Source organism: Hoplias malabaricus, chromosome 13 (assembly GCF_029633855.1).
Source record: "Hoplias malabaricus isolate fHopMal1 chromosome 13, fHopMal1.hap1, whole genome shotgun sequence".
Taxonomy (NCBI): Eukaryota; Metazoa; Chordata; class Actinopteri; order Characiformes; family Erythrinidae; genus Hoplias; species Hoplias malabaricus.
This window is the reverse complement of record NC_089812.1, coordinates 23,081,940-23,320,405: the sequence shown is the minus strand read 5'-3', so window position 1 is coordinate 23,320,405 and position 238,466 is coordinate 23,081,940. Positions and strand designations below refer to the sequence as shown.

Sequence of the window (238,466 nt, the reverse complement as noted above, 5' to 3'; positions counted from 1 at the left end):
AGATGAGGGTATTGCTCTATTCCTCCTCCATAGGTGGGTAACACTGACTTACTTTTGTTGTTTGGGATTTCTTAAAGTGGAAATATTTCCAAACTCGGGAGACGACTAGTTGCATTACCAGCAGCGCTACAAAACTAAACAACACGAGTTACAAATGAATAAACAAACCAAAAGAAATCATTGTTTTTCAACAATCATTGATATCCCCTTTAACTGAGCTGCACATACAGACCCCATATGGGTGTGTTAGCTGGGATAATGCATTCTGTTGTCAAAACTATTGATGACACTTCGGTATTGAGTTGGAGGGTGTAACCTCAGAACAGGATATGGAACAGGTGAATGACAGTTGGTCAGTGTTTGCATGTGTGTGGGTGGGCGGATTTAGAACATACTTGTTGAATCTGGTTGGTTGTTATAGTTTATATCAAATATGTTTTAGGCCTCAAAGTCTAATCCGATTTAGATCTGATTAAGCTGAACTTAAAGAAAAAAAAATTGTACTTGGGTGAAATATGCCTTTAAAAATAAGTAGAGAGAAGTGAATATTCGTCATCCATATTGACACCCACTAGAGGGCAGTGCCGAGGAGACACAGGGTCCTAGTAACATTTTCCTGAAACTGCAGATATAGAGTATTACTATTGGGGGTGCGGTTTAGTGTTGTAAGGTTTTATCTGCTCGTTACTTCATTAAGCAATAACAAAGACAAGCAGCGTTTTCTAGAGTGTGTATCTTAGTGTATTATACATTTATAATATTCTAGATGCAATCTTAGGTGCCCATTGTTGTGCCATAGTCCTGGCCAGTCCCTCCTGTCCTCCATCTTTCTCCTTATCTCACAGTGCTACCACGTGTGGAGTATGAAGGTTATCACAAGCTTCCTCCAACATCACTAAAATTCAACATGCTTGGAGGTGAACACTAAGGCCCTCTTGGGACGGTGAATAAAAGGATGTAAAGCATCAGAAAACAGGATTGGGACATGCATTTGAACGTGAGACTGGAGGAGGGTGTGAACAGGGACCAGAAACGGGACACAGAACAAAAACTGACCAGTGTTTTTCACAACATCAGGAGATGAATTAAAGGAAAACGTCCTTTTGAAATGTGAGCATCTAAACCCTAAAACCATTATTTAGAACCAAGGATTAGCAACCAACTGTGTTTCATTTCATTTCTCGCGTCTTTCCAAAGAAAAACATGCATCTCCAAATTAGTAACTTTGCAAGAGAAGGGAAAATACCTTAACTTTCAATGGAAGTCAATGTAAAAAGATTCAATTCAGAGTAATTTTGGAGCATTTCTATTGGTTCATTCATTTTGAAATTTTCACAGTGTGAAGGACAGCTGCTGTGTTCAAATGATGTAGTAAACTACACATCCACAAACACAGAGACAAACGTTTTTCACTGGACAGCAATGTAATGTTCTTAGAAAGGATACTGAACAAATAATTAAACTGTGAATCTCCCCCGATCTCACACAGTGCTCCCACCCATGGGCCCCAATTAACACAGTTTTAAATTGAACCCCAAATTACTCATATAACACTGTTCTCATGATTGAAGACGGTTTAAAGCTGTTATTTACTTATGAAAGTCGAGAAAGATGTTCCAAGTTTTCAGTTGCCATCATCGTTCTTTAGTTTAACCAGGTTCTCTTGGTTCTAGAAGCTCAATTTAACCGAATCAGGTTCTATTCGCAGACCTCGGAAAATTGGATCTGGTTCTGTTTCGAATTGTGTTTCCTGCTCTCATCAGGTTCTGGTCCTGAGTGGAGGTTGGACTGATTGTTGAAGTCAGAGTCACAATAATTACATTTAAATTTGAATGTGATATTTTTGTGTATGTGCTATTTGATAGCTCGGGTCTGTTTCTGCCCCCTGCTGGCCGTGTCCAGTCCTTGTCTGGGGGGCAGTGGTGTTCACTGCAGATCGTCCTGCTCTCCGTTGATTGGTTCTGTCTGAGGTTCCACAGGTTCTGAAGCTCCGCCCTCCTCAGGAATCGCAGCGTTTACCTTCAGACTCCGGCGTGCTCCGCCCACAGCCCGCCGGGGGGAGGGGCTAAAGGAGGTGGTGTCGTTTCCTCGTCTGGGGAGAGAAGGGAACACAGGGAACAGGCTAAAGATGCTGAACGTTGCATCGATACGGTTAGGATTAACATTGTTCAAGGCAATGTCTGGGGAAACATCACATTTCCTTTTTATTAATATTATTCTTATTATTCATGGAGTCTGCAGCTACTTCTTTAGTGTTAACATCACTTCTTTGCTTTTAATTCTGGATCTATGAGGCTCAAAATTAAACCCAGACCTGCTTCAGAAGGCATAAGTCAATATTTGAGAAAAGAATGGGAGGCTTGTAACTCTAAACACAGTTCACTGGTGGAGTATGGGTTAGCAACATTAGCCTCATAGCTCCAGTGTTAAACTAAAAAAGGAGAACAGTCAGCTACATTTGGGTTTGGGGAGAAGCTGACTGTGTAAATGGGATGTTTTCAGAAGTGCTCCACTCACTACAGGACATCAGGTGATGGAAAAAGCAGGCAGTATATTTATCCAGTTACTGGGTTATATAATTGTGGTGTTAGTAGGGTGTTTTGTGGGTTTAATGAAGATAATGGGGATTTATGGGGTATAACGGGTTAGTAGAGTGAAAGCATGCATTACATACATCACAGAAAGGGCTCACTGCAGAACAACCTGAGTTTGCTCTTGAGGGAGGACACCTCTCTGATCAGGGCATCGTTAGCCTCCGACGCCTCCTCCAGTTCCCTCTGCAGCTTCCTGCGGGCAGCCGAGGCTCGCTGAGACTCTTCCTCACTCTCCTCCACAGCTCGCTTCAACTGCTTCACTCGAGTGTTGGCCTTCTCCGCCTGCAACGCAGAGCAATGACCGTCACACAGAGCTTCATGGAAAATTAGCACAGAACCAGAACACATAGACCACTGTGTGTCAGAAAAGGGTTAAATTATAGACATGATACATCACAATAAACAGCAGGACCAAGACTCTTTCAGCGAGCCCCCTAGTGGCAATAACAGTGGCAGGTGCAAACATATAGGCACTGTTAGCTTTTTCTCCTGGCGTAGCTCTGCTGATGTTCACAGCGTGTGCATGTTCAGGCTGCGCTGAGTGAAATAAGTCAGAGCAGAATCAGAGCTCTCTGTATGCTCCACGTGTCCTATCACTGTAGAAATTATGCACAAGGTGTTCTGTCCTGTTGGGGGCGCTGATATGAATGATAACACACAGTCGATATGTCCAGCTCTGTTCTAACTTGGTGTGTGTGTGAGTGACTGGGTGAGTGTGTGAGTGACTAGGTGAGTGAGAGCGTGGTGAGTGTTTTACCTGGTCTTTGTATTGCTCTGCCTGCTTGTGCTCGTCCTCCATCTGGATGGTCAGATCCTTCAGCTTCTTGTCTTTCTGGCGCAGGATTTTGGCAGCCGCTTGTCTCTCCCTGACACACACACACCCCAAACAGTTCATACTGCGCTCGTAATAGCACACTGTACTACTGCCACTAACTAGCCACTGGGGGTGGGTGCCACAGAGGGAGGGGGTGTGGGTGGGAAAGTTTTGTAACCCTTTTCACTTTATATACTTTCTGTTTGATTTAATGTATTCTCTAAAATCATTAAATAATTGATAAAAAAATAGACAAATAAAAAAGAAACACATTGGTATACTATAGCTGTGCATTAAATTGGACAGAGGTGATCCAGGAGATCCACAGCAGTGTCCAGTCTCTCACTTGCTCTCGTGCTCCAGCTGCTCCTCCAGCTGGTGTACTTTGGCCTCCAGGGTGGTGATGGAGGTCTTTAGTTTGGACTTGGCCTGTCCATCTGCCTCCTGCAGCTTGGTTTTCAGCTCCTTGTTCTGTTTCTCCAGCTGCTGTCGGAGTGTCTCGCTGCGCTGAGCAGCACTTCGTTCAGCCTGCAGCTCTCCACTCTGCTGGTCCACCTGGACAACACAGCAGCAGTGAGGGACCGGGGCAGTTCTTTCACTGGACCTTTCTATAGTTACAGCAGTGGCTCTTCTAAGCCCAAGTCATTTTGAGAACACTCATGGTCAGCTGTTCCCACTTAAACACAACAAATATATAGGATCACACCCCATCTCTGCTCTCACAGTGCTAGCTATATATAGTTATTAACAGGTGACGACTGATAACTGAGTGAAAATTTGGGAAAAGTTATTTAATTAATGAATGATTTTTTTTTTATCCAAAAGGAGATTTTCTCTGAGTTACAGGTCACTGTTTCCAGTTTGAATACAGTGTCTCTAAGCCATTGCTGTAAACATTGCCCTGAACTGGAAGGTGTGCTGTACCTGCTGCACACTCCTCCTCAGCCTCTCGTTGAGTGACTCAATGTTGCTCTGCTCCTCCTCCAGCTCCTCCTCCAGGTGAGAGATCCTTGCCTCCAGGCGTCGCTTCTCCTCTGACGACAACGACCTGACGTTGACAGCAAAAAAAATACAGCGTCAGCCTCAGAGTACAGCTCAATCCAACCCAACTCAGCCCTACTCAGCCTTAACCAGCTCAACCCTACTCAACTCAACTCAGCCCAACCCAAATCAACTCAGCCTTAACCAACTCATCCCTACTCAGCCTTAACCAATTCAACTCAGACCTACCCAACTCAACTCAGCCCTACTGAGCCTTACCCAACACAACTCATCCCTACTCTACCCAACCCTACCCAACATAACTCAACTTAGCCCAGTTCAACTCACCTGACCTCAAACCAACCCAGTCCTACCCAACTCAGCTTAGCCCAACTCAACTCCACCCCACCCAACACAACTCAGCTCAACTGAAACCTACACAACTAAGCCCTACCCAACTCGACTCAACCCAACCAATCTCCACCCTACCCTACTCTACCCAACTCAACCCAACTAAATTCCACTCAAACAAATCCAACTCAACTAAACTCAGCTCAACTCAACCCAGCCCAGCCTAACTTAGCCCATCAAGATTCACCCCAACTCAACCCAACCCCACAGTATATCGGGTGGTGGGCGTTCGTATGAAGACTGTGCTGCTGGTGTCAAAATCACTGACACAGATTAATTATTAAAAGCTATTAACTAGCTGGGGCTAACCGGGGCTGTTATTACCTGGTTAAGCCTGTGATGGAGAAGTGGCTCAAATTCGATAGGCCTAATTCTGCCCCTAAAGGGACTGGGGGGAAAATAAAAAACTATGGAGCAGCTCGTTGAATTTTACTTTGATCTTGGACTGAAATATAAAGACATAGCATCTCTTCTGAGCAGAAAACATAGATATGTTATTGGGGAGCACCAACTGAAATGTTTGTTGCTGTGTTGTTAACTGCTATGAAATGAGGATGAGAGAATTTAAAGTGCAAGCGCATGGACAAAGGTTACGTGAACAGTATAGAGATACAGACAATGAACACAGTTTCCAAACAGTGGGAGAGAATGGACAGTGAACACCTGAATAAATGTGTAGCTATTGGTAGTGTATTGGAGTAATGGGTGTATGTGTGTAAACGTTTCTGGCAGAAAATGTTATCCGCTGAGCAACGTAAAAATCAGTCTGCAGTGTGTCCTGAGATCTCTGTGTGTTAAGCCACTACCTTACACCCTCCATCTTGTTATTGAATGAGGGGATTTTTAAGAGAGTCTTTGCTTGGTAAAAGTTTTTCGTTAAGATTCTTAGCTTGACCCCTACCCCAGTCAATAACAATAAAATAAAAATAAAAAAACAGCCGCCCACACTTATACTTTATTTCATGAAGTCGCCTACATCTCATACACCTGTTACTATGGAGATACGTGGAGCTACGGCGTTCTGACTTGCACTTGTTCACAACTTCCTCTGATGTTAGGCAGTTCCTTACAGATGTATGAATGATTCACACTGGCAACGAAACTGTGTGTTAGTAGAGATAAATAAATACATATATAATCTCTGTTTCAAGTGGCTGAATTTCCCTGGAAACTGCAGTGTCCTGATGTGTTAACTGAGTCATGAAGACAATTGTGTATCATAAAACATTTGCAAATGAACGCAATGTATTTTTACATCACTCTAATTTTCACATGACTGTATCCCCACAGTTCATGTTTCCACATATTCATCATGTCACTTTCTATATTCACAGGGCCATGACAAAAATTCCACAGTAAAACTTCTTCATCTTCAGGATATTAATAGTCTGTTATATTGTGCCTTCAATGAGTCTCAGATTTTTGTGACACTTTGAAAATAAAGAGATAATATCCACGGAAAGAAGCTAAACGTGTAGTTTTTCCACGGTATGAAAGTTGTGTTCGTTTTTCGGCATCTAGCGGCGACAGAATGCAACTAGTGCAGCATTTAAGGTGAAAGAGAAAATCCTAATGAATCGATTGCTCATCCTTTGAATTCTTTTATCTGAGTTTATTAACCTTGAATAATAACAATGAAAACGTGTTCTTGAAAAATCACAAGTTCAATTCAAGAGCATTTATACTCAGATGCATAATTTCCGTGCAAAAAAATTCAGTGCTACAAATTCAAAGGTGGTAATATTTCAAAGCCTGATGAGACAGATTTGCTTCAATATACACGGGCTCAACCTGAGCAGTGAACTGAGATGGTGAGTGAAACCCTGTGCTCTGTTGGACTTGATGAAAAGTGGGTAAAGAAACACATCAAACAAACCGAGCACATATTCATCCTGGAATTAAATTAAAATAAATGACAGGAATGTTTTAGATGGAGGGATGAGAGTGACTAAAGTCTGGGATATTATTCCTGTTTCCTGCATCCATTTTAACAGCTCAGTGTACAACACCTGACTCATTAAACAGACCACACTCTAATATTCTACACTCTGTCCATGTGACTCTGTCCTTTAAAACAACATGACTAAAATTAGGCTATTTTATAAATATTTTTAAAATTTTATATTAGACTACAATATTTGTAGTTTTTATTGAATAAAACTAGACTAAAACTACTACACATTTTAATCAAAAGACTAGGACGAAAACTAAATCAAGATCAACTGCTAAAATTAACATTGTTCCCATGGCATCTGCCAGGTGTGATGTCATTCTCTGTGATGTCACTGTAGGGGATAAAGGGCAATGTCCTGGTGTTCTGACACTAGTTTTGCTTTGACTGTTGTGTTTGGAGGTTCAGGCCACAGGATGAAGCTGATGCAGACGTTATTCGGTTGTCTCCAGTTGTCGAGACCAGTGAAGTCCAGAAAGACTCTGCTCAGAGAACTGCAGAGAGAGAGAGAGGCCCGAGCACGCCTTGAGGCAGAGTGGAAGAAGGAGAAGGAGGGATGGGAAAAACAGATAAAGGACCTGCAGGAAGCGAGGCAGAAAGAGAGGGCCATGCTGGAGCTGGATCTGGAGACGGAGAGGCAGAAGCGAGCCGAAGTGGAGAGGGAGAAGTCCGTTCTTGAGAAATTCTGGGTCAAACACAGAGAATCCTTGGCTCAGATGCTCAAGACAGCGAAGAGCCTCAATGAAGCCATGAGGGTGGAGCGAGAGAAGATGGAGAGGAAGGTACACCAGATGGAAGAAGAGCTGCAGGATGCGAAGAAGGTGGTGGAGGGGCAGAGGAAAGAAGTAGAGGAGCTCAGGAAAGAGAAACAGAAGAAGGGAGTTGCTCTTTCCTTCTGTAGACACCTGAAAAGGCTGAGAGACGAGGCTTAAAGGAGAGGAGAGTTGGAGGCTTGGCTGAACTCTGTTGGACAGGGAGGTGTTACATCAAAAAAAGAAAAAAACAGAGTTCCCACAAGTGCTCGTCTAGTTTTAATAAATAAATGTATTCAAATGTCTTTCTCGCTTTGTGGTTTTTATAATGTTATGTCGATACCTGCTACATCTGTCTCGATAACTTTCTTACAATAAGGGATTTTATTCAGTGCTTAGAGGCGAGAATAAACGGGAATAAACTAAGTACGGCTGCAAATCTTATAGTGTTCGTCTATAACCCAAGACTCTCTACTCACTATTCCCCACATTACTCACTATAAAATGCATTATTATGGGGCTTTTCTACTGCATGATTTGTATGACACGCAGTGTATCATGGGTATCCAATCTCAGCTAGGGTACATCAGTTGTACACTACTTACTACAGTGCACTCACACACACACACAGCCACACACACCACCACCACCACCACCACAAACACCACGTCAGTGTCACTGCAGCACTGGGAAGGACCCACCACTCACATTATACTTGCTCTGTGGGGGTCCTGACCATTGAAGTACAGGGTATGCAGAGCAATAGGTGGAATACAGTCTGTAATTGCAGAACTACAAAGTGCTCCTGTGTGGTCAGTGGAGCTGAGAGAATGGACTGTGATATGTACTGAGTTCAGTTTAAAGTATTCTACCTCCTGTAAGTGAATGATGTCAGCCTCCAAGGCCTTGGCCCTCCGGTCAGTTTCTCTAGCATTGGAGAGCGCCTCCTTGTGGGCATTGCGGGTGTCCTCTAGTTCTCTCTGGGAGTCCTTCATCTGAGCCTGAGACAAACACAACCACATCAGATGCAAAAGTCTTATACATCTCAGAAAATGACATTTAAACAGCTGTTTATCTGAGCAGTAAGAATTCATTCACTCATTGTCCCTAAGCGCTTATCCAGTTCAGGGTCATGGTGGGTCCGGAGCCTACCTGGAATCACTGGGCGTAAGGCAGGAATACATTCTGGAGGGGGTGCCAGTCCATCATAGGGTGACACACATTCATTCACACACACACACCTAGGGACACTTTCGAGTCGCCAATCCACCTACCAACGTGTGTTTTTTGACTGTGGGAGGAAATCTGAGCACCTGGAGGAAAACCACGCGGACACAGGGAGAACACACCACACTCCACAGAGACAGTCACCCAGACACTATCTGCTGCGCCACCATGTCGCATGCAGTAAGAGATTATTTACTCAAAAATAAGCCCCAATGTCAGAAAACATATCCCATTATTCCAGTGAGTGCGATTGTGTGTGTGTGTGTGTGTGTGTGTGTGTGTGTGTATGTGTTGCCTCATCTCTGCTGTGGTTTCTCAGGGGTTTCTGCTTCACCTTACTCAGAGAATTAACTCTGAGCACACTACTGATTTATGCCGTGGCGTGAATAGTTGAGATAGTCAGGTTCATGTTTAAGTTGGTTGTCTTGTCTCTGTTTAGTATTTGGAAGCATTGTTTTCTTTTCTTCTGTCCTGGGTGTTGACCAAAGAAGGACGGGATCCACTTTTATGCCTTGGTTTATGACAGTGATCCTTCTGAGTAGGGCTGGATGATACGGCCAGAATTTATATCACAATATAGTTCTTAATTTTGGTCGATACGATATTGATATGAACTGTGTAAAATCCACTGAAAAACGTACAATAACAAACAAGAAACATGACATCAATTGGCTTTGTCAATATTAATGTTTTTTTAATTAATTCTAAATTGAGTGTTGAACTGATGACAGCACCCTGTAATGACCATCAGTAAGTGACAAACGCTGTAAGAAATGTATATTGAAATATAGAAAATGTGTTTAAAAATCATATAATTTTTATTGAAACATTTTAGATTGCAGTTTATATTGAATTATTGTCCAGCCCTACTTCTGAGTCTTGGTTTCTCACAGTGTTTCTCATGGGTCCTCTCAGTGGTTTCTTTGCACTGATGGTTTCTCTAGAGTAGAGTAGTAGAATAGAGTAGTAGAGTAGAGTAGAGTAGTTCCTCTACTTTTTTTTTTTTATACACATGGAGTTATATAAGGCAGACAGACTGAAGGAGGGAGTGGGGTTTATTTATTTATTCATTTTTTGTGGTGTGAAATGCATATCTTCTGAATATTTGTTTCAGAATTTGGAGTCGAAGCTGGCGTCCTGTCGTGAGCTTCACATTCAAGACCGAACGCCGAGCAGGTCCCTGATCTCTCCCAACACTCAGATGCAGTCACGGGACACGATAGAGAACCAGCCCAATGCAAACGGACTCTGCGACAAGGGGTGAGTCTCACGGGTAATGGTGCTGATCTCAGAGTGAATTCCTTCAGGATTTAGGGCCCTCACCGCAAGAGAAATATTTACAATTGAAATGCTGAAGAAAAGCCCTGTGATTGGCTGTTGGCTCACGTCCCTCTGAGATCTAGGATGAGGAAGAGGGTGGAGAGAATGATGGCTGACCTCTTGCACCCCAATCACTCTTTGTTCAGGGGTTCCCATCTCCCATACACTTTCAAACATGCGTACACACACAAGCACACTCTCTAACTGGGTGCAATATGCATTTTTGATTTATAAAAATGATCATTTATATTTACAATAGGTTCTGTACTTATCCTCATTTGCACATTTTTAAATTACTGCTTGTTGGCTTGTGTACGTTTTACTTATTTAATTTATGTCGCCACACCTGCATCAAAATAAATTACCTATACAGCAGATACTTGGTTAATTTAAGAAAAAAAAAGATTCTGAAATATTCTGATGATTCTGGTTACAGCTGTAGCAACCTTTAAATATTTGAGACTCTCAAAGTGTTGTCATTGGAAAGTCACGAGGTTGGACCCCAGTAATGCAACAGCCATCAGTATTTAGTGGAGGATTGCCCTCCCACCCTTCTATCACTCAGCACAATGTTGGTCTAACATTAGAGTTGGGCAGTTGGTGTTCTGCTCCAAGCGTGTTAAGTCCAGTGACAACATTGTGTCGTGGTGGTGGAAGCTTGTCCTGCCTTCACCCTCAGTGTCATGTGATATTTGTGTGTGCAGCAGAAACATTTCAGTAATCTCACTGGTTCCAGGCTTTTCTCTGTCCTGATGCCTTTTTTGTGTTTTACAGGATGGTGAAGCGGTTGGATTTCAGTCAGGGCTCGAAGATGGTGTTGTGAATTGAATCCGTCTCCCACTCGGAGGTGCGTCAGCTCTGAACGGACCATCTCCTGCAAACAGTATTCATATCAAAGTCTTTAATGCACAAAAACGCGTCTGTTCCTATGAACTGATGTGTGGCTTCTGCCTAACTCTCCACCTGGTGGCGCTGCAGTCGGAGGAGTGTTTGGGAACGTTTCCCTGCTTAATTTACTACTGTTAGACAGCACCGATGACTCTTAGCCTTTATCCTGCAATGCAATGTATATATTTACAGCCTATTTTTATACGCTGAGTCTCTCTTTAACACTGGTCTCGAGCTAACACGAGTCTGCTTAGATGTTCTTCTGTCTGGTCATAATGGTTCTGACTTTTTATTCGTTTGTTTTTTTTGTGTGTTCCTGCAGATTTATGCCTTTATGATGAGGCCAAAGATGAGGGGAGGCTTTATAAGTGTTTATGAGAGTTTACTGAAGACCAGGGAAAGAGGAAGTGTCCTGAGCTTCTACAGATTAATCACAGCAGTGACAGCGCTGATGCACAGTGGGAGTCCTGTAGTGTTTGCCTAAAAAAAAAAACTTCTTCAAATTGAACAGAGACCCTGTATGCCAGAAATGAAAATATCTGGAAAAAACATGTTGAAATGTATAGTTTTAAAATTTCCTCGCTGTAACAAAACATTGGCAGAAAAACACATCAGTGTGTTTGACCAGTTGGGGAGACTCATGTATGACATTGACAGACTGAGATAAGATCTTCTGGAGAGACATGTTTGTTTTCCAAATTGGAATATTTTTAGTTTGGAACTGGAATTATATGCAGCAATTAAACACTTCTCTCCCAAATCTTCCTTAAAATGTCTGACACTGAAACCTCATGCAGGACCCTCCTTAGGCTCACACAAAGCAGAGCACGACTTCCTCTAAACTGTGGTCATCAGCGGTGTTCCTGTCCAAGCTGGGATTTGAACCCCAATCTGTTGTTTTAGGGTAGAGATCTTATCCACTATGCTATCCAACCACATGTAATTCCACTGATTTTTTTCAAACTGACAATGACCAAATGCCTCCGCTGTACTTCATGAACAGGTAGAAATGTTTTGTTACTTTCTGCAGGACTGGAAACCTGTAGGACTCATTTAAGGTGGACAAACTATTTGGGAACTGAAGCTGCTGTGTGTTCATGTGCGCTCCTTCGCAAACATCTCAAAATGGCAAAATGTTAAAGGGGTTTATTATGGGAGGAAAAAAAATCTTTTTTTAGTTTATGTAGCTCATTGATGTGAGAATCTAATTCCAGGTAGGTTCTGAAATTAGAAATTAGAACACTGAGTTAAAATAGATAATAAGAGGACAGAGAAGAAAGTGAAAATGACCAAAAAAATAAAAAATAAAAAGCTGTTTTGCTCCTTGCTCCTCATTGCTGGGCACCTTGCATTTGGAGTAAACAGGCTTGTTCTCAACAGGAAAGGATATTTGACTCACACAAAACAACCACTTACAGGCTCGCTCCTGCAGTATTCTATATTAATGGAAGGAGATTTAGCCACAGACACTGCAGTGATGGACTGAATAAAACAAGGCACAGAAGTGTGTAAGCGAGCATGTTCAGACAGCCAATCAGAATACAGCTGGTGGAATCAATGGCCCACCAAATGGACCAGCTGTCTCCTGCAAAAAATAAAAAATACATCAACTAAACTGCCTTTAAAGTATATCCAGGTAATAATGAAGGTCTCAGACTTGTCTCTCTCTTAACGGCAACAGCGGGCTTTGGAAACCACAACAGAAAAGGTAGCGTTAAGCTGTGTTTACTCATGGTGTATTGGCGTGTTGTTTTTTGGGACTGAACACAGCTCCGTCATCAGTTCAGACAGATCAGTAGAGTTTGTTCCTTCCTTGTTGCGTCGTCCAGCTCTTGCTGAATTCTTTCGTTGGCCACCGATCCAAGGAGAGTTTGAACCTCTTCAAAAGTCTAGTGCTGTGTCCGAAACTGAGCCCTAAACATAGTGGACAATTTTCAGTGCACTCAAACAATCCCACAATGCAGTGCAAAGAGTACTGCAAAACCCATGTACAGTAACATATCAGATTACCCATAATCCACTGCGTTGTTTGGTGAAAACCCACATGAGGTAGTGTTTGAAATCATTCAGTTCCCTATAATAGTGCACTATATAATGAGTAATATAGGGAATGGTGAATATAGATCCATTTTGGGCACAGGGTAGGGCTATTTGGGTGACTATTGACTTCCTGTATTTGTTAGCAACAGGAGCTTCACAGCTTTTGTTCTAAACTAATGCAGCAAAATTCTGTCTCCAAGCTCTTCTTAGCTGATCAACTGCGTTTGGACTCTACACTCATTTATTGATTCTTCACCAGTATCTTCAACTATCTCTTTAATGTTTTGCCATTCTGGGAACAGCCTGGGTTTTTTTTTTTCAGGGGAGTGTGTATTATATATATGTGTGTGTTATTTTGTTGTCTTTGTGGCTGACCTGGACTTCATTACTGACACGGTAATGACTCCGTTGCCTCATTTGTTTTAAGAATTTACAGCTAACATTTGATTTCAAAGAGGTTTTTCTCTTGTGCTAACACTTTACTGTAGATGTTCGTAAAGCTACATGACTCCTACATGAGGCTTTACGACAACTGACATGCACCTATGTAGACATCTGTGGAGGCTTAGTCCAACAAGAGATTTTCATAAAAACAGCTATTTAACCCTCCTCCAAACCTTATCTAATGCTGTTTCTCCAGTGCTGAGCCCCGAGTAGCAACGACAGAGACTCTGTTCTCCCTGTTACAGCTCAGTGGAGCATCACAATGATTTTTGAAGCTGTAATTTTAAGGTAAAAATACTACCTAGAGTTCCGTTAATGAATGTTTGTGTCTGTGGTTATGAAATCTTTCTGTAGCTTTATAAATATACACCTACAGTAAAGTGTTACCAAAGTGTTTACTTTATTTTTGCCTTCTGTAACATGACCACAATCTTGTGCCTTAATGAACCTGACTGCAGCCAGGTCAGAGGAACAGTCCAGACTTATGTTAACATCACACATCTACACCTTTCCCTCCTCTTTCTCCCAGATGTGTTTGGTCAGCCAGGACGTGGAGGGTGTCTGAGGTTTTACACTGGAGCTACGAAGCTGATGTAGAGAAGCGTGTTCACTATTTAGCATGATGCAGTTTGTGTGCAAAACAAAAGAAACAGTCAATCAATTTTACTACCAAACCATATCAAATATGTTTCATACAGAATCCGACACATCCAGGCCACTAGGGGTCAGCCTACCATTTCTCTCCTGATGTAGAGAAGAATCAGTGGAGACAGTGTCTGGTTGCTATTTTAAAGCAACACTAGGTAATGCTAGGTATTTTGCTCCTGAGCTCCCCCTACAGTTCCAGAGTGTAATTCATTTTTACAGCACTGTCCTGAACCTGAGGATTAGGAAAGTGGAAAGGGTCCTATTCTACCCTCTTCTAAACGTTTTTAGCAACCACAGAGGCCCTGTTTCCTTCTTAAATCTCAGTGGAGCATCACAATGATTTTGAAGCTATCATGCTAAAGTGCTACTTATACTTAAAGCGCTACTTATAAGCTAAAATGCTACTTAGTGTTGCTTTAAGAACTAATTTCCACAGGGTTGTAGCTCCAATGTAAATCTACAGAAGAAAACTTCAGACAACATCTGAACTGATATCATTTCTGGAGGAAAACTTTTGCATCATCAGCTCCAAATGTTCTGAAAACCAAACAATGATATAGAACCAAGGAATGATCCCAAAGTTTTGAGATTTGGCTCTGAATTGAATTGAGGGCAGGATCCAGCCTGTCATTGGCTGCTGAACAGATAATTGATAACTCAAAGCAATAGGTAGTTCCCGCCCACAGAACAATATCCAGACACCTCTATACAGATACAGATCATCTGTGTGACCATGCTGCTTTAACAAAGAGTTTTAATGTTCCAGGCACAATGAAGCTGCTACTGGCAGGCCATGTCACATCTTCAGCAGCCAATGGTTGACTAGATCCCGCCCTCAAGTCAGACTACAACGAGAAAGAGACCGAGAGATTTGTGTGCTACTGAGGAAAAGAGAGGATTGTTTCATAGATTAATTCATTCATTCTCTGGAGGAAACCCACACAGACACAAAAAGGACACACCATGATATTCACAAACAGAGGAGAGGGCACCTCTTTTGGACCCCCAGACCCTTTACTGCCACTAGAAGCCGTCATTTACACATTGATTTCTTGGTAATGGATTTTGCTTTTTTAAAAACGTATTTATTTTTTTAATATCCTCAGAACATTTGTCTCCAATTTGATGTCATAGAAAACTACGTTTGAATAGTGTCTGAAGTCCCGCTTTAACCTCCCCTTCAGTGAAGTTATAGGTGGGAGTTCAGACTAGAGAACCCCTGTCGCTTCTTTCCATCAGCACACACAAACTTTCTGACATGTCAGACATATGACTGCGGCCCTGAAGGGCTTCTGCATTCACCCGCCTGTGTTCCTGAAGCTTCTCAGAGTAAGAGCACTGATCCAGGGTCAGCACTCCTGTTCTGAGGGGTTGTTAAACCGTGGCCTGTCTCTCTGTTTGTTCTCAAGCTCAAGTTTTGAGGAGATTTAACTACTTCAGTGAAGGGTACTCGTGTTTTATGTTAAAATTGGGAGCGTAAAGAGGAAGTGGAGAGGCGCTGTTTTCTACTTTGTTTAGAGGTAGGTACTAACGATGTAGGAGCCGTAGAGGAACTTGGAGCACATAGAGTTTAAGCACGGTCATCTCAGGGGCTTGTGGAAGCAATAACTTCACTAAAGTCGTCCTTGTGGTCCAGATTATTTAGGGGTCTTGGTTTTTGTGTGTGGGTCAAGCTGAAAAATAAACCTGCTGCTGACAACCCCAGCTCTGAGTTTGTGTCTGATTCAAACTGGTGTTTACAGAATACACGAGCAAAAGCTCTCTGTCAGGAGGCCCGTTGTGGGTTCAACATGGGCAGGCTGGGATCTAGGCAGGTGGGTGGGTACATACAGTTGGGAACAGCTCAGATTGATCCTATTTTCAACCCGTCCTGGGCCCATCACTGACTCTGGAGGGCATCTATTCATGGGGTCAGCATGTACAGATGCAGGGAAACGGCATCTAGATGTTTTTAGACAATGAAAAGTCTTCAATCGTTGAAAAACACAAACTGAGATGAGGGTATTGCTCTATTCCTCCTCCATAGGTGGGTAACACTGACTTACTTTTGTTGTTTGGGATTTCTTAAAGTGGAAATATTTCCAAACTCGGGAGACGACTAGTTGCATTACCAGCAGCGCTACAAAACTAAACAACACGAGTTACAAATGAATAAACAAACCAAAAGAAATCATTGTTTTTCAACAATCATTGATATCCCCTTTAACTGAGCTGCACATACAGACCCCATATGGGTGTGTTAGCTGGGATAATGCATTCTGTTGTCAAAACTATTGATGACACTTCGGTATTGAGTTGGAGGGTGTAACCTCAGAACAGGATATGGAACAGGTGAATGACAGTTGGTCAGTGTTTGCATGTGTGTGGGTGGGCGGATTTAGAACATACTTGTTGAATCTGGTTGGTTGTTATAGTTTATATCAAATATGTTTTAGGCCTCAAAGTCTAATCCGATTTAGATCTGATTAAGCTGAACTTAAAGAAAAAAAAATTGTACTTGGGTGAAATATGCCTTTAAAAATAAGTAGAGAGAAGTGAATATTCGTCATCCATATTGACACCCACTAGAGGGCAGTGCCGAGGAGACACAGGGTCCTAGTAACATTTTCCTGAAACTGCAGATATAGAGTATTACTATTGGGGGTGCGGTTTAGTGTTGTAAGGTTTTATCTGCTCGTTACTTCATTAAGCAATAACAAAGACAAGCAGCGTTTTCTAGAGTGTGTATCTTAGTGTATTATACATTTATAATATTCTAGATGCAATCTTAGGTGCCCATTGTTGTGCCATAGTCCTGGCCAGTCCCTCCTGTCCTCCATCTTTCTCCTTATCTCACAGTGCTACCACGTGTGGAGTATGAAGGTTATCACAAGCTTCCTCCAACATCACTAAAATTCAACATGCTTGGAGGTGAACACTAAGGCCCTCTTGGGACGGTGAATAAAAGGATGTAAAGCATCAGAAAACAGGATTGGGACATGCATTTGAACGTGAGACTGGAGGAGGGTGTGAACAGGGACCAGAAACGGGACACAGAACAAAAACTGACCAGTGTTTTTCACAACATCAGGAGATGAATTAAAGGAAAACGTCCTTTTGAAATGTGAGCATCTAAACCCTAAAACCATTATTTAGAACCAAGGATTAGCAACCAACTGTGTTTCATTTCATTTCTCGCGTCTTTCCAAAGAAAAACATGCATCTCCAAATTAGTAACTTTGCAAGAGAAGGGAAAATACCTTAACTTTCAATGGAAGTCAATGTAAAAAGATTCAATTCAGAGTAATTTTGGAGCATTTCTATTGGTTCATTCATTTTGAAATTTTCACAGTGTGAAGGACAGCTGCTGTGTTCAAATGATGTAGTAAACTACACATCCACAAACACAGAGACAAACGTTTTTCACTGGACAGCAATGTAATGTTCTTAGAAAGGATACTGAACAAATAATTAAACTGTGAATCTCCCCCGATCTCACACAGTGCTCCCACCCATGGGCCCCAATTAACACAGTTTTAAATTGAACCCCAAATTACTCATATAACACTGTTCTCATGATTGAAGACGGTTTAAAGCTGTTATTTACTTATGAAAGTCGAGAAAGATGTTCCAAGTTTTCAGTTGCCATCATCGTTCTTTAGTTTAACCAGGTTCTCTTGGTTCTAGAAGCTCAATTTAACCGAATCAGGTTCTATTCGCAGACCTCGGAAAATTGGATCTGGTTCTGTTTCGAATTGTGTTTCCTGCTCTCATCAGGTTCTGGTCCTGAGTGGAGGTTGGACTGATTGTTGAAGTCAGAGTCACAATAATTACATTTAAATTTGAATGTGATATTTTTGTGTATGTGCTATTTGATAGCTCGGGTCTGTTTCTGCCCCCTGCTGGCCGTGTCCAGTCCTTGTCTGGGGGGCAGTGGTGTTCACTGCAGATCGTCCTGCTCTCCGTTGATTGGTTCTGTCTGAGGTTCCACAGGTTCTGAAGCTCCGCCCTCCTCAGGAATCGCAGCGTTTACCTTCAGACTCCGGCGTGCTCCGCCCACAGCCCGCCGGGGGGAGGGGCTAAAGGAGGTGGTGTCGTTTCCTCGTCTGGGGAGAGAAGGGAACACAGGGAACAGGCTAAAGATGCTGAACGTTGCATCGATACGGTTAGGATTAACATTGTTCAAGGCAATGTCTGGGGAAACATCACATTTCCTTTTTATTAATATTATTCTTATTATTCATGGAGTCTGCAGCTACTTCTTTAGTGTTAACATCACTTCTTTGCTTTTAATTCTGGATCTATGAGGCTCAAAATTAAACCCAGACCTGCTTCAGAAGGCATAAGTCAATATTTGAGAAAAGAATGGGAGGCTTGTAACTCTAAACACAGTTCACTGGTGGAGTATGGGTTAGCAACATTAGCCTCATAGCTCCAGTGTTAAACTAAAAAAGGAGAACAGTCAGCTACATTTGGGTTTGGGGAGAAGCTGACTGTGTAAATGGGATGTTTTCAGAAGTGCTCCACTCACTACAGGACATCAGGTGATGGAAAAAGCAGGCAGTATATTTATCCAGTTACTGGGTTATATAATTGTGGTGTTAGTAGGGTGTTTTGTGGGTTTAATGAAGATAATGGGGATTTATGGGGTATAACGGGTTAGTAGAGTGAAAGCATGCATTACATACATCACAGAAAGGGCTCACTGCAGAACAACCTGAGTTTGCTCTTGAGGGAGGACACCTCTCTGATCAGGGCATCGTTAGCCTCCGACGCCTCCTCCAGTTCCCTCTGCAGCTTCCTGCGGGCAGCCGAGGCTCGCTGAGACTCTTCCTCACTCTCCTCCACAGCTCGCTTCAACTGCTTCACTCGAGTGTTGGCCTTCTCCGCCTGCAACGCAGAGCAATGACCGTCACACAGAGCTTCATGGAAAATTAGCACAGAACCAGAACACATAGACCACTGTGTGTCAGAAAAGGGTTAAATTATAGACATGATACATCACAATAAACAGCAGGACCAAGACTCTTTCAGCGAGCCCCCTAGTGGCAATAACAGTGGCAGGTGCAAACATATAGGCACTGTTAGCTTTTTCTCCTGGCGTAGCTCTGCTGATGTTCACAGCGTGTGCATGTTCAGGCTGCGCTGAGTGAAATAAGTCAGAGCAGAATCAGAGCTCTCTGTATGCTCCACGTGTCCTATCACTGTAGAAATTATGCACAAGGTGTTCTGTCCTGTTGGGGGCGCTGATATGAATGATAACACACAGTCGATATGTCCAGCTCTGTTCTAACTTGGTGTGTGTGTGAGTGACTGGGTGAGTGTGTGAGTGACTAGGTGAGTGAGAGCGTGGTGAGTGTTTTACCTGGTCTTTGTATTGCTCTGCCTGCTTGTGCTCGTCCTCCATCTGGATGGTCAGATCCTTCAGCTTCTTGTCTTTCTGGCGCAGGATTTTGGCAGCCGCTTGTCTCTCCCTGACACACACACACCCCAAACAGTTCATACTGCGCTCGTAATAGCACACTGTACTACTGCCACTAACTAGCCACTGGGGGTGGGTGCCACAGAGGGAGGGGGTGTGGGTGGGAAAGTTTTGTAACCCTTTTCACTTTATATACTTTCTGTTTGATTTAATGTATTCTCTAAAATCATTAAATAATTGATAAAAAAATAGACAAATAAAAAAGAAACACATTGGTATACTATAGCTGTGCATTAAATTGGACAGAGGTGATCCAGGAGATCCACAGCAGTGTCCAGTCTCTCACTTGCTCTCGTGCTCCAGCTGCTCCTCCAGCTGGTGTACTTTGGCCTCCAGGGTGGTGATGGAGGTCTTTAGTTTGGACTTGGCCTGTCCATCTGCCTCCTGCAGCTTGGTTTTCAGCTCCTTGTTCTGTTTCTCCAGCTGCTGTCGGAGTGTCTCGCTGCGCTGAGCAGCACTTCGTTCAGCCTGCAGCTCTCCACTCTGCTGGTCCACCTGGACAACACAGCAGCAGTGAGGGACCGGGGCAGTTCTTTCACTGGACCTTTCTATAGTTACAGCAGTGGCTCTTCTAAGCCCAAGTCATTTTGAGAACACTCATGGTCAGCTGTTCCCACTTAAACACAACAAATATATAGGATCACACCCCATCTCTGCTCTCACAGTGCTAGCTATATATAGTTATTAACAGGTGACGACTGATAACTGAGTGAAAATTTGGGAAAAGTTATTTAATTAATGAATGATTTTTTTTTTATCCAAAAGGAGATTTTCTCTGAGTTACAGGTCACTGTTTCCAGTTTGAATACAGTGTCTCTAAGCCATTGCTGTAAACATTGCCCTGAACTGGAAGGTGTGCTGTACCTGCTGCACACTCCTCCTCAGCCTCTCGTTGAGTGACTCAATGTTGCTCTGCTCCTCCTCCAGCTCCTCCTCCAGGTGAGAGATCCTTGCCTCCAGGCGTCGCTTCTCCTCTGACGACAACGACCTGACGTTGACAGCAAAAAAAATACAGCGTCAGCCTCAGAGTACAGCTCAATCCAACCCAACTCAGCCCTACTCAGCCTTAACCAGCTCAACCCTACTCAACTCAACTCAGCCCAACCCAAATCAACTCAGCCTTAACCAACTCATCCCTACTCAGCCTTAACCAATTCAACTCAGACCTACCCAACTCAACTCAGCCCTACTGAGCCTTACCCAACACAACTCATCCCTACTCTACCCAACCCTACCCAACATAACTCAACTTAGCCCAGTTCAACTCACCTGACCTCAAACCAACCCAGTCCTACCCAACTCAGCTTAGCCCAACTCAACTCCACCCCACCCAACACAACTCAGCTCAACTGAAACCTACACAACTAAGCCCTACCCAACTCGACTCAACCCAACCAATCTCCACCCTACCCTACTCTACCCAACTCAACCCAACTAAATTCCACTCAAACAAATCCAACTCAACTAAACTCAGCTCAACTCAACCCAGCCCAGCCTAACTTAGCCCATCAAGATTCACCCCAACTCAACCCAACCCCACAGTATATCGGGTGGTGGGCGTTCGTATGAAGACTGTGCTGCTGGTGTCAAAATCACTGACACAGATTAATTATTAAAAGCTATTAACTAGCTGGGGCTAACCGGGGCTGTTATTACCTGGTTAAGCCTGTGATGGAGAAGTGGCTCAAATTCGATAGGCCTAATTCTGCCCCTAAAGGGACTGGGGGGAAAATAAAAAACTATGGAGCAGCTCGTTGAATTTTACTTTGATCTTGGACTGAAATATAAAGACATAGCATCTCTTCTGAGCAGAAAACATAGATATGTTATTGGGGAGCACCAACTGAAATGTTTGTTGCTGTGTTGTTAACTGCTATGAAATGAGGATGAGAGAATTTAAAGTGCAAGCGCATGGACAAAGGTTACGTGAACAGTATAGAGATACAGACAATGAACACAGTTTCCAAACAGTGGGAGAGAATGGACAGTGAACACCTGAATAAATGTGTAGCTATTGGTAGTGTATTGGAGTAATGGGTGTATGTGTGTAAACGTTTCTGGCAGAAAATGTTATCCGCTGAGCAACGTAAAAATCAGTCTGCAGTGTGTCCTGAGATCTCTGTGTGTTAAGCCACTACCTTACACCCTCCATCTTGTTATTGAATGAGGGGATTTTTAAGAGAGTCTTTGCTTGGTAAAAGTTTTTCGTTAAGATTCTTAGCTTGACCCCTACCCCAGTCAATAACAATAAAATAAAAATAAAAAAACAGCCGCCCACACTTATACTTTATTTCATGAAGTCGCCTACATCTCATACACCTGTTACTATGGAGATACGTGGAGCTACGGCGTTCTGACTTGCACTTGTTCACAACTTCCTCTGATGTTAGGCAGTTCCTTACAGATGTATGAATGATTCACACTGGCAACGAAACTGTGTGTTAGTAGAGATAAATAAATACATATATAATCTCTGTTTCAAGTGGCTGAATTTCCCTGGAAACTGCAGTGTCCTGATGTGTTAACTGAGTCATGAAGACAATTGTGTATCATAAAACATTTGCAAATGAACGCAATGTATTTTTACATCACTCTAATTTTCACATGACTGTATCCCCACAGTTCATGTTTCCACATATTCATCATGTCACTTTCTATATTCACAGGGCCATGACAAAAATTCCACAGTAAAACTTCTTCATCTTCAGGATATTAATAGTCTGTTATATTGTGCCTTCAATGAGTCTCAGATTTTTGTGACACTTTGAAAATAAAGAGATAATATCCACGGAAAGAAGCTAAACGTGTAGTTTTTCCACGGTATGAAAGTTGTGTTCGTTTTTCGGCATCTAGCGGCGACAGAATGCAACTAGTGCAGCATTTAAGGTGAAAGAGAAAATCCTAATGAATCGATTGCTCATCCTTTGAATTCTTTTATCTGAGTTTATTAACCTTGAATAATAACAATGAAAACGTGTTCTTGAAAAATCACAAGTTCAATTCAAGAGCATTTATACTCAGATGCATAATTTCCGTGCAAAAAAATTCAGTGCTACAAATTCAAAGGTGGTAATATTTCAAAGCCTGATGAGACAGATTTGCTTCAATATACACGGGCTCAACCTGAGCAGTGAACTGAGATGGTGAGTGAAACCCTGTGCTCTGTTGGACTTGATGAAAAGTGGGTAAAGAAACACATCAAACAAACCGAGCACATATTCATCCTGGAATTAAATTAAAATAAATGACAGGAATGTTTTAGATGGAGGGATGAGAGTGACTAAAGTCTGGGATATTATTCCTGTTTCCTGCATCCATTTTAACAGCTCAGTGTACAACACCTGACTCATTAAACAGACCACACTCTAATATTCTACACTCTGTCCATGTGACTCTGTCCTTTAAAACAACATGACTAAAATTAGGCTATTTTATAAATATTTTTAAAATTTTATATTAGACTACAATATTTGTAGTTTTTATTGAATAAAACTAGACTAAAACTACTACACATTTTAATCAAAAGACTAGGACGAAAACTAAATCAAGATCAACTGCTAAAATTAACATTGTTCCCATGGCATCTGCCAGGTGTGATGTCATTCTCTGTGATGTCACTGTAGGGGATAAAGGGCAATGTCCTGGTGTTCTGACACTAGTTTTGCTTTGACTGTTGTGTTTGGAGGTTCAGGCCACAGGATGAAGCTGATGCAGACGTTATTCGGTTGTCTCCAGTTGTCGAGACCAGTGAAGTCCAGAAAGACTCTGCTCAGAGAACTGCAGAGAGAGAGAGAGGCCCGAGCACGCCTTGAGGCAGAGTGGAAGAAGGAGAAGGAGGGATGGGAAAAACAGATAAAGGACCTGCAGGAAGCGAGGCAGAAAGAGAGGGCCATGCTGGAGCTGGATCTGGAGACGGAGAGGCAGAAGCGAGCCGAAGTGGAGAGGGAGAAGTCCGTTCTTGAGAAATTCTGGGTCAAACACAGAGAATCCTTGGCTCAGATGCTCAAGACAGCGAAGAGCCTCAATGAAGCCATGAGGGTGGAGCGAGAGAAGATGGAGAGGAAGGTACACCAGATGGAAGAAGAGCTGCAGGATGCGAAGAAGGTGGTGGAGGGGCAGAGGAAAGAAGTAGAGGAGCTCAGGAAAGAGAAACAGAAGAAGGGAGTTGCTCTTTCCTTCTGTAGACACCTGAAAAGGCTGAGAGACGAGGCTTAAAGGAGAGGAGAGTTGGAGGCTTGGCTGAACTCTGTTGGACAGGGAGGTGTTACATCAAAAAAAGAAAAAAACAGAGTTCCCACAAGTGCTCGTCTAGTTTTAATAAATAAATGTATTCAAATGTCTTTCTCGCTTTGTGGTTTTTATAATGTTATGTCGATACCTGCTACATCTGTCTCGATAACTTTCTTACAATAAGGGATTTTATTCAGTGCTTAGAGGCGAGAATAAACGGGAATAAACTAAGTACGGCTGCAAATCTTATAGTGTTCGTCTATAACCCAAGACTCTCTACTCACTATTCCCCACATTACTCACTATAAAATGCATTATTATGGGGCTTTTCTACTGCATGATTTGTATGACACGCAGTGTATCATGGGTATCCAATCTCAGCTAGGGTACATCAGTTGTACACTACTTACTACAGTGCACTCACACACACACACAGCCACACACACCACCACCACCACCACCACAAACACCACGTCAGTGTCACTGCAGCACTGGGAAGGACCCACCACTCACATTATACTTGCTCTGTGGGGGTCCTGACCATTGAAGTACAGGGTATGCAGAGCAATAGGTGGAATACAGTCTGTAATTGCAGAACTACAAAGTGCTCCTGTGTGGTCAGTGGAGCTGAGAGAATGGACTGTGATATGTACTGAGTTCAGTTTAAAGTATTCTACCTCCTGTAAGTGAATGATGTCAGCCTCCAAGGCCTTGGCCCTCCGGTCAGTTTCTCTAGCATTGGAGAGCGCCTCCTTGTGGGCATTGCGGGTGTCCTCTAGTTCTCTCTGGGAGTCCTTCATCTGAGCCTGAGACAAACACAACCACATCAGATGCAAAAGTCTTATACATCTCAGAAAATGACATTTAAACAGCTGTTTATCTGAGCAGTAAGAATTCATTCACTCATTGTCCCTAAGCGCTTATCCAGTTCAGGGTCATGGTGGGTCCGGAGCCTACCTGGAATCACTGGGCGTAAGGCAGGAATACATTCTGGAGGGGGTGCCAGTCCATCATAGGGTGACACACATTCATTCACACACACACACCTAGGGACACTTTCGAGTCGCCAATCCACCTACCAACGTGTGTTTTTTGACTGTGGGAGGAAATCTGAGCACCTGGAGGAAAACCACGCGGACACAGGGAGAACACACCACACTCCACAGAGACAGTCACCCAGACACTATCTGCTGCGCCACCATGTCGCATGCAGTAAGAGATTATTTACTCAAAAATAAGCCCCAATGTCAGAAAACATATCCCATTATTCCAGTGAGTGCGATTGTGTGTGTGTGTGTGTGTGTGTGTGTGTGTGTGTATGTGTTGCCTCATCTCTGCTGTGGTTTCTCAGGGGTTTCTGCTTCACCTTACTCAGAGAATTAACTCTGAGCACACTACTGATTTATGCCGTGGCGTGAATAGTTGAGATAGTCAGGTTCATGTTTAAGTTGGTTGTCTTGTCTCTGTTTAGTATTTGGAAGCATTGTTTTCTTTTCTTCTGTCCTGGGTGTTGACCAAAGAAGGACGGGATCCACTTTTATGCCTTGGTTTATGACAGTGATCCTTCTGAGTAGGGCTGGATGATACGGCCAGAATTTATATCACAATATAGTTCTTAATTTTGGTCGATACGATATTGATATGAACTGTGTAAAATCCACTGAAAAACGTACAATAACAAACAAGAAACATGACATCAATTGGCTTTGTCAATATTAATGTTTTTTTAATTAATTCTAAATTGAGTGTTGAACTGATGACAGCACCCTGTAATGACCATCAGTAAGTGACAAACGCTGTAAGAAATGTATATTGAAATATAGAAAATGTGTTTAAAAATCATATAATTTTTATTGAAACATTTTAGATTGCAGTTTATATTGAATTATTGTCCAGCCCTACTTCTGAGTCTTGGTTTCTCACAGTGTTTCTCATGGGTCCTCTCAGTGGTTTCTTTGCACTGATGGTTTCTCTAGAGTAGAGTAGTAGAATAGAGTAGTAGAGTAGAGTAGAGTAGTTCCTCTACTTTTTTTTTTTTATACACATGGAGTTATATAAGGCAGACAGACTGAAGGAGGGAGTGGGGTTTATTTATTTATTCATTTTTTGTGGTGTGAAATGCATATCTTCTGAATATTTGTTTCAGAATTTGGAGTCGAAGCTGGCGTCCTGTCGTGAGCTTCACATTCAAGACCGAACGCCGAGCAGGTCCCTGATCTCTCCCAACACTCAGATGCAGTCACGGGACACGATAGAGAACCAGCCCAATGCAAACGGACTCTGCGACAAGGGGTGAGTCTCACGGGTAATGGTGCTGATCTCAGAGTGAATTCCTTCAGGATTTAGGGCCCTCACCGCAAGAGAAATATTTACAATTGAAATGCTGAAGAAAAGCCCTGTGATTGGCTGTTGGCTCACGTCCCTCTGAGATCTAGGATGAGGAAGAGGGTGGAGAGAATGATGGCTGACCTCTTGCACCCCAATCACTCTTTGTTCAGGGGTTCCCATCTCCCATACACTTTCAAACATGCGTACACACACAAGCACACTCTCTAACTGGGTGCAATATGCATTTTTGATTTATAAAAATGATCATTTATATTTACAATAGGTTCTGTACTTATCCTCATTTGCACATTTTTAAATTACTGCTTGTTGGCTTGTGTACGTTTTACTTATTTAATTTATGTCGCCACACCTGCATCAAAATAAATTACCTATACAGCAGATACTTGGTTAATTTAAGAAAAAAAAAGATTCTGAAATATTCTGATGATTCTGGTTACAGCTGTAGCAACCTTTAAATATTTGAGACTCTCAAAGTGTTGTCATTGGAAAGTCACGAGGTTGGACCCCAGTAATGCAACAGCCATCAGTATTTAGTGGAGGATTGCCCTCCCACCCTTCTATCACTCAGCACAATGTTGGTCTAACATTAGAGTTGGGCAGTTGGTGTTCTGCTCCAAGCGTGTTAAGTCCAGTGACAACATTGTGTCGTGGTGGTGGAAGCTTGTCCTGCCTTCACCCTCAGTGTCATGTGATATTTGTGTGTGCAGCAGAAACATTTCAGTAATCTCACTGGTTCCAGGCTTTTCTCTGTCCTGATGCCTTTTTTGTGTTTTACAGGATGGTGAAGCGGTTGGATTTCAGTCAGGGCTCGAAGATGGTGTTGTGAATTGAATCCGTCTCCCACTCGGAGGTGCGTCAGCTCTGAACGGACCATCTCCTGCAAACAGTATTCATATCAAAGTCTTTAATGCACAAAAACGCGTCTGTTCCTATGAACTGATGTGTGGCTTCTGCCTAACTCTCCACCTGGTGGCGCTGCAGTCGGAGGAGTGTTTGGGAACGTTTCCCTGCTTAATTTACTACTGTTAGACAGCACCGATGACTCTTAGCCTTTATCCTGCAATGCAATGTATATATTTACAGCCTATTTTTATACGCTGAGTCTCTCTTTAACACTGGTCTCGAGCTAACACGAGTCTGCTTAGATGTTCTTCTGTCTGGTCATAATGGTTCTGACTTTTTATTCGTTTGTTTTTTTTGTGTGTTCCTGCAGATTTATGCCTTTATGATGAGGCCAAAGATGAGGGGAGGCTTTATAAGTGTTTATGAGAGTTTACTGAAGACCAGGGAAAGAGGAAGTGTCCTGAGCTTCTACAGATTAATCACAGCAGTGACAGCGCTGATGCACAGTGGGAGTCCTGTAGTGTTTGCCTAAAAAAAAAAACTTCTTCAAATTGAACAGAGACCCTGTATGCCAGAAATGAAAATATCTGGAAAAAACATGTTGAAATGTATAGTTTTAAAATTTCCTCGCTGTAACAAAACATTGGCAGAAAAACACATCAGTGTGTTTGACCAGTTGGGGAGACTCATGTATGACATTGACAGACTGAGATAAGATCTTCTGGAGAGACATGTTTGTTTTCCAAATTGGAATATTTTTAGTTTGGAACTGGAATTATATGCAGCAATTAAACACTTCTCTCCCAAATCTTCCTTAAAATGTCTGACACTGAAACCTCATGCAGGACCCTCCTTAGGCTCACACAAAGCAGAGCACGACTTCCTCTAAACTGTGGTCATCAGCGGTGTTCCTGTCCAAGCTGGGATTTGAACCCCAATCTGTTGTTTTAGGGTAGAGATCTTATCCACTATGCTATCCAACCACATGTAATTCCACTGATTTTTTTCAAACTGACAATGACCAAATGCCTCCGCTGTACTTCATGAACAGGTAGAAATGTTTTGTTACTTTCTGCAGGACTGGAAACCTGTAGGACTCATTTAAGGTGGACAAACTATTTGGGAACTGAAGCTGCTGTGTGTTCATGTGCGCTCCTTCGCAAACATCTCAAAATGGCAAAATGTTAAAGGGGTTTATTATGGGAGGAAAAAAAATCTTTTTTTAGTTTATGTAGCTCATTGATGTGAGAATCTAATTCCAGGTAGGTTCTGAAATTAGAAATTAGAACACTGAGTTAAAATAGATAATAAGAGGACAGAGAAGAAAGTGAAAATGACCAAAAAAATAAAAAATAAAAAGCTGTTTTGCTCCTTGCTCCTCATTGCTGGGCACCTTGCATTTGGAGTAAACAGGCTTGTTCTCAACAGGAAAGGATATTTGACTCACACAAAACAACCACTTACAGGCTCGCTCCTGCAGTATTCTATATTAATGGAAGGAGATTTAGCCACAGACACTGCAGTGATGGACTGAATAAAACAAGGCACAGAAGTGTGTAAGCGAGCATGTTCAGACAGCCAATCAGAATACAGCTGGTGGAATCAATGGCCCACCAAATGGACCAGCTGTCTCCTGCAAAAAATAAAAAATACATCAACTAAACTGCCTTTAAAGTATATCCAGGTAATAATGAAGGTCTCAGACTTGTCTCTCTCTTAACGGCAACAGCGGGCTTTGGAAACCACAACAGAAAAGGTAGCGTTAAGCTGTGTTTACTCATGGTGTATTGGCGTGTTGTTTTTTGGGACTGAACACAGCTCCGTCATCAGTTCAGACAGATCAGTAGAGTTTGTTCCTTCCTTGTTGCGTCGTCCAGCTCTTGCTGAATTCTTTCGTTGGCCACCGATCCAAGGAGAGTTTGAACCTCTTCAAAAGTCTAGTGCTGTGTCCGAAACTGAGCCCTAAACATAGTGGACAATTTTCAGTGCACTCAAACAATCCCACAATGCAGTGCAAAGAGTACTGCAAAACCCATGTACAGTAACATATCAGATTACCCATAATCCACTGCGTTGTTTGGTGAAAACCCACATGAGGTAGTGTTTGAAATCATTCAGTTCCCTATAATAGTGCACTATATAATGAGTAATATAGGGAATGGTGAATATAGATCCATTTTGGGCACAGGGTAGGGCTATTTGGGTGACTATTGACTTCCTGTATTTGTTAGCAACAGGAGCTTCACAGCTTTTGTTCTAAACTAATGCAGCAAAATTCTGTCTCCAAGCTCTTCTTAGCTGATCAACTGCGTTTGGACTCTACACTCATTTATTGATTCTTCACCAGTATCTTCAACTATCTCTTTAATGTTTTGCCATTCTGGGAACAGCCTGGGTTTTTTTTTTTCAGGGGAGTGTGTATTATATATATGTGTGTGTTATTTTGTTGTCTTTGTGGCTGACCTGGACTTCATTACTGACACGGTAATGACTCCGTTGCCTCATTTGTTTTAAGAATTTACAGCTAACATTTGATTTCAAAGAGGTTTTTCTCTTGTGCTAACACTTTACTGTAGATGTTCGTAAAGCTACATGACTCCTACATGAGGCTTTACGACAACTGACATGCACCTATGTAGACATCTGTGGAGGCTTAGTCCAACAAGAGATTTTCATAAAAACAGCTATTTAACCCTCCTCCAAACCTTATCTAATGCTGTTTCTCCAGTGCTGAGCCCCGAGTAGCAACGACAGAGACTCTGTTCTCCCTGTTACAGCTCAGTGGAGCATCACAATGATTTTTGAAGCTGTAATTTTAAGGTAAAAATACTACCTAGAGTTCCGTTAATGAATGTTTGTGTCTGTGGTTATGAAATCTTTCTGTAGCTTTATAAATATACACCTACAGTAAAGTGTTACCAAAGTGTTTACTTTATTTTTGCCTTCTGTAACATGACCACAATCTTGTGCCTTAATGAACCTGACTGCAGCCAGGTCAGAGGAACAGTCCAGACTTATGTTAACATCACACATCTACACCTTTCCCTCCTCTTTCTCCCAGATGTGTTTGGTCAGCCAGGACGTGGAGGGTGTCTGAGGTTTTACACTGGAGCTACGAAGCTGATGTAGAGAAGCGTGTTCACTATTTAGCATGATGCAGTTTGTGTGCAAAACAAAAGAAACAGTCAATCAATTTTACTACCAAACCATATCAAATATGTTTCATACAGAATCCGACACATCCAGGCCACTAGGGGTCAGCCTACCATTTCTCTCCTGATGTAGAGAAGAATCAGTGGAGACAGTGTCTGGTTGCTATTTTAAAGCAACACTAGGTAATGCTAGGTATTTTGCTCCTGAGCTCCCCCTACAGTTCCAGAGTGTAATTCATTTTTACAGCACTGTCCTGAACCTGAGGATTAGGAAAGTGGAAAGGGTCCTATTCTACCCTCTTCTAAACGTTTTTAGCAACCACAGAGGCCCTGTTTCCTTCTTAAATCTCAGTGGAGCATCACAATGATTTTGAAGCTATCATGCTAAAGTGCTACTTATACTTAAAGCGCTACTTATAAGCTAAAATGCTACTTAGTGTTGCTTTAAGAACTAATTTCCACAGGGTTGTAGCTCCAATGTAAATCTACAGAAGAAAACTTCAGACAACATCTGAACTGATATCATTTCTGGAGGAAAACTTTTGCATCATCAGCTCCAAATGTTCTGAAAACCAAACAATGATATAGAACCAAGGAATGATCCCAAAGTTTTGAGATTTGGCTCTGAATTGAATTGAGGGCAGGATCCAGCCTGTCATTGGCTGCTGAACAGATAATTGATAACTCAAAGCAATAGGTAGTTCCCGCCCACAGAACAATATCCAGACACCTCTATACAGATACAGATCATCTGTGTGACCATGCTGCTTTAACAAAGAGTTTTAATGTTCCAGGCACAATGAAGCTGCTACTGGCAGGCCATGTCACATCTTCAGCAGCCAATGGTTGACTAGATCCCGCCCTCAAGTCAGACTACAACGAGAAAGAGACCGAGAGATTTGTGTGCTACTGAGGAAAAGAGAGGATTGTTTCATAGATTAATTCATTCATTCTCTGGAGGAAACCCACACAGACACAAAAAGGACACACCATGATATTCACAAACAGAGGAGAGGGCACCTCTTTTGGACCCCCAGACCCTTTACTGCCACTAGAAGCCGTCATTTACACATTGATTTCTTGGTAATGGATTTTGCTTTTTTAAAAACGTATTTATTTTTTTAATATCCTCAGAACATTTGTCTCCAATTTGATGTCATAGAAAACTACGTTTGAATAGTGTCTGAAGTCCCGCTTTAACCTCCCCTTCAGTGAAGTTATAGGTGGGAGTTCAGACTAGAGAACCCCTGTCGCTTCTTTCCATCAGCACACACAAACTTTCTGACATGTCAGACATATGACTGCGGCCCTGAAGGGCTTCTGCATTCACCCGCCTGTGTTCCTGAAGCTTCTCAGAGTAAGAGCACTGATCCAGGGTCAGCACTCCTGTTCTGAGGGGTTGTTAAACCGTGGCCTGTCTCTCTGTTTGTTCTCAAGCTCAAGTTTTGAGGAGATTTAACTACTTCAGTGAAGGGTACTCGTGTTTTATGTTAAAATTGGGAGCGTAAAGAGGAAGTGGAGAGGCGCTGTTTTCTACTTTGTTTAGAGGTAGGTACTAACGATGTAGGAGCCGTAGAGGAACTTGGAGCACATAGAGTTTAAGCACGGTCATCTCAGGGGCTTGTGGAAGCAATAACTTCACTAAAGTCGTCCTTGTGGTCCAGATTATTTAGGGGTCTTGGTTTTTGTGTGTGGGTCAAGCTGAAAAATAAACCTGCTGCTGACAACCCCAGCTCTGAGTTTGTGTCTGATTCAAACTGGTGTTTACAGAATACACGAGCAAAAGCTCTCTGTCAGGAGGCCCGTTGTGGGTTCAACATGGGCAGGCTGGGATCTAGGCAGGTGGGTGGGTACATACAGTTGGGAACAGCTCAGATTGATCCTATTTTCAACCCGTCCTGGGCCCATCACTGACTCTGGAGGGCATCTATTCATGGGGTCAGCATGTACAGATGCAGGGAAACGGCATCTAGATGTTTTTAGACAATGAAAAGTCTTCAATCGTTGAAAAACACAAACTGAGATGAGGGTATTGCTCTATTCCTCCTCCATAGGTGGGTAACACTGACTTACTTTTGTTGTTTGGGATTTCTTAAAGTGGAAATATTTCCAAACTCGGGAGACGACTAGTTGCATTACCAGCAGCGCTACAAAACTAAACAACACGAGTTACAAATGAATAAACAAACCAAAAGAAATCATTGTTTTTCAACAATCATTGATATCCCCTTTAACTGAGCTGCACATACAGACCCCATATGGGTGTGTTAGCTGGGATAATGCATTCTGTTGTCAAAACTATTGATGACACTTCGGTATTGAGTTGGAGGGTGTAACCTCAGAACAGGATATGGAACAGGTGAATGACAGTTGGTCAGTGTTTGCATGTGTGTGGGTGGGCGGATTTAGAACATACTTGTTGAATCTGGTTGGTTGTTATAGTTTATATCAAATATGTTTTAGGCCTCAAAGTCTAATCCGATTTAGATCTAATTAAGCTGAACTTAAAGAAAAAAAAATTGTACTTGGGTGAAATATGCCTTTAAAAATAAGTAGAGAGAAGTGAATATTCGTCATCCATATTGACACCCACTAGAGGGCAGTGCCGAGGAGACACAGGGTCCTAGTAACATTTTCCTGAAACTGCAGATATAGAGTATTACTATTGGGGGTGCGGTTTAGTGTTGTAAGGTTTTATCTGCTCGTTACTTCATTAAGCAATAACAAAGACAAGCAGCGTTTTCTAGAGTGTGTATCTTAGTGTATTATACATTTATAATATTCTAGATGCAATCTTAGGTGCCCATTGTTGTGCCATAGTCCTGGCCAGTCCCTCCTGTCCTCCATCTTTCTCCTTATCTCACAGTGCTACCACGTGTGGAGTATGAAGGTTATCACAAGCTTCCTCCAACATCACTAAAATTCAACATGCTTGGAGGTGAACACTAAGGCCCTCTTGGGACGGTGAATAAAAGGATGTAAAGCATCAGAAAACAGGATTGGGACATGCATTTGAACGTGAGACTGGAGGAGGGTGTGAACAGGGACCAGAAACGGGACACAGAACAAAAACTGACCAGTGTTTTTCACAACATCAGGAGATGAATTAAAGGAAAACGTCCTTTTGAAATGTGAGCATCTAAACCCTAAAACCATTATTTAGAACCAAGGATTAGCAACCAACTGTGTTTCATTTCATTTCTCGCGTCTTTCCAAAGAAAAACATGCATCTCCAAATTAGTAACTTTGCAAGAGAAGGGAAAATACCTTAACTTTCAATGGAAGTCAATGTAAAAAGATTCAATTCAGAGTAATTTTGGAGCATTTCTATTGGTTCATTCATTTTGAAATTTTCACAGTGTGAAGGACAGCTGCTGTGTTCAAATGATGTAGTAAACTACACATCCACAAACACAGAGACAAACGTTTTTCACTGGACAGCAATGTAATGTTCTTAGAAAGGATACTGAACAAATAATTAAACTGTGAATCTCCCCCGATCTCACACAGTGCTCCCACCCATGGGCCCCAATTAACACAGTTTTAAATTGAACCCCAAATTACTCATATAACACTGTTCTCATGATTGAAGACGGTTTAAAGCTGTTATTTACTTATGAAAGTCGAGAAAGATGTTCCAAGTTTTCAGTTGCCATCATCGTTCTTTAGTTTAACCAGGTTCTCTTGGTTCTAGAAGCTCAATTTAACCGAATCAGGTTCTATTCGCAGACCTCGGAAAATTGGATCTGGTTCTGTTTCGAATTGTGTTTCCTGCTCTCATCAGGTTCTGGTCCTGAGTGGAGGTTGGACTGATTGTTGAAGTCAGAGTCACAATAATTACATTTAAATTTGAATGTGATATTTTTGTGTATGTGCTATTTGATAGCTCGGGTCTGTTTCTGCCCCCTGCTGGCCGTGTCCAGTCCTTGTCTGGGGGGCAGTGGTGTTCACTGCAGATCGTCCTGCTCTCCGTTGATTGGTTCTGTCTGAGGTTCCACAGGTTCTGAAGCTCCGCCCTCCTCAGGAATCGCAGCGTTTACCTTCAGACTCCGGCGTGCTCCGCCCACAGCCCGCCGGGGGGAGGGGCTAAAGGAGGTGGTGTCGTTTCCTCGTCTGGGGAGAGAAGGGAACACAGGGAACAGGCTAAAGATGCTGAACGTTGCATCGATACGGTTAGGATTAACATTGTTCAAGGCAATGTCTGGGGAAACATCACATTTCCTTTTTATTAATATTATTCTTATTATTCATGGAGTCTGCAGCTACTTCTTTAGTGTTAACATCACTTCTTTGCTTTTAATTCTGGATCTATGAGGCTCAAAATTAAACCCAGACCTGCTTCAGAAGGCATAAGTCAATATTTGAGAAAAGAATGGGAGGCTTGTAACTCTAAACACAGTTCACTGGTGGAGTATGGGTTAGCAACATTAGCCTCATAGCTCCAGTGTTAAACTAAAAAAGGAGAACAGTCAGCTACATTTGGGTTTGGGGAGAAGCTGACTGTGTAAATGGGATGTTTTCAGAAGTGCTCCACTCACTACAGGACATCAGGTGATGGAAAAAGCAGGCAGTATATTTATCCAGTTACTGGGTTATATAATTGTGGTGTTAGTAGGGTGTTTTGTGGGTTTAATGAAGATAATGGGGATTTATGGGGTATAACGGGTTAGTAGAGTGAAAGCATGCATTACATACATCACAGAAAGGGCTCACTGCAGAACAACCTGAGTTTGCTCTTGAGGGAGGACACCTCTCTGATCAGGGCATCGTTAGCCTCCGACGCCTCCTCCAGTTCCCTCTGCAGCTTCCTGCGGGCAGCCGAGGCTCGCTGAGACTCTTCCTCACTCTCCTCCACAGCTCGCTTCAACTGCTTCACTCGAGTGTTGGCCTTCTCCGCCTGCAACGCAGAGCAATGACCGTCACACAGAGCTTCATGGAAAATTAGCACAGAACCAGAACACATAGACCACTGTGTGTCAGAAAAGGGTTAAATTATAGACATGATACATCACAATAAACAGCAGGACCAAGACTCTTTCAGCGAGCCCCCTAGTGGCAATAACAGTGGCAGGTGCAAACATATAGGCACTGTTAGCTTTTTCTCCTGGCGTAGCTCTGCTGATGTTCACAGCGTGTGCATGTTCAGGCTGCGCTGAGTGAAATAAGTCAGAGCAGAATCAGAGCTCTCTGTATGCTCCACGTGTCCTATCACTGTAGAAATTATGCACAAGGTGTTCTGTCCTGTTGGGGGCGCTGATATGAATGATAACACACAGTCGATATGTCCAGCTCTGTTCTAACTTGGTGTGTGTGTGAGTGACTGGGTGAGTGTGTGAGTGACTAGGTGAGTGAGAGCGTGGTGAGTGTTTTACCTGGTCTTTGTATTGCTCTGCCTGCTTGTGCTCGTCCTCCATCTGGATGGTCAGATCCTTCAGCTTCTTGTCTTTCTGGCGCAGGATTTTGGCAGCCGCTTGTCTCTCCCTGACACACACACACCCCAAACAGTTCATACTGCGCTCGTAATAGCACACTGTACTACTGCCACTAACTAGCCACTGGGGGTGGGTGCCACAGAGGGAGGGGGTGTGGGTGGGAAAGTTTTGTAACCCTTTTCACTTTATATACTTTCTGTTTGATTTAATGTATTCTCTAAAATCATTAAATAATTGATAAAAAAATAGACAAATAAAAAAGAAACACATTGGTATACTATAGCTGTGCATTAAATTGGACAGAGGTGATCCAGGAGATCCACAGCAGTGTCCAGTCTCTCACTTGCTCTCGTGCTCCAGCTGCTCCTCCAGCTGGTGTACTTTGGCCTCCAGGGTGGTGATGGAGGTCTTTAGTTTGGACTTGGCCTGTCCATCTGCCTCCTGCAGCTTGGTTTTCAGCTCCTTGTTCTGTTTCTCCAGCTGCTGTCGGAGTGTCTCGCTGCGCTGAGCAGCACTTCGTTCAGCCTGCAGCTCTCCACTCTGCTGGTCCACCTGGACAACACAGCAGCAGTGAGGGACCGGGGCAGTTCTTTCACTGGACCTTTCTATAGTTACAGCAGTGGCTCTTCTAAGCCCAAGTCATTTTGAGAACACTCATGGTCAGCTGTTCCCACTTAAACACAACAAATATATAGGATCACACCCCATCTCTGCTCTCACAGTGCTAGCTATATATAGTTATTAACAGGTGACGACTGATAACTGAGTGAAAATTTGGGAAAAGTTATTTAATTAATGAATGATTTTTTTTTTATCCAAAAGGAGATTTTCTCTGAGTTACAGGTCACTGTTTCCAGTTTGAATACAGTGTCTCTAAGCCATTGCTGTAAACATTGCCCTGAACTGGAAGGTGTGCTGTACCTGCTGCACACTCCTCCTCAGCCTCTCGTTGAGTGACTCAATGTTGCTCTGCTCCTCCTCCAGCTCCTCCTCCAGGTGAGAGATCCTTGCCTCCAGGCGTCGCTTCTCCTCTGACGACAACGACCTGACGTTGACAGCAAAAAAAATACAGCGTCAGCCTCAGAGTACAGCTCAATCCAACCCAACTCAGCCCTACTCAGCCTTAACCAGCTCAACCCTACTCAACTCAACTCAGCCCAACCCAAATCAACTCAGCCTTAACCAACTCATCCCTACTCAGCCTTAACCAATTCAACTCAGACCTACCCAACTCAACTCAGCCCTACTGAGCCTTACCCAACACAACTCATCCCTACTCTACCCAACCCTACCCAACATAACTCAACTTAGCCCAGTTCAACTCACCTGACCTCAAACCAACCCAGTCCTACCCAACTCAGCTTAGCCCAACTCAACTCCACCCCACCCAACACAACTCAGCTCAACTGAAACCTACACAACTAAGCCCTACCCAACTCGACTCAACCCAACCAATCTCCACCCTACCCTACTCTACCCAACTCAACCCAACTAAATTCCACTCAAACAAATCCAACTCAACTAAACTCAGCTCAACTCAACCCAGCCCAGCCTAACTTAGCCCATCAAGATTCACCCCAACTCAACCCAACCCCACAGTATATCGGGTGGTGGGCGTTCGTATGAAGACTGTGCTGCTGGTGTCAAAATCACTGACACAGATTAATTATTAAAAGCTATTAACTAGCTGGGGCTAACCGGGGCTGTTATTACCTGGTTAAGCCTGTGATGGAGAAGTGGCTCAAATTCGATAGGCCTAATTCTGCCCCTAAAGGGACTGGGGGGAAAATAAAAAACTATGGAGCAGCTCGTTGAATTTTACTTTGATCTTGGACTGAAATATAAAGACATAGCATCTCTTCTGAGCAGAAAACATAGATATGTTATTGGGGAGCACCAACTGAAATGTTTGTTGCTGTGTTGTTAACTGCTATGAAATGAGGATGAGAGAATTTAAAGTGCAAGCGCATGGACAAAGGTTACGTGAACAGTATAGAGATACAGACAATGAACACAGTTTCCAAACAGTGGGAGAGAATGGACAGTGAACACCTGAATAAATGTGTAGCTATTGGTAGTGTATTGGAGTAATGGGTGTATGTGTGTAAACGTTTCTGGCAGAAAATGTTATCCGCTGAGCAACGTAAAAATCAGTCTGCAGTGTGTCCTGAGATCTCTGTGTGTTAAGCCACTACCTTACACCCTCCATCTTGTTATTGAATGAGGGGATTTTTAAGAGAGTCTTTGCTTGGTAAAAGTTTTTCGTTAAGATTCTTAGCTTGACCCCTACCCCAGTCAATAACAATAAAATAAAAATAAAAAAACAGCCGCCCACACTTATACTTTATTTCATGAAGTCGCCTACATCTCATACACCTGTTACTATGGAGATACGTGGAGCTACGGCGTTCTGACTTGCACTTGTTCACAACTTCCTCTGATGTTAGGCAGTTCCTTACAGATGTATGAATGATTCACACTGGCAACGAAACTGTGTGTTAGTAGAGATAAATAAATACATATATAATCTCTGTTTCAAGTGGCTGAATTTCCCTGGAAACTGCAGTGTCCTGATGTGTTAACTGAGTCATGAAGACAATTGTGTATCATAAAACATTTGCAAATGAACGCAATGTATTTTTACATCACTCTAATTTTCACATGACTGTATCCCCACAGTTCATGTTTCCACATATTCATCATGTCACTTTCTATATTCACAGGGCCATGACAAAAATTCCACAGTAAAACTTCTTCATCTTCAGGATATTAATAGTCTGTTATATTGTGCCTTCAATGAGTCTCAGATTTTTGTGACACTTTGAAAATAAAGAGATAATATCCACGGAAAGAAGCTAAACGTGTAGTTTTTCCACGGTATGAAAGTTGTGTTCGTTTTTCGGCATCTAGCGGCGACAGAATGCAACTAGTGCAGCATTTAAGGTGAAAGAGAAAATCCTAATGAATCGATTGCTCATCCTTTGAATTCTTTTATCTGAGTTTATTAACCTTGAATAATAACAATGAAAACGTGTTCTTGAAAAATCACAAGTTCAATTCAAGAGCATTTATACTCAGATGCATAATTTCCGTGCAAAAAAATTCAGTGCTACAAATTCAAAGGTGGTAATATTTCAAAGCCTGATGAGACAGATTTGCTTCAATATACACGGGCTCAACCTGAGCAGTGAACTGAGATGGTGAGTGAAACCCTGTGCTCTGTTGGACTTGATGAAAAGTGGGTAAAGAAACACATCAAACAAACCGAGCACATATTCATCCTGGAATTAAATTAAAATAAATGACAGGAATGTTTTAGATGGAGGGATGAGAGTGACTAAAGTCTGGGATATTATTCCTGTTTCCTGCATCCATTTTAACAGCTCAGTGTACAACACCTGACTCATTAAACAGACCACACTCTAATATTCTACACTCTGTCCATGTGACTCTGTCCTTTAAAACAACATGACTAAAATTAGGCTATTTTATAAATATTTTTAAAATTTTATATTAGACTACAATATTTGTAGTTTTTATTGAATAAAACTAGACTAAAACTACTACACATTTTAATCAAAAGACTAGGACGAAAACTAAATCAAGATCAACTGCTAAAATTAACATTGTTCCCATGGCATCTGCCAGGTGTGATGTCATTCTCTGTGATGTCACTGTAGGGGATAAAGGGCAATGTCCTGGTGTTCTGACACTAGTTTTGCTTTGACTGTTGTGTTTGGAGGTTCAGGCCACAGGATGAAGCTGATGCAGACGTTATTCGGTTGTCTCCAGTTGTCGAGACCAGTGAAGTCCAGAAAGACTCTGCTCAGAGAACTGCAGAGAGAGAGAGAGGCCCGAGCACGCCTTGAGGCAGAGTGGAAGAAGGAGAAGGAGGGATGGGAAAAACAGATAAAGGACCTGCAGGAAGCGAGGCAGAAAGAGAGGGCCATGCTGGAGCTGGATCTGGAGACGGAGAGGCAGAAGCGAGCCGAAGTGGAGAGGGAGAAGTCCGTTCTTGAGAAATTCTGGGTCAAACACAGAGAATCCTTGGCTCAGATGCTCAAGACAGCGAAGAGCCTCAATGAAGCCATGAGGGTGGAGCGAGAGAAGATGGAGAGGAAGGTACACCAGATGGAAGAAGAGCTGCAGGATGCGAAGAAGGTGGTGGAGGGGCAGAGGAAAGAAGTAGAGGAGCTCAGGAAAGAGAAACAGAAGAAGGGAGTTGCTCTTTCCTTCTGTAGACACCTGAAAAGGCTGAGAGACGAGGCTTAAAGGAGAGGAGAGTTGGAGGCTTGGCTGAACTCTGTTGGACAGGGAGGTGTTACATCAAAAAAAGAAAAAAACAGAGTTCCCACAAGTGCTCGTCTAGTTTTAATAAATAAATGTATTCAAATGTCTTTCTCGCTTTGTGGTTTTTATAATGTTATGTCGATACCTGCTACATCTGTCTCGATAACTTTCTTACAATAAGGGATTTTATTCAGTGCTTAGAGGCGAGAATAAACGGGAATAAACTAAGTACGGCTGCAAATCTTATAGTGTTCGTCTATAACCCAAGACTCTCTACTCACTATTCCCCACATTACTCACTATAAAATGCATTATTATGGGGCTTTTCTACTGCATGATTTGTATGACACGCAGTGTATCATGGGTATCCAATCTCAGCTAGGGTACATCAGTTGTACACTACTTACTACAGTGCACTCACACACACACACAGCCACACACACCACCACCACCACCACCACAAACACCACGTCAGTGTCACTGCAGCACTGGGAAGGACCCACCACTCACATTATACTTGCTCTGTGGGGGTCCTGACCATTGAAGTACAGGGTATGCAGAGCAATAGGTGGAATACAGTCTGTAATTGCAGAACTACAAAGTGCTCCTGTGTGGTCAGTGGAGCTGAGAGAATGGACTGTGATATGTACTGAGTTCAGTTTAAAGTATTCTACCTCCTGTAAGTGAATGATGTCAGCCTCCAAGGCCTTGGCCCTCCGGTCAGTTTCTCTAGCATTGGAGAGCGCCTCCTTGTGGGCATTGCGGGTGTCCTCTAGTTCTCTCTGGGAGTCCTTCATCTGAGCCTGAGACAAACACAACCACATCAGATGCAAAAGTCTTATACATCTCAGAAAATGACATTTAAACAGCTGTTTATCTGAGCAGTAAGAATTCATTCACTCATTGTCCCTAAGCGCTTATCCAGTTCAGGGTCATGGTGGGTCCGGAGCCTACCTGGAATCACTGGGCGTAAGGCAGGAATACATTCTGGAGGGGGTGCCAGTCCATCATAGGGTGACACACATTCATTCACACACACACACCTAGGGACACTTTCGAGTCGCCAATCCACCTACCAACGTGTGTTTTTTGACTGTGGGAGGAAATCTGAGCACCTGGAGGAAAACCACGCGGACACAGGGAGAACACACCACACTCCACAGAGACAGTCACCCAGACACTATCTGCTGCGCCACCATGTCGCATGCAGTAAGAGATTATTTACTCAAAAATAAGCCCCAATGTCAGAAAACATATCCCATTATTCCAGTGAGTGTGATTGTGTGTGTGTGTGTGTGTGTGTGTGTGTGTGTGTATGTGTTGCCTCATCTCTGCTGTGGTTTCTCAGGGGTTTCTGCTTCACCTTACTCAGAGAATTAACTCTGAGCACACTACTGATTTATGCCGTGGCGTGAATAGTTGAGATAGTCAGGTTCATGTTTAAGTTGGTTGTCTTGTCTCTGTTTAGTATTTGGAAGCATTGTTTTCTTTTCTTCTGTCCTGGGTGTTGACCAAAGAAGGACGGGATCCACTTTTATGCCTTGGTTTATGACAGTGATCCTTCTGAGTAGGGCTGGATGATACGGCCAGAATTTATATCACAATATAGTTCTTAATTTTGGTCGATACGATATTGATATGAACTGTGTAAAATCCACTGAAAAACGTACAATAACAAACAAGAAACATGACATCAATTGGCTTTGTCAATATTAATGTTTTTTTAATTAATTCTAAATTGAGTGTTGAACTGATGACAGCACCCTGTAATGACCATCAGTAAGTGACAAACGCTGTAAGAAATGTATATTGAAATATAGAAAATGTGTTTAAAAATCATATAATTTTTATTGAAACATTTTAGATTGCAGTTTATATTGAATTATTGTCCAGCCCTACTTCTGAGTCTTGGTTTCTCACAGTGTTTCTCATGGGTCCTCTCAGTGGTTTCTTTGCACTGATGGTTTCTCTAGAGTAGAGTAGTAGAATAGAGTAGTAGAGTAGAGTAGAGTAGTTCCTCTACTTTTTTTTTTTTATACACATGGAGTTATATAAGGCAGACAGACTGAAGGAGGGAGTGGGGTTTATTTATTTATTCATTTTTTGTGGTGTGAAATGCATATCTTCTGAATATTTGTTTCAGAATTTGGAGTCGAAGCTGGCGTCCTGTCGTGAGCTTCACATTCAAGACCGAACGCCGAGCAGGTCCCTGATCTCTCCCAACACTCAGATGCAGTCACGGGACACGATAGAGAACCAGCCCAATGCAAACGGACTCTGCGACAAGGGGTGAGTCTCACGGGTAATGGTGCTGATCTCAGAGTGAATTCCTTCAGGATTTAGGGCCCTCACCGCAAGAGAAATATTTACAATTGAAATGCTGAAGAAAAGCCCTGTGATTGGCTGTTGGCTCACGTCCCTCTGAGATCTAGGATGAGGAAGAGGGTGGAGAGAATGATGGCTGACCTCTTGCACCCCAATCACTCTTTGTTCAGGGGTTCCCATCTCCCATACACTTTCAAACATGCGTACACACACAAGCACACTCTCTAACTGGGTGCAATATGCATTTTTGATTTATAAAAATGATCATTTATATTTACAATAGGTTCTGTACTTATCCTCATTTGCACATTTTTAAATTACTGCTTGTTGGCTTGTGTACGTTTTACTTATTTAATTTATGTCGCCACACCTGCATCAAAATAAATTACCTATACAGCAGATACTTGGTTAATTTAAGAAAAAAAAAGATTCTGAAATATTCTGATGATTCTGGTTACAGCTGTAGCAACCTTTAAATATTTGAGACTCTCAAAGTGTTGTCATTGGAAAGTCACGAGGTTGGACCCCAGTAATGCAACAGCCATCAGTATTTAGTGGAGGATTGCCCTCCCACCCTTCTATCACTCAGCACAATGTTGGTCTAACATTAGAGTTGGGCAGTTGGTGTTCTGCTCCAAGCGTGTTAAGTCCAGTGACAACATTGTGTCGTGGTGGTGGAAGCTTGTCCTGCCTTCACCCTCAGTGTCATGTGATATTTGTGTGTGCAGCAGAAACATTTCAGTAATCTCACTGGTTCCAGGCTTTTCTCTGTCCTGATGCCTTTTTTGTGTTTTACAGGATGGTGAAGCGGTTGGATTTCAGTCAGGGCTCGAAGATGGTGTTGTGAATTGAATCCGTCTCCCACTCGGAGGTGCGTCAGCTCTGAACGGACCATCTCCTGCAAACAGTATTCATATCAAAGTCTTTAATGCACAAAAACGCGTCTGTTCCTATGAACTGATGTGTGGCTTCTGCCTAACTCTCCACCTGGTGGCGCTGCAGTCGGAGGAGTGTTTGGGAACGTTTCCCTGCTTAATTTACTACTGTTAGACAGCACCGATGACTCTTAGCCTTTATCCTGCAATGCAATGTATATATTTACAGCCTATTTTTATACGCTGAGTCTCTCTTTAACACTGGTCTCGAGCTAACACGAGTCTGCTTAGATGTTCTTCTGTCTGGTCATAATGGTTCTGACTTTTTATTCGTTTGTTTTTTTTGTGTGTTCCTGCAGATTTATGCCTTTATGATGAGGCCAAAGATGAGGGGAGGCTTTATAAGTGTTTATGAGAGTTTACTGAAGACCAGGGAAAGAGGAAGTGTCCTGAGCTTCTACAGATTAATCACAGCAGTGACAGCGCTGATGCACAGTGGGAGTCCTGTAGTGTTTGCCTAAAAAAAAAAACTTCTTCAAATTGAACAGAGACCCTGTATGCCAGAAATGAAAATATCTGGAAAAAACATGTTGAAATGTATAGTTTTAAAATTTCCTCGCTGTAACAAAACATTGGCAGAAAAACACATCAGTGTGTTTGACCAGTTGGGGAGACTCATGTATGACATTGACAGACTGAGATAAGATCTTCTGGAGAGACATGTTTGTTTTCCAAATTGGAATATTTTTAGTTTGGAACTGGAATTATATGCAGCAATTAAACACTTCTCTCCCAAATCTTCCTTAAAATGTCTGACACTGAAACCTCATGCAGGACCCTCCTTAGGCTCACACAAAGCAGAGCACGACTTCCTCTAAACTGTGGTCATCAGCGGTGTTCCTGTCCAAGCTGGGATTTGAACCCCAATCTGTTGTTTTAGGGTAGAGATCTTATCCACTATGCTATCCAACCACATGTAATTCCACTGATTTTTTTCAAACTGACAATGACCAAATGCCTCCGCTGTACTTCATGAACAGGTAGAAATGTTTTGTTACTTTCTGCAGGACTGGAAACCTGTAGGACTCATTTAAGGTGGACAAACTATTTGGGAACTGAAGCTGCTGTGTGTTCATGTGCGCTCCTTCGCAAACATCTCAAAATGGCAAAATGTTAAAGGGGTTTATTATGGGAGGAAAAAAAAACTTTTTTTAGTTTATGTAGCTCATTGATGTGAGAATCTAATTCCAGGTAGGTTCTGAAATTAGAAATTAGAACACTGAGTTAAAATAGATAATAAGAGGACAGAGAAGAAAGTGAAAATGACCAAAAAAAAAAAAAATAAAAAGCTGTTTTGCTCCTTGCTCCTCATTGCTGGGCACCTTGCATTTGGAGTAAACAGGCTTGTTCTCAACAGGAAAGGATATTTGACTCACACAAAACAACCACTTACAGGCTCGCTCCTGCAGTATTCTATATTAATGGAAGGAGATTTAGCCACAGACACTGCAGTGATGGACTGAATAAAACAAGGCACAGAAGTGTGTAAGCGAGCATGTTCAGACAGCCAATCAGAATACAGCTGGTGGAATCAATGGCCCACCAAATGGACCAGCTGTCTCCTGCAAAAAATAAAAAATACATCAACTAAACTGCCTTTAAAGTATATCCAGGTAATAATGAAGGTCTCAGACTTGTCTCTCTCTTAACGGCAACAGCGGGCTTTGGAAACCACAACAGAAAAGGTAGCGTTAAGCTGTGTTTACTCATGGTGTATTGGCGTGTTGTTTTTTGGGACTGAACACAGCTCCGTCATCAGTTCAGACAGATCAGTAGAGTTTGTTCCTTCCTTGTTGCGTCGTCCAGCTCTTGCTGAATTCTTTCGTTGGCCACCGATCCAAGGAGAGTTTGAACCTCTTCAAAAGTCTAGTGCTGTGTCCGAAACTGAGCCCTAAACATAGTGGACAATTTTCAGTGCACTCAAACAATCCCACAATGCAGTGCAAAGAGTACTGCAAAACCCATGTACAGTAACATATCAGATTACCCATAATCCACTGCGTTGTTTGGTGAAAACCCACATGAGGTAGTGTTTGAAATCATTCAGTTCCCTATAATAGTGCACTATATAATGAGTAATATAGGGAATGGTGAATATAGATCCATTTTGGGCACAGGGTAGGGCTATTTGGGTGACTATTGACTTCCTGTATTTGTTAGCAACAGGAGCTTCACAGCTTTTGTTCTAAACTAATGCAGCAAAATTCTGTCTCCAAGCTCTTCTTAGCTGATCAACTGCGTTTGGACTCTACACTCATTTATTGATTATTCACCAGTATCTTCAACTATCTCTTTAATGTTTTGCCATTCTGGGAACGGCCTGGGTTTTTTTTTGCAGGGGAGTGTGTATTATATATATGTGTGTGTTATTTTGTTGTCTTTGTGGCTGGCCTGGACTTCATTACTGACACGGTAATGACTCCGTTGCCTCCTTTGTTTTAAGAATTTACAGCTAACATTTGATTTCAAAGAGGTTTTTCTCTTGTGCTAACACTTTACTGTAGATGTTCGTAAAGCTACATGACTCCTACATGAGGCTTTACAACAACTGACATGCACCTATGTAGACATCTGTGGAGGCTTAGTCCAACAAGAGTTTTTCATAAAAACAGCTATTTAACCCTCCTCCAAACCTTATCTAATGCTGTTTCTCCAGCGCTGAGCCCTGAGTAGCAACAACAGAGGCTCTGTTCTCCCTGTTACAGCTCAGTGGAGCATCACAATGATTTTGAAGCTGTCATTTTAAGGTAAAATGCTACTTTAAGAACCAATTTCCACAGTGTTGTAGCTCCAAAGTAAATCTACAGAAGAACACTTCAGACAACGTCTGAACTGATATCATTTCTGGAGGAAAACTTTTGCATCATCAGCTCCAAATGTTCTGAAAACCAAACAATGATATAGAACCAAGGAATGATCCCAAAGTTTTGAGATTTGGCTCTGAATTGAATTGAGGGCAGGATCTAGCCTGTCATTGGCTGCTGAACAGATAATTGATGACTCAAAGCAGTAGGTAGTTACTGCCCACAGAACAATATCCAGACACCTCTATACAGATACAGATCATCTGTGTGACCATGCTGCTTTAACAAAGAGTTTTAATGTTCCAGGCACAATGAAGCTGCTACTGGCAGGCCATGTCACATCTTCAGCAGCCAATGGTTGACTAGATCCTGCCCTCAAGTCAGACTACAACGAGAGAAACAGAGAGATTTGTGTGCTACTGAGGAAAAGAGAGGATTGTTTAATAGTTTCATTCATTCTCTGGAGGAAACCCACATAGACACAAAAAGGGCACACCATGATCTTCACAGACACAGAGGAGAGGGCACCTCTTTTGGACCCCCAGACCCTTTACTGCCACTAGAAGTCGTCGTTTACACATTGATTTCTTGGTAATGGATTTTGCTTTTTTAAAAACATATTTATTTTTTTAATATCCTCAGAACATTTGTCCCCAATTTGACGTCATTGTCAGGATCACGAAGCGGACTGACTGAGGGCGGACGCACTCGCTAAAACACAGTAAACTTTAATTAAGGAAAATAACAAAACAAAGAGACTCGTAACAGAAGGAAAATAGGCTAAACTGGACACTAGGAAATAAACAGGGCAAACGGGACAGACAGACAACAAAGCGAAACAACAACCAAGGAAATGAAACGACGACGGGGGAAACTTCGGAGACAGACAGATAACATGACCGACTTGACATATAACAATGGAGAAATGTTCGACAAACAGGACGTGAGACAAGGGGGCTTAAATACTAGACACAGACAAGATGCACCTGGACAGATAACGAGGGGGCAGGTTAACAAATGACACAGACGAGGAGGCGGAACAAAGGCGGAACAAGGGCGGAGACAAGGATAATAACAGACAAAGCCATGTGCAGATGAAGCACATGGCGGGGACAACAGAACTGACAGGACGAGGGCATGACAGATGCCCCCCCTGAGCGCGCAACTATTAATGGGAACAGACACAAACACAGTGACAGGGACTGGGACAGAAACAAAGGCAGACATAGGTACTGGGACGAGGACAGAGACAGGGACCAGGACAGGGACAGACAGGGGAACCAAAATAACTGGGGGGTGCCCAGGACTGGCAATAGTCTGTGGAGGAGTCTGAGGAACCAGCCTGGGCACAGTTCTGGGGATCGGCCCCGAAGTCCTTGGGGCCGTCCCTCGGACATGACCAGGAGCGGCCGGGGCCACAGTCACGGGTGCCGAAATGGCCGAAGCCATAGTCACGGGTGCAGAGACGGCCGAAGCCATAGTCACGGGAGCAGAGGCGACCGGGGCCACAGTCACTGGGACCCTCTCTTCATTCAAGAAATCATTGAAAACCCAGCTCTTCCGAGAGTATCTTTTGCACTGAATGTCTTTCTTTAATGCACTTATTACTTCCTGGCATATTGCACTTAATGTAAGGTATTTTGTATAATTTGTGCTGTAGTTCGAATGTTAGATCCTCTTTTGTAAGTCGCTTTGGATAAAAGCGTCTGCCAAATGCATAAATATAAATGTAAATGGACAGGAGCGGCTGAGGGAGCCGCCTTCACGGGGACAGGAGCGGCTGAGGGAGCCGCCTTCACGGGGACAGGAGCGGCTGAGGGAGCCGCCTTCACGGAGACAGGAGCGGCTGAGGGAGCCGCCTTCACGGGGACAGGAGCGGCTGGGGGAGCCGCCTTCACGGGGACAGGAGCGGCGGGCGCCGCCATTACGGGGACAGGAGCGGCTGGAGGTGCCACCTTCACGGGGACAGGAGCGGCTGAGGGAGTCTCCTTCACGGGGACAGGAGCGGCTGAGGGAGACTCCTTCACGGGGACAGGAGCGGCTGAGGGAGCCGCCTTCATGGGGACAGGAGCGACGGGCGCCGCCATCACGGGGACAGGAGCGGATGAGGGAGCCGCCATCACGGAGGCAGGAGTGGCTGAGGGAGCCGCCATCACGGAGACAGGAGCGGCGGGTGCCACCATCACGGAGACAATAGCGGCGGGTGCCGCCATCATGGAGACAGGAGCGGCGGGTGCCGCCATCACGGAGACAGGAGGCCCTGCAGCAACGTCCACGGAGACAGGGAGCCCTGCAATGACGTCCACGGAGGCAGGGGACCCTGCGACGATGTCCACGGAGGCAGGGGACCCTGCGGCGATGTCCACAGAGACAGGGGGACCTGTGACGATGTCCACGAAGGCAGGGGACCCTGCGACGACGTCCATGGAGGAAGGGGACCTTGCGACGATGTCCACGAAGGCAGGGGACCCTGCGACGACGTCCATGGAGGAAGGGGACCTTGCGACGATGTCCACGGAGGCAAGGGACCGTGCCGCTCGCCGGGCACGTGCTGGAGCTGTAGAGGGTTTAGGGGGTTTCACGGGCGCACCCATCAGATCCCTCAGAGGTGCGCCCCTGTTAGCCCCACCTCCGTTGTCCTGAGGTTGGAGGCTAACACTAGACGACTAGTTGCATTACCAGCAGTGCTACAAAACTAAACAACACGAGTTACAAATGAATAAACAAACCAAAAAAAATCATTGTTTTTCAACAATCATTGATATCCCCTTTAACTGAGCTACACATACAGACCCCATTTGGGTGTGTTAGCTGGGATAATGCATTCTGTTGTCAAAACTATTGATGACACTTCAGTGTTGAGCTGGAGGGTGTAACTTCAGAACAGGATATGGAACAGATGAATGACCGTTGGTCAGTGTTTGCATGTGTGTGGGTGGACCGATTTAAAACATCTGGTTGGTTGTTATTGTTTATATCAAATATGTTTTAGGCCTCAAAGTCTAACCAGATTTAGATCTGATTAAGCTGAACTTAAAGAAAAAAAGTTGTATTTGGGTGAAATATGCCTTTAAAAAATAAGTAGAGAGAAGTGAATATTCGTCATCCATATTGACACCCACTAGAGGGCAGTGCCGAGGAGACACAGGGTCCTAGTAACATTTTCCTGAAACTGCAGATATAGAGTACTACTATTGGGGGTGCGGTTTAGTGTTGTAAGGTTTTATCTGCTCGTTACTTCATTAAGCAATAACAAAGACAAACAGCGTTTTCTAGAGTGTGTATCTTAGTGTATTATACATTTATAATATTCTCGATGCAATTTTAGGTGCCCATTGTTGTGCCATAGTCCTAACTTAATAACATCAGAATTACATCACAGCCACCCAGAAACATTCTTCAAAACAGATTCAGAAAATCCCTGTGTTTAATATTCAGAGTAAAAGCAGCAGAAGAGCAGAGAAACGCACAGAGCCCTTAGAGGAATTTTCAGTGACTTTTGTTTGAAGAGGAATTTTGGGGATTGTTAACATTTGAGCTAGAAACAAAGAAACTGCAGCGGGTCCCAAGCTTTTCCTGAAGGAAGATCAGCAGTGAGACTGGAGGAGGGTGTGAACAGGGACCAGAAACGGGACACAGAACAAAAACTGACCAGTGTTTTTCACAACATCAGGAGATGAATGTGATCATGTCTGTGATCATGGTGATCACTGCAGATCGTCCTGCTCTCCGGGGAACAGGCTAAAGATGCTGAACGTTGCATCGATACGGTTAGGATTCACATTCTTAGAGGAAATGTCTGGGGAAACATCACATTTTCTTTTTATTCATGGAGTCTGCAGCTACTTCTTTAGTGTTAACTTCACTTCTTTGCTTTTAATTCTGGATCTATGAGGCTCAGAATTAAACCCAGATCTGCTTTAGAAGGCATAAGTCAATATTTGAGAAAAGAATGGGAGGCTTGTAACTCTAAACACAGTTCACTGGTGGAGTATGGGTTAGCAACATTAGCCTCATAGCTCCAGTGTTAAACTAAAAAAGGAGAACAGTCAGCTACATTTGGGTTTGGGGAGAAGCTGACTGTGTAAATGGGATGTTTTCAGAAGTGCTCCACTCACTACAGGACATCAGGTGATGGAAAAAGCAGGCAGTATATTTATCCAGTTACTGGGTTATATAATTGTGGTGTTAGTAGGGTGTTTTGTGGGTTTAATGAAGATAATGGGGATTTATGGGGTATAACGGGTTAGTAGAGTGAAAGCATGCATTACATACATCACAGAAAGGGCTCACTGCAGAACAACCTGAGTTTGCTCTTGAGGGAGGACACCTCTCTGATCAGGGCATCGTTAGCCTCCGACACCTCCTCCAGTTCCCTCTGCAGCTTCCTGCGGGCAGCCGAGGCTCGCTGAGACTCTTCCTCACTCTCCTCCACAGCTCGCTTCAACTGCTTCACTCAAGCGTTGGCCTTCTCCGCCTGCAACGCAGAGCAATGACCGTCACACAGAGCTTCATGGAAAATTAGCACAGAACCAGAACACATAGACCACTGTGTGTCAGAAAAGGGTTAAATTATAGACATGATACATCACAATAAGCAGCAGGACCAAGACTCTTTCAGCGAGCCCCCTAGTGGCCATAACAGTGGCAGGTGCAAACAAATAGGCACTGTTAGCTTTTTCTCCTGGCGTAGCTCTGCTGATGTCCACAGCGTGTGCATGTTCAGGCTGCGCTGAGTGAAATAAGTCAGAGCAGAATCAGAGCTCTCTGTGTGCTCCATGTGTCCTATCACTGTAGAAATTATGCACAAGGTCTTCTGTCCTGTTGGGGGCGCTGTTAATGTTTCTGGGAGAGCATGGGAGAGGTCACAAGTGATTTATTTTTAATCAAAAGAATGATAACACACAGTCGATATATCCAGCTCTGTTCTAACTCGGTGTGTGTGTGAGTGACTGGGTGAGTGTGTGAGTGACTAGGTGAGTGAGAGCGTGGTGAGTGTTTTACCTGGTCTTTGTATTGCTCTGCCTGCTTGTGCTCGTCCTCCATCTGGATGGTCAGATCCTTCAGCTTCTTGTCTTTCTGGCGCAGGATTTTGGCAGCTGCTTGTCTCTCCCTGACACACACACACACACACACATCCCAAACAGTTCATACTGCGATCGTAATAGCACACTGTACTACTGCCACTAACTAGCCACTGGGGGTGGGTGCCACAGAGGGAGGGGGGGTGGGTGGAAAAGTTTTGTAACCCTTTTCACTTTATATACTTTCTGTTTGATTTAATGTATTCTCTAAAATTATTAAATAATTGATAAAGAAAATAGATTAATATAAAAGAAACACATTGGTATACTATAGCTGTGCATTAAATTGGACAGAGGTGATCCAGGAGATCCACAGCAGTGTCCAGTCTCTCACTTTCTCTCGTGCTCCAGCTGCTCCTCCAGCTGGTGTACTTTGGCCTCCAGGGTAGCGATGGAGGTCTTTAATTTGGACTTGGCCTGTCTATCTGCCTCCTGCAGCTTGGTTTTCAGCTCCTTGTTCTGTTTCTCCAGCTGCTGTCGGAGTGTCTCGCTGCGCTGAGCAGCACTTCATTCAGCCTGCAGCTCTCCACTCTGCTGGTCCACCTGGACAACACAGCAGCAGTGAGGGACCGGGGCAGTTCTTTCACTGGACCTTTCTATAGTTACAGCAGTGGCTCTTTTTGAGAACACTCATGGGCAGCTGTTCCCACTTAAACACAACAAATATATAGGATCACGCCCCATCTCTGCTCTCACAGTGCTAGCTATATATAGTTATAAACAGGCGACGACTGATAACTGAGTGAAAATTTGGGAAAAGTTGTGGATAAACAAATAAAAAAGTAAATTTAATTAATGAATGATTTTTTTGATCCAAAGGGAGATTTTCTCTGAGTTACAGGTCACTGTTTCCAGTTTGAATAGAGTGTCTCTAAGCCATTGCTGTAAACATTTCCCTGAACTGGAAGGTGTGCTGTACCTGCTGCACACTCCTCCTCAGCCTCTCGTTGAGTGACTCGATGTTGCTCTGCTCCTCCTCCAGCTCTTCCTCCAGGTGAGAGATCCTCGCCTCCAGGCTTCGCTTCTCCTCTGACGACAAAGACCTGACGGTGACAGCAAAAAAATACAGCGTCAGCCTTAGAGTACAGCTCAATCCAACCCAACTCAGCCTTAACCAGCTCAACCCTACTCAACTCAACTCAGCCCAACCCAAATCAACTCAGCCTTAACCAACTCAAATCAGCCAACCCAACTCAACCTTAATCAACTCATCCCTACTCAGCCTTAACCAGTTCAACTCAGACCTACCCAACTCAACTCAGCCCTACTGAGCCTTACCCAACACAACTCATCCCTACTCTACCCAACCCTACTCAACATAACTCAACTCAGCCCAGTTCAACTCACCTGACCTCAAACCAACCCAGTCCTACCCAACTCAGCTTAGCCCAACTCAACTCCACCCCACCCAACACAACTCAGCTCAACTGAAACCTACACAACTAAGCCCTACCCAACTCGACTCAACCCAACCAATCTCCATCCTACCCTACTCTACCAAACTCAACCCAACTAATTTCCACTCAAACAAATCCAACTCAACTAAATTCAGCTCAACTCAACCCAGCCCAGCCTAACTCAGCCCATCAAAATTCACCCCAACTCAATTCAACCCCACAGTGTATCGGGTGGTGGGCGTTCATATGAAGACTGTGCTGCTGGTGTAAAAATCACTGACACAGATTAATTATTAAAAGCTATTAACTAGCTTTAATGAAAGAGTTCAATAGTGTCTCACTTCCCGGGGCTGTTGGCCAGTTCCTCCGCCAGCTCATCCCTCTCAGTTTCAGCCTGTTTCCGAGCTCTTTCAGCCGCAGACAGCTCCTTCACAAACAAACACACATGGGTTTACCGTGGCTGTTATTACCTGGTTAAGCCTGTGATGGAGAAGTAGCTCAAATTCTACGGAGCCCATAAAGGGACTGGGGGGAAAATAAAAAAACACTATTGATTTTGCGTTCCCACGCTGTGCGTGTCAGGTGAACTATGGAGCAGCTCGTTGAATTTTACTTTGATCTTGGACTGAAATATAAAGACATAGCATCTCTTCTGAGCAGAAAACATGGATATGTTATTGGGGAGCGCCAACTGAAATGTTTGTTTCTGTGTTGTTAACTGCTATGAAATGAGGATGAGAGAATTTAATGTGCAAGCGCATGGGCAAAGGTTACAGAACAGTACAGAGATACAGACAATGAACACAGTTTCCAAACAGTGGGAGAGAATGGAGAGTGAACACCTGAATAAATGTGTAGCTATTGGTAGTGTATTGGAGTAATGTGTGTAAAAGTTTCTGGCAGAAAATGGTATCCTTTTTACTGCAGCTGTCATACCTAACGAGTCTCCCTACCTCTCTATGAACCCTCAGGACATGTTGGACTTCAATTCCCAGGATCCCACTGTGTCCCAAGTTCCTGTCACATGCCCACAGTCAGCCAATCAGGGAGGGCTTCCTTGTTCATCATCCCCTGAGTTCTAATCTGTGTCACCTGGATATCTCAGCATGAGGGTATATTAGGACAGACTGTTTTATGCTCATTGTGAAGTATTGCCTTTGGTTGCGTTGCTATACTGAGCTGCTATTTTTGGACTTCGATTACCGTGCTTCTTTCGTGTTTGTGTTTTCCGTTGTCTTCTGGCTTCTGTTACTGTGACTGTGTGTTCGTGTCATCAGTTATCTTGTGTTAGGTTCTGCCTTGTGTATGTTCTTCTCTGTGTGAATAAATCCCGTCTTCGTCTGCAAGCGTCTGCTCCATTCCAGTGTCGTTACAGTAATACTTCGCTCAATTATGTAGACGGCGGATACCAACGGGATTCATACCACATTTAGTACCCAGGGACAATTACTGGGACAACACCACCAACTTCTGGATTCGCTAAGTAAGTCCCTTGACACTCTTACTCAACATCAGCGTGTGCAGCAGGAACAACTAACGGCTTTGACAAATAATATGGGACAACTTGTTTCTCAGTTTCAACAACAGAATCCTACGAGCTTTCCTGCTCATCCCCCTTTTTCCCCTGTAACAATTGAGCAAAGTCCTTTCTTGGTCAGTAAACCAGAGATGTTTAACGGTTCCCCTAGTCAATGCAAGGGTTTTTTGTTACAGTGTTCTCTTTTTTTTGCCAATTCTCCTCCTAGCTCGGATCAACAGTGCATTTCATTTTTGATTTCTCGGTTAACAGGCAAGGTGTTAGATTGGGCTACGGCCGTTTGGATCACCGTTCAGTCTTACACGTATGAGAAATTTATCCAGGAATTCAAAACTGTGTTTGATCATCCGCATGAGGGACGGTCTTTAGGGGAACTACTGTTACAACTTAAACAGGGTACTCAATCCGTGTTGGAGTATGCGCTAAGATTTCGGACTCTTGCAGCCGGTAGTGGTTGGAACAACCCTGCCTTGATCATAGCCTTCTGAAATGGATTAAATTCTGACATTCTGACTGTGATGGCTTGTAAGGATGATGGCTTGTCATTAGACGAGATCATTTTTCTGACTATTCGGCTCGATCAATTGAGACGTGGTAGAGGTTCACGGAGACTCCCTACGTCTAATTCAGCCGTCAGCTCTCCACGTCGGATCATCCCTGTGCATCGGGATCGCGCTGAGGACTCTCACCCAGATCCAGAGCCACCCCAACCTATGCAATGGGATGGGTTTCGCCTGTCTCCAGAGGAGAGGCTCCATCGTCTGCAGCGAGGTCTGTGCCTGTACTGTGGGATTCGGGCTACAGGATATGTGATACGGGAGTGTAGGAGTTGCCCTCGTAGAACCATGGCACCGACCCCAGGAAAGCGCGTGGAATAATGTGGTGAGTATACCCACGTTGGGGTTGGTATCCAAGTCCTTTTTCCTCCCTGTGATGTTTGACTGCTCTACGTCTCTTGCTGTGTTTTCAGCCTTAATAGATTCCTGAGCGGAGGGAAATTTTATTCATTCCAGGCTGGTGGAGCAGCTCCAGATCCCTGTCGAACATCTTGATACACCAATGAGACTGTCGGCCGTGGATGGGGATCCAGTGGGAGAAGGAGTTGTCTCTCTAATCACCAGACCCATTTCTGTTTCTGTTAGTGCTCTCCACAGAGAGAGAACGTGGTTTTTTTTGTCATTAACTCAACTGATTATGAAAATCTTGGGAAAACCCTGGCTTCAGAGACACAATCCTGTTATCTCCTGGGCAGAGAGGGAAATTATTTCCTGGTCAACATATTGTCATTACCACTGTCTTAAATTCCCCTCAGTTAAAGTTCAGTCCACCACCATCTTCCCTCAGAATACAATGATCTTATGGAAGTGTTCAGTAAAACTAAGGCCACCTAGCTTCCTCCTCACTGAGAATATGACTGTGCTATAGACCTGATAGAGGGCGCTATTCTACCCAAGTCCCGGGTATATCCCTTAACTCAGGGTGAGGAGAGAGCTATGGAGGAGTATATCAAGGAGGCTTTAGAACAGGGTTTTATACGGCCTTCTACCTCTCCTCTTGCAGCAGGGTTTTTCTTTTTAAAAAAGAGGGACGGAGGGGTTTCGACCTTGTATAGACTACCGTGGGCTTAATCAGATATCAAGAACCTATTCTTATCCTTTGCCTCTAGTCCCGGTTGCCTTGGAACAGCTTCGCGGTGCTACTATATTTTCTAAATTAGATCTCCGTAGTGCCTACAACTTAATCCGAATTCGTGAAAGTGATGAGTTGGAGACGGCCTTTATTACCACTAGGGGGCACTACGAATACACTGTAATGCCTTTTGGGTTAAAAAAATTCACCAGCAGTGTTTCAGGCTTTTTTGAATGATGTTTTAAGGGAGATGCTTGGTGTATGTTATTGCGTATATCAATGATATACTAATTTACTCCCCGAATAGGGAGAGACATGTTCAACATGTGAGAAATGTGCTTACCCGTCTCCTGGAACATCAGTTGTATGCGAAGGGAGAGAAGTGTGAATTTCATCGTTCTTCTGTATCATTCTTAGGTTACATCATCAGCTCCGAGGGGATTGTAATGGATGATCATAAAATTGATGCTATTTTGAACTGGCCGACTCCAACGTCCATCAAGGATCTACAGAGGTTCCTAAGGTTTGCAAATTTCTATCACCGTTTTATAGGAAATTTTAGCAGCAAGGCCTCACCCTTGACTAATTTGCTAAAGGGTAATCCTAAAGGGTTGATCTGGAATACGGAGGCTCAGGGGGCATTTGAGAGTTTAAAGGAGATGTTTACTACCTCCCCCATTTTTAAAACATCCGGACCCCTCTCAGCCCTTTGTTGTTGAGGTAGATGCCTCAGAAGTGTGAGTTGGAGCCATTTTAATCACAAAGGGTTGGTGAACCTAAGAGATTGCATCCCATAGCCTTTTATTTGCACAAAATGTCTTCCGCTGAACGTAATTATGGTATTGGTGACAGAGCTCCTAGCCATTAAATTAGCTTTAGAGGAGTGGCGCCATTGGCACCCTTTTGTGGTGCTCACAGACCACAAAAATCTAGAATATTTGAAATCTGCTAAAAGACTGAATCCTTGTCAGGCTCGTTAGTCTCTATTTTCTCTCGTTTTAATTTCTCCATATCCTATCTCCCCGGCACCCGTAATATTAAGGCTGACGCCCTATCTTGAATATACATGCCTTCTGAGTCGGCCACTACTCCCCAACGGGTGTTACCACCGTCGGTTTCGGTTTCCCCTGTTCGATGGGAGATAGATGAGGAGATAGATCAGGCACTTTCCCAGAGTAGTATTCCTCCTCAATGTCCTAGGGGGGAAAAAATTTGTACCTAAGCAGTGTAGAGACAAGCTCATTACTTGGGCCCACTCAGCCCTCACTTCTGGCCATCCAGGGGAGACTCACACCATGCAGTTAATCAAGGGTAGATATTGGTGGGAGAACATGTCTTCTGATGTGCATCGCTTTGTTTCTTCTTGCTCTAAGTGCTCTGTGTAAAATACCTAGAACCCTCCCTGCAGGCAAGCTTATGCCCTTACCAGTCCCATCTCGCCCCTGGTCACACATTGCTGTAGATTACATCACTGATTTGCCCTTGTCACAAGGCCACACAGTTATACTTACAATAATAGACAGGTTTTCACGAGCAGTCAGGTTCATCCCTTTTCCTAACCTCCCTACAGCTTTCCAAACCGCTGAGACATTGTTTAACCAGGTCTTCCGTCTCTATGGTATCCCTGAAGATGTAGTGTCAGATAGAGGACCCCAGTTTACCTCTCGAGTATGGTCAGCCTTTTTTGAGATGCTTGGAGTGAATGTTAGCCTCACGTCGGGGTATCACCCCCAGTCTAATGGTCAGTGTGAGCGTATGAACCAAGAATTGGGAAAATTTCTAAGAATATATTGTTTTGAGAATCAGGCTGACTGGTCCCAGTTCTTGCCATGGGTGGAGATTGCTCAGAACTCTCTAACGAGCTCGGTTACTGGTTTAACTCCTTTTGAGTGTATTTTAGGCTTCCAACCCCCGCTTATGCCTTGGACAGCTTCTCCCTCTGAGGTACCTGCAGTGGATGATTGGATGCAGCGTAGTGAACGGGTGTGGGAGCAAACTCATCAGCGAATCGAGGAGGTTATACGCCGTCATAAGAGACAGGCAGACAACCGTCGAGGCAAGACACCCGTGTATCTCCCAGGGGACCGAGTGTGGCTCTCTACTAGGGATTTCAGATCTTCAGAGGGGAGTAAGTTGTTGCCCAAGTTTATTGATCCTTGTAAAATAATTCGGAGAGTCAATGAAGTGACCTATAAACTTCACTTACCTGTTCAGTATCATGTATCTAATACATTTCATGTCTCCTTCTTAAAGCCAGTGAACCCCGGTCTGTTAGACGAGTCTATGCCTGACAGCGTGCCTCCACCTCCAGCTGGTCTTGGGGGGGTCTCCTGTGTATGCCGTCCGACGGTTGCTGGATTCCAGGAAGAGGAGAGGTAATCTCCAATATCTAGTAGATTGGGAGGGCTATGGACCGGAGGAGTGTAGTTGGTTACCCGCCGGAGATGTGTTGGATCCTGGCCTTAAGGAGGACTTCCATGAACGGCATCCAGAGAAGCCTGGCCCCAGACCGAGAGGCCGGCCTCAGAGGCGAGTGAGGAGTCCCTCCGCGGGTTCCTCCTACCTTTTTCCCAGAGGGCGCATTTCTAGGGGCTCCTCTGTTCCACACCAAGACGGATCAACGGGGGCCCAACTGGGGTCCGCAGGAGGAGGAGGGCACGCTCGTCGTCAGCGTCAATTACACTTTCTATATTCACAGGGCCATGACAAAAATTCCACAGTAAAACTTCTTCATCTTCAGGATATTAATAGTCTGTTATATTGTGTCTTTAGTGAGCCTTTCAGATTTTTGAGACACTTTGAAAATAAAGAGATAATATCCGCGGAAGGAAGCTAAACGTGTAGTTTTTCCACGGTATGGAAGTTGTGTTCGTATTTCGCCATCTAGCGGCGACAGAATGCAACTAGTGCAGCATTTAAGGTGAAAGAGAAAATCCTAATGAATTGATTGCTCATCCTTTGAATTCTTTTATCTGAGTTTATTAACCTTGAATAATAACAGTGAAAACGTGTTCTTGAAAAATCACAAGTTCAATTCAAGAGCATTTATACTCAGATGCATAATTTCCGTGCAAATAAATTCAGTGCTACAAATTCAAAGGAGGTAATATTTCAAAGTCGGATGAGACTGATTTGCTTCAATATACGCGGGCTCAACCTGAGCAGTGAACTGAGATAGTGAGTGAAACCCTGTGCTCTGTTGGACTTGATGAAAAGTGGGTAAAGAAACACATCAAACAAACCGAGCACATATTCATCCTGGAATTAAATTAAAATAAATCACAGGATTGTTTTAGATGGATGAATGAGAGTGACTAAAGTCTGGGATATTATTCCTGTTTCCTGCATCCATTTTAACAGCTCAGTGTACAACACCTGACTCATTAAGCAGACGACAATCTAATATTCTACACTCTGTCCTTTAAAACAACATGACTAAAATTAGGCTATTTTATAAATATTTATTTAATATTAGACTAAAATATTTGTAGTTTTTATTGAATAAAACTAGACTAAAACTACTACACATTTTAATCAAAAGACTAGGACGAAAACTAAATCAAGATCAACTGCTAAAATTAACATTGTTCCCATGGCATCTGCCAGGTGTGATGTCACTCTCTGTGATGTCACTGTAGGGGATAAAGGGCAATGTCCTGGTGTTCTGACACTAGTGTTGCTTTGACTGTTGTGTTTGGAGGGTCAGGCCACAGGATGAAGCTGATGCAGACGTTATTCGGTTGTCTCCAGTTGTCGAGACCAGTGAAGTCCAGAAAGACTCTGCTCAGAGAACTGCAGAGAGAGAGAGAGGCCCAAGCACGCCTTGAGGCAGAGTGGAAGAAGGAGAAGGAGGGATGGGAAAAACAGATAAAGGACCTGCAGGAAGCGAGGCAGAAAGAGAGGGCCATGCTGGAGCTGGATCTGGAGACGGAGAGGCAGAAGCGAGCCGAAGTGGAGAGGGAGAAGTCCGTTCTTGAGAAATTCTGGGTCAAACACAGAGAATCCTTGGCTCAGATGCTCAAGACAGCGAAGAGCCTCAATGAAGCCATGAGGGTGGAGCGAGAGAAGATGGAGAGGAAGGTACACCAGATGGAAGAGGAGCTGCAGGATGCAAGGAAGGTGGTGGAGGGGCAGAGGAAAGAAGTAGAGGAGCTCAGGAAAGAGAAACAGAAGAAGGGAGTTGCTCTTTCCTTCTGTAGACACCTGAAAAGGCTGAGAGACGAGGCTTAGAGGAGAGGAGAGTTGGAGGCTTGGCTGAACTCTGTTGGACAGGGAGGTGTTACATCAAAAAAAGAAAGAACAGAGGTCCCACAAGTGCTCGTCTAGTTTTAATAAATAAATGCATTCAAATGTCTTTCTCGCTTTGTGGTTTTTATAATGTTATGTCGATACCTGCCACATCTGTCTCGATAACTATCTTACAATAAGGGATTTTATTCAGTGCCTAGAGGCGAGAATAAATGGGAATAAACTAAGTACGGCTGCAAATCTTAGAGAGATCATAGTGTTCGTCTATAACTCAAGACTCCCTACTCACTATTCCCCACATTACTCACTATAAAATGCATTATTATGGGGCTTTTCTACTGCATGATTTGTATGACACGCAGTGTATTATGGGTATCCAATCTCAGCTCGGGTACATCAGTTGTACTCTACTTACTACAGTGCACCGTGGGATTATTTGAGTGCACTGAAAATTCACACACACACACACACACACACACCACCACCATGTCAGTGTCACTGCAGCACTGGGAAGGACCCACCACTCACATTATACTTGCTCTGTGGGGGTCCTGACCATTGAAGTACAGGGTATGCAGAGCAACAGGTAGAATACAGTCTGTAATTGCAGAACTACAAAGTGCTCCTGTGTGGTCAGTGGAGCTGAGAGAATGGACTGTGATATGTACTGAGTCCAGTTTAAAGTATTCTACCTCCAGTAAGTGAATGATGACAGCCTCCAAGACCTTGGCCCTCCGGTCAGTTTCTCTAGCATTGGAGAGCGCCTCCTTGTGGGCATTGCGGGTGTCCTCTAGTTCTCTCTGGGAGTCCTTCTTCTGAGCCTGAGACAAACACAACCACATCAGATGCAAAAGTCTTATACACCTCAGAAAATTACATTTAAACAGCTGTTTATCTGAGCAGTAAGAATTCATTCACTCATTGTCTGTAAGCGCTTATCCAGTTCAGGGTCATGGTGGGTCCGGAGCCTACCTGGAATCACTGGGCGTAAGGCAGGAACACACTCTGGAGGGGGTGCCAGTCCATCATAGGGTGACACACATTCATTCACACACACACACCTAGGGACACTTTTGAGTCGCCAATCCACCTACCAACGTGTGTTTTTTGACTGTGGGAGGAAATCTGAGCACCTGGAGGAAACCCACGCGGACACAGGGAGAACACACCACACTCCACAGAGACAGTCACCCAGACACTATCTGCTGCGCCACCATGTCGCATGCAGTAAGAGATTATTTACTCAAAAATAAGCCCCAATGTCAGAAAACATATCCCATTATTCCAGTGAGTGCGATTGTGTGTGTGTGTGTGTGTGTGTGTGTGTGTGTGTGGCCTCGTTTCTGCTGTGGTTTCTCAGGGGTTTCTGCTTCATCTTACTCAGAGAATTAACTCTGAGCACACTGCTGATTTATGCCGTGGCGTGAATAGTTGAGATAGTCAGGTTCATGTTTAAGTTGGTTGTCTTGTCTCTGTTTAGTATTTGGAAGCATTGTTTTCTTTTCTTCTCTCCTGGGTGTTGAACAAAGAAGGATGGGATCCACTTTTATGCCTTGGTTTATGACAGTGATCCTTCTGAGTCTTGGGTTCTCACGACGATCCTTCTGAGTAGGGCTGGATGATACGGCCAGAATTTATATCACAATATAGTTCTTAATTTTGGTCGATACGATATTGATATGAACTGTGTAAAATCCACTGAAAAACATACAAGAACAAACAAGAAACATGACATCAATTGGCTTTGTCAATATTAATGTTTTTTTAATTAATTCTAAATTGAGTGTTGAACTGATGACAGCACCCTGTAATGACCATCAGTCAGTGACAAACGCTGTAAGAAATGTATATTGAAATATAGAAAATGTGTTTAAAAATCATATAATCTTTATTGAATCATTTTAGATTGCAGTTTATATTGAATTATTGTCCAGCCCTACTTCTGAGTCTTGGTTTCTCACAGTGTTTCTCATGGGTCCTCTCAGTGGTTTCTTTGCACTGATGGTTTCTCTAGAGTAGAGTAGTAGAGTAGAGTAGAGTAGTTCCTCTACTTTTTTTTCTTTTATACACATGGAGTTATATAAGGCAGACAGACTGAAGGAGGGAGTGGGGTTTATTTATTTATTCATTTTTTGTGGTGTGAAATGCATATCTTCTGAATATTTGTTTCAGAATTTGGAGTCAAAGCTGGCGTCCTGTCGTGAGCTTCACATTCAAGACAGAACGCCGAGCAGGTCCCTGATCTCTCCCAACACTCAGATGCAGTCACGGGACACGATAGAGAACCAGCCCAATGCAAACGGACTCTGCGACAAGGGGTGAGTCTCACGGGTAATGGTGCTGATCTCAGAGTGAATTCCTTCAGGATTTAGGGCCCTCACCGCAAGAGAAATATTTACAATTGAAATGCTGAAGAAAAGCCCTGTGATTGGCTGTTGGCTCACGTCCCTCTGAGATCTAGGATGAGGAAGAGGGTGGAGAGAATGATGGCTGACCTCTTGCACGCCAATCACTCGTTGTTCAGGGGTTCCCATCTCCCATACACTTTCAAACATGCGTACACACACAAGCACACTCTCTAACTGGGTGCAATATGCATTTTTGATTTATAAAAATGATCATTTATATTTACAATAGGTTCTGTACTTATCCTCATTTGCACATTTTTAAATTACTGCTTGTTGGCTTGTGTACGTTTTACTTATTTAATTTATGTCGCCACACCTGCATCAAAATAAATTACCTATACAGCAGATACTTGGTTAATTTAAGAAAAAAAAAGATTCTGAAATATTCTGATGATTCTGGTTACAGCTGTAGCAACCTTTAAATATTTGAGACTCTCAAAGTGTTGTCATTGGAAAGTCACGAGGTTGGACCCCAGTAATGCAACAGCCATCAGTATTTAGTGGAGGATTGCCCTCCCACCCTTCTATCACTCAGCACAATGTTGATCTAACATTAGAGTTGGGCAGTTGGTGTTCTGCTCCAAGCGTGTTAAGTCCAGTGACAACATTGTGTCGTGGTGGTGGAAGCTTGTCCTGCCTTCACCCTCAGTGTCATGTGATATTTGTGTGTGCAGCAGAAACATTTCAGTAATCTCACTGGTTCCAGGCTTTTCTCTGTCCTGATGCCTTTTTTGTGTTTTACAGGATGGTGAAGCGGTTGGATTTCAGTCAGGGCTCGAAGATGGTGTTGTGAATTGAATCCGTCTCCCACTCGGAGGTGCGTCAGCTCTGAACGGACCATCTCCTGCAAACAGTATTCATATCAAAGTCTTTAATGCACAAAAACGCGTCTGTTCCTATGAACTGATGTGTGGCTTCTGCCTAACTCTCCACCTGGTGGCGCTGCAGTCGGAGGAGTGTTTGGGAACGTTTCCCTGCTTAATTTACTACTGTTAGACAGCACCGATGACTCTTAGCCTTTATCCTGCAATGCAATGTATATATTTACAGCCTATTTTTATACGCTGAGTCTCTCTTTAACACTGGTCTCGAGCTAACACGAGTCTGCTTAGATGTTCTTCTGTCTGGTCATAATGGTTCTGACTTTTTATTCGTTTGTTTTTTTTGTGTGTTCCTGCAGATTTATGCCTTTATGATGAGGCCAAAGATGAGGGGAGGCTTTATAAGTGTTTATGAGAGTTTACTGAAGACCAGGGAAAGAGGAAGTGTCCTGAGCTTCTACAGATTAATCACAGCAGTGACAGCGCTGATGCACAGTGGGAGTCCTGTAGTGTTTGCCTAAAAAAAAAAAACTTCTTCAAATTGAACAGAGACCCTGTATGCCAGAAATGAAAATATCTGGAAAAAACATGTTGAAATGTATAGTTTTAAAATTTCCTCGCTGTAACAAAACATTGGCAGAAAAACACATCAGTGTGTTTGACCAGTTGGGGAGACTCATGTATGACATTGACAGACTGAGATAAGATCTTCTGGAGAGACATGTTTGTTTTCCAAATTGGAATATTTTTAGTTTGGAACTGGAATTATATGCAGCAATTAAACACTTCTCTCCCAAATCTTCCTTAAAATGTCTGACACTGAAACCTCATGCAGGACCCTCCTTAGGCTCACACAAAGCAGAGCACGACTTCCTCTAAACTGTGGTCATCAGCGGTGTTCCTGTCCAAGCTGGGATTTGAACCCCAATCTGTTGTTTTAGGGTAGAGATCTTATCCACTATGCTATCCAACCACATGTAATTCCACTGATTTTTTTTAAACTGACAATGACCAAATGCCTCCGCTGTACTTCATGAACAGGTAGAAATGTTTTGTTACTTTCTGCAGGACTGGAAACCTGTAGGACTCATTTAAGGTGGACAAACTATTTGGGAACTGAAGCTGCTGTGTGTTCAAGTGCGCTCCTTCGCAAACTCTCAAAATGGCAAAATGTTAAAGGGCTTTATTAAAATCTTTTTTTAGTTTATGTAGCTCATTGATGTAAGAATCTGATTCCAGGTAGGCTCTGGACCCACCGCGAACTGGATAAAGGTTAAAGAGAATGAATGAATGAATGAATGTGAGAATCTGAAGACCACCAACCCACACACTGCGAAACAAGACGACCCAGTCAGGAGCGAGCCTGTAAGTGGTTGTTTTGTGAGAGTCATAAAACATGGGACAAAACGAGTGGTTCTGATTCGGCTCCGCTTTCAACATTAAGTGCAGAGACTTTAGACGCCCCCTCGTCTGGGTCTGTCCAATCACAGCGCTACACCCACGTTTATGTGAGCGCGCAAAGACAAGGTTAGACAGCAAAACTGAGAAAACCTTAGAAAACTGAGTTAAAATGGAGAAAAAAAAGAGGACAGAGAAGAAAGTGAAAATGACCCAAAAAAATAAAAAGCGCTTTTTGCTCCTTGCTCCTCATTGCTGGGCACCTTGCATTTGGAGTAAACAGGCTTGTTCTCAACAGGAAAGGATATTTGACTCTCACAAAACAACCACTTACAGGCTCGCTCCTGCAGTATTCTATATTAATGGAAGGAGATTTAGCCACAGACACTGCAGTGATGGACTGAATAAAACAAGGCACAGAAGTGTGTAAGCGAGCACGTTCAGACAGCCAATCAGAATACAGCTGGTGGAATCAGTGGCCTATCAAAGGGACCAGCTGTCTCCTGCAAAAAATAAAAAATACATCACCTAAACTGCCTTTAAAGTATATCCAGGTCTCAGTATATGAAGGTCTCAGACTCGACTCACTCTTGTCAGAACAACGTCTCAAAACACCGTCTCTTAACGGCAACAGCGGGCTTTGGAAACCTCAATGGCAAAGGTAGCGTTAAGCTGTGTTTACTCATGGTGTATTGGCGTGTTCTTGTTTGGGACTGAACACAGCTCCGTCATCAGTTCAGACAGATCAGTAGAGTTTGTTCCTTCCTTGTTGCGTAGTCCAGCTCTTTTCAAATTGTCTAGCTGGATTCTTTCGTCAGCCACCGATCCAAGGGGCATTTGAACCTCTTCAAAAGTCTAGAACTATGTCCGAAACTGTGCCCTAAGTGGACAATTTTCAGTGCACTCAAACAATCCCACAATGCACTGCAAAGAGTACAGCACAACCCATGTACAGTAATATATCAGATTACCCATAATCCACTGCGTTGTTTGGTGAAAACCCACATGAGGTAGTGTTTGAAATCATTCAGTTCCCTATAATAGTGCACTATATAATGAGTAATATAGGGAATGGTGAATATAGATCCATTTTGGGCACAGGGTAGGGCTATTTGGGTGACTATTGACTTCCTGTATTTGTTAGCAACAGGAGCTTCACAGCTTTTGTTCTAAACTAATGCAGCAAAATTCTGTCTCCAAGCTCTTCTTAGCTGATCAACTGCGTTTGGACTTTACACTCATTTATTGATTATTCACCAGTATCTTCAACTATCTCTTTAATGTTTTGCCATTCTGGGAACAGCCTGGGTTTTTTTTTTTTCAGGGGAGTGTGTATTATATATATGTGTGTGTTATTTTGTTGTCTTTGTGGCTGACCTGGACTTCATTACTGACACGGTAATGACTCCGTTGCCTCCTTTGTTTTAAGAATTTACAGCTAACATTTGATTTCAAAGAGGTTTTTCTCTTGTGCTAACACTTTACTGTAGATGTTCGTAAAGCTACATGACTCCTACATGAGGCTTTACGACAACTGACATGCACCTATGTAGACATCTGTGGAGGCTTAGTCCAACAAGAGTTTTTCATAAAAACAGCTATTTAACCCTCCTCCAAACCTTATCTAATGCTGTTTCTCCAGTGCTGAGCCCCGAGTAGCAACGACAGAGACTCTGTTCTCCCTGTTACAGCTCAGTGGAGCATCACAATGATTTTTGAAGCTGTAATTTTAAGGTAAAAATACTACCTAGAGTTCCGTTAATGAATGTTTGTGTCTGTGGTTATGAAATCTTTCTGTAGCTTTATAAATATACACCTACAGTAAAGTGTTACCAAAGTGTTTACTTTATTTTTGCCTTCTGTAACATGACCACAATCTTGTGCCTTAATGAACCTGACTGCAGCCAGGTCAGAGGAACAGTCCAGACTTATATTAACATCACACATCTACACCTTTCCCTCCTCTTTCTCCCAGATGTGTTTGGTCAGCCAGGACGTGGAGGGTGTCTGAGGTTTTACACTGGAGCTACGAAGCTGATGTAGAGAAGCGTGTTCACTATTTAGCATGATGCAGTTTGTGTGCAAAACAAAAGAAACAGTCAATTAATTTTACTACCAAAAAAAATCAAATATGTTTCATACAGTATCCGACACATCCAGGCCACTAGGTGTCAGTCTACCATTTCTCTCCTGATGTAGAGAAGAATCAGTGGAGACAGTGTCTGGTTGCTATTTTAAAGCAACACTAGGTAATGCTAGGTATTTTGCTCCTGAGCTCCCCCTACAGTTCCAGAGTGTAATTAATTTTTACAGCACTGTCCTGAACCTGAGGGTTAGGAAAGGGGAAAGGGTCCTATTCTACCCTCTTCTAAAAGTTTTTAGCAACCACAGAGGCCCTGTTTCCTTCTTAAATCTCAGTGGAGCATCACAATGATTTTGAAGCTGTCATTTTAAGCTAAAATGTTAAAGTGTTGCTTTAAGAACTAATTTCCACAGTGTTGTAGCTCCAAAGTAAATCTACAGAAGAAAACTTCAGACAACATCTGAACTGATATCATTTCTGGAGGAAAACTTTTGCATCATCAGCTCCAAATGTTCTGAAAACCAAACAATGATATAGAACCAAGGGATGATCCCAAAGTTTTGAGATTTGGCTCTGAATTGAATTGAGGGCAGGATCCAGCCTGTCATTGGCTGCTGAACAGATAATTGATGACTCAAAGCAATAGGTGGTTCCCGCCCACAGAACAATATCCAGACACCTCTATACAGATACAGATAATCTGTGTGATCATGCTGCTTTAACAAAGAGTTTTAATGTTCCAGGAACAATGAAGCTGCTACTGGCAGGCCATGTCACATCTTCAGCAGCCAATGGTTGACTAGATCCCGCCCTCAAGTCAGACTACAACGAGAAAGAGACCGAGAGATTTGTGTGCTACTGAGGAAAAGAGACGATTGTTCCATAGATTCATTCATTCATTCTCTGGAGGAAACCCACACAGACACAAAAAGGACACACCACGATCTTCACAGACAGAGGAGAGAGCACCTCTTTTGGACCCCCAGACCCTTTACTGCCACTAGAAGTCGTCGTTTACACATTGATTTCTTGGTAATGGATTTTGCTTTTTTAAAAACTTATTTATTTTTTTTAATATCCTCAGAACATTTGTCCCCAATTTGACGTCATAGAAAACTACATTTAAATAGTGTCTGTAGTCCCGCTTTAACCTCCCCTTCAGTGAAGTTACAGGTGGGAGTTCAGACTAGAGAAACCCTGTCACTTCTTTCCATCAGCACACACAAATTTCTGACATCTCAGATATATGACTGCGGCCCTGAAGGGCTTCTGCATTCACCGGCCTGTGTTCCTGAAGCGTCTCAGAGTAAGAGCACTGATCCAGGGTCAGCACTCCTGTTCTGAGGGGTTGTTAAACCGTGGCCTGTGTAGTGTATGTTGTATATACACCGTGATATAAATATATATTTTATATATATTTATATATTGTGTTTGTAGCATTGACCTTATTCAAACTCTTATGATTACTGATATTTGACTAATGATAATAATTAACATTTTATAATTGGCTTAAGTAATTAAAACGTTAATAATTAGTTTGAGAATGAATAATGGCCAAGCAAAGTGAGTTCTTCAGGATCTTCAGACGTTTGACCTGGAGAATGAACATACTCCACACACTGTGATTTCAAATAATGGAGATATTTATTAACAAAAAGAATATTTACTTACACAATCTCAAAATCTCACGGCATCAAAGCAGGAGAAGCCAATTCGAATTTAAAGATAAGCTAGGCACTAGGACTTGTGACTAATGTATTGCTAACTGAGGTTTTACTTAATGTATAAATTTATCAAGGGACTTAATTCGGCACCAGCTTCTGGAGAGTGAATGAATTTTGGCTTGCTTACTCTTTTTGCCGTTTTCACCGAGCCGTCGAGTCCCGCTGTTTTGATCTCCGTGCTCTAGGGGTTGCTTCTTGTCCTCCCCGCGTCATTGAAGGTAGGCCCGCTGGGAAGGAGATTCCTTCCAGGTTGAGTCAGACACACTCGGCCTTAGACGGGGCGACGTCGATCAGGAGTTCCCTTTTTGTGGAGGATTGCAGGCCTGGCTGGTCTTTCCCCTGAGTGGGGTGGCTTCTCAGAGTGGTTAGCTCGTCAGTCGAGTCTCCAGGAGCTGTGCCCTCAGAAGTCGGTTTATAACGCTAATATATCCGCTATCAACTAATCTAAAGGGGTGATATCTTATTTTGGCCACGAATAAGTTTCACCTGCTTTGATCACTCGTGAGATTAAACTTAGGTTGGGCGATAAAACATAAACACAATAAAAAGAACAAAGGATTATTCAGAATTACTGGCTGGTTAAAATTCTGTCACACTCTAGCTACCGCAAGACGTCTCCTGGGAGCTGAGCGAGGTACTTTAAAGTCTTTGTTCATCGGCGTAAGGAAGAGAAAAACGTCTCGCTTGGAGAGGTTGAAAATTAGAGAGAGTGCGTAAGATGGAGCGCGTGAGAACGCGTGAAACAGAGTTCGAAAGTCAAGAGTGCAAGAGAGTTCAGAAGTAAGAGTAGAGCAGAGAGAGCGAGAATGAGTCGGCACCCTCTTTTCAAAGGTAGCGCGGTCACGCCCTATTGGGAGGTGTCCTTCCTTGGATTGGATCCGGGGTCCGAGGCTCACGTGACTTGCTTCACGTTTCAGAGAGAGAAAGGGAGAGAGAGCTACACACAATTGAATATTATAGAAATGTACTTATACATACTTGTGCTATAGCATAATATGTGTCCTAGATTATCAATATCAAACATCTACATATACTTTTATTTTGGGTACGTCATGATCACATACCACTACAATATTACGTTAGAAGATATTAATTCGTTTTCTTAGTTAGAGACAGGAACTTTCTTTCATGATTGAAACAGTAATACACATCACTTCATTGGTTGGTAGACGTTCGTCCGAGGACACAAAGAGTGACATTCATACATATCGCGTACACATATTTATCAGAATTTGATTATTTCTATTATGTATCCAGGCGACCTCAGGCGAGACGTGGTTTCGCCAATGTGCACTTGGGGTCGCTGTTGGTCCATGCTGTTCGTCCTGTGCGGATGGTTACCGGGAGGTCAACCCGAGTTCAGTCAGTTTTACCATCTGGGGCCGTCTGTTTAGTAGGCCGGAGATAACGTTTCCGTCGTTTAGGCGCCACGGCCATAAATAGTCCTTTTAACTCTGGTTTTCACCACTTTGTTTGTACTTCTTTTGGTCTAACAGCATCATAAAATGGGTTTGTTATCTTTCCATTTCTGAAGACGACAGAGGGGGGTCACGGGAAAGTGTCCTGCTCAGTCTTTGATGAGAGTTTGTACGCACACACAAAATCCTGTGGAATGTGGGTTCTGTTACAAACACAATCCTTATTAGAGTAGAGAGTTTTTCATTTCTCTATTCGATCCATACTCCACTACACCTGTCTCTTTGTTTGTTCTCAAGCTCAAGTTTTGAGGAGATTTAACTACTTCAGTGAAGGGTACTCGTGTTTTATGTTAAAATTGGGAGCGTAAAAAGGAGGTGGAGAGGCGCTGATTTCTACTTTGTTTAGAGGTAGGTACTAACGATGTAGGAGCCGTAGAGGAACTTGGAGCACATAGAGTTTAAGCACGGTCATCTCAGGGGCTTGTGGAAGCAATAACTTCACTAAAGTCGTCCTTGTGGTCCAGATTATATAGGGGTCTTGGTTTTTGTGTGTGGGTCAAGCTGAAAGATAAACCTGCTGCTGACAACCCCAGCTCTGAGTTTTTGTCTGATTCAAACTGGTGTTTACAGAATACACGAGTAAAATCCCAGTCAGCTCTCTGTCAGGAGGCCCGTTGTCGGTTCAACATGGGCAGGCTGGGATCTAGGCAGGTGGGTGGGTACATACAGTTGGGAACAGCTCAGATTGATCCTATTTTCAACCCGTCCTGGGCCCATCACTGACTCTGGAGGGCATCTATTCATGGGGTCAGCATGTACAGATGCAGGGAAACGGCATCTAGATGTTTTTAGACAATGAAAAGTCTTCAATCGTTGAAAAACACAAACTGAGATGAGGGTATTGCTCTATTCCTCCTCCATAGGTGGGTAACACTGACTTACTTTTGTTGTTTGGGATTTCTTAAAGTGGAAATATTTCCAAACTCGGGAGACGACTAGTTGCATTACCAGCAGCGCTACAAAACTAAACAACACGAGTTACAAATGAATAAACAAACCAAAAAAATCATTGTTTTTCAACAATCATTGATATCCCCTTTAACTGAGCTGCACATACAGACCCCATATGGGTGTGTTAGCTGGGATAATGCATTCTGTTGTCAAAACTATTGATGACACTTCAGTGTTGAGCTGGAGGGTGTAACCTCAGAACAGGATATGGAACAGATGAATGACAGTTGGTCAGTGTTTGCATGTGTGTGGGTGGGCGGATTTAGAACATACTTGTTGAATCTGGTTGGTTGTTATAGTTTATATCAAATATGTTTTAGGCCTCAAAGTCTAATCCGATTTAGATCTGATTAAGCTGAACTTAAAGAAAAAAAGTTGTATTTTGGTGAAATATGCCTTTAAAAATAAGTAGAGAGAAGTTAATATTCGTCATCCACTTTGACGCCCACTAGAGGGCAGTGCCGAGGAGACACAGGGTCCTAGTAACATTTTCCTGAAACTGCAGATATGGAGTATTACTATTGGGGGTGCGGTTTAGTGTTGTAAGGTTTTATCTGCTCGTTACTTCATTAAGCAATAACAAAGACAAACAGTATTTTCTAGAGTGTGTATCTTAGTGTATTATACTTTTATAATATTCTAGATGCAATCTTAGGTGCCCATTGTTGTGCCATAGTCCTGGCCAGTCCCTCCTGTCCTCCATCTTTCTCCTTATCTCACAGTGCTACCACGTGTGGAGTGTGAAGGTTATCACAAGCTTCCTCCAACATCACTAAAATTCAACATGCTTGGAGGTGAACACTAAGGCCCTCTTGGGACGGTGAATAAAAGGATGTAAGGCATCAGAAAACAGGATTGGGACATGCATTTGAATGCCTTAATTGATTTTGTGCTTTAATTCACACCTCAGAGTTTGCAGGAGTTTGGGAAAATGTGGTGAAGCTTTCTATGTCTCTGAGTAATTAGGAGGAATTGGCAGTGGAAAAACTGAGGAATAAATAGGGTACAAGTAATTAAAACAAAAATAAATCTATATTACACGCCAGTCTGGTCACCCCTGTGAGAACCCAGCTCTTATTACCCAGTAATAATCTTTATTAACCGCCCAGAGCTGAAAGAATAAAACCAGAAAGCCACTGTGTTGTGAAGATAAAAAGACTTTAATAGAACTGAATAAAAGGTGCAATGTGCTGAATAATAATTATCATCAATAAATTAACATCAGAATTACATCACAGTCACCCAGAAACATTCTTCAAAACAGATTCAGAAAATCCCTGTGTTTAATATTCAGAGTAAGAGTAAAAGCAGCAGAAGAGCAGAGAGACGCACAGAGCCCTTAGAGGAATATTCAGTGACTTTTGTTTGAAGAGGAATTTTGGGGATTGTTAATATTTGAGCTAGAAACAAAGAAACTGCAGCGGGTCCCAAGCTTTTCCTGAAGGAAGATCAGCAGTGAGACTGGAGGAGGGTGTGAACAGGGACCAGAAACGGGACACAGAACAAAAACTGACCAGTGTTTTTCACAACATCAGGAGATGAATTAAAGGAAAACGTCCTTTTGAAATGTGAGCATCTAAACCCTAAAACCATTATTTAGAACCAAGGATTAGCAACCAACTGTGTTTCATTTCATTTCTCGCGTCTTTCCAAAGAAAAACATGCATCTCCAAATTAGTAACTTTGCAAGAGAAGGGAAAATACCTTAACTTTCAATGGCAGTCAATGTAAAAAGATTCAATTCAGAGTAATTTTGGAGCATTTCTATTGGTTCATTCATTTTGAAATTTTCACAGTGTGAAGGACAGCTGCTGTGTTCAAATGATGTAGTAAACTACACATCCACAAACACAGAGACACACGTTTTTCACTGGACAGCAATGTAATGTTCTTAGAAAGGATACTGAACAAATAAACTGTGAATCTCCCCCGATCTCACACAGTGCTCCCACCCATGGGCCCCAATTAACACAGTTTTAAATTGAACCCCAAATTACTCATATAACACTGTTCTCATGATTGAAGACGGTTTAAAGCTGTTATTTACTTATGAAAGTCGAGAAAGATGTTCCAAGTTTTCAGTTGCCATCATCGTTCTTTAGTTTAACCAGGTTCTCTTGGTTCTAGAAGCTCAATTTAACCGAATCAGGTTCTATTCGCAGACCTCGGAAAATTGGACCTGGTTCTGTTTCGAATTGTGTTTCCTGCTCTCATCAGGTTCTGGTCCTGAGTGGAGGTTGGACTGATTGTTGAAGTCAGAGTCACAATAATTACATTTAAATTTGAATGTGATATTTTTGTGTATGTGCTATTTGATAGCTCGGGTCTGTTTCTGCCCCCTGCTGGCCGTGTCCAGTCCCTGTCTTGGGTGGGGGGGAGTGGTGTTCACTGCAGATCGTCCTGCTCTCCGTTGATTGGTTCTGTCTGAGGTTCCACAGGTTCTGAAGCTCCGCCCTCCTCAGGAATCGCAGCGTTTACCTTCAGACTCCGGCGTGCTCCGCCCACAGCCCGCCGGGGGGAGGGGCTAAAGGAGGTGGTGTCGTTTCCTCGTCTGGGGAGAGAAGGGAACACAGGGGAACAGGCTAAAGATGCTGAACGTTGAATCGATACGGTTAGGATTAACATTGTTCAAGGCAATGTCTGGGGAAACATCACATTTCCTTTTTATTAATATTATTCTTATTATTCATGGAGTCTGCAGCTACTTCTTTAGTGTTAACATCACTTCTTTGCTTTTAATTCTGGATCTATGAGGCTCAAAATTAAACCCAGACCTGCTTCAGAAGGCATAAGTCAATATTTGAGAAAAGAATGGGAGGCTTGTAACTCTAAACACAGTTCACTGGTGGAGTATGGGTTAGCAACATTAGCCTCATAGCTCCAGTGTTAAACTAAAAAAGGAGAACAGTCAGCTACATTTGGGTTTGGGGAGAAGCTGACTGTGTAAATGGGATGTTTTCAGAAGTGCTCCACTCACTACAGGACATCAGGTGATGGAAAAAGCAGGCAGTATATTTATCCAGTTACTGGGTTATATAATTGTGGTGTTAGTAGGGTGTTTTGTGGGTTTAATGAAGATAATGGGGATTTATGGGGTATAACGGGTTAGTAGAGTGAAAGCATGCATTACATACATCACAGAAAGGGCTCACTGCAGAACAACCTGAGTTTGCTCTTGAGGGAGGACACCTCTCTGATCAGGGCATCGTTAGCCTCCGACGCCTCCTCCAGTTCCCTCTGCAGCTTCCTGCGGGCAGCCGAGGCTCGCTGAGACTCTTCCTCACTCTCCTCCACAGCTCGCTTCAACTGCTTCACTCGAGTGTTGGCCTTCTCCGCCTGCAACGCAGAGCAATGACCGTCACACAGAGCTTCATGGAAAATTAGCACAGAACCAGAACACATAGACCACTGTGTGTCAGAAAAGGGTTAAATTATAGACATGATACATCACAATAAACAGCAGAACCAAGACTCTTTCAGCGAGCTCCCTAGTGGCAATAACAGTGGCAGGTGCAAACATATAGGCACTGTTAGCTTTTTCTCCTGGCGTAGCTCTGCTGATGTTCACAGCGTGTGCATGTTCAGGCTGCGCTGAGTGAAATAAGTCAGAGCAGAATCAGAGCTCTCTGTATGCTCCACGTGTCCTATCACTGTAGAAATTATGCACAAGGTCTTCTGTCCTGTTGGGGGCGCTGTTTATGTTTCTGGGTGAGCGTGGGAAGAATGATAACACACAGCCGATATGTCCAGCTCTGTTCTAACTCGGTGTGTGTGTGAGTGACTGGGTGAGTGTGTGAGTGACTAGGTGAGTGAGAGCGTGGTGAGTGTTTTACCTGGTCTTTGTATTGCTCTGCCTGCTTGTGCTCGTCCTCCATCTGGATGGTCAGATCCTTCAGCTTCTTGTCTTTCTGGCGCAGAATTTTGGCAGCCGCTTGTCTCTCCCTGACACACACACACACACCCCAAACAGTTCATACTGCGCTCGTAATAGCACACTGTACTACTGCCACTAACTAGCCACTGGGCGTGGGTGCCACAGAGGGAGGGGGTGTGGGTGGGAAAGTTAAGTTTTGTAAACCTTTTCACATTACATACGTTTGATTTAATGTATTCTCTAAAATTATTAAATAATTGATAAAGAAAATAGATTAATATAAAAGAAACACATTGGTATACTATAGCTGTGCATTAAATTGGACAGAGGTGATCCAGGAGATCCACAGCAGTGTCCAGTCTCTCACTTGCTCTCGTGCTCCAGCTGCTCCTCCAGCTGGTGTACTTTGGCCTCCAGGGTAGCGATGAAGGTCTTTAGTTTGGACTTGGCCTGTCCATCTGCCTCCTGCAGCTTGGTTTTCAGCTCCTTGTTTTGTTTCTCCAGCTGCTGTCGGAGTGTCTCGCTGCGCTGAGCAGCACTTCGTTCAGCCTGCAGCTCTCCACTCTGCTGGTCCACCTGGACAACACAGCAGCAGTGAGGAACCGGGGCAGTTCTTTTACCTTTCTATAGTTACAGCAGTGGCTCTTTTTGAGAACACTCATGGGCAGCCGTTCCCACTTAAACACAACAAATATATAGGATCACACCCCATCTCTGCTCTCACAGTGCTAGCTATATATAGTTATTAACAGGTGACGACTGATAACTGAGTGAAAATTTGGGAAAAGTTATTTAATTAATGAATGATTTTTTTTTATCCAAAAGGAGATTTTCTCTGAGTTACAGGTCACTGTTTCCAGTTTGAATACAGTGTCTCTAAGCCATTGCTGTAAATATTGCCCTGAACTGGAAGGTGTGCTGTACCTGCTGCACACTCCTCCTCAGCCTCTCGTTGAGTGACTCAATGTTGCTCTGCTCCTCCTCCAGCTCCTCCTCCAGGTGAGAGATCCTTGCCTCCAGGCGTCGCTTCTCCTCTGACGACAAAGACCTGACGGTGACAGCAAAAAAAATACAGCGTCAGCCTCAGAGTACAGCTCAATCCAACCCAACTCAGTCCTACTCAGCCTTAACCAGCTCAACCCTACTCAACTCAACTCAGCCCAACCCAAATCAACTCAGCCTTAACCAACTCAACTCAGCCAACCCAACTCAACCTTAATCAACTCAGCCCTACTGAGCCTTACCCAACACAACTCATCCCTACTCTACCCAACCCTACTCAACATAACTCAACTCAGCTCAGTTCAACTCACCTGACCTCAAACCAACCCAGTCCTACCCAACTCAGCTTAGCCCAACTCAACTCCACCCCACCCAACACAACTCAGCTCAACTGAAACCTACACAACTAAGCCCTACCCAACTCGACTCAACCCAACCAATCTCCACCCTACCCTACTCTACCCAACTCAACCCAACTAATTTCCACTCAAACAAATCCAACTCAACTAAACTCAGCTCAACTCAACCCAGCCCAGCCTAACTCAGCCCATCAAGATTCACCCCAACTCAACCCAAACCCACAGTGTATCGGGTGGTGGGTGTTCGTATGAAGACTGTGCTGCTGGTGTCAAAATCACTGACACAGATTAATTATTAACTAGCTTTAATGAAAGAGTTGAATAGTGTCTCACTTCCCGGGGCTGTTGGCCAGTTCCTCCGCCAGCTCATCCCTCTCAGTTTCAGCCTGTTTCCGAGCTCTTTCAGCCACAGACAGCTCCTTCACAAACAAACACACATGGGTTCACTGGGGCTGTTATTACCTGGTTAAGCCTGTGATGGAGAAGTGGCTCAAATTCGATAGGCCAAATTCTGCCCCTAAAGGGACTGGGGGGAAAATAAAAAACCCTATTGATTTTGCGTTGCCACGCTGTGCGTGTCAGGTGAACTATGGAGCAGCTCGTTGAATTTTACTTTAATCTTGGACTGAAATATAAAGACATAGCATCTCTTCTGAGCAGAAAACATGGATATGTTATTGGGGAGCACCAACTGAAATGTTTGTTGCTGTGTTGTTAACTGCTATGAAATGAGGATGAGAGAATTTAATGTGCAAGCGCATGGACAAAGGTTACGTGAACAGTACAGAGATACAGACAATGAACACAGTTTCCAAACAGTGGGAGAGAATGGACAGTGAACACCTGAATAAATGTGTAGCTATTGGTAGTGTATTGGAGTAATGGGTGTATGTGTGTAAACGTTTCTGGCAGAAAATGGTATCCTTTTTACTGCAGCTTTAAAAAACAGAATTCCCAGATAAAACGAAATGCATGGTGTAGCGACCGGCTTATGAGCTCCACAGCCATGTCTGGAGTCATCGCGCTGAGCCACGTCTCTGTAAAAATCAGTCTGCAGTGTGTCCTGAGATCTCTGTGTGTTAAGCCACTACCTTACACCCTTCATCTTGTTATTGAATGACCGGATTTTTAAGAGAGTCTTTGCTTGGTAAAGGTTTTTCGTTAAGATTCTTAGCTTGACCCCTACCCCAGTCAATAACAATAAAATAAAAAAAAAAACCCAGCCGCCCACACTTATACTTTATTTCATGAAGTCGCCTACGTCTCATACACCTGTTACTATGGAGATACGTGGAGCTACGGCATTCTGACTTGCATTTGTTCACAACTTCCTCTGATGTTAGGCAGTTCCTTACAGATGTATGAGCGATTCGCACTGGCAACGAAACTGTGTGTTAGTAGAGATAAATAAATACATATATAATCTCTGTTTCAAGTGGCTGAATTTCCCTGGAAACTGCAGTGTCCTGATGTGTGAATGCAAAACTATTTGCGAGGGAACGCAAAATCAATAGTGTTTTTTTATTTTTCCCCCAGTCCCTTTAGGGGCTCCGTAAAATTCAGATGGCAAAATACGACTTAAAAAATTCAGAGGAATACAAAGGATGAGCAATCCATTCATTAGTATTTTCCTTTTCACCTTAAATGCTGCACTAGTTGCATTCTGTCGCCGCTAGATGGCGAAATACGAACACAACTTCCATACCGTGGAAAAACTACATGTTTAGCTTATTTCCGCGGATATTATCTCTTTATATGAAAGTGTCTCAAAAATCTGAAAGGCTCACTAAAGACACAATATAACAGACTGTTGACATCCTGAAGATGAAGATGTTTTACTGTGGAAATGTTTTGTAATGGCCCTGTGAACATAGCATGTGATAATGAGAGAATCTGTGGAAACATGAAGTGTGGGGATACAGTCATGTGAAAATTAGAACACCCCATGAAAGCCTTTGTCTTTTTAAACATATTTAAACATATGGACATTTGACTTTCATTTGAACAGCACTGAGAAATGGAGCTTATACAAAGAAAACCGAAGAAATTACTTATAAACATAGGTTGTACAATGTAAATGGCTTTGGTCGAGAGGATTTGGTAAATTTTTCATGGGTGCAACCCACACACTCAGCTCCACTGCTCATCCCACAAATGCATGTTCCTTACAAATGTGGCACCATTGAAAAGGGAAATTAACAGGCTTTTCAACGGTATGAGATTTATTGCCAAGAAGCATTGTTACAACAAATAAATAATCTACAAACACACATTTCTATATAAATATTTATAATAATATTAGAAATAACCAGACATTGTGAATATACACACCAACATTCAGTGTTTTTATTATATTTGTACTCCACCTTCTGTAATATCACTTTCAGATATTTGATAATCTGACAATTAAAAAATATATAAATGCCATAGGACATTTACTCCAAAGTTCATGTTTCCACATATTCATCATGTCACTTTCTATATTCACAGGGCCATGACAAAAATTCCACAGTAAAACTTCTTCATCTTCAGGATATTAATAGTCTGTTATATTGTGCCTTCAATGAGGCTCAGATTTTTGTGACACTTTGAAAATAAAGAGATAATATCCACGGAAAGAAGCTAAACGTGTAGTTTTTCCACGGTATGAAAGTTGTGTTCGTTTTTCGCCATCTAGCGGCGACAGAATGCAACTAGTGCAGCATTTAAGGTGAAAGAGAAAATCCCAATGAATCGATTGCTCATCCTTTGAATTCTTTTATCTGAATTTATTAACCTTGAATAATAACAATGAAAACGTGTTCTTGAAAAATCACGAGTTCAATTCAAGAGCATTTATACTCAGATGCATAATTTCCGTGCAAAAAATATCAAAGGTAGTAATATTTCAAAGTCTGATGAGACAGATTTGCTTCAATATACGCGGGCTCAACGTGAGCAGTGAACTGAGATAGTGAGTGAAACCCTGTGCTCTGTTGGACTTGATGAAAAGTGGTTAAAGAAACACATCAAACAATATTATATAATAATTATATATATAATATAAAAAGCACATATTCATCCTGGAATTAAATTAAAATAAATGACAGGAATGTTTTGGATGGATGAATGAGAGTGACTAAAGTCTGGGATATTATTCCTGTTTCCTGCATCCATTTTTACAGCTCAGTGTACAACACCTGACTCATTAAACAGACCACACTCTAATATTCTACACTCTGTCCATGTGACTCTGTCCTTTAAAACAACATGACTAAAATTAGGCTATTTTATAAATATTTTTTTTATTTAATATTAGACTAAAATATTTGTAGTTTTTATTGAATAAAACTAGACTAAAACTACTACACATTTTAATCAAAAGACTAGGACGAAAACTAAATCAAGATCAACTGCTAAAATTAACATTGTTCCCATGGCATCTGCCAGGTGTGATGTCACTCTCTGTGATGTCACTGTAGGGGATAAAAGGCAATGTCCTGGTGTTCTGACACTAGTTTTGCTTTGACTGTTGTGTTTGGAGGTTCAGGCCACAGGATGAAGCTGATGCAGACGTTATTCGGTTGTCTCCAGTTGTCGAGACCAGTGAAGTCCAGAAAGACTCTGCTCAGAGAACTGCAGAGAGAGAGAGAGGCCCGAGCACGCCTTGAGGCAGAGTGGAAGAAGGAGAAGGAGGGATGGGAAAAACAGATAAAGGACCTGCAGGAAGCGAGGCAGAAAGAGAGGGCCATGCTGGAGCTGGATCTGGAGACGGAGAGGCAGAAGCGAGCCGAAGTGGAGAGGGAAAAGTCTGTTCTTGAGAAATTCTGGGTCAAACACAGAGAATCCTTGGCTCAGATGCTCAAGACAGCGAAGAGCCTCAATGAAGCCATGAGGGTGGAGCGAGAGAAGATGGAGAGGAAAGTACACCAGATGGAAGAAGAGCTGCAGGATGCGAGGAAGGTGGTGGAGGGGCAGAGGAAAGAAGTAGAGGAGCTCAGGAATGAGCTCAAGAAAGAGAATCAGAAGAAGGGAGTTGCTCTTTCCTTCTGTAGACACCTGAAAAGGCTGAGAGACGAGGCTTAGAGGAGAGGAGAGTTGGAGGCTTGGCTGAACTCTGTTGGACAGAAAGAAAGAACAGAGTTCCCACAAGTGCTCGTCTAGTTTTAATAAATAAATGCATTCAAATGTCTTTCTCGCTTTGTGGTTTTTATAATGTTATGTCGATACCTGCTACATCTGTCTCGATAACTATCTTACAATAAGGGATTTTATTCAGCTCCTAGAGGCGAGAATAAACGGGAATAAACTAAGTACGGCTGCAAATCTTATAGTGTTTGTCTATAACCCAAGACTCCCTACTCACTATTCCCCACATTACTCACTATGAAATGCAGTATTATGGGGCTTTTCTACTGCATGATTTGTATGACACGCAGTGTATCATGGGTATCCAATCTCAGCTAGGGTACATCAGTTGTACTCTACTTACTACAGTGCACCGTGGGATTATTTGAGTGCACTGAAAATTCACACACACACACACACACACACACACACACCACCACCACCACCACCACCACAAACACCATGTCAGTGTCACTGCAGCACTGGGAAGGACCCACCACTCACATTATACTTGCTCTGTGGGGGTCCTGACCATTGAAGTACAGTGTATGCAGAGCAACAGGTGGAATACAGTCTGTAATTGCAGAACTACAAAGTGCTCCTGTGTGGTCAGTGGAGCTGAGAGAATGGACTGTGATATGTACTGAGTTCAGTTTAAAGTATTCTACCTCCTGTAAGTGAATGATGTCAGCCTCCAAAGCCTTGGCCCTCCGGTCAGTTTCTCTAGCATTGGAGAGTGCCTCCTTGTGGGCATTGCGGGTGTCCTCTAGTTCTCTCTGGGAGTCCTTCATCTGAGCCTGAGACAAACACAACCACGTCAGATGCAAAAGTCTTATACACCTCAGAAAATTACATTTAAACAGCTGTTTATCTGAGCAGTGAGAATTCATTCACTCCGGAGGGGGTGCCAGTCCATCATAGGGTGACACACATTCACTCACACACACACACCTAGGGACACTTTCGAGTCGCCAATCCACCTACCAACATGTGATTTTTGACTGTGGGAGGAAATCTGAGCACCCGGAGGAAACCCACGCGGACACAGGGAGAACACACCACACTCCTCACAGACAGTCACCCAGACACTATCTGCTGCGTCACCATGTCGCATGCAGTAAGAGTTTATTTACTCAAAAATAAGCCCCAATGTCAGAAAACATATCCCATTATTCCAGTGAGTGCGATTGTGTGTGTGTGTGTGAAAATGTGTTGTTTAATCCTTTCACACCCACTACTGCATGGTCAGCTGTTGAGTGTGTATAATCTCTACAAACAAGCATGATAACAAATGGGGCACAGCTGCATATGAGCCCAATGCCAGTGTGTTCTAGAGGCACAGCACTGGGCTGTGGAGCGGTGGAACTGTGTTCTCTGGAGTGCTGCTGCTGGAGTGGCCAGATCTAATCCTTCAGCACCAGCACCTGACCTCACTGAGGTTTATGAGGCTGAAGACCATGCTCCTGTTTCTATTTTAAAGACTCCCCAGACTGTAACAGCAGTAAAAAAGAGGACCCCCCTCCTGAATAACACCCTTTGCTTCACACTTCTCCCCGACCTTCACCCTCTCACCTGAGTTTTGCGCAGCTGCTTCACCGCCTCGTCTCTGCTGCGGCTCAGGGCTTCCATCTGATCCTCCAGGTCCTTCACATCTCCCTCCAGCTTCTTTCTGGCCGCCGCCAGTGAGTTCCTCTGCTTTCTCTCATCCTCCAGCTCCGCCTCCATGTCCCGCAGCTGCGCAGGGTTCGGGAAAAAAAAACAGAACCATCAACATCAGTGGGTTGTCTGGAATTTACAGCCTCAGTACGTCATAGTTATCAGTAGCTCCCTCTTGTGGGACATTCACTTAATCTGAGTGAGTGTGTAAATAAGTGAGTAAGATAATATGTACGTGAGTGGATATGCATGTGAGTGTGTGTGTTTGTGTGTGTGTGTGTGTGTGTGTGTGTATGTGGGTGTCTGAGAGTGTAAATGATTTTGTGTGAGTGAGTGAGTGAGTGAGTGAATGGCGTGTGTTTTTGTGTGTGAATTATTAGTAATGAATAGGGAAATGTGTTTGAGTGTGTGATTATGTGAGTGAGTGATTGAGTGAGTGAGTGAATGGCTTGTGTTTTTGTGTGTGAATTATTAGGTAATGAATAGGGAAATGTGTTTGAGTGAGTGATTATGTGAGTGAGTGATTGAGTGAGTGGAACTGACGTTGTGTATGACTACTGAATACTGAATATGGAAGTATGTGAGTAAGTGAGTGCCATGTGATCTTGTGTATGAATACTTAATAATGAACATGAAAATGGGCCTGAGCGAGTGAATGATTATGTGAGTGAATGAGTAAGTGTCATGTCAGTAGCTTTCATTTTGAGTACTGAATATGTGAGTGGAATGGCAACTTAAATTTGATTATGAATACTGAATATGGAAGTGTGAGTGAGTGAGTGGCATTAACTTTGAGTATGACGTATGAATACTGAATATGGAAGTGTGTGAATGAGTGAATGTGTGAGTGAGTGAGTGGTGTGTGATCTTGTGTATGAATACTAAATAATGAATATGAAAATGGGTCTGAGTGAGTGAAAGAGTTAGTGTCATGTCAGTAACATTAATTTTGCGTACTGAATACTGAATGTGTCAGGGGTATGTGAGTGGAATGCCATTTTAAATTTGACACTGAATATGGAAGTGTGAGTGAATGTGTGAGTGAGCAGGTGTGGAGGATTCACCTGTTTGAGCACCTGCCTCCTCTTCTCTTCGCCCTGTTCGTCTCGTCCCTGCAGTTCTCTCTCAAACTGAGCCTTAAGAGCCTGCAGGTTCACCTCCAAACGGAGCTTAGCGTCCTCAGCAGCCTGCAGCTCATCCTCCAGCTCGTCCATCTGCGTCTTCATCTCCTGAATGTGGGCCTCCAGCACACGCCGTGCCTTCTCCAGCTCGTGAACCTGACAGAGACACAGGGGGGCGCTTTAATGCACAGGCTTTATCAGAGCTATGCTGGAGAGATTTCTGACTAGGGCTTCAGGTCTTTTTAAAAAACACAGTTTCACAGCTAGTAATCACTCACTCGCTCATTCATTCATTCCTTACTCATTCATCCAGATCTGGGTTTCAGAGGGTCCAGAGCCTGCCACAGTTTATTGTCCCTGTCCCCTGTCATTGCACCCAGGCTATGGGGTTCACACAGACCCTCTAGTAGAAGGACTCCCATCAAAAACTTGTCCAGGCCCAGACCTGCTTACCTTCAGTGGACCTGCCTGTGTGCCTAGTTTCTAAATAGCTGTAACTGAAGTTAAGTTATAACTGTGCATTTACAATTCATAACCAACTCAGACAACACAAACCGGACTCACGTTCTTCCCCACATCATCCTTGGAGCTGATGAGCTCCTCCATCTCGGAGCGCAGGGCTTTATTAATCTTCTCCAGCTCCTCTCGAGAGTGCTGCGTCTCCTCCAGAGCTCGGGCCAGAGCCAGACTCCTGCTCTCCTTCTCCCTCGCCTCCGCCTCGGCTCGGTCGCGCTCCTCTGCGAACTTCATTGAGATCGCCTTCTCCTCGGACAGCAGCTGAGAGGAGACACAACAGACGGAAGCTCACCAACTGCTCATTAAAGGCTCAGAGACATCTCTTTTTACAGGGGGTTTATTAAATGTTCATGATTATTGTTCATTGGTTTACGATTTACCCACATTTCCCTCAGTACTCTCCATCAGCGAGTCTCCCCCGATCTCGCTTCCTCCAAGCATTGAGTCCTTCCTCAGAACAAATGGAGTCACTGTGGATCCGTGCTGAACCGTCTATTATCTCTGCATTTTGATACTTTACTCTCCTTCCTACATCACGTACACGTGGTCACTACAACCGCATGCTTTCTTCCGTCTAAACCACGCCCTATGTCTCCGCCACACGTTTATGGTTAATGTCTAAAAGAAGAGATGTAGGCTTAGGGCCAGGAGGTTGCTGGTTGGTGCTGGGAGGAAATATGAGGCTGAGTGAAGGAACAGCACTGTCTCCTCCCTCAAAACCCATGGCTGGCGTCCCCTTGAGCTAGACCCCTAACCCCCAATGGCTCCCTGGGATGATGAGTGAATTACAGACTACAGACCTGGTCGAATTTCCTCTGTTTCTTCTCCAGGTTGGACACCAGCTGTCTCTGAGAGTCCAGGTCCATGAGGACATCCTCCAGCTCCTGCTGCAGGCGACTTTTACTCTTCTCCAATTTGTCGTAGGCGGCACTCTTCTCCTCCAGGTCTGAGTTCACGGCCTCCAGCTCCCTCTGCAGACGTTTCTTGCTCTCCTCCAGCAGCTCCACCCCGCTGGAGTACTCGTCCAGCTTCTTCTTCGCATCAGTCAGCTGCAGAACCCAAGCGGAGCCGTTTTAAAACACACTCCAGATTAACATGGGTTTATATTGGGTGAATGAATGAATGAAAGGATGTGTGTGCATGTGACCTGTGAGCTGAGGTTGGACACGTGTCTATCTGCGCTCCTCTTGGCCTCGTTCTCCTCCTCCAGCTGCTCCAGTAGAGCATTACGCTCCTCGTCCAGCTGCCGCACACGCAGCGAGACGTTCAGCTTCTGACGAGTCTCCTCTGCCAGCAGCTCCTGAGAGAACACACATAACACAACACACATCACTTACAGTACAAAACTCACAACATATAACACACATCCCATCACACACACACACACACACACACACAAGAGGACTGTACCCGTGCATCTTGGAGCTGAGTGTTGAGGCTGGACACGTCTTTACTCAGTTTAATGTTCTTCCCCTCGGCGTCATTGAGGAGAGACGTCACACTGTCCAGCTCCATCTGCACAGAGACATTTAACCAGCTCAGAGTCACCGACACAGAGCACCACAGTGCCCCCCAGTGGAGCAGTCCCTAAACCTGAGTGAGTGTGTGAGAAACAGCATCACTCTTAGTTTTAAGTGTTGAGCTGAAGTTAGTGTTCAGTTCCATCCAGGACACATCAATGAGTACAATGTTCAGGAGGACAGAGAGAGTGGCCACAGGGGCAGATTTGGCCGGACATTGGTGTCACACCTGGAAATGCCCCAGGGTCTTTAACGAGGGAAATAGGACCTCAGTTTTATGTCTCATGTGAGAGAGAGCACTGTTCAGAATAGTGTCTCTGTCACTGCACCCAGACAGCGCAACCGGTTTAACCCACCAACACCACCTCCAGGTGCAGGAGGAGGAGTAGGAAGAGGTCTTCTCATCCGAGAACTGACCCTGACCTGCTAAGCTGCAGTGGATCTGCAGGATCTGGTATTCATCTGGTGTGACATCACAACCACTTCAGAGCTTTTATACATGGACCAGGGGTGGATGGTGTGTTTTGAAACTGTCATAATGTCTGCACTGTGTAGCAAAGCACTCACGGTGAGTTTGGAGACCCTCTCGCCCAGCTCAGCTCTCTGTCTCTCTCCATCATTAAACCGGGTCTGGAGGTCTGCCAGCTGGGTCTCCAGCTTCTTCTTCTTGTGCTCCACGTCTTGTTTGGAGCTGGAGAGAGAGTGGAGTTCCGAGTTCAGATCAGCAGCTTCTTTCTCCAGAGCCTGTCTCGCCTTCTCCAGGGTGGCTTTAGCCTGAAACACACACACATCCACAAATACACACACACACGGGCACACACACACACACACACTTATTTCTAAACCTCCATTACTTTTTTCATTACGTTTTGCATCACTTGAAATTCATATAGTGGTGTTGCATGTCAGATTGTGATGGTCATAATGTTGTCATCAATCTCCAGAACTCAGGTCTGTGGGATGTTCCCCAGTGTGCAGTGGTCAGAACTGACACAAGTGTTCAGACATTCTTCACCACTGGATTTCACCACAAGTCCCTCTGAACACTTTGGGACGGTACTGACCACTGCACAACGTGAACAAACAAAATATTATAAACATCACACACAGGTCTTGGTCAACCCTATACCACCGAAATACCACACATTTTTTATCTTGTGGCTGATGCGGATCAGTGAGTAATGGATTTTCAGCCCTGTGGGTAATAGATTTCTGGGCCAGTGCTTGATAGATTTCCAGGCAGGTGGTTGATAGATTTCCGGGCCAGTGGGTAATGGATTTCCGGGCCAGTTGATAATGAATTTCTGGGCCAGTGGACAATGGATTTCTGGGCAGGTGGGTGATGGATGTCCGGGTAGGTGGGTGATGGATTTCCGGGCTGGTGGGTGATGGATTTCCGGGCCGGTGGGTAATGGATTTCCGGGCCGGTGGGTAATGGATTTCCAGGCCCGTGGGTAATGGATGGTGTGTGATATGTAATTTAAGGGAATGGAGTGTTGTACCCGTTTGGACTGCTCCAGCTGCTCACTCAGCTCCTCCACTGCCTGAGTGTGTCTGAGTCTCAGATCCTGAACCTGAGCCTCGTGATTACGTCCTTCGTCCTCCATTGCCTTCTTCAGTATCACCACCTCCTGCTCTCGCTTAGCCCTGGACACGCACACACACACACACACACACACACACACGCACACACGCACACACGCATCAGCAAATATACACACAGCACAACACAAATGTCAAGTCAAGTAACATTTATTTGTAGTTGTGTAGCACTGATAATATCACAAAGCAGCTTTAAAGACAACAGAGTTACAGATACACACAGTACAACACACACACAAAGCACATCAACGAATATGTCACCTGAGCTCCTGCTGGGCTGCTGTAGTGTCCAGTGAGTCTTCCAGCTCAGACCGCAGAGCCTCCAGCTCTTCTCCCAGCTCTCGTTTGGCTTTCTCTGTCTTGGCTCGGGCATCTCTTTCAGCCTCCAGGTCGTCCTGAAGCTCAGAGATCAGCACCTCCATCTCCCGGATCTTCTTTAGGGCATTGTTCTTCAGAGCGGACTCCTGCTCCAGTCTGGAGTGTGCAGATTACATCAAGGAAAAGAAGAAGAAGGGTTATTTTATTACATTTGTGCCTGTAGCCCATCCATGGGGTGAAAACGTGTTCTTAATACAAAACATGATTTTTTTTAAAGAGGTGAGTGTACCGTGCCAGCAGGGCCTGTAGCTCCTCATCTTTGGCGGTGAGTTGGGCTCTGAGCTCGGCAATCTCAGCCTGAAGGGCACTCAGCTGATCCTGCAGGTCGTTAAACTCAGCCTCCAGTTTACGCTTAGACTTCTCCACATCCTGACGACTCTTCTCCTCCTTCTTCAGACGCACTGAACACACACAACCCACTCATTTCTCACTAGAAATCAGAATGGATCAGACAGAGCAGTGCTGCTGGAATTCTTAAACCCTGTGTCCACTCACTCTTCACACTGTGAGGCACATATCTGCTCTGTTGGGGTCCATTAAGGGTGAAAGTATTCAGAGCAACAGGTGGACTACTATCTCTGGAACACCCATGACAGATTTTGTTGATACAACATTGTTTTTTATACAAGTATAATATATCACTTTTAATAAAGTAAAACATTTTATTTTTCATATTTTTCATTTCCAATATGTAAAATTCAGCCAATAATTGTGTAATAAATCATGTAGACTTCTAGAAGATAAGCTCAGTTATAAATAAATACACAAACCTTCCAGCTCTGAAATCATGGACTCATGTTTATTCTTAAGTTTAATGAGATTCTTGGACTTTTCTTCTTCCTCTGTGAGATTGGAGCTCAGGTCGGCCAGACGCTCCTCCAGCTGCTGCTTCTCCTGCAGGACAAATGGAGTGTAACTCAGGAGAAATAGGGTATAGAGGGTTAATATTTGAGTGAGTGAGTGAGTGAGTGAGTGAATGAATGAATGAATGAAGGAATGAGTTGGGGCCAGACCTTGTGCAGCTTGTTGTTCTGGTCCTCCATGATGAGGAACTCATCCTCCAGCTGTTTGATCTTCCCATCCGTAGCGGTTTTCTCCAGATGCAGTCTCTGCCCTGCGTCCTCCTGCTCCGCCAGCCGTGCCTCCAGCTCCTGCACAGGGGGTGATATAAGGATCACAAATAAACACGTTTAAACCAGACTCAGAGTGCCTCAGGAGGGGGTTCAAGTGGTCCCCCAAAACTCCTCACAGATCAGTCACCCAGAGTGAGTCCTGCTCCGGTTGACTCTCTGTGAGGTGTTTGGTGTGTTATCACTGTGTCTCCCACGGTCCAAAACACACGTTGGTAGGTGGATTGGTGACTCAAAAGAGTCCGTAGGTGTGAGTGTGTGAGTGAATGTGTGTGTGTGTGTGTCGCCCTGTGAAGGACTGGCACCCCCTCCAGGGTGTGCCCAGTGATTCGGGGTAGGCTCCGGACCGCCTGAAACTCTGAACTGGATAAGCGCTTATAGACAATGAATGAATGAACGAATATTTATTAGTGATTATTACATGGTTTATGATGCTTATAAATGGCGGGTAATAAAACTGATTTCCAGGTGGAGTAATAGATGGAATCGTATTGATTATTAGTGAATGTTGGATTATTAGTATTTATTTATTACATGAAAATGAATGGACCTGTAGCTGTTGCTGCATGCTCTTCTTCTCCTGCTGCAGAGCCTGGCTACGCTCCTCCTCCTCCTCCAGACGAGTCTCCATCTCATGGAGCACCTCTTCCAGCTCCTGCTTCTTACTCTCCAGACGGATCCGCATCTCCTCTGCCTCAGCGTAGAGCTCTGCCTCTGTCTGCAGCTTCTCCTGCAGAGCATTCCTCTCCTCCAGCAGCTGCGCACACGCATATACACACGCAGAAAGGAAATAGACACGCACACAGAAACACACACAGAAAAACACACACACAGACACATACACAAAGAGAAATACATACACGGACACACACACACAGACACACACACAAACATACACAGAAAAACGCACACACAGACACATACACAAAGAGAAATACATACACATAAACATACAGACACACACACAAACAAAAACACACACACACAGAAAAACACACAAACACAGACACACGCACGCACACATACACACAAAAAGCACAGAAAAACACACACACAGGACAACACACCCACACAGAAACAACAGAGACAAACACAGACACGCAAACATAGAATAACACACACAGGACAACAAACATACACACTCACAACAAAACACACACAGAAAAAACACACAGAACATACACACACACACACAGGCTCAAAATTAACTTCCTTTTCCCTGCAGTAACACTCTCTACTCTCCCACAGGGCTTTATACTTGGGGTTGGAACATTGCTGCAAGGATTTGATGGCAGCCACAAGAACAGTAGTGAGGTCAGGCAGTTGGCTAAAGTGTACAATCTCTTTTGAATGGCCCTTCGAGCATTGGAACTGTGTTCTTTGGAATGATGGGAGGAGCTCAAGAGACCGGAACTGATCCTCCAACATCAGCCCCTGACCACACTAATGTTCATGTGACAGACTGCCCTCAGAGCTTCACAGCCATGTTTTCACCTGTGCGTGTTTCTGAGAGATGTCCTTCAGCTCGCTCTCAGCTTTCTGAGCCACCTCTTTGGCTTTCTGGAGCTCCTCTTCCTTCTGGCTCATCTCTTCCTCCTGTCGGGTCACCTGCAGCAGGGGTTTGACCTGAACGAGAGCAGAGAGGACAATGTCTGACCACTGATGATATTAGAGGACATCATTCATGAGGCACCAGGACAAGAGAGCAAGATTAAAACCACTGCCAGATGGTGTAAAAAACCCAGGGGAGGTAGAGAGTGAAATGTCAGTTCTTAAGGTTGATGCCTAAAGCAAGAGAAATGGTGAGTGTAGGGATCTAAGGACAACACTGTGATTTTTGTAATGTACTGTAATCAGTAGAAGTGAGATTTACTTTGGTGAAGAGCCTCCACCACTGCCAGTTCTTCAGTTTGAGGTATGCGGCGCAGTTCCTCTGGATGACCTTCATAGCCGTGAGCTGCTGCTGCCTCTTGCTGAAGGCTCTGGGAGAAGAAAGGGTTAATAACTCTCATGGAGGGGGGTCCAGTACTCTGCTTGCGCTAATACACATCCAGCCCTTGGACCTTGAGGACCTGTGAAACTCCTAAACTGGGACACCCCAGGTGAAGGGAAACTCCAGTCTGGAGGAAGAGGGAGGCCTTGCCCTTAAGCAAGGGAGTACTTCACACCCCATGGAACCGGAACGCTCGAGAGACCACCATCAACACACCAGGGATGGGATTTAAAAAAAGTGGCTTCTCTTGGCATCATGAACTTGTGTTTTTCCTGTAGGCAAATCACTGGGCTACCATCCTGAGGAATCCTGGTTCACATACCACCTCTGGTGAATTCACAGTGGCCTCTCTCATTTGGGTCCTGCATCATGAATAGATTTTCAAAGATACTGGATGGATCTGGAGGGAACACGGTTCTACTGTTCCATAGCCTAACGGTGGGTATTCTAGTCCATAGTCGGCACTGGGCAGAGTGACCTTAAGCTCATGTGCATCTGCCCCTGAGCCTCCAGTTTCATTTTATTGTGTTTTTTAATGTTCAATTATTTTTCTATATAATAAATACACATACACTAAATATAATATACATACACTATATGTGTTTTCATATTGCTTGTTATTATTGTTGTACTGTGTGCTATTGTTAGTGTGTAATTTATTGTGTTCTTGTTGTTATTGTGTATGCTGTGTGAATATCATTACTACTACTATGTGTGTGTTTATGTGTGCATATGAATATCATTATTATTAGGACTGAGTGTGTGTGTGTGTGTTTACTTTCTGGCCAGGAAGCCTCTGCCCTGAGCCTGGAAGGCGATGATGACGACAGTGAGTTTTAAATCGCGCTCTTCCTCCAGCTGAGCTAAAACTCCGGTTCTGAAAAACATCTTACTCTGACCGATACGATACAGGTTTGGGTCCAGGTCCAGATGTTTAATCTGAGAAGATACAGAATGAAGACACACACAAACACACAAAAATTTTAAAAATTATTGTAGTTTCTATACTCCTCCTCTGACCACACAGGATCACTTTGTAGTTCTACATTCACAGACTGTTGTCCATCTATTGCTCTGCATATTTTGTTATCCCCTTTTCCCCCTGTTCTTTAATGGTCCTGACCCCCACAGAGCAGGTGTGATGTTCTCACTGCTGCTGTGGTACGAGTGGATCAGACACAGCAGTGCTGCTGGAGGGGGTCCTGTTGGAGTCCTGACCAATGAAGATCATGGTGAAACGGGGCTAATGAATAATGCAGATCTGCTGTGTATATAATGTTGGGTGCACAGTCTGGTTACCCCCTAATGAAATGCTGTGTTTTTATGTGAGGCGTTTCCATGCTTAAAGCCAAGGCTGCACTGCGGATTCAGACTGGAGTTTCCCCTCACCAAACATTGTTTCTGAGTCTGGAAGCTGGGTCTGTGGTAGTCTAATGAGTCTAGTGATTCCCCCATGACAATATGGCCCCACTATGCTCAGTGTTTCCAGTAACAGGAAAACAAATCGCAAACAGATTCACTACATGGATGTGGTTTTTCAGAGGCACTGTCTCACCATAAGAGTGCAGGCTTGTTTTCCATCCATGAATCCTTTAGGAATTGCACTGGCAGCCAGAATCTCATAGCTGGAAGACAGAGGGAAGAGGTTCTCATTAAAATTACACTTTTAAATGGGGTATATTAGGGGAAAAATCAGTTTTTGAGTGCCTTAGCTCATTAATGTATGGATCAGAAGCTCCTACAACCCACACCCTCAAGACCACAGTCAGTTTTCTGAGTCAGAACACATGGGATAAAACAAGCTGTTCTGATTCTGCTCCACTTCTGACGTCAAGTGAAGAGACTTTAGAATCGCCCCACCCCCTTGTCTCAGTCTGTCCAATCACAGTGCTGGACCTGTGTTTATGTGAGAGTGCAAAACGCAGCAAAACAGATGACAGTGGAGAAATAAAAGCACTGAGTAAAAACAGAGAAAGAGAAGAAAGAGGACCGTGCAAAAATGGATAAAAGCCAGAGCTTCTGCTCCTTGCTGTGCACTTGGGGTTGGGGTGAACAGCGAGGGGCTCATTATCATTTAAAGTAACAGGTGCTGAAAGCGGGCGTTCTGAACAAGGCTGTTTAGACAGGGGGAGAACACTGCTGTGGAGCTTGTGGGGTTTGGACCAAACCAGGTCACACACGTTTCATTAAGAAAAAAGACTGTGTTCCTCTCAGGGGAAGAGGTGGGACATCTTCAGTACATTGCTCTGTAGAAGCTGAAATGGCTCTGATTTCATATTCTCTTTTTCAACTCCTGCTTAAAGTTGAATGATTTCTTCCTGACTTTTAATCTTTCTCTTTCTCTCTTTCTCTCTCTCTCTCTCTCTCTCTCTCTCTCTCTCTCTCTCTCTCCCTCTGAACAGGTGAGAAGCCGTGTGTGTTTCTGACCGCTGTCTGAACTCGTGGAAGACGATGCGGTTGGGGAAACCCTGCCGGCAGATACGTATCCCCTCCAACACGCCGTTACAACGCAGCTGCTCCAGAACTAGGTTAGCATCCAGCTTCCCAGCCTATACACACACACACACACACACACACACACACACACACGCACACGCACACAAACACAAACACACATATATATGAGTAGATTAAAGTAATATATAGTAGTTACTATTGTTTCAATAAATATATAGATAGATAGATTTAACAAGTCTTGTGAGCGAGTAAGCGTGTGAGTGTGTGAGCAAGTGTGTGAGCCAGTGTGTGAGTGAGTGAGTGAATTATATAATAAACTGTACCCTCTTCTCGTGGTTAGGGATGATGCAGCGTACGAAGTTGGGCTGAGTGTTGTGGAGGGTGGTCATCAGTTTGCCCAGAGACTCTTTGTAAAGTTGCCCCACCGTGCGGAACATGCCCTTCTTGGACTTGGAGGCAGTGGGCATTGAGCTATCAGACTTGGCCATCTTCGCCATGGTCTCCAGCCCCACCACGCGGTCGGCTGAGGGAATAAAAACGAAACATCACATTCAACATTCAACTTTCCTAGGGTCAGAGGCAGAGGACTGGAGTTAAAGAAGAGGAAAATGAAAGAGTTCACATTAAATTATTAAATAATAACCTTTTTTGGAATCAATATGTTTTTTATTTTTTTGTTTTTTATTGCATATAGTGATATACAATTTATAATGTGACTGAAATATACTGCTTAGAAAACAGGTATTTTATTGATTGAGGTTTTACTGGGGGTCTTTTTTTCAGAAATACAATATTTACAGATGAATAGTTTTGCTAAAATTTTTAAGAGGAATATTGCAATAGAGGGCGGCACGGTGGCGCAGCAGGTAGTGTTGCAGTCACACAGCTCCTGGAGGTTGTGGGTTCAATTCCCGCTCCTGGTGACTGTCTGTGAGGAGTTGGTGTGTTCTCCCCGTGTCCGCATGGGTTTCCTCCCACAGTCCAAAAAACACGTTGGTAGGTGGATTGGCGACTCAAAAGTGTGAGTGTGTGAGTCAATGTGTGTGTGTGTCTGTGTTGCCCTGTGAAGGAGTGGCGCCCCCTCCAGGGTGTATTCCTGCCTTGCGCCCAATGATTCCAGGAAGGCTCCGGACCCACCACGACCCTGAACTGGATAAGCGGTTACAGATGATGAATGAATTAATATTGCAAAATTCTTAGCAAAAAAGAGAATTCCGGCTGATATTTTACCTCAGTTTGAAAAAGGACAATTAATATTATAACCCCCCCCACACACAAACTTCACCTGTGATTACACATTACTCTCAGAGTGGTCTCCAAACTTTAAAGTGGACATATTATACCCCTATTTCCACAATTTCCTGGGGTCTTAATAAAACTGTGACTGGTTTGGTCAAAATACCACAAGGATCAAACAGCACATCACTTTCCTTTTCATGTATAAACAGCCCTGTTAGGAATAACTGGTCTCAGCCACTGCTGAGAATGAGCATTTATTTACTTTTAACATAAACATAAACACTGGCTTTTTAATCACTTTTGCTCTGTTCTCTTCCTTCTCCGTTTTTATTCAGTGCTCTTATAGCTCTGCGCTTGTTGTGTCTGTTTTGCTGCATTTAATCTCTTCTTTGTGCTCTCACAGAACTGTGGGTCCAGCGCTGTGATTGTGCGTGGATTGGTAACAGCCCAGATCCCGATAAATAATGAGGTAATGCACTCAAAAAGTGATTTTGTTCATAATCTGTGCCCTTTAAATGTACAGAAGTAGCAGAAATATCTAGAAAGACGCTCACACAGGGACATCTCATTTCAGTTGAGGAGCACTTTAAAAACCCTGAAACCCTGAGAGGAGCTTACCGTCTTTCCACAGATCCTGAATGAAGGGGCTGGTGGAGTTGTTCAGGAGAGCTGTCACATTGTCATTCAGAGGGTCCATGTTCTTGGTCAGCCAGGCATTAGCGTTATAGTCCACCTGATAAAGACAAATAAAATACTCCTTAAAGCTTGTATCTCTAATAGTATTGTTGTATTTTTTACATAATGTGACAAACACCAGCCATTCTTTCCATCTATTTAAAATTTCATGGTGAATGACCTGTTAGAAATGATGCAAAATGATGTATAGAAACACATTTGTTCTATTAATTCCCATTAACAGTAAAGAAAATTTATTTTGTAAAGCTGCTTTAATAGAGACACTAAGTGCTGCAGAAAAGAACAGTAGAAGTTTTTTGACCTTTCCAGCGTAGTGCTGTACAGAGAAGAAGGTCTTGTCTTTGGGGTTCTTGGGCTTGGAGAACTTGCAGTGGCCGGAGTGTGTGTTTGTGAGTTTCTCCACAAACGAGATGTCTGTGGCTTTGGGAAACCAGCACTCCTCGTCCAGCAGGGCCAGGATACCGGGAGGGTTGTTCTAGATGGAGTAGACGGGGAAGAGGAGACTGATATTATCTGGGCTACAAAATGCATCGTGAATAGGTGTAAGGACTTACATCCATGGTCCCTTCTCCACCCTGCCTCCAACCCAAAAGCTCTTGAGCTCCCACCTTTAAAATACATTTTTTAAACACTCAGAGAGGGTGGGGCCTGAGGGCAAGGCCTCCCATACAAAATGTCTCCCAGCCTGTATAGAAGCAAATCTGTCTCATCAGACTTGGAAATATTACCATCTTTGAATTTGTAGCACTGAATTTTTTTTGCACTGAAAATATGCGTCTGAATATAATTGATTTTGAATAGAACTCGTGAATTTTCAAGAACACGTTTTCACTGTTATTATTCAAGGTTAATAAATTCAGATAAAAAAAAATCAAGCTCAAAGAAAATTCAAACAATATATTTCGAAGTTGCTCAAATTCTGTAGACGAAATTCAGATGCCAAAATACGAGTTACAAAAAATTCAGAGTACACTTCCGAGACACCAATGATGAGCAAACGATTCATTAGGATTTTCTGTTTCACCTTAAATGCTGCACTTGTTGCATTCTGTCGCCGCTAGATGACGAAATACATCACAACTTGGAAATGGAACACAACTTCCATACCGTGGAAAAACTACACGTTTAGCTTCTTTCCGCGGATATTATCTCTTTATTTTCAAAGTGTCTCAAAAATCTGAAAGTCTCACTAAAGACACAATATAACAGACTGTTGACATCCTGAAGATGAAGGAATTTTACTGTGGAGATGTTTTGTAAAGGCCCTGTGAACATAGCATGTGATAATGAGAGAATATGTGGAAACATGAACTTTGGTTGGCATTTATATTTTTTAATTGCCAGATTATCAAGACTATTTCGCCATCTAGCGGCGACGGAATGCAACTAGTGCAGCATTTAAGGTGAAAGAGGATATCCTAATGAATCGATTGCTCATCATTGGTGTCCCGGAAGTGTACTCTGAATTTTTTGTAACTCGTATTTTGATATCTGAATTTCGTCGACCGAATTTGGGCAACTTCGAAATATATTGTTTGAATTTTTTTATCTGAATTTATTAAACTTTAATAATAACAGTGAAAACGTACTATGTAGTCCTCGCCTTATTTGATGCATTAGCTACAGTTGATTATGGTAAGCTTCAAGCTTTGGTAAGCTGGGGTCTGAGCGTGGACTCACTGGCCTCTCGATGAGCTCGATGCAGGGCTGCAGGTCCAGGCCAAAGTCGATGAAGTTCCACTCGATCCCCTCTCTCTTGTACTCCTCCTGCTCCAGGATGAACATGGTGTGGTTGAAGAGCTGCTGCAGCTTCTCGTTTGTGTAGTTAATACACAGTTGCTCAAAAGAGTTATCCTGAGAAAGAGAGGTGGGTGGGGGATTAGTGCGTGGGTGGTATGCTCTCCTCGGGTCGTGAGGAGTGGTGTGTTCTCCCTGTGTCTGTGGGTTTCCTCTCTGTGCTTCCTCCCACAGTTCAAACACACATTTTGGCAGGTGAAGTAACTGTAAAAGACTGTCCACAGGTGTGTGTGTGCATGAGTGACTGTGTGTGTGTGTGTGGTGTGTTCCTGCTTGCGTCCAGTGATTCGGAGTAGACTCCTGACACACCAACTCTCAGGTCCAGATAACGTGACCCGGACCGCTTGTCTCTGTCCTCACCTCGAATATCTCGAAGCCAGCGATATCCAAGATGCCGATGAAGGATGCCCCCTGGCGTTTGGATTTGTCCAGAGCCTTGTTGACGCGTGCGAGGATCCAGCGGAACAAACGATCATACATCGCCTTAGCCAAAGCTTCCACCGCAAAGTCAGCCTGTCACACACATATAACTCTCAGATCAAACCTTCAGTGTTTCAAATCAAATTAGACCAGAGGTTCACAAAGTGGGGGTGCAGAGGTGTTGCAGGGGGGAGCAGGAAAGATACATAATGCATGTCACTTGTTATAATTCCCCTTTATATGTTATTTTTGTATTTATTTTCTTTGTATTTATTTATATGTGATTTTTGTATTTATTTTCTACTGGATTAGACCTCTAATCTGACATTATATTAGACTTCCACTCTGTCAGCGTAGATTAGATTTCAAATCGATAACAAGATCAGGCTGTTTTTGTACTGATATTACAGGCATGTTACAAGATAATAGACAATATTATTTGCTCCACCTGTGTGTGGTCTTAATGATTTGGTTAAATGTAAATGTAAATGCTGCAATCAATGTACACAGCCCCCTTGACCTGCTCTTTGGTCTGAGCTTTCTGCACCATCTCCCGGCCCACTTTGATGCGAGGAGTGAGGATGGCTTTGGTGAAGTCAAGCACGTTGATGCCCTGCAGGTGGCACACTTTCTGTGCAGCTGATAGAGAGAAAGAGAGAAAGAGAGAGAGAGAGAGAGAGAGAGAGAGAGAGAGTATTTGATGACATCTAGTGGAGAAGTAGCAGATTGGAACCAACTGCGTGCCCCTCCCCCTTCCGTAGGTGAAAAGCACTCTCCAGGGCCACTGCATAGTTTGTCCATTCCTGCGTACTGTAGAAACCTACTGTTGCCAGAGCAACATTGTGGACTCCGGGAACAATGTCTGGTGTAAAACCTGGGCCAAATCTGGTGTGCAGATCATCATCCGGGTAATGTACTGTGGCACCCCCTTGTGGAAGCAGCTGAAAGTGCAACACTATTTCTTTTCTTCTAATAGATCTCCCTAAATCTTATACACTGCAACGTTAATGTTCATACTTTGTAAAGTGCACCTTTCTGCACGTTTTACTACACACATCTGTTCATTAGCAGAACTTAACATTGGAAAAAGTGTACAATTATGGCCCATTTTACAGGACATGTTCCCTGATTATTATGTAGAAATACAGCTTTTTGCCAGAAACTCTGCAAGTATACACCATAAAAAAACAACACACACTGTGCTGCATATTTCAATCTCTTTGTTGATCCTACACTGCCCTTTAAAGATCAATATAACCATGTTCTTCATCTCTCTGTGTGCTCATGTGCTCAGTGGCAATGTAAAAGCAGTGCAATCTATAAACCTGTCTGCTCTGTGTGTGTGTGTTACCTGTGGTGTCGGGCATGCTGGCCTGCTCCTGGTTCTTCTCCTTTTTGAACTCGATGTTTCCCAGCTGCAGCACAGTGGAGCAAACCTTCAGCATCCCTGAAGACAGAATGATATATTTTTAATAATAATATATTTTCCTCTGTCATTCACTCACTCTTTCAGTCACATGTGTAACAAAATTCTGTAACACTGTCCTTTAGGAAGACAACCCAGTCCTCTGTGTCTAAGAGTGCAGCTCTGTAAACATAACTACATGGGTTTATTAAAGACGTCCTTGAGTGTAAATTGATTGTTGTTTATTAGACGGGGATAAAATTGTGCATTAAACTATGTGTCAGAGCTGGATGATCCCTAAAACTAGTCAATTCCACACCAAATGTCTTTATTCCAAAAATCAAGCATAGGGAAGGAGATTCTATATCAGGGATCTTGATACATGAACCTTATGGGTGTCTTCAGAAACAGAAGATACCCCTGAAAAGATCAGATAACAGACTTTGTGTGGACTCAAGTCCAAAGCTCTTAAGTCGGGTCTCCATCAGAAACAGTTCCTCACCAATCCGCTCTTCCTCATTGAAGCCCAGCACCTCCATGGCCTCCAGGGTCTCAACAAACATCTCATCGTCCTGCTGCCCCTGAACCTGTACGTGTCCGGCCGCCAGGAACCGGTAATTCCCAAATCCCTCCAGGAGCAGCTCCTCTGAGAGAGAGAAAAGAGAGAGATAACAACCTCAGACCTACACACATATAAGATATATCTTCCTTAAACGGAAACAATGGGTGTGGCTTAACTCAGAAACACGTGGAAGGTAGACAGCAAATCAGGAGCTTCGATTTAGGAACAAGCCTGTTTATTGACCCACTGTTGCTGATTAGGGCTTAGGTTGAGACAGGTGCAGTGCCCTATTCACTATATAGTGCACTATTTTGGGGTTCTGGGATTTTGTAGTGTCCAAAAACATAGTACAGAATATCAACAGATGTGTTAAAACAGTAACATAACGCCAAAGTACTGTTGCTTCAAGGCTTCAGTTAAATGTTCAATCAGTAATACAAATCATGGCCTGTAGATGGCACTATACATGGTCATAGTGGCGTGATCTCAACTAACAGATTCTTAATGGAAAACCATCATAACTGGCTGACATTCCATTATATTGCTTAAAATATGAGGACCTGGCAACTCAGGTGATGGTAGTGCAGGGAGTGGAGTAAACCACTATAGGTCTATTGGCTTTTCTTGTTATAAGTGGTGTGTACAATCTTTGTTAGCTGAAGAATATTTAAATAGAATGGCTCCTTAATTTGTATTTAATATTTATTAGCATTATTACTGAGATATATGAGCATGTCAAAACATTTGTAAATACAAAGGACCTCCAAAGAGAATAAGCAGTGTGTCCTGTGGTGTTTACCTTGCATTTTGTCTTTGGCTCCAGCCACCATGTAGTAGAAAATGTGGAAAGATCTCTCGATTTTGGCCTGTCGGATACATCTGGACTTCTCCAGCAGGTCTGAGGTCAAGGTTAAGGGCTACAGAGCTAAAAGGTTTGATAGGTGTAAGAGGGGTTTGTGTGTACAGAGGTTTTTGGAAACTACTAGGTCAAAAACCTGGTTATTTTAGGATACAGGTTTCAATGTTGGCACCAACGATGTAGCCGGCCATGTCAAAGTTGAGTTTAATGAACTTGCCCTGTTGGGGGAGAGACAGAGTGAGTTTCCTTGTCTCTACACTCTTATTCTCTCAGCTCTACTGACCATAGAGGATCATGTTGTAGTTCTAAAACTACACACATTAGTCCATATTTTGCTCTGCATACACTGATTGCTCCATTTCGCCCTGTTCTTCATAGCTCAGACCCCCACAGAGAAGGTATGATTCAGGTTGTGGATCATTCTCAGTGCTGCAGAGACACTCACGTGGTGGTGGTGTATTAGTGTAAACCATGTTTCCACTCACTGTCCGCTCTGTTAGACACCCATTGGTCCACCTTGTAGATGTAAAGTCAGAGACAGTAGCTCATCTGTCGCTGCACCATTTGTGTTGGTCATCCTGTAGTCCTTCATCAGTGGACACAGGACGCCTCACACATGACATTGCCTACTGCCCACAGTAACACTGACAGCTTTTAAAACCCCATCAGCACTGCTGTGTCTGATCCACTGTGTCACTGCAGCACTGAGAATTATCCACCACCCACATCATACCTGCTCTGAGAGGGTCCTGACTGAGAAACAAGATGAAAGGGAGCTAAAAATTATGCAGCACAACAGATGGACTACAGTCTGTAATTGCAGAATTACATAGTGAGTCAGCGGAGCTGAGAAAATGTATAATGAATGTATAAAATCCTGTTCAGAGTTAAATATAAACTTACAATAATGTATTACATTTGTTGTGCCACTCATAATGGTAAAACGAGTGTGTTATCACTCACAAATCTTGAAGAGTTATCATTTTTGATGGTTTTTGCGTTCCCAAAAGCCTCCAGAACAGGGTTGGCCTGCAGCAGCTGCTTCTCTAGCTCCCCCTGGTGGAGGAGGAAAAGATGTCAATAGATAATATTTGCATGCAATAATGGAAAGCAAATTAAAAGCTAGCGAAGTGAAACAGAAACACTTGGCAGAGATGATAAGGGAATGTGCAGTTGAGCAAAAGATAATAAACACTGGTGGCTGCAGGGCATGCAAATAATAAGCAAATGTTTGGCTCAGGTTTCACTGCCATTAGCGTTGCAATGAACTCAGGTGAAGGTTACCCACACAGCGCTCAAGATGGATGTGACACTCCAGGATCATGTCATTTAAAAACATGTATTATTTAGTAGACGTTAGAACTCAAATGTGGAAATGTTTTCATGCAGTTCCTATACTCACATAGGCTAACTGTGCTCCAGGATTCTGCAAGGATAAACAGAGAAAAGAAATGACTGATAGAACAGGGAAGACTAAAACAGCTGCAGAAGAGAGAACACAGTTTCATGGCTTAGTGGTTAAAAATAGGTGAATAAATCTAAGCCATAAAAAAGGAGAGTAAATACTGAGGCATATCTTAAGGAAGTTACACAAACAGAATGTACTCTGCACTACAAATAATATGTTTATTTCAGTATTTTAAATAAAAAAGTATATATTTTTCCCCTTGAACATTTGCCACTGTTTCTGTATAAACAGTTAGGCTGGCAGGGCTAGCATTTTTTATTTTTATTTTTTTTGCAAATGCTAGCAGCTAAGCTATGATTACAAAATAATTCTATTTAAAAACACGATACAGATAATTTTTTTAACTTTAATTGTTTGATTACTGGGGCGGCACGGTGGCGCAGCAGGTAGTGTCACACAGTTCCAGGGACCTGAAGGTTGTGGGTTCGATTCCCGCTCTGGGTGACTGTCTGTGAGGAGTTGGTATGTTCTCCCCGTGTCCGCGTGGGTTTCCTCCGGGTGCTCCGGTTTCCTCCCACAGTCCAAAAACACACGCTGGTAGGTGGATTGGCGACTCAAAAGTGTCCGTATGTGTGAGTGTGTGAGTGAATGTGTCTGTGTTGCCCTGTGAAGGACTGGCGCACCCTCCAGGGTGTATTCCTGCCTTGCGCACAATGATTCCAGGTAGGTTCTGGACCCCTGCGACCCTGAATTGGATAAGCGGTTATAGATAATGAATGAATGAATATTTAATTACTGTAGACAATAATATCTTTTATAGTTCAAGGTTTTAGGCAGGTTTACAGCAGAATTTAAGGCTGTATTTGGTCTAAGGTTCATTCATTATCTGTAACCGCTTATCCAATTCAGGGTCACGGTGGGTCCAGAGCTTACCTGGAATCATTGGGCACAAGGCGGGAACACACCCTGGAGGGGGCGCCAGTCCTTCACACACACATTCATTCACACCTACAGACACTTTTTAGTCACCAATCCACCTACCAATGTGTGTTTTTGGACTGTGGGAGGAAACCGGAGCACCCGGAGGAAACCCACGCGGAGAACACACCAACTCGTCACAGACAGTCACCCGGAGCGGGAATCGAACCCACAACCTCCAGGCCCCTGGAGCTGTGTGACTGCGACACTATCTGCTGCGCCACCATGCCGCCCTGGTCTAAGGTTGACTCCTAAAATTTGTAAGGTTAATTTAGGAGGACAGACCTGGGAAGACAGGTCAATAACTTAAAGAAAGTCAATGGTAATTTGTGTTTAGAAAAGTCTGAATATGGTATTTAGGCATTTACCCTCTACCCCATCCCTTGTTATTACTGATTTTTCAGGATCTATCTGTGTGATGGGGTCTGATTCTGCCAAGATGAAGTGCTTACAGAAAATGAATGAATGAACAAACAAAGGAGTTAAGTAGATAACAACATGGCATTCTTAAGTATTCCAGCAAAGCATCAGCAAAACCAGTAAAATTAAATCAGTAAAAAGAAAAGCCCATCAATGAGTGCTGTGCCTATTATTTTAACATAGTCCATACTGTACCTTGTTAAGTGCTGAGGCTGAATCCTGCCACACAAAAATAAAAATTAATCCAAAATAAATTATGAATAGCCCTATCTTAGTGTATCAGGTCCCCGATTATTGATGTGGCCATAATGACCCACTGAAAGCCTAGACTAGTGGATGTCAGTCCAGTCTGGGGACATTTTAAATCAATCGTTTGGTAAGTATTATATTTAGGCTACATGATTTTACCCTTACCACAGCCGTAATGGAAAATAAATTCCATGCTGGTCTAAGATGGTTAAAAGCTGGTTGAGCTGGTGTGGTCATGCTTGTTGACCATCACTCCAGCGTTGTTGTTTTTTTTTTTTTTGGTGACCAGATGCTAGCCTATCTTTATTTTAGATGCCAAGTACCTCATGAACCCTCAGTTTCACGTGCGCTATAAATGCAGATGTACTTCCCTACAGCAAGCATATATTGGTCAACTGGCTTAAAAAGGTTCGTACCCCACTGACTGTAGGCCACTGCTGTTCCACCATCCAACAACTCAGATTACTGTCCTCTACAAGATATAACCATTTTTTAATCTATTCAAACTGATTTTAAATGCAAAGGGTCTTTTAAACTACTACAACCGGTGACTGCCCAGAAAACACTGTGCAAAACGCCAATGGACCGCAAAATTTTCCCTCAGAGGACCAACCATGGTCCTGAAAGCCACTTCTACAACATAATTATTTAATGCTTTTTCTAGTAAAGAATGATCAGAGACTGATCCACTCACCGAGCCAGTGTCTTTCTTTCCTTTATGTGATGAAGCCACTACAGCCAGGTACTGAATCACCTTTTTGGTGTTCTCAGTTTTCCCAGCGCCGGATTCTCCTCTGGAGGAAGAACAACAGGCAGAGTAACATCAGGAGAAGGCAATATTACAATATACTATCATTAGTTTCATAACAATATGCTTTTCTTGGTAAAGATTGAGATGATCAGCACTGAACCCTTGTTTGGGACTGTGCTTTACGTAATGTGACATCTACTCCATTCCCCATTCACTAGTAAAGGGGGTAGGGTCATGCATAATGTCAGGATGTCAAAATTTCCTCCATGTTGCAGATTGGGTGGGGCAGAGTCAGGTGACTAAAATGCAGCGGTATGGTTTTAAAGGGACAGTACATGAACACACAGTGGGGACATATTTACAGAATGAACACAAAGAAATGAATAGAATTAAAAGAAAACGCTATAACATCAACATAGACATTATTTTGTTGATTAGAAGTTCTGAATGTTGATTCATTTTCGATCGTTTGCCCAGCTGTAGTTAGTCTGAGGTTGTTTAGTGAACAAGGACAGTGGTTTTGTGTGATGTGTCTCACCCTGGGGTGTTACCATCCCCTATATTCAGTCAGGTAGAGAAAGCATTGGGTGTGGCTTTTCTAAACCTTTATATAAAATCATTCATTATTGCCTGTTGAATAAAGAGTAAATATCCCTAAAGAGCTATGGTGTACTCGTCTGGGATCATCTGCTGGTTTGCATGAGCTTCCTAAGTCTTTCTTCTAAAGTCAATTGAAAGTAATATCTGTGTAAACATAGCAGCTGCTTTAAGAGAATGGCTCCATGGTACTTTGTGAGCTTTATGGTGTTTGACCATTCAAACTAATGACCATTTACATGCTCTGCACATACAAAGTGACCTAATTGTTGCAAATGAAGTTGATTGGATCTTTATTGGTGTTGGGATTCAGTGTGGTCTTTGTGAAAATGGGCCAAACTTGATGCTTCCGTCCCTTATAAGGGTTCTCTCATAATGTGTGTGTTATTACTCACGTGCAAAGAATGGACTGGTCCTCACGCTCTGTGGAGGAAAGACAAAGAGAAAGACAGATGTGTGAACCGGCCTCGGACAGACGCTTGAATGGTCAGGACCAAGAAGCTGAAAGAGATTAACCTCAGCGTCGGAAAACTTCACACACTCTAAACTCAGCTCTGAACCTGGGTTCACGCTCCCAAAAATAGGTTTTTAAAAAAGGGACATAGGGAAAAGGGACCCATTTATGGGCATCACAGTGGACATCAGTGGTGGAGATGGACACTTCTTAAGATGGCCAGATAAATGTTTTTTTTTTTACATTTATTGATTATTTGATCACAAGAGCACAAGAGCTATACGCAAACCAAACATAACATTAAAACCACCTGTTAGATATGGTCTAGGCCCCCTTTGTAGCGCTAAACTACCTCTGACCCATCAAAAATGGACTCCAGAAGGCTTACTGTTGTCTGTAGGGCCTATAAATTAATTCTGTAAGCTCTGAGATCAGACTGCCATTGACCGGACTAGATTTCCCAGAACATCCCACTGACGCCAGATCAGACAGCACGTGGAACTCACTGTCATGTTCCTCAAACAGTGTTTACGGTGTGACATTGACATTTTCTCGCTGAAAGGGGACACTGCCCTTAGGGAACCCTGGTGCCATGAAGGGTAAGCTTGGTCTACTGTGTTTGGAGAGGTGGTCACAGAAACATATTCATGAATGCCAGGACCCAAGGATTTCCTTAAGAACATCACCCAGAGCATGTAGCGGCTCATCTTCTACCCATAGTGCACCTGTTTTGAATAGAGGGGTAGTGTTTTGAATAGAGGGGCAGACTACGTCCCAGCACTGGGCTGTGGAATGGTGTTCTCAGGAGTGATGACGCTCCATCCAGTACTTTTGGGTGGAGTTTAAGTGCTGTTTGTGATTCAGACATCAGCACCTGGCCTTACTACAGTTTATGTGGCTGAATGCCATCAAATCCTCACAGAAATGTTCCAGTATTTAGTGTAGGCTTCTGCAACTTCACTTAGAGCCATTTATTAAGTCAGAGTGTGAGGCAACAATAAACTCTCTGTTCAAAATCTGTGAAGACCACACCAGAGCAGCGGACAGAAGAGGAAGTGATTGTTACCCTGCATCATGTTCCTGTAGGCATTGTCGGTCACTGCGTAGATGTGGGGTGGGACCTCATGGCGTTTCTTTCCTTTGTACATCTCGATAATCTTCTCAGAGTAGATGGGCAGCATTTTATACGGGTTCACCACCACACAGAACAGACCTGAGTACGTCTGCACACACACACACACACACACACACACAAAGCACGGCCATAAACAAGGGTCAGAGACAGGTCATGTACATACTGGATAATCCATAGTGTATACTGAATCATTTGTGGTGTATACTGAATCATTTGTGGTGGATACTAAATCGTTCATAGTGGATACGGAATCATTTATAGAGGATACTACAACATTCATACTGAATCATTTGTAGTGCATACTGAATCATTTGTAGCAGCAACTGAATAATACATAGTGGATACTGAGTAATTCATAGTGGATACTGAATCACTTACAGCCACAACTGAATAATACATAGTTAAAACTGAATAATTCATAGCTAATGCTGAGCCAAGTAGATACTAAATAGTATATAGCGGATACTGGATAATTCATCATAGACCATAAATATTACAAAGTGGATAGTGAATCATTCATAGTAGACTAGTACATATTCATAGAAGGGTATTAAAGCACTACACTAGATTTTGGAATATTTCTGTAGTAATTTATGACTCCCAACCACAAGAATGTCAGTGAGGTCACGTGATAGTTTCGCTGGATCACATCACTCCAACTCATCCCAAAAGTAATGGATAGATCTCCATCACTTCAGAGATTTGCAGGGCTTTTTCCACTCACTGGCCACTTTATCAGAAACACCTCCTTCTGCATCAGTTAAAGAATTGGAAACCCTTTGTAAGAAGAGCAGGTCTATGGTGTTAGTAGTATTATTGCTGTAAGACTGGTGTAACTCACGTAAATGAGTCCGGAGAAGTATCTCTCTCTGAGGTTGTGGAGGACAGAGGCCTCGTTCAGGCAGGTGAGAGCCGCCATGTCCTCTGCCTTGCTGAACTTGGGCGGGTTCATCTTCTGGATGTCATCTTTGTTCACTGTAATCTTTGAGCCATTGTCCAGCTCCACCAGCACCTCGTCTCCTTTCTCCTCTTTAATGCTAGCCGACTGGAAGCCGTCTTTCTCCGAAGGAACCCATACCATCCTCTTGGCCGACCAGTCCGCCTGCGCCACGCCGGTGTTCTTAAAGTCATTGTCCAGGAACAGGAACTTACTACCGTCGTCATTCTCAGATTTCTTGGACATTTTCACCTTTGTCTGTGAATTTTCAGAAGTACATGTTTTAAAAAAAGCCTTGGCCACTTTATCAGAAACACCCCCCTTCTACTGACACTAACTGGCCACTTTATCAGAAACACTTCCCTTCTACTGACACTCACTGGCCACTTTATCAGAAACACCCCCTTCTACTGACACTCACTGGCCACTTTATCAGAAACACCCCCCTCTACTGACACTGTCTGGCCACTTTATCAGAAACACCCCCCTTTTACTGACACTCACTGGCCACTTTATCAGAAACACCCCCCTTTTACTGACACTCACTGGCCACTTTATCAGAAACACCCCCTTCTACTGACACTCACTGGCCACTTTATTAGACACACCCTCCTTCTACTGACACTCACTGGCCACTTTATCAGAAACACCCCCCTTTTACTGACACTCACTGGCCAATTTATCAGAAACACCCCTCTTCTACTGACACTCCCTGGCCACTTTATCAGAAACAACCCCCTCTACTGACACTGTCTGGCCACTTTATCAGAAACACCCCCCTTTTACTGACACTCACTGGCCACTTTATTAGACACACCCTCCTTCTACTGACACTCACTGGCCACTTTATCAGAAACACCCCCCTTTTACTGACACTCACTGGCCACTTTATCAGAAACACCCCTCTTCTACTGACACTCCCTGGCCACTTTATCAGAAACACCCCCCTCTACTGACACTGTCTGGCCACTTTATCAGAAACACCCCCCTTTTACTGACACTCACTGGCCACTTTATCAGAAACACCCCTATTCTACTGACACTCACTGGCCACTTTATCAGAAACACCCCTATTGTACTGACACTCACTGGCCACTTTATCAGACACACCCACTTCTACTGACACTCACTGGCCAATTTATCAGAAACACCCCACTTCTACTGACACTCACTGGCCACTTTATCAGACACACCCCCTTCTACTGACACTCACTGGCCACTTTATCAGAAACACCCCCCTTCTACTGACACTCTCTGGCCACTTTATCAGAAACACCCCCCTTCTACTGACACTCTCTGGCCAATTTATCAGAAACACCCCACTTCTACTGACACTCACTGGCCACTTTATCAGACACACCCCATTCTACTGACACTCACTGGCCACTTTATTAGAAACACCCCCCTCTACTGACACTCTCTGGCCACTTTATCAGAAACAGCCCCTTCTACTGACACGCACTGGCCACTTTATCAGAAACACCCCCTCTACTGACACACACTGGCCACTTTATCAGAAACACCCCCCTTCTACTGACACTCACTGGCCACTTTATCAGAAACACCCTCCTTCTACTGACACTCACTATCCACTTTATTAGACACACCCTCCTTCTACTGACACTCACTGGCCACTTTATCAGAAACACCCGCCCTTCTACTGACACTCACTGGCCACTTTATCAGAAACACCTCCCTTCTACTGACACTCACTGTCCCTTATTCACTGAAAGGTTTATGACCTTGTGTGTGTGTGTGTGTGTGTATCAGACCTGTGATGGATAAAAGATGAACACAAACTTTGAATTAGCAATAAACACTACCAAGGAGCAATGTGTTTCTAATAAAGTGGCCAGGTTATGGTTATGAACAGTGCCTGTCCACTATATTGGAAACCCCTCTGTTGTAACTATCATAGTTGTATTGTTATGGGTTCAATGAATTAAATAAAGCCACGGTCCATTCAGAGTGAAGACCATAGAGGGGGCGTATGCCGTGCAGTCACAGAGCTGATGACAGTGAGCAGTCAGATCCTGGATGACGCCCTTATAAGGAATGAAGAGCTGAGAGGGAACTGCTGCTGCTCTGTGGTCATTTCATTTGCATCAGTAACACTGTGATACACGGCTTATTTGGGTGAACAATTAGAGTGTACAAGATCAGGGCTCGGGGTTAGATCAAAAATACACTTAAACAGAAGAGGTGGACAGAAGGTTCTCCTGAGAACCGAGTGAGGTTCTTCTCTATTTTTCCCTTAAACAAACTAAAACATGAACTCGTCTGAGCACAGCACACATCTCAAAAGTCTTTTGGACCATCTTGGGTCCAGAGAGCTCGCCTGTGTTCTGCACAGAGTTAAAGTTCATGTTCTCTATCTAGAGTCCCAGGCCCAGTCCACACGAATCAAGAATATTTTTGAAAACAGAGATTTTCCTCTCTTTAGATGAATATGAATATGACTGCATTATTATTCCAGTCCAGTAGGGGGCCATGGTACGTCTTAAACACTACGACGCATGAGTGAAACACAGAGGTTTAATCCCAAATCATCCCAAATCTTGAAATTACTGAATCTAGATCTTACCAGTTCATTATATATTTGGAATACAACACCATTTATATTTATATCCCATATGTGGGAATATGAAATCTCGTGCGGTGTGTACAGTGTAATTTATGACTGATGTAATTTACTATAGAGGGAGTGAAGAGGTAATTTGACTTTCACATAGAGACAGACATGCTGTGTGATGTCAGCGTTTCTGAAACACGCTCTGTTTTCTTTCGTCTGCATGAGAACAGTGACAACGGCGTTTTCAAAAATCTCCACTTTAGAGAGCGTTTTTTGAAAATCTCTGTTTTCAGTGACCTACAGCATGATTTTTATGTGGACGGGAGAGAAAAACAAACAAAACCTCTGGTTTAGAAAATAAATTGATCCGGGTGGACAGGGCCTCGGGTTGTGTTTAGTGATTCGGTGGTGGACTGTTTCCATTGACAGTGGTTTTCAGAAGTCCTCCTGAGTCCATGTATATTTATTACAGTATGATGACAGTTTCTCTTTCAGAGCTGTCTGAGGGCTGGAAGGTCAGGCTCATTCAGCAGTGGTATCTGGCCCTGTCCGACACAGACTGAGATTTCTCCGGAGTTCCTGAGTTTTCCACAGTGTTATGGATGGTAGGCAGTGCAAGACCTAAACACTGTGAGACCTCGTGCTGAGAAATGTTCATTTTGAACTGATTCTCTCACAAAGTTTAGCCCAAAGTAGGTACAACACCCCCTCTCTGAGTGATGACCACTGTTCTCTGCATGGTGGCCACATCCCTCTCTGTGTGATGACCATCACCCCCATCTCAAGATGGTGGTCACGCCCCCCTCAGCCCAAAACAGGGACCACACCCCCTCTCCAGGTGATGACCACGCCCCCTCTCCGGGTGATGACCACGCCCCTGTCTGCTGCAGAGACTGACCCTTAGGTGGACGGTACTTTATCACTTTTATATTCTCCTGTTTAAAATGCAGCGCTTTAAAACTGTGGAACTGGAATATTCTATAAATTCTTTGTTCTCATTTCACCTCGTTCCCAGCTTTTTTGGAGCAAGCTACAGTCGTCAGATTCTAATCAGATCTGTTTATTTTTACAAAATACAGTCAAGTTTTTCAGAGACAACACTATAAACTTGTTCTTTGTGCTTTTGCCATTAAATAAAACTTCAAGAGAATGAACACAGCACAGATTCCTGATTTTAGAGGAATTTACAGAGGACGACTGTTCCAAAGATATTCTCTGTTCTCAAAGTATATCACACCACTTTTCAAGAATTACCCAGTTCTAGAGAGTGTTTAGGTGTGAGGTGCTTGAATGTAGAGATTTCTTTACAGTGGTGTTGAATGGAACCAGATGTCATCAAGCCTTCACCATAAATATAATAGGACCAAAGGACTAGTCTACAACGTCTATGACCAGGAACCAAATTATGGTCAGACATCAGCCGTGTGTCCACCACCGCTTACAGTCCTGACTTTCTTTGAGGGCTGTTAAAGGAGGACATCTGGTTCCATTCACCTCCACTGTGAACAGTTCCTCAACACTGTAAATTCCCTTTTAAGCTCAGACTAGTCCCAGCTGGACCTCTCTGCTGACCTGCTGCTTTGGATCCACTGTTGATCTCTCTTGGCAAGTGTTGCCAGATTAAAATGGTTACGATAAAGATGACCTACTGCCATCCTCATAATTTTTCATTAAGTGGTGCTACATTTCCATTTATTTGTTAAATTATATATTCTAAACTTTTCAAAATCAACAGTTTCTCAAATCTAAGGTCCATAAAATAGCAAAAACACCATCAAACAAAGTTATTTCCACTGGCACATTTGCTGTAAAATTCCACAGTAAAATTCTGGGTTTGCTTAAATTTCTTTTTAATGGGATTTGAAATATGGATTAAAGGTAAGATACTCACAGATGTGGGTGATATCTCCTCTGGGCTGTGTGCTCTGTGCAGGTTCTCTGAGAACAGGACTCCACTGATGAACACCTCACACAAGCTTCATTCAATCATTCACCCCCAATTTAGATATGCACATTGGTATTAAGGGCGGGGCTTATCTCCAAGGCCCTGCCCACTGCTGGGGACATGACATTGCAGCCTTTCAGAGCACTGTAGATATGAAAATGACCCCTCGGCCTGCTCGGTTACTGATGGCAAACACTGGACGAATGTTTTAATGCAGTTTGTGTTTAATGCTGTATATTTAAATACATCTCAAATTATAGAAAATAATTTAAAACATGATAAATTATGAATGTGGTTCAAATTGAAAAAAAACACACACATTACAATAACACAAAGAAGGCAGAAGGGCTTTAGTTCATTGAATGTGTGTCTAAAAGTTTGTGAACTCAGCTCTTTTAAGGAGAAGCATCTGACTGTGGAGCCACGGATTTAAACCAGCAGTCTCTCTCCAGCAGTTTGAGGCCAGTGGTCCTCTGCAAGTACCCAGGAGAAAAGCACCACTGCGTCATGAAAACAGAAGACAATACCAGCCAAAAGGACATATGATAAAAGCTTATTTAGTGCATGGTCACATTAATATATGTATCTGGAGCCCTCCAACCCACACACTGTGAAACAAGACCACCCTGTGTGCTGCCTAAGTCAGGAAACATGGGATAAAACGAGTCGTTCTCATCCTGCTCTGCTTCTGACGTCAAGTTCGGAGACTTTAGAATTTCTCCGCCCCCTCGTCTGAGTCTGTCCAATCACAGCGATGGACCCCGGTTTATCAGAGAGCGCAAAGACGAGGTTAAATGCAGTAAAACAGACGGATTATTAGTATTAATGTTAGTATTAGTGTCTGCTTCTGCCCAATAAAACCGACACCACTTGAATGCAGCCTAAGCTCACCCTGCCCAATGCCAAGCACAGGCTGAACGTGTGTAAAGCCCCCAGCACTGGGCTGTGGAGATGTATTCTCTGGAGCTCAGCACCTGACCTCACTGATAACTATGTTGCTGAATGCCATCAAATCCTCACAGCAATGCTCTTTTCCTTTTACGGTCAAAACCCAGGCAAGTGGGTTGACCACAAAAGAATAAACACAGCAAAAAGGTATTTGAATTTATTGCAGCTGAGCTGCTTTGACTAAACCACTCCGTCCGTCTGCGCAGCTCTGACTGAGGCCCTTGTTCTGTCTTTAAAGGGCTCTCTGTGGCTAGACGTATGTGGACACACATTTGTTCAGCATCTCTTTTAATCTGAAGGGCATTAATCAGGAGTATGTTCCTCTTCACTGCTGCAACAGGGTCTTAGGGTTCATCATGTGCAGCTGCTCCAGAGCATATGTGTTCCTATGGAGGTTATACACACCGTGTTTTGAACCGTGGGATGAAACCAGAGCACTCCTCAAAGACAGTCACCTGGAGAGGGGCTCAAACCCACAGCCCCAGGACCCTGAAGCTGTGTGACTGCAACATTACCTGCTGCACTACATTCATTCATTATCTGTAACCACTTATCCAGTTCAGGGTCGCGGTGGGTCCAGAGCCTACCTGGAATCATTGGGCGCAAGGCAGGAATACACCCTGGAGGGGGCGCCATTCCTTCACAGGGCAACACAGACACACACACACACACACACACACACACACATTCACACCTACGGAAACTTTTGAGTCGCCAATCCACCTACTAACGTGTGTTTTTGGACTGTGGGAGGAAACCGGAGCACCCGGAGGAAACCCACGCGGACACGGGGAAAACACACCAACTCCTCTCAGACAGTCACCTGGAGCGGAAATCGAACCCACAACCTCCAGGTCCCTGGAACTGTGTGACTGCGACACTACCTGCTGCGCCCACCGTGCCGCCCAATATTAATGTTTATATTATAAATATTATTATTGCCTAAATTGCCTAGTTTGGTTTCCAGGACTGACAGGAGAAGTGTGTGTTATCAGAGGTGTGTGTGTGTGTTTGTGTGTCCACTGCCCTAATCATTAGTGTGTGTGTGTGTGTGTGAGTGTGTGTTTGTGCCCACTGCCCGTATCATTAGTGTGTGTGTGTGTGTGTGTGTGTGTGTGTATGCGCTCACTGCTGTAATCATTAGTGTGTGTGTGTGTGTGTGTATGTGCCCTTTGCCCTAATCATTTGTGTGTGTGCACTCACTGCTCTTAATCATTTGTGTGTTTACTGGCCCCAATATGTGTGTGTGTGTGTGTGTTCACATCACCTATTCACAGGTTTTTGTGTTCCTCTAATATTAGTGTGTGTGCTCACTGACACAGTTTGTGTGTGTGTGTTTGTGTGTGTTTGTATGTGTTTTGTGTTTGTGTGTGTTTGTGTGTGTTTGTATGTGTTTTGTGTGTGTGTGTGTTTTCTCTGCCACTTATAGTTTAATGCAGCCTTCATATTTTGTCCTGCTGCTGTGCAGTGATGATGATATTAAGCTTGTTCCCTGTAGGATATCGTCACAGATTGAACTCATTTCACTGGCTCGTGTTTACTGTGCTCTCTTCATAAATGAATAAAGTCTTAGTTTAATATTTCAGAAACCCATAATCATTGTCTGCAGGGCGTTGTTGCCTGTAAACCATTCCGACCTGTTTCACGCAATCACATTACTGAATGAAATCAGAATCGAATTAATTTCAACATCTTTCAGCTCAAAGAGGATTACGTTGAATCTTCAGATGATGGAGATGTAAACACAGTGATGGAGAGAGTTCTGGTTCTGGAGAAACTTCTAGAGTTAGAGCAGTGGACAGTGGAGGTTAATGGAAGCAGACGTGCTCCTCTAAAAGCTATTGATACAGAAAGTGAGGCAAGTAAATGGTGGGGGATACACGGCTGATGTCTGACCATAGTTTGGAGAAGGTGGTGGTATTTAAATTTTGTCATGATGGACACTCACTTATTGAGCTGAGTCCATTGTTTTACATCATCATCACTCCATATAGATCTATTTACACAGGTGGATGTCACTGTCGATTGAAAGAGAATAAAATGTTGGATCTGTGTTGGAGACGCCTGGTTCCATTCACCAAAACTGGTCCACAAGTTTCTCAGCAATCAAACACTTCACACCAAAACAACTTCCATGACTGTGTATACATTTTGAACATTGAATTATGCATAAGTTTAAAACTTGGAGTTCGTCCTTAACATTTTAAGGAGAAATAATAAATAAAATGGAATTATGTCAGAAATGGAAAAAGTTTATTCAATAATAAAAAGGTATTGAAATAAAGAAAACAACATTGAATATCAAATTATACAATATATTTAATCAATTAATTAGTCATTATTTTTTATAATAACTGACATAGATGTATTTCCCAAACAGTACGCCACTGCAGATTCAAATGTAAAATAATACAAAATAATATATATAATATATATATATATATATATATATATATTAACTAAAACAACAAAACTGATGTTGATAATCAAATTATTATTATTATTATTATTATTATTATTATTATTATTTTTATTATTATTTCCAATACTACTACTAATACTACTACTACTACTACTACTAATAATAATAATAATATTTCAAATCAAAATAAATATAAATATACAAATATGTACAATTTGACAACAGGCTAAGGACTGTCACATCAATTTTATGTAAATTTGCAATGTTTTTGTGATTCTTTCTCAAAAACTTCTTTGACTTGGTTCCTCAAAGAAAGAATGCAAATACAGGCTGAATACAATATAAAATTTAATTATAGACTAAAAATTATTTTGTGAAAAACAAGTTTCTCAAAGCACGAAAGAATTGCGCATCATATGTTCATAATTTTGTTTTTGTTTTGTTTTTACCTTAGTGAGTATGGCGCCCCCTTTTGGTGCACACACACACATACACACACACACACACACAAAAATAATTTACACACATGTTTGCATCCATTGTGAGGACATTACACTGAACTTAACCCTAATATCAGTAACCTCAACCATAAAGTCAAATGGTGTTCAATATGAAATGAGATTTGGGACAGTCCTTTTGGACAAACTTGACTTCTGAGCCTAAGTTATCTAGATAACCGATTAATCCTGCTTACTTACCCCTGCACTAGACTTTACATATCCCTGATTCTAAACCTAACTCTACCTACTGCTAGACTAACCATAACCCTAACCCTAAACAGTCAGAAGTCCACACAATGTTGGTGTAAACATATTTTCGTCCCCACAACGTGAGTAAAACCGGATGACGACAACTACACGCATATATACACGCACACAAACACACTCGCACATTCAGCTAACACACAAACACACACAGCGCTTAGAGTCGGAATGAGAGCTCGGCTTCTGTGTCCAAATAAAAAGAGAATTCCGGCGGTGACGAATGGGTTTTAACAGCTTCTGCAGTTTAGATGGTTCCGATCCTTTCTGGGTGAGTTTGTCTAACGGTTCCATGGGTTAATTCTCCGGATTTTAACCTTTATATTTGCCCCAAAGTTGTTACTAGGTGCTTACCGGTCTCTTAACCTCGCAGTCAGCTACTTAGCTTTAGCTGTGGTTGGGAACTTTCCGTTCTACCTTAATCAGGACTGCAGTTACATACAGTCATGCTGCGGTTACATGAGTCTGCTATACCACTAAAGGTGGAACTGAGAGTTCCAAAAGAAGCTGGCACATACTTGTGTTTAAACGGTTGGGGAAGTAGTATTTTTGGATATTAACATGGCCCTTTGTTGTTTTAGAGACTTATGATTTGTATGTTTTTTTCCATTTTTTTTTTGGATTTTGAAGGTGATAAAAACGTTACCTTTAGCCATAGCTGAGTAATATGGTTGTATGTAATCGGGCTTTTCTTGCTTTCTTTCGTTTATTTTCTAATTAGGATATGTTTCAAGCTAATTTAGACACAATTCCGACATAATTCACAGTATATTTTATGTTCATTTACTGAGGGAATTATCAGTTCTACTTCCTTTACAGAGGGCGACAAAATTATATTTAAGGCAGAATTACTGTATATTGTCTGATTTTTATCGGATAAGGTGTTTAATATATCAATATACCAATATATATTAGAATTTATGCTTTTGCCCAGTATGTCAGTAACATTAACACATGGGCAGAAAGCAAGCTCTAAAATGTACAGATAATCTCCATAATTAGGCTATGGTTTATTCTTTTTAAATATGCAATACATTCAGGAATGTTTTATCATATTCTGACATTTCTGATTTGTTATTATAACCTCAGAAAGTTAAAAATGGCTGTGCCTAAAATGTCCATAATGTTGGGTATCTCAATGCTAACCTTACACTACATATCTTTAGAAAAACCAAGACTGAAGTCGGACCCCAGTCTCACAGCTATATACAAGTGTTCCTTAGTCACAGGCTGGTTTTGTGAAGACTGGGGGTCTTGCAGGGTCTCTGTTTGATCAAGAACCAAACTTTATGATCATAAAGATGAGGAAAAGGCCAGCTTAGGACAGCTCTCTTTACCGCCTCACACCAAATAATAGACAGTAACAAAAAACAACTCTCACAACACTTTTATGAGAAGTAAACACAGATGAGTAAATTCAGCGGATGTCCTATTGTGTCCAAACATCTTGTAGCCTATAATCTCCATAGCAAACCATTTGAGCCGCTGCACATGAGCTTAATGTTGCCATGTCCAAGGCCAAGTGTGGGCTAGGGGATCGTAATCCCGCCAGGGTTGGGCTGCAGAGCAGAAGAACTGTGTTCTCTGTTGTGCTGGAGGTCACAGCTCAATACCACCAGGTCACAAACAGTTCTTGAGCGAACTTGCTCCCAGGATCCAGCTCAGTGAGCAGCTGAGAGCTGAGGCAATGTTTACAGTGTCTCACTCTTCACCACAAATCATTAGTTTGGTGAGAGCTGATTCTTGTTTGTGTGAGTTTAACCCTGTCGTCACGTCGTTTTCATAGGTTCCAGCTTTTTCTCATCTCTGTGGTGGTCTCCCTGGCCCCTGCGAAGGAATCCGTTATTTAAAGTTTCTCAAATACAGACAGAGTTTATGAAAAACTCTCTTTTGTTTCACTGTCTGAACACCCCGTTTTCATTTCCAGAGTGGTGACTTTATAATAGGGCTGGGTGTTTCCACAGCTGCAGCAGGGTTTCTGGGTCCTGGGTTCAGTCCTTGGGTGACTGTCTGTGAGGAGTGTGGTGTGTTCTCCCTGTGTCTGTGTGGGTTTCCTCACACAGTCCAAGCACACATTGGTTAGTGGCGTAGCTGTGTGAGTGTGTGAAGCCCTGTCCAGTGTGTGTTGTTTGCACAAACATAAACATGACCTGCAGCCCCACAGAAACACCTTGCAGTTGTTGCTCATTCATTTTGAATTGCCTTTGTAGAGTAAATTGCCTTTGTGTGTTTAAAGGATGAGGAGATATAAAAATAAGCAAACATGAGCAGTCTGTTTTATTCAGGGGGATTTTGGGGACCGTGAATAATCTCAGTGTTGTCTTTCACATGACGTTTATTTACACCTTGTTGTTGCATGCAATTCAGATGCAGTGCATGATGTTTACTTCTGTATTTGCTCAGGATTGGAACCGAACGTGGTACACACAGCACCCGGACCTGACGAAGTGTTTCCAGAACACAGTGCTGGTGTGGGTGCCCTGTCTCTACCTCTGGGTCTTCGCTCCCTTCTACTTCTGGTACCTCAAAAGCCATGACAGAGGATATATATGTATGAGCCACCTCAATAAAGCCAAAACTGTGAGTACAGACACACACTCAGAGCTTAAGGACAAGGGTTTAAATCCCATTAGAACTATGTTTCAGAAACTGACTGGGTTGTCTTATTTTTAATTTTTTTTTACAAGTGTTTTATTTCTTGTTGTCATCTAAAGTTACATTTTATCTGAAAGAGTTAACGCTGCTCTGATAGAACTGGGTCAGAAGACACACTGCTGAAATGGTTAATGACACTGGGTCCAGGTTAACACCAATATAGCTCCTTATTTCACATTAAACCTCTCTAAAGCCCATCCCTGCATGGCAGCGGTGTTTCCTTTCAGTGAGACAATGCTCCATGCTGCAGTTTGAGGAACTTGTGAAGAGTTCAAGGTGTTGACTTGACCTTTAGTGGAAAGTTTCTTGATATTTTAGGAGTTAACAGGAGACTCAGTGTTGTGTAAGCTGCTGAAGTTCAGCTATGAAACAGCAGTGATTCTCCTGCTGTTGTTCAGTGCTGGCATAAGATCGTTTTTCTTATCTCCATGTGTTCTCTTCCTCTGTAAGGTTACTGGATTCTTGCTGTGGATTATCTGCTGGGCAGATGTTTTTTACTCTTTCTGGGAAAGAGGCAGAGGAGTGGCAAGTGCTGCGGTGTACTTAGTCAGCCCCACAATGCTCGGCATCACAATGGTGAGTATTTATGTATAAAATGACCTTATATCTGAGAGTGAATGGCCAGTATGAGCTTGTAAAAGTACCTAAGGCTGTCGTTGGTAAACATGTTAACACTATTGATCCTGAAAAGGATTTCAGTGTTTGTTTGTTAGGTCAGAAATAGAGGAAAAGTGTTAAACTGTTTATTTAATGGGAAATCACATGTCCCTACAAATAAATTCTACAAAATACATCATATCCCTTTTCTAGGGCTGAACATTTTAGTGATTTTTTTTCCTAACTAATACAGCAGTTCCAGGTTAAATTTAGAAATGAAAATCCAGGCATTTTAATTCTTATTGGTAGCAACAATTTCTATAATTCAAAAGGCTGAACAATTATGTTGTGTTCGTGTCCACAGCGTAGAGTCCAGCTGCCTCTGATTGATCTAGCAATGTCATAGAAGCTAAATATCCATGTTAAAAAACATGTTAAAATAGCCTGGGTCTTTGGAAGCTGCACTCTACAGACTGAGATTTCCAAATAAACAGACTGAGACCCCCCCCACCCCCAAAAAATCTTTTTAAATATCAGTGTATATCATGATATAAAATGTTTCAATAACAATGATATGATTTTTAAACACATTTTCAATGTTTCAATTTACATCATTTATAACATCTGTCACTGACTGACAGTCATTACAGGGCACTGTCTTCACTCAATATAAATTTGACTTTAAAAAATAATTGATGTTTGCTGGTGATGTCACGTTTCTTGTTTGTTCTTGGAAGTTTTTCAGATGATTTTATACTACTCTTATCGATATTTCACAAAGCATGCGTTAACGGTGCCAGTGGGGCTAGGTACAGCCTTAGTCACCAGGGAGGCCAGTGTGGATTTACAGTTGATGATGGTAAAGGGTGAGGTAGGACTTTTAAACTAGCTTGGAGAGGGTGGCCTTCTGGGGGTGTCTTGGGCTTAATTCAGAGAAAGACCAACGAGAGGAGGTGCCTACCTGATGACCGCTGTGAAGAGTTATTGCATACAAGGAACACACAATGTATAAAATAGGGCCGGTTCAGAATTTCCAGTGTATTAAACTCAGCAAAAATAGAAATTAAGCTTTGTGTATTACAGAATAATTCCACATTTAACTGTGTACTTATTTACACTTGGAAAGATCATGTTGTATATGACTGAGTGTGTTTGTCCTGCAGTTGCTGGCCACATTGTTGATACAATACGAGCGGGTAAAAGGAGTCCAGTCCTCTGGGATTATGCTCAATTTTTGGCTCATATCTGCAGTGTGTGCCACAGTTACCTTTCGATCCAAAATCCTTCAGGCTCTGGATGAGGTGAGACTCGCAGTTACTCTTTGAACTCCCTGATACTCTGGGACTCAGGGGAATAAACGAGACATACAGAAATATGAGTATGTTTGACTGGATGTGGGGAACATGATACACAACACACATAAAGACCCAAATACCCCACTTAAGCCAGCATTGTAAACGTGATTATGTAGTGGCACATTGCTTTATAGAATAAAAAGTGGGTCTTAATTTGGTATGGTGGATATAAAAGACTACATTAATCGACACAGGAAGGGTTGAGTGCATCACACAGCCGTAGCAGTGTTTTAAATCACTGTATCTTTTAACTGGATAAATCTATAGATGTACATTTTACTCTGTATCTTTTTTTAGCATTTTATATAATCTATGTAAGTAGTGACTGCATTTGTGATTGTCTCCCTCTTGTTCAAATACAGTAGCTTTGAAACATTTATTTTTGAAAAATGTATCTATATTTATTAAAACATACATGTTTATTCATCCATTTTCTGGCTAGTTTCCTGTTTTTAAATTTTATTTATATCTTTTTTTTTTGCATATAAAAAAATCTGTTAAAATATTTTAAATATTGTTATTCTCTGTTAAAAATTTCACTTTGTATTTTCTCCACTCCTTAGCCAGCCACAGTAGACGTGTTCCGATACAGCACTTTCTATGTTTACTATGCTCTGCTGCTGGTCTCTCTGGTTCTCTCCTGCATCTCAGACCAGCCTCCTCTCTTCTCTCAGGCAGTCAAAGAGTCTGTGAGTACAATCGATGTCTGACTTACCCCTCTGGTCAATGTTGACGTGGTTAAAGTTATTGTTTGTGTTTGCACAGAATCCGTGTCCTGAAGCTGGAGCGTGCTTTCTCTCCAGGATTAGCTTCTGGTGGATCACAGGGTGAGTGACACAAACAGCTGCTATTTTAAAGGAGCGGTCTGTCATTTTTTTTCCACCAAGATGAAGCAAATGGTAATTAAGAAAATTATTATTATGTGAATTATTATTAGTTAATTCATGCTTTATTAAACAATCCCTCACAACTCTAACAGCCCTGATGTGTCTGATCCACTCGTGCCAGCACAGCATACTATAACTATATAACTATAATAGTGTTGGCCAGTTCTCGACCAGAGCAGCCCCCACACAAACCACTTCATAGCAATATTTCATGCCTCTTCATTTTGTCTGTACAGTTACCAGAACAGCAGCAGGTAGTGTCGCAGTCACACAGCTCCAGGGACCATGTCTGTGTGGGTGCTCCAGTTTCCTCACACATTCAAAAAAATAAATAAATAAATAAATACATAGGTGTGAGTGTGTGTTGCCCTGCGAAGGACTGGCACCCCCTTCAGTGTGTGGTCCCACCTTGTGCCCAGTGATTCTGGGTATGCCCCAGACCCACTGTGGTCCTGAACTGGAACAGCACTTACAAAGGATGAATGAATAAATAATATTTAAATGTTAAAAATAATATTTAAAAAAATGTTAAATCCATCTCATAAATCCACCTTTTTGATTCAGAAACATTTCAATATCACACCAAACCCACGCCAGTGTCACTGAGAAATCTTAAACGCCAGCCAAATCATACCTGTATTGTGGGGTTCTTGGGGGGGTCCTGAGCATTGGAAAAACTGTAAGAAACTGGGCAAGCAATGTATGTAGACTGTAGAGCAACAGATTTTACAGTCTGTAATTGTAGAACTACGAAGTGCTTCTGTGTGGTCAGTGAAGCTGAGTGAGTGGACGATGAGTGCAGCATAACGTGAGTTATATCACTGTGGATAAATGTAGTCACTGACAACAACAAAAGAAACATTGTGCTTCTCCACCAATCAGACTGTGTCTTTAACTGTGTATAAAAATGGACAAACTAAATGTGAAAATGCTAAGTGAAACTAACTCTAGACTTCCTTTTTTTTATTTTTGAACTTGCATTGTCTTGCTTCAGCGTAATTTAACCATTTACATTTGTCATTTTGCCCAGCTCCCTCTAATCTGTAAGGCTGTGTTATGGAGTGTTTATTGAACACACACCTCAAAGCAGTTATTGCAGGGAGTCTTGTTTCAGTCGTAATTAAACGTTCCTGTTCTGGTTCATCAAGGTTTTTAAGAACATGTGATTTCTTTAGGCAGGGTGTGTGTTGGCCTAAAGATTGGAAATGTTGGTTTAGAGGTAGGAAGCATGCCATTTTAAATACAATTCTTTCGTCTGGGATAAACAACATGATTTTCTTAGTGTTTTGTCGCTGTGGTCAATATGTACACTGACCAACAGCTAGTTTGATATAAAGATTAATTCAAACCCTGTTCCTGGAAAAAAAGTTTTTAAATTAATTATTATTATTTTTTTGTAAACTTTGGGAAAAAAAACAAAGCTCTGTGAAGTATTAAATCTCTTGAAGTATCATTAATCTGAAAACAGCACAAAAGCAAAAAATTCCAGTTTTACATAGCATCATGAGCTCAGGAGGACTCCGGAGAAAACCGCTGTCACAACAGCGTCCACTGCATCAATGGACGGTTGAGCAGCTCAAGTCTTGTACTGAATGAGAACAGGCAAAAATGTTTAGCTTACAGATCTGCAGCGCTGAGTCTCCACAGTTCCCAAACACCAGCAAACATTTATATTTACAAAATACAATCAAGTTTGTAAGGCACAACATTGGAAATCTTCTTTTTCTTCAGTTAAACAAATTTTCAGGGTAATGAACACAGCACATATTCCTGATTTTACTGCCGTTTTACTGTCCAGATTTTAGGTAGCAGAGCTTGTAGATTTGGAGCAGAATTCATCCTGTTTACCTGTGTTTAGTGCAGATTTATTTATTCATTTCTTTATTTTAACTGTATTTGAAACTCCAATCCTTGATGTAAAGGACTGTTTTTCTGTTTACTGAAGGTTGATGGTACAAGGTTATAGAAGGCCTCTAGAAGAGAAAGATCTATGGTCATTAAATGCAGAAGATAGATCTCCGGCAGTGGTTCCACAGCTGGTCAAACGCTGGGACCATGAGTGCAACAAGACCAAAAAGTAAGTCAGTCTCTCTCTCTCTCTCTCTCCAGTATTTTTACCTTAATATTCCAGCTTCAGAATAACTGTGATGCCTCACTTGAGCTGTAATAAGTGAAAAGAGACTCAATCTTTGCTGCTCTAGGCTCAGCACATCAGACATTGCTCTAGGTAACTTTAGAATGAGGATAGGACCCACCCTTTCTCTCGTTCCTCACTCATTTCAGTAAAGTGCTAAAGACAAGGTTAAACGCAACAAAATGGACACAACAAGTGCGGTGAAAAAAGAGCACTGAGTAAAAACATAAAAGAAAGAAAACAGCTAAAAACCAGACCGTCTGCTCCTCACTCCTCACTGCTGTGCACTCGGGGTCGGGGTGAACAGCGAGCAGCTCATTATCATTTAAAGGAACAGGTGCTGAAAGCGGGTGTTCTGAACAGGGCTGTTTAGACATGGGGAGAACGCTGCTGTGGGGCTCGTGGGGTTTGGACCAAAGCATGTCACAGATGTTTCATTAAGAAACAGAACTGTGTTCCACTGTGGAGAAGAGGGAGAGTATGTTCCTCTTTAATTATACACATTGGGATGCTGCTTAATCACCATCTCCCTCTGAGTCCACGTCAGTTTAAGGTGTATGGTGTGTTGTTTGTTACTCTTTGTGTTGTTACTATTTTTGGTCAAATTCACTTTGTCTTGTTTTTCAGGCCCGAGGATAAGATGATGTATTCTCCCAAACGCTCTGGGTCTGAGAAGAAGGACGGCCGGCCGATAGAGGAGTCTGAGATTTTGATAATGAAAACTTCTCCTAAAAGCAGGGAACCCTCCTTGTTCCTAGCTCTCTGCCGGACATTCGGCCCTTATTTCCTGGTCAGCTCCATCTACAAGATCATCCATGACATCCTCATGTTTGTTGGACCAGAAATCCTCAGGTACTTCATTCTTACTCTTCTGTGTACATCTGTGTGTGTGAAACACCACCTCTTCTGACATTCACTGGCCGCTTTATCAGAAACGCCCGTCTTCTGCTGACATTCACTGGCCGCTTTATCAGAAACGCCCGTCTTCTGCTGACATTCACTGGCCGCTTTATCAGAAACGCCCGTCTTCTGCTGACATACACTGGCCGCTTTATCAGAAACGCCCGTCTTCTGCTGACATTCACTGGCCGCTTTATCAGAAACGCCCGTCTTCTGCTGACATTCACTGGCCGCTTTATCAGAAACGCCCGTCTTCTGCTGACATTCACTGGCCGCTTTATCAGAAACGCCCGTCTTCTGCTGACATTCACTGGCCGCTTTATCAGAAACGCCCGTCTTCTGCTGACATTCACTGGCCGCTTTATCAGAAACGCCCGTCTTCTGCTGACATTCACTGGCCGCTTTATCAGAAACGCCCGTCTTCTGCTGACATTCACTGGCCGCTTTATCAGAAACGCCCGTCTTCTGCTGACATTCACTGGCCGCTTTATCAGAAACGCCCGTCTTCTGCTGACATTCACTGGCCGCTTTATCAGAAACGCCCGTCTTCTGCTGACATTCACTGGCCGCTTTATCAGAAACGCCCGTCTTCTATATTCATACTCTATGAAAGTGAGTTAGGAGTCATAATAATAATGGTATTACTACTACTACTACTACTAATAATAATAATAATAAAAATAGTAATAAAAAAACAACTAATACATCTAGTTAATAAGGTAATAATTTAATATTTATATTATTCTAAGCTTGAACGGATGGGACTGAGGAACATCCTGCGGTTCTCCAGACTGGAGGTGTGTGTTTGTGTGTGTTTTCTCCTGTGTTCAGAGCTGATTGTTTCTGTGTGAGGAGTTTGTTTTTCTTTCCTCTGAGCTGCTCCTGACGGAGACGCAGAGACTCTGCGGGATGATTTCTGTCCCTCAGCAGCAGCCGTGGCCTTTTGAGCCTAGTTTTCTTTACTTTGCAGGATGTGATCGAGTTACAAACCGGTCTCTGAGCTGAAACATCTCTGAGAGGCTGAACATTTCTCAGGCTGCTGCATGTCTATTCAACTAGAGCTTATCGTGCTTCCAGAAGCAGTGAAACTACATTCCAGTGTTTATGATCCTCCCTGCTTTAATTTTACTGCTGATCACATCTCTCAGCGTGACTCATGGATTTATGCTTATGTTATTTTGGTCCTCAAGGGAGATATTTCTGTTTTATTTCCACAAATTCTAGCAGGAAACAAGCCCCCTCAGTGTGCTGGAAAAGCCCAGAGCAGAAAGGGCCACTAGTCAGTGCCCCGCTCCCTCGTCTGAGTCTGTCCAATTACAGCGATGGACCTGCGTTCATGTGAGGGCGCAAAGACGAGGTTAAATGCAGCAAAACAGACACCACGAGAGCACTGAGTAAAAACAGAAGAACCAAGAGAAAACGGCTAAAAACCACAACTTCTGCTCCTTGCTCCTCACTGCTGTGCGCTCGGGGTCGGGGAGAACAGTGAGCGGCTCATTATCATTTAAAGGAACAGGCGTTCTGAACAGGGCTGTTTAGACAGGAGAAGAATGCTGCTGTGGGGTATTGACAAAAGAAGTAAGAACCATGTTCCAGTGTGGAGAAGAGGGGGAGTGTGTCCCTGTAAAGGGCTTTCCTCCTGGTTACCACTAATGTAAATGAGATTCTGTGTTATGTCAAGTTTTCTGTGATTGTACAGTACTGTGCAGAAGTCTTAGGCACCTAAGATAATTTATATTATACACACATACACATACAGTGGAACCTCTACCTACGAACTTGATCCGTTCTGTGACCCGGTTCGTAAGTGGAAAAAGCCCCCACCCCGAAAGTCACACTTGTTGCACTGATATATGTTTACAACACTCCCAAATTAGTAAAAAATGCATAGCATTACTAAAAATAAAAAAGAAATACCGTGGTAATAGTAATAAAAAAGAAATAAAGTTTTAAGTGGTTACATATCAAAGATGTGACAACTGGCTGGAGAAGTAACACAGGCACTGGCTGTATGACAAGAGGTGGGGGGTGGGTGGAATAATAGGTGAAGAGTAGGCAGGTGAATGTGGAGAGACGAAGCGTAGATACGGCTTAACTTAGCACGAATTTCGATGTCTGCAATTTACACAAATGGTAAAACTACAATTTGCTAATCTTAAATGCTCACTCAAGTCTGGGCACACTGGGAGACTCGCCTATTGGGGTCAGTGGCCATTTCCAGCCGCCGGCTTGGCGGAGGCTCGCGTTCGTTTCTAGAGTCATGGTTCGTTGGTGGAGGCAAAAAATATTCAAATGCCCGGTTTGTATCTTGGAAAGTTCGTTAGTATAGGCGTTCATTAGTAGAGGTGTGTGTGTGTATACCAGAGCCTGCACCAGACTTACTGAGAAAATAATAAAATTATATATGATCACCCTCTGCTGTGATATGAGCCCTGCGTTTGGTGGGAATCAGAACTCTCGCTGCTGGGTTTTGTATGTACTGGAGATGATTAATCAGTTTAACTGGAGGACCATAGAAAAGTGAGCAGTGCATTTAAACGTACAGTGTTACAAAGATGTTAAAATGCAGTGTTGCGTCAAGGAGCAACCCAACAGGAGCTTGTTTAATAGCAACGTCATCTATGTCAGCAGTAAAGTGTACACGAGAAATTCGTTTGTAACACACAATGAGAAAGGAAAACTGTGACTTCTTCTTTTTTTTATTTTATTTTTCTATTTTTTATTTTTTATTTTTTGTCTAAGACTCAAAGTGTCGGAGAACCTAATAAAAATTTTGAGGAAAAGAATAATATTCTGAGATCTGAGGTGTAACTGTAGATGGATGTGGGATCACCATTTGGCAAACAATAGGTCACTGTTGCCCTTCCTGTTTGTGTAATAAATGATGATTAAAGGCACTTACTGTGTTTAACACCTAATTAGTAACATTTAGTACAACCACTTATAATTTAAAACTTTATAAGTGTAGTGTTAAGCATTACCGAATTAACAACCTAAGGCTTTCAGCGCCAGAGCATATGCTTGTTGTTGCTGTGTCTGAGCATGTATAGCACACTGGTCACAGCCAGGAGATACCATGTTTACAGCAAGGGTCAGGGAGTGAGAGGAAATGATGTGTGTTTGTTTGTGCTCTGGAGATATAGGATTAATTTCAATGAACCGGGTAAACATATGGAGCTTTTCCACTACATAGAACCTACACGACTCTACTTGACTCGACACAGCTCTTTTGCTTTTCCACTGGCCAAATCTGGTACCTGGTACCTGGAACCAGGTAGGTTTTCAGTCCCAGCTCCCTTGGGGTTCCAATTGTGCCAAGTAGGTACTAAATGGTGACATGTAAACCCTGCAGATTGCTTATTGGCCAGAGCCATGTCAATCATGATGAAATGCAGAGAAATTACAGCAGCTTTCACATTTGTTTTGATTGGACTCACAGCAGCAGCTCGTACATTGAGATGTTTTGAAGAAGTTTATATGCTCCTTGGGTTGGTGACCGACACACATTTTCAGTGAAAGCTGAACATACGACAAATAAAACTGATCTGTGAGAACTGGGGCGTGGAGCCGTGTTCAATCCAAAAATCAAAAACAACACGCGAATATATGATGAGTAAACAGCGGCAAAATTTTCTTCTGCCATTGCTGTGGTTTTTGAAAAGCCAGCGATTCCTGTTAGAGATGTGGTTTTGTGATGTCACCAGGTCCAATTCGTGGGGGAGCCCTGCCAGTGGAAAAGCGACAAGTTTTAAGCGTGCTGAGTCGTGTAGAGTCGAGATGATTAGAGCTGGTGGAAAAGCACCAATAATCTTCTCCTCTTCTCAGGCTGCTGATCCAGTTTGTGAATGACTCCAGTGCCCCCTACTGGCGTGGCTACTTCTACACGGCTCTACTCTTTGTTTGCACCTGCGTCCAGACGCTGATTCTGCAGAAATATTTCCACGTCTGCTTCGTGACGGGAATGAGGCTTCGCACGGCCATTGTGGGAGCCGTCTACAGAAAGGTGAGCTCCTTTAGTAAAAGGTTATTCTGTATCCAGTTCTCTTTCAACAGTTGCTCGGTATCTCACTATGGGAAATGCCCTCTGGTGTGACAGACCAGAAGAACCAATAACACCACGTCTGGCAATGGACAGACCAATCAAAATTGTGATATGGGAGTACAAACTCTCAATCATATAACCCATCCCTTGCTCCCAGCTCTCATTCTCTTCCCCCCACCCGTGAAGATCACATACCTTCCTTAGCACTGTTGGATAGCTGTCTCCCACTAGAAGGAGGACTTCTTGTGATTAATGGCCTCCATATGACAGCTCTCAGCTGGAGGGGAAACCCGAATATTTTCAGAACGGGTGTGCCTCTAGGAATAGTGTTGTCCAGAAAAGTGTCAACCACAGATGCATGACTCTCAGGCTGGGCCACAGTGTTCGATGGCGGGACAGCAAGTGGGCTATGGAGCCTGCACAGCTCGCACATAAACTCTCTCGAGCTCAGGTCTTTCTCACGCTAAATTATTTCCTCCCACGGTTTCATGGTCAGCATGTCCTGATAAGAACGATCAACACGACCATGGTAGCATATATCAACTGCCAAGTCGGAATGTGCTCTTTCCAGCTTCTCAGTCAGGCATGCAAACTGATGTATGGAGCAAAGTGTATCTTGGGTTGCTACATGCAACGCACATACCGAGCCATATGAATGCGAGGGCGAATCTTGTCTCTGGGCGTCTCCCCTATACGGAGAGTGGAGACTTCACCCCCAGGCTGTCAGACATGGGAGAGATACTGCAAAGGTGCCATAGAGCTCTATGCCTCGTGCTCAAACGTGCATTGCCCTCTTCTCTCTCGTGGACACCGATGTACTGCTGGGTGTGGATGCATTAGCCCATGCCTGGCCAAATGCGTTTCCACCCCTGAGTCTATATCTCCCACTCTCAACAGAGTATGAGAATGGCCTATGCCTCTTGCTGATTGCCCCTTACTGCCCAGGGAAATTGTGGGTGGCAGAAATAAGTCAGCTATTATAAGGAGAACTTTGGCAACTACCATTGTGGAGGGACCTTCTGTTGCAAGCGCAAATTTATCACCCTCACCCACATCGACTGGCCCTCTGGGTCTGGCCCGTGAGAGGATGAATCTGAATTTTGGTCCCAACATGGGACCTTTCCATGCTTTCACTATCACCATTTGAACCACTGGAAAATATTAATAACAAAATTCTTTCCCTAAAGACCATTTTTATTACTGGCTTTAGTTTCTACTGAGCGGGTGGGTGAGTGTTATTAGTGCATCCAACCTGCATGAGCATCAACACAGACTCATCTAAATCAAAGTGGCTACCTAACCCAGGTCTGGGATACTTCACATAGCTGCAACACTCTAAGCCTTTCACTCTCCCCTTTTTTCTTCAGAGGAAGTTCTTAGGCTGCACTGTTTGTGTCCTGTTTGGGCATTACGCATTCATACAGAAAGGATTAAATGCTTCAGAGAGTCGGAACAGTTGTTTGTGTCATGGACTGCCCCTCATAAGGGTAAGTCTGTTTCATCCCAGGGTTTATCGCAGTGGATGGTGCAAGCTATTGCCTTAGCATATGAAGTCAAGGGCCTGCAGGACCCTAGAGGTCTAAAGGCCCATTCCACTAGGGGCATGGCTGCATCATGGGCTCTTTTAAAAGAGTTTCAGTTCAGGACATTTGTGCAGCTGCCAGTTGGGCTACGCCTCACACGTTTGTCAGATTTTATCAGCTTGATGTCACAGCTACTTCAGTGGCTCAGTGTAGCATCTTGAAAGGCTTTCTGAAAGACAATGTAATTTTGATGGACAACACAACTTCAGAAGGCATGCAATCCGGGAGTCTATATATAATCTCGGTTTTCTGATAACATGAGTGAGGTATCTCACCAACATTCCCTTCTTGCATATAGCAAGACGTGGTGTTATTGGTTCTTTCATGGTCTGACACGCCAGGGGGCATTTCCCATAGTGAGATACCTCACTCATGTTATCTGAGAACCGAGATTACACAAGTAAACGCTTTACACACTGGGGTGTCTCTTCATTTCCCACAGGCCACATTCTCTCTGTGGCCTGTTTGTTACTTATTGTCTGCTGTACATGTCTAGCATGTTTAACATTTACCATCTAAGTACATATTGTTTTCTCATTAAGCATAGGAGCAGTTCAAAATGATTTAGTGTTAACCTGTTATTAACACTTTATCTTTTGACACCTCTAGTTCTTACTTTGATGAATCTAGATATCTGGTATTTCAGATTATTTTTGACAGTGTCCTAAAGTGTTAAAGTGGCATGAGTAGCAAGAACAGAGGGTCTATTCTCCCTTTTAGAGCATCACAATGATTCTGAAGCTGTTTAAGATAGAAATACTACACTTTCCATTACACAAACCATATAATCCATTATAATTCAAACCCCTGCTTGTAAGAAGGTGAGGTTGACATGAGTTCCTGACTCTGTTTGTGAAATTACACAGACACTTTGAATCTAGAAGAATGTAGACTATGTGCTCTTTAGGAGGAGGTGGTGATCTCTGAGATGCAACACAAAGGCGTGTTGATTTTATCTGTGATGCTCTGCAGGCTCTGGTGATCACGAATGCAGCTCGGCGGACCTCCACAGTGGGCGAGATTGTGAATCTGATGTCTGTAGACGCTCAGCGCTTCATGGACCTGATCACTTACATCAACATGATCTGGTCAGCGCCGCTGCAGGTCATCCTTGCGCTCTACTTCCTCTGGCAGGTCAGAAAACACACACTTCTGTTTCACACTCATAAACAAATCCAGTCAGAGGTTTTAAATCCAGGTTGGCTTCCTTCTGTGTAAAACAGACACACATTTGATAGATTTTTCTAGGTGAAAATTATAGTATATAATGTGTTGCGCTGATATAAATGGATCAGACACAGCTGATGCTGAATGATTACAGTGCGCTGGAGGATGTCGTTTAGCCGCTGCCATGTGGTGATGGGGCTCTTTCTGTGAGGAGAGTTGGTGTTTGCTGTTAATTCTGCATTCCTGTGTAGAAGTGTGTGGCTGTTTCTCTTTTGTGCAGAATCTGGGTCCCTCTGTTCTGGCTGGGGTTGCTGTGATGGTGCTGATGGTTCCAGTGAATGCAGTGATAGCCATGAAAACCAAAGCGTACCAGGTAAACACTGGAGTAAACTCCCTCATCTGCTCCAAAAAACACCACCTCCGTTTTTTTGGGGAGGGGGAACTGATGCCCTATAAAGCACCACAGTTAGAGAAACTAGCTCACACATAGCATGGGTTTAGCAGTGGAAAAATGAACAGAACAAAACGGATGTGGTTTGGTTTACTACAGCAATAATTTCTGACCCAATCTCTTATTTGGGGCAGACACTGAAAGATAATGAGGACACTTGCTACTTTCCTTCTCTCCTTCTATGGTGAGAGGGTGACAGCAGTGAATTCCCGTGACTGAGCTCCAGTGTCTCTGCTGTCCGTCTGTCCTCAGGTGGCTCAGATGAAGAGCAAAGACAACAGGATCAAGCTGATGAATGAGGTTCTGAATGGGATTAAAGTCCTGAAGCTGTACGCCTGGGAGCTGGCCTTCAGAGATAAAGTCTCCACCATCAGAGAGAGTGAACTGCGGGTTCTGAAGAAAGCTGCATACCTCGGAGCCGTCTCCACATTCACCTGGGTCTGCGCTCCGTTCCTGGTGAGATGAATGGGTTATTTTTGGGGTAACAAATGAAGGGTCAGGACTTTAACACATGCATGTGTGTGTGACTGGGTGAGTGTGACTGTTTTTCCAATAATTCCAAGAATGAAGTGGTTACAGAAGATGAATGAATGAATATTAGAAAATAATAACCACAGCCTTCAGTGGGGAAGGTTTATATTTGAGGTTTAAATATTAATATACTTTTAAACAAACATAGCATTTTAAAGTTACGCATTGATGACCAATGGTTGGTGTTAAGTTGCAGAACTGCTGCTCCTATCTTCTGTTGATTATCTCTGTCATTCTGCTAGGTGGCACTCTCCACGTTTGCGGTGTATGTTCTGGTGGATGAGCACAATGTACTGGATGCTCAGAAAGCCTTTGTCTCTCTGGCTCTCTTCAACATCCTGCGTTTTCCTCTCAACATGCTGCCCATGGTCATCAGCAGCATGGTGCAGGTCAGTCTCTGGACACAGGGAATCTTTTTACTTCCAGCTCACTCACTCGCACATTCCCTTAAATACATATTCACTCGATCATTCACTCTTCTTACAAGGTGCTCCACAAGGGGGCACTGTTCAGTGCTGCACATTAATAATGCTGTGAACACGATGAAAAATCTATTCCCTGTCTCTTTGTGTGTGTGTGTGTGTGTGTGTGTGTGTAGGCGAGTGTGTCTATGAAGCGTCTACGTGTGTTTCTGTCTCATGAGGAGCTGGATGAGGACAATGTGGATCGCAGGTCCCTTACGGGCTGTAAGTCTCACACTTTACTGCAATTACAGAGTATTACGAGAGGGGGCGCTATACCATTTTATTCATTCATTCATTATCTGTAACCGCTTACCCAATTCAGGGTTGCGGTGGGTCCAGAGCCTACCTGGAATCATTGGGCGCAAGGCGGGAATACACCCTGGAGGGGGCGCCAGTCCTTCACAGGGCAACACAGACACACACATTAACTCACACACTCACACCTACGGACACTTTTGAGTCACCAATCCACCTGCAACGTGTGTTTTTGGACTGGGGGAGGAAAGCCACGTGGACACAGGGAGAACACACCAACTCCTTATACCCTTTTATACCCCTTAAAATAGCATTTAACTTTTGAAATAAAATCTGATTGACAAAATGAGGCATTGTTCTTTCGCGCATGTCTGTCAGTGTAAGAGCTTATTCAGCCGCCTGTCAGAGTGGAGTGCTCCTTGTTTGAGAACTATATTCTGCAATGATTTGTTGGTCACTCATACTACCCACATTTTAAAGCAATATCAGCAGATGACAAGAGATTCCAAACTAACAGAGCTTGCATTTCAACATGGGCATATAATAAGGAAATCCTTATTATGGCCTTAATCTGTGAAGCCCTCCAACCCACACAGTGTGAAACAAAACCGTAATCCGTTCTGATTCTGCTCTGCTTCTGCCCCACCCCATCGTCTGAGTGTGTCCAGTCATAGCTCTGCTCCCGTGTTTACTTGAGGGCGCAAAGACAAGTTTAAAGGCAGCAAAACGTGAAAACATCTAAAAACCAGAGCTTCTGCTCCTTGCTCATCACTGCTGTGCACTTGGGGCTGGAGTGAACAGTGAGTGGCTCAATATCATTTAAATGAACAGGTGCTGAAAGCAGGCGTTCTAAACAGGGCTGTTTAGACAGGGGGAGAATGCTGCTGTGGGTTTGGACCAAAGCAGGTCACAGACATTTCATTAAGAATCGGAACTGTGTTCCATTCAAGGAGCCCTTCTGCTTTCTCACAAGATGTGGATTGTTGGGAAAATATGAACTCTAGACCCTCATTGCCACTTTCCACTGCCTAGTAGCGTTTCTGCCCTGACCCCATTGTGCACAATGAAATATCTCGGCTTTACAGTCCACAGTAGACCTGGGTGTAATGTCTAGTGCTGTAAGAAGTTGTAGGAGACTCTTGGCTGGTGTTGGACGTCCAGAACATCTGAGCTCAGAAACAAAGCCGTCTTTGTTTCTGAGCTTTTAAATGAGCTCCCCTGTTTTATGAGACGATCGAGGGCATCTCTCAGATGTTTGAAAGTGTGGGCAGGTGTTTGATGTCCAGCTGAGAGACCTGAGAGCTGCTCTTTGTTTTTGTTAAGCTCCAGACAGCATCCGGATTGTGGACGGAGCCTTCAGCTGGTCTAAAGAAGACCCCCCAGCTTTGAAGAGGTAACTGCTTTTTGACTTCACAGAAACATAACTTACAGGCAGAGTCTGACCAGAAGTTCCCTTTCCATTACCTCTCTCACTGTGGTCAGTAAAAGCTTGAAGCTCCTGGAGCTATGAGGCTAACGCCATTTGGGATGAGAGCGGAAAGAATATTTCAGCCTAAACATTTAAACCACCTCCTAGTTTCTATTTGTCATCTGTGACATACATTAGTCTCTCTCTCTCTCTCTCTCTCTCTCAGGATTAATGTGTGTATCCCTGAGGGGTCTCTGGTGGCTGTGGTGGGTCATGTTGGCTCTGGGAAGTCATCTCTGCTCTCTGCGCTGCTTGGAGAAATGCACAAACAAGAAGGAACTGTCTCCATCAAGGTAACACTCATTGATTCATTTACCTTCATCCACTCACACAGGATGCACCACTCAGCTTTAAAATTTAAAGCCCCCTCATTGAGTGTGTGTGTGTATGTATGTTACAGTAAGACATGTCACTCACAACATGTGACGCACTTAGTGAAACGAAGAGATTCTGACTGCGATAAGGCTGTGATTTGCTGTGTTCCCTTGTTCTCTAGGGTTCTGTGGCGTATGTTCCCCAGCAGGCCTGGATTCAGAACGCCACTCTGAAGGAGAACATCATATTCGGACAGGAGAGGAAGGAGGGCTGGTATCAGAGGGTCCTGGAGGCCTGTGCTCTGCTCCCAGATCTGGAGATCCTCCCTGGAGGAGACGCCACTGAGATCGGGGAGAAGGTGAGCTCTGATTAGTTCTCGAGCCAGTAGTTAGAGGAAAATAGAAATAGTTAGTGCTTTTAATTTATAATTTTTTTTTCATTTAGTTTCTTTTCTCAAAAAATGATCTGTTCTGCACCTTGAAGTGTAATAGAGCAGAAACGTGCTGAAACATAATGAACATTTATTACTAGATATAAATAATTCATATTTTTATCAAAGGATACTGATAAATATTAAAAACAAAACACCAGGTTTTCGTTTTGTTTTATACATCCATAAAACATCCTGTATCTTTACATTTTTTTTCTTGTTCTCTCTCTCTCATATATTGCCTCTGGTTTTTTGGGGTTTAAAACAAACAGCTAATGAATAAGAATTTGAAAATCCCCAGTTGGCTAAAATGCTGATGTAATAAACTGAAGTGGTGTTTTGTGTTATGTGTGGAGTAGGGCGTGAACCTGTCCGGAGGTCAGAAGCAGAGAGTGAGTTTGGCTCGATCCGTGTACTGTGACTGTGCCGTTTACCTGCTGGACGATCCTCTCTCCGCTGTGGACGCTCACGTGGGGAAACACATCTTCGAGAAGGTCATCGGGCCCCAGGGCGTCCTTCAGGGACGGGTCAGTACTGTTCATCAGTACATTTCCTTACTCAACATCTGATTCATTTCTTTCACTATTGCCAAAGCTGTAGGGGTTAAAAATACTAGTTCAAATTTAAAAAAAATGAGTAAAGGGTGTTTACCCTCCACTGCACCATGACCCTTATGGAAATGGGTGAATGAATGAGGGAAATGCTGTTCTACTTTTTGGTGGTTATACTACTGATCATTTCTTTAACACGTTACACAGAACACCTGCAGAATCATGGGTTACTGCCTGAACTTTTCAGACTGAACATACATTTATTAAATTAATGTTTTTGGGATATATTGTAAAATGTAATTTAATACATTGATTTTTATTTTTTATTTATGTTACAGTAAACTAATTAGTAGGTGTACAAAAATTTAAAGGTGTTTATGTAATGTATAATTGTGATTCAGAATTCAGTCACCCCCCCCTTTTATGGTTACTGTTGTGTAGCATTAAAAATGACAATTATAATTTAATTAAAAAAATGAATACGCTACATTCACAGTCTCTAACACTGAAAACCCCATCTGTAAATCGTCTAAACCAAAACTCACATGTACTTTCAGATACAATATCATCCCCAGGAACAGAACAGATCCATCATAGTCTTCCGCAGTGCTTTTCTTGATGGAGCTTATAATGAATGCATCGCCCAATAAACTCTTCACTCGCTGCTTTCACACTTCTTCATTTTAGGATATTTTTTTGTTGAATAAAATGAAATTTGTCATTTTATATGACACTGTAAAATAACAAACGAGCAGGAGAATTAATTTTACAATTTTACAATGATGTGTTGCACAATAAGGCTTTAAAAATTATTTGCAGACCTAATAAATTCATATAAAATAATATTAGTGTGTTCCACTTAATTTAACAAATTTTTATGATTTTTTTTTGTGTGTGTGGTCAGACCCGAGTGCTTGTGACCCATGGGCTGAGCTTCCTGCCCCAGGCTGATCTGATTCTGGTTCTGGTGGATGGAGAGATCACTGAGTCTGGCTCTTACTCCGAGCTTCTCGGACGCCAGGGAGCGTTTGCTGAATTCCTACGAACCTACGCCAACACTGAGCAGGAGGGGGAGCCGGGAGGAGTCGGAGGTGAGAGACAGAGACGATACAGGGGGCAAGTTATGAGACTGTGGTAACACAGACTCCTCTGATTTAGAATAAATGTGAAGCATTATTTCAATCTCAGTGATTTACAGTGCAATATTCTCCTCCCTCTGACTTTTATCTTGCTGTTTGCGGTCATTTCACCTCATGTTTGAATCTCTAAACTTTAAATTGACACTGATGTCAAGTGATGGGCAACATATCTAATAATAATAAGAGCCTTTAATAAGGCCTTATTCGGTGTGGATCGGACCACTCTGAAATATAATTCTGTACATGTTTTTTCTCTTTTCTCCATTCTCCTGATTGAGCATTTTTCAATGTACTGTTTGTCCTCATGTCCCTCTGTCCTTCTTTCTGTCCTCTCTGTTCTGCTGTGTGCTGTTCAGAGGAGGGAGGAGAGCAGGAGGAGGAGTGTGTGCAGTCTGAAGGTTGGACATTAAAGACGCCGTAGGGATTTTACGGTGCATGCTTTGATGGCATTCTGCACCAAGCTTGCATCCTTGGGCTGTACTCTCTCAGGCCCGGTGTACTGGGCCGCTGAAGCTGTTCCTCCTTCTGTAGTCCGCGTGATGCCTGGATAATGAGTTCTGGGTCTAAGCTTAATCTAATTTTAATGCAAAAATTATGAGATTTTTTTTTTTGTGTGTGTGGTAGACAATATGCTTTCAAACCAAAGGCATTTTTCAGGCATGTTCATTTCTGTAGCCCTTGTCACTGGTGCCTGTGAAAGACAGCATCATTAAGGAGTTAAATATAAAATCCTGCAATGAATTGAAGTGTAATATTAATGTTTTGACTAAAAATGGCAATATAAGAAATTTAAGTGTGAATCTGGAGTCTCGCCAACTCGCACACTGTGAAACAAGACCGCAGTCAGTTGTATTTGCATTCCCCCTCATCTGAATCTGTCCAATCACGACAATGAACCTGTGTTTATGTGAGAGCACAGGCATGAGGTTAAACACAGCAACACAGACACAACGAGTGAAGACAAAAGAGAACTGAGTAAAAATGGAGAAGAAAGAGAACTGATTGAAAATAGCTAAAAATCAGAGCTTCTGCTCCTTGCTCCTCACTCCTGTGGTGAACAGGGAGTGGCTCATTATCATTTAAATGAACAAACGCGGAAAATGGCCATTCTGAACAAGGCAGTTTAGACCCTTGGGGACACTTGGAGCAAATGTGAATCGTTTGAGTCACCACTCATTTCTGTCGTTGAGAAGTCAAGCTTAGGCCTGGAACTCATTATATGGGCATGGCACTGACTGCTGAGTGATGATATACCTGCAGTTGTAGGTGTGGGGTGTAGCTCTAATCCCCCTGCCCCACACTGCTAGTGTGTGATTGGTTGAAGATTAGGCGAGTGGTTTTGTTGATTCTGAGAGATGTTGGCCACTAGTTTGGAGAATGGAGAGTGCCGTGAAGAGCATGATGGATACAGATCCTTGTTCATTTATTTAGTCTATTATTAATGACTGTCTCAAATCTCTGGTGCAGATCCTGTCCCTCGGAAAACTATGGAGAACGGAGGACCAGCTGCTGCGCTGCGGTGAGTCCCCAGATAAGGAACAATACTGTAATACCTAAGAATTATAAAGAACACCATCTACAGCAGGATTCACAAGCTCTAGTCATTAAGCACCGTCCATTTTCATTCGTATTGACCGCTGCGGCAGACGCTCTTCTCCCGAGTGATGTAGTGTTTGTCGTGTCACAGGCTTGTGACATTCCTGCCCAAGCTAGGAATCGAACCCCTGTCTGCTGTAACTATCCAAAACACCGTGGATCAGGGTCAGCCCTGTGGGTCAGTGTGTATCAATCCCATAAATCCTTCCCCTTCACTCCAGATGAAGGCGGTCAGCCAAGTTTGATGTAGCGAAACGTACAGGACGCTTACAGCCCTGTACTTAACGGGGCTCATGATCTCTAATCAACCTGATAGTGACAGTCTGTTAGACTTATGTTAGCTCTGATTGGAGATAGAGCTGCTTTATTTTCTTCATTGTTTTGTACAAATTGTTTTTCATAGTATATTTTTGTGTGTGTAGACAGAGCCAGATCTCCTTACACACCCCTGGAACAGCAAAGAAAGCTGAGAGCGATGCCAAGAAGATAAAGTCTCCAGACGCTGCTAAACTGACAGAGGCAGACAAGGCCAACACAGGCAGAGTATGAATCTCCACTGTTCTGAACACACACACAAACACCATCACACTCCACAAATCTCACACCTACTATTAGCTGTGTTTTTAAGAGGTTTATTATTGCTATGGAAGGTCTTCACAAGCATAGCAGATTCTGTGTGTGTGTTTGTTATAGGTGAAATTTGCAGTTTTCTGGGAGTACATGAAAGCCATTGGACTCTTCCTGTCCTTTATCAGTATCTTCCTCTTCCTCGCTCATCATGTGGCATCACTGGGTTCTAATTACTGGCTCAGTCTGTGGACGGATGACCCGGTCATTAATGGCACGCAGCCGAAACGAGAGATGAGGCTCGGGGTTTATGGAGCACTTGGGCTCTCTCAAGGTCATTAAACACCACACCTTTAATCAGACAGTCGAACTCTTTAACCGAGCCCTTTATATGATTCTGCTTGTCAGTGAAGCACAGCCAATCGGAACAGAGCTCATTTGTAATATATTGAAACGTCTGCACTGATCATGAGCACAGTGGAGTACATTAAAACAAATAGTTGTTTTTGGTTGGCGGACTCGTCTAAGTCCAGCAGTGACACTGAGGGGTTTAAAAACTCCAGCGGCACTGCTGTGTGTGATCCACTCGCACCAGCACCACACACACTAACCAAGCCCCATCCCTCTGGGGCTCTTGACTGTTGAAGAACAGGTTAAATGGGGGGTAGCAAATAATGCAACATATGGACTTTTTTTTTTTTTATATATGTATATTTTATTGTACCCCTCAGGCATTGCAGTGTTCTGTTACTCCATCTCCGTCTCTATTGGAGGGATTCTGGCATCCCGTTACCTCCATGAGACAATGCTCTACAATGTCCTCAGGTCCCCCATGTCCTTCTTTGAGCGCACGCCCAGCGGGAACCTGGTCAACCGCTTCGCCAAAGAGACAGACACCATCGACTCTGTCATTCCCAGCATCATCAAGATGTTCATGGGCTCCATGTTTAATGTCCTGGGATCCTGCACCATAATCCTAATCGCCACGCCGCTGGTGGCCACCATCATCCCCCCACTCGGCCTGCTCTACTTCTTTGTGCAGGTGAATTGGGGGCTGTGCTAAACTGTCCATGGGTGTGACTGTGTGACCGTGTGTGAAACTGTGACTGGGTGAGTGTGTGAAACTGTGTGCAGGTGTGTGTAACTGGGTGAGCATGACCCATGTCTCAGACTCTGCTCGCTGAGGTTTCTCTGTGTGGTGTGTTGCAGCGTTTCTACGTGGCGTCGTCTCGGCAGCTGAAGCGTCTGGAATCCGTGAGTCGCTCTCCAGTTTATACTCATTTCAACGAGACGCTGCTGGGCACTAGTGTGATACGAGCCTTCGGAAAGCAGCGCTGCTTCATCAGAGAGAGCGACAGCAGAGTGGACCACAACCAGAAAGCATACTACCCCAGCATCGTCGCCAACAGGTCTCAGTAAACTCTCACAATAATCACAAACACACACACACACACACAAGCCCCACAGCAGCGTTCTCTCCCTGTCTAAACAGCCCTGTTCAGAACGCCCGCTTTCAGCCCGTTCCTTTAATGATAATTAGCCGCTCGCTGTTCACCCCAACCCTGAGTGCACAGCAAAAGCTCTGGGTTTCTAGCTGTTTTTGTTTGGTTCTTTCTTCTTAATTCTTATCTCCATTTTTACTCAGTGCTCTTATTTCTTTGTGCTCATTGTCTGTTTTGCTGCATTTAACTTTCTCACATAAACGTGGGTCCAGCGCTGTGATTGGACAGAATCCAAGGGAATTCTTTGTAATCTGTTCCATTTAAGTGTAAAGCTTCATTAATGTTGTACAGTGTTTTAGATTATCTTATTTTCCCCACATTTTTAATTGATTTACAGGTGGTTAGCGGTTCGTTTGGAGTACGTGGGCAACTGTATTGTTTCATTTGCTGCACTATTTGCTGTGATGGCCAGAGACAGTCTGAGTCCAGGAATCATGGGACTGTCCATATCTTATGCCCTGCAGGTCAGTTATACAAACACACACACACTCAAACTTTAGATCAGGGGACACAATACAGAAGTATACAGGACACTAATAGTTCCTATTTTTATCATTTTGAGGAAGAGATCTCCACTGATTCTTCTTCATTCTTGTGCCCTGGATGTGTCTCATTAATTAATGGATGACAAAGCATTTTGATTCTTCATCCCATGGGTGTTGACCTTTTTATGTAAGAGAATATTAGAATATAATCATGTTCATAAACATTGTTTATGTGGTGGTAAAACTTGCTTATTGCATATTTTAGAAACATAATGAACTCTGCTTTTATTCTGTATTGATATTTGACTTTTTTTTTTTTCTTTAAATCAAAGTAAAACTTATGCTGAATTCCACAGAATTATTCTTTTGTGACTTACAATAACATTTCTTGAGTTGTAACATGTAATGAAATGAATATCTTTTATCTCGTGTTGTGGAAGGTGCGCGAGTGGACAGAGCAAACCTGCCGTTTCAGTAACGATTAGATTAATTACATTGTACACTAGAATAAAACACCCCCTCTGAGTGCGCTGCTGATCTCTGGTTCTCTGGTGCTTCTCACAGGTGACAGCATCTCTGAACTGGCTGGTGAGGATGTCCTCCGAGCTGGAAACCAACATCGTGGCAGTGGAGAAAGTGAAGGAGTACGGAGACACTGAAAAAGAGGTATATCCAGTCATAAACAGAAGTCCAAACCTGAAAAATATGTTCATGTTGATGGACATACTAATAATCCCTAATGGGGCTCATGTCTCAGCAGAAAATAGTGCCATGACATGGTATAGTCATATGGTTCTCCTCCAAACATGCTGAGCTTTTACCCTCCCTGTTTTGTGGACTTGGGATTATGTGAGAGAGCAAAACAGACACAACGAGCGCAGAGAAATAAGAGCACTGAGTAAAAACGAAGAGAGAAGAAAGAGAACTGGGTGAAAACGGCTAAAAACCAGAGTCATCGCTCCTCACTGCTGTGCGCTCAGGGTCGGGGTGAACAGCGAGCGGCTCATTATCATTTCAAGAAACAGGCGCTGAATGTGGGCATTCTGATCAGGGCTTGTGGGGTTTGGACGAGGTCACAGACGTTTCGTTAAGAACCAGAACTGTGTTCTACTGTGGGGAAGAGCTCTTCTGAGCTTCTGGTGAATATTGCATATATGCCTTTAGACTTTTGCATCGTGGATCCAGGAGCAGGACACAGACACATCAAATCTGTTAAAAAACTTAATCAAAATCATTAAAAGTTCTGAAAACAAAGATTAAATCTTGAATGAGTGAAATGAGGCTAAGCCTTGAGTAACATGCTCCTCCTTTTCCATTGAGTTCTCAGCGCCCCCATGTGGATCTGGAGTGAAACACTGACCTGGAAATATGACACTTTAACAAGGTTACATAATTTCTTTGGTCACGTGTTTAAAAGGAATGGCCTTTGAATGATTAAGTTTGTGAGTGCAGTGGACAGTGGCTCTGATCTGTTAATGGTTTGTGCTTACAGGAGGCTAATCACTGTGTGTCCCAAATAACAGTGGGATGATTACCTGTGTGTGTGTTTATATATATCTGTGAAGACCAGATGTCCTCACAGGGATAAGAATAGCTTATATTTTGCTGTAGGTGTAATGAGTGTAACAGTTGACGGGCACCTGCAACAGATGCAGAAGTGTGTGAGGTTCTTGCCCTATCGACCCTGGGTGGATTTGTTGATTCCTCAGTGTGCTGTGTGTTTTTAAGGCGGAGTGGAAGCTAGAGAAGACCTCGGTCCCCACTGGGTGGCCCACCGCCGGAAACATCGAGATCCATAATTTCGGCCTTCGGTACAGAGAGGACCTGGAGCTCGCCATCCACGACATCAACGTCTCCATCCCGGGAGGAGAGAAGGTGGGAGGAGTCAGGATGACCTCCCTGCTGTTAGCAACAGATTTACACATTACTTTGACTTAATTTAGCTCTGATTTACAGGGACTGTACGTTTAAGAAATATTTGTAGTAGGGCTTTTTTACAGCTGTAGGTGTGGGCTGTGTGACAGCGTCAGTCATCATGTTTACTGTGATTTAATATAAGAAATCACATCATACCAACACAGCATGATATTTCAGTGGGTTTCAGGCAACACAGGAGAAGGAATGCTGCCACCTACAGTGCCCATAGTGAATTACAGCCTGTCTAAAGGACTTTGTGGGTCGTGGAAACATAAGACTTTTGATTTACTGAGTATTGCTATAGCATGATGTGTGTGTTCGTTTGTTTAAGGTGGGAATTGTAGGTAGAACCGGAGCGGGGAAGTCGTCTTTGACGCTCGGTTTGTTTCGTATCATTGAGGCGGCACAGGGAGAGATCCGAATTGACGGAATCAACATTGCTGACATGGGACTTCATGACCTCCGTTCTCGCATCACCATCATACCACAGGTATATACACACACACACACACACACACAAACAAACAGGGTTTATACTATTCATCTCAGCTTTAAGAGCAGTGATAGTAAATAACTGTGTTTAACCTTTCGTGGTGGTGTTTAGGACCCGGTTCTGTTCTCCGGTTCTCTGAGGATGAATCTGGACCCGTTCGACTGTTACTCGGATGAAGACGTGTGGAGAGCTCTGGAACTCGCTCATCTGAAGAACTTTGTGTCCAGTCTGCCAGACAAACTGAACCACGAGTGTTCAGAAGGGGGAGAGAACCTCAGGTACGGAGCTGGCACTAGAACCTTTTCCTCAGACGGCGTTCCACTGTAAACGTTTATCTGTCTGTGATTCAGAGCCGAGTTCAGACCCCGACTCACTCCTGTGTCTGTGTTCTGCTCAGTTTGGGTCAGAGGCAGCTGGTGTGTTTGGCTCGAGCTCTGCTCCGAAAAACCAAGGTCCTGGTTCTGGACGAAGCCACGGCCGCCGTGGACCTGGAGACGGACGATTTGATCCAGTCCACCATCCGCACACAGTTCGAGAACTGCACCGTCCTCACCATCGCTCACCGACTCAACACCATCATGGACTACACCAGGTAACACACACACACACACACACACACACACACACAGTCCTCACCATCGCTCACCGACTCAACACCATCATGGACTACACCAGGTAATGCACGCACGCACACAGACACACACACACACACACACACAGTCCTCACCATCGCTCACCGACTCAACACCATCATGGACTACACCAGGTAACACACACGCGCACACACTCCTCACCATCGCTCACCGACTCAACACCATCATGGACTACACAAGGTAACACACACACACAGTCCTCACTATCACTCACCGACTCAATACCATCATATACTACACCAGGTAACACACACACACAGACTGGAAGTATATACACACATATTTTCCTTTTTGTGTGTGTGCAGGGTTCTGGTTCTAGATAAAGGCCAGGTGGTGGAGTTTGGTTCTCCGTCCAGTCTCATCTCCAGTAAAGGAGTGTTCTACAGGATGGCCAAAGACTCAGGCTTGGTTTGATTAATGAAAACGCACAGTAAATGAGTGGAAGCTGAAGAACCTTGGTCTGGACACTCCTCTAGAGTCTAGAACCTGGCTGTGGGCGGAGCCTGGGCGATGGTAACCCTCTGCAATGACTGATAGTGTGTGGGTATTGTTTTGTTTTTGTTTGTATTTGTCATTTGGACGTCCCTCAGCTGCCACTGGAGACAGCCGGATGCTTTAGAGAAGATCTAAAGGAAATGAAAACAGATTGATTTCTTAAAGATGTTTGTTTGTTTATTTTTTTAGTTGCTTGTTGCTCTTTGAATGAAGCCTGATTATGAGTGCTCAGTTGAGTCAGATTCAGACGTATAAATGTGTTGTTGTTGTTGTTGTTTGAGACAGAAGCGATTGTAAGTTCTTGTGCAAAAGTTTTGCTGGACGCCCTGGACCTCTGGTCTGAACGCCCCTGTCTCTTGGGTGGTCCGACACATCTGCATTTGTTTTCAGACATAAATGCCCCTTGTCTTCTGAGTCCTTGCCCCGTATCTTCTTGGCCCGATTCTGGACGAACAGCAGAGGTGACACTGAAAGGCACATGGACATCAGCTACGTCCGTCTGTCCTTTAATAGCCACCAGATCCTACAGTGCTGCAGACATGCTCTAGAAGTGCAGACTGGTGCAGACAAATTCATCACACATTTGTTGTCCTTTGCTCTTGAGGACACATTACTGTCCACTCTACAGATATGAGTTGTCTAGACTAACTGGACCCTGATCAAACTCGCACCTATTGCTGGCCACTTATGATCCGACCACCCAGGACGCAGGGTCTGAGTGATGTCCACTACAGGGGGGACACGTCCTCGTTCCCTGTACTGGACCTCAATGAGACATTGTCAAGATGTGTCCAAACTTCTGCACACGACTGTCATTGTGTGGTTTGACCATGTGTTTATTTCTGACATTAGTGCAATGTTAATGAGCTCCTGCCTCAGAGGCTCAGAGCCAAAGACTCAGACTCCACTGACCCAACAGAACGGAGTTTAGGAGTTCCCTTCAGACTCTGTTGTCCTAGTGTCCAACAGAATTGAGTTCAGGAGATCTCAAAAAGATTTGACTGACCAGGAAACCTCTCGATATACAAACACAACCAAGAATTTATATCTATTTATAGCTGCTTTACTGTTTATATTGTAGTTGTGTAATCTTCTCGAGTTCTGCTTCCATATCACTGTGGGTGGGCAGCGGGGGCAGGAATGGTGAGGGGCAGATGGTGGAAGGACAATTTATGCTTCTGCATTGCATTGATTCGAAGCAGAGCCTGCGCTGTAGTCTTCACAAGAGGACCACAGCATTAGAGCTGAATCTCAGACATGGATTCTTCCTCAACCCGGTATAGTGCGCAGTGTAGTGGTGTCATTGTATTAATTGTAAAATCTGTAAAGTGCTCTATTTAGGGAGTAGGGTGCTAATTGGGACGGAACATCATTTAAATGCAGCAGTAGGAAAGCAACAAATGCTGGCAGCACTTTTTCCCCGATGTGTTCCCGCTGCTCGTAGTGAGGTTTTTCCCTTGTACAGACGTACAAACCGATGTCTGAGGGAATCTCTGGCAGTGAATTTGCTGCTGTCTGCGTCTGTCCTGTGGAGAAAAGGACTTCATATTTCTGGCTTACTTTGTTCAGCTTGTTGTGTTTATCCAACTGCGGGCTTGTTGCAGTCGTTGCAGTCTGTGTGGACGAAACACGTTTGTTTCTGGGGAGGTGTACAATGTTCAGTGAAGAGTCCACGTCAATGGAGATCTTGCACTTAGTTTACACATAGAGTCATAAATTGGTCTTTACACTCCCCTCCGAGAGAGAGAGTGTGTGAGTGTGTGGAACATACCATATGGTGCAAAAACGTAACGCATAGCCTTAGTGGACTTTATTTAAGGTGGATCTAAAGAGACGAATACTAGTGTTTTGACCTCGTCTCAGAATAAAAAAAAAATCATGCATCGTTTTGTTTAAAGTACAATTTTTGATTTATTACATATTTATATGGTTTGTATTTACGCATACCATTTATTCTTTCATATTTGGGATATACTCTAGTTTTTAAGTGTGCTTTCTATTATGGATCAAAATGTAAAGAGTTAAATAAACATTTTTGTAACTAAAAGCATTGCCTTATTCTGTGTTTCTCTGTTTACGTTGTGCTCATGTGATGTAGCATCTAAACATTCCCTCTGGGTTTTTTTTTTAAGTAATATTACAGTATCTGGCCAGCAGAGGGCCCCCAAGTCAATCCACAAAGACAACCACTGGTTCAGGAGCTGCTTAATACATTCAGCCCTCTGTATTCAGGGGTTAGTTCTAGGACCTCACCAACATGGTCCATGGTCCTTGTATAAAGTGTGTGTGTGTGTGCGTGCGTGTGTGCGTGTGTACGTGTGCGCGTGCGTGCGTGCGTGCGCGTCTTCTGCCAATCCTCCCATAGACCTTTCACTATGTTGAGATCACTGATCCTCCCTAAAACAGTAGCAAAGCTTTTGATAAGGTTCTCCTCCATTCAGTCCATTTCAGGGTTGCAGTGGTATTAAAGAGTTCATACCCCCTCTTACTCTTCTCCACAGTGGAACACAGGTGTGTGTGTGCGTGTCTTGCGCCCAGTGATTCAGGGTGGACCTGTGACCCTGAACAGGATGAAGTAATTGCTGGAGATGAATGAATTAATGCTTTTACTTTCAGAAACAATTTATTGCTTAGTAAGTCTTGATTATTGCTTTCCAGAAGAAATAAATTGTTACAGTATCTTCTGAAATGCAAATGTAGATACAAAATAGTATGATATAAATATTAAATTAAAAATTACAGCCTCCATCAGCTGCAGAACATTTCAATATCAGTAAAAAAAAACATCTGTCTAACATGTTCCTGCTGTTCCTGACAGAGCTGCTCCATCACAGCGAGAAAAATACATTCATTCTTCATGTCAATTGAGTTGCATGTTACAGAAAAAAATAAACATGAAATCACGAACTTCATTAATATTATCGGCTTATTTGTTAGTAATAAATAATTATTGATTGCACCTTTAATTTCATAAACAGAGCTTTGGTAAATTCACTGTCATAGAACATTCTCTCTCTCATGGCGGAACTAAAACCTTGTATCTTTACAAGAGAATGAAAAAGTAACTCTTAACACAATGTACAGCAGGTGTTTTTAAATTAGGTGAAGCCGGGACACCATGTCACTGATGTGATGTGAAATGGCGCCCCCTGGTGGAGCAGCCTTAAATGTGAGTTATAGCACCCTTGATATCTCCAAAATGACACCGGCGTATAATAGGTGTGTGTGTACATGTAATAAAGTTTCTAAACCAAAAAACAGGTTGTGTCCTGACCCTGTGTTATGAAGAAATGCTGATATAACAGTCCCAATATTAACACAGTGTCGCTGATCAGACAAACCCTTGTATCTCCATCACGAAAATATCTCATTCCCTGCTGCTCACACCGAGGTTACTCTGAAACACAGCAGTGGAGACGACCCTCTGTGTCTTTAAAATATCATCCGGGCAGGTTCTTGGATGCTGTTTCTGTGGAGATACGAGGTTTTGATCCACCAGCGATGAATTTCTTTGTAGCCTTCCTTTGTTCTTCTCATGAACCTCAGCCTGTTCTCAGCGCCGGACGCCTGGACACACTGGGTATGTCCGGACCCTCCATCCGAGCGGATCTTTCTAAAAGCTTTTCCAGAACGTTACCAGAACGTTTCCATCATGTCTTGGGTTCGGATTGAGTTTGTCTCAGTCACTGACTCCTCTGAACCGAGGAGGAGGAGGATGATGAAGGCCTGAGGTGTTTACACCAGTCCAGCCTCTCGACACATGTGATAGAACTGACCTCTCTCAGCGATGAGATTCGACGGAGAGTCCATCTCCGCAATGTGACCTCGGTCCATCACAATCACCCTGTGGAGGAAACAGAGCGGTTATCAGCTGAAGTAACAGGAAGAAGCATTAGTTTATTAGTCAGTGAGCGATGGTGAGGTGTGTGTGTGTGTGTGTGTGTGTGTGTGTTACCTGGTGTAGTCCATGATGGTGTTAAGTCTGTGAGCGATGGTGAGGAGTGTGTGTGTGTGTGTTACCTGTAGTCCATGATGGTGTTCAGTCTGTGAGTGATGGTGAGGAGTGTGTGTGTGTGTGTGTGTGTTACCTGTAGTCCATGATGGTGTTGAGTCTGAGTGATGGTGAGGAGTGTGTGTGTGTGTGTGTGTGTGTGTGTTACCTGTAGTCCATGATGGTGTTGAGTCTGTGACTGATGGTGAGGAGTGTGTGTGTGTGTTACCTGTAGTCCATGATGGTGTTGAGTCAGTGAGCGATGGTGAGGAGTGTGTGTGTGGGTGTGTGTGTGTTACCTGGTGTAGTCCATGATGGTGTTGAGTCTGTGAGCGATGGTGAGGAGTGTGTGTGTGTGTGTGTGTTACCTGTAGTCCATGATGGCGTTCAGTCTGTGAGTGATGGTGAGGAGTGTGTGTGTGTGTGTGTGTTACCTGTAGTCCATGATGGTGTTGAGTCTGTGACTGATGGTGAGGAGTGTGTGTGTGTGTGTGTGTGTGTGTGTGTTACCTGGTGTAGTCCATGATGATGTTGAGTCAGTGAGCGATGGTGAGGAGTGTGTGTGTGTGTGTGTGTGTGTGTGTGTTACCTGTAGTCCATGATGATGTTGAGTCAGTGAGCGATGGTGAGGAGTGTGTGTGTGCGCGTGTGTGCGCGTGTGTGTGTGTATGTGTGTGTGTGTGTGTTACCTGTAGTCCATGATGGTGTTGAGTCTGTGAGTGATGGTGAGGAGTGTGTGTGTGTGTGTTACCTGGTGTAGTCCATGATGGTGTTTAGTCGGTGAGCGATGGTGAGGACTGTGTGTGTGTGTGTGTGTGTGTCTGTGTGCGTGCGTGCGTTACCTGGTGTAGTCCGTGATGGTAAGGAGTGTGTGTGTGTGTGTGTGTTACCTGGTGTAGTCCATGATGGTGTTGAGTCGGTGAGCGATGGTGAGGACGGTGCAGTTCTCGAACTGTGTGCGGATGGTGGACTGGATCAAATCGTCCGTCTCCAGGTCCACGGCGGCCGTGGCTTCGTCCAGAACCAGGACCTTGGTTTTTCGGAGCAGAGCTCGAGCCAAACACACCAGCTGCCTCTGACCCAAACTGAGCAGAACACAGACACAGGAGTGAGTCGGGGTCTGAACTCGGCTCTGAATCACAGACAGATAAACGTTTACAGTGGAACGCCGTCTGAGGAAAATGTTCTAGTGCCAGCTCCGTACCTGAGGTTCTCTCCCCCTTCTGAACACTCGTGGTCCAGTTTGTCCGGCAGACTGGACACAAAGTTCTTCAGATGAGCGAGTTCCAGAGCTCTCCACACATCTTCATCCGAGTAACAGTCGAACGGGTCCAGATTCATCCTCAGAGAACCGGAGAACAGAACCGGGTCCTAAACACCACCACGAAAGGTTAAACACAGTGTTCCTGTTCATTTTAATGTAGATACTGAATAATTACTTGTGCTAAATATTATTTTATTTTGTTAAACACGAATGAGTGTGTGAGTGAGTTCATGGCTGCATGAACGAGTGAGTGTGTATGAGCTTGTAAGTGATTGAATAAGTTTGTTAGTGAATGAGTGAGTGAGTATGAGTTTGTACCTGATTGTGTGAGTTTGTGAGTGAGTGAGATAGTGAAATTGAGTGTGAAGTTTTTAATGAATGAATATGTGAGTTCGGTTCTGGAGCGGGTTGAGTTCAGATTTAAAGTAATGGTCAACACCTGTGGGATGATGGTGATTCTGGACCTCAGCTCCTGGAGTCCCATCTCCGCGATGTTGACCCCATCAATGTAAATCTGACCCTTCGCTGCCTCCAGGATCCGGAAAATTCCCAAAGCCAGAGAGGATTTCCCTGCTCCGGTTCTCCCCACAATCCCAACCTTACACGACCGGAAACGGATTCATTACACAGTCATGATGTCAATTTCACAACAAATATAAACAAAACACATTAATAGTAATTATTATTCTTAATATTACTAATATTTTAATTATTATTTTTCTTCATATTATTATTAATATCATCATCATTATTAGTATTATATTTACTATGATTCGTTTCATTATTTTAATTATTACTATTTTTCAAAGAGTATTATCTTAATACTTTTATTATTATTATTATTATTATTATTATTATTATTATTATTATTAATGCTCCTTAATCCTTAAAATCAATGTTCATAGCTGAGTCCGTCCTACTGGATCTGATTCTCCAGTGCGTTTTTTTCAGAGTACATGCTGTTGTTTACCTTCTCCCTCTCTTGGACACTGAGGGTGATGTCCTTTAAAGCCCAGTCCAGACCCTTTCGGTACTGCAGTCCATACTGCTGGAACTCTATGGTTCCGTGTTGTGGCCAGGTTAATGGGAGAGCTCGGTTCTCTATGGTCCATGGAGCCTGGAGAACCACAAGAACGGACACAGTCAAAACTACTTTCTCCAAGTTGGGGCATTTCTAGCCCCTCCCCTTAGCCCAGGCTTTCCCCAGCTCAACACGCTTGCAGGAGAACTCTGACTCTGTCAGCTGATCAGACACCTGCACTGGCCTTGCACTGGTTGTAGTGTCGAGTGCAGGGGCAAAGGAAGGCAGATTGGTGTGTTTGTGTGTGTGGTGCTGTACCTCTTTGGGAGTGTCTGCGTACTCCTTCACTCTCTCCACTGAAACGATGTTGTTTTCCACGTCTGTCCAGGCCCGAACGATCCAGCTAAGAATTCCCGTCACCTGTCGAGCCGAGATCAGAGATTAACTCTTTATTTACTGAGAAAACTTGAGATGGTGGGGAATCCCTGTTCTTTTTTTACATTCAGAAGCTCCGCATCATTTAATGTGGAACAGTGTGTCTGAGGAGAAAAACAACTGTTTGTACGTGGCTAAAGTTTAACTTGTCTGTAAGTTTTTATTCACTGTTTGAATTACCACAGAGACTCATTTGTAACTTGAGTTGTTTAGTTTCGTAGCACTTTTACTCTGTGCTTACTTTCATGCAGTTATATATTTATATATTATATATAATAAATGTTTATATTTGGAGGTCTCTCTCTTTGCCGTTTCTCAGCTGTGAGCAAAGAGAGAGAAAGCGTAGTATACAGGACCCAGCCACTCTGTTTTTTGTACTTGTTTACAAACACCAGAGCATCGTAAATACATTATACTGGTTTTACAAGACAAGACAAAAATATCCTCTGAATTAAAAAAAAAAAATAAAAAAAAGTTTTTGATAAAAATCCTGGACGTTCCCTTTAACTGTATTTAACCATTTAGCTTTTAGCATTTAGCTTTGAATTGTTGATGGTAATGTGTGATATTGTACTGTCATGATGGGGGTGGGAGGGCTGGACCTGAGGTAAGGCAAACAAGAACTCAGTGCTTAATGATAAAAGCTAGAAGGTTTAATACAGTTAATAATCATTCATTCATTCATTATCTGTAACCGCTTATCCAGTTCAGGGTCACGGTGGGTCCAGAGCCTACCTGGAATCATTGGGCAAAAGGCAGGAATACACCCTGGAGGGGGCACCAGTCCTTCACAGGGCAACACAGACACACATTCACACTTTTGAGTTGCCAATTCACCTACCAACGTGTGTTTTTGGACTGTGGGAGGAAACCCACGTGGACACAGGGAGAACACACCAAACTCCTCACAGTCACCCGGAGCGGGAATCGAACCCACAACCTCCACGTACCTGGAGCTGTGTGACTGTGAAACTACCGGCTGCGCCACCGTGTTTGCTTTGTTTACACCGTGCCACATGTTTACTTTAACTGGCACAGTAACAACATCTGTCCACTGGACCTCATGGTAAGGCCTGGTTCTGTTTCTAATCCCACCCCAGAACTGGAGCATCTGGAGTAATATTAGTAGCAGAGGAGGACCTTTAGGTTGTGCTCGACCTTCTCCTCTTCTTTAGGGGAAGAGACAGAGGCAGCGGAACACCAGAACCCCATTCCTCCTTTCCTTTCTTACACTAGACTCTAGATCTAGACCTGCTCCCCTGACCACACAGATAAGGGATTGGCTCAGCAGCTGGCCAATCAGCAGCCAATCTAGCTCCGCCCATACAGTCCACCTCCACCCACTGGGCACCCTGACAGAAAGAGTGACCAGGTTCAGTTTGGACTTTCTAGCACTATGCAGGTCTCTGGTTAGTGGAGAAAGGGACAAAACCATGACCATAGATTTGAAACCAGACCGATCTGACCAGTGGAAAAACGCAATAAAACCAAAAAAAGGGCATTTACACAGTGTAGTAATGAAGTGACGACCCTGGGGTCTGACCTGAAGAGAGTGGGTTATGGCCAATCCAACGATGCCTGGACTCAGAGTCTCTCTGCCCATCACCGACAGAATCGCAGCCGCCAAAACCAACAGGTTCCCCAGAAACTCCAGATTCACTGCCAGCCACCTGCACATAGAATATCAGACACATCAGAGAGATCAAAACACATCAAACACACTACAGAGATTAGACAGATCAAACACATCAGAGAGATCAGACAGATCAAACACACTAGTCAGAGTTCAAAAACAAATCCAGAAAGATCAGACCAATCATAAATCAAACCCACCACAAAGATCAGACACATCAGATTGATCAAAGATCAAACACATCAAGCACACCACAAAGATCAGACAAATCAGTGAGATCAGACAAATCAGTGAGATCAAACACATCAAGCACACCACAGAGATCAGACAAATCAGTGAGATCAAACACATCAGAGAGATCAGGCCCATCAAACTGGTCAGAGATCAAAAATACCATGTGTATGTGATCTCTTACCTGGTGGCCACGAATCTGGGGAAGTAGGAAGTCTGGTTATTGTCCACTCGGCTGTTCGCCCGGAGGATAAACGTTGACTGTTCCCCGAATGCCCGGATCACCCCAACACCCTGAACCGTCTCACTGAAGTGGGAGAAGATCGGGGAACGACTCACAGACTCAAGACGCCGCAGCTGACACGAGGTCGCCACGTAAAAACTCTACAGAGAGTGAGAGGGAGGGAGGGTGAAGAGAGAGAGAAAATGAGTAAGGAAAAAGAGAGGGAGAGATGTATGTGTGTATTTAAACCTCTGATGAATCTGACTAAAACGCACTGGTGATGTTTAATATATTGGACTGTGGAACGGTGAAACAGTGATTTTTGTAGCAATGGCGCTCCATCCTCCCACCACCGGCCCCTGACCGCACTACTGTAAGCCTCAGTTTCTCAAAGCCCCGGCTCCTCCCCCTGCTCTCACCTGGATGAAGGAGTAGAAGATTAGGAGCGGCAGGATGACCAGTCCGGCGAAGGGCGTGGCTATCAGGACGATGATGCAGACCTCCAACAGCTTGAAGACATATCCCAGCATGCTCTTGAAGGCGTCGGGAATCATGCAGTCGATGGCGTCTGTCTCCTTGGAGAAGCGGTTGAGCAGGTTCCCGCTGGGCGAGCTCTCGAAGAAGGACATGGGCGAGTGCAGGACGTTCGTCAGCAGGTCCAGATGCAGCTGACGGGACGCCAGGATCCCACCTAGAGAAATGGCCACCGTGGTCCCAAAAAGAGCCATCCCTGAAATCACAGGAGGACAATCTGTTAATGAGTGGACACTTAGGCTACGTTCACATTACGAGCCTCACTCAATTCTGATTTGCTCAGATGGGATTTGGTGTACCTTCACAGTTTACATTTATAAACTTTAGTGACCTGTATAAGTGCCTGAAATGACACGAATGAGCACACTGATACACACTTAAAAATTATGGTTCTACAAGGGTTCTTTATTTAAAGAAATAGTTCTATATAGAACCCTGGACACCTGATAGAGAATGTGCTATAGATGGTTCTATTATAATACCTTTTAGAGAATGGTTCTGTACAGCACCAAAACTGTTTCCTATATTGTTATAATGTCAAGCTTGTTAGAACAGAGGAACCATTTTTGGTGCCGTATAGAACCCTTTTCTCCATCAGTCTGAAGAACCCCTTCACATTGCTAAGTACCATTTAATGATGCAAAATGTTCTTCAAGTGTTAAGGGTTCTACATAGAACCATTTACTTTTATAAAGAACCCATGTAGAACCATAATTTTTTAGTGGAGATATTTATGCAACAATATACAACAACATATCTGGTAGACGACACTTAGTATTAAAACTGGAGAATAATTTGTCAGTGATCAGGACGAGAAGGTGAAATAAGCCCACCAGCTTGTACTGCTTCATCATGAGATCGGATACATCTCAAATGGCTGCCTCCCCCCTAGGTAGTGCACACGGTAGGTCATAAAATAATGGTATTTGCACTTATGTGCTTTATAAGCTTCACATCTTCCAGCTGGACCTGTGACCTCTTTGTGTGTGGTAGATTTAGTTTTAAAATCGGTGTAGTGAACTATGTAGGGAGTATGGTGCTATTTGGGACACAGTTGCTTAGTAAGCAACAGCACTAAACGCATGAAATCTGATCTGACTGTTCACATTTATGTTGCATGGCCACAAATCAGATAGGTATCAGATTTGGGGGCACGTACGAATATGACTCAAATTTTTTGAAAAAAATTGCATTTGTCATGTCCACACAACCCTGAAAAGATCAAGGACTCATTGACTCCGCAGCTGACACAAGGTCACTACATAAAAAAACAGAGAAAGAGGGAAGTGGAAAAAGAGAGTGAGAGATTTGACAAAATCAGATCTGACATGTTCACACAGCCCTGAAAAAATTAGATCTGTCAAATTAAGGCAAAAAAAAAAAAAGAGAGTCATTTGAGCCTGATTTGAGCCTGGTAACGTGAACTTGGCCAAGCTGGGATACAAACCCCAGACTGCCGGTTGAGAGGCAGTGGATGCAGGTTGGAGGGCGAGGTTCGTGGTTGTGTGGGATGGCACTCACTCTCCCCCATCTCTCTGCTGACAGTGCTAGGGAGTGTGGGGATCTGTAAGCTGATGTGTCAGATCCAGGCAGAGTGGGTTCTCTGATTCAGACCTGGAAATCCTAACATGGGAATAATGCCCTCTACAGGTTCACAACCAGACTTCAGGGGTCTCCTGAAGGTCAGAGTTTATGAATCACTGACCTTGGGCGAAACCCAGAGCTCCAAACACAGCCAGTTTGACGTCAGTGCCGCCCAGAGATCCGTTAACCACCGGGTCGTCTGCCCACATCCGCAGCCAGTAGTTGCTGCCCAGAGATGCGACCTGCTGGAAGACGTAGAGCAGGACGATGGGCGCGATGAAGACCAGGCCAATGGTGCGGAAATATTCCACGTACATCTCCAACTTCACCTGGAGGACAGACATCCAATCAGAGCTCAGAACTGCTGAGTTCACAACCAATCAGATCTCAGAACTACAGAACTACAGACCTCCACTACAGCTCACAACCAATCAGATCTCAGAACTTCAGCTATCAAGTGGGCATCACATCACATAATTTTATGTGAGCACAAGATATAATCAGATGAGCAGTAGGTACTAATAAGTGAGTAATAGAGCTTGTCTAATGTGTTTATGAAGCCCTAGTGTCTGTAAACGTGTAAAAAAAAAAAGTGTCTCAGTCTAGAATGCTAGGCTCTCTCTATATCTCTCTCTCCCTCATCGCTGAAAGGCATGAACCGATCCTCCTCCATAGGGGGGGTAATTGACTTCGTTTTGGATCATAAAGGGGAAATGTCTCCAAACGTGGGAGACGGCTAACTGCATTAGCGACAGTGCTACAAAACTAGGCAAGTTAATTTACCAATAAGTTTCTGTAGTAGTTTAAACAGTGAATAAAAACTTACAGACACTACAGCCACATACAAACAACAGTCAGGTTTTTCCCCTCAATTACACCATTCCACCTTAATAAACACAGAGCTTAGAACTGTTTTCCCTACAATCGTAGTCATGTCCTATCAGTAATGACCACAATAAAGTGATTAGCACCAAATATTACTGAGTGAACACTTGATATTGTTAGCATCTGGTGATCATTTAAAATAATCTAGTGATTAACTTTCTGGCAGGGTTTTGTGTGTGTGTGTTTTGTTGTTATTATTATTATTATTATTATTATTATCATTATTATTAGTGTAGTTGTGTCCTCACCCGGCCAGTGTGGGCAGTATCAGCCTCCGTGAGTTTGCCCAGTTTCTCCAGGTCCGGCTCCTGCTCCTGGTCCGGTATCGTTTTCAGGCTCTGGATACTGGCACTGCCCACATCTCCACTGCAGCAAAAAACAAAGATCTGATTCCCTTTGATGTTTCAATTAATTAATTTGATTAAAAGTAAGATGTTGTATTTTTCCTCCTGGGCTCCCCCTACAGGAGCAGAGTGTGATTCACTTTTACAACACTGTCCTGAAATTAAGAGGGGAGGGAGAGTTAGGGGGTGGGTCATTTCCCACCTGACCCCAAAAGTTACAGGGTGCAGTATCTGCAGTGCTGAGTCATGTCTGGGTGGTGAGGAAATTACACAGCTTGTTGTTATTGTTGTTTACCTAATGAGCTGCTCCTGAGAGAGGTCAATAGAGAAGTCGGTGACACTCAGACGAGACACTGAACTCTGGGTTCCTGAAAGTAAAACAAAATTTACCATTTTAAAATAACTTTTAATTTACTGCAGACTGGACAAATTTATGTGTTCATCATTTATACATCCCTGAAATAATACACAATAAAAGCAACAACACAAACACACAGCTACAGCCCTTTAGAAGAAGAGGAGTGAGTGAGTGAGTGAGTGGGCTCTGTCTCTTGTTTTCACTCTAACAATGAACAGAACCCATAAGTGAAGGCTGAAGGGATCTGTGCTCTGACCCTCACTGACCCCTGTGTGTGGAGCTCTCTCTTCGCTCGGTCGTGGCAAAGGTTTTGATGAAGTCTGCGAAGGCACTCTTCCGTCCGAGCAGTTCGACATAAGAGCCCGACTCTGTGATCTCTCCGTCCTCCAGAACCAGAATTAGATCAGCCTGGGGCAGGAAGCTCAGCCCATGGGTCACCAGCACTCGGGTCTGACCACAGCATCAAACACACACCGTTAAACACAACTCAGAGTTCAACTCGGCTGAGAGATAGGAAGGAGAGTGTCCGGGTCAGGGACATTAGACACACGTACCTTATTCTGGAGAATTCCTCTGGGTCCGATGACGCTGTCGAAGATGTGCTGACCAACGTGTGCGTCCACTGCAGACAGAGGGTCATCCAGCAGATAAACATCAGCCTTTCTGTATACGGCTCGGGCTAAACTCACCCTCTGCTTCTGCCCACCGGAGAGATTCAGGCCCTAGAACAGCAGATACAGTCCAATCTCACGCTCAGTGATCAGACACACTTCTCACTGGGAATATATTCAGATACAGTCCAATCTCACACTCAGTGTGGTCAGACACGATCCCAACTGGGAATAGAATCAGATACAAGTGTTTCATATCAGGAATATAATCAGATACATGTGTTTCCAATCAGGAATGTAATCAGATACAGGTGTTTCATATCGGGATTGTAATCAGATACAGGTGTTTCCATGGCTATAATTCCTCTACTGCATTATACTATTCCCACTGAGAATGTTTTTGTTCAGGAATATAATCAGGTACATGTGTTTCCAATCAGGAATGTAATCAAATCCAGGTGTTTTAGATCAGAAATGTAATCAGATCCAGGCTATAATTCCTCTACTGCATTGTTCTATTCCCACTGAGACATTAATCGAGTTATTGATGGATTTTCACCTTCTCCCCGATCTCAGTAGCGTCTCCCCCAGGGAGGATCTCCAGATCCGGGAGCAGAGCACAGGCCTCCAGGACCCTGTGATACCAACACTCCTTCTTCTCCTGTCCGAATATGATGTTCTCCTTCAGAGTGGCGTTCTGAATCCAGGCCTGCTGGGGAACATACGCCACAGAACCCTAGAGAACAGGGAAACAGGCTTCATTCAGCTGAGGGTCTTCCTGTTAAAGCCAAACTACATCTGCTTCACCTGATAATTTTTCATGAGCCTAAAACACAGACATGACACATATGTGGGGTCAAACTCAATATCTAACTGGCCCAACAGAAACAGGGAAAACATACCAATCTGAATTTATGGCACTAATCCACTGCATGGTACTGACTCTACTGGGCTCTAACAGGTTCTACTGGACTCTGCTCTCTGTTTGAGCCCTGGTTGATTTTCCACTCCCGCAGCTCCCCCCTGAAATGTATCGGGTGTCGTCTCAAAACCCGTCTCTAAGGGGAACAGCGGACTTTGAAAACCACAACCACAGCGGCGGTAACGTTAAGCAGGGTTTACTCATGGTGTATATGCGTGTTGCTGTTGTTGTTGTTGTTGTTGTTGTTTGGGACTGAACACAGCTCCATCATCAGTTCAGACAGATTAGTAGAGATTGTTCCTTCCTTGTTGCAGCGTCCAGCTCTCGCTGGATTCTTTCGTCGGCCACCGATCCAAGGAGCGTTTGAACCGCTTCAAAAGACCACGGCGTAATTTTACGAGCTGCCGTCGTGAGTCTGATAAAATCAAATGTGATCTCTGCTGCAGCTGGAGATTTTACAGATGGAGAGTTGGTGCTGGACGTCTGCATTACGTGGCGTAGAGTGATGACTCTCTGGACAATCAGTGCTCTGCAAGGTTTAGTCCCTACTCGGCTCACTCTGAACCATGAGAGAACAGGGACATAAAAAAACCCGATTCTAGAACTAGATTTATCTAATGGACAATGAGAATAGCCAAGTAGAGTAGGAACCATGCAGGGGATAAACACCAGGGCAGTTATTTGAGGACAGGGCCTGTCACACACACATCACTGGAATAATTATGTACCTTCACAGTGACATTTCCACTCCTCTTCTCTGTCTCTCCGAGCATAGCCGAGAGAAAGGAAGATTTCCCGCTGCCCACATGACCCACCACGGCCACTAAAGACCCCTGGGGCACCTTTACACTCACTCTATACACACACACACACACAGGGCAAGAGGCAAAGAAATTGTTAAATCAGACTGTGCTAAAACTAGTTTTATCGCTCCAGGTTAGACTTTAAAGGTGCGTTCATTTGTTTTTCCACAGCCATCAAACTGACCCCTAGTGGCCTGGGTGCTTTAGAGACTCTGTAAAAGGCTATTTTAAAAATTGCTGCCCCCAAGTAGGAAGCCCCCTCGTGAGTCTCATGAGTGACAGTGCATAAAAAAAATATGGTCACACTCTCCAGCCCCGTGTAGGATGTCAGCGGCATTCTGGAGCTGTGTTTTGAGCTGCTCACCTCCTAAGACATGGCGGACCATCTCTGGACCAGCTGAACGTCCCGTTCTCAATGACCACACTGTCTCCATCTGTGGGACACAAAGAGCTGACTCTGTAGACCCTGCTTTATACCATCATCACTTTCATCATCATTATAGAAGCATGTTGTAGTTCAGCTGTTGCTCGGCATACTCTGTTAGCCCAATGGTCAGAACCCCCATGGAGCCCCCACAGATACCTGCTCTGGTCTGATGTGGGCGGTGGATCATTCTCAGCGCTGCAGTGACACTGATATGGTGGCGGTGTTCTAGTGTGTGTTGTGCTGGCATGAGTGGATCAGACAAAGCAGTGGCTGCTGTTTCCATGTTTACACAACACCCGTTTCCATGGTTACGCAGTTACATGTTTAAATCACTGCTAGTTTCAATGGTTGTGCTATAATATTGCATGGAAATGTGGTTACCAAAGTCGAAGGTGTGCCCCCAAGTGGGGGTGTAGGGGTATTGCAAGGTATGCAGGAAGCCCAGAGCTGTTTATTTTATAGCCCTAGGTTCCTTTGGGTCGTTCAGTGTGGATTGTACCCACGCTGTTTGCGCTGCAGTTTGTCTGCAGTTCGTCCTGCAGCCTATTTGTTCTCAGTCAGTTTCAGGGTTGCTGGCCTCCTGTGCTGTGCTGTGGTTTATGGTTATGTTTATAATCCACTCACCAGAGCCGGAGGGAACTCTGACCACACTGTCCGGCTTCAGCTCGTCTTGACACAGAAACTTTCCCAGACGCTTCAGAGAGACCAAGGCCTGAGAGGGAAATTACACAGTGCAGGGTTCCAGTCATATCTCAGTCGCTTGGTTCAGAAAAAAAACCCAGCCCAGCAAAAGACCCCCACAGTAAACACAGGAGATGCTTAAAGGTGCAGTGGGCTGTTTTCTCCACTGACTCTTCTTCAAGTTCTGAATCTGCAGCTATACTGACACCTGGTGGCCTGGATGTTTCAGAGATTCTGTACTACACCCTCATTTAAACCAGGAGGATAGGTTATAGATCACTGTGTTGTAAATGTTTTGTAACTGCTGTATGGATGTTTTATAACAGCGTTGTAGAGGTTATAGAATTTATTTACTAGGTTACAGATGAGTTAGGGATTTTTAAAGCAGAGTCATACATGTTTTCTACCATTCTGTAGATATTTTTACTGGTTTATAGATAATTATGACTGGTTGTATATGTTAATCACAGTGGTGTAGATGTCTTTTATTTGAGTTACAGAGGTTTTAGATCTATTGGACATGATTTATGATTTGTGTTATAGAATCGTGTATAATGTTTTTCTCTGAGCAGTTCTGAGGGATTCTGTCCCTGTCAGATGATTGTGGGTTTGCTGACTGTGGGGTGCTGTGTCAGACTCACCTGCATGCTGGTGCTCATGGCGAAGGGCAGCTGACTCAGGGGAGTTTTCAGGATGTTGATGAGGGCCATGGACACGAAAATTTTCTGAGCATCTAGGACATTCTTCTCATCGATCAGCACATACACTCCGAACATGGCGAATGCAATCTGAGCACACACACACACATAAGCAAATACAGAATTGAAATTACAGTACAGTGTTTGCAACAACATACTGTTATCTTCAGCTAAAGCAGTTGGTGTATTGTACTGGACTACGTGAGTCCACCAACCCACACACTGTGTAACAAGACCACAGTCAGTTTTCTATGCTCTGTCTGAGTCAGAAAAGAGTGGATAAAATGAGCCGTTCTGATTCTGCTCCACTTCAGGTGTCAAGCGCAGGGACTTTAGAATTGCCCCGGCCCCTCATCTGAATTTGTCCAATCACAGCGCTGAACCAGCATTTATGTGACAGTGCAAAGACAAGGTTCAACACAACACAACACGACACAACAAGTGCTCAGAAATAAGAGCAGTGAGTGAAAAGAGAACAGAGCAAAAACAGCTAAAAACCAGAGCTTCTGCTCCTCGCTCCTCACTGCTGTGCACTCGGGGTCGGGGTGAACAGCGACTCATTATCATTTAAAGGAACAGGCGTTCTGAACAAGGCTGTTTAGACAGGGGGAGAACACTGATTTGTGGGGTTTTGACCAAAGCAGGTCACAGTTGTTCATTCATTGTTTTGTTGTGCTGTACCAGGAAAGTGGAGGAGTTGAAGGAGGCGATGGAGATGGAGTAAAGGATCTGCGACTGTTTCAGGGCTTTCAGCTCTTTCTCTCTGTATCCCAGAACCCTCTCCATGAAGGCCTTCTCCCAGGCGTAAAACTTCAGGATCTTGATCCCATTCAGGATCTCGGTCATCAGCTTTATCCGGCCATCCATGTGCTTCATCTGGACCTCCTGAGAACGGGGAAACACACACCAGGTCACATGCATTTATTCCTCAATATTATTAAAATACAGCACTGTCCACTCACTTTCTGACCACAGGGCCACAATTGTCCAGACAATTTTGGTTAGTGGACCACTCTCAATCTAGCAACGTTGTCAGTGAGAGACATTTTTATAGTTCTACCATTACAGACTCTAGTCCAGCTGTTGCTCTGCATACTTTCTTATTCCCATTTCACTCTGTTCTTCAATGGTGAGGACCCCCACATAACAGGTATGATTTGGTTGGTGGATTATTCTCAGCACTGGAGTTTAAAACTCCAGTAGCACTGCTGTGTCTAATCCACTCGTGCCGGCAAAACACACACTAACACACCACCACCACCATGCCAGTGTCACTGCAGAGCTGAGAATGACCTACCACCCACATCATACCTGTTCTGTGGGGGTCCTGACCAACAAAGTATGCAGGGCAACAGATGGACTACAGCTTGTACCTGTAGAACTAAAAAGTGCAAAGTACGAAATGTGTTCAGTGGAGCTGAGAGAAAAGACATTGTTCAGTATTTCACAACAGAGACGTATTGATCAGTGAGGTCAGTTCAGATGTGTGGGAGTAGCGGAGGTCAGTAGAGGTCAGAAAGAGTGCGTCAATGTCTGATGTGTGGTATTCCAGATCTGGGGATGAAGCAAATGAAGGAATGTTGCTTTCACAGCTGTGGGAAACCGTCTGTGGTCACTTCCACCGTGTAAAGTGTAGTGACATCAAACCAGCCTCAGCGCCAAAGTGTCCCACGCACTTAGGTCACTTTCTCTGTTTGAACAGAAACATCTGGACACATGTGAGACACCAAAGTCCTGAGGATTAAGTCACCACCACAAGGCGCACTAAACATGAACCCAGTGTTTAATGGTCTGAGTACAAACCCACATCCAAGAGTGTCCCGGCGCAAATGCAGAGTAAAGTAACAAAGCCTGAGCAAAAGCAGTGTCCAGGAATGGTCTAGTCCTTTCCCAGTCAGCTGAGGTTTCACCCTCCACTAGGAAAAGAAGACAATCATAATGATTTGGTCGTGCATTTATAAAGTGTGTGTCTGGTTTGGGGTTGGGGGTGGGGTTCCCAGCATGTTGTGGTTAGTTTTGAGTAAAAATTGTACTGATAAGCCCACTTTAATAAGCTGTGGACTCAGTCACAGTTTCCCTGGTGGTCCTTCTTTGCCCAGTCCGTTAAGGTCTAGTCTGTCACAGTCCAGTCTGTATAGGTCCAGTCTGTCACGGTGCAGTCTGTTACAGTAAAGTCTGTTAAGGTCTAGTCTGTCATAGTCCAGTTTGTACAGGTCTAGTCTGTCACGGTCCAGTCCATGTTTGTAGAGCATTGTGTGTTGTACCTGGAGCTTGCTCCGCATCTTGGCGATGAGGCCATTGAGGGGGAAGATGAGGATGACCGTGGTGATTCCAGCCAAAGCTGATGGACCCAGACGCTACAACACAGAGGAGAACAACACGAGGGTTCATTCACTCCACGCACACCATGTGACCAAAAGCTGTGGACATTCTCTGGCCCAGTGACAGCTCTCTGCTCTGCTGCACTGACAGCTTCTACTAGCTTGAAACATTGCTGTGAGGATTTGATGGCTGCCACGAGAGCCTTAATGAGGTCAGTTAGAGATGATGGACTATGTTTTGGTGCTCCATCTTTTCAGAGTGCACAGTTCCACTATGTGTTTATACATCTCTCATGTGCAGCCTCATGTGCAGCTGCTCAAGCATGAGCATTCCATGCTTTTCTACAGAAGTGATACACACAGTGTGCACAGGGTTCTCTACAAATGCATGGCCGTGTGCTGTATATCCAGAAGTTACCTGCCAGAGGAAGAAGAGGCACAGGGTGATCTCTATAGGCGCCAGCCACACGGCATTAAAGTAGACCACAAAGTCCATGAGTTTCTGAGTGTCAGCTGAGACCAGGTTGACAATCTCTCCCACGGTGCACGTCCTCCGGGCGGCGCTGCTGATCACCAGGGACTGGGAGAAGCAGGGAGGAATGGATTAAGAATGTACCGCACACATATATATAGTTATGTTCAAATGTCTGGGACCTCAGACCTTTAAAGGAACAACAGGTATATATTATTATTATTATTATTATTATTATTTTGCACCCTGTTCCTCACCCTAGTGAAATTTATTACTACAGCACTTTACTGAAATCAAGGGAAGAGGGTGTGATTTCTCCTACCCTCCTCCAGAAGTTACATAGTGCAGTTTCTGCTGTGCTGAATCTGGAGTAGAAACAGCGGAGGCTCTATGCTCCATATTAAAGCTCAGTGGATCATCTCAATTATTTGTAGCTGTAATTTTAAGGTAAAAATATTACATATTGTTCCTTTAAAGTGATCCCATATGGCATTTATTTTAATATAATATATTCAGAACATATTTAATTATACAAATTTGAATCTAAATATAAAATACAAGACATTAAAATATAACCCCCTTACTCTGAGGGACTTGGATACTTGGAAACTGAGACTCTGCTGGCAAGGGATAAATTTAAAAGCCAACCTGGAGAAACAGGGAGGCCTTGCCCTTAAGTGAGGGAATGCCTTGCGACATACGGACCCCAAACTCCATCAACTCTCCAGAGGTGGGACACAAACTAGGTTTGATTAGTTGGTAGAGCATTGGCCTATGATGAAGATCAAAGCCTGGTTTGTATCTCATATCAGGCGGGTTTAAAGTTCTCTTTCATTTGGTTTCATACACACATCTGACCCAGCACTGGGAGGGCAAGAACAAGCTGGTGCTTCCTCTGAGACACGTAATGTCTACCATTGCACTGGACAGCCCCTGGACAGCTTGAGGTGTGTCTCACCAGCTGAGGGCACTCTGCTGAAACTCTTGCACATAGCTACACACTAAGCACTCCCGATGCGGCACAGACGGCTGGAGGTACCTTCCTGTAGACGAGGCCCATGACGGCGGTTTTGACCCTCATGCCCACGGTGAAGCAGGAATACATGTACTGATGATTGAAGAGAGACTGCATGCAGGAGAGCAGGAACATGGTGAAAGCAAACAGATAGCCCTTCCACAAGGGAGCGCTCTCATCTCTCACAAAATCCAGCAGGAGACTGAGGAGACAAATCAACACAATTGCACAGTGATGAGTTTCAGCTGCTTCTAATCCTCTGAGATATCTTTATGTTACACATTAGAACATTGCTGTGAGGATCTGATTGTATTCTGCCATGTACTAGTGAGGTCACATTGATTTTGGATGATTAGTTTGGATTACAGGATTACAAGCACCTCTCCGACTCCCCAGCTCCAAAAAAGATTTTCTGCAAAGGAGATATGTTAGTTTTTGAGTCACATTACTGTCAGGATTTAATGGCATTCAGCCACGTTCACACAGCTGATTTACCAGGGTAGGTTACAGCTGCCGAAACACCATGCCAACTTAGGTCAAGACTTCAGGCCAGAAAACACAGCTCCAGTGCTGCACAGTACCCTGTTCAAACACATTTGAGCATATTGACTTTAGGCTCATGTGCAGCTGCTCCAGAGGAAGTCGTTTATATTCATCCTTATCTATAGTAATCACACACATCCACTGGAGCTGAGTTACACTGTGTAATGGTTAAAAATCTACTCCTACAAAACAGGACGACCCTTCAAGATCCTGATACGTCATCAGAACACAAATAAAAAGAGCAGCGCTTTATTCCCAAGTGACAAGCGGTGTTCTGTAGCAGCTCTGCACCAGTCTGCAGTGATATCAGAGGAATGCTGCTGGACTATATTTAGGGTGCCATTCCTCTTCAGAAGAGTTCCACAATCAGATATTATCCCCCTCTCCTCACTCTTCTGTGATATGGAGCTGAATTCAGATTCTCATTCTTTAGATTTTTTTTCAAAACCTCCAGTTCCACCTTAAATGATGCAGTAGCATCAAGCTGAAGGGAGGACAGGGTAGGGCTAAATGTTAGGGGCAAGTGGTGAAATACGAGTTTGGTACAGACTCTGCAAGAATCACATGGCTAAACATCTGCAGGTTGAATTGTTCACTTCTACAAACTCAGTCTCTCTCTCTCTCTCTCTCTCTCTCACACACACACACACACACACACACATACACACACTTACACCTGTGGACAGTGTCACACACTTACACCTGTGGACAGTGTCACACACTTATACCTGTGGACAATGTCACACACTTACACCTATGGACAGGTGTAACCCCTCCTCCTCACCTGAGCACCTGCGGGATGGAGAACATGAAGGCATCATGGATGATGAGGCACAGTGTTCCGGACAGGAAGCAGGGTCCGAAGGTTTTGGCAAGGGTTCGGAGCAGGAGGAAGCTGGAACTTTGTTGCTGTCGCAGTTTGTGAAGGAGCTGAGTTTGTTCGGTGATCCTGCAGCTCAGAGCTTTCACCTTCTCACACTTCCCCTGCCTAGAGATATCATACCATACCACATCATATATATATATATATATACACGCACCAGTCAGCCACAAGATTAAAATCACTGAGAGACAGTGACATGAGTAACTCTGATGATCTGATTACAGCACCCCCTGTTGAGGAGGGTGGAGTATATCAGGCAGCAAGTTCCAGTCAGATGTTGTTGTGCCCCACTAAAAGCACAGCAGAAAAAAATCTAATTTATCCTGACCAGTGCACACAGGGAACACTCCACAATACTGACCACAGGATAACCATCACAGTGAGGCCCTCAGATTCTAAAGAAGTGAAGTTCACTCACTGCCAGATATACACCATCCCCCATCAACAGGGGGTGATGTAACCAAATTGTCAGTTTTACTCACGTCACATGTCAGTGGTTTTAATCTTGTGGCTGATCCATGTACAGCTTGTATTTCTAACTGGTTGTGGAACATTGCTGTGAGACTCTTACTGCTGCAGTCGAGCGCACTGGGAGCTCCACTCTTTCTCCAGATCGGAGATGATCTTTGCAGAAGTGTCCTTGTCCCTCAGAGACCACAGATCTTCAGCTCTCAGAGGAGAACGATAGCCCTTTACCACCAGCCTGGACACAGTGTTCACACCAACATGCAGTCAGCCATTTTCTCTGCTGATTTTCCTTCATGTTATGAAACAGATGTTACAGTGACAATAACTATGAATCTGGAGACCACCAACCCACAGACTGTGAAACAAGACCCCGCCCCCCTCGCCTGAGTCTGCACTGTGAGCATATTTGAGGTTAAATGCAGCAAAACAGACAACGGGCATGGAGAAGAAAGAGAACAGAACAGAAATGGCTAAAAAACAGAGATTCTGCTCCTCACTGCTGTGCGCTCAGGGTCGGGGTGAACAGCGAGTGGCTCGTTATCATTTAAAGGAACAGGTTCTGAAAGCAGGCTTTATTCAGAACCAGCTGTAAACAAGAGTGATTTGCAGCAGAAAGGAAATAAAAACAGGGATAATTAAGCATTTAATCCTAATTTTTTTTGTGTAAATAACAGTAAACATCCACTCACCCACTGAACCACCAGAAGAGTGTCCTGGACAAGAATGAAGCATCCTCTTCTGGACACGGGCTCTGTCAGAGACACAAAAACACGGCAGGAGCTCAGTAAGATAATAACTTTCAATACATGTTCAAATCACCTTGTTTAACATGCACCCTTTGTATAATCGCTATAGAAAAGCATGGAACACAATAGTGCCCTCTGGAACAGCTGCACATGAGCCTAAGCTCACCATCCTCAATTCCAAGTGTGGGCTAGAAGCGTATAAAAACCCCCAGCATTAATACAGGCTTAATACAATCAAATACTCACAACAATCTACTCTAAAGCCTTCCCAGGAACACACTCCTTATTAATGCCCTTCTTTTCAGAAGAAACGCTGGGTGAGCAGGTGCTCACAGACTTTTGTGTACAAACCTTCTTGCAGATGGGCTTCAGGACATCTGGACGCTGGTCAGCAAAGCAGCTAAGGATGAGTTGGGTAAGCTGGAGAGAGAAACAGGCGAAGAATGCCACGAACCTCAGAGTGTCCTCCATGAAGCCCTGGAAAAAACAGGTCAGGTCTTAGGTCAGCAGGATATTAACCCTTTCTTTCAGATGTTAAAGTCCGCCCAGAAGCTTCTCCACACTTCCCATTGTCCCAGAGGAAAATTTTATTGCTCATAGGTTGCTCTGTATGGCTCAGGGACTCAATGGTGATTCTCCTAAAATCCTTTAGTCGAAACAAAATGAGACAAAAAGGAGACAAAATGAGACACGAGAAATAAGAGCAAGTAGGGGTTTAATTCATCTTGTAACTCTCCACTAAAACCCAAGAGGGGACAGGTGACATTACTGACATCTCTATCTCGGTAGATCAAGTTGAGCAGCAGGAGATTTAGGCTAAAGTCTCCTTTATCTCTCAATCTGATCTCATTGTTGTCTTAGAGAAATTACAGAGACATTGAGGATATCTCCTGGTTGATTCTTCTTTCCTCTGTGGTAATTTGGCCTGTGTTTTCAGAGCCCCCCTAGAGGAAATAAACAACTAAAATGTACTTATTTATAAATCTCCTGCTGCTCAAATGTGTCTCCTGAGATCTCACAGGTGTCTATTCTGGATTTTTAGTGGAGATCTCAGTAAAATCACAAACGGTACTCAGATTTGCCAGATGAATTTAACCCTACTCTCTCCGTTATCTCTCACTCATGTCCCATGTCCCATGTTTGTCTAATTTTTTTCTCCTAATTTGACAAGAATTACTAATCTTCTGAGGCATAACAGAGCAACATTTAATTTCTTTTCTGAGTAGGACCATTTGTGATCAGATTTGAGACACATTTCTCGTCTTCACTTTGAGAAGAGATCTCAATGCGACTTATGCTGGGCTCATTGCTGAGACAATAACACACCTGTTTATCTTCAGCTGAGCTAAAGCCAGAGATCCACTGTTTGGTCCACATCTGGATATAACCCCATCATTTTGATCTGCACACAAGTGTCCCTTGTCTCCTATCTGAGCTATAAAGGGAGAAAAGAGACTCACTGTGAAGTCTCAGGATCCATCAGTGAACTTTGAGATTCTTGGCTGGCGCTAAATGGTGAATATTAGCTTCCAGTACTCAATAACATTAGCTTTAATATTTTCCAGAGTCTCTTCTCGCCCTGTGGCCTTGTGTCAGGGTTAATGCCACTCTTAAGTGTTCCTAAATCACAGCCCAGCCTGGATGTGTGTGTGTTTATGGCTCTGAATGACTCAGTAATAACTGGCTCCAGTCACGGCATCTTCACACAGGACCCTGGGGCTCTGAAAACCCGCGGATCTAGGCCCAGGACCAGCAGAAATCTGCATACCGCCTGTGCTCACATGTTTCAGTCAGGACTTTTGTGTTTGTGAGACAGGGCGGAGGAGGGTGGGGCTCCGGGTGCTTGTTTTGTGAGTGAACAGTAGCTTTCCGCAGTTATACCATTGCTAGAGGGAGGATATGGCATCAACGCTACATCCATCATCTCAGGAGTGTGTGAGTGTGTGAGTGTGTGAGTGTGAGTGTGTGTGTGTGTGTGTGTGTGTGTGTGTGTGTGTGTGTGTTCCTCTTTGTGCAGTTACAGCTTCTACTACTCCTCTGAGAAATGACATTACATTACAGAACACATCAGCTCATTTCGCTCTTTAAAGCCTTGAAGCTGCACTATATAACTTTGGGGAATTAGCAGGATTAGGGGATTTTAATTTCGTTTTAGTATTTTGTCTTAAATGTGCATTTTATTCTCATTTTTGTCATTTTATTATTGTTAGTTTTAATTTTGTTTTAGTTGATAAAAAAATTATATATATATATATATATATATATATGTGTGTGTGTGTGTGTGTGTGTGTGTGTGTGTGTGTGTGTGTGAAAAAATCACTTGGAAATATAAACATGAAAATGATCCACCTGTTTGCTGTTGCCAGGGTGACAAGAGTGACCAGAAAAATTGTGAATAGGAGTCAACTCAGAAACTTCTTTGAGCATCAGGGAGTTTCTTGTTTCAACTCTCAGCCAATGATTCATAGAACTGAATCTCTTGGAGTTGACCCAGTCTCAGTTTGTGACGCTTTCTGTAGTAATTTTGAACTTAAATATGAATTTTTTTCAGAGTTGACTCCTATTCACTATTTGCCCACTCTCTCTCGTTGCCCTTGCAACAGCAAACAGATGGATCATTTTCATGTTTTTATTTCCTTGTGGTGTTTTGTTTCAAATCAGAAATAATAGGTTATTGAGCAGTTTTTCACATTTTCATGTACTTTTTACACATTGATGAAAAGTGCAAAACGTTTTATCCTAGTTTTTGTCTTCAAATGACTATTTCAATTTAATTCACATCTAGTTTTTGTTGTAAAAATAGGTCGTCAACAAATCATTATCAGCAAAGTTTTCACCACTGAAACTATGTCACCCAGCCTAAATGTGGGATGTCTCTAAATGGTGTCCATTGCTGAGCTGAGACTAACACTGTTCAATGTTTGAGGTGAGTGAAGGTCTGTTTCAGAGCGTGTGAGTAAGTATAAACACAGGCCTTTTCTCAGTCTGGTCAAGCATGGACAGAACTTTAGCTCTGGATGCCACAGGGTTTAAAAACTCTGAGAAGTCCAGACAAGTTTGAGACTTATTATTTTGAGGAAAAGCAAAATAAACACGTGTTAATTTGTGGCTGTTGGATTTCCTGCTGCTTATTCAGAGCCCAGTCAACCACACTGACCATCCCACGTGTTGTTTACATTTATGACATGACTGACCCACGTGTATTCAGGAACTGAATTAATCAAAAACTGAACTGAGAGAAACACGTGGACTTTGATTTCTTTCCAGTGGTGGTGAATGGAACCAGACGTCTGTCTCCACGGCTCCAACACACACCCAGCATTTTATTCCCTCTCCATCTGCAGCAGTGACCTCCATCGGTCTCAAAAATTTCATACTGAATGCTGCTGCTGCTGCTGATGATAATGATGGAAAAACATTTCAGCCATGTGTCCACCACTGTTTACTGTTCTTACTTTGTGTGAGGAGTGTTCAGAGGAGGACGTCTGGTTCTATTCAGCCCCACTGTCCACTGCTCTAACAGTGGTTTTAGTTTCCCTAGAACCAACAATATACCCTTTGTTTCACTAATTACTTATGTAGTGACTTTAGAAAACAAGGAGTCAGAGAGGGCACTGTTGTGGGTAACGGCACCCAGCATCCTTTGCCGTCACCCCGGGTTGTGATATTTGTTCTTGTAAATGACGTCATTGTGTAGTTTGTGGTGTGTTGTGTGGTTTTGTGGATGAAGATAAAGACCTAGGTCTTTGTAAAGGCCTGGAGATGACCTACGAAGTAAAGGCCGCAGTGTTGTGTACCTCCGGCTGTTGGACAGTGCCCCTGGTGCAGCAAGAGCAGACTGAGGGTGTGTCGTGTGTCATGTGCCCGCACAGTCGTCTCTATCTGTGTCTAATTTGCATCTGGCTCTGGTCTGGTGTCTCGCCGCTGGTGTTTATCAGCTACAGAACAGAGCCACGTCCAGACCATGCGCTTTATAAAGATCTGTTTACCATGAAGAAAAAATACACATAGCCCAGAGGATCACTCTATGCACAGCTGCACACACAGACAGAGACAGACAGGTAGAGAGTTAAACAGAGCACAATCACTTTCTGCTATAAAACACATAGAAAGTACAACAGAAACGAGACAGACAGGGAGAAAGAGAGAGGGGTACACAGTTAGACAGACAGAGACAGATAGACAAATGCTCAGAAAGGCAGCCTTGCAAAGTAAAAGACAGACAGATAGAAAGACAGATTTACAGAGAGACAAACATGCAGCAACACAGACACACAGACAGACATATACTGACTGTTAGGTAGACAGGGAGTCAGACGGCCAGATAGACAGAGATACAGTGAGACAGACAAGCAGGGAGAGAAACAAGCAGACATTGATGCATTGACACATAGGCAGAAAGAGAGAGAGAGAGACAGAGAGAGAGAGAGATACTCCTCAGTTTACATACAGTTGTGATTGTCTGATCTAAACCGAATGCAGACCTCAGACACATTGCGCTCAGTTTAGCTCAGCTGTTATCACTCTGTGTCCAAAAGTACCCAGACACCACTCTTCAGGAGCTGTGCCTGCCACTTTCAGTGTCATCCATAATGCACTGGGCACACTGCACTCACACCCAATGCCAAGAGTCCACCAGAGATAGGGTGACCAGACGTCCTCTTTTACCCGGACATGTCCTCTTTTTAGACTTAAAAAAAATGTCTGGGTGGAATTTCACAAACGTCCGGGATTTTGTTTTTCTAGAACTTACATAGAACTTCGAGAAGCGTTTCATTCACAAACTAGTCCCGCCCTCCCCTACTCCATTTGGTTTGCTTGAGTGAGAAGGGGGAGTGGTGAAGTAGCCCAAAATCCTCGGATTGGACGGTCTGACTGTAGAGCTACCGTTATTGGTCGATAACCTTTTCTGTAAACATTTAATTGGTCAGTCTGCACATCAGCCGTCGTCCACCCCACCCAGGGGGACGTGTCCTCTTTTTCACCATCTCAGATCTGGTCAACCTAACCAGAGGGGTATAAAACCCACTGGCACTGGGCCTTGGAGCTGTGGAGAGATTCCAGAGTTCCTCTGGGACAAGCTGAACCAGAGTTTATGACCCAAAACTAATCATCCATCACCAGCACCTGACCTCACCAATGCTTCTATGACTGTGTGCAATCAAATCCACACAGCAATGTTCCAAAATCTAGTGTAAAGCTTTACCAGAAGTGTGGAGATGGATCGTAAACAATATTTCAGATAAAGTGGCCACTGAATGGAAGTACCATGTAGGTGTTTCCGATAAAGTGGGCACTGATTGAAAGTACAGGGGAGGTGTTTCCAGTAAAGTGGCCACGGACTGGCAGTACAAAGTAGGTGTTTCCAATAGAGTGACCAGTAAATATACTACATTAAAGCCCATGGAAAGCTGATGGTAGCTCACTAACCTCTTCCACCACGGCCTGGATGTTAGCTCTGAGAGGAACGAGGGAACAAACCACACACAGTGTCCAGAAAAGGAAGAGGAAGAGTGAGGAACGGCATCCCTTCATCCTCTCCAGGTGAATCACACACACAGCTAACACCTGGGGACACAGCAGAAAACAACACACACCGTTACACACCGGAGCAGAGAAATCACAGAATGAATGACAGTGGCGTCACTCACAGCATAAACAATGCAACGGCAGTGCACTCTTAAAAATAAAAGTGCTACAGCGGGGTCTAAAAGGGGAAGAAGCCTTTAAAGGTTTAAAGGGAATGTCTACAACTGTGGGGAACTGCAGTTCTCTATGGTTTGTTTACGCTCAGAAGCTCAGCATCTTTTAAGGTGGAACACAATTTTTAAGAAGAAAAACAACAACGTCTGTACGTTTTTATTCACTGTTTAAACTACCACAGAAACTCATTTATAACTCGACTTGTTTAGCTTTGTAGCGCTGTCAGCAATGCATTTAGCCGTCTCCCGAGTTTGGAGACATTTCTTAAATGATCTGAAACAGACACGAGGACCTCAGCATTGCTCAACACTTAATGTTCTCTAGCCTCAGCTGTGAAATGTTTAGGTGTGGTGCCATGTACAGTAACAGTACAGTGTATGTTTGTGTGTGTGTGTTTAGACTGTGGTCAGACAGAAGCATTAACTGACCGGTCAGACCCAGAAAAACAGACTTTCACTGACCACGGGAGAAAGAAGCTTATTTATACTAATCACTTTTAGACCGAGCTGCCTGTCTGCACAGCACCCAGACACAGACATCAGCACACACACACAAACACACACACACACACACACATACACACACACACACCGTCTTTAACACAGTATCCCACATACATAGGGTTTTTCAAAGATCACTATTCAAAACACATCACTTCCACACTCTCAGAAATACACGACACACAAGTCTGATTAAATACTGATCTTCTACTTTATAGTAGAATCATTACTGTTACATACTGAATAAATAACTAATATACACTGTATGTCCAAAAGTTTTTAGTTTATATGGGGTGCTCTGGAGCAGCTGCACATGAGCCTAAAATGAGCATAACCTGTCCCAAGCACAAGCTACAGCCTCTAGGATGGGAGGGGGGAAACTTTTCAAGATGGGTAGTGACCATGGCGGCCATTTTGAAGTCAGCCATTTTGGATCAAACTTTTGTTTTTCAATGGGAAGAGGGTCATGTGACACATCAAACGTATTGGGAATTTCACAAGGAAAACAATGGTGTGCTTGGTTGTACTGTAACTTTAGTAAATATGAGTTATTTACAAGTTTCTGACCACTTATAAAATGTGTTCAAAGTGCTGCCCATTGTGTTGGATTGTCAATGCAACCCTCTTCTCCCACTCGTGGGCCAGTTGAATGGACCCCAAGGTCTCCTGATCTGACCCTCTTAGACTTTTATCTTTGGGGTCATCTGAAGGCAATTGTCTATACAGTAACTACAGATACTGGAAACCTGTGCTAGCATTTCTCCTGCTGTGTTGCTATCATTAACAGGAAGTTAATATCATCAACCATTCCCATTTTATTAAGGTGTATCCATATAAATGGCCCACGCTTTAGAAGGGTAGCTGCTGTTACTGAAGCAAATTGGGAAAAGACTCCTAATTACAGCCCTTCTTCTTCTCAGAATGGGGGAGCTGGGTAAAGGTTTGAGGACATGGTGTGCTGTAGTGTAGTCTGTGTGTTAGTATGAGAGTGAAAAAAGAAGGTATGAAGGTATTTAAGGAGGTAAAAATGAAAAGAGATCAAGAGAAAAGAAGAAGAAAATGAGCATTACCGTTGTGAGGCTGCGGATGATGGGGCTGAGGAGGAAAACCATGTTATGCTCGATCTCTCTGCTTCTGTTCACCAGAAGATAAACCAGCTCCAGCAGTCCAAAGGAGGCCAGACACAGTCCCAGGACCTGTATCCCCATGAGATCAGGGGGGTCATGACACGAGACTGTCAAGATTGGTCTGTGTTGTATTTGTACACTGCCTTTAGCTTACTCGGGGAATACAAACAAGTAAAGGATTTACCTCACAGAGATAACTATAGCATAATATTAGAATTAGCTATCATAAGCTAAACTAAGATAAGCTGAGATATGATAAATTAACGTTATTAATCCTGAAAGAAATAGCTCTCTCTGTGCGTGTTATGACTCTGTGTTGAGCTGTTAGTTAACAATAAGGGTTGACGTAGTAGAGGTTAGAACCTTTGTTTTTGTGTGTGTGTTTGTGTGTGTGTGTGTGTGTGTGTGTGTGTGTGTATTAGAGACTCACGGTCTTAGTGAAGCAGAATCTGGAAACAGAGATGTGCCCATGGTTGTGGAGTATAAGGTAAAGGAAATGTAATGGAGCACAGATCCATAGATAGAGACAGGGGAACCACACCAGAACTGTGTGCTGGAAACATTGAGTCAGGTCCGGGTTCGGGGTGAACCACGTCAGGTTCCAGTCCTAACACACACACACACACACACACACAGAGTAAAACATTAGGACACTTCTGGTCAAATTACATGCTGTGTTTGTGTTGAGTGTCTATGTGTAAAATGAGTGACATATTTTAATACACAATTAACTCCCACTCAGTTCTCAGCCGGTGACTCAGGAACATAGTTTTGTTTTACAGATAAAGCCCAGAGGCTCAGGGAAATATCTCAGTATTAAAAAGCAGCTGGTATTGACCACACACCCCACACTGTATTAACATTTACAGTAACCATTCTGTCTTTCCTTTTCACTTCCCAGAAACAAAGAATATTTGGCCGAGACGTGGCACATCTGCAGTTTTCTTATGGCCCACATTTGGCCTGGAATGAAGGCATGGACTCTGTGTGAGTCTGGCTACATCAACTCAGACACAGCTCCAACATATATGAGCTAGCTGTGGACATCTGGCCCATATCCGGCCCACGCAACACTCACCAGTGTCCTAAGTGAGCCGAAGTGCAAAATACGAGACAGATTTGTTCCAAATGTGTCTGTTATCTGGGATCACTCCACCTGCAAACACACGGCCAACCATCAAAAGCCACCCTGCTATAATTTGGAACCCGAGTTCTCTTGCTTTTGCTTTTAAGGCAAACAAGGGGATTAAAATAATGCTGCAGTTTAGAGACTAGGTCTAAACCAAGAGTGATTAGATGGATTATCGACTTATTTAATTAAGCTCTTGAACACTAGGGGACTGCATGTGGATCAGTTCCTCACTCACAAACTTTAGAGTCAGAATCAATCGCATTATAATTAATAAAATTCACGGAACATGATACTGAATATGTAACAGTAGATAGTGGGTATTTTATAGTGGGTAATGAATAATTTATACAGAATCCTTCATAAGAGATACTGAATAATCAACAATTTAACCTGAATAATTCATAGAATCTGTCAAAAATTCCTAAAGGACACTCCAAAATTTACAGCGAGTACTGAATAATTAATATTGGATACGTAATAATTCACAGTAGATACTGAGTAATTCACAGCAGATACTGAATAGCTCATAAGAGATACTGAATAATTAACAGAAGAAACAACTGTAATTAGGGCGGCACGGTGGCGCAGCAGGTAGTGTCACACAGCTCCAGGGGCCTGGAGGTTGTGGGTTCGATTCCAGCTCCGGGTGACTGTCTGTGAGGAGTTGGTGTGTTCTCCCCGTGTCCGCGTGGGTTTCCTCCGGGTGCTCCGGTTTCCTCCCACAGTCCAAAAACACACGTTGCAGGTGGATTGGCGACTCGAAAGTGTCCGTAGGTGTGAGTGTGTGAGTGAATGTGTGTGTGTCTGTGTTGCCCTGTGAAGGACTGGCGTCCCCTCCAGGGTGTATTCCCGCCTTGCGCCCGATGATTCCAGGTAGGCTCTGGACCCCCCGCGACCCTGAATTGGATAAGCGGTTACAGATAATGGATGGACAACTGTAATTATAGTATTTACCGAATAATTTATAGGAGATACTAAATAGTTCATAGTGGATACTGAATACTTAATATAACAATTCTAAAAAAGAGCATATTAAATAAAGTTTTTAAATGTATAATAATTAAATAAAAATCCTTTCATTTAAAATATTTAAAAGTGCCCAGTCTTTAAAGGGCAGAAAACAATAAATGACCTTGTGTTTGTCTTTGTGAACTTATGACCTCAGAGGACTGTACAGAGTCATGAATCAGAAGGTGTGAGTATCCAAAACCACGGAGATAAATACAACAGAGTCAGAGCTACTGAACCAAACCTCAGAGGCCAGCCACAGTGAAACAGACAACACTAAACACCATCAAGCAGATCTTAAAGGGCCAGTATCTTACATTCTTCCTTTATTTTCTTTTCCTCCTGAGGTCCAGTTGTGATGTTTGCGTGGTTTATGCAACAAAAACATTTTCCCATGACCATTCCCTTACCCACTCATTATCTTTTACAATAAACTGGATGTTTTCACCACATAAACCACAAAAATACAATAACAACCTCTTAGCAACACCATAGGAATCACCTGGGATACCACAGGAACTGCCTAGCAACAACCTAGCAACCAGATGGGATGCTAGAGTATAGAAAGAGCTTACCAACCACCTAGGACACTACAGTGTAGAAATAGCAATCAACTGGGATGCTATATAAGCCGCATTGAAAAAACCTTAGAATATTCTAGCTACAACATAGCTACCACCTAAGATACTACAGCAAATGCCTAGCCAAACCTCAGCAAATACCTGAGATACCACTGCAGCTACATAGCAACAAATCAACGACATACTAACAGCCACCTGGAATACCATAAAAACCACCTGGCAACTCCATAGCAATCACGTCTAAAATGATAGTAACAAAATGGGAATTGCTTATGCAGTGCAATCAGCCTGCGTTATGTTCAGAAAAAGTTTTCTTGTTGTTTAAAGTGCCTTTAAGATGGCAACATATAAATGTCTTGTCTGATTGGATTTCCTATAGTTTGAAAGCACTGTACTACGCAATAATGAATTATAAACCAAGGATTATGCAATACCAAAAAATAAACCAAGGAGTGACACTGAGTTATTTACTGGACAGAGTTGCTGAAACAGCTCTTTGGGTTGTTGGGTAATCCAGGATTAGGTCACACACACACACACACACACACACACACACACACACAGACCTGCTGGACCCTGACCCAGAAGAGCCAATAAACACCAGCACAAGGCCTTTGAGGTGAAATATCTCTGTCAAGGCAATGAAGATAACAGTAATGTATGCTAATATCTCTTTAATTTTCATTGTACAAGTGACACGTACAAGTTTTTGTCATCACAAACCATTGTGAAATGCTAACGTCATCCTGGTAATGTTAAACCACTAACATTATACGGCTAACACTTATTTATTAGCAAAAATAACATAGCTTAGGAACTGGAAACTCAAAATGGACCGCCTTACACATGTGTGTGCCTATATCCCTTGTGGGGAAAAAAGTATACTTAAATTGTGCTGACATAGTTATGTAATTACATTATTTTGAAACCACAAATTTGTGCTAAACCACTACTAATATGTAATTTAAAATTATATTAAATTACACTTAAAGTATGCTGAGTATACTAATCATAGGTTATTTTCACCATAACTTCTAATACCACTGAAATCTCTAAGAGAACTCTAAAAACACATTAAACTTTTGCTTAAATTATTAATAAAATATAAGATATTAAATAAACTTAAAAGCCACTAATACAAACAAATAAATAGATATTGTTAAAATAAAAGTCTCAAATAAGAATGAAGCAGTAACATAATATACAATGATATATAGTCTTACAAATTACAATATGTAATTAAACTGACTTTTACTACACTAAGCATATAAATATACATTAACTGTATTAGAAGCGTGGTGAAAATAACATGACAAATATACTCAGTATATATTAAGAGTAAATTAAGCATATTAGTATTGATTTAATACAAATGATCAGTTTCAAAATAACATACATACATCAGCACAATCTATGTATACTTTCTGTTTTTCACAAGGGATGGGCCGCCCAGCTGGGGAGCAGCAAGTTCTGTCCAGGGGTTAAAAATTGACTTCACGTGTGGTCCCCCTCCATTATCAGTGATAGGCCCAGGCTGAGTTAAACATAGGGTCCATTGGAGCTGAACTCTGCCCACTTTGGGCCCATGTGGACTCCAGAATTACAGGGTTGCCCATGTTTATACACTCTCAGAAAAAAGGTACAGTAGAGGTACATTATTGGTCACTAACTGGACAAACTGTGTAAATGTACCTTTAAAGATACAACAGTGTTTAAAAATCAAGTTTTGTTCCTTAAAGGTACATTACATTCTCTTCTCCGGAAGAAGAGATAAATATTTGCAATCTTTCATTATAGAACTGTGTCATATAAAGATGAAAGAGATGAAACGGGGCGTATGAAATCAAAACAAATTTAACATCTACAATTATAATAAATTAAGGTATAATTATGTTCCCTAATTAAAGGTACAGTATATGTACCCTTGATGGTACCACCACAGAGACAGCAAAAGGTACCACCTCAGTGACAAACTTTCTGACAGTGTACTGAACACCCTCATTACAAGAAATGTCTACAGACTTTGGGACAGAGGCTTTAGGAGAACTCTGTGTTCAGGTGCACTGGTTACAGAACATGCGCGCGCGCACACACACACACACACACACACACACAGTCTTAGCACACTGTTTTATTAATACAGTAAACATCATATAAAGTTCATAACACACACACATACTCCTAGCACATTGTATTAAAATGAGTACAAAACATAAAATTCAGAACACATGCACGCACACAACACACACACACACACACTCCTAGTATCAATACACTGAATGCCATATAAAGAACACACACACATTACTAACATACTGATTTATTAATACATTTCATACAGAGTACAGAACACACACCCACATGTGTTTTCATGCATTGTGGGGACAGTATGCTGATTTTCATGGAGGTTTAATAACCTTAAACCTCAGCTCAGTCTTATGATTTACATGGACCCTAATCCTGACCCTAAACCTTACTCTATTCCTAATCTTCACCTTAAGTACTACTAGCCCAAACTAACCCTTACCCCACCCCTAACACAAGTTTCACCTAATACACACACACACACATACAGAGAGACGCACACAAACCCAAACTCCACATGCACTGTAGCCCTGTTTACTCAGTGCTGTAATCTGAGGTGAATGAGGGCAGCCAAGCAACTCAGCAGTTTTCCCGAAAGAGCCCCACTTTCAAAGAGCCCCCGCTCTGAGAAAACTGTTAACACACACCACAGTTCTGTGCAAAAGTCTTAGGCACCTAAGATTATCATCATTTAAAATAATTTATCTTCTCAATATGCGCAACGAAATTGAGCAGCAATCCAATTGGCACTTACACAAACAATAAGTAAACCCCCACAATATGTACACATAAATGTAAAAAAGACCTTAAATATAGACAATATATACACACACACACATATATATATATATATATATATAGCCCCAAGTGGGCCCCTTGAACAGTGGTGGTTATTCTGTCCCTCTGTGTGCTTGTGTTTATGAGTGATGTGTGTTGTAAGTGTTTGTGGCAGATTTTAATGCCTTTATGACCAATATTGGGGGCTCTCATTTAAAGCATAGGTTAGGTACACTGCGCATTCGTGCTTGCAGCTGAAACCTATTTCAGACCTCACCCGGCAACAAGAAATCCTGTTTTCTGATTGGCTGATAGGTTTGCTAATTCAAGACAGCAGTAGGAGAGCAAAGTAATCTGCTTTTGACTCGTTTGTAGGATTAATTTCTGTGCAGTGAAGTTAATCATTCCTCAGTGGGAGAAATGTCATGTGTGGTGTGTGAACTTGTTGGAATGTGTGTTGCTCATTTGGGAGTTGTGTACATAATTACATTAAAAAGAAAACCATAAATACAGTAAAAGTAAAAGGATTTTTTTGTAGTAGCTGTGCCAGGAAAATAAAGTGTGTTTCAAAATGTTCTCCTTAATCGTATGATTTTTTAAAATCAACAGCACTCTTGATTTAATATAATGACGTATTTATTAACTGATATGAATTGCATTAATCAGGATTGTGTTACTCCTTACTGCAGTAACAGCCTCTAATCTTCTGGACAGAATTTACACTGTAACATTTTTGTGAGGATTTGATAGCATTCAGACACAAAAATATGAGTGAGGTCATGCACTGATATGGGATGGCTAGTACTTGCACTCCAACTCAGGTACTGGATCTCAGCCTTTCAGTCTGACTTCGTCAGGGGTGCCGTCAAAAATATTCTGACGTTGCTGACATAAAAAATGAGAGTGACAAAACTTTGAAAATGGGGTATGCTGTGAGAACAATGGTGTGGCCAGAAATAAAACTGGCAGAGAGGCCTGAATAATTTCAACTCCATAGCATTTACAGCCAGTGGTGCAGGAAAAAGTGTGTGCTCGCTTTAGTTTTTTGATGGGGGTGACGCACTTTACACGCTTCACAAAAACAAAGCTGTGGCAGTGTCCCGTGCGATGAATTAACAGTGGATGACTGGGTGGGCCTTGGTCTTGTTTGGTCATGTTTGGACCTGTTGGACCTGTGGCCATGCTCCTGAGTCAGAAATTTCCAAGGATAAAGTAATTTTTTTAAATGTATGTATGTTTAAACTCTCAGAAAATGCTCACTGCTGTGGTACCTTCAAGGGAACATGTTCAGTACCTTTAGTTAGGGTATTTTATTGTAATTGCAGATTTTAAATTTGTGTTGATTTTATACACCCCATTTCATCTCCAGGACTTTTATTCTGTTCTTTTTGACACAGTTGTATAATGAAAGATTACACATATCCCCCTCTCCTTCTGGAGATGAGAATTTAATGAATCTTTAGGGAGCACAACTGGATTTTAACACCACTGCTGTACCTTTAAAGGTACTGTTTGTAGCTTTAGTGACAATAATGTACCTCTAACATACATTATTTCTGACAGTGTCAGTGCCTGTGTGTGTGTGTGTGTGTGTGTGTGTTTATACTTTATTATACTTTAAATGTTGTATATTATACTTTACATTTTGTATATTATACTTAAAGTTTTATATACTTTAAAGGATGCCATGATCCAAAAAAAAGGTTGAGAAATGTTGCTCTAGAGAACACAGTTCCATGCTGGGTGATTTATAGTAGTTGTAGTTTGTGGTTATCGTAACTGTGATCTTACAGAGCTGAGGTCAGACTGGCTGGTGATCAATCAACACCCAGAGAACATTCTTATGTTGTAAACCTACCTTTGCACAAGTGTGTGTGTGTACTGCTGCTATAAGGGAATCTGGACGTGTGTGTGTTTGTCTGTGCCAGTGCAGGAGTCCAGATTGCGGCCTGCTGCTATTTTGGAATCAAGGTTAGAAATGACACGTTCCTCGTAAACACAGTTCGATCAAATGTCTGCTTAGTCCAACTGAGGTCAGTCCTCGGACCCCTGTAGGTTTTTAACATGCATTAACATGCCATGTTTCAGTGACTTCCAAAAACCTGGGGTCACCTACACTTCTCAGAAATCAAATAAGACAACAACGAGATTCAGGTAGGCTGGATCGATGACATCACGGTGAACACACCATACTCTGGGGTCTACAGCCTCCACCTTTAACCCACCTTCAGATAATACACTGATACACTGGCACAGAAAAGCTCAAGGTGGTGTAATCAGGGGGCATAACATGGGGTTCAACGGCGGTGGAGTCGATCAGGACACAGTGTTTGTGGACATGTTAAATATCCCTGTACAACCTTAATATACCACAGTGTTAGCAGACAAACACCATAGATTAGATCAGCATATATGGACAGTGTATAGGTCAGTCATTACATGGTCACCCCTTGCGATAAGCGAAACGTGAATGCACTTATATCATCACTGCACTGCAGTATAATGACATTTGGACTCTGCATTTAACCCATCTGTATCAGTCAACACAAACAATATACACACTTGTGACTGGCGATAGTAAGCACACACACACGTACACACAGCTACGATGGCACACAGGGAGATGCTTTGGGGTTAATTTTAAATCTCGCTGACTTTCCAGTTAAACCTGGTTCAGCAGCAAAAATTCTTGGTGTCATAATTGACCCGGATTTATCATTTGATCAACACATAGGTAGTATCACTAGGACAGCTTTTTTATATCTTTGCAACATTGCTAAGATTAGAAATGCCTTATCCCTGCAGGACGCAGAAACATTAGTACATGCTTTTATTACTTCAAGGCTTGACTACTGTAACGCACTACTGTCAGGATGCACCAGCAGCAATTTAAGAAAACTTCAACTAGTTCAAAATGCTGCAGCCATGGTCCTCACTAAAACTAGAAAATTTGAACATATCAGTCCAGTTCTATCATCACTTCATTGGCTGCCTGTATAATTCTGCATCGACTACAAAATTATGTTACTAACATATAAAGCTCTACATGGGCTCGCTCCTGAATACCTTCAAGATACCATTTCCTATTATGAGCCTCCACGTTTACTCAGATCACAGAATACTGTTTTTTTAATAGTTCCCAGAATTCAGAAGGCCTCAGCTGAGGGAAGAGCTTTTTCTTATAAAGCCCCTCAACTCTGGAATGATCTTCCAGAAAATGTTTGGGACTCAGACACAGTCGCAATCTTCAAATCTAGGCTAAAATCTCATTTGTTTAATTTATCTTTTGGTAGTTAATGCTCCCCCATAGATAAAGGCGGCAGATGCAGGGGGTCCATGGACACAGGGAATTATAGTAACCTGAGACGCTGGTGCTGTCTTCCCGCCTCTTTCCGTCGTCTGTCTTTCTGGTTCTCTCCTTTTAGTTAAAGCTGTCATAGTCAGATCTGTCGGAGTCATTAGCCACACTCTGTAAATGTTCACATTATCTGCTTTACAAACACTAAACAGTTCAAAACTAATTCCATCCCTTTACCTTTTTCAGAGTAAACGAGTAACTGCCCACCTGTCCGTCTGGACACTGATGGATGACTGTTGAGATCCTCCTCCACGCCTCAGACCAGCTGCCAACACTCAAGCAACCACCAAGCACTTTGAAGCTGCCCCTACACTGAAGTTCTCATGAACTCCTAACTATTATCACCAGTAGATTGACCAGAGGAGGATAGGTCACCCTTGTGAGCCTTGGTTCCTCCCATGGTTTCTTCCTCAGCTGAGGGAGTTTTTCCTTGCCACTGTCACCCCTGGCTTGCTCACTTGGGGGGGTTTTACATTTCATGTCAAATCTTTGTCTTACTGGAATTCTGTGAACCTGCTTTGTGGCAACATCAGTTGTAAAAAGCGCTATACAAATTAATTTAATTTAATTGGAACCTCGTTCAAGGGCACATCAGCGGTGATTATAACAAAGTAGAAAGTTTCGTTCCTTCACTCCACCCCCACTGCTATGCTTCTCCACGGTGGAACACAGTTGTTCTTAATGAAACATCTGTGACACCCAGGACCCCACAGCAGCATTCTCCAGCCCTGTTCAGAACGTCTGCTTTCAGCACCCATTCCTTTAAATGATAATGAGCTGCTCACTGTTCACCCCGACCCTGAGCGCACATGAATGAGGAGCAAGAGCAGAAGCTCTTTTTAGCCGTTTTCGCTCAGCTCTCTTTCTTCTCCGTTCTCGCTTTCTCCGTTTTTACTCAGTGCTCTTATTTTTGTTCTAGTCCTTGTCTTTATGTTCTCACATAAGTACACTGCTCATTCCTGTTAAATCAGGAACAATAATTAAATATGGAGCAAAAAATTATATCTCAATCGTTTATTTACAACTGGCAAGTGTTGACTGTGGTAAGGCTGACCTAAAGATAAATGGAGGGTTAATTACTGCAGATGTTATAAGTCTGGGTTATATTTATAATTTAATGTTATATTAATAATAAAAATTATATTTATATAATTTTATATAATATATAATTATATTTTATAATAAAAATGTAATAAATTATTCCCTAGTAAATGATGCCTATGAGTCTAATCCACCAATGAGATCTTCTGTTTTAGCATCTTTACCTTTACATATAATATTATGTGTGCAATAATTATTTTACCTTTTTATTTAATGCATAATTGTATATCAGAATGCAAATATTCTCATGCTCTTTTGTTATTTTATGGTAATAGGTGTTGTAAAGAAAAACATAAATAAACTAAAAATGAAGCATTAGTACCTTACATTCCCGATTGTTAACATTGAAATCCCCATTTTTAAATCATCTAAATCAAATCTCACACGCACTTTGGTACTTTTGAATACAATATTAACCCCAGGAACAGAAAAAATCCATCACATGCTTCTGCAGTGCTTTTTCCTTATGGAGCTCTTAACAAATGCAGCACCCAATAAATTCTTCACTCGCTGTTTTCACACTACTTAATTTTTAGGATATTTTTTGTTGAATAAAATGACAACTGTGATTTTTAATACTACACAAAATCTACATCCCTTTGACTCAGACCTGTGCCACTAAAGTGACACTGAGCTTGGGAAAAACACTATAAAATAACACATTGTTATATTATGATTATTATTATTATTATTATTATTATTATCATCATCATAATTATTATTATTATTATTATACAGCAGCTGTGTGCCTACGCTGTGGGAGTATTTCTCATCCAGACGAACAGGTTTGTGTACATAACGACTGGACAGGTTTAAACAGCTGAAAGGCTTTTGAGCTGATGAATGCTGACATCACAACAACAGAGAAAAAGTTCAGCCTTTGGCTCCATTCCTAAAGCAGGGGGCAGATGCTCCTTCAGTTCTGGGGCTTGTTTTTGGAAAAGAAAAGTGACACACTGCTCTCTGTTTCATTAGCAAATCTGTTGCCAATTGATGCAGTACACATCGTGTTTATTGCCACCGGATTGACACACCATTGGACCTGAACGCCTGCATGAAGCCCAACGGATCAGAAGCACAGAAGAAATAGTAACTGGGTGTCCCCAAACTTTTGATGTGTATAGATGAAAGCAGATCTTTCATGTTTTAACATGAGTTTTGAAGGTGGAGTCAAACTGAAGGAATTCCCGGGGGACTCCGGACTAAAGTGAAGGGAGAATTTTCAGATTTTTTTTTTACTTCATTCTGAGAGTAAACATTGTATTCACACGGTGAAATACTGTATGCTGTAGTGTACAGCGCAAGAGCCAGGTGGATACTTGATGAGTATAGTGTACAGTGGAAGAATACAACATAGTCAAATCGATACTCAGAACTTCTAATAAACATAATATTGTCTATATCAGTTATAGTGGAAGAGTAGAAGAGTGTGGTGTATAATAGAAGCGTATAGCATATAGTGGAATAGTATAGAATATAGTGTATAATGACAGAGTATAGCGTATAGTGGAAGCATATAGCATATAGTAGAAGAGTATAGCGTATAGTGGAAGCGTATAGCATATAGTAGAAGAGTATAGCGTATAATGGAAGAGTATAGCATATAGTGGAAGAATATAGCATTTAATGGAATAGTATAGAGTATAGTGTGTAATGGAAGAGTTTAGCATATAGTGGAAGCATATAGCATATAGTAGAAGAGTATAGCGTATAGTGGAAGCGTATAGCATATAGTAGAAGAGTATAGCGTATAATGGAAGTGTATAGAATATAGTAGAAGAGTATAGCATATAGTGGAAGCGTACAGCTATAGTGAAAGTGTATGGTAGAATATAAGGGCACAGTAAGAACACAGTATTAAAATATAATGTAAGTGTACTGCATATAAGTATTTGTGTTTCTTATTGTTGTTTATCACCCTAAGGGTGGTCTTGGCTGCTCCAATGATCTGAGATAGTGTTTATAAACACACTCTGTGTTACAGTATGTTTGCCTGAGGACACTCAAAAGCATATTTCTCCACTTTCCCACAAACCAGAGCTAGTACAGTGGCGTATTTACAGTGTTTCAGCTTCACAAACAATGTGTCGACTGTCGGTCAGTGAATCAGTGTTCGAAAATTCATGACTCACAGAATCAGACTGTTATAAAGTTTAAAAACACTCTGATCCATTCCAGTAATATTACACACACACACACACGCACACACACACACGTACACTCAAATCTAGCCTACCTGATCTCCCCAGTGTCTTTGAATTCATACTCTAATTGTTGTTTACAATACATTAAACAGTTAAAGTGCTGACTGATTATGTTATTACAGAGGCCTCTTATTACTGTTAACACTATTAATGGGGGAGTTTACCATAATTCACACAGATTTATCCACCTATTTACATTCATTAATTTGTCCACATCAAACACACATATGCTCCACACACTCCCTGGTTTCCCTTACACCCTCACACTCTTAGACAAACATTCATTGTGGTGGTATCTTTCACTGTCTCTGTGGTGGAACCCTCAAGGCTACATCATAGTGCCTTTTAATTAGGAAACATTATTGTACTGTAGTTTATTTTAATTATACAAAAGTGGGGATAATTTGGAAATGTAAATTAAATTGAAACTCAAATCTGTGTTTTTTTAAACTGAGAAATGCACAAAGAATATATCCCAATGTCACTGAACAACATGATTGTGTTTTTTAAGTTGCAGTGATTTTATACTTCCAGTTTCATCAAACTTTTATTTTGTATTACTTTTTTAAAACTGGACTGTTATAAAACATTTTATTATTATTATTATTATTATTATTATTATTATTATTATTATTATTATTATTATAACATTTATTCATCTTTAGTTATGGAGAAGATAAAACAGTAATCCTTTAGGGAACAGAAGTACTCATTTAGACCCCTACTGGACCTTTAAAGGTACATTTACATTGTTTGTACGTTAAGTGAACAAAAGATTTGGCAATAACTGAGGAAACGGGAGATAATGGGAAGGATCTGTGGTCTTGGTTTTGCGATTCCACAGCCCACAACAACAGACACTCTGTTTTTTAATGCCTCGTTTTTATGCGAAGATCTTTGCAAGAGATGGATGTCAACAATTCACTGAATGCGCACAGATGGTAAAATGTGCACAATTATAAAATAAGGTGAACTTCCCCTTTAAGAATACCCTGTAACTACTATGAATTATTCATAATCTACTATTTTATTATTTATGTATTTACTGTTCATTGTTTTGTACCTGCTCTAATTGATTAAGTATGCAGTATGATTTATTCCCTCTTCACTGTGAATTATTCAGTGTGTCTCTTACCACACACTGAACATAATTTTCTAATAATAAATTACAGAACATACGCTGTGTATTTGGTTCTGTTGATTTATTATTTTAGTAATATTGTTCAGTGAAAAACCAACACCAACATGATTTGCCACTGAACCCAGATGTAGTCGATCAGCTTTGAGTTAGAATTTTGCTTCATTACTTTAGAACAAATGCTGCAAAGCTAATGTTGCTAATAAACACTGGAAGCCAATAGTCATCCATTAAGCCCAAACTGCTGTAGCCCAAATATTCCTTTAACTCAAAGTTAGGGCAGAGCAGAAACAAATATTTAGAGGTTAGCACATTTTTTTAAATGAAGCAACAACAAAAAATTATAGTTCACTGCAAAAATTCACTGCATGTTTATATATGCATCGTTCTCTTGGGACTCACCCAGAGAGGGTCCAGGCCGCTGAGGGTACAGAGGTCATCCATCCAGAATCTTATCTTCTCTTCTCTTCTCTTCTCTTCTCTTCTCTTCTCTTCACAACACACTTTGGCTACTCTATGTGTTCCACAGCTGGGAATCTCCTTTATTCTCTTTTTTTATTATTTTGTCTCTCGTTTTCTCTCTCCCTCCCTCTCTTTCTTGTTTCAGTTTAATTTTGTGCAGCTGTTCTGTTTAAGACTCCCTCTCTTTTCTATTTCCTTCTCTCCTCCTTCTGAAGGTGTGTGCAAGATATGACCCTATTGGCTCATCTCTCTCTCTCTCTCTCTCTTTATCTCTCTCTGTCTCTCTCTCTCTCACACACACACACACACACACACTTTCGCTTTTTATTCTCCCTCTGTCTCACGTGTGCCAGAGGCCGCAACACCACAGACACAAAAGCCACACCCACAAAACACTCATACTCTCCCAGGTTCAACTCCCACCTTCCTCTCTGTCACTCTTGCTCTGTCTCTCTCTTACATTTTCTCTCCCACAGTCTCTCTGTCTCTATGTCCCCTTCTCTCTCTCTCTCTCTCTCTCTTTCTCACTCACTCACTCACTCACTCACTCACTCATTCACTCTCCAAAAACAGTACCTGACCTTTCTTATATCTATGTGGCTAAAAGCTATCAAATCCTCACAGAAGTGTTGGTCACAGTGGGATTGGGTGTCACTCAGAAGATGAACAGTTGTCTGACAGTTAAAACCTCTGCATGTCCAGTTCAGAACTTTTACTGCACTCTATGGACAAAGAGCCATGTGTCAGATGAGGGTCCACGCAATTCCTTTCCCAGAATCCTCAGTGTCACCTCACTGAGCATGAGCATGAGGTCTGAGGAGTAGTGGTGCAACTGACCATTCCTAGATCCAGGCAATTTAGCTATAGTCTCACATGTATGAGCAGCGAGCGACAATAGAGTTCAGGGTGCCCAAGTCAAATAATAAATTAGGTTACAAAATAAAATGAATGAATATATGCTCAATGTTATATACAGATACGGAGACACATGAAGCCTTCTATGTGTACTCTGTGTTCATTTCACCTGTATTTGTTCTCTGAAAATGCACGAATAAGGACACAATGGAGCAGAACCACTGGACATCAGGGAGGGGTGTGTGTATGTGTGTGTGCCCGTGTGTATGTTTGTTATATGTGCATGTGTTAAATCAAGACCCAAGCCTTCAGTTAAGGCCATAAACATCAGCAATACCTTAAGCAAAAACAAATATACTAATTTATGTTAGCGCCCCTATGGAATTCTACTACTATATTAGCGTTAAGCTAACGGCACATTGCATTAACTTCTGTAATTGTTCTAAGTTAAGGGTCAATCCTGAATTTTAATCAGCTCTGACTAATTCAGGCTTTAATACAAGTTCAGTTCACAATCTGGGTTAAGGCCTTCAGTGCAGCACTATTCTCACACACAAACAGCTAACAGACACAGGGCGTAGGTATGTATCCATTCCATGATACTGTATAAAACACAGTGAGTGGATGTAGTTGTGTGTGTATATGTCTGTTTATGTGCATATGTACAGTATGTGTGTGCATTTTTATATGTGTGGGCATGCATGCACATGTGTGTGTGTATATATATATATATATATATATATATATATATATATATATATATATATATATATATATATATATATATATATATATATATATATATATATATATATATATATAATGTGTGTGTTTATGTGTGTGTGTATAATGAAGTGTCTGTGTGTAAACAGTGTGTTGTTGGGAGAACACTTTAAACTGAATCTCGTCGCCATAATGTCTCCTGTGTGGAGAATTAATGTGGACCCTGTGGGAGCCGTAAACACAGCGGCTCGACTCCTGCAACCAGCGGCTGACCTCAGCCTCGTGCTGAACGCCTCAGTTTACAGTTCTCAAATCAATAGTTCATGTTTACATTTTCAGTTCATGTCCTTGGTCGTATTACGCTCAGTTTATTGTGTCATTATGAACAAAAAGTGTCATTCTTTCTTCTAGGTAACTTCTTAGCCTCATTCAGCCGGTCCTTACTGGCCATAGCTCATATTCTAAATCAGAGTAGAATATGAGCTCTCTATGTGCTCCAGGTCTCCTGTCATAGTAGAAATGAACCACACAAGCCCCACATCAGCAGTCTCCCCGTCTAAACAGCCCTGTTCAGAATGACCACTTTTAGTGTCCTTTAAATGATAAAGCTCCCAGAACTTTTTTTAGCAGTTTTCACTCAGTTCTCTTTCTTCTTAATCAGTGCTCTTATTTCTCTGCACTCGTTGTGTCTGTTTAGCTGCATTTAACCTTGTGTTTGCGCTCTCACATAAACGTAGGTCCAGACTCAGACGACACAGAAAACTAGCTGTGATTTTATCATCATCAATGGGTGCAGTTTAAAACAGTGTCTGAAAACTTCTGGCCAGTGTCTGTTCACTTGCCTGGGGATTTGGGAACTTTACACGACTGTCTGACCAGGCCATGCGTCCGAATGTGAAACAGAGTAAATGAGGTGAAGAAGCGATGGTCTGCTGAATTTTGGTGGAGAAACTCAGTACTGCTACTGGATCATTGCTACAGACACATTTACAGGGTGTGTGTGTGTGTGGTTGGTCTGGTTCTAACCTCAGTAAAACAGGCCCAGGACACTACACTACACTTCCGTTAGCAAAAGGAAACCTCTGTCTAGTCAAAATATGTTGGAACAGTGTTCCTTTGGCTTTGCGTTCTCAGACAGAGTGTAAATATAGAGCCAACAGCAGCAAAGCCACAGCCTTCAAGCAACAAACAATGTCTTAAACCTGCTCATGTTGCATGCAATACGTGTTTGTGTGTGGCAGTGTTCGGCACACTAGATATGTTCATTCATTCATTCATTCATTATCTGTAACCGTTTATTCAATTCAGGGTCGCGGTGGGTCCAGAGCCTACCTGGAATCATTGGGCGCAAGGCGGGAATACGCCCTGGAGGGGGCGCCAGTCCTTCACAGGGCACACTAGATATGGCACAAGCTTTATGCCGGACTCCCTTCCTGACGCAACTCTCTCACTCAACCAGGATCGGGCTCGCACCAGCGGTAGTGGTGGTGAATCTGCTGTGGTCTGCGTCTCTGTCGTGTGGAGAAGAGGAGTTCATATGGACTTCCTCGGTTATCTCACCTCAACCTGATCCAGGTTCATCCAACTCTGGACCAAGCACAGCTGCTGCTGTCACAACACATCAGGCTACGGCAGAGGTTGCTACACGGGCTGTGTCGACCTACACATTGCTTAAAGAGTAGATTTGTTGCAGAAGCATAAACTGACAGTCTGGGTGAGTCTGGCTGTCAACTCAACCACAGCTCCACCTTAAATGGGCCAAATGTCAGGGGTGGTGTGGACCAAATCTCAACCCACACAACATCTTCCACTGTTGTGACTGAGGAGTAAGCACTAAAAGTGACACAGAGTAGGTCCATGTGTATGGGGTTAGACACCCCACAATGACCTGTGTCCCAGTAACAGTCCCTGGACCAATACACACATAGCCCTTTTCCACCAAAAGAACTCTGGCTCTTGGACTGGTCCTGTTCCTGTTCCCCACCCCTCAAGAACCAGACCCCCAAGGTTCCACCAGTTTTAATGGAAATCAAGGATACGTCGCCAGCAGGGGGCGATGTGGGGATTGGGTTCCAGCATCGCTGTGTCTTAATTCAGTTTCAGAGCCAGAGATAAACGGATAGAGTCAGGACAGAGTCATGGTTTATCCACTGTTTACAGCACGGACAGATCAGAGTCACATGATACACATGTGAAAATGAATCAGAGTTCTTAGTCGTCCTGAAGAGCTCATGAACAGTGGAGAAAAGTAGCCCACGCTCCTGGAGTCACATATGGAGCAGGCTCCTGTTTTATTTCCTTTCATTTATTTCTAAATGACCAGAGTCCAGTTCCACTGTGCCATAACACTTTATTTCAGGCTCTGAGCTCTGGAGCTTCTTTATCTTGACTTGCATTGGGACACCCACTGTTCCACTGTTCTTTCGTTCCAGCTGGGAACAAACTGTTCTGATTCAGGATCCAATTTGTGTTGGTGGATATCTACAGAACAGTTCCAAATTAGGTTCACGAAGGTGAACCAAATCATTTCCACGCTGGAAAGGGGCTACCAAAGCTCATGCTTACCTTGAACCCAGTTCGGTCATGTTCATGTTCCCCACTAAGGTATGCAGGGTGGGGTTAATTTTACCCCAGTTAATGTGATGCAACTCAGATTCATGCCTAATAACACCCCTCACCTGTGGCAAACTGCTCCTGTAACTGCTGCTGTTTCTACCTGAGAGTTTCATCTTAGCAACACGGTATTTGGTTGTTTTGTGTTGTTTAAGGTGGTGCCGGACTCTGAAAAAAAATGCTTTGCAGAAAGTAGTAGTTAAACACATCCGTCCCACCCACAGAACAACACCAAAACCATTAAGGACTCTTCATTCAGACGCAGCAGGAGCCTGTAATCGCCCTCAGGTGAGCCCCACTGCTCTTGCTCCTCACGTTCCTGGAGCTTCAGAGGCTCCACAGGGGCTTTTCTTGGAGAAACAATTTTTTAGACAAAAGCCCCAAACGCTCCATTATCTCTTGCCGCTCCTGGCCATGATGTGCAGTAATCTTCTCACACAATGAGAGACGTGTGCGTTCAAGCTCTGAAGAAAAACTTATGGAGAGGACATTGCAACACAATGAGGAGCTTAGACAGGGTACGACGTGCAACGTGGCCAAAGTACTCCCAAGAAAGAACAGCACTGTCTCTTCCCTCAACATCCACAGCTGAGAGGCCCATGAGCAAGACTCAGAACCTCCAACTGTTCCTGGGTTCCAAACAGGGATGGTTAAATGTGTGTGTTCACGGCCCCTAGTGCACTAGTGTGTGTGTGTGTGTGTGTGTGTGTGTGTGTGTGTATGTGTGTGCGTGTGAGTGTGTGTGTTTTCACTGCCACAGATGGATTACATGTGGAAGACACATTTCACAACACAACACACTACAACACAAAATAACACAAAACCCACATCACACCATGTCCCAGTTTTGTTTTGATGCTTAGGGTGAATTCCAGGCTCAAAGCCTGCGGTGCTGGACGTGTTTCTACCTGCTGCTTTGTGCAGCGCTGCAACATCATCAACACACAAACACACACACACCTTAACATCAGACCCTCATTGCAGCAGCAGACAGCAGTCTCCTTCTGGGACAGTGCTGCACCTGCACCTGAGAACGTCTCCAAACCCATCCACCACAAACCTCTCACCATTTACCTACTTACTTCATTCATTCATTCATTGTCTGTAACCTTTATCCAGTTCAGGGTCACGGTGTGTCCTACCCAGATTCACTGGGTCACCTACCAATGTGTGTTTTTGGAGTGTGGGAGGAAACCAGAGCACCCAGAGGAAACCCACATGGACACGGGGAGAACACACCACACTCCTCACAGACAGGGCGGGTGGTGGGGTCTCGAAATTCTATGTAAGCTCTAGAAAAACAAAATCCCGGACATTTGTGAAATTCCACCCGGACATTTTTTAAGTCTAAAAAACATGTCTGGGTAAAAGAGAACCTCTGGTCACCCTATCCAACACACAACTTCCAGGACCCTGCAGCTGTGTGACTGTGTAATTTATTTGTTTACTTTCTTGGTTTACCTTGCTTATAGACTAACTCTATTTACCTTATCTATTTATCTATTCATTTATTTTCATACATATTTTACCTAATTAATTAATTCCTTTATTTGCACAATAATGTATTTTGCCTTATATATTATTTGCTGTTATTCCTTGCTCTCTCTCTCTCTCTCTCTCTTGTTGTCCACTGTGACATTTATTAATGCATGTTCCCTGTCGCCACCTGCTGATCAAACCTAGCTACATTTTACAGCATCTAGAAATAAACCTGAGGATCATGCACCTGTCAACCAGGCTCCACTGACCACAGAGGAGCACTCTGTAGTTCTACAATTACAGACTGTATTTAATATGTTGCTCTGCATACTTTTAGCCCCATTTCCCCCTGTTCTTCACTGCCCAGGACCCCCACAGAGCAGGTGTGATTTGGTGATGGTTCACTCTTAGTACTGCGGTGACACTGACGTCGTGAAGGTTTGCGTTAATTATTTATGCCTGTATATGCGGATATGTTCAACGCGTGTGTGCTTTGCCGCTTTAAGGAGGTGCAGTTTTTAACCGGGTCAAATGTTTTCCTTACACAGGAAAATCTCGCGCTCGCGGCTCTGACTTCAACACGTGCGGGAAGACGCGAGAGCAGCGCGAGAGCGTCACTGTCAGTTTGTATTTTTTTTATATATATACGTGAGGGTGTGATTCAATTTAGCGAATCGACTCTGTTGAAGTGCCGTTTTTATTAATCGACTCCTGGGTGGGGAGGCCATATCAGCTAATCCGCTATAGATTCAACCACGGTTTAAACGATATTTAATTTAAATATTTGCAGTTAAACTTATTATGATTAATAGTAGAAGTAGTAGCCCTATTTTGTAGAATATAAAATATACATAAATATACAAAACTGGTAACCCACTCCATGTAAAATCATTAAAAAGTCACTGAGAGGATGACTTGGCCAGGCATCTAAAGTTGCTTTCCCACTGCATGGTCCCTACTCTACTCAACTCTAGACTGCTTTTCTCCTGGATCAGGTAACTCTGGTCCTTGAACCGGGTTCTTGTTTAGTCCCTGTTCTCGCTCATGGTTCAGAGCAATTCGAGTAGGGACTAAACTGTGGTGTGTAAAACTTGCAGAGCGCTGATTGTCCAGAGAGAGTTGTCACTCTACGCCACGTAATGCAGACGTCCAGCACCAACTCTCCACCTGTAAAACCTCTAGCTGCAGCAGAGATCACATTTGTTTTTATCCGACTCATGACAGCAGCTCGAAAAATTACACCGTGGTCTTTTGAAGAGGTTCAAACGCTCCTTGGATCAGTGGCTGACGAAAGAATCCAGCAAAAGCTGCATGCTGCAACAAGGAAGGAACAATCTCTACTGAACTGTCTGAACTGATGACGGAGCTGTGTTCAGTCCCAAACAACAACAACACGCCAATACACCATGAGTAAACAACACTTAACATTACCACCGCTGTTGTAGTTCCCAAATCACACTTTTACCATTAGAGACAGGGTTTTAAGATGACACCAGATACTTTCCCGGGGGGTGGGGGGTGGTGCTTTTCCAACCACTGTTCTGAGCCGAGTAAGTACCATGCAGTGGAAAAGTACCATAAGTGACAAAAAGCTACTGGACATCAGCTCATCCAACATTTCTTCTGCAAGGTATTGATCTGGAGTGTGTTCCTCTTTTCTGCCATAAGGTGTGTAACATTGCTGCATGGATTTGATGGCAGTCGTATGAACATTGAACAGGTCTGGTGCTTATTAGGGACGAATAGTCCTACCACTCCAAGTCATCCCAAAGGTGGATAGAGCACTATGACTCCAGGGATTTAATCTCCACTGCTCAACAGCCCAATCCAGGGGACATTTAGACGTTTATATATCATGTGAAGTCCGAGGACAATGTGATTCTGCTGTGTATGTTCGCACATTAACCTGACCCAATGTAACATCCTCAAGTGTAGTCCAGCTCCTCCACTCCCCCTAGTGGCCACAGCTGAGTGTTGAATCTGTGTTCTTGATTGAATTCTATCTAGAACCTCTGGGGAGAGCTGGAGTGATGTCTGTGACCCAGAACCAGCACCTGACCATATGCTTATGTGCCATCAAATCCTCACAGTAATGTTCCACAATTTACTGTAAAGCCTTTGTGAGTTGGAACTAATCACCTGACATTGACTGACATCTGACTGACATGACTGACATCTGTTGTCTTCATGTGTGGCTGAATGCCATCACATCCTCACAGCAATGTTCGAGCCTGTGTAGACCTGAGGAGCAGAGGTCTGTTAATCTTGCTTGATACATTTGTACTTGTGAGTCGATTCGACTGAGTCGTTGGAAAGAACCGATTCATGCGGACAAATCCTCACAGAGTCGGTTATCTCTGCAGGAACTGAGTTCCTCGGGCGGGAGGAGAAACGGACACAATTCCGGCCTAAAAAACAACAGTGGTGGATTTGTTTCCTGTTCAGAGTGGTAAAGAAGGAGCAGAGGAGAGTTGTGTCAACATTTAACCCAGAGTGGTTAACGTGGTTTATTTATTTATCGGGTTTAAATTGAGAGGAACGACAGGAACACACATTCAGAGACCGAGTTTCAACAACCTGCGGACTAACGTTAACGAACCGGAGCAGGAGGTCCGAGTCTAGTACGGTGTTGTGGAGCTTTTCTACGACTCTGTTTTCTACCAGAGAGGACGTGCGGCCCGCTAGCCGGAGCTGTGGCGGGGGGAAGAGGGTAGAACCTCGGCTGGGCGCCGGCTGGAGCTCACAGAGCCTGCCGGAGTTCGGGTGAGTCTCTCGGGCGAGGGGATGCAGGGAACACCGCGGCCTGAGGCCTAGTTCGCTAATTAAAGGGCCCATATTGTGAAAAGCCAACAGGTTTAATTTATTGAGCTTTCTAAGTTTAACGACTTTTAAGTTGTTTGTGTGAAGCTTGCTGAAGGGTGTTTGTCGAGCTCGAACTAGGAAACGTGTCTGTTTTGGAGTTATTATGCATTTTGATGTCGATTTAAAAGAATTTGAAGTAATTTAAAGACATTTCAGGTCATGAAACAGCCCTTACAGTGCTAACAGATAGAGAAGGGTGCTATAAAGGTTAGGTGTAATTCAATAAATTGAATTGTTTGTGATTCGTAAACATATTCAGTATGGGCCATTTGATGAGTCTAATTCTTCTACTGTGATAATCATGTTCATTGTTTTGCAGTGTCTTTGTGTGTACAATCTCCCTAGAAAATGATGTAATTTAAATAGGACTAGCTGGAGTAGCTGCACATGAGCCTAAGCTCACCATCCCTGATGCCAAGCATTGGCTTGATGGGTATAAAGCCCCCAGAACCGGGCTGTGGAACAGGGCAACTGTGTTTTATAAAGTGATATAGATCCATTCAATATCTCAGGGATGAGTACCAATGGCCAGAACTAAATAATCCAACATTAGCACTTAACACCATTGATATTCAAGTGGCTAAATGCCATCAGATCCTCACAGCAATGTTCCAATCTTGAGCGTAAAGCCTTCTCAGAAGAGCAGAGACTGCTATTGCAACAAAGAGAGAAACTTCCACTCTCTGAGCTCCATGGACCACACAGGAGCACTTTGTAGTTACAATTGCAGATTTTAGTCCATCGGTTGCTCTGCGTACTTTGTTAGGCTGCTTTCACCCTGCTCTCCATTCCCCCACAAAGCAGGTGTGATGTGGTGGTGGATCATTCTCAGTGCTGCAGTGACACTGACGTGGTGTTGGTGTGTTAGTGTGTGTTGTGCTGGTGCGAGTGGATCAGACACAGCAGTGCTGCTGGAGTTTTTAAACCCCTCATTCTCTGGACTGAGAATAGTCCACCAACAAAAAACATCCAACCCTAGCATCCTGTGTCACTGATGAAGGTCTAAAGGATGGCCAACACAAACTGTGCAGTGACAGATGAACTACTGTCTCTGACTTTACATCTATAAGGTGGACAGAGGTACAAGAGTGGGCAATAAGTTGAAACACAGGTTAAAAACTCCAGCAGCAATGTTGTGTCTGATCCACTCGTATCAGCACAACACACACTAACACACCACCAACACTTCAGTGTCACTGCAGCACTGAGAATGATCCACCACCACATCACACCTGCTCTGTGGAGGTCCTGAGGATTGAAGAACAGGGTGAAAGAAGGTTTTGAAAGTATGCAGAGCATCATATGGTCTGCTGTCCATACAGAGTTTACAGAAGTGGATGAGCGCTGTCAGAACACTTCTCTTCCCCCTTTGACATGTCATGTAATCAGCCCCTATTGTCTTCATTAGTGTTGTGGTGTGATGTCTCTCGAGCAGCTTTCACTGGGTGGAGTCGTGGCAAAGGCAAACCACAGAGTGCAGGCGCTGTGTTTGATGCGACTGATGAGAATGTTTTAAAGCTCTTTTTTGCAAAGTATGTTGTTTTTTTTTTTTGTTTTGTAAAAACAACAGAATGCCTCACAACCACAGAAATACAAGGAAGCGGTTCCTCTTTATCTCTTTCAGACGGATATTTTTATCAGGGGGAAGTTCAGGAGACACTCGCTAAAGGGGAAATCATAGTAAATGTGTCTGTTGTTGTTAAACAAAAATTGCCACTTTTAAAGGGGACACGTAAAAATTCATCTTTCAGTGCATGTTCACATTAATGTGTGTATCCAGAGTCCACCAACCCACACACTGTGAAACAAGACGACCCAGTCTTTTTTTTGTGTGCTAAGTCTGAAAACATGATTCTGGTTCGCTTCTGATGTCAAATGAAGAGACTTTTGAATCGCCCCACCCCCTCGTTAGAGTCTGTCCAATCACAGCAATGGACCTGCGTTTATGTGAGGGTGCAAATACGAGGTTAATCTCAGTAAAACTGACACAATCAGCGCGGAAAAATAAGAGCACAGAGTGAAAACAAGAATGGGGAAGAAAGAGAACCTAGCGAAAGTGGCTAAAAACCAGAGCTTCTGCTCATCACTCCTCTGTGATGCGCGCTCGGGTTGGGGGTGAATAATCCCTAGAAGAAGAAAGGTGGTGTAACGGTTGGATTTAAATGAATTACAAGAGTTTCTGATTCTGAAACATAGTCAAACTTAATAAATGTAGCTCTGGAAATAAATCTTTGCTATGCTGTTTTCAAATGATGTAGTAAACTAAACATCCACAAACATGGACGTGTTTTTATTTGGACAGCGAGGATAAGTGCAGTATACTGAAGAATATGTGCCCTTTAATGTGAGAAAAGAGGCGGAGGGTATGATTCACACTCTGCTGTGAAAAGAGTTTTGGAGGGCGGCAGTTTTGAGGACGTGAAGTTTTGGAAATGTGTTGAAAGATCATTGTGTGCTGCACAATGATGCGTCCTTTGTTAATCAGTTGCAAAACGAGTTGCAAAATATTCTATCACAGAAGTGCACAAAATCCAGAAAGAGCTTTTAGCCAATCTCAGTGTGTTTTAATGTGAGCCTAAATGGGACATATGAAAAATCACTTGTTTGTTGCCTGTTCACAATAACGTGTGAATCAGGAGTCCACCAACCCACACACTGTGAAACAAGACCCTAGTCAGTTTTCTGTGCGCCTCCTGAGTCAGAAAAAATGGCATAAAACTGATTCTGATTCTGCTTTACTTCTGACATCAAGTGCAGAGACTTTAGGATTGCCCCACACCCTCATTTGAGTTTGTCCATTACAGCGCTGGACCCACTTTTGAACTGTAACAGACACAACGTGCACAGAGAAATAGAGCACTGAAGAAAGAGAACCGAGCAAAAATGGCTAAAAACAGAGCTACTGCTCCTCACTGCTGTGCACTTGGGAACAGGCGCTGAACGCAAGCTTTTTGAACAGGGCTCTTTAGACAGGGCTCTTTAGACAGGGCTCTTTAGACAGGGCTCTTTAGACAGGGCTTTTTAGACAGGGCTGTTTAGTGCGCTTGTGAGGTTTTGACCAAAGCAGGTCACAGATGTTTTGTTAAGAACCAGAACTGTGTTCCTCTGTGGAGAAGAGAGGGAACCAATGTCATATTTACTGTATTTCTGTTCTCTGACTCGAAGGTGTCCTTGAGCGTGGTAAAAGCAGTGGTGTTTTAAGCCAAGTATTAAGAAACTGTTGTGCCGTTTCCTCAGTTAGATTTGACTAGATTTAAGAGGCACTATAAGAAACCTCAGCATCAGTTTTTCACACTCAGTAAGGCTTCTCTTTCTCTTTCTATGTCGCATGCTCTTTCTCTCTGTTGCATGCTCTCTGTCTTTCATACACTGTCCTTCTTTTGCTCACACTCTGTCTTTCGGTCTTTCTCTTTTGCACGCTCTCTATCTTACTCTCACTCTCGTACACTGTGTTTCTCTCTTTTGTACTCTCTCTCTCTCACTCTGCTAAAATGCTTACCCAAGTTCAAAGCGTTGGTGCATATTCAATTTATTTTTACCTCCACTTTTCATTCATGCGTTAGAGCTAGTCTGCATTATTCCATCAGCTCATGTGCAGATTGTTTTAAAGGAACACTATGTAAGAGCTTCATATTTAGGCCACACAGTTTGAACACACCTGGCTTAAAGACACATACTCTCCTTTTTGATGAGCCACTCGATGTTCACTCCGACCAGACCACACAAGTCCATCTTTTACTCTGTATACTTTATTAGCCTTTCACCTTGTTCTTCAGCGCTCAGGTGTGATATGTGCAAGTCGATCAGGCACAGCAGTGCTGCTGAAGTTTTTAAAGCCTGTGGTCACAGTGTCAGTCTGGGGCTTTGGGGGGTGATGCGCCGAATGCGCAGTAGATATAAAAATGTTGAAATGTCATTGTTTTTGTGAATTTTGGGCTATTTCCATTCAGTTATTTTTCATAATGTGCCAAAATTTGAAGTTATTTTCACTCTACAGTTATGCCACACTCTACAGTATGCAATTTGTTTCAGAGGAAACCCTGGGTGAGCAGGAGGCTACAGATATAGTGTGGTGACCTGTTCTACAGTCCAATAAGAGCAATTGCCCTCAGGCATGAGACTCCTCTTGTGCTGAGTGGTTTTTGGGGCAGTTGACTGAGCGGGGATAAATGGAAAAGGGGAGAGTTAATAAAAGTAATAGTCTGTATAAATGTGCATTTAAAGTGTTTATTATAAATATCCTCTGAATATAAATTGTTTATGAACAATGTCAGTAATAATAATGAATATCTTTGTTTGTATAGCAGCTTTTTTACATAAATTCAGTGCAAAATTCTTTACAGAAATTCTTTACAACAAAAAATGATTAATGATTAAAAATGGGGGAAATAAAACTTAGTAAATTAAAGTAGTGTAATGTAAGAAAAGACATGGTTAAAAATGATTCATAATTATTATAAAATGAATAGAAAGAAACGTGATTAATAAAAGCATTAGAACATTTCTGAGGTCTAGTAGTTTATTTCTGTTGCAGCTTAAGCATTTCCCAAAATGATGATGATAATAATACACAATTGTATAAAATGCAAGCAATATTGACGCAGAGGCTGAAAAGCTTAAGCTTGTTCTTTTCCTGCACTTTATTCTGAAAATATTCTCATAACCGAACGATTGCTAGTTTATTTTAATATTTTATTTAATACCACACTTGTATGTAATACCATACAGAGTGTGTTTGGGACGTGTAAACGAATAGTAAGAGACATGGAAACCCTTTGGTTAGAAGCAGGTCAGTCGTGAAAAAGGGCAGTGAAGATGGACAGCACTCTGCAGTCTCACATCTCTGATCACAGCATCAGTGCCACGATGTGAGGAAGATGAGTCACACTGGAAAACCTGAAAGATAAAGCAGGTTATAGTCCACTCCATTGGCCACAGAATTTGTGTTCATCCAGGGTTTATCTGTTGATGCAGTGTTTTTTCGGAGCAGTTTAATGGCTGTAAACTTGTGACAGTTTGAATCTCTCTCTCTCTATGTATGTATGTATGTATGTATGTATGTGACACTTCTATGAGAATTAACTCAGCATCGTTTTAAAACAAATCCACATAACGTCTCCAGAACACAGCGAGCGGCTGAAACTGGAGACGAATATTCACATGTAAACAAACATAATGGACAACATTGAGGTCAGCAAACATTACTGAGGTAATATCCTTATTGTATGATAAATTTATAATGTAATTATTGTGACATGCCAACTGCAAATACCCATATTATTCTGATATCATTGTGCACCACTACTGTTTGTTGATGGTTGTGGAGTGGATTTTCTGTGGAGTTAGTTGCTTAAGTTGTTTTAACTTCCCTCCTTCCTACAGGCCCCATCACACCAAGAGTTTCCATCAGTTAAAAATATGAGGCCACGTCTTTAATTCTAGCGCTGTGGGTTTATTTCTGATTAAAATGGGAAGTGTTCTGCGTGACGAGGGCAAGTGGGACGCAGAACATCATCTGTTACCCATATGTGGATGTGAATGCGGTTGTTTAAAGTGAAACACCAGACATAACTTCCTCTTCGGAGGGTTATTGTTGAGAGGCACCACTGTACAGTTTCTGCTCGTTGTGTCAGCAGTCAGAGGTGTGAGGTCGGAAACAGTTATTTACAGAGCAGGCGGTTTATAAATATACAGACCATGGGTAAGATTCAAAATAAACAGAAACAGAAATTTTAATCTCTGATGCTCCAGAAAGTGCACAAATAAAACTGTGACATTCGTGTCCAGACAGAGCGGTTTGTCACAAATTCGCTCGCACATGGACGTCATTTCCTGCAGCTTCTCATATCACGTCATGGTCCTTCAGAAAGGGAACAACAACTACAGCCTTCACCACATTAATCAGTCGGCCATAACACGCTTATTTCTACACTCAGCCTCCGTTCTCTCAGCTCCTCTGACCACACGGGTCACTTTGTAGTTAATACAATTACAAACTGAAGTCCTGTTTGTAATCTGTTTCTCTGCATTTTTAAAGCCCCCTTTCGCACTGTTCTTCAGCACTCAGGACTCCCACAGGGCAGGTGTGATTTGGGGTTGCATCATTCTCAGCACTGCAGTGACACTGATGTGGTCGTGGTGGTGGTGTGTTAGTGTGTTGTGCTGGTATGAGTGGATCAGACACAGCAGAGAATCGCTGTCCTCTCACTCTGTGAGCACAGACCCTCAATAACAGCGCCACCTCGTGTGAGTAGTGCAAAACACTTAAAGGTGATGTTCACTATTGCAATCAAAAAACACTTTATAAAACGCATCATAAGATGTTTTCTCACCATTTGCTGCTCTCCATCCAATGTGTTTATGAAGCCCCAGTGTCTGTAAATGAGTATAAAACAAACTGTCCGTTATGCTAGGCTCTCTCTCTCTGTTCACTGGGGTTTTTAAGACAATGGAGAAAACTGCAAACTCTGAAAAGCACAAATCGAGATGAAGGTATTACTCTATTTCAGCTCCATAAGTGGGTAATATTGACTTATTTTTGCTGTTTCGGATCGCTTAATTTGGAAGGTGGATAACTTGAGGGTCTCCAACGCCGGGAGTCAGATTTTTTTTTTCCTCACTCAAACACAGCTTTCCCTCTTGAAAGATGCTTGGCTTCTTAATCTAAACTACCAGAGACAACTGGGTTTACCCACCATTGTAGACATTCCCTTAAAACTTAATTATGGTTTTAATTATTATTTCCTATCTTCCTCCTGTCGTGTTATTAGCAGCAGGGTCCTTTGTGCCCCCTCCTCCCCCTCCCTCCCCCCAGAGGGAAGAAATCTGCCTGTATTTGAGTGATGTGTAAGTCAGGGTAATTTTACAGATTACAGGCTAAGACAATAATCTGCTAATTTAATGCATCTGTTACTGCTGTAATCACAGAGGGCAGGGGAGACATGTGGGGCATAAGCCATCGTAGCAAACAGTACTTTTGGATATACAATGTCTGTTAAATAAAAATAAACATAGTCTTTTATAAAAGTCAGGGATTTCATGTTGTCCGCCACATTACACTAAATACTGAATGTTCTAAGTTTAGTTGAATGACAGCATTAAGTCTTAAAGGTGTAATTTTCTCCATCTTCACAGTGGAACACAGTTCTGTTTCTTAATGAAACGCCTGTGACCTGCTTTTGGTCAAAACCCTACAAGCTCCACAGCAGCTTTCTCCCTTGTCTAAACAGCCCTGTTCAGAATGCCCACTTTCAGTGCCTGTTCCTTTAAATGATAATGAGCCGCTCGCTGTTTACCCCAACCCCGAGCACACGGCAGTGAGAAGCAGAAGCTCTGGACTTTAGCTGTTTGAGTAGATGCCTACTCTACAGTGAAGGTCAGGGGCAAATGATGGAGTATTTAGTGTTACCCAGCCCAATACTGGGGGCTTTTTAGCTCTTTAGCACATGCACTTGTCATGGTGATGTTACGCTCATCTGCAGCTGCTCCAGAGTGAGGCCTTTAATTTTCTGCTTTCCTATTGAGGTTAGAATGGTTGGGAGGAAGGTGTTTATGTGCTGCAAATTATAATTCAGCTGTAAAATTTGTGAGTGAATGAGGTACTGGAGGTTAGAAAAATGGGGATTGGGACCTGAAAGTTGCTGGTCTACCCCCAAGATCTGCAGGTAATTTGGGGGCAGGGGAGTGATCATTCTCCTCCCTCAACATCCATGGCTGACATGCCCTTAAGCAAGGCAATTAATCCCCATTTGCTCCCCTGACGCTGGGGATGGCTGGGTGCCACTCCAGTCTCTGTGTCTTTATGTGTGTGCTTGTTTTTATATATTTGTCAGGACTAGGTGTCCTCACAAGGCTAGAACCATGTCACCTTTTTTTGTTTCGTGGGGATAATTTTGTTATTCTCACAACTTTTGTTTAAAAGTGATATAAACAAATAATGATTTAATGATATTACATTTGAGAAAGTATTTAAAAAGTGAAATCATCTCCCTGTTTGTGAAGTGATTTAAATTTGGTCACTGAGCTTAGATTTAGGTACACCATTAATTAGCTACAGTAATCATCATTTCTATGGAAGGTCCTCACAAGTATAACAAAACCAAGTTGCATGTGAATGGCTTTAATACAATTTAATACACACTTATATTTACGATTGGGATATTAATAAAGGCATTGCAGCGGTCATTCTCCCTTCTTTATATTTACCCCCATGTTTATATTTTGTCCCCCCTTTTCTCTCCTCCACAGAGCGCAGTAGCAGAGGACAGCAATGGCTGAGGTGTCCACCCTCACCCCGTCCCCTCCGGCGATGGCAGAGCAGCCAGTTTCCTCTCATTCTCTCCCTTCAGAGTCCCCCAAGTCCACCCCCGTCCCCAAGTCCGCTCTGTACGGGGACCGGGCCGTGATGGGCAACCCTTCGCTCTCACCGGCACTTCGAGAAACCGCCATCTCTTTATCGTCTCCTCCAGAAGTCGCCTCTTCTCCCAACTCCCAATGTCCAGGGAATTCGGAGAGCATGGAGGCTGAAAAAATGTTCTCTTCTGAGAGAGAAGTGACAGCTTCTGCTTCTGACACCTCAAAGCCTGGAAACCAAGCACACGGAGCAGCAAAGGAGCAACAGATGCTGTCTTCTCCGGGACATAATCCCAGCCCTAATCTCCACCCCAGCACACAGCCTAATAATCCCACCTCTCCGTCACACGCCTCCCCTCATTGTCCTCCACCTCCTGCGCCTACTAATACAGTAAGGCCCTGGAGTCCAAACCCTGCGCTCTCAAACCCGCCACAAGAGGGCGATAAAAGTCCTTCAGAAACACAGTCCCTGAAGATGGTGTCAGATCAGAATCCAGGCCACGTTCAGGACCCCAGACCCAGCTCTCCGAGCCCAAAAGCCCCCGAGTCCCCCTTCACCCCCTCCAAAACAGAGCCTCCCCTCACCCCTTCCAGGACAGAGCCCCCATCTCTGGTCATCCAGGACTCGGCTCCGTGTCTCGTTCTTCCGCCCATATACTCTCGTCCCGCTCCGGACACGCTCAGTTACCTGGAGTCGGCCAGCCTCATGTCCGGGACGCTGGAGTCTCTCTCGGGTCTTGGGGAGGACGGCAGCTCTGTGGGCTCGGATTCGGAAATAAACGGACAGGTGATGAGGCGGACGGATAAATACGGGTTCCTCGGAGGAGCACAGTACACGGACGGCAGGTGGGTAGACCTCATTTCTTCAGATGTTTGTCCTAATTTTTTATTTATTGCCTCAGTTTTAGCCCCCCCTATGTCTTGGCTCCTCCGTACTGTTATTGTATTGGCTCCTGCCCTGGGGTTCTAGCTCTTCCCTTGAGTGTCTTAGCTCCTCCCTTGAATGTCTTAGCTCCTACCTCCAGTGTCTTAGCTCCTCCCCTGAGTGATTCGGCTCCTCCCTTTCTTTAGGATCTTGGCTCCTCCCCTGGGAATAGATCGGTCTTTATTGTCTTAGCCCCTCACATGATTGTCCTACTTTCTCCCTCTGAGTATGCTAGACCTCCTCCTGTGTGTCTTATACTCTGAGCATTTTAGCTCCTCCCTCTGAGTATCTTCGCTCCTCTCTAGTGTAGTAGCCACTTACTCAAGTCACCTAACTCCTCCCACTGAGCTCAGTTTCCTTATTTCCTCCTTATGAGTGCCTCAAGTGCCTTGGCTCCTCCTCCAGTGTTGTGGCTCTTTCTTCTATGTCTCAGCTGCTTCCTTGTACTTTAGCCCCTCCTCCTTAGCTTCTAACCCTGTGTTTCAGCACCTCCCTCTGAGCATCTTTACTCCTCCACGTGTCTTATCCCTTCCACCTGAGGGTCATAAACGTGGGCTTGGTGGGTGTATGTTAAAGGCTGTATACCACCAGTTTGTGGTAGGAGGGTTGTTGATTTTCTGCCCTGGTCTGAGACCCCTGGACCCCCAGCCTGAATGTCCAGGTGAACACACTGCTGTGACTGCACTGATTCTTAATTACAGCCTCAGGTCAGAGTTAAATCCTCACTGAGATCCGACTGAGAGGTGAGATTCATTAAAAATTCACACGCACAGAGCTGAGGGATGACAGAGGAAACACACTCACCCTCCACCTTGCTCGATCACTTCATCTCTTCATCCCTTCATATCTCCCTTCTGTTATCAGTCTGAACTTAGAGCTGTATCATATCTCTCTCTCTCTCACTCTCTCTCTCACTTGCTTATTTTTCTCATTTCTTCTCTTTATCTTTATCTCTCTCCCACATACCACCATCCTTTTCTTCCTTCCCTCTATTTATTAATTTTTTTCTTTTTTGATTTCTCTGTCCCCGTTTCCCCATTTCTCTGTCCCCCTTTCTCCTGCATGCACTATGCCTAAATCACATGTTTTATTTCTCACCGCTAAAATCTCCCGCTGTGCGTGGCCTGTGTGAATGTCCATTCCAGGACATCTCCGAAAGTGATACTCTTGAGTTTCTTTAGAAATTCTCGTGAGTTCATGTGTGTCAGAGGCATCTGTCTCTGTTACACCCTTCCTGTCTCACTCACTCTGAGCCTTGGCTTATTTTTTTCCTCTCTCTCTGTCTCTCTGACCCTCTGTATGTTTCTGTCCCTCCTGTGTCCTTCTGTACTCTGTGACTCAGACATCGCTGAGAGCTGATTTCTGACTCATTCTCTCACTCCCTCTTTCCCTCCTTCCCTCTCTCACACTCTTATCTCTGAGCTATTGATGGATGTGTTTTCACATAAAACCTTGCTTCGCTGTGTTTTAAATGTCTTTATTGTTTTGTTCCTGTGTTAAAAATTAACTTGTGTGGCTGCTGTATTTCTGAGAGACAGGTTTAGACACTTAACTTAGACGACGTAAAACAACATGAATAACATTTCATGAGCCAAGCAAATGAATATTCTCCACTCCAATATTGCAGAAATTCTGGCACCATTTTTAAGGTGTAATGGAAAAGTAAAATAAGTGTCTGCCAAATAAACCAACGTCAGCCTTGTTTAGAACTGACATCTAACCCGTAACTTACTTTGTAACGGTTGGTTATGATGGTTGGTGGTTGTGGTTTTGCGAGTGTTGGACACCCACTTTTTTCTTGTTACAGATTTTGGAAGAAAATCTGAACAGAAAACAAAGGCAATTGTTTGCTTTGGCTCCTTAAAACGTTTATTTAATTCTCTCTCTCCCTCAGTGACAGGGAGCTCAGTGTGGAAGTCGCGAGACACAGAGAGATGAAGTGGTTGGACATGTTTCAAAGCTGGGACAAATGGATCTCTCGGCGCTTCCCTAAGGTCTGCATCTTATTAAACCATTAAACTGAAAGAAAGAACTGCAAAAATTACTTTAAAGGACACCTCAGGGGAGAAGAAACATGTTGACCAGCTGTGTGTGTGTTGCAGTGAATCACTCTTAAAGTCTACTTTTTTTATTGTTAAATTATTGTTCACTTATATACTGCATAATGTTCAAATAGTCTACACAATCTTTCTGACAGAGTGTAATACAACACAGGAAGTTTAGGGGCGATATGACTTGAGTTGTTTAATCAAATCTGTCATCTTGTATTTAAAAAGACCAAATGTCATCTGATTTTATTATATACAACAAAAGTGAATACGGGGTTACAGCAGTGGCTATATATTTTAATCCTGATGGAGTGACCGAGGTGTATTGAGATTGTTTGTATAACATGTTTGCCCTGTCTGTCTCTAGGTGAAGTTGCGATGTCGAAAGGGCATCCCCTCATCGCTGAGAGCTAAAGCCTGGCAGCTTCTCTCCAACAGTGAGGATCTCCTGAAGTCCAACCCTGGGAAGTTTGAGGTATCTTCAGAAATGTTCTCGCTGTTCAGCTCCGGCGTTTCCTCCTGAGGGTTCAAATACTTTACACTTCTTACCCGTTTTTTGATCTAACACGTCTTATCAAGCTCGAAACTGTCTTGTAATTATAAGCACATACGTAAAATCAGGGCCTAGACTTATGCCCTTTTCACACATGCATGGTAATCCAGAAATGTTCCACCCTTCTCTCATAACCTACATCCCTTTCATTTCTGCTCTGATCTAACAGGAGCTGGAGCGAGATCAAGGTGATCCCAAATGGCTGGACATCATTGAGAAAGACCTACATCGACAGTTTCCCTTCCACGAGATGTTTGCTGCTCGAGGAGGCCATGGGTAAGCACTCGTTTGCTCCTAAATAGAGTGAGAAAGATGGGCATCAAGGAAAGTGTAGAGATATTGGATGAAAAAGAAGCTAATTGAAGCATGCACAGAAATCCAGTGAGATCTGTAGAAAAATCAATATCATCCAGCATAAATGCTTCTTAAAAAAGACTAGTTCTTGAATAGTTTAAAGACAAAATATTCCCCCTCATCTCCACAGTGGAACACCGTTCTGTTTCTTAATGAAATGTCTGTGACCTGCTTTGGTCCAAACTCCACAGCAGTGTTCAGGGCGGCCAGGGGGCAGGGCAATTCAAAAGTCAGTGCACTTGATGTTAGAAGCGGAGCAGAATCAGAATCATTGAATGTGCCCTCAGAGTGTTTAGACATACGTTTACATAGAGAAGCTCTGTTTGAGAGCGGCAAGTGACACTCATCTGAGCGCAGATCATCCAAACTCCAGTCTAAATGAGCACAAAAGTGAATTATTTAGAGTTTCTTCCTGTAGACGATTGTTTACCAGAGATGTCCAGACTTTTTCAGATGCCCATATTAGATGAGGATGTGGCCCTTCTGTCTCACATGTCTCCTCCTTTATTGAACCTGCTTGTTATTTAATGCTGTGTTTTTACAGTCAGCAGGATCTGTACCGTATACTGAAGGCATACACCGTCTATCGTCCAGATGAAGGATACTGTCAGGCTCAGGCTCCAGTGGCTGCGGTGCTGCTGATGCACATGCCTGCAGAGGTAAGGTCAAACCCCCACACAGACACACTCTCAAATGCACCGGAGCCAAGGGGGACTGAGCATAGCAGTGTGGGGTAAATCTGATGAAACGGAAGCTGCAGAAATGCAGTGCGAAGTGACAAATTACCCAAGTAACTCAGCAGGACAGTACTGGATAGAGAAATTGACAGGATGGAAAATGTTACCAGTAAAGAGTATATCAGAAAGGCCAAAGATTGAACTAAAATATGAGCAAATAAGGTGTTCACTGTGAATAATTTTTGGAGATTTAATGATGTGAATTTATAGCTCTAACATTTGTTCTGTGTGTGTTTGTTTTAGCAAGCATTCTGGTGTCTGGTTCAGATCTGTGAGAAGTACCTACCTGGGTACTACAGTGCTGGACTGGTGAGTCTCTGCTTTATTAGTTATTAGTTGATATTGGAGCTGGACCGATGCTTCAGTCGACCGGTTATATCGGGCGATACTTAGGAGACATGGTTTTATCAGTATCAATATAATATATCCCAGAGAGTGTTCTAATAACCACCAGCTTTATGTTACAGTGGTGCTAGTGCAACAGCAATATATCAGGCAGTGAGTGACCGTTCATTCAGTGCCTTATATACCCACCCCTCAGCATGGGGCGCTATACCCAGTGTTATTCAGCTGTAACAGCAGTGATCTCATGTTTCCCATTGTTCTACTCTCAGGAGGCCATCCAGCTGGATGGAGAAATCTTCTTCTCTCTGCTGAGACGCGTGTGTCCCATGGCTTACCGTCACCTGAAGAAGTTTAAAATCGACCCCATCCTCTACATGACGGAGTGGTTCATGTGTATTTTCTCCCGGACGCTGCCCTGGTCCTGTGTTCTCCGAGTCTGGGACATGTTTTTCTGTGAAGGTGAGATCAGGTTCTCCAATGGGGGTCTGAATCCAAACTGGGATCAGAGTTTCTTAACTTCTGATGAGCAGAGGACACAGCCATGTGTAACTGAGAGTATCATCTCTCTCTTTTCTCACACATCTTCTCACACTTTTTTTTCTCTCTGCTGACTCTTACTCACTAAATTCTTCAAGTTTGCTCTACAACTTTGAATCTGAACAATCCTGTTTTTTTTTTCTTCTTTTAATTAAAGAATTTTTTAATTATACTAGGTGTATTATCGTATGTTATATTGCCCAGTAAGTTGTGGACTCTTGTTTCTGAGCAGTGACCCCTCTGTGTAACTCAGCTGAGGCAGGAGAACCTCAGTTTTATCTGATCAATTCAGTGGCGTGATGTGGAATTTGCCTCTACAAGTCAAAGGCTTCAGAAGGATTTTGACAAATCTGTGTGTGTGTGTGTGTAGGGGTGAAGATAGTGTTCCGGGTTGGGTTAGTGCTCCTGAAGCAGATGCTGGGCTCTGTTGATAAACTACGGGAGCTGCAAGGAATGTATGAAACCATGGAGCGGCTCCGGAACATTCCTCCAGAATCCATCAGAGAGGACCTGCTGGTTCAGGAGGTCAGTCTCTTTCACACACACTTGTACACCCTCACTCACTCACCCACCCTATCTCTCACACACACACACACACACATTTGTACACCCTCACTCACTCACTCACTCACCCTCTCTCTCTCTCTCTCTCTCTCACACACACACCCCTCATTTTTGACCTGTAAATAACACATACCAATGTTTAATTGGCTCCTGTGTATAGCCATTTAATTCACTGCTCAGTAAACTAGAAATGCCTCTTTGCTCACACACCCAGAAGCATATAAGGTCCCCTGTAGCCTGACCCGAGGACCCTCTGTGTGTTGCCAGGTGATTACTCTCCCGGTGACGGAGGCTCTGATCGAGCGCGAGTGCAGTGTTCAGGTCCGAAAATGGCGCGAATCCCGAGGAGAACTGACCCATGAGCCGGGCCGCAGGCTCCACGGCACCAGAGCCATCCACGAGCAGAAGCGCAGAGCTGCCTGCATCAGCTCAGGGGGCAGTCTGTCATTCCTAGGGGGCTCTATACCTCCCCCCGGGCCACTGCGAGCCTCTTCCAGCCTCCTGTCCTTGCCTGGCTTCCGCAAAAACAAAACTCCCTTCTCCCATGGCAAAAAGAGCTCCTTCTCTGGGGCCTCGGGAGCAGACACACTTTCTCTGCAGAGCTTTGGGGGAGGGTTCCAGACTATGGGCTCTCCACCTTTACGTGGGGCCTTCAGACCTCCTCCAGTTTCTCCTCCAGCTTCTCCTCCAGGTACAAAGATACATGTGACGGAGCCAATCAGACACAAGCTCCCAATTTAGAAACCGCCCACTGGTGATTCTCATAAGGTTCCAACAGCAGAGCCAATCAGACACAAACTCCTATATATATATAGTTATATGTTAACTATAACCAATACAGTTTGATCCACACAAACCCTTCTGTGTTAATGCACTTGGAACCAGCAGCGCCCACTACAGTTAAGTTTCATTGTGTGTTCGTTCTCTCACTGTTGGAAAAGTGGGTTTAATGAGAAATGCTGATTGGTTGATTCCTTATTACACCCACTGTCTCCACCCCTTTCTCCAGCAGTGAGAGACAGAATTTACTGTGGAATTTAACTGTAGGGGGCGCTGCTGGCTCCCACTCCAATCAGTCTCTATCAGCTACAGTTTAGAAACTGCTGGACTTTGTGGCAGAAGTCATCAGTGCGCTGTTCTGAAATAAGGAGCTTGTCTGATTGGCTCTGCTTGACATTGAGAGGTGTCTGTATGATGTGGTCAGTTGCTGAACATTGCACTGATCTACACACAACAGTCACTGCTGCTGTAGACCTACAATAGCAGATTTACACATTTTCCTCCATGGAGCACCTTACTGAAAGTGTTTGGGTTCGTGAAGTGTGGGTCAGTTTAAAGCGGGGTGGGGGTGGGTTCTCTTAAAGGATATAATCAGATCTTGCTCTGAACCTTTCTGTTTTTGTTTGTAACCTCCGTAGCCACAGCAGCACCCCCTGGAGGTGGAACTTCAGCAAGACCTCCTGTCCAACATGGTCTGAGTCCACTGGCTACAAAGCCGGCCCAGGAACCAGCAACAAAAACGGAGCCACAACCAACGTTGCCACCAGTGTCAACGACCTCAGGATCACCTGGAACATCTGGGACATCTGGAGCACCTCAACCTGGGCCTGTCTCATCTGCACAAACGCACACTTCGCCCCCCAGCACCCTCCAGCCCAATCCTAAAGTCATCTCAGAGCAAATCACCCCCACCATCCCCTCACCCATGGCTAATAACGCCCCTCTGCCACCCTGCCCTGTGGAGGAGGAGGGCAAGAAGAAGAAGAAGAGCAAGGAGGACAAGAAAAAAGAGAAGGAGGAGAAGCAGAAGTTGAGGGAGAAGAAGGAGCGTGAGAAGAAGGAGCGGGAGAAGGCAGAGAAGGAGAGAGTCAAGAAGGAGAAGGAGCGGGTGGAGAAGGAGAAGAAGAAGGAGAAGGGTGGGAAGAAGAAGGATAAAGAGAAAGAAAAAGGAGGCGGTGGAGGAGTGGCTGAGCCTGAGGAGAAGAATGGAGCAGCAGCGAAGGAAGCGGCGTAGTCAGGGCTAACGGAGGGAACAAAAGAGTCAGGGGAGGAGAAAGGAAAATCCATCTCATCTTGTGAAAGTAACTGGATCGTGTATAATGGATGGTGTTTGTGCCCTAGGCTACACCACCGTCCCCCGTTGACAACCACAGCGATTTTGGACTTATATAATTGGGTTACTTATGTCCACATGCACTCCCACATGCATTCCTGTTTAGTTTTTGGTCTCCGAGGCCATGGTAGAGTCATGGTTATTCAGTCTGGACGCTTTAGCCATGTATTTCAGTAGACTGAAAGAGATCCTGGCCTGTGTCCATTTCCTTCTTTTTTTTTTTTTAAACTGTACCCTACGTAATAGGAAGACAAAGACGCATGTCAAAGACAGACACCTACACCCTACTGAAGCAGGACATGACTGTAGTGATTGTACTAGTGATATTAATGTTATTAGCCGAAGAGGGGGGGCTTGTATTTATTGTAACGTGCCGTTTGTCAGTGTATGTGCTCGAGTGTGTGTTTCTATGTTCGTGCCTTGGCGTAGCATAGCTTAGAGTTTCGTGTCATGGTCCATAGTGTGTAACTGCTAACTGCTCTAATATTTCTCTCTATATCTATCTCCCACTCCTTTGAGCCTCCTCCTTTGGCCTGATATTTCACCCCTCTTTCTGCACACGATGAAAAAAGGAGTTAAAGATACAACACTCAACTGTGGCCACTAGGGGGAGGGGAGGAGCTGGCGTACAAAGATGCAATCTACACTTTTAGGATGGTACTTTGGTTCAGTTTAATGCGTGAACATGCGCAGCAGAATCACACCGTCCTCAACTTCACATGATATATATATATACCCTGTCCAAATGTTTCTGGACACCCCTTAATACTAGGTGCACCCCTTGGGGATGTGCACAGCTTGTGTAGTCACCTTTAGAAAAGCATTAAAACATAATGGGACACTCTGGAGCAGCTATACACATGGGTATGGTCAGCATGCTCCATGCCAAGCGTGGGCAAGAGGGGTATGAAGTCCCCCAGCTTAGGCTGTTGAGTAGTGGATATTAATTCTCTGGAGTCATAATGCTCCAACCACATTTGGGATGAGTTGGAGTAGCAGGACTAGTCATCCCTGATAAGCACCTGACCTCTTCAGTGTTCATACGGCTGCCATGAAATCTGCACTGCAATGTTGCAAACCTGGCAGTAAAGAGGAACACACTCCTGATCAATACCTTACAGAAGAGATGTTGGACGAGCTGATGTCCAGTAGCTTTTGGTCAATTATAGCACTTTTCCCCTTCATGGTAGTTGCTCGGCAAGCTTTTCAGTCCCTGGTCCCTGATTGGTTTTCCACTTCCACAGCTGCGCCCTGAAATGTATCTGGTGTTGTCTCTAACGGGAAAAGCAGGCTTTGGAAACCACAACAATGGTGGCATTGTTTACTCATGGTGTATTGGCGTGGTTTTGTTGTTTGGGACTGAACACAGCTCTGTCATCAGTTCAGACAGATCAGTAGAGTTTGTTCCTTCCTTTGCAGCATCAGATAAAAAACAAATGTAATCTCTGCTGCAGCTGGACATTTACAAGGTTTTGATGTCACTGTTTAGTCCCTATTCAACTCGCTTAGAACCATGAGAGAGCAGGGACATAAAAAAAAAACATGTTCCAGGACCAGATTTACATAGTGGAAAAGCAAAAAAGCTGAGCAGAGTAGGTACCATGCAGTGGAAAAGCGCCATTAGTAGGTTTCTTGTCATTGGGTATCTAGGTTTACAGTCTTTGGGGTTCTGGGTTGGTCCATGATCTCTCAGCACCTCTTCTCTGTGAGAGATTCATGACTTTGGGAGGGCATCTAGGGTATGGGGGTACTGTGAGCTGAACTGGAATCCGTGGTCAGTGTGGTAGAAATAAGATGGAGGCCAATGCCAGGGGAAATGGAGTATAAGTTGTAAATGTTAATGTAAACTGAATCTTTGACAAAAATCACAGTAAAGGGGAGAGTTTGATTTACTTGACTGGGGTTGGACCTGTGTTTGTGTGGGGTGGGGGGGGGTGGTTGTTGGTTACTGGTCGACCTGCAATGCCACAGACACAGCCCCCAGACTCAGAGGGACTCTAATACATGGAAACTTGAAAAGGAGGAATAACTGGCGAGGGGGGGGTGGCAACCTAGAGGAACAGGGAGGCCTTACCCTTAAACAAGGGACACCTCACTCCCTGCAGAACTCGAATGCACAATAGTGTGATAGATGGTTACAAGCCCACCTGAGATGGTAAGAGAACCAGTTTCAACGTGTTGATGTTGGTCTCTTGTTGCATGTTCAGGTTCCACAGGGGTACGAGGCATTCCCCCGCTTAAGGGCAAGGCCTCCCTGGTCCTCCTGGTAGTAGTTTCTCCACACCAGTATTTCCCACCTTTCCCGTTTCTGAGTTGCAGAGCTGCTGATCATCCGGGGGTCTGGATCAGTGGTGACTGAAGCAGACCAGCGTGATAGGACTTTATTTATTTGTTTGCTAATGAAGGATGTAGTCTGACATTGCACTGAGTTCTTGTTTTTATATGTTTTTATCTGCTTTCTCTTCTGAAAGCAGCAAAGCAGTCGTGATATGGAGTGAACAAAACGAGCGCGGCGTTTGTGCTTCGGCCAGTTTCTAGCTTTAAACCTTGGAGGCTTTCAGTGTGTAGCGCATTAATGCACAGAGATGAATCGAAGCAGACTAGGGACGTCTCTAGTGTCGGTCCAGTCCTGTGTCTGGGTTTTAGATCTGCTCCTTATTTTTCTATGCAAGAGTCCAGTGACCTGTTTGACTGGAATACAGCGTGAGGCAAAAAACGGCGGGCGTTTTAATGAGCCGTTTTAAGGCGGAAAGGATGGGTATTCGTTTTTTGTTGTCGTTTCCTAGTTTTGGGGATTTTCATTCTTTAATGAAGCGCTGAAGGTTTATTTTTTTGCACATTTCTTTTTCTCCCCATGTCCTGGAGAACAAAGCCAAGCAGTACTTATTTATTTTAGTCTTTTATAAAATCACATTTTCCTTCTTTTTTCCTGTCACTTTTAGCAGTATTTGATGGTAGTGCTGGATTCCCTGCTCTTCAACAGAGGGGAGTTATTTCGATGAAGAGTGGTCCAACAGTGTAACACTGTAAAAGATATTGGGGCATTTTTCTCTTTGAGTGTTATTAAGGATTTAAGCCCTGAAAATAGCTTAAAAATGTTTTATTAAAAAAAACACTGGAAGGTTTTATTATTATTATTTCCCCCCCTTTTTCAGATGTTTTTCAACGCGCACTGTACTTTAAACTAACTCCACCTTAACAGTAACACACTCACTCCAGTGTTATATAACATTACATTAAATTATATTAAAATGAACAGAAACACATCTTGAAAGAAGCCGTCAGGTTACTGTAAACGTCCTCAGCTTGAGTCACGGAGAAAAACTGGGGTGTTTTTGTTGAACAGAGACTTCGCGACCGTTCAACACCAACCCTGTGGATACTCACCTTATCCCCTCCGTATTGTTCCGGGCCGAGCTGCTGTTGTCATACATCCTTTTGACCTCTAAGTGGCGCCATTACGTTAAATATCTTATGCTTCTTCCAAAGGCGCTGCTTTTCTGAGGCTGAAGGCGAACTATGCAAAAAGAAAAACACAAACAAAACAAAACAAAACCCTGAACTCCGGAGCGGTCGCAGGACCTCACCTCGTCTCCTGGGACCGATCTTCATCTTTATTTTGTTTTTGTATTTTTCTTGGTCCATTTAATTTCAAACACAGGCGGCTTTGGATTCACCGAAGGTGCAAAGCACAACAGCCGCACGGTTCTGGACTCATTTAAACACACCACGTCCTGTAAAGCAGCACTCAGTCATATTCACCTCCTCAGAGCAACAGATACTCATTAGAGTGAGGGTTTATTATATTTACAACTCTCACAAGACTCAGAATCAAGGATTTAAAGCCGACAAACTCCACATGTCTGTCACCTGCTTTGGTCAAAACTCCACAAGCCCCACAGCAGCACAACAGCCCTGTTCAGAACGTCTATATCTTTAAATGGTAATGAGCCACTTGCTGTTCACCCCGACCCTGAGCGCACAGCAGTGAGAAGTGAGGAGCAGAAGTTCTGGTTTTTATGTTTTTGCTTGGTTCTCATTTTCTCAGTTTTTACTCTGCTCTTAATTCTCTGCGCTCGTTGTATCTGTTTTGCTGCGTTTAATCTTGTCTTTGCGTGCTTATAAACGCGAATCCAGTGCTGTGATTGGACAGACTTAGACGAGGGGGCGTGGCAATTCTAAAGTCTCTGGACTTGACGTCAGAACCGCATCAGATTATACCATGTTTTCTGACTTGTATGTTCCATTTAAAATAGATTTAGCACCAAGTCTCTGACACACTCAGGCCACTAGGTGTCAGTGTAATCACTATTTCACAACATGGAGAAATGGACTGAGTGCTGCTTCAACACACAGCGGTGCGATGGACACCACTATCTCCCTATTTGCAAAAAGCGTTTGAAACATTTAGTCTTCAGAGTTTCCACTCGGTCGCTGTAGTTTCTCCTTCTGTTCCTTGTTGAATTAATTGTTTCTAATTCACATTTTTATTTATTTTCTTTTGTTTTTAGAATCTTTCTGCTGTGCATCTCTCTCTTTCTCTGTAAGTTTACATTCAGCCGTGCAACCTTTAAAATACCTAGTCATTCCTTTAAAACGCAGTGAGGAAAATGTACACATTGTATTTAATTAATGATTAAAAATGACAGTTGTGATGAATAATAAACCATAATATATTAAAACTCCTCTGAGTCTTATTAAACTATTCATAGGCTCTACCTCATATTAATGAATACATTGTTAATTACTGTGTAGGTACATATTATCACATACATATACACAGATTATTCAAGAACTGAAAGAGATTTTAAAGAGTTCAGGTTTAAGGAAGTTGGTAAAACATTTACTGATGTCTAAGGTACAGACAGGATACACTCACTCTCGTTTTTGTGTGTGTGTGTGTGTGTGTCTATAACGGTTTGCTTTGAAGGGAAGTGAGAGGGTGAGGTGTGTTTCTGTCCTGATCTCAGACTCTGATCATCTGTTTCACTACTGTTTTCCATACACTCACTCCTCATTTTGGCACACCTGCTTCTATGTCTCTCTTACACACACACACACCCAGTCCCTTGAACACACTTCCTTTGCAGCTCACACACTCAGAAACAATCCTTGTATCTCTGCCCTTGTCATTTCTCTCCCTTATTAGAAAATGTCCCCTCTCTATTCACTTGGTCTGAATTTAGTGATGAATTCACCTGCAGAACTCCTTCAGCTTTCATCAGAATGGTGGAATGCTGTTCCAGCTCCTGTAACAGTACACATATATAACATTAGAGTTTGGGGAAATCAGCTTTCCAGGAGCCTTAATCAAATTTAAAAAAACTACATTTCACCTGATGTCAGATTTGGAGAAAACTGACCTAAACTGAACTGAACTGAATTCAGCTGAATGTAACTGATCTGAACTAACCCCAACCCCAACTAAACACTGGATTTTGTTTTGTTTTATATAAAACCCTTCAGAACTGACACTGAATTCAACCAATCAGAGCGCCAGTGGGCAGGGCTTGTGCAGATTCAGGTGGAGGGGAAGACGTCTACTGAAGGTTTTAGTTTCCAGGAAGTAGGTCTATGTTATTTATATTTCAACAGTGAAGCTGAAACAGGACACCATCACACACATCCACCTGAGGATGGACATACACCTCAGAAACACACCAGGGCAAACCAGGGACATGGTGAGTTTACACCGGCTCTTTATTCTCTGTTATTTTCTCTATTAGTTTATCATTCTCTATCTCTATCTGACACTATAGAGCTGTCATTCTCTGTTCTTACCAATATATATATATCACTTTCACATTTATCTACCATTCTCTATCATTCCCTCTATATGACTCTCCTTTAACTAAGTTTTTCACTTTCTATAGCATTCCATTTATATCTCCATCATGTGCTCATTCCGTTTTACTCTCATTTAAAGAGTTTCTCCATTTCTCAACCTTTTGGAGAAAGACAGGAAGAGAGTTGAGAAGGTGGTCTGTCGTGGTTGTCGCTGTTAAAGTGGAAAACTTGCTCAATTTATTCTAGTTGAGGTTTTGATGGTCATTGTGTGATGTGAGTTTTCAAGAGGTGCCTGGTGACCCTCAGTTCATTCTGGCTGAGCAGGTTTCTGCAGGTCAGCCTTCAAAAAGTCTTTGAAAACTTTTTTATATATATATACACTGCATCCACACACAATCACATTTACATTTATGCATTTGGCAGACGCTTTTATCCAAAGCGACTTACAAAAGAGGATCTAACATTCAAACTACAGCACAAATTATACAAAATACCTTACATTAAGTGCAATATGCCAGGAAGTAATAAGTGCATTAAAGAAAGACATTCAGTGCAAGAGATACTCTCGGAAGAGCTGGGTCTTCAAGGATTTCTTGAATGCAGAGAGGGTTTCTGTTGCTCTGATCGTGCTTGGAAGCTCGTTCCATCAGCGTGGTACCAGAGATGAGAATAGCCTCAACTGACCTGTACGGGGGGTTGGTCGTGTTAGTTGGCGCTCCTTTGAGGAACGGAGAGGACGGGTGCTAACATATGGTTTTTAAGAGTCTATTGAGGTAGATGGGAGCAGAACCAGAGAATACTCTGAAGGCCATCATTAGTGATTTAAATTTGATGCGAGCAGCTAAGGGTAGCCAATGCAGCTCAACTAATAGGGGCGTGACATGTGCTCTTTTAGGCTGGTTGAAAACCAGGCATGCTGCAGCATTCTGGATCATCTGTAGCGGTCTCACAGCACAGATTACTAACATCTGAACAAGGAGCTATGTTGCATGTTGAGTTAGGTATGGCCTAATCTTCCTTATGTTGAATAGGGAGAAGCGGCACGATCGAGCTACAGCGGTAATGTGATCTGCGAAGGTCAGCTGGTCATCAACCATGACACCCAGGTTTCTTACAACCTTGGTGGGAGCCACTGATAGGGACTCTAGCTTGATGCTGATGTTGTGGAGAATATCTTCCTTGGCTGGGAGGACCAGTAGTTCAGTTTTGGACAAATTCAATTGGAGGTGATGTTCCTTCATCCATGTAGATATGTCAGAGAGACAGTCAGAGATTCGAGTTGCCATCACATACAACCACACAACTCTATCCCACCTGCATTACCCCTACATCCAACCCACGTCCCACCCATGTCCCAAACCTACCTGTGTCTCACTTTTCTTTTTCCAATTGAAGAACTTAAGGAACCTTGCTGTTATCCAGGGATCCCCTTATGTTTCTATCAGGTTTGACGTCATCAGTGGGGGCTTGGTTCCAGCATCGCTGTGTCTGAATTCAAAGCCATAGATAAATGAATAGAGTCGGGACAGAGTATGGTTTATCCACTGTTTACAGCGTGGTCAGGCCAGAGTGAGATATGATACACATGTGGAAATGATGCAGAAAGGATGACAGAGTCATCCGGAGGAGCTGATTAACAGTGGAGAAAAGTAGCTGACACTCCTGGAGTGGCACTGAACCCCAGAAACACACACAGATGGAGCAGGTTCCCGATTTATTTCTTTTTTTTTTTTTAGTTCTATAAGACTCTATAAATTATCTGTCCACATCCACTGTGCCACAGAGCTTTATTCCAGGCTCTGAGCTCTTTCTGGAGCTTCTTTATCTCGACTCACCTATGAACGCCATCACGGCTCCTGCTGAAGGACCCACTGTTCTTTGGTTCCAGCTGGAAACAAATGTTTTGGTTTGGGAACCAATTTATATTTGAGGAAACCTACAACGGTTCCAAATTATATTTGTGAAAGGGAACTGAACTGTTTTATCATTGGTCAGAAAGGGAGAGCTTTGCATACATTTTTCAAATCTACCAAGCACTGCATGGAGTCTCCAGATACATTTGGCTCTGCTGTGCTGTGTAATAAAAGATGGTAGGTTTTGTTTACTTATAATCTTTTTATTTTTCATTCCTTTAACCAGCACATCATCTGACTAAAGCTGAACTGAGGTGTAGTCAATTCCCGGTTCCATTCCCTGTGATGAAGATCCATGAGAAGATCCTGACCCATTACCTGTATTGTACCTCCCCTGTGGATAAAGAGGGATACCTGTACAAGAAGGTACAACATCATTTCAGGCTCATTAACCTGAGATTAACCCCAGCTACAGCTGTTTACTCCTACATACAGTTACACTACTGAAAAATTTAAAAACATTGAGTTTCCTTCTGCAGTGAGCTCAGTTCAACTGTAACAGACTTTAAACCTCAAAAGACGGTGAAGTAACATGAACTGAGCAGAACAAAGCGCAATTTTGATGCTTCCAGTTAGCATAGTTAAACAGTCCCTCATGACAGGCTAATGTCTGATTAAAAACGAAAAAAGGCCCCCCAAGCATAATTTTCACTCATTTTACTTTTTTTATTATCCTTTTTAAAAACAACAGGATAAAGGTATGAACTTTTTGAGTTACACATTATTACACACTTTGTCTATGACCTCTTGCTCATTCCCTGTTACCCCCTTACACCTAGAACAGTCCTGTCTCCCACTGGGGGAGGACTCAGGAACTGACTGGGCTTCATTTAGACTGCTTCACAAGGACAACCTGAAAATTCATTAATGGTGTTTTAAAAAGTAGCACTGTTAAAGGGTTATTGCACTTACACCTTAAAGGAACACTAGGTAAGATTTATTATTATTGCTCCTGGGCTCACCCTACAGTTACAGAGTGTAATTCACTTTTACAGCACTAGCCTGAAATCAATGGGAGTGGGAGAAAGTGAGGATGGTTTCCTATCCTTCTCCATTTACATAGTGCAGTTTCTGCAGTGCTGAGCTCAGAGTAGCATTGACACCCCATTTATGATCACATTTCAGTTTAATGAATCTAGTGCATAACTAATTAAGCATCTGCCCTATTTCTCCATAGTTTAGAATCCAGGTCTTTCACTAATGTCCTAATAATATACGTCTAATAATAATGTCCTTCCCCTGATTTCCAGGGCTCATCTTCTTTCACATCCCACCAAACCGGCTCTGTCTCTGTTTCTCATAGTTATTCCCCTCTTTATCTCATCATATGATCTATTCATTCTATCTTTAATGGATTTAAACTCTTAGCAAATGTCTCACAGTGTCTTCGCTGCTTTAAAACTGAGCTCTTGATGAAGAGCATTCCTCATATCAATGCTTCCATGTTTATTATCTGAGCTAAAGCAGTGCTGAAGTGAGAGTGGAATGCTGGGAATGACGAATGTTAACCTCAGAGCAGTCACGGTGTGTGACGAGTAGGGGCTTTTTCCTTTCTCTTTCTCTCTCTCTCTCTCTCTCTCTCTCTCTCTCTCTCTTTCTCTCATTTCTCTTTCTTTGTCAATCCTGAAACAGCTCTAGAGATCCATGTGCTGAGGGTCCTGAACACTTCCTCCAGGTAAAGCGCTGTGATGTGAGTAAAATACTGACTGCAGTAAAAGGAAACGTGTACTGTACCTCCCTGAAAACGTGTTGAGCAAAGAAACAAGGACAGCAGCTCAGAGCTCGGTGGTCGTTGTTGTTGTTGATGTTGTGTCTCTGTTGTATTTCTTGTTGCTTTTGTTATTATTTTAGTTATAGTTTTTGTTGATGTTGTTTTATAGTTAAGGTTAGGGTTAATGTTAAGTTTAAGTTTAGGGTTAAGGTAGTAGTACTTCAGGAAAAGTTAATAGTAAGTCTCCACAAAACGAATTCAAGTCTCATTTCCCACAATTCAGTAACAAACTGTTTGTGTTTGTGTGTGTGTGTGTGTGTGTGTGTGTGTGTGTGTGTGTTGGTTTATGTGAAAAATCAGGCCAAAAAGAATGTCCTGACTTTTCTAAAAGTTTTCATTTCAAGATTAAAGTGTGAAAAGTTATTCTTTTGGATTCTGAAAGTTGAGTTGGGGTTAATTAGCTACAGTAATTCTAATGTCTATGTACAGTGTAATCAGTGTTTGTGTGTGTGTGTGTGTGTGTGTGTGTGTGTGTGTCCTGCAGAAAGAGAGGAACCCGTCCTACCTGCGGCGCTGGTTTGTTCTGAAGGGAAACCTGTTGTTCTATCAAGAGCGCCCGGCAGACCGCAGTCTCCTCGGGGTGATAGTTCTGGAAGGCTGTGTGGTCCGGCCCGAGGGGGCGGACGGACTCTTCTCCTTCTCGCTGGTGTTCACGGGGCCGGGCCTGCGGACCTACACACTCGCCACCGAAGACCACCTGAACCGGGAGAACTGGGTCAGCGCCTTACGGACCTCCAGCCACCTGCACACGGCCCTCCTGCTCAAACACCTGCACACACTCTACCAAGGTCAGTCAGGGGTCACTCACTCTGTGGCCGGGGAGGGAAGTAGAAGGGGGGTGTTTTTAATAAAGTGGCCAGTGAGTGTCAGTAGAAGGGGGTGTTTCTGATAAAGTGGCCTGTAAATGTCTGTAGAAGGGGGGTGTTTCTGATAAAGTGGCCAGTGAGTGTCAGTAAAAGGGGGGTGTTTCTGATAAAGTGGCCAGTGTGTGTCAGTAGAGGGGGTGTTTCTGATAAAGTGGCCAGAGAGTGTCAGTAGAAGGGGGGTGTTTCTGATAAAGTGGCCAGGGAGTGTCAGTAGAAGGGGGGCGTTTCTGATAAAGTGGCCAGTGATTGTCAGTAGAAGGAGGGTGTGTCTAATAAAGTGACCAGTGACTGTCAGTAGAAGGGGGTGTTTCTGATAAAGTGGCCAGTGAGTGTCAGTAGAAGGCGGTGTTTCTGATAAAGTGGCCAGTGAGTGTCAGCAGAATGGGGTGTTTCTGATAAAGTGGCCAGTGAGTGTCAGTAGAAGGGGGTGTTTCTGATAAAGTGATCAGGGAGTGTCAGTAGAAGGGCGTGTTTCTGATAAAGTGGCCAGTGAGTGTCAGCAGAATGGGGTGTTTCTGATAAAGTGGCCAGTGAGTGTCAGTAGAAGGGGGTGTTTCTGATAAAGTGGCCAGAGAGTGTCAGTAGAAGGGGGGTGTTTCTGATAAAGTGGCCAGTGAGTGTCAGTAGAAGGGGGTGTTTCTGATAAAGTTTCACTCTATATCTGTGTGTTTGTATCTAACAGAACTGAAACAAGATCAAAGCCTCTGTGACTCCGCCCACTCGTCTCGTGTTAAATCATCGAGTTTTCTGATGGCCTCCTTTAACAGCGTAGCGCCATTCTTCACCCAGAGACCCCCAGCGCTGCCCCGGGAGAAGAGGAGCTACAGTGCCAGCGCCGCCCTGCAGGGCCCATCTGGACATGCACCTATCAAAACAGCCTACAAGAGGTCCCCAAAACTGTGGCCCAAAAGACACGCCTATGTCACGCCCCTCAACGGCCCTGCTCCCTCGCTGGGGGAGTGGCCACCTGTCTGCTTCGAACCTCTGGAGGAGTTCAGCAAACTGCATGAGTATTATGGAAATGAGGTAAAGCAGCTAAGAGCTGATTGGCTGAGAAGCAAACGAGAGCAGGAGGGACATATCGAAGAGGACCTGATTGATTTAGGTTAATGAGTGTCCCACTCTGCTTTAAAGGTGCTGCTTTAAAGGTTATTTTTGTTCTTCACTTTATAGAACAGTACTTACATGGACACCTGGTGGCCTGGAGGTGTCAAAGAGCTTGTACTGGACATTTAAAACATGGCTGCCCTCATCTGGGGGTCCCACTCTATGGAGTATACATTGGTTTGAGAGGTTTGATTCTTCATGCTGTCAGTTAAACTTAACAGAAGCAGTGTAAATAAAAATAAACAATCACTTTCATGAACATTATCTGCTGTTTGTTTTGGTGGAAAAATCATTGACTGCACCTTTAAAGCAGTTCAGTCTGAGCTCAAATGGTTTTGGTGTCTGAAATTGGAATCTTTCCAGCCATAAAGTAAGGGACACTCTGGAGTAGCTGCACATGAGTCTAATGTCTATACTCAATGCCAAGAATGGACTGCAGGGCTGTGAAGCATTGGGACTGTGTTTCATGCAGTGATTGAGCCACATCCTAAATTTTTGGGATGAGTTAGAGTGCCAGAATTACCCTCCAACATCAGGACCAGGCTGCCATCACATCCTCACAGCAATGTTTCAGCATGGCCCGAAGAGAGGGACACACTTGTGATTAATAGCCATCATTTCAGGAGAAACACAGCCCGTGGTCAGTTTCAGTCTGGCTCAGTGGAACCCAAGTGCTCTCCTCTCTTCCTCTTCTCTCCTCCTCCTCATGCTCCACTTCTGTCTTTCTGAGGAACTGAGATGGACAGATGTGAACTGATCACCCCCGCCCCCACCCCACATTAACTCACTCATTCCCACTGCCTCAGCACATCAGCGAACACGTTCACTCTTGCATGAATGTGTCATAACATTAAAGACACATCCTTGTTTCTAAACTCAAGCAGCACTGCTGTGTCTGATCCACTCGTGACTGCAGCACTGAGAATGATCCAACACCCTAATCATATCTGCTCTGTGGGGGTCCTGACCATTGAAGAACAGGGTGAAAGGGGGTTAACAAAGTATGCAGAGCAACAGATGTACTACAGTATGGTCTACTGGTCTGTAACTGTAGAACTGTGTGGTCAGTGGAGCTGAGAGGAGTGTAGAAACATATAGATGGCTTTAATGTTTTGGCTGCTGGGTGTGTGTCATTCACAGCAGTGTCCAGACACACACTTCACTTCCTGCTGAATATAATTGCTTGAGTTTATGAAGGTGTTGGTTTGTTCTGAGCGTGTGCACAGCTGGGCGCTGGGTGTGTTATTAACTCGCACAGATGTTGAATTAACTTCTGTATTCATCAGTAGACAGCAGTAGATATCAGAGACTGGGTGTAACCTGAGTTAAAATAGAGGTGAAAAACACAGTTTCCTGTGTGTGTGTGTGTGTGTGTGAGAGAGAGAGAGAGAGAGAGTTCCAGGTTTCACTAACATTGTGGGGACTTATCATCTTCTACAGTATAATTGAGACTAAAATTACACTTTAGTTTGAAGATGCTTTGGGCTACATTTAGGGTATGGCTCAGTGTAAGAGTACACAAGAAAAATAGATGTCTATATAAAATGTCCCCTGAAACAATGGGTGTGTGTGTGTACCAGGAATATAGCCCATTGTGGGAAGCAAAACCTGTTAACACACTCACATCATGGGGACTTGTCTTCCTTGTGGGGGCCACCAGCCAGTCCCCACAATGTAATCATTACATATTCAGGTGTAGACATGTTTTAAGGTTGGATTAAGGTTAAGGTTAGAGTTAAGCTTGTAGTAGTCATGGAAAAGGTTATAGTAAGCATCCACATTAACAACGGAAGTTGTTCTAACTTGTATGTAACTTCCCCACAATTCAAAGGCACCCTTGTGTGTGTGTGTGTGTGTGTGTCCATCCAGGAACCTCTAACAGTTTCATAAACTTAACTAAATTCCCCTTTTCTCTCTCTCTGAGGTCTGAGAATGAAACTGTGAACTGTGTTAATATCATGATGCTGAATGAACCAATAGAAATGAACCGTAATAAACCAGAAAAAACCCAGCTGCATTTACTTCCAAACGACATTTTCATCAATGTTTTGCCTTTTTCGTAAAATTATTACTCCAACCGTGAATATTTACACTGATCAGTCACAAGATTAAAACCACAGACAGGTGAAGTAACACTGATGATCTTGTTACAGCGCCCCCTGTTGAAGTTGGAGGGTATATCAAGGAAGGCAAGTATTTATATTATTTATAAATTATATATTTTTGCACACAATGGCTATCCAAAGTGGTTTATAAAACAGTACAGAAATATTAAAGCAGTTAAAAGGTAGATAAAAATTTTAAAAGGCAGTGAGTGAAGGGTCAGTTCTTGGAGTCGATGTTGGAGCAGGAGAAGTGCTCAGAGTATGAATCTGAGAGCCACACTGTCATGGTTATAATGTTCTGCTCAATCTCCAGAACTCAGGTCTGTGAGGTGTTCCTGGTGTGCAGTGGTCGACCCGAGTGTCGCTGACTGAGGGGGAACTGAAAGTGTCTGGGCTCTGGAGTGATGCAGCTCCATCCAGTTCCTAATCGACCAACAGGACCAGAAAGTGTCCATAGTCCTTTGACCACTTAGTGCATGTAATCCCTCAGATAAAGGTGGTTTCAGACCTCTCCTCAGACAATAAGGTTGTGATTGAGGACCCCCGGGCAGAAGCGTGCAGATTTATGCTCTGTAACGTATATCACAGCTGTGAGGAGAGAAAGAGCAACTCACAGCTTCTAAAGTGTCCTGAGGCCCCCCGAAGCCCCTCACTGCATCTTTAACCTCCCCCAGAATGCACCGGGGCGGCGTCCATCACGTCGGTCTGTGTACATTCCACTCGTCTGCGCTCTGACGGATGGACGTTGCTCTCGTCTCACTTTACACTCAACATACTTCCAACATATGGATCCTCTACACACACACACACACAGATCAGTATGTTAACACCTGCAGAGAAACGTAAACACACCCTCCACCTGATGACACACCACTCTCTGGATAACCAGCAGAGAAAGGGAGAGAGAGATGGAGAGAGGGGGAGTGAGAGGGAGTTAGAGTTTATGAACATAATCACGTTTCTTTTCCTGTAAACATTAATTTTATAATCACATATTTAAAAATAAAAGATATAAAAATATTTTAATGTAAACAACATAAAGGAGCGATCAGTACTTTTCTCCAGGATTAGCGGTTACAGACAATGAATGAATGGATGAATGGATGAATGATTCTTCACTTTATAAAACCTTTGTACTGACCGCTAGTGGCCTGAATGTATTTCAGAGATTTTGTACTAAACCAAACATTGCAGGTGGACAGGGAGTGTCTCTGTCTCTGGGGCCTCAGGGTCCTGGGTGGGACCCACTCCTCGGGTCACTGTCTGTGAGGAGTGTGGTGCGTTCTCCCTGTGTCAGTGTGGGTTTCCTCTGGGTGCTCAGCTTTCCTCCCACAGTCCAAACACACATTTTGGTAGATGGAGTTTGTGTGTGAAACTCTCCACAGGTGTGAGTGTGAGTGACTGAGCGAGTGTGTGAATGACAGAGCAAGTGTGTAAACATTGAGTGTCTGTTACGTTATTTCAGTTGTCACAGTGCTGAGGGATTTACATTGGATTGAGAGGCAGAGGGTTAGACAGGGGACCGAGGTCAAACCAGTATGAAACAGGTGGTGCTTCAGGAGTTGGACACCAAACACGTCTAATCAAATCACCACCTTCTAATACCACCTTCTCCTCCACCACCTTCTCCTCCACTTACTCCTCCACCTCCATCTTCTCCTCTACCTCCACATTCTTCTCTAATTCCACCTTCTCCTCCACTGCCATCTTCTCCTCCACCATCTTCTCTACCTACACCTTCTCCTCCACTGCCATCTTCTCCTCTACTTTCTCCTCCACCTTCTCCTTTACCTCCACCTTCTCCTTCACTTTCTCCTTTAACTCCACCTTCTCCTCTACCTCCACCTTCTTCTCTATCTCAACCTTCTCCTACACTTTCTGCTATATCTCCACCTTCTCCTCCACTGCCATCTTCTCCTCCACCTCCACCTTCTCCTCTACCTCCACTTTCTCCTCCACCTCCACCTTCTCCTCTACCTCCACTTTGTCATCCAGCTCCACTTTCTCCTCTACCTCCACCTTCTCCTCCACCTCCACCTTCTCATCTACCTCCACTTTCTCCTCCACTTCCACTTTCTCTACTTTTCTTCTACTTCCACTGTCTCCTCCACGATCTCCTCTAACTCCAACTTCTCCTTCTCCTTATGTTATAGTTACAGTCATGTGTGACCAGGTCAGTGACTGAACCTACAGTGTCCTCGTCCTCCTAAACGGACAGACCCAGTCACATGAGAAAGAGAAGGAGAGATCTGATGAACTGAAGAAGGAGAGGAATGCAAACAAAGCAAAGCTTTCACAAACCAGAGAAGGAAGCGACGGACAGACGGGGGGAGAGAAGGAGGTGAAGAAGAAGGGATCAGCTTGGTTTTCTATTTTGGTTCCTCTCAGCTGTCCCTCAGAAACATGCAGCACCTCCATCTGCCCCTCAGGAACTCCTCTGGACACACACACACACACACTTCATCCTCACATCCTCCCAATTAATCCATCCAGAGAGAGAGAGAGAGAGGAGGGAGGGAGGGAGGAATAACAAAGACGGAGAGCATTAGCATTACATTTTGTAAACATTTTGTACATTTGAAGGATTGTTTCCTTCTTAAAGTTTTAATATTGTTACTCAGTCTTTGGCAACACAACACGAATGTATCTGTGTCGTACCAATACAGCACCTTGAATTAAACAGAAATGAGAGAGTGTGTGTGACAGAGAGAGAGAGTGTGTGTGTGTGTGTGTGTGTGTGTGTGTGTGAGAGAGAGAGAGAGAGAGAGAGAGAGAGAGAGAGAGAGAGAGAGAGAGAGAGAGAGAGAGAGAGAGAGAGAGTCTGGATATGGATGTGGTCTGTGGGGGAGGCTGTTGTTCATTGGTCATCTCTATAAAGGGAAGGGTATTAAAACCTATTTTTGATTGGAGCCGAGAGCAGCAGCTTGAAGCAGTGGACAGTGTGTGTGTGTGTGTCCAACACAGCACTGTGATTTTCCTGCTCCTCTCTCAACAGGGTTCAGGTTCATAGTCACAAACATATCCACAGAGACAAGAAAAGACAAACAAACGTAAAGGATCAGACACAGCAGTGCTGCTAGAGTTTAAAAACGCTGTTTCCACTCACTGTCCACTCTGTGAGACACTCCTACCTCATTGGTCTACCTTGTAGATGTAAAGTCTAATGAGGGGATTAAAAACTCCAGCAGTACTGCTGTGTCTGATCCACTCGCACCAGCACAACACACACTAACACACCACCACCACGTCAGTGTCACTGCAGCGCTGAGAATGATCCACCACCACATCACACCTGCTCTGTGGGTGTCCTGAGCACTGAAGAACAGAGTGATAGGGGCAAACAAAGTATGCAGAGCAACAGATGGACTACCGTCTGTAACTGTAGAACTCTAAAATGTTCGTGTGTGGTCAGTGGAGCTGAGAGAATGGAATATGTGTATAGAAACAATGTGTTTATAATAAAATGGATGATCACTGTATGATTAACAGCAAATTTTGACCACTTCATGGTTGTGAAGGCATGGCATGTGGCATGTGGCTCCTGTGCTCTGTAGCAGATTTGTTAAAGTGGACAGTGTGTGAAACTAATTAAATGTTGTACTGTTCAGGGCCATGAGGAAGCAAACGCAGCCACAAATCCAAGAGGAGCAGCTGACATTTATCTTTCTCCACCCCACAAAAGAATTTTAGTCCTAACATGAAAGCGGCATTTAAACTCAGACTGGACTCAGAGTTAAGAGTCCACTTTTCTGAAAAAGGCCCAAAATAGGAATCCAACACACTGCAATGAATGATCCCTGACACTGCTTCCACTACATGATCCCTACTCTATTCTTTCTTAATTTTTTCCACCAGGTAAATCAGGTCCTGGTTCTGGAAGCGGGTTCTTGTTTAGTTGCTGTTCTCTCGTGGTTCAGAGCGAGCCGAGTAGGGACTAAACCGTGGAGTGTAAACCTTGCAGAGCACTGATTCTTCAGAGAGAGTCGTCACTCTACGCCACGCAACACAGACGTCCAGCACCAACTCTCCACCTGTAAAATCTCCAGCTGCAGCAGAGATCACATTTATTTTTATCCGACTCACGACAACAGCATGTAAAATTACGCTGTGGTCTTTTGAAGAGGTTCAAACGCTCCTTGGATCGGTGGCCGACAAAAGAATCCAGCGAGAGCTAGACGCTGCAACAATGAAGGAACAAACTCTACTGATGGTAGTGGAAAACCAACCAGGGACCAAACAGAGAGTAGAGTCCAGTAGAATCCATTAAAGTAGGAGCCATGTTTAAATAGTGCCTCAAGTGACAAACTGACCAATGGAAATGCTCCAAATGTATTTTTATTTCTTTATATTAACCTTAACTATTAAGGTTTGTCTTTGCTTTCAGGAGTGATGTCACAGCCATCCGTAATGACATCATACTGGTCCTCTTTCTTTCTCTCTCTCTCTCTCTCTCCCTCTCCCTCTCTCTCACACACACACTTCATCACAAAATATGCAGGTGTCTCATTATTCTGCACAAGCTGGCTGCTCTCCTCCAAGGGTGTTGAGCTGACAAAAAAAAATGTCTTGTACATGTATTCTCCACTAAGTAATTTTTCTATATTGGAGATATGTGCTAGTTTTTTTCAGTCATTACGTTAATCTCATTACATCACCCTGCAATCATTGCAGCAAAACCTCATCTCAAATTAGTTTTGTTCTTTTTTACGTACAAAACCTGAAAGGCACATTATGGTGAAAATGTGGACCTCTTTATGATGATGTTTGTTTTTTAAGATACCAGGCATTTTCACTGGCATTTTCCTAATGGGCAGTGGACGGCAGTGGACGTCAGGGTAAAGGTCTATAGATTCTGTATGTCAGCCATTTTGAGTTAAAAATATAAGCCCATATTCAACTGACGAGCCATTAAAAGGTAAAGTGCACATCATAACCCCAAAATATAGGTTCCACTGATATGGAGGGATGGATGGAAGGAGGAATGGGCAAGGGGGGTTCAATGAGGGTCACCTAGTTATGTCCATATTAGTCCACGTGGGACGGTCACTACATCTCCAGAGTATCAGATTTACCGCCATTCCAAGACACACGGCTATTTCTGTGTGGACGTAAGGCGATAGCGTCCCTCCGTTTGTCCCCCATCCCTCCGTCTCTCGCCAAGCCCTCCGTCCGCTCCTTCCATCCCTCTGCTTCTCTGTGTCCATCATTCCACCAAAGCCAAACTTAAGACTGGGACTATAATTAGCTCTGAGTGGGAGGTATATAAGCCCCCGGAGATCCAGAGCCAAGTCGCGGCTTCACTTGCTCTTCTCTTCTTCGAGCTTCTTCCACTCCACAAATCCGTCTCAGTATGGTGAGTACCTCCACCTGGCCGGGCCCTCACCTTGACACTGACCCTCACCTGGGCACTGTCATTTACCTGGACCACAAATTTAAGGCTGCAGCTAATGCGGATGTAACCTACTCTTGGATCGCAGCCGTTTATCTGTGGATTTTGCTGAACAAGGACTGGGTCCAGAGTCTTAGGCTGGTTTGGTTGTGTTGGATGAATGCCATTTTTTTATTAATTTATTTGGGGATTGAAATGAAAACACTTCATTACATTTTGATTTTGCTCAGAAATTTATAAATAAATGGTGGACAAAAAACTAAACAAAACAGGGAAATGGAAAATATATATTTAAGCTTCATTCATTAAAGGATAAAGGAAAGAAGTTTACAAAAGAAAAAAATATAAAATATATCTGTTACATGTGCAAGTTATATATGTAGTAATTCATTTTAATTCACTTTTATGGTCCTTACACCAGTGATGTAGAACATAACGAGACCCAGTCAGACAGTGATGGTAAGTTTCACTGTCACTGTTGTGAGACCCTCAACTGTACACTTTAATCCCTTTAATTTAGGAATATTTTTGGACTATGTATATATAAATAGATATATTTTTTTCAGTTGGATTAATTTCCTAAATCTCATTTCAACTACAGAATTGTATAATTTGTGATATGAAAATGTTCAGATATGTAACTTTAGCTGTAATTGATCTTAAAAGTACACAACTGGACTTTAAGACCCCTGGTGGAATTTTGAAAGGTTATTTACACGGTCTCTGTGTGTGTGTGTTTAGTTAAGCAGTAAATATAGGCCTTGGTAATTGATTGTGTGTGTATACGGTGTGTAAGAAGATGTATTCTGTACTGGGCCCAGTTTGCAGACTCACAGAAAAGTCCAAACCAGACCAATCTGGAGATTATACTCATTGTCCAGTCCCTTTCCTCTGAAAGAACACTGTAGAACAGGTCTAGGTTTCATTGTCTGGGGTCTTTCCGAGCCTGTGGCCTATGCTGCTGTCTACTGAAACATTGTATAGGCTGTAGATGGACTGAAGATGTTGTCCAGACCTAAACTGCCCCAGCTGCTCTAGCTGAACGCTCCCCTGAGAGAAGGACTAAGAGCAGTTTGTACACCAGTGTGTAAACCTGCTGTGTTGATTTGTTTGTTGTGTTAAATGCCGGCTGTTTGTGACCTGCAGCCACCCAAGAAGGCCAAGAGGAGGGCAGGAGGAGGAGAGGGATCCTCAAATGTCTTCTCCATGTTCGAGCAGAGCCAGATCCAAGAGTACAAAGAGGTGAGTGTCTTAACACAGTTTTAGCTTCTAAAAATCATGTTTGTTCATATTTTTAACTAAAATATTGCCAAAGCAGCTTTGTACATCATTTTTGTAAGACTTCTATTAATACTGTTTGACATTTTACACCAGATTATATTTAATTCTTATTATAGTTCAATTATAACTTCATTCATTTTCATTACAAAGTGAAAAGTACTAAAAATCTATTTAGCTCTGTATTTTTACAAATAAAAAATATATATAGAAATTATATTAGAAAAAAATTTAATTATTATTTTAATAATAACCTTGAGGTTGTGGGTTAGAGTCCCACTATGGGTGACTGTCTGTGAGGAGTTGGTGTGTTCTCCCTGTGTCCGCGTGGGTTTCCTCAGGGTGCTCCGGTTTCCTCCCACGCTCCAAAAACACACGTTGGTAGGTGGATTGGAGACTCAAAAGTGTCCGTAGGTGTGAGTGAATGTGTGAGTTGGTGTTGCCCTGTGAAGGACTGATGCCCCCTCCAGGGTGTGATCCCACCTTGCGCCGAGTGATTCCAGGTAGGCTCTGGACCCACAGAGATCCTGAACTCGATAAGCGCTTACAGACAATGAATGAATGATTATATACATTTGCAAAAAAATCAGCACTGTTCCTGGTCTTCCCAGTTTGATTTAGTTCAGGAATCAGTTTTGGTATCAGTTTTCATTGTTTTCGTCAGCTTAGCTGCCAGTTCTCCGGAAGCATTTTCAATTAGCGTTGATTAGCAGAGGAATCAGATAGCTTAGCTTTCAGTTAGCTCATTAGCGAGGTCTAAATAGCTCATTATTAACTCAGAATCAGGTTCGATCAGCTATTCCTAAGTGAACAGTTTACAGTACACATTGAAGACAAAGGCAGTAGCGTTGAGAAGTAGTTTCTTCCTTGTTTGAGTGGGATAGTTTGAACTCTGTAAAGTGAGTAAGCAGCAGAAGGCAGAACATTCTCAGGTTAATTATCCTCCTTCAGAAAGAGCTTCTCTCCAAAAGGAAAGAAATCCACATCTATCTTTAGTCTTTGGCGCAGCTTTGATATGGAAGGAATTACAACTGGAATACACTCGATCAGCTGAGTCAACACCACCCCATCTCACTCTCGCTCTCTCTCTCTCTCTATCTCTACCTCTCTCTCTCTCTCTCTCTCTCCGTTAATAAAAACAGGAATGTCATTAGCGCAGTTGTCTGAAATATCTCGCCCTCTCCACCCTTCATCTGTTCATCACTCCATTTCTTTCTTTCCTAATCTCACTAGAGCAGCAGCTGAGGGCTTTAGAGAACAACTGTGTGTGCGTGTGTGTGTGTGTGTGTGTGAGAGAGAGAGAGAGAGAGACAGAGAGAGAGAGACAGAGAGAGAGAGGAAGAAAGATGTTACAGTACATAAGATTTTTCAAGATGTTCTGACACTATCCCTTATTCTGTGATACATTTTGATTCGGATCTATTTTCTAGTGAATATATTTCTATCCCTCGCTCTGTCTCCACTGACCTTCTCTGGTTATGATATGAGGATTGAACTCGTGGTCAGTTGATGGAGTGAGGTCAATAAATAAGTGCAGCTGTTAGGTTAAAGAACCAAAGAGTACAGTAGAGCTCAGTTAATCAGGGCAGAAAGACAGATGATGGACAATAAGGGGACAGCTTATGTGTGTGTGTGAGAGCTAAGTGTTGAGCCTCTGAGGCGTCTGGAAGAGCAAGTGTGTGAGTGTGTGTGTGTTTGTTTGTGTTTGTGAAAGCGATCCCACCATTTAGGAGATGAGTGGAATCTCACTCTGGGCAGATTGGAGATATTTATATGTAATGGATGGAGAGATGACGAGTGTGAAGGAGATGATAGAAGGACGTGCAGCTGTTCAAGTCAGAGACTTGTCTTCAGTTTCATGAGTGAGGAAACAGATGGAGAACAGCAGTTCATGAGCATTACAGAGTTCTCTACAGTACTGTATTACGTTCTGTCAGAATTACCATGTGGGTCATATGAATGTTACAGAACTTGTGGACTTGTGTTTTTAGATAATCAACACACCAACTTCTATCTAATGTCAAAACCTTTTTCTGTCAAAGTGTTTGCTACTCAGTCATGTTAAAAACAACTGCATCTCTCCCCCCACAGGCTTTCACAATCATTGACCAGAACAGAGACGGCATCATCAGCAAGGATGACCTGAGGGACGTGTTGGCCTCAATGGGTACGATTTCCATCTCTTTACACACAGACATCAGCCTTATCAGAAAAAAAGCCCTTTGCATTGTCACTCACTGGCCACTTTATTAGGAACACCCCCTTCTACTGACATTCTATGACCACTCTATGACATTAGCCACCTTTAATTGACTCTCTCTCTCTCTCTCTCCCTGTCTGCAGGTCAGCTGAATGTGAAGAATGAGGAGCTGGAGGCCATGATTAAGGAGGCCAGTGGCCCAATCAACTTCACCGTCTTCCTCACCATGTTTGGAGAGAAGCTGAAGGGTATGACTACAGAATTTTAGACAGCACTCTGTGGAGCAGAGGAACTGTGTTCCTCAGAGTGCTGGAGCTCCATCCAGTTACCAATCAACTGATAAACAATCATAAAACTCATGACCTTTGTTGTAAACTGGTGTCCTTCTGTCTGGCCAGGTGCTGACCCCGAGGACGTTATCCTGGCCTCTTTCAAGGTGCTGGACCCTGAGGGCACAGGCACCATTAAGAAGGCCTTGTAAGTACAGTAGAACCCCACCCCTACCCCCTACTGCCACTCACTAGCCACTTTATCAGAAACACCCCCTCCACCCCATTCTACTGACTCTCACTGGTCACTTTATCAGATCCCCGTATCATTTCTCTGGATTGTGTTAGTTATGTAACTGTTGTCTTGTTTCCTCTGCAGCCTGGAGGAGCTCCTCAGCACTCAGTGTGACAGGTTCTCCCCAGAGGAGGTCAGTGAATGTAACCAGAGGCATCTAAAGCTCCTCACAACCTCCCTTGAATCCTTCATGAATTGTCTAACCTCTGTTAATTACTTTATACTTTGTCTAACCTCAGTTTGTCTAAATTTTCTAGATTATTTTGGGCTTTTTCTAATCATCGTCAATTATTCTGAGCTTCGTCTAAAATTCCTCAACTGCTATATCATTTGTCTAACCTCTTTCAGTTGCAATGTGATGTTTCTAACCTCCTATGACTGCTTTGTGATTTTTCTAACCTCCCCAGATGTATTTGTACTTTGTCTAAACTCCCTCAACTTCTTTGATTTGTCTAACCTTCCTCCAGTATTTTGTGCTTTGAATACACTCCTCTGTTGATTACTTTATTATTTGTCTAACTTCCATCTAATAATTAATACTTTGTCTAACCCCCCTGTTAAATACTTTATGATTTGTCTAACCTCCCTCTAATAACTTGTGATTTGTCTAACTTCGTTTTTTGACCACTTTATGATTTGTCTAACCTTCCCCTCTGGTTGTTCCTCAGATTAAGAACCTGTGGACCGCCTTCCCCCCAGATGTGGCAGGCAATGTCGACTACAAGAACATCTGCTATGTCATCACACACGGAGAGGAGAAGGAGGAGTAAGGGAGGAAAACAACAGCTCTGAGAAAAGAAAGAAGCGATGACTCTGCGACCCTCTCTGCTCTGCCCTCCCAGTCTGTTCTTGTGTCCTTTCCTTCCCTCATTCCCTTCCTCTCATTTTCCCTTCTTACGTTATGTCTCCTCTTCAGACATTCACCCATAACAAAGCAAAGACTCGTCTCTGAGAGACTGCAGCCCGGGGGAACCGAGAGGCTAATCCTTCTGTGGGGAAACAGGATTGTTTTTTTTCAATAAAATTATCTTTTAACATCATCTCCATCTCTCCATCTTCCTCTCTTTCCCTTCTACTCATTCCTCCTCCTTTTCTACCTCTCCTTTATATATTTTAACAACTTTACCACTACCATCTCTCAACACCACATGCTTCATGCTACGCTGGCATGTGTGGAAAGCTACTGCTAGCCTTGCTCATGTTTACAGTTAAAATTAGGCTAGTTTAGCCTAGCCTAGCCTAACGTTTAGCTATTTTAGGCAGCTCTTTAATGCATTAGCTGCAACAGTTAACTAAAATTTAGGCTAGCTTAGCCTAACCTAGCCTAGACTAACATTTAAGGCTTTAGTTGCAACAGCCGAGTAGTTTGGATACGAGAGATTTTCTCTGGAGGATGAAAATAAACAGAAACAAAATGGAGGGATCTCTTTCTACAATAGAAGAATCCATATATTTTTTTATTTTCCATCCCCCACAATTAGAAAAACAACAAGAGGAGAGAATAAAAGGAAAAGGCCTGGCCTCCTAAAAGCGATGGCTGGCTTGCTCCAGGGGGAGAGAGAAAGAGACAGAGAGAATGTGAAAGAAAGACGATCTGAAAGAGGAGTGGAGAGCAGCGATGGAAAGAAATCATTCCCTTCTTCCCTCGCTCTCTCTCCTCCTCTGCCTGTGTCCCATGTCTTTGTCGCTCGTCCGGCTCCTTTTCTTTCTGTCCTTCACCCGGGCTTTGCTTTGCTCTGTCTCCAACTCTTCTGTAACCAATAAAAAGAGAAATTGTGAATAAAGCAATCTTATCTTTCGTACCTCTGCGTCTGTCCGTACATCCACAGGGAGCAGGATCATGTAGAGTTGACCAGCCTGAATCCATCCTCCAGTAAATGTATTCCATGGGTAAAATTCACCCACGGGGTTTACAAAGCAACTTGAGTTATAGCTTTTAGACCCTGTGCCCACTGGATGTAGTGCTGGTATGAGTGGATCAGACACAGCAGTGCAGCTGAAGTTTTTAAACCCGGTGTCCCTTGTTGCTCAACCGTGCAGATGTAAAGTCAGGGACTGTAGCTCATCTGTGGCTGCATAGTTTGTGTTAGTCATCCCCTAGTCCTTCATCGGTGGACATAGGACCTTGTGAAACTGATGTTTTTGGTTGGTGGACTATACTCAGTCCGGCAGTGACACTAAGGGCTTTAAAAACTCCAGCAGTACTGCTGTGTCTGTTTCACTCATACCAGCGCAGCGCACACTAACATGCCACCACCACGTCAGTGTCACTGCAGCACTGAGAATGATCCCCCACCCAAATAATATCTGCTCTGTGGGGGTCCTGGCCATCGACGTGCAGGGTGAATTTGGGTAACAACACATGCAGGGCAACAGATGGGCCCCAATCTGTAACTGTAAAACTACAAAGTGCTCCTGTGTTGTCAGTGGATCTGAGAGAATGGACAGTGAGAAAAAAAAGTAGTGTTTTGGCTGATCAGTGTATATTTCTAATATCTAAATTATAAAAAGTTTCCAATCTCAGGTATATGTGATTTAAAGAAATATCGCTTTTATTTAAGCGAGTGGAAAATCTGTGTAAATAAAAGAAGATGGTTTATATCAGT

General features: G+C 43.2%; 9 protein-coding genes and 1 pseudogene across 14 annotated transcripts; 4 read left to right on the top strand and 6 right to left on the bottom strand.

The window, feature by feature from the left end:
- Positions 1-1,003: 1,003 nt before the first annotated feature.
- Positions 1,004-4,482, bottom strand: LOC136665387 (myosin heavy chain, embryonic smooth muscle isoform-like; the record flags this gene model as incomplete). Its single annotated transcript, XM_066642998.1, has 5 exons — positions 1,004-2,092; positions 2,704-2,876; positions 3,352-3,460; positions 3,755-3,963; positions 4,333-4,482. Coding segments are annotated over 5 exons (807 nt in total), but the record flags the coding sequence as incomplete, so codon positions are not given.
- A 12,584-nt stretch (positions 4,483-17,066) lies between these two features.
- On the bottom strand, positions 17,067-20,545 carry LOC136665385 (myosin heavy chain, embryonic smooth muscle isoform-like; the record flags this gene model as incomplete). Its single annotated transcript, XM_066642996.1, has 5 exons — positions 17,067-18,155; positions 18,767-18,939; positions 19,415-19,523; positions 19,818-20,026; positions 20,396-20,545. Coding segments are annotated over 5 exons (807 nt in total), but the record flags the coding sequence as incomplete, so codon positions are not given.
- Positions 20,546-33,129: 12,584 nt separating this feature from the next.
- LOC136665386 (myosin heavy chain, embryonic smooth muscle isoform-like) lies at positions 33,130-36,608 on the bottom strand (the record flags this gene model as incomplete). The annotated part of the gene is made up of 5 exons (XM_066642997.1): positions 33,130-34,218; positions 34,830-35,002; positions 35,478-35,586; positions 35,881-36,089; positions 36,459-36,608. Coding segments are annotated over 5 exons (807 nt in total), but the record flags the coding sequence as incomplete, so codon positions are not given.
- A 9,542-nt stretch (positions 36,609-46,150) lies between these two features.
- Positions 46,151-61,759, bottom strand: LOC136664464 (myosin heavy chain, embryonic smooth muscle isoform-like; annotated as a pseudogene).
- A 10,051-nt stretch (positions 61,760-71,810) lies between these two features.
- LOC136665354 (myosin-11-like) lies at positions 71,811-110,804 on the bottom strand. Of its 3 annotated transcripts, none has more exons than XM_066642936.1 (43): positions 110,735-110,804; positions 106,176-106,529; positions 105,266-105,422; positions 104,141-104,168; positions 103,092-103,191; positions 102,344-102,367; positions 100,745-100,768; positions 100,306-100,398; positions 99,497-99,560; positions 99,283-99,381; positions 98,424-98,567; positions 97,868-97,963; positions 97,037-97,155; positions 96,457-96,609; positions 95,980-96,153; positions 94,601-94,774; positions 94,222-94,336; positions 92,688-92,887; positions 92,335-92,456; positions 91,463-91,532; positions 90,686-90,846; positions 89,788-89,896; positions 89,409-89,540; positions 88,465-88,671; positions 87,798-87,935; positions 87,555-87,678; positions 87,014-87,185; positions 86,668-86,880; positions 86,307-86,451; positions 85,372-85,578; positions 84,695-84,799; positions 84,432-84,584; positions 84,085-84,333; positions 83,333-83,545; positions 82,712-82,924; positions 81,564-81,725; positions 80,660-80,788; positions 76,218-76,303; positions 75,448-75,571; positions 74,891-75,099; positions 74,483-74,591; positions 73,813-73,985; positions 71,811-73,200 (listed from the first exon to the last, which is right to left on the bottom strand). In XM_066642936.1, exons 2-43 carry the CDS (start codon positions 106,515-106,517, stop codon positions 73,035-73,037), a joined length of 5,997 nt encoding a protein of 1,998 aa, XP_066499033.1. In that variant the 5' UTR covers positions 106,518-106,529; positions 110,735-110,804; the 3' UTR covers positions 71,811-73,034. The 3 variants fall into 3 exon arrangements, with proteins under 3 accessions (XP_066499033.1, XP_066499034.1, XP_066499035.1); XM_066642937.1 differs by having other exon boundaries at positions 73,062-73,200; positions 73,784-73,985; XM_066642938.1 differs by lacking the exons at positions 71,811-73,200; positions 73,813-73,985; positions 74,483-74,591; ... (1 more) ...; positions 75,448-75,571; positions 76,218-76,303 and adding an exon at positions 79,854-79,980.
- Positions 110,805-115,050: 4,246 nt separating this feature from the next.
- On the top strand, positions 115,051-145,568 carry abcc1 (ATP binding cassette subfamily C member 1 (ABCC1 blood group)). The gene is made up of 31 exons (XM_066642675.1): positions 115,051-115,190; positions 117,323-117,499; positions 118,025-118,150; positions 119,335-119,472; positions 120,090-120,215; positions 120,292-120,353; positions 122,359-122,490; positions 123,175-123,399; positions 127,273-127,450; positions 130,045-130,206; positions 130,520-130,612; positions 130,943-131,146; positions 131,464-131,610; positions 131,820-131,907; positions 133,264-133,333; positions 133,575-133,701; positions 133,905-134,081; positions 134,513-134,680; positions 135,609-135,795; positions 137,311-137,362; positions 137,862-137,982; positions 138,133-138,340; positions 138,738-139,048; positions 139,216-139,415; positions 139,846-139,972; positions 140,558-140,659; positions 141,722-141,868; positions 142,242-142,400; positions 142,515-142,681; positions 142,801-142,995; positions 143,362-145,568. The coding sequence occupies exons 1-31, from the start codon at positions 115,143-115,145 to the stop codon at positions 143,468-143,470; spliced, it is 4,533 nt and encodes a 1,510-aa protein (XP_066498772.1). The 5' UTR covers positions 115,051-115,142; the 3' UTR covers positions 143,471-145,568.
- A 677-nt stretch (positions 145,569-146,245) lies between these two features.
- LOC136665279 (multidrug resistance-associated protein 1-like) lies at positions 146,246-187,847 on the bottom strand. Its single transcript, XM_066642837.1, has 31 exons — positions 187,761-187,847; positions 174,405-174,581; positions 173,918-174,043; positions 172,075-172,212; positions 166,996-167,121; positions 166,588-166,649; positions 166,002-166,133; positions 165,332-165,535; positions 164,029-164,206; positions 162,936-163,097; positions 162,461-162,553; positions 160,878-161,081; positions 160,140-160,286; positions 159,442-159,529; positions 158,755-158,824; positions 158,316-158,442; positions 157,225-157,401; positions 156,609-156,776; positions 156,321-156,504; positions 155,992-156,064; positions 155,601-155,718; positions 154,589-154,796; positions 152,769-153,079; positions 152,311-152,510; positions 151,806-151,932; positions 150,146-150,247; positions 149,777-149,923; positions 149,246-149,404; positions 148,747-148,913; positions 148,433-148,627; positions 146,246-147,395 (listed from the first exon to the last, which is right to left on the bottom strand). The coding sequence occupies exons 1-31, from the start codon at positions 187,800-187,802 to the stop codon at positions 147,287-147,289; spliced, it is 4,521 nt and encodes a 1,506-aa protein (XP_066498934.1). The 5' UTR covers positions 187,803-187,847; the 3' UTR covers positions 146,246-147,286.
- Positions 187,848-195,831: 7,984 nt separating this feature from the next.
- On the top strand, positions 195,832-217,542 carry LOC136664546 (TBC1 domain family member 10B-like). 2 transcript variants are annotated; one of them, XM_066641772.1, is made up of 11 exons: positions 195,832-196,253; positions 204,600-205,550; positions 207,524-207,623; positions 208,045-208,152; positions 208,400-208,506; positions 209,129-209,243; positions 209,565-209,630; positions 209,936-210,125; positions 210,574-210,728; positions 211,035-211,458; positions 212,186-217,542. In XM_066641772.1, the coding sequence occupies exons 2-11, from the start codon at positions 204,622-204,624 to the stop codon at positions 212,779-212,781; spliced, it is 2,790 nt and encodes a 929-aa protein (XP_066497869.1). In that variant the 5' UTR covers positions 195,832-196,253; positions 204,600-204,621; the 3' UTR covers positions 212,782-217,542. The 2 variants fall into 2 exon arrangements, with proteins under 2 accessions (XP_066497869.1, XP_066497870.1); XM_066641773.1 differs by lacking the exon at positions 195,832-196,253 and adding an exon at positions 202,474-202,598.
- Positions 217,543-218,480: 938 nt separating this feature from the next.
- On the top strand, positions 218,481-226,327 carry pheta2 (PH domain containing endocytic trafficking adaptor 2). The gene is made up of 4 exons (XM_066642658.1): positions 218,481-218,561; positions 220,807-220,946; positions 222,836-223,139; positions 223,900-226,327. The coding sequence occupies exons 2-4, from the start codon at positions 220,866-220,868 to the stop codon at positions 224,325-224,327; spliced, it is 813 nt and encodes a 270-aa protein (XP_066498755.1). The 5' UTR covers positions 218,481-218,561; positions 220,807-220,865; the 3' UTR covers positions 224,328-226,327.
- A 4,901-nt stretch (positions 226,328-231,228) lies between these two features.
- mylpfa (myosin light chain, phosphorylatable, fast skeletal muscle a) lies at positions 231,229-236,997 on the top strand. Of its 3 annotated transcripts, XM_066641751.1 has the most exons (8): positions 231,549-231,782; positions 232,240-232,277; positions 232,965-233,060; positions 235,188-235,263; positions 235,440-235,544; positions 235,695-235,773; positions 235,945-235,993; positions 236,529-236,997. In XM_066641751.1, exons 2-8 carry the CDS (start codon positions 232,275-232,277, stop codon positions 236,628-236,630), a joined length of 510 nt encoding a protein of 169 aa, XP_066497848.1. In that variant the 5' UTR covers positions 231,549-231,782; positions 232,240-232,274; the 3' UTR covers positions 236,631-236,997. The 3 variants fall into 3 exon arrangements, with proteins under 3 accessions (XP_066497850.1, XP_066497848.1, XP_066497849.1); XM_066641753.1 differs by lacking the exons at positions 231,549-231,782; positions 232,240-232,277 and adding an exon at positions 231,229-231,344; XM_066641752.1 differs by lacking the exon at positions 232,240-232,277.
- Positions 236,998-238,466: the final 1,469 nt, after the last annotated feature.

Coding starts and splice junctions, on each gene's coding strand:
- LOC136665354 (XM_066642936.1), bottom strand. CDS start 106,517: ATGTCCAAGAAATCTGAGAATGACGACGGTAGTAAGTTCCTGTTCCTG. Junction 104,169..105,265: donor CTACAGGAACATGATGCAGG/GTAACAATCACT, acceptor TTTCCTCCACAG/AGCGTGAGGACCAGTCCATT. Junction 84,585..84,694: donor CTCAGCTCCAAGATGCACGG/GTACAGTCCTCT, acceptor GTGTTCTCTCAG/GAGCTGCTGGCAGAGGAGAC.
- abcc1 (XM_066642675.1), top strand. CDS start 115,143: ATGGGTTTTAACAGCTTCTGCAGTTTAGATGGTTCCGATCCTTTCTGG. Junction 139,973..140,557: donor CCATATCTTATGCCCTGCAG/GTCAGTTATACA, acceptor TGCTTCTCACAG/GTGACAGCATCTCTGAACTG. Junction 140,660..141,721: donor ACGGAGACACTGAAAAAGAG/GTATATCCAGTC, acceptor TGTGTTTTTAAG/GCGGAGTGGAAGCTAGAGAA.
- LOC136665279 (XM_066642837.1), bottom strand. CDS start 187,802: ATGGATGACCTCTGTACCCTCAGCGGCCTGGACCCTCTCTGG. Junction 174,044..174,404: donor GATTCTGCTTCACTAAGACC/GTGAGTCTCTAA, acceptor ATGGGGATACAG/GTCCTGGGACTGTGTCTGGC. Junction 149,924..150,145: donor ACGCAGACACTCCCAAAGAG/GTACAGCACCAC, acceptor GTGGTTCTCCAG/GCTCCATGGACCATAGAGAA.
- LOC136664546 (XM_066641772.1), top strand. CDS start 204,622: ATGGCTGAGGTGTCCACCCTCACCCCGTCCCCTCCGGCGATGGCAGAG. Junction 208,507..209,128: donor GCTGCTCGAGGAGGCCATGG/GTAAGCACTCGT, acceptor GTGTTTTTACAG/TCAGCAGGATCTGTACCGTA. Junction 210,126..210,573: donor GGACATGTTTTTCTGTGAAG/GTGAGATCAGGT, acceptor GTGTGTGTGTAG/GGGTGAAGATAGTGTTCCGG.
- pheta2 (XM_066642658.1), top strand. CDS start 220,866: ATGAAGATCCATGAGAAGATCCTGACCCATTACCTGTATTGTACCTCC. Junction 220,947..222,835: donor AGGGATACCTGTACAAGAAG/GTACAACATCAT, acceptor TGTGTCCTGCAG/AAAGAGAGGAACCCGTCCTA. Junction 223,140..223,899: donor CCTGCACACACTCTACCAAG/GTCAGTCAGGGG, acceptor TGTATCTAACAG/AACTGAAACAAGATCAAAGC.
- mylpfa (XM_066641752.1), top strand. Junction 233,061..235,187: donor AGATCCAAGAGTACAAAGAG/GTGAGTGTCTTA, acceptor CTCCCCCCACAG/GCTTTCACAATCATTGACCA. Junction 235,994..236,528: donor ACAGGTTCTCCCCAGAGGAG/GTCAGTGAATGT, acceptor GTTGTTCCTCAG/ATTAAGAACCTGTGGACCGC.